Source organism: Gorilla gorilla, chromosome 23 (assembly GCF_029281585.2).
Source record: "Gorilla gorilla gorilla isolate KB3781 chromosome 23, NHGRI_mGorGor1-v2.1_pri, whole genome shotgun sequence".
In the NCBI taxonomy this organism is placed as follows: domain Eukaryota; kingdom Metazoa; phylum Chordata; class Mammalia; order Primates; family Hominidae; genus Gorilla; species Gorilla gorilla.
In genome coordinates, this window is record NC_086018.1 from 35,583,607 (window position 1) to 35,820,011 (window position 236,405).

Below are 236,405 nucleotides of genomic sequence, written 5' to 3' on the forward strand. Positions count from 1 at the left end.
GACCTCGTGATCTGCCCACCTTGGCCTCCCGAAGTGCTGGGATTACAGGCGTGAGCCATTGCGCCTGGCCTAAGGTTCTAATTTTCTATGATGTTATGATTCATTGTCAGAGAGCATTATGTTTTCTTCTTCCCTCCCCATATTATTTATCTGATCGGACATGTAGGTTTCAAAACCAATACACGGATTCAAAGAAAAGATTTCAAACTATTTACAACAAACGGTCAAAAGCAGAGGAGAGCTGGGTGCAGTTGCTTAAGCCTGTAATCCCAGCACTTTGGGAGGCCAAGGCAGGCGGATCACCTGAAGTCAGGAGTTTGCGACCAGCCCGGCCAACGTGGTGAAACCCCATCTCTACTAAAAATACAAAAATTAGCCGGGCGTGGTCGCACCTGTAGTCACAGCTACTCAAGAGGCTGAGGCAGGAGAATCGCTTGAACCCGGGAGGTGGAGGTTACAGGGAGCTAAGATCGCGCCACTACACTCCAGCCTGGGCGACAGAGTGAGGCTCCATCTCAAATAAAAAATAAAAAATAAATAAAAGTGCAGAAGGAGTGGGAGGGCTGAGTGGGAGACACGGAGGATGAAAATGCTTTGCTCTTGACTTCTGTTACTTATGTAACTGGCATGCTTACTCCAGACAATTAGAGATATTAAATAAAAAGAAAAATAATCACTCATAATGCCACCGCCACGAGGGAACTGGCTTACTCTGTTGGCACATTTCCTTCCAGGCGGTTCTCCACAGATTTACATTATAGACACCCCTCTGTCTGTGCAATTGTTTATCTCTCTTCATTTGGGAAACATTAAAGACCACAAATCTATATATCAGAACCATACTTTAATGCCTGCGAAATAGTCTACCTTTCAACGACTGAATTTATTTAACCAATTTCCTTCTGCTGAATACTCACATTTATTCTAAATTTTTGCTATTAAAAATACTGCTGCATTAAATCTATTTGGACATAAACTTTGGCTGCATCGTGACAACTTATGTAGGGCAGATTCCCAGAAGGAGAACTTTTCTAGAGCTCAGGATTTGGCGAGCCAGAGCGTTTTCCATCAGAGTTGGCGGTGGCCACTCCGGGCAGGATGTGGGGAGCTGGCCTTGCCGAGGGCCCTCGGTGCCAGGAGTCTGGAGGTGGCTCACTGCCCAGTGCCCACATAGGACACCACCTTCAGTCCCCTGCCAGCCCGGAGTGAGGAGTGACTTCCTCCTTTCACCCACAAGGAAATTAATCCTCTCTCGGCCTTTCTCCCAAAGGGATGGTAAAACCCCAGTGAGATAAGGAATTTTAAAAGGCTTTCTCCCTGGAAACTAATCAACAGAAACTATACCTTTTAAAGGTGGCATTTTTCTGATTATAATAATAATATTATCTCACTATAGGAGGTTCCAGAAAGTACACACAGTAAAAGGAACTTAAAGTTCACTTGTTTTAAAAGAATGTTCAAAAGCAGGGGAAAATGACCATGCATATCATTTACGTACTTTGCTGCGTATATATTTTATACCAATGAAAGATTTAAAAAAAGAAAAAAGAATGGCTGGGCATGGTGGCTCACCCCTGTAATCCCAGCACTTTGGGAAGCTGAGGTGGGTGGATCGCTTGAGTCCAGGAGTTCGAGACCAGCCTGGGCCACATAGTGAGACCCTGTCTCTACTAAAAAAATTTTTTTTAATTAGCCGGGAATGGTGGCACATGCCAGTAGTCCCAGCTACTCAGGAGTCTGAGGTAAGAGAATCACTTGAGCCCTGGAGATCCAGGCTGCAGTGAGCCATGATTGTGCCACTGCACTCCAGCCTGGGTGACAGTGACGGACCCTGTCTCAAAGGAAAAAGAAAAAGAACAGAAATTCCAATACTCACATCTGTAACCTTGTCCTCTTAACAATGGCTACCTTCTGAAGGGCATTCTGCACTTTGCAAACCACTTTCTCCAGCCCTCATCGTTATAAGCTCACGGTACATTCTCAAGGGAACCTCTGTTCTCACCCCATTTTTCAGGTGGGGAATTAGGGATCCCAGGACTCACGCAACTAGAAAGTAGCAGAGCTTGCTGTCTAGCAACCAATCCCTTGCTCAGGCACCTGCCAAAGTGTGTGGCACTGCCCTCACTTAGCAAAAAGAGCATTTGAGCTCCAGTGTGACCTTGAGCCCTCTGTGCGGTGGCCGCCTCTGAGATGGCCCCAGTGATCCCCAGCTCCTGGTAATCACACACTTGCCTAATCAGCTCCCTTGAGCATGGCTGGACACAGGACTTGCTTCTCACTAAAAGAATACTAGAATATGGCAAAAGTCATGGGATGTCACTTCCAAGGTTAGGTTACAAAAAAACTGTTGTCTTGCTGTCTCTCTCGCCCTCTGCTCTGCTCTTGCCCTGGGGAAGAAGCAATGAAACCACCTTGCGAGTAGCTCTATGGAGAGGCCCATGTGCCAAGGAACTGACGTCTCCAGCCAACCACCAATGAAGACCGGGACCTGCCAACAGCCACATGAGTGAACTTGACATTGGAGCTTACCCCACGCCAGCCTGGAGACAACTTGTGCAGCCGACACCCTGACTGCAGCCTTGTGAGACCCGGAGCCAGAGGCTCTCAGCTAAACCCCACCTGGATTCCTGCCCCAAAGAAACCATGAGAAACGTGTTTCTTATTTTAAGTCCCTACATTTTGTGTTAATTTATTACGCAGTGATAGATAACTAATATACCTTGCCAAGCAATTGTTATTGGAAGGCTGGTAGGCGGAATGATATTCCTGAGGGCCTCCCTCCTGGCTAAAGAATCTTTGGTCCATAGATGTCCACAGACATTCTATAATACTATACTGAATTTTTTTTTTCTTGAGATGGAGTCTTGCTCTTGTCGCCCAGGCTGGAGTGTAATGGCGCGATCTCGGTTCACTGCAACCTCCACCTCCCAGGTTCAAGTGATTCTCCTGCCTCAGCCTCCCAAGTACCTGGGATTACAGGTGCCCACCACCATGCCCAGCTAATTTTTGTATTTTTAGTAGAGGCGGCATTTCACCATGTTGGCCAGGCTGGTCTCAAACTCCTGACCTCAGGTGATCCGCCTGCCTCAGCCTCCCAAAGTGCTGGGATTACGGGTGTGAGACACCACGCCTGGCTACAAAAGATATTTTTAAATTAGCTTGGCACGGTGGAGCACAAATGTAGTCCCAGCTACGGGAGAGGCCGAGGTGGGAGGTTCACTTGAACCCAAGAGGTCAAGGCTGCAGTCAGCCATGGTCACACCACTGCACTACAGTCTGGGTGACAGAGTAAGACCTTGGTCTCAAAAAATATGTATATATTTTCTCTTCAACCTAAAAGTTTATTTTTTTCTGATTGTATAAGAAATTAAAACATTTTAGGCTGGGCACAGTGGCTCACGCCTGTAATCCTAGCACTTTGGGAGGCCAAGGCAGGTGTATCACCTGAGGTCAGGAGTTCAAGACCAGCCCAACCAATATGGTGAAACCCCATCTCTACTAAAAATACAAAAATTAGCCTGGTGTGGTGGCGTGCGCCTGGAGTCCAAGGTACTCGGGAGGCTAAGACAGAAGAATCGCTTGAACCCAGGAGACAGAGGTTGCAGTGAGCTGAGATAGTGCCACTGCACTCCAGCCTGTGCAACAGAGCAAGAGTCCATCTCAAAAAAGAAAGAAAGAAAGAAAAGAAATTAAAACATTTTGGTGTCATGGGCCTGAGGCATCATGCCTGCTGAGCCTGGTGGTGCACACAGCTTCCCACGGGGCTCCTGCTATTGGGAGACTTTGGTCCTGACATCCCTGAGACCCCTACTGTGTCCTCTGCTGTCCTCCTCCCAAACAGATCAACACCCCGGCAATATCCATTTTAACTCTTGCTTCCCTCTCTGCCAAGCCCTCCCCAGCAGCACACAGAGGGACCGGGAAGACCCTCAGTGACTGGTGGGGTGTGGGAAACACAGAGCTTTCAGCAACAGATAGATAATGTCCAGTCCCGGCTCTGTCACCTACAAGCTAAGTGGCCATGACAGGTTGCTTCAAGCCTCGTTTCTGCATCTGTGAAAGGGAGCTAACAGCACCTTCGTCCCAGGGTGGTTGTGAGAATTTTTTTAAATTTTATTTTATTTTATTTTATTTTTGAGTTGGAGTCTCGCTCTGTCACCCAGGCTGGAGTGCAGTGGCGCGATCTTGGCTCACTGCAAGCTCCTCCTCCCGGGTTCACGCCATTCTCCTGCCTCAGCCTCCCAAGTGGCTGTGACTACAGGTGCCCGCCACCATGCCCAACTAATTTTTTTGTATTTTTAGTAGAGACGGGGTTTCACCGTGTTAGCCAGGATGGTCTCGATCTCCTGACCTCGTGATCTACCCGCCTCGGCCTCCCACAGGGCTGGGATTACAGGTGTGAGCCACTGTGCCCAGCCTTAATTTTAATTTAAAAAGTTAACCTATGGGCTGGGTGCGATGGCTTACACCTGTAATCCCAGCTACTCAGGAGGCTGAGGCAGGAGAATTGCTTGAAACTGGGAGGCGGAGGTTGCAGTGAGCCGAGATGATGCCATTGCATTCCAGCCTGGGCGACAGAGCAAGACTCCGACCCAAAATAAATAAATAAATTATATATATGACCATCAGGTCTCCAGGATATTTAGGCTGCCTGAGGGGGGGTCCCCTGCTCCTGCAGCTCTGATGAGCTGACCGTCCCTCCTTCAGGGGATTTCCACAGAGCTCTCGCCTCATCCAGCCCAGGGATCTTCCTGTTTAACTTGATGGCCAGGTCCGGGGCCCCTCTCTACACAGCAGCCGCTGGCCATGCCTGGCCACCCATCCCCAGCTAGTGTCCCTCCAGGACCACCCAGGTCCCCTGGAGCTCTGGGGTCATCCCATCTCACCTGGAATCAGGGTGGGGACTTGAAGGAGGAAGGAATTTGGAGACTTAGCGGGGAGTGGGCCGAAGCCACCGAGCTTTCTCCCTTTCTCCACTCCTGCCCCCACAGTCTTTCCACCAACCACTGGTTCTTTGTAAGATGTAAATGACAACATTCCACTCTCCTGCTTTAAACCCTCCAGGTTTCTCCTTGCACTTACAGCAAAATCCAAACTCCCCTCTCAGCTAACCAGCCCCACACGATCGGGTCCGGCCCAGCTCTTAGCCCTGTCTCACGTCACCTGCCCCCTGGCCACACTGACATCTCTATCCCTTGAATTCACCAGGTTCATTCTAGTCTCATGCCTTATGTCCTTGCTGTTCCTTCCACCTGGAATTCTTCCTCAGCTCTTGGCTGGATTGAGCTCCTTATCATGTCAGTTTTAACTCAAAAGGGGGATGGATGGACAGTCGGATGGATGGATGGGTGCTGTGATACTATTATTACATAAAATAGGTTTTGCCCATGGTTTCTAACTCATAACTCTCACAGCCTTTGTTAGTCTTTTGTTATAATGTTGGGGTGCTTTAGGCCTCAGGAACAGGCCTCAGAAAACAGAATCTCTCTCTGACCTTTGGCTGTCCTTCCTTCACCTGCTCCTTTCTCCCCTCAAGGTAGGAATCTCCCCCTGCCTTTCTTTCTTAGAACAGAAATTCTGGCCAGGCACAGTGGCTCACACCTGTAGTTCCAGCACTTTGGGAGGTTGAGGCGGGCGAATCACTTGAGGTCAGGAGTTCGAGACCAGCCTGGCCAACATGGCGAAACCCTGTCTCTACTAAAAATACAAAATAATTAGCAGGGCGCGATGATGCGCACCTGTAATCCCAGCTACTCGGGAGGCTGAGGCAGGAGAATCGCTTGAACCTGGGAGGCTGCAGTGAGCCGAGATCATGCCATTGCACTCCAGCCTAGGTGACAAGAATGAGACTCCATCTCAAAAAAAAAAAAAAAAACACACAGAAATTCTTCCTTAAAGAAATTCCCTGGCAGGGTGTGGTAGCTCACGCCTGTAATCCCAGCACTTTGGGAGGCCGAGGCAGGCGGATCACCTGAGGTCGGGAGTTCAAAACCAGCCTGACCAACAAGGAGAAACCCCAATCTCTACTAAAAATATAAAATTAGCCAGGCGTAGTGATGCATGCTTGTAATCCCAGCTGCTCGGCAAGCTGAGGCAGGAGAATTTCTGGAACCCAGGAGGCGGAGATTGCAGTGAGCCGAGATCGCACCATTGCACTCCAGCCTGGGCAACAAGAGCAAAACTCCGTCTCAAAAAAAAAAAAAAAAAAGAAATTCCTGAACTACCTTGTCATAAGACCCTCATTTCAGAAGGGGTCCTGCTCCATCCCTTGGAGGAAGAAATGCTGCACAGAGAGGCCGAGAAGAATCTGAACAGACGGGCCTTGCGGGGCTTCCACACTTCGTCTACTAATATTAGATCAGATCCTTTTTGCCCATTCACAGTTCTACACAGAGGTCAATCATGCCGGCATAATAAAGTCCCCATAAAAGGCCCCAGAGGATTGGGTTTGGGCAGCTTCTGAGATAGCTGAACACATCGTTGTCCTGAAGGATGGTGCTCCCAGGTGGGAGGGGAAGCTCTGGATCTCTTCCCCATAACCTGCCCTAAACATCTCTTCATCTGTATGCTTTATAACATCCTTTATAATAGACCAGTACACACAAATGTTTCCCTGACTTCTGTGAGCCACTCTAACAAATTAACTGAACCCAAAGAGGGGTCTTGGGATCCCCAACTTGAAGTCCAGAGGCTCAGACTTGCAACCGGTGTGGAGGGAGAGGGGAGTCAGGGAGAGGGAGCTCAGGAGTTCGAGACCAGCCTGGCCAAAATGGTGAAATCCTGTCTCTACTAAAAATACAAAAATTAGCCAAGCGTGGTGGCACACACCTGTAAGCCCAGCTACTCTGGAAGCTGAGAAAGGAGAATTGCTTGAATCCAGGAGGTTGCAGTGAGCCGAGATTGTGCCACTGTACTCCAGCCTGGGTGACAGAGTGAAACTCTGCCTCAAAAAAGGAGAAAAAAGAGGCCTGGCGTGGTGGCCCACACCTGTAATCCCAGCACTTTGGGAGGTTGAGGTGGGTGGCTTACCTGAGGTCAGGAGTTCGAGACCAGCCTGGCCAACATAGAGAAACCCCGTCTCTACTAAAAATACAAAAATTAGCCGGGCGTGGTGGTGCGCACCTGTAATCCCAGCTACTCGGGAGGCTGAGGCAGGAGAATCACTTGAACCTGGGAGGCAGAGGCTGCAGTGAGCCGAGATCGGGCCATTGCACTCCAGCCTGGGCAATAGAGTGAGACTGCATCTCAAAAAACAGAAAAGAAAAAGAAAAAAGAAAGAAAAAGAAAAAAGATGCATGGTTAAGTGGGTGGATGGGTGAGGAGGTGGAGGGAGGGGTGGGTGCGTGGATGGTGGATCAGCAGGAGGAATTACTCATCATAGAGCCCCAAAGGGTGGGTATCTTCAGGGTCCCAATCTGGAGCAGCACGGCCCCTCCCTCCACCCCTCCTGCCCCCTCCCTGGCTTATCATCCCAGCCTTTTGAACCAGGAAGCCTCTGTCTCAGGGCCACGCCAACTTATGCACATGTGGTGCTGGGTGGATTTACAGAAAAGATCATCATGTTCTGTGTCCACCTTCTTATAAGTGGCAAGAAGATTTTCCATCTCTGTGTCTTCAGAAATTGAAGATGTAAACCAAGCTGCTTCTGTGACTTGGGTGGTCCTTGGGTGCTCTTCCTCAGAGACAGGTGACCTGAGTCCTGAGCACAGTTCCTTCTCCCTGGCCCAGGCCACACAGTCTTTCCATGGATAGTGGAGCCTTTTTTTTTTTGAGACAGAGTCTCGCTCTGTTGCCCAGGCTGGACTGCAGTGGTGCAATCTCGGCTCACTGCGACCTCCACCTTCCAGGTTCAAGTGATTCTCCTGCCTCAGCCTCCCAAGTAGCTGGGATTATAGGCACCCGCCATCACGCCCGACTAATTTTTGTATTTGTAGTAGAGACGAGGTTTCACCATGTTGGCCAGGCTTTTCCTGAGCTCCTGACCACAGGTGATCCGCCTGCCTTGGCTTCCCAAGGTGCTGGGATTACAGGCGTGAGCCACAGCGCCTGACCTGAGCCTTCTGCAGCTTAATCACCCAGTCACAGCTGTCCATGCGGGCGGGTACCTGGGGATGGTGAGGAGAGGCTAAAACAACAGAAGCAATGAAGCAACGCTGCTCACCCCAGCATTCCCACCCCACCCCCAGCTTCTGGCAGGATTATATCTGCCAAGGACAGGACTATATCCGCCTCATTCTTTGTGTTTGCCAAGCAGGGAGAGAAGCATTTATCCGTCTATAATGTGGTAAACAACCAAAGGAGGTCCCCCGCCAAGTGCAGCCCTAGTCGCAGGAGCACACCCACTCCCAAGGCTTCTGATCCACCCTGAGCACCTAAGGCCACTGGAAACCCCCACTCTTACTGAAGTCTGTCCCTGGGGGCAATCCCCTTCCTCTCACAGTTGGCCCCAGCTCTGCCCTGGGCCACACAGATTCTGCTGCCATCACTGCTTTTCTGATGATTGCAGTCTCAGGACCATCTGGGCTGCCTCCCTGCAGCACCCCGTACATATACAAGCCTCCTTCCTCAAGGGGAAACACCTATGAGCCCCCAGGGCCTCACCTCCCAGAATCAGAATCCAAAGGATTCCAGAAGCAGCTTGGTTTAAATGGACATTTTCCTGAAGGCCAAAATCAACAGGTACAGGCCTTCAGGGAAATGTCCATTTCAGAAGCTGACCCTTTATTTTTAGGATGGGAGCAGGACCTAGGTGCCGTAATACCCTTGCAGGTCAAGTTCACAACCCCTGAGACCCACCAACCAGAGCGGTCATGAATTCTCCCCTAATTCCCAGAGCCCCTGGGGAGACCATGGGCTGCAGAAGAGCAGATGAGACTGTGGCTGGGTGTCCAGAGCTGCTGCCTGCTCCAGCACCTTCATGGAATGGCATTGGCCTCAAGTCCTCGCTGCCTCTTACTGGCTGTGTGACCTTGGGCAGGCCAGGTAGCCTCAGCTTCCTAGAGAGTGTATGTAATGGGCTTGGCACACAGAATATGGCACATAGTAGGTACTCAACTATTATTATTCTGTATTTAATAGCTAATTGGCTGGCATTTGCTCAGCACTCTGCATACATTGGGCCATTGCAGGGTCTCTCGCCTGCATCTTAGTTTGCTAATTAGGTGCTTATCTGGGACCTTCCTGGAGCAGGCATTCTCTGCTCCATTCTCTCCTCTGTACGCGTGACAGCCCCAACCCTTGTTCCCCCAGCAGGAGCAAAAGGGGTTGGGTATGATGACCTCCAGCTTAATGTCTAAGGATCTCTGGGTTTCAGTTTCCCCCTCGGCCAGCTCCTCCTGCCCCTACCAGCCACCTCCCAAGCTGGGGGTTTCACTGGCCCACCTTTGTTCCCTGCAGAATCCTAGAGTCCTCCAGCCCTTCCCTCTCTGGCCTTCACACTCCACATCCTCAGCCCAGCACAGGAGCCAATTTTGCAAAGAGGTAAAGAGACCTCACCACTGCTTCACCAGTCTGTCCATTTCCTAGCAAGCAACTGATACTTGTTTGGTTTTATAAATTAAGGTTTCGATTCTTGGCCAGGCGCGATGCCTCACACCTGTAATCCCAGCACTTTGGGAGGGCAAGGGTGGTGGATTACCTGAGGTTAGGAGTTCAAGATCAGCCCTGCCAACATGGTGAAACCCCATCTCTACTAAAAATACAAAAATTAACCGGGCATGGTGGCTCATGCCTGTAATCCCAGCTACTCAGGAGGCTGAGGCACAAGAATCATTTGAACCCAGGAGGTAGAGGTTGCAGTGAGCCAAGATGGCACCACTGCACTCCATCCAGCCTAGAAGACAAAGCAAGACTCCTTCTCAAAAAAAAAAAACAGTTTCAATTCTTGTATAATATGTTGCTAGTGGGAATGTAAAATGTTGCAGCTGCTATGATAAATAGTTTGGCAGTTCCTCAAAAAGCTAAACATGGAATTACCCTATGATCTAGCAATTCTACTCCCAAGTATGCACATACCCAAAGGAATCGAAAGCAGGAACTCAAACTAATATTTGTAAACCAATGTTCATAGCAACATTATTCATCAGACCAAAGGTGGAAATACCCAAGCATCTACCAACAGATGAAAGGAGCTAACAGCCCGGCGCGGTAGCTCATGCCTGTAATCCTAGCACTTTGGGAGGCTGAGGCAGGAGGATCACGGGGTCAGGAGATCAAGACCATCCTGGCTAACACGGTGAAACCCTGTCTCTACTAAAAAATACAAAAAATTAGCCGGGCGTGGTTGCGGGCGCCTGTAGTCCCAGCTACTCGGGAGGCTGAGGCAGAAGAATGGCATGAACCTGGGAGGCAGAGGTTGCAGTGAGCCAAGATCACGCCACTGCACTCCAGCCTGGGCCACAGAGCAAGACTCTGTCTCAAAAAAAAAAAAAAAAGAAAGAAAGAAGAAAGAAAGAAAGGAGCTGGGCATGGTGGCTCGTGCCTGTAATCCCAACATTTTGGGAGGCTGAGGCAGGAGGACTGATTGAGGCAGGAGTTTGAGACCAGCCTCGGCAACATAGTGAGACCTCATCTCTACAAAAAAAATTTTTTTTTTAATCAGCCAGGTATGGTGGCACACACCTGTAGTTCCAGCTACTTGAGAGGCTGAGGTGGGAGAATCATTTAAGCTTCAGAGGCCAAGGCTGCGAGCTGTGATTGCACCACCACACCCTAGCCTGGGCAACAGAGAAAGACCTTGTCTCAAAAAAAAAAAAAAAAAAAGATGAATAGATAAACAAAATGTGGTATATACAAACAGTGGAATTTTTTTTTTTTTTTTTTTTTTTGAGAGGGAGTCTTGCTCTGTCTTCCAGGCTGGAGTGTAGTGGCATGATCTCGGCTCACTGCCACCTCCGCCTCCCAGATTCAAGCAATTCTCTTCCTTAGCCACCCGAGTGGCTGGGATTACAGGCACCCCCCACCATGCCCAGCTAATTTTTGTATTTTTAGTAGAGACGGGGTTTCATCATCTTGGCCAGGCTGGTCTTGAACTCCTGACGTTGTGATCCATCCACATCAGCCTCGCAAAGTGCTGGGATTACAGGCATTGACAGAAGAGAGACAGATCCTCTCATATTGTGTTATATTGTCTTATACTCAGAAAAGGAAAGAGAAGCAAAACTAAAGGCAGGTAGCCCGGTGCCTAGGAACCAGACCCGAAAGCAAGGAACCAGACCTGAAACCAGGCCTGGGCCTGCCTGACCTAAGCCTGGTAGTTAAAGATCGACCCCTGACCTAACTGGTTATGTTATCTATAGATTCCAGACATTGTATGGAAAGGCATTGTAAAAATCCCTGTCCTGTTCTGTTTCGTTCTGATTATCGATGCATGCAGCCCCCAGTCACATACCCTCTGCTTGCTCAATCCATCACGACTCTCTCACGCGGACCCATTTAGAGTTGTGAGCCCTTAAAAGGGAAACGAATCGCTCACTCAGGGAGCTCGGCTCTTGAGACAGGAGTCTTGCCTGATGCTCCCGGCCGAATAAACCACTTCCTTCTTTAACTTGGTGTCTGAGGAGTTTTGTCTGCGGCTCGTCCTGCTACAGCATGAGCCACCGTGCCCAGCAGACAATGGAATATTATTTAGCTATGAAAAAGGATGAAGTGCTGATACATGCTGCATGCTACAGCATGGATGAAACTTGAAAACATTATGTTCAATGAAAGAAGCCAAACACAAAAGGACAAATATTGTATGATTCTACTTATATGAAATATTTGCAATAGACAATTTATAGAGACAGAAAGTAGATTAGAAGCTATCAGGGGCTGAGGGGATGGGAGAATAGTGGAGTTACTGTTTAATGGGTATAGAGCTTCTGTTTGGGGTGATAAAAAAAGTTTTGGGACTAGATAGTGGTGATGGTTGCACAATGTTATAAATGTAATAAATGCCACAGAATCCTACATTTAAAGATGGTTAAAATTGGCCAGGCGCTCCCCGCCCCGGACGGAGTCTTGCTCTATCGCCCGAGCTGGAGTGCAGTGGTGCAATCTCAGCTCACTTCAACTTCCGCCTCCCAGTTCAAGCCATTCTCCTGTCTCAGGAGGGGTAGTTGTCAACGGGGTGGTTTAGATGTTTGAAGAGAGAAAGCATTTACCTCCCCCTGCTGGCCACTAAGAGAACAATATAAATTAGGAAGAAAAACAGCTTGTCAATTGCTAAACCTCTACTTAAAAATATGACGATTAAGACAAGCATGTGATTAAAACACTTCACACAGCTCAAAAGGGCTTTACAAGGAAAAGCAAGTCTCCCTCTTTCCTCAGTCCCCACAGCCAATATCTTTCTCATGCTTGTTTCCAGGGATATTCTATGTGCTACACAGGTGAAAACATGCCAGACACTGACTGCATCTTTTTTTTTTTTTTTTTTTTTTTTTTGGAGATGGAGTCTCTGTCACCCAGGCTGGAGTGCAGTGGTGTGATCTCGGCTCACTGCAACCTCTGCCTCCCGGGTTCAAACAATTCTCCTGCCTCAGCCTCCCAAGTAGCTAGGACTACAGGCGCGTGCCACCACCGCCGGCTAATTTTTTGTATTTTTAGTAGAGACGGGGTTTCGCCATGTTAGCCAGGATGGTCTCAATCTCCTGACCTCATGATCCGCCCACCTCGGCCTCTCAAAGTGCTGGGATTGCAGGTGTGAGCCACTGCGCCTGGCCCTTTTTTTTTTTTTCTCAGACAGGATCTCACTCTGTCACCCAGGCTGGAGAGCAGTGGCAGTGACTCAAACATGGCTCCCTGCAGCCTCAACCCCTTAGGCTCAAGTGATCCTCCTGCCTCGGCCCCCCCAGGTAGTTGGGACTACAGGTACATGCCACCACATCTGGCTAATTTTTATATTTTTTGTAGAGACATGGTATCGCCATGTTGCCCAGGCTAGTCTTGAACCCCTGGGCTTAAGTGATCCTCCTGCCTTAGCCTCCCAAAGTGCTGGGATTACAGGCATGAGCCACCATGCCTGGCCTATACTGGCTGTTCTGTACTTTGGTTTTATTCCCTTAACAGCATATCTTGGAAATTGTTCCATCTCAGTGAAACTCGTTTCTCTTTTTTTTTTTTTTTTTTTTTTTGTTGAGACAGAGTCTCACTCTGTCGCCCAGGCTGGAGTGCAGTGGCGCTATCTTGGCTCACTGCAAGCCCTGCCTCCCGGGTTCACACCATTCTCCTGACTCAGCCTCCCGAGTAGCTGGGACTACAGGCGCCCGCCACCATGCCCAGCTAATTTTTTGTATTTTTAGTAGAGACGGGGTTTCACCACGTTAGACAGGATGGTCTCGATCTCCTGACCTCATGATCCGCCTGCCTCGGCCTCCCAAAGTGCTGGGATTACAGGCATGAGCCACCGTGGCCGGCCAACACTTTTCTCTTTCTAAAGGCTGGGATGTATTCCACCTTCGACATTTTCAGCCAGTCACCTACTGGTGGACATTCAGGTTGTTTCTAGTCTTTGACTTTTACGAGCAAAGTTGCATGATCCTCTGTGAATGTGGCCCTTTGTGCAAGCGTGTCATGATTTCTAGGGGATAACTGAGCGCTGACTTTGTGCATACGCTATCACTTTAACCACATGCCAAACCCTGAAGTAGGTATTACAGTCTCCATTTTACAGAGAAGCAAACTTAGAGAGGTTAGGTAATTTGCCCCAAGTTGCCCAGGATGTAAGAACCCAGGTCTGAGGGCAGGGTTGATGCTAACCCATCAGTGCTTTTGTGCGAATTAGGAAAAGGTATAACCCCACCCCAGGATGAGGGGTTTGGCAGATGGAGGTGAGCTGGATGTCAGGTTGAATGCTTAGCCAGGTGCTATGTGCAGTGCGCAACCTGCCCAACCGTTCACAGTGGCGCTGTGGGGTTCCTGAGTTGTCACCTGAAGGTGAATTGTGGGTTCAGGTCTGGAGGTCAGTGAAAAAGTGATGGATACGAACTGGATAAAGGCCAAGTGTTTGTTTGCATTCATTCCATTCATTCAACCACCATCTCCTGAACCTCTGTGAGTAGGGCCCATGGATATACAGAGAAGCAAGTAGAAATGGCCCCTGACCCAATCCAGCCCCCTCCCAGCAGAAAAAGAGACCCACAGCAAAAGGCAGCCCAAAGGGAAAAGGTGTTTCGTGAGGGCAGAGAAAAGGCCCACAGGCTGGGAGGCAGGTGGCAAAGCTCTGGGGCTACTGGTTCTGTGACTTTCAGCAAGCCACTAATCCACTCTGGACTCAAATGAGACTTGGACCAGCACCTTCTAACTGCAGGCTGCCAAAGAGAACAGAACAGAAGATATCAGTATGCCTGGCACGTAGGGTAAGTATTGCCGTGTGAAACTTGATTATGTGTGCGTGTGTGTGCACGCGTGTGCGCGTGTGTGTGTGTGTGTGTGTGTGTGTTTAGGTCTGAGTCAGAGATGGAGTTTTTTGGTTTTGTTTTTTTCTTTTTGAGACGGAGTTTCACTCTTGTTGCCCGGGCTGGAGTGCAGGGTCACAATCTCGGCTCACTGCTACCTCTGCCTCCCGGGTTCAGTGGATTCTCCTGCCTCAGCCTCCCGAGTAGCTGGAACTGCAAGCACACGCCACCACGCCCAGCTAATTTTGTATTTTTAGTAGAGATGCGGTTTCCCCATGTTGGTCAGGCTGGTCTCGAACTCCTGACCTCAGGTGATCCGGCCACTTCGGCCTCCCGAAGTGCTGGGATTACAGGTGTGAGCCACGGCGTCCGGCTTAGTCAGAGATGGATTTTCCATGATGCTAATAGACCTTAAATTCCAGGGCTCCTCCCTTGTCTTGGGAGAGGCCTTAGCAAGTGTTCATGTGTTCAACAGTTTGCAAAAGTAAGAGGTTTTTTTGTTTGTTTGTTTGTTTTTGAGATGGAGTTTCATTCTTGTTGCCCGGCTGGACTGCAAGGTCATGATCTCTCTCACTGCAACCTCCACCTCCCAGGTTCAAGCAATTCTCCTGCCTCAGCCTCCCAAGTAGCTGGGATTACAGGCATGCGCCACCATGCCTGGCTAATTTTTTGCATTTTTAATAGAGATGGGGTTTCTCCATGTTGGTCAGGCTGGTCTCGAAGTCGTGACCTCAGTGATCCACTCACCTCGGCCTCCCAAAGTGCTGGGATTACAGGCATGAGCCACCATGCCTGGCCCAAAAGTAAGAGTTTTAAGTCACAATCAGGGCTTGCTGCTATCTCTTTCCACTGACTTGCTCTCTGTCACACTTCCCCTGGGGAAAGGGATACTGAGGTGGCCATAAGCATTTTTGAGACCCCACTAATGGGTGAGTTGGACATACACTTAATTTGAAATTTGCCAGGCATGGTGGCTCACACCTGTAATCTCAGCACTTTGGAAGGCTGAGGTGGGTGGATCACTTGAGATCAGGATTTCGAGACCAGCCTGCCTAACATATAGTAAAACCCCATCTCTACTAAAAATACCAAAAAAAAACAAAAAAAAAAACAAAAAAAAACAGGCCAGGCGCGGTGGCTCACACCTGTAATCCCGGCACTTTGGGAGACCGAGGTGGGCAGATCACGCAGTCATATCGAGACCATCCTGACCAACATGATGAAACCCCATCTCTACTAAAATACAAAAAATTAGCCGGGCGTGGTGGCGCACGCCTGTAGTCCCAGCTACCTGGGAGCCTGAGGCAGGGGACTCACTTGAACCCGGAAGGCGGAGCTTGCAGTGAGCCGAGATCGTGCCACTGCACTGCAGCCTGGGCGACAGAGCGAGACTCCGTCTAAAAATAAATAAATAAATAAGTAAATAAAAATTGGCCGGGCATGGTGATGGGCACCTGTAATCCCAGCTACTCAAGAGGCTGAGGCAGGAGAATCACTGGAACCCAGGAGGTAGAGGTTGCAGTGAGCCGAGATCACGCCACTGCACTCCAGCCTGGGCAACAGAATGAGACTCCTCCTCAAAAAAAAAAAAATTGAAATCAGTGGGTTATAGTTATACGGTTCACAGTCACTTCTGTGACTAGTTACGTGATTGCTAGTGGCCCTAGTGTAGGAATGGCTTCCAGAAATACTCCTGGAACCCCCCTGACACACCTGGTATCCTGACCTAAAGGTGCAGGGACAGGGGTCACTCTATGACCACGGTATACATCCTAGATGCCCGACATGGGAAGAATGTGGTCCTGGGAGGAGAAACAAGGTCTGCATTGTAGGGAAGCAGAAGCTAGTCTGTAGAAAATTCTTCCAATTATCAGATGCATTAAATTATAAATGGATGATTCAGTTCCCATTGATACTTGGTTAGAATAGAACTCCTGCCTATTGCGAACATAGTTAATAACGTTGCATATGTAATTACAAGTGTATCACGCAAGATTTGGTTTTTTGTTAGAAAGCATACGCAGTCGAATTGATCAGAATGCTTTTGCAGAGCACAAACCTTAAGCAGTACTGCAAACAGCAAATGTTTCTACACCTCGTGATTTACACGGCATGACGCACGAGCTGTGTCTCAGCATGTAACACATTACCAACAACACAATATGACACTGAGAAAAACTTTCCTAAAATAAAAAAGTAAAAAACATGTTTTGATCAACCATGCCAGAAAGCTGACTTGTCTTTCCCTTTATAGAAAATATAATCTGGAGGCTGGGCGCGGTGGTTCACGCCTGTAATCCTAGCAATTTGGGAGGCTGAGGCAGGCGGATCACCTGAGGTCAGGGGTTTGAGACCGGCCAACATGGTGAAATCCCGTCTCTACTAAAAATACAAAAATTAGCCAGGCGTAGTGGCAGGCACCTGTAATCCCAGCTACTTGGGAGGCTGAGGCAGAATCGCTTGAACCCAGGAGACAGAGGTTGTAGTGAGCCAAGGTCATGCCACTGCACTCCAGCCTGGGTGACAGAGTGAGACTCTATCTCAAAAAAAAGAAAAAAAAGAAAATATAAGCTGGCCATGGTGGTGCATGCCTATAGTCCCAGCTACTGGCGAGGCTGAGGCAGGAGGATCCCTTGTTCCCAGAAGTTCGAGGCTGCAGTGAACTTCATGATCATGCCGCTGCACTCCAGCCTGGATGACAGAGTAAGACCTCATCTCTAAAAAAATAAAAATAGAGGCCAAGCGCGGTGGCTCACCCCTGTAATCCCAGCACTTTGGGAGGCCAAGGTGGGCAGATAACTTGAGGCCAGGAGTCTGAGACCAACCTGGCCAACATGGTGAAACCCCGCCTCTACTAAAAATACAAAAATTATCCAGGCGTGGTGGTGCATGCCTGCAGTTCCAGCTACTCGGGAGGCTGAGGCAGGAGAATCGCTTGAGCCCAGAAACTGGAGGTTGTAGTGAGCCAAGGTCGCGCCACTGCACTCCAGCCTGGGTGACAGAGTGAGACTCCATCTCAAAAAAAATAAAAATAAGGCCGGGCGCAGTGGCTCACGCCTGTAATCCCAGCACTTTGGAAGGCCGAGGCGGGTGGATCACAAGGTCAGGAGATCGAGACCATCCTGGCTAACACAGTGAAACCCTGTCTCTACTAAAAATACAAAATATTAGCCAGGAGTGGTGGCACGTGCCTGTAGTCCCAGCTACTCAGGAGGCTGAAGCAGGAGAATCGCTTGAACCTAGGAGGCAGAGGTTGCACTGAGCCGAGATTGCGCCACTGCACTCCAGCCTGGGGGACAGAGCAAGCCTCCGTCTCAAAAAATAAATAAATAAATAAAAATTAAAATAGAAAATAAAATAAAATAAAATCATTGCTACATAACAAGCATGTGGCCCAAAATTGTAGGAAAAAAATGTATTACAGTGGCATGTCAGGTGCTTACGTAAAAATATCTTATTGTTCTGATTTAATAATTATGGTATTTGCCAACATTTTAAAGTTTTTTATCTATTTCTCACTCTAAATAAATACATAAGCAGGGCGTGGTGGCTCACGCCTGTAATCCCAGCACTTTGGGAGGCCGAGGCAGGTGAATCACCTGAGATCAGGAATTCGAGACCAGCCTGACCAATGTGGAGAAACCCTGTCTCTACTAAAAATACAAAATTAGCCGGGCCTGGTGGCGCATGCCAGACATCCCACCTACTCAGGAGGCTGAGGCAGGAGAATCGCTTGAACCTGGGATGCAGAGGTTTCGGTGAGCCGAGATCATGCTATTGCACTCCAGCCTGGGCAACAAGAGCGAAACTCCGTCTCAAAAAAATAAATAAATACATACATAATTTTGCATCAGTCATTTTATATCCTTTTTTCTTAGAGGTTCCCCAATTTTTTACAAATTTCAGGCTCCATGAAATCTGAATTCATCCCATCCTGAGGTAAAACGTATTTCTTAAATTGGATATCTGCCACAAAAGATCGAAAAGCTCTGGACTAGATAGATTATCTCAAAGATTTCTTTTTCTTTTTTCTTTTTTCTTTTTTTTTTTTTTTTGAGATGAAGTTTCACTCTGCCACCCACGCTGGAGTGAAGTGGCGCGATCTCGGCTCACTGCAACCTCCATCTCCTGGGTTCAAGCGATTCTCCCACCTTTGCCTCCCTAGTAGCTGGGATTACAGGCACGCAACCAACACGCCTGGCTAATTTTTTTTTTTTTTGTATTTTTAGTACAGACGGGGTTTCACCATGTTGGCCAGGCTGGTCTCAGATTCCTGGCCTTAAGTGATCCGCCTGCCTGGTCCTCCCAAAGTGCTGAGATGACAGGCGTGAGCCACTGCGCCTGGCCCAATCTCAAAGATTTCTTCCCGCTCTAGAATTCTCTAACTCTGTGAGAACTGCATTCTGATCTCTTCCCCCCAGCAGCTGCAACTCTAACAGAAAGACAAGGAAGTTCTTCCTTGGAGCTGATCCAAGTCTTTCCTGCTGTCCTTGAAGTCCTTGTCCTGCAGGGAGGCAGGGAGACAAAGTGCCAGTGTGCAGGGCTGTAGGCAAGCCAAGGCGGGGAGAGGTGAAGACAGGTGCTTTGAAGGTATATGCTCTAGGAGAAGAGAAGGAAAAGGGTAGGACCAAAGCCCTAAACCTAGAGAATGGAACTGACGGCCTCTCCCAGTATACCAATAGCAGCCACCATTTGGAGCCTTTTTTTTTTTTTTTTTTTTTTTTGAGACAGTACCTAGCTCTGTTGCCCAGGCTGGAGTGCAGTGGCACGATCACAGCTCACTGTAGCCTCGACCTCCTGGGTCCAGCCATCCTCCTACCTCAGCCTCTCAAACAGCTGGGACCACAGGCATGCATCACCATGACGGGCTAATTTTTAAAATTTTTTTATGGAGACAGGGTCTTGCCGTGTTGCCCAGGCTGGTGGAGGCTTCTTTATTTAGAATTTTATAGAGTGCCAGCCAGGCGCGGTGGCTCACGCCTGTAATCCCAGCACTTTGGGAGGCTGAGGGGGGTGGATCACGAGGTCAGAAGATCGAGACCATCCTGGCTAACACGGTGAAACCCTGTCTCTACTAAAAATACAAAAAATTAGCCGGGCGTGGTGGCGGGCGCCTGTAGTCCCAGCTACTCGAGAGGCTGAGGTAGGAGAATGGCATGAACCCAGGAGGTGGAGCTTGCAGTGAGCCAAGATCACGCCACTGCACTCCAACCTGGGCGACAGAGCGAGACTCCATCTCAAAAAAAAAAAAAGAATTTATAGAGTGCCTACCGCGTGCTAGGTAATTAGGTAATGTACATGTAATTTCCTTTTTTTTTTTTTTTTTTTTTTTTTTTGAGACAGAGTCTCCTCTGTCTCCCAGGCTGGGGTGCAGTGGCTCAATCTCAGCTCACTGCAACCTCCGCCTCCCGGGTTCAACTGATTCTCCTGCCTCAGCCTGCCGAGTAGCTGGGATTACAGGCACCTGCCATCATGCCCGGCTAATTTTTGTATTTTTGTAGAGACAGGGTTTCACCATGTTGGCCAGGCTGGTCTTGAACTCCTGACCTCAGGTGATCTGCCCGCCTCAGCCTCCCAAAGTGCTGAGATTTCAGGCATGAGCCGCCGCGCCCGGCCATGTACATGTTATTTCTAACCTTCCAGCAACCGAGGTTGGAGAGGTGAAGTGACTTACCCGAAGTCACACAGCTCTGCACTCTCCTGTCCTGCACTTCTTTCCCTCCAGCATTGCCATGCTCCCCAGGTCTAAAGATTTTATTTAGCAGCCTGGGCGAGGTGGCTCAAGCCTGTAATCCCATCACTTTGGGAGGCCAAGGCGGGCGGCTCACTCGAGGTCAGGAGTTTGAGACCAGCCTGGCCAACATGGTGAAGCCCCGTCTCAACGAAAAATACAAAAAACAGGGCTGGGCCTGGTGGCCCATGCCTGTAATCCCAGCACTTTGGGAGGCCGAGGTGGGTGGATCACCTGAGGTTGGGAGTTTGAGACCAGTCTGACCAACATGGAGAAACCCTGTCTCTACTAAAAGTACAAAAATTAGCTGGCGTGGTGGCGCATGCCTGTAGTTCCAGCTACTCTGGAGGCTGAGGCAGAAGAATCGCTTGATCCCGGGAGGCAGAGGTTGCAGTGAGCCGAGACTGTGCCACCACACTCCAGCCTGGGTGACAGAGCAAGACTCCATCTCAAAAATAAATAAATAATTTTTAAAAATACAAAAAAAATTAGCCGGGCACGGTGGCTCGTGCCTGTAATCCCAGCTACTCGGGAGGCTGAGGCAGGAGAATTGCTTGAATCTGGGAGACGGAGGTTGCAGTGAGCCGAGATCTAGCCACTGCACTCCAGCCTGAGCCACAGAGTGAAACTCCATCTCAAAAAAAAAAAAAAAGATTTTATTTAGCAAACACCATCTCCCCCAACCCACCTTTGGGGAGGAAATTCCTCCTCATTCTCCATTCACTGCCCCTTCTGTCTCACACTCATTCAGCCACCTGTCGGGTAATTGGTCTCTCGCCCTCCTCTGCAGCACTTTGAATAAACCCACACAGGACTTCGGACAGCCCCGCCAGCCTACAGCTTCTCGGCTGATTGTCTTTGTGGCACCATCCAATCTGAAAGTATATTGTTCATTTATGGGCTGAGTAATTTACTTGAATGTAAATTCTACCAGGGCAGGGGCTTGCCTCTCTTATTCCCCCCAACTTCCTCCCCTGTCCTGCCACAGGACTTGGCACAAGGTGGGCGCTGAATCATTAATTGCTTTCTTGTGTAACCTCGACCTCAGAGTCATGCTGTAAACTCCAAGTGCTAGAGCACAAGAATGAAAAGTAGCAACTGTCCATCAGCCAACTAACACGGGGCAGTATTTGCATATTGTCTTCCCATTGATGAAATCCGCTGTCTCTAGTTTCCTTCTGGCCAGTGGGGTAAGGGCATAGTATCCGCCTCAGTGTCCACACCCCTGTAATTTACATCTTCCTACCCAATGAAAAGGTGTCCGGGGGTGGGGAAAAGGGAGTTGCTCAGACTCTTCATTCCCCAGCCCCTTCTGTCCCCTAACTGGTTGGCACACAATTCAGTCACTGGCAAACATGACCCCGTCCGGTACACCTGAGCACCTAGAGTAGGGAGAGGCTGATATTATGAAGAGCTGGGGCAGAGGAGGCTGGGGACCAGAGTCCCACTCTGCAGCAGAGATGGTCCACACCATGTAGTCAGACCTTGAGGTGAATCTACATAAGCTCTTCTCAGATCTAACGTCCTTGGGGAGCTAGAGCAGGCAGGAACAGTTGGCTTGGGGAGCATGAGGTGGGCCGAGCAGAGGTTAAGGTTCTCTAACTTTGGGCAGACATTCCTGGGCTGGCTAACTGCAGCCTTGACCTCCTGGGCTCAAGCGATCCTCCCGCCGTATCGAGTAGCTGGGACTATAGGTGCATACCACCACACTCAGCGCTGAGCTAATTTTTTTTTTTTTTTCTGGTTGCCCAGACTGGTCTCAAACTCCTGAGCTCACGTGATCCTCCTGCCTTGGCCTCCCAAAGTGTTTGGATTACAGTCACGAGCCCCCTGTGCCTATGCCCAGCCTCTCCAAGGGGCTTTGACACGGTGGTCACCCAGAGAAAACCAGCAGGGTAGAGCCTGCAGCACCTTGGAAATCAAGCAGAACTTGGCCCCAGCTCCCCATTTATGGCTTCAGGCAAGAGTTTCTGTAACCTCACTGACCCTCTGGTTTCCTCCTCTGTAATTTGAGAAGACTAATACCTACCTTAAAGTACTGGTATGATATAAATGAAAAAGCCATGGCACATAATGGATGAGTCAATAAATGGTAGCACATTATCCTGATTTGGAATCAGATCAAAGGTAGTGAAATGAACTGTCACATGGGAGATTCCCACCTGCCCCCCAATCTTCCCAGGACATGGAAAAGCCCAATGAACAAATCCATTTCATTAGTGGCCACAGTCCCCTCACTCCCACCCTGAAATGGCCCAGATTTCCCTTGCAGAAGATTTTTTTTTTTTTTTTTGAGATCTCACTCTGTTGCCCAGGTTGAAGTGCAGTGGCATAATCATGGCTCACTGTAGCCTCAACCTCCTGGACTTAATCCATCCTCCCACCTCAGCCTCCCTAGTAGCTGGGGCCACTGGCAGGCGCCATCATGCCTCGCTAATTTTTTTTTTTTTGAGACAGAGTCTCACTGTGTTGCCCAGGCTGGAGTGCAGTGGCATGATCTCGGCTCACTGCAACCTCCGCCTCCCAGGTTTCAAGCAATTCTCCTGCCTCAGCCTCCCAGGTAGCTGGGATTACAGGCATGCATTACCAAGCCCGGCTAATTTTTTGTATTTTTAGTAGAGATGGGGTTTCACCATATTGGCCAGGCTGGTCTCGAACTTCTGACCTCAGGTGATCTGCCCACTTCGGCCTCCCAAAGTGCTGGGATTACAGGAGTAAGCCACTGTGCCTGGCCGTGCCTGGCCATGCCTGGCTAATTTTTTAAATTTTTTGTAGAGACGGGGTCTTGCTGACCTTGTAGCAGATCTTATTTTTGCTGTCCCATTGTTTCAGGCAATCTAGATTTTGGGGGAAAGGCTTAACTGCAAACAACCAATTAGATAATCTTCTGTAACACAGGCATTTATATATTTGTACTGAATTATATTTCTTTTCATCTTAAACATCATTTTCTTTTTTTATTTTATTTATAATAAATAAATATTTATTATAATTTTTTTTTTTTTTTGGAGACGGAGTCTTGCTCTGTCACCCAGGCTGGAGTGCAGTGGTGCGATCTCAGCTCACTGCAACCTCCACCTCCCGGGTTCAAGTGATTCTCCTGCCTCAGCCTCCTCAGTAGCTGGGATTACAGGCTTACACCACCACGCCCAACTAATTAGTAGAAACGGGGTTTCACCATGTTGGTCAGGCTGGTCTTGAACTCCTGACCTTGTGATCCACCCACCTTGGCCTCCCAAAGTGCTGGGATTACAGGTGTGAGCCACTGCACCCAGCCAACATGATTCTTTTCAATTAAGATAATTTATTAAATTCACAGCGAAATACAGCTAAATTTTAATACTTTGTGAGCCTTTTATTGTGTAAATTCACACATTTTGGCAATGATCTTGATTACACCACGTGGCCTAGATCGGATTCAGAAAATATGAGCCCTTCTCCCTGTTCCCTGCACACATACATAAGGAGTTGAATACATCCATTCCATAGGCTCTGTCATCTTTCTGATGTCTGCTCTCTCCCAGTCAGCAGCAGCATCTGGAATCACGGCTCCTGGGATCATGCATGAACTTTGGGTGCAGAGAATCAAGCTTGAGTTCAAATTCTGCTTTCTGTCTTCTTAGCTGTGTGACCTCAGGACCTTTGCACTTGCTCTCTGCGTAGTCACCCTTTCTACAGCTGGCTGCTTCTCAGCTTAAATATCAACTCCAACAGGTCTGTCCAGGCCACTTCCCATATGGCCTCTACTCTCTCACACTAGCCCACTTGGGTCCCTTCGTAATTACCTCCATGTGCTTTGTTTGCTTCCGTGTTTTCTTTTTTTTTTTTTTTTTTGAGACTGAGTCTTATTCTGTTGCCCAGGCTGGAGTGCAGTGGCGCAATTTTGGCTCACTGCAACCTCTGCCTCTTGGGTTCAAGCAATTCTCCTGCCTCAGCCTCTTGAGTAGCTGGGACTACGGGCACACGCCACCACGCCCAGCTAATTTTTTGTGTTTTTAGTAGAGACGGGGTTTCACCATGTTTGCCAGGACAGTCTCGATCTCCTGACCTCGTGATCCGTCCGCCTCTGCCTCGCAAAGTGCTGGGATTACAGGCTTGAGCCACTAGCCTTTTTTTTTTTTTTTTTTTTTTGAGATGGAGTCTCACTCTGTCTCCCAGGCTGGAGTGCAGTGGCGCGATCTCAGCTCACTGCAACCTCCCAGGTTCAAGGAATTCTTGTGCCTCAGCTTCCCGAGTATCTGGGATTACAGGTGCACACCACCACACCCGGCTAATTTTTGTATTTTTAGTAGAGATGGGGTTTCACCATGTTGAGCAGGCTGGTCTCAAACTCCTGACCTCAAGTGATGTACCCGTCTTGGCCTCCCAAAATGCTGGGATTGTAGGCTTGAGCCACCCCACCCAGCCTGCTTCTGTGCTTTCCATCCTTTGAAGGCAGGGACTTGCTCTAATGTGGGCTCTTGTGATGGAGACATGTGGGGGCCTTGGCCAACCACATCCTTGCTCAGAGTCTCAGATTTCTCATCTGTAAAACAGGAAGAATAGAACTCAACTCTGAGGTCTGTGTGAATATTAAAGGCGACAATGACAACCATGGTCCTCCGTGCCCCCCTCCCCTGAGGTTCCCATGCCCGGAAGGGACATGCAGGATCTGACTGGAGTCACTGGGGCTGAGGCTGGGGCCACGCCTCAGTTTGTTTCCTGAACCTTCTACAATCCTCCTCCAAGAAAGAATTGCATGTCCTCCCCCATATCTCTCCTCCAAGTTTGCAAGGATGCCCATCTCCCCAGCTCCTATTCCCTCGCCCCAGCCCTCCCTCACCAACGTTTCCAGTGTTCCAGGGGTTTTCCTAGGAAGGAGATGAGGTGTTAAATCCTTAGAGGTCAGCATGGCTCAGGTGATTATAGCTGAGCTTTACCTGTCCTTCTCAGCGGTTCCTCAAGTCTCTCAAAGCAACACATTTGCTCATGGTGGAGAATGGGTGGGAACGGCTCCCACAGGCATTTCCTCCAAGTTTCCCGTGTTGGTCCTCCTTCCTTTCACCATCTTTAGGTTCCTCCTACCGTACCTCCTACCCTGATCCCCAGTTTGGGCCAGACCTTTCACGCATAGACACAGCTCCTGAGTCTACCTTACCACGCCCTGCTCCCCAGAACTCAGAGGGACAGCCTAGAGCCTTTGTTACAAGCACAGCCTGGCTCGCCTCTCCAAACCCCCATACTCACTGTGCAATGTTGGGCATATTCATTCATTTGATGCATATTTATTGAATACTTATTGTGTAACAGTTACTGTTTTAGGGCTTGGGGATATATTATTAGTGAAGTAACTAAATAAAATCCATTGCCGTGGTGGAGCTTACATTCTGGTGGGGGAGAGAGACACAAAACACAACAAAGAAATGAAATATGTAGTGGAGATAAGCGCTAAGGAGAAAAGTTCAGCAGAAAAGGTGGTAGGGAACATGTGGTAGGGGATTAATTTTGCAGACACACTTGTTCAAGACCATCCAGAAAGCAGTGAAGTCAGAATATGCACCTAAATCAAATCTATTTTGTCTTTAAAAGTGACTCCTGACAGCACAGACATGTCCCTAAATGAATGCAGTAAATGCGATGTGAGTTTGATTTCAGTAATAATTCATCTCAGGCTGGGCGTGGTGGCTCACGCCTGTAATCCAAACACTTTGGGTGGTCAAGGCAGGCGGATCACCTGAGGTCAGGGGTTCGAGACCCGCCTGGCCAACATGGCGAAACCCTGTCTCTACTAAAAATACAAAAATTAGCCAGGCATGATGGCGCATGCCTGTAATCCCAGCAACTCAGGAGGCTGAGGCGGGGAATCGCTTGAACCCAGGAAGCAGAGGTTGCAGTGAGCTGAGATCATGCCACTGCACTCTAGCCTGGGCGACAGAGTAAAACTCTGTCTCAAAAATAAATATAATAGGCTGGGCGCCGTGGTTCATGCCTGTAATCCCAGCACTTTGGGAGGCTCAGGCGGGTGGATTACCTGAGGTCCAGAGCTCGAGACCAGCCTGGCCAACATGGTGAAACCCCGTCTCTACTAAAAATATGAAAAAATTAGCCGGGCGTGGTGGCAGGCGCCGGTAATCCCAGCTACTCGGGAGGGTGAGGAAGGAAAATCACTTGAACCCGGGAGGCAGAGGTTGTGGTGAGCTGAGATCGCGTCACTGCACTCCAGCCTGGGAGACAGAGAGAGACTCCGCCTCAAAAATAAAATAAAATAAAAAATATATATATAATTCATTTCAGTAGTAAAAGACATAAACAAAAAGCTATAAGTATACACTATGTTACAGCTTTTATCGAGGAATGCAATAAACATACATATCACTTCCCTGTATAATCTCAATGGCCTTTGGGAGAGAATTTAGAAAAGCATCCCAGTCGCTGAATGGTTGAGTTTAGGGGAAAAACTGACCCAGCACAGCCCCCTCATCTCCTGGATGAGGTTACTGCGGTTCCGCAAGGTGAATCGAGGTCAGTCGCCAAGGCAGAACCGGATTCGCCAGATTCCCTAGTCTCAGTGGAGCTTTAACCCTCCCAGGCACAGGACCGCTGGAGAGGTCGCCACGGGCCGGTTTCCCAGCCGGCCGCGAGGGGGCGACAGAGTGCAACGGACCCAGGTGAGTCGGGGACCAGGCGCCGCCAGGTCGTGACGCCACAAGGTGAGGGAGGTCTTTGATGGAGGGAGATACAGGAGAAAAGGCGCCGAGCTTAGGAAGTCTGTTCGTACTGTCCTCCCCGATTCCAGTCTGGCTCCCACTGCTATCTTCCTCCCACTGCTGGACCTTTCTAAAACAAAAGCCTGACTTTGCTACCATCCGTAAAACTGTAACGACGCCTCCAACGTTGCTTACAGGGAAAAAAAAAAAAAAAAAAAAGGGCAGCAAAACATGGGACCTGGGTGATCTTGCCCCAGCCTAATTCCAAGATATCTTCTGCAAATAGATATCTATTTGCAGATATCTGGGAGCCGTACTGAAATACTTCCAATTCCCTGGACTCATCCTTTTTTTTTTTTTTTTTTGAGGCTGAGTCTCGCTCTGTCGCCCAGGCTGGAGTGCAGTGACGCAATCTCGGCTCACTGCAACCTTCACCTCCCAGGTTCAAGCGATTCTCCTGCCTCAGCCTCCTAAGTAGCTGGCACTACAGGCACGCCCAGATAATTTTTTTAATTTTATTTTTAGTAGAGACGGGGTTTCACCGTGTTAGCCAGGATGGTTTCGATCTCCTGACCTCGTGATCCGCCCTCCTCGGCCTTCATCCTACTTTTTCTCCCTGAATATCTTTTCGCACCAGCTCTACGTGGAGAAATCCGACTGTCTTTGAGCCAAGTACAGTATCACTTTCTCTTGAAACCTCCCCTGACACGACCCCTCCCCTGACAACACCCCCACCCACCCCACCCCAGTTTGGGGGAGGAGCCCCCTCCTTTGTTCCCACTACCCCGTGGGCTTCCCCTATCACACTGTAATAAATATCTGGCCTTGTCTATCTCCTTCTTGTGCCCATCACAGAGCAAAGCAAATACAAAGAGTTCATTAAACGTTTGCTGGATGAATGGAGGAGACGGCACAGGGTTCAGGCTCTGCTACTTGTGCGGCCTCAGGCCGACTAATTATCTGGTGGGTTTGTTGTAAGGAGTCAGAACTAAATGGATTAATTACAAATAGTGCTTAGGACAATGCCCAGAATACTGTAAGCAGTCAAGAAACTGATTTATTTTCGTCATTTTCACAGCGGCCAAGGTACATAAGGATGTACCTTATCGCCCTTTTAAGGGACTCTCCCACGTTCGAACTCTAAGCGGAAGTATCCGCTCAGGGCTCCGGAAGTGGCCTCAGAGCCCCTCAGCAACATGCCCGCAGAGAATTCTTCCGGAGGCGGTCACAGACATCTCCATGACGCAGAACGAGTTAGAGCGTCCCTTGGGGTTTCCATGGTGCTGCCCTTAGCCTCCAGTATCTCCGCTTCCTCTCCCGCCTGAGCGCCGGGAACGGAAAAGCAGGCGGCCGGTCCCAGCTGCGACGTAGACGCCGCGTAGGGGAGGGGTTGGGCGAGTAGGTGACGCTCTAGGCGAGCTCGTTGGCCCCTCTATGGTGCCGAGCGCGCCCGTTCGGACGTTGCCCCTTTAATCGGCAGAGGGCGGTGCCCAGGAGGTCCCGCGAGAGCTGCGGGGGGCGGGGGGGCGGTGCCGAGGCTGGGGGCCGGTGGCGGATGGAGCCCGCGATGGAGCCGGAGACTCTGGAGGCGCGAATCAGTGAGTGTCCGGGAGGGGCGCGGGCCGGACCGGAACCGGAACCGGGGGCACGAGGCGGGCCCCTTCCCGGCGGGGGCGGGGTACGGGTCGCCCCCTCCTCACGCCCCGCCCCCGGCCCGGGAGGGGCGGTGTCCTCAGTCGGCCCTTCAGACCCTGGAGCTATGGAGGACCCCGGCCCCTGCGCGGTCCAGCGGTGGGAGCGGGCGCCGCCCACCTGTCGGATCCCTGGGCCACGACCCCTGGGACGGCGAGTGAGCTGCGCCGGGAACCCCCGGGACGGAGAAAGCAGCCTCCAACCCCCAAGGCTCACATTGCTTCACGGAGTAGCGGCCCGGGGAAGGAGCACGCGAGCGGTCCCCCGGGGTTGCATCTCACACCCGGGAGGGAGGGACCCTACTATTTTCAGGCCCCGAATCCTCCACTCTCTGGCTGGCTCTGCATGGCGTTCCTGGAGCCCGCAAGTAGTCACATTTGCTCATTACCCCGTCCTGGAAGGGAGGACCCACTGCCCCATTTGATTCCTCCCGCCGCTCCCAGTCTCTAGCCACACAGTGAGAAACCCCCGCACCCTACAGGCTTGGGAGAGTCTTAGACTCCAGAAGTATTAATAATTCCAAGCTCCCTGTCACTCCCTTCAGCCTAACCCCTCAGTCTCCAAGATGCCTTTCCCAGCTCTTGCTGAACTTCCTTCAAAGGCTTCTACACCCCTTTTTTTCTTGTTTCTCCTCAGACGTAGCTTCCTATTGCTTAGGCTTCCTAGCCCCCAAACCCTCCACCTGAGCTCCTTAACCGACAGCCCTGATGATCCCCTGCTCTCACAGCCCCGCTCCTGGACTCTGCCTCTGAAAGCCGTGGCTGGCTTCTCCCTGGTCTAGTGAGGGTTCTCTCCCAAGGCTTTAACTGCTGTTGGGACCCCGTCGTTGCCAGGGCCTCAGGGAACCCTCTTGGACCCGGGCACACCGGCAACTGTCTAGCGTGGTTTGGGGTCATGGCCGGCCCCTTTTAAGCCAGGCTTGAGCAGAGTTGAACCATGAGGTTGGCCCCAGAACCAAACCTCTAGGGATGTTTCAGAGTCATCCTAGCCACCAGAGGGGCAGGGGGTGGAAAAGGGGCACTCAGCAGCCCTTGACCGTTGTGAACGCCGGAAGTGTCCGCCTGGGTCTCAGCAGCAACTGGGCTGGGGGGATGGGTGGGCCCCTGGCTAACTGATCTCAGACACAGGACTTGAGCTGTGGGTCATACAGAACATTCTCAGGTTTAGAAACAGTGGCGGTTTTCTGAGAGTCCAGAGAGTCTAGAACCAGGCAGAAGTTAGAGATACCTGGGTTTGGCTGGGCCCTGACACACTGGGGCTGGGATTTTCTCCTTTCCTTCCCCCTTTGTGTCCTAGCAGAATTGTAAGATCTTTCCTCTTCCCTTGTGGAGGCTGGAGGTAAAGGGTAGCTGCTGCTTTTTTTTTTTTTTAGACGGGTTTTCGCTCTTGTCACCCAGGCTAGAGTGCAGTGGCACAATCTCAGCTCTCTGCAACCTCCACCTCCCGGGTTCAAGTGATTCTCCTGTCTCAGCCTCCCGAGTAGCTGGAATTACAGGTGCGCGCCACCATGCCCAGCTATTTTTGTATTTTTAGTAGAGATGGGCTTTCACCATGTTGGCCAGGCTGATCTCGAACTCCTGACCTCAGGTGATCCGCCCATATAGGCCTCTCAAAGTGTTGGGATTACAGGCGCTAGCCACTCATCCGCCCACGTCGGCCTCTCAAAGTGTTGGGATTACAGGCCACCGCGCCCGGCCTAGTGAGGTAAATGATGTTATTGCCAGCACTATAGAGTGGCAGGGTGGAGTCTTACCCTGTTGTGAAACACCTCCCTCCCTCTCTAGGTGTTCTCCCCAACTGCCTGCTAGGGAGGGTACTCCCCTCAGGTAGAATTAAGAGGGCTGAGGGTCAGGGGCCATGGGCCAAGGAGGTCAGTCAGATCTCCTTGGATCTGGAGGCCCTGGCTTTCAGCCAGATGCAGGGGGAGAAAGATGATGTCTCATGATGCCAGCGCTTCCTCTTCACTGGCGTCTGACCCAGGAGCAGTCCAGAATCAACTTCTCTGACCTCACTCCAACTCACGTGTCTTTGACACTTTAAGGGACTTCCTGTTTTAGGGTCTTCTGGCTGGGTGTCATTGAATGGGCAGTGATTCTCTAACTTTAGACTGATGTTCCCCAGCCTTTGTTTGGGGACTCGGAGGCAGAGTAGACAGTTACCCTTACCCCTGGGTTGGGGAGGGTCATATTCCTGGTATCCCCAGGAGGTCAACAGGGGCTTCATTTTTCTGAGGGACTAGAGGGTCTTGTGGAGCTCCTGGGACAGAGATCTAGATCCAGAGAGAACATTCGTCCTTCCGATCTCAGCTCAGCTGAGAGCCCTCCCAGAGAGCAGCCCCCACCCCCCAGGCTGTCTGCACTTCTCCTTGCTATGCTTTGCTCTGTAACATTTTGCAACAGTCTGCAGTACACGGGGTTTGTTAATCTGAGTATTCATTGTTTCTCTTCCTGGGCAGTGAACTTGAGGAGGGCAGGGATTTTGTCTGTTCACTGCTGGAGCCCCAGCACCCAGAATACTTAAATCTGAGTTGGATGAATGGCGGCCAGCCACTGGGATTCCAGGGCTTTGGGCCCCCTGCCATAACATATGGCCCAGGGCAGGCGCCACATGCTGGGTCAGTCCCCAGCCTCCTGTCCACAGATCCTTCTCTGTTCTACCTCCTGGGCTGTGTCCTTCCACACCCTCAGCTCGGTGCTCAGGCATGGGCAGAACTGGCTGGGAAGGGGTGGTGCTTAGAAGTGGGCTGTGGAGAAATGAAGATCGAGCTCTGGCTGCCCCCATGGCCTTCCCATGCAAAAAGTATTTTGTCAGCCAAAATCAATATTTCGGTCAGGCACAGTGGCTCATGCCTGTAATCCCAGCACTTTGGGTGGCCGAGATGGGTGGATCATTTGAGGTCAAGAGTTTGAGACCAGCCTGACCAACATGGTGAAATTCCATCTCTACCAAAAATACAAAAAAATTAGCTGGGCATGGTGGTGGACGCCTGTGATCCCAGCTACTCTCAGGAGGCTGAAGCAGGAGAATCGCTTGAACCCAGGAGGCTGAGATTGCAGTGAGCCGAGATCTTGCCACTGCACTCCAGCCTGGGCAACAAAGCAAGACTCTTTCTCAAAAAAAAATAAAAACAAAAAAATACAGGCCGGACGCAGTGGCTCACACCTGTAATTCCAGTACTTTGGGAGGCCGAGGCAGGTGGATCACGAGGTTAGGAGATCAAGACCATCCTGGCTAACACAGTGAAACCCCGTCTCTACTAAAAATACAAAAAAAAAAAAAAAATTAGCTGGGCGTGGTGGCAGGCACCTGTAGTCCCAGCTACTCGGGAGGCTGAGGCAAGAGAATGGCGTGAACCTGGGAGGCAGAGTTTGCAGTGAGCCGAGATCATGCCACTGCACTCCAGCCTGGGCGATAGAGCGAGACTCCGTCTCAAAAAAAAAAAAAAAAATACAGCCGGGTGCGGTGGCTCACACCTGTAATCCCAGCACTTTGGGAGGCCAAGGTGGGCAGATCACAAGGTCAGGAGATTGAGACCATCCTGGCTAACATGGTGAAACCCTGTCTCTACTAAAAATACAAAAAAAAATTAGCCGGGCGTGGTGGCGGGTGCCTGTAGTCCCAGCTACTCGGGAGGCTGAGGAAGGAGAATGGCATGAACCCGGGAGGCGGAGCTTGCAGTGGGCCGAGATCGTGCCACTACACTCCAGCCTGGGCGACAGCGCGAGACTCGTCTAAAAAAAAAAAAAAAAAATTCCGTATTTCATTCCAGCTTTACAAGATGGGGAAATGGAGGTTCAGGGAAGCATGTAACCTAGATTGTTGTTTAACCAGTATTGGGGGTTAAAGGGGTAGCTGTCTGGTCGTGTTTACACCACTTCATGTAGACCTGTTGGCCCTCTTTCCTTGCCACTATGCATTTCTGGATTCAGACTTCCCCAGAACCTCACCCTTTGCCTGCCCTTAGCTGACTGCTCATTCATTTGCCAAGGGGAGACAGGTGTGGACATGAGTGGCTGGGATGCAGTGCCGTAGCAGGCTGGGGGACACAAAAGAGAACTGACCCAGCACTGCTACCCTGGGCAGGAGTAGAGGATTAGGGAAGGGGACACCGGAGCCACTCCCAAGGGAATGAAGGCTTTCTGAACCTGGTGTGATGGTAAGACTCACACTCCTTACTGAGGCCCCTCATTCTTTGCCTCGTGTGGTTACCCGCATCTTTCCTGCCCATATAGCCATGCGTGGGTCAGAGGTGTACCAGCTCCAGCCTGGGTGACTCCTCCTGGTCCCTGCTTGTGTGTTGCCTCTTCCAGGCAGCCTCCTCAGCCCCAAACTGAACTGAGTCCCCTCCTCTGTGTTTCTTTTTTGTTTGTTTGTTTGAGACGGAGTCACCCAGGAGTCACCCAGAGTCCCAGCTCTGTCACCCAGGCTGGAGGGCAGTGGCGAGACCTCGGCTCACTCCAAGCTCCGCCTCCCGGGTTCACGCCATTCTCCTGCCTCAGCCTCCCAAGTAGCTGGGACTACAGGCACCCGCCACCAAGCCCGGCTAATTTTTGTATTTTTAGTAGAGATGGGGTTTCACCGTGTTAGCTAGGATGGTCTTGATCTCCTGACCTCGTGATCCACCCACCTCAGCCTCCCAAAGTGCTGGGATTACAGGCATGAGCCACCGCGCCTGGCCCCTCCTCTGTGTTTCTACAGCTCCTTGGCTTCCCTCTGTCACACGTTATTGAGAACCTAGCTTCCCTTGGCCCACTTCCCGGCTACACAGCTCCTTGAGGGCGGGACTATGATTTTTTTCTCCCTTACTTCTGGATCTCCTCTGAGCATAAATTTCATGAGAATTATGGAGACACTGTTCTCAGCAGAATCAGAGGAGATGGGGCTGGCGTGATGGGTCCAGCTGCAGGGGTGGGAGGAGTGGGGAGGAGGGGAAGGGCCCTGACCATAGTCTCTAAAAGTGGGGCCCTTTGGAGGGCAGCTGTGCTCATCTGTCTGTCTACAGCCACACTCAGGTCTTGAGGCTGTCTGGGCAGGAAGGCAGGGGGAGAGCTTTCCCACGTGCTCAGTCACACTCCTCTCCCACTCCTGACCACACCTTTGCCAGGGTCAGGAGTGGAAGAGCAGGAATCCCACTGCCAGGCCACAATGACCCCAGCTCTCCTCTTCCAGATAGAGCCACGAACCCCCTGAACAAGGAGCTCGACTGGGCCAGCATCAACGGCTTCTGCGAGCAGCTCAACGAGGACTTTGAGGGGTAGGTGGCCATCCCCACTTGTTTGCACTGCCCTGCACTCTCCAGAACCCAGTCTCGGGTACAATGGCCTGGGTGGGTGGAGACCCGGTTTTCATTCTGAACGTATTCACAAAGCGATGAGGATGGGGCACTTGGCACTGAATGCTGTTTGGGTGTCACTCTCTGGGGTGGGCCTTGCTGGATCCATTTAACAGGTAAAGAAATCAAGGCTCAGAGGACTCAGATCTGCCCCCACATCTCACAGGGAGAAAATGCTAGTCCTGAGCTTGGTAAGACCCAGGCCTGCTGGACCCGCAGCCAGTGCTTTGTGGGGAAAGGCCCCCCAGAGGGAGAACTGCATGTTCCCCAATTGGGAGGAGGCCAGTAGGCCCTTTGCTCAAGGAAGAACCAGAACTACCTGTGTTAGAATCACCTAGAATGTTGGCCAGGCACAGTGGCTCATGCCTGTAATCCCAGCACTTTGGGAGGCCGAGGTGGGTGGATTACCTGAGGTCAGGAGTTTGAGACCAGCCTGGCCAACATGGTGACACCCTGTCTCTACTAAAAATGCAAAAATTAGCTGGGCATGGTGGCACGTGCCTGTAATCCCAGCTACTCAGGAGGCTGAGGCAGGAGAATTTCTTGAACCCAAGAGACAGAGATTGTAATGAGCCGAGATTGCGCCACTGCCCTGCAGCCTGGGCAGCAGAGTGAGACTCTGTCTCAAAAAACAAAACAAAGAATTACCCAGAATGCTTGTCAGAAATGTACATTCTTAGCCAGGCATCGTGGCGCACACCTGTAATCTCAGTTACTGGGGAGACCAAGGCGGGAGGATCCCTTGAGGCTAGCCTGGGCAACATAGCGAGACATCATCTCTTAAAAAATAAAAAAATAGGCCAGGCATGGTGGCTCACGCCTGTAATCCCAGCACTTTGGGAGGCCAAGGCAGGTGGATCACCTGAGGTTGGGAGTTCAAGACCAGCCTTACCAACACAGAGAAATCCCATCTCTACTAAAAATACAAAAAAAATTAGCCGGGCATGGTGGTGCATGCCTGTAATCCCAGCTACTCGGGAGGCTGAGGCAGGAGAATTGCTTGAACCCAGGAGGTAGAGGTTGCAGTGAGCCAAGATCATGCCATTGCATTCCAGCCTGGGCGACAGAGTGAAACTCCGTCTCAAAAAATAAGTAAATAAATAAATAATAAAAAATAAGGCCGGGTGTGGTGGCTCACATCTATAATCCCAGCACTCTGGGAGGCTGAGGCAGGTGGATCACAAGGCCAACGGATTGAGACCATCCTGGCCAACATGGTGAAACCCCATCTCTACTAAAAATGCAAAAATTAGCAAGGTGTGGTGGTGTGCGCCTGTAGTCCCAGCTACTCGGGAGGCTGAGGCAGGAGAATCGCTTGAACCCGGGAGGCTGAGGTTGCAGTGAGCCAAGATTGCATCACTGCACTCCAGCATGGTGACGGTGAGACTCCATCTCAAAAAAATAAATAAAATAAAGTAAATGCACATTCTTGGGCTGCCCCCAGACTCGACTGTCCAGTGGGGGGTTGGGAGTGGACATTCTTTTTATTTTTTTTTTGAGATGGAGTCTCGCTCTGTCGCCCAGGCTGGAGTGCATTGGCGCGATCTCGGCTCACTGCAAGCTCCGCCTCCCGGGTTCACGCGGTTCTCCTGCCTCAGCCTCCCCAGCAGCTGGGACTACAGGCGCCTGCCACCACACCTGGCTAATTTTTTTGTATTTTTTAGTAGAGACGGGGTTTCACCGTGTTAGCCAGGATGGTCTCGATCTCCTGACCTCATGATCCACCTGCCTCGGCCTCCCAAAGTGCTGGGATTACAGGCATGAGCCACCGTGCCCAGCTGGGAGTGGACATTCTTAGTGGGCTCCCCAGGCGATACTAAAGTTTCGGGACCACAAACAGCGGTGTGTGTGCTTTGGAGTCGTGCTGCTTGGGTATGAGTCCCGTCCCCTCTCTTAGCTGAGTATCCTTGGGTGAGTGGTTGCCTCTGAGTGTCAGTTTCTTCACAGTTGAAGGAACTTCCCACGGTGAGGCGAGAATGACCGTGCTGCCTGCCTTATGCAGCTTAGGCAGGAAAGTGCATGTGAGCCTCCTCACACATGACCAGTTCAGCACATGTGAGCTCTTACCGTCACTGGTGACGGGTCTTTTACAGTCTAGTAGATGATGTCACCACCTCCACCATGAAGCTGCTCTGATTTGCCACAGCAGAACGTCCTTTGCCACCTTGAGTTCCCAGGGAACTGTGTCTGCCCGTCTCTCATGGCATATTGTAATTGTCTCTATGGCAAGCCAAGCCAAGGACGTGACACATCAGAGTTCTTAGGCCAGCCCAGGAGCTGAGCTCACACCTTTTGAAGGTCCCTGCCTGCAGTCTCTGTCTGGCCCTGCCCTGCCACAATCTCAGGCCATATCTGATCTGGAGAGGGAGCTGGGCCTTTGCATATGCCTGCAGAAACCTTAGAGGGCTGAAGTCTCGGCGGCGGGCTGGGGTGGTGACCCTCCCCTAGGGCGACCAGGGCCCCTTGGAGGAGGGCTGCAGTCCCAGCGGCCTGGGGTCGTGGCCCTAGGGTGACCAGGACTCCGTGGCGACTCTGGCTCTGTGTTGTTCCTCCCACCCAGGCCTCCACTCGCCACCCGGCTGCTGGCCCACAAGATCCAGTCCCCACAGGAGTGGGAGGCGATCCAGGCCTTGACGGTGAGAAGGGGAGAGGCCACCATCCATCCCCCGCCATGTGACGACACCAAGGGAGGCCAAGACTGAGGTTCTTGGGGTCCATAAGGCTCTTCAGAGCCCAAGAGAGTTGTGCTAAGATGGCCCAGGATGGAGGTCCGGGCCTGCCCCAAGGGTCCCACCACAGCCAGCAGGCTGGCCTCCCACCCCAGCATCCATACACATAGGCCTGTTGCTGAGGGAAGGCCCTCTAGGGTCATCTGGTCCAGGGGTTCCTTGCTTCGGCTGCACATCGGCTGCCTCTCCAGGAAGCGTGTTCAACACATGGAATCAGGGCTCCACCCAGACCTGCCGAGGCCACACTCTTGGAGTATCTGCATCCAGAGATCTGCACGTTTGTAAAGCTAAGGGGTGGTGCTTGGGCTCAGGCCTGAGGTTTTGCATCTGTTCAATAGCAGTGGAGAGAGGGGTGTACTGTCTGTGGCCCCCAGCATGGGCCACATACCAACCCACCATGGAGCAAAGCTGATTTTAAGTGGTGGTAGAGATACAGTTTCTCTTTTAATACTTACGTGTTTAGTTGGGTACAGTGGCTTATACCTGTAATTTCAGCACTTGGGGAGGCCAAGGCAGGAGGCTTGCTTGAGGCAAGGAGTTCAAGGCTACAGTGAGTTATGATTGTGCCACTGTACTCCAGACTGGACAACAGAGTGAGACCCCATCTCTAAATAATAATCATTATTGTTACATATTTGTTTTAACATTTTTTTCTCAAGTATAACTAGTCCTGTGATTTCATAGATGTAGCTTAGGGTAAGACCAAGGTAGATGTTGCCTATATAAGGTTTTTTTAAAAAAGGAAAAATAGGCCGGGCTGGTGGCTCACTCCTGTAATCCCAGCACTTTGGCAGGCTGAGGCGGGCAGATCACCTGAGATCAGGAGTTCAAGATCAGCCTGACCAACATGGAGAAACCCCATGTCTACTAAAAATAAAAAATTAGCGAGGCGTGGTGGGCGGGTGCCTGTAATCCCAGCTACTTGGGAGGCTGAGGCAGAAGAATCATTTGAACCCAGGAGGCAGAGGCTACAGTGAGCCGAGATCGTGCCACTGCATTCCAGCCTGGGCAACAAGAGTGAAACTCTGTCTCAAAAAAAAAGAAAAAGGAAAAATAGTACGAAAATAATGTACAGTTGGTACTCAGATGTGGGGCCTAAGCTATGACTGGGACTAGAGCATTGCTACAGGTTGGGCATTGCTGGGCACTGTAGGTCGCCTGACCCTATCTCCCATGGGAGTGATGACCAGTCCCAGAGGCCTGTGTGACTCTGAATCTTCCAACCTCACAGGCCATTCCCTCCCTTCTGAAAGCCCACCCATGGGCTTCTGGCCCCTGTCCAAGGTGTGGGAGGGAGGCCACGGCCTCTGATGCCCCTGGGCGTCCCCTCCCATCCCCCCTCCCTGCACAGGTGCTGGAAACATGCATGAAGAGCTGCGGCAAGCGGTTCCACGACGAAGTGGGCAAGTTCCGCTTTCTCAACGAGCTCATCAAGGTCGTGTCTCCCAAGGTTGGTGCCCCCAGCCCAAGCTCAGACCTGCCCTGTCGGATGTGGGGAGAGGAAAGAGGACCTTCAGATTGTGGAGCGACTTTTCCAGGGAGCCTCCCACTGGGGTGTCACCTCAGCCCCCCATTAGAACTCAGACCTAGGAAAAACACAGATCTCTTCTCACAGTCCTCTCATACCTGATTCTGGGACAGCCTGGGGTCTCGGAGGAGTGTTTCCAGGCTGGCCAGGGGCGGGGCAGCCATGGAGCTGCCCGGTGCTTAGGAAGAAATGATTCCAGAGAATACATAAGCTGACAGATGGCTGTATGTGTCAGCCATCTCTGGCCTGAAATCACTCCCTGTGGACCTGGCCACAGAACCCTACCTGGTCTCTGGCAGGTTTCCCTGTCCCCACCACACAAGAGCAACCTCCCTGGACTTCAGCATCCAAGGTCACAGACCTGAGTGATGGAGCCTGCTGGCTCCAGACGGGCCATCCCCGGCTCAGCCCAAGGAGCCTTCCCAGAGACCATGAATATTTCTTTTTCTTTATTTTTTTGAGATGAAGTCTTGCTCTGTCACCCAGGCTGGAGTGCAATGGCATGATCTCCACGCTCCACAACCTCCACCTCCTGGGTTCAAGCAATTCTCCTGCCTCAACCTCCCAAGTAGCTGGGATTGCAGGCGCACGCCACCATGCCCGGCTAATTTTTTGTATTTTTAGTAGAGATGGGGTTTCACCATGTTGGCCAGGCTGGTCTCGAACTCCTGACCTCATGATCCACCTGTCGTGGCCTACCAAAGTGCCAGGATTACAGGCGTGAGCCACCATGCCTGGCTTACCTACCGTGAACTTTTTTTTTTTTTTTTGACAAGGAGTTTCACTCTTGTCACCCAAGCTGGAGTGCAATGGCGCGATCTCAGCTCATTGCACCCTCCACCTCCCAGGTTTGAGCAATTCTCCTGCCTCATCCTCCAGAGTAGCTGCAATTATAGGCGCCCACCACCAAGCCTGGCTAATTTTTTATTTTTAGTAGAGACAGGGTTTCACCATATTGGTCAGGCTGGTCTTGAACTCCTGACCTCGTGATCCACTGCGTTGGCCTCCCAAAGTGCTGGGATTACAGGCATGAGCCACGGCCTCCAGCCTACTGTGAACATTTCTTAAGCTGTTTGAGTGACAGCCCACCCCCTTGGCCCTTCCTTGCTCAGACCCATCCTTTGACCAGAGCTACTGAATGATCCATATGGCCTCCCATTCTCCTCCCAACAGGGGACTGTGGTGTGAGAGCCACTTTCCCCAGCCCAGTTTGCTGCTAGGAAACGGAGAGTAGGCCCAGAGCCTCCCAGTTCCACCCTCACCCCTCCCTGGGCAGCCTGGAGACCTCTGGCTCCTCTTTCCTGGAATGTCAAGGCTAAGTCCCCAGAGCCGACTATGAGCAGGCCTGTCCCTCATGTCAGTTCTGCATCCTCACCATGGTGCCATCTAGCAGGTGGGGAAACAGACACTGAGGGCTGACCCAGCTAATAAGTGGCAGGAGTAGTAGGTGAACTCAGTCTACCCCAGGCTGGTTGGGCGGGGCTGTGAGGACCCTGTAGGCTAGAGGGCTTCCCGGGGAGTCCTGGGGAGGCAGTAGGGTGTGGACAGGGCTTGAGGCTGAAGTGAGTGGGGCCGGGCAGTATCAAAGGCCTCCCCACTGTGTCCCTGAAGTATCTGGGCTCTCGGACATCGGAGAAGGTGAAGAACAAGATCTTGGAGCTCCTCTACAGCTGGACAGTGGGCCTGCCCGAGGAGGTGAAAATCGCAGAGGCCTACCAGATGCTAAAGAAGCAGGGTGAGGCACACAGAGGGTGGAGGGTGACCAGGGCCTGCCTTCCCCTCCCCCACCATGAGCTGGGGCTGCAGCGGCTTCAGGGGCTTCTGAGCCAGCAAGGTCATGGGTCTGTCCTTTAACTCCTGGAGAAAGTACAGCTAGTGCGGCCTTCTGTGCTCTGCCTGAGGCTAGGTTGGGTGGAAAGAAGGTGAGTTCGAATCAAGCTTCCCCTCAAAGAGTGGTCTCCAGGGAGTGGCCTCAAAATATGGGTCCCCAAACCATCTCCCCCAGGCAATTTTGATGGAGTAGGTAGGAGTAGGCCCAGGCCACTAAGAGTCCAGAGCCAGCGTGCTGGCAAAAGACTGACGTCCCTCTTCTGTCCTACCCTTGCCTGCCCCCATCCCCATGTCACCCCTACCCCTGGGCCTGGGACATATTGACAGCCTTTCTGACACTCATCTAATCCAGGGATTGTAAAGTCCGACCCCAAGCTTCCAGATGACACTACCTTTCCCCTTCCTCCTCCACGGCCGAAGAATGTGATCTTTGAAGATGAGGAGAAATCCAAGGTGAGACTCCAAGGAGGCACATATGGGGACTCTGAGCCCAGGTGGGGGTCCGTGGGTTCTGACCTCTAGCTGCCCTGGCATCAGCCGTTGGAACAGAGGCACACACTGAGCCCAGGCATCGTTGTAGATGATGGGCGCTGTTTACTGGGCATTTAATATGTGCTGAGTATGTCCCATACAGCATCCCCACATTTAATAAACAGGAGTGTGTCTGGTGTCCCTGGAGTTTGTTTGAGGGTATTTTGACCTTTTCTATAAGAATTTCACTAATTTTTTGTTAAAAGTTAATAAAATTAAAACTTGTGGGTGAAAAGTTAAACAGCCCAGGAGGAGGTAAGATTAAAATAAAGAGGTTAAAGTAAAAGCTCCCTCTCCCTAGTCTTAGCCCCAGCCCTGGAGAGTGTCTACTGTTAAGGTTCTTGTACATTGTCCCAGAAAGGTTCTCAGCCATGGGGATATAAGGAGCACCATTTGTGGATTACTTATTTCTGCTAGGCGCTGTGGTGTGCACTTTACATGCAGTGTCTCCGCTGGCCTGTGGCCCCCCTATCAGGCATCAGTAAATTCTCACCATTTCAGAGAGCTTAAGTAACTTACTCAGGTCCCACAGGCAGGAAGCGGGGAGCCATCATGTGACTCCAGTCTTCTGACCCCTGGCCCAGGTGCTGCCCTCACGGTCACACCCCTCTGTCTCTGCAGATGCTGGCCCGCCTGCTGAAGAGCTCCCATCCCGAAGACCTCCGCGCAGCCAATAAGCTCATCAAAGAGATGGTGCAGGAGGTAGCGGCCGAGCCCAGAGCACAGGGAGGAGGCGGGATGGGGGTACTGAGCTGGGCCACCGAGATGGGGCTGTATGCGTCTTCACATGGAAGGAGCCCTGCAGTGACCCGGGCTGGCACAGCAGAGAAGCTGATGCTGGGGGACCAGGGTGTGCAGGGAAGGATTCCCGGCAGCCTGGGTGACTTGCTCTGGATGGGCCTTTGGGAGGCTGGCTACCTCTTCATCAAAAGTTAGAAATGAATTAGGCCTTAGTATATTTTTAAAAATACTAAGTATTTTTAAAATTACTTTTTAGTATTTAAAAATACTAATGAATATATGTAAGTATGTATACGTGTATGTATATGAGGAGACTTTTTTTGAGACAAGGACTCACTCTCTAGCCCAAGCAGGAGTACAGTGGCATGATCATGGCTCATTGCAGCCTCAACCTCCCGGGCTCAAGCAGTCCTCCCACCTCAACCTCCCAGGCCGCTGGCACTAAATACGTGTGCCACCACACCGGTATAGTTTTTGTATTTTTTTTTGTGGAGAAGGGGTTTCGCCACGTTGCCCAGGCTGGTCTGGAACTCCTGGGCTCAAGCAATCTGCCTGCCTCGGCGTCCCAAAGTGCTGGGATTACAGGCAGGAGCCACTGCCTGGCCAAATGTTTAATTTTTAAGTAAATATACATATGTTGCCTGGGTGCCTGCTGAAACTTTTTTTTTTTAATTGAGACAAGATCTCATCCTGGAGTGCAGTGGCACGATCATGGCTCACTGCAGCCTCGACCTCCTGGGCTCAAGCGATCCTCCCACCCACCTCAACCTCCCAAGTAGCTGGGACCAAAGGCACACGCTGCAGCGCCCGGCTAATTTTATTTTTTGTAGAGACAGCGTCTCCCTTTGTTGCCCAAACTAGTCTCTAACTCGTGGGCTCAATGACCCTCCCATCTCGGCCTCCCAAAGTGCTGAAAAAAAAGTTTCAAAGCTGGATGTGGTGGCTCATGCCTGTAATCCCAGCACTTTGGAGGCCAAGGTGGGAGGACTGTGTGAGGCCACTTTTCACTCTGCAAAGGAGGGGCACGCACAGTAAGCGGAGGGGCAGGGGAAAGCCGGGCTGCCTCAACAGCAGCCTTTGAAGTCACAGGCTCTCCCATCTGCCAGGCACCGACAGACACTGGAAGGGTCTTCCTGCTCGTTTCCAGGCTGTACCTGGTGACCACAGAGGTCCCCTTGCACTATGAAGTACAGGAACCTCCTTTGAAAGGGCAAACACAAGGAGGGCAAGAGTCACTGAGAACCACAGTGGAGGTCTAGGGCCCTGGGCCTTCAGAAGCACCTGGTGAGGGGTTTGGAAACCCAGGTTCCTGGGCCGTCTCTGAAGATCCTGATGAGCTTGTGCAGAGGCCTGGGCACTGGGGGCTTCTTGGACCAGCGTGCCCTTCCTAGGCATGAGGGGCTCCTCCTGGCAGGGCCTGCTGGAGCCCCACCCGGAGTGTGATCCCACAGTCACCCAGCTGTCAACCCAGATCCCAGCACACATTCTCTCAAGTGGCAGGGGGCAGTGCCTCGTCCAGGCCAAATGTTCTCAGGGGCCCTTGGCCAATGTGTCCCCAGGACCAGAAGCGGATGGAGAAGATCTCGAAGAGGGTGAATGCCATCGAGGAGGTGAACAACAATGTGAAACTGCTCACGGAGATGGTGATGAGCCACAGCCAGGGCGGCGCAGCAGCTGGCAGCAGCGAGGACCTCATGAAGGTGCACCTGCCTCCCTGCCTACCCCGCTCCCTGCCCACTCCACAGCCCACACGGACCCTGACCCGCCCACCCTGCTGCCCTCAGGAACTGTACCAGCGCTGTGAGCGGATGCGGCCCACGCTCTTCCGACTGGCGAGTGACACAGAGGACAATGATGAGGCCTTAGGTGAGCCCGGGGCAGGTGCTGAGGTCAGGTCCCTCCCTCTCCCTCCACCTCCTGCCCCCACCTCCCCCAGGCCCTGCTAAGTATCTGCAGTTGGAAGGAGCCACCACCAGGGGGCCCCCTTCTCCAGCACCGACCTTGGGTTTCTCCTCTCTGAGGACACAGAGCAGGGGCCGCCCCCCTGTTGAGAGGCCCTGTGGGCCAGCCCCCTTAACAGGCATCTTATTTACTGCCCGCAGCTGCACAGGAGGCAGACCCATCCCCTTTTCACAACTGGGGGTAAGGGAGGAAAATGACTTGCCCAGATCACAGAGCAGAACAGTGGCAGAGCCAGGGGAGACGGAGGGCCATCTGCCCCCAGACCTTCCTCCCTGGTGAGGGCTAATGGAAGCTAAGAGTGCATCCCACAGCCCAGGCAGTTCCAGACCTGAGCCTGACGGCTTCTGCCAGGGCCACATACCAGGTTCTTTTCCTTGATCTCTGCCCACGTGTCAGCCTGGGCCACTTGGGCTGCGGTCTGAGTACCATCCACTCCCTCATTAAGCACGAGCCCCACCCACAAGGCTCACTGCCCAGATTGCCCCACACCCTGGCACCCGGGCAGGCAGTGTTGCCGAGGGCCTGATTGGTGCCAGGCACTGTTCTAGGCCCTCAGGGATCTGGCACTGATCAAAGTTTGCAAAAGGCCGGGTGCAGTGGTTCACACCTGCAATCCCAGCATTTTGGGAGGCCAAGGTGGGAGGATTGCTTTAGTCCGGGAGTTCAAGACCAGCCTGGGTAACACAGAGAGACCCAGTCTCTATTTCAAATATATTTATATTAAAAAAAAAAAAAAAAGGTTGACAAAAGCTTCCTCATGGTAGTTTAGTGAGAGGAGACAGACAATAACCAAGTCCATGAGCACCGACAGTTTGTCACGGTGGTGAGTGGCATGGAGGAAGAGAAGCAGGGAAGGGATGAGGTGGTGCAGGAGGGATTTAGGACAGGCCTCCCTGAGGTGAGCCTTGGGTGAAGACCTGAAGGCAGTAAGGGATGAAGCCGTGCAGAGATCTGGGTCAGCCAGAGAGCAGAGCTGGAGTGGAGGCCTGGAGGCGGGAGCGGGCCCAGTGTGTTGAGACAGCCCAGGCAGTATGGCAGGGAGTGAATGAGGGAAGGGTGGGAGGTGAGACCAGGGAGGTGGCGGAGGGCCAGAGTCTCAGCAGACGAGATGGGCTGTTTCCCTGCCCCTTTCCCTTCCCCTCACACACAGGCTGTGATGGATGTGGGGTCCTCGTCCCCTGCCGCCCAGAGGCCCCCACAGTCCTTCAGCCTGGCCTCTCCCCTCCTGCCTGTTCCAGCGGAGATCCTTCAGGCCAATGACAACCTCACCCAGGTGATCAACCTGTATAAGCAGCTGGTGCGGGGTGAGGAGGTCAACGGTGATGCCACAGCCGGCTCCATCCCTGGTGAGGAGGTGGCAGGAGAGCTGGGAGGGCACCCATCAGGCTGGAGGGGCACAGAGAGTGCAGGGTGGTGTGCTGGTCTCAGAGTGGCTGGAATGACTGCCAGGGTGACCCTGGCCCCTTAAGATGGGGAAGGCCCCAGGGAGGGAGCTGGGGGTGAAGTCTGTGCCAAGCCTGCAGCTGTGGGGGAAGAAGTCTGGATGTTGGTGGGGGAGCTGAGGGTTTGGCGAGGACAGGCAGAAGAAGGAAGGCATTCTTTCATTTGACAAATCTGGCACCTGTTGTATAGGGCTAGATGACACCCCAGAGGCTTTATGTATCAGAAAATGCGAGGGGGGTTAGGAAAGTAAACATTACAGACTCAGGTCTAATAAGGGTAAGATGGCAGCCTTGGGGGGTCACAAAAGGGGTTAGAATTGGTTCTGTTAGGGAGAAGTGGAGATGGAGGCACTGCACGGAAGCAGCCAAGTTTCAGCAGGGCCTTAAGGATGGGTAGCAGTTTGCCCAGTAGAGCTAAGAAGGAAATACATTCCGGACAGAAGTACCATCATATGCCAAAGAGAGGTCCTGTTGAGCAGTTTCCAGGCAGGGGCTGGTGTGGCCAAGGAAGGGGAGGCAGGAGACCAGTGGTAAAGCATCGGGGGTTAGGTGTTGCTCCCCCGCAACCCCTGTGGACTCTGAGAGACACGTGTACACCCAGGACTTGCCAGCCTCTTCTTTCCCACCCCAGGGAGCACCTCGGCCCTGCTGGATCTCTCAGGCCTGGATCTCCCGCCTGCGGGCACCACCTACCCAGCTATGCCCACCCGCCCTGGCGAGCAGGCCAGCCCTGAGCAGCCCAGTGCCTCAGTTTCCCTGCTTGACGACGAGCTCATGTCTCTGGGTGAGGAAGGGGCCAGGCCTGGAGGAGGGCGGGCTCAGCAGCAGATGGGGCATGATCCCAGGGCCCACTCACAGCTAGCGGAACCACATACCCCAGGTGTGAATCCTGTGGGGCACGTGGATGAGCATTAGGCCCACTTCACAACTGAGGAAACCGAGGCTCGGGGAAGTTAGGAGCTTGTGCGAGGCCAGAGGGTGAGGCTGGCAACCTCTAAGCCGGCCTCGGATAAGCTAACCAGCATTCAGGCTCTGGCAGCCTGGGGGGAAACCAGGGGATTTCCCCGCAACAGGTTAGCGCCTGGAATTGAGAACTGTCTGGGCAAAAGTTCAGCAGTTTCTTCATCCACCAAGAGGAGAGGGAGGGCTCTGGGCTCCAGAGCACCCAGAGGCTCCAGAGAAGCCGAGGCCAGAGCGCGAGGGACTCGGTGATCCAAGCTGGTCCAGGGCCAGGCCTGCTGTTACTCCCGGGCAGGCTCCGGCTCCAGAGCCCAGCAGGGGCCAGGCTTACCCGGGGGGAAGCAGCAAAGCGGTCCCAGCTGCCCAAACCATTTCTGGGTTTCCAACTGCTCTCAGGGCAGCAGCCCCATCCGAGAGCTGAGATCAGAACAGCCTCCTCCTGAGAGCCACTGAAGGGATGAAGAGCAGATATGTTAGGGCCCCATCAAAGGAATCCTCAGGGATATGTTGGAAGCCAAGATTCAGACTGTGGTTTCCTGAGCCAGTTCTGAAGCAAAAACCAGACCCGAAGGCCTTGAAGAAATGATGGGGGCCCGGGGCGCCCTGGGCGGGGTCTGCCTGTGTTCCAGGAGTGCTTCCTTAGGTGGTGCCCACTACTGCACTCTGTCCTGTCTTAGGTGACCCTCACAGTCTCTGCAGGCAGGTGCCGTTAATAGCCCCACTGCACAATGAGGAAACCGCAGCACAGAAAGGCGCGGTGGCTCACGCCTGGAATCCCAGCACTTTGGGAGGCCGAGGCAGAGGGATTACTTGAGGTCAGGAGTTTGAAACTAGCCTGGCCAACATGGCGAAACCCCGTGTCTATTAAAAATACAAAATTAGCTGGGCGTGGTGGCACATGCCTGTAGTCCCAGCTACTGGGGAGGCTGATGCAGGAAAATTGCTTGAACTGGGGAAGCAGAGGTTGCGGTGAGCCGAGATGGCACCACTGCACTCCAGCCTGGTTGACAGAGCAAGGCTCTGTCTCACAAAAAAAAGAAAAAGAAAAGGAAAAAGAAAGGCTGGGTGACTTGTGCAGAAAGGGCTCTAGGACTTGAGCTGGGCTCTGATCCTGAAGCCACACTGTGAGCAGCTGGGGTGCTCTGACTTGTTGTTCATAAGCAAGGAAAAGGAAATGAGGACCCGGAGTGTGGAGGGAGAGCTGAAGGGGAAGGAGAGCTGAGGGGAAAGGAGGCCCAGTTGTGAGCTCCCTTTGTGAACCCAGCAGCCAGCACCCTCCCTGAAGCTGCTTACGAGCCCCATGCAGCCGCCCCCTCTTCATTCAGAGCCAAGGGTGACTGCAGGGAGAGGACCTTTACCCCATTCTACAGAGAGGTAAAGGATGGTCAAGGGACAGGAACGTTCATACAAGGTTTATCTTCCCCTGTGGAGCCAGCCCTGGGCGGCAGCTACCTGAGGGGCAGTGGGTGGGGAAGTACTGCAGGGCCACCAGCCCCCAGCCAGCAGCTGCAGCACCACCTCCACAGGAGAAGCGAGATGCAGCCGCACTTCCTGTCCCCGCACTGCACTGGCATAGTTCTGAGCCACCAGCTTCCTTCTGTTTTCCTCTCAGAGGCAAAGCATGGGGGCACAGGAGCCGGAAGTGCCAGGGCAGCCTGCAGCCTGGGCCTGGGGAATGGAGGAGACCCTGGGGCCACACAGGGGGCTGGTCCTCACTCTTCACGGCAGGGGTGGGAGACAGGTTCCTGTCCCTCAAGGAGGGTGTTCAGGCAGCCTTAACCTCCCCCGTCTCAAGTGATCCTCCCATCTCAGGCTCCTGAGTAGTTGGGACTACAGGTGTGTGCCACCACACCCGGTTAATTAGTTTATTTTTAGTAGACACACGGTTTCACCTGTGTTGGCCAGGCCGGTATTGAACTCCTGGCCTCAAGTGATCCACCCACCCTAGCTTCCTAAAATGCTGGGATGACAGGCATGAGCCACTGCGCCCACCTCTTTTTGGTTTTGAGATGGGGGTCTCACTATATTGCTCAGGCTGGTCTCAAACTTCTGGCTTCAACTAATCCTCCCATCTCAGCCTCCCAAGTAGATGGGACCACAGGCATTGGCTAATTTTTTTTCCTTTTATTCTTTAGGGGTAGAGTCTCTGTGCTGCCTGGGCTTATCTCAAACCCCAGCTTCAGCCTCCCAAATAGCTGGGATTACAGACATTAGCCACTGCACCTGGCTGGTGTCTCCATTTTACAGATGAGGCTGTCACCCCCCAATATCACACAACCAAGTGGCAGAGTTGTGTTCAAATGCTGGCAGTCAGGCCATGCTCTATCTGAGTCCAGACTCTGCCACTTTCCAGCTGTGTGTTCTCGGGCAGGTTATTTACCAACTCTGAGTCCATTTTCTTATCCCTAAAAGAGGGCTGAGAAGCTCACCCCTACCTTTGAAGGTTGTTTGAGGATTAAGCAAGACCAGCATCTGAAGGGCCTGAAGCATCTAGGGCATCATCAGTGCACTTTATCTCTGGCCTCTAAGAAGTGCATCTAGAAGAGACCCACTGTCACAGCTTCCTGGTACCCTCGCCTTTGCCTGTCAGGTAGCACTTCGGTTTGGACCTCACTTTTTCAGGATTTGTTGGAAACAAGATCCCTTATCTTCTCTAGATCAGATTTGGGGTGAACTTGGCTGACAGTATTCCAGGGCAGGCAGAGGTCAGGCTGGCTGGTGACCTGCTGCCTCCTTCCCATCGGCAGCTAGTTCTAGGGCCATCCACAGGGATCCCCAGCCCTCCATAGTACCAGTGAGCCTCACTGGCATGTGCCAGGGCCAAGAGGGCCTTCAGCGTCGCCTCCAGTCCAGCCCTGTCCTCATATTCTTGGGGACACTGTGGCTCAGCCAGCACGGTGCCTAGCCCACAGTCACCCAGCAGGCGTCCCTCGAGTGGGCCAGTGGCAGGCACAGAGCTGCTCTCCTTGCCTGGATGCATGAGGAAAGGAACCTCTTCTCCCTGCAGCCCAGCCCTGCAGGCTCTCTGCTGCCAGATGACGAGTGAAGATGAAAGTCCTGATGTCTATTGTCTGTGTGCACAGTAGCTTTGGAGTGGCCTGGCCGGGAAGAGGGGAAGCGTGTGTGGGGTCAGCACAAGGGGTTGCCGGGATCTTGGTTACTGGTTCTGCTCTGCTGTTGGTTCCCTCTGAAAGTGTGGGTTTCTCCCCTCCATGCTGAGCCTCAGAAAGGGGCAGGGAGCCCCATGCCAGCACACATGGCCCCTCGGCTCTCTGGCCTCTGCAGGGTCAGCCCAGCTCCTTCACCTCTCTCCTGCTTTCCCCTCAGGCCTCAGTGACCCCACACCCCCTTCAGGCCCAAGCCTGGATGGTACCGGATGGAACAGCTTCCAGGTAGGAGGGGACCACAAACTAGCCTGGCCTGTCCCAGTTCCAGGGTCAGGGCAGCTGGGACAAGCGGCCTGGAGAAACTAAAAGGATGGATGGGCTCTACTCAAGGGCCCAGGGCCAGGGGGTGGCCCAGGGGCCTGGAGACACCCACCCAGGGTACAGGGCCTCCCCTTACCTCCAGCTGTATCTTCCCCAAGTCTCAGCCTTGGGGCTGCAGCCCAGCCTTTGGGATTGGGATTGAGATGGGCAATCCCTCTTCCTTTCCCTTGAGGGTGACAGAGGTCCCTGGAATGTAGAACCCCCAACCAGATCCAGCCACCCTGCATCATGGACATGGGTGGTCTGGGGTCCCCACCTCTGTGGCTGCTTTCCCAGATGTCATTTGCAAGGAGGACACTGAGCCTCAGGGCAGGATCAGGTGATGCTGACGCCTCTCTAGACAGCCCCACCCCACCTGCATCCTTTTCCCCACAGTCGTCGGATGCCACTGAGCCCCCAGCCCCTGCTCTGGCCCAGGCCCCCAGTATGGAAAGCCGACCCCCAGCGCAGACATCCCTGCCAGCAAGCAGCGGTCTGGACGACCTAGACCTCCTGGGGAAGACCCTCCTGCAGCAGTCGCTGCCCCCGGAGTCCCAGCAAGTGCGGTGGTGAGGGCCCACCATGGCTGGCATGGGGTGGGGAGCACTCCCTGTTCCCACAAACCAGCAACTTCTCCTGGGCTTGTCCAGGCCCAGCAGGGAGAGGCTCGTTGCTGTCTTGTTCTGTAAGCAGCAGATGCCAAGCAGTGCACCTGCCTCTGGAAACACAACAGTGCCCAAGGCAGACCTGGGCCCATCTCACAGAGCACAGTTTATGGGACCTGGGCCCACTGGCCTGGCCTCCCCCCAGGTGTTCCCAGCTCCCTTGAGAAAGGTCCAGAGGGCCAGCAGAGGGGAGGACACTGGGCTGGAGTGAATAGGTGGGGTGCAGGGTGGAGGGAGAACACGAGCTGCTCCTTCTAAAGGTAAGACCCAAGGCCAGAGAGATAGCCACACGTGCCAGCCTTTCCTGTGCCCCTGATCTCTCCATCACCAAAGAATCACTTTTTCTTTTTTTGAGAGGGAGTCTCACCCTGTCACCCAGGCTGGAGTGCAGTGGCATGATCTCGGCTCACTGCAACCTCCATCTCCCAAACTCAAGCGATTCTCCTACGTCAGCCTCCTGAGTAGCTGGGACCACAGGTGTGCGCTACCACGCCCAGCTAGTTTTTTGTATTTTTTATACAGACCGGGTTTCGCCATGTTGCCCAGGCTGGTCTCAAACTCCTGAGCTCCAGCAATCTGCCCGCCTCAGCCTCCCAAAGTGTTGGAATTACAGGGGTGAGCTACCACGCTGGCCAAGAATCACTTCTTAATGCACTGTCCCCCGATTAAGGGAGAAGCAGCAGCCAGCCCCCCGGCTCACACTCCGGGACCTGCAGAATAAGAGCAGCAGCTGCAGCTCCCCCAGCTCCAGCGCCACCAGCCTTCTCCACACCGTGTCCCCAGAGCCCCCCAGGCCTCCGCAGCAGCCCGTACCAACCGAGCTCTCACTGGCCAGCATCACTGTGCCCCTGGAGTCCATCAAACCCAGTGAGTAGGGCTGGGGCAGGTGCAGGCTGGGCTGGGTCAGCTTGCTGCCCTGTCAGGAGCTCTGTCTGGGGAAGCTAGTAGGAAAGCAGGGCTCCCCTGGCTCTGCCACTGGCCAACCAGAGGGGAGCTCTGAACAAGGCCCTCCCCTTCCCAGGAGTCAGTTTCCTCATCTGCCCCAGAGCAATCAGAGGACTGCTGTACAAACTCCAGGCTTATATAAGCAAGAAGACCTCTAGGGAGTAGGCTCTGGGCCCCTTCCATCCCCAGGAAGGCAGGGCCCAGGACATAGAGAGGTTTGGGGTCTCCCCCAGATTACGGAACTGAACCATGATAAAGACCCAGATCCAAGGCTGGGTTTTTCCAGCCCAGGAGCAGTAAGGGGACCATGGCCCAGCCCCGGGCCCCAAGCAGACACATGAGGCCTGGTGGTCCTCAGCATTACCCTCTATGAGCTCCCTGTGACCAAAGACACTACCCCCACAGTGTCTCCCAGCAGTGGGCAGAGCTGCCCCTCTCACCAGTAGGAGAACCCTGAGCTCAGAGAAGGAGAGTGACTGCTGCAAGGTCACACAGCGTGAGACTCACCCTCACCAAGTCCCTCACCCCAGCACTCCAGGCAGCAGCCACACAGCATCGGGGGAAGCTGGGCTGTGACTCGGCTCTGGGGTGGGTGTCCTGCCTCCACTATCAGACTGGGGGTTCACCTGCCCTCTCTGGGCACCGCTCTGTGCCCCTGCCTGCACTGCCACCCAGGGTCCAGGTAAGGCCCCAAAGGAGGACTTTGCTCTTGTTGCCAGTACAGCAGCCAGCTCCTGAGGCGAGCCGGGTGGGGGCTGGGGGCTGAGCGGATGTGCTGCAGCTCAGCTGTCCCATCGCCCTCCCACCTTCTCCCACAGGCAACATCCTGCCCGTGACTGTGTATGACCAGCACGGCTTCCGCATTCTCTTCCATTTTGCCCGCGACCCACTGCCAGGGCGCTCCGACGTGCTGGTGGTGGTGGTTTCCATGCTGAGCACCGCCCCCCAGCCCATCCGCAACATCGTGTTCCAGTCAGCTGTCCCCAAGGTGACAAACCAGTCGGACAGGGCATGCCTCCCTCCTCTCAAGGCAGGGTGACATGGAGCTGGGTGGGGAGCCACCTGTCAGGGGGCAGGTCTCCCTCCCTTGCTGGGTGGTTGGTGTAGAAGGGACCAGAAGGACTGAGCCCCAGGATCCCCGGAGGGGAGCTGGCAGGCTGGGCCTGGTTCCTTGGAGCAGGACAAGCAGCCAGGGCTAGCTGTGCCCATCCTGCCATCTGCCCACAGGTTATGAAGGTGAAGCTGCAGCCACCCTCGGGCACGGAGCTGCCGGCTTTTAACCCCATCGTCCACCCCTCAGCAATCACCCAGGTCCTGCTGCTTGCCAACCCCCAGAAGGTAAGGGCCCCCCAGGCAGTGCTGCAGGGTGGGGGCGGCCACTTCTCCTCCTCTGACCCCTCTGCCTTTGCCATCTCTTCCCCAGGAGAAGGTTCGCCTCCGCTACAAGCTCACCTTCACCATGGGTGACCAGACCTACAACGAGATGGGGGATGTGGACCAGTTCCCCCCACCTGAAACCTGGGGTAGCCTCTAGAACAGAGAGGGGCTGGGGAGAGGAAGGGGCAGAGGGACCGGTCACTGTCCAGCCTGGAGGGAGGCATTGGTGGCCAAGGACACCCTTTGTTGCCCATGGCCATTCACCCCCAGGCCTGGTGCTTCTCCCCACACCCCTGTAGGCCTCAAGTGACTCTTCCCCCTCCTGCTCCGGCCCCGCCCCTGCTGAGCCAAACCCAGTAGGAGGCTGGGCCTGGGTTTGTGCTGCTGGGGTCTCCATCACTGGGACCTGGAGAGGGAGGGGCTGTGTAGCCTTGGAAGAACTTGGGTCATGGGGAGGAAGCACGGCTGTTGGGGAAGGGCCAGGACCTCAGGCCCAGCCCCAACCCCAGCTGGGGTGGGGTCTTCCCCACCTGTCTCTTATGCCTTATGGGAAGGCCCAGCCATAACTCGGGGGCCATGCTGGAGCTGGGGACCAGCTTAGGCCTCCTCCATAGGAACCCAGTGACTGGGGGGTGACGCCTACACCCCCAGCTATTTGCACTCTGGTGTGTGGTTTGACTCTGCTTTTCTTCCGGATTGGCCCTGTGGTCACAGCCTCAGGGGGCCAGGCTGGGGGAACCTCACCTGGCCCCTACTCCTCCTGGGGGTTTCCCTTTGCCATTGGGCCCCCTGAGGGACTGTGGGGGCTCAAGGGTAATGCCAGAGGCCCATGGCCTCAGCGAGGGGCTGTGGGGCGCCTAGAGTTCTCGGTGTGTCTCCTTCATTCATTGGCCTCTGCTGGGGCCTCCTATGGGTGTCTTACGTCTGTCCATCCATCTGTCTGTGGTCAGAAGTGGGGTCAGTGTGTGAGTGAGAGCAGGAGTATTTATGAAAATAAAACGTCGTTTTTCCTGGACCAGCTGCTCTCGTGGCCCTTTGGAGGTTGAGGGAGATGGGAGGGGTTGAGTCCATGTTCCCCAGGGCTGCCCTGTAGACCTCTCCACTTCCGTCTTTGGAGGTCAGGCCGTGGGCCCCCTCCCCACCACCCCCCGGGCCCTGCACCGGAAGAGGCCCTGCAAAGGGGCCTGTGGCCAGTGCTGAGTCACCAGAGAGGGCGCTGGGCTGTGGCGGACCAGGACCGTCCCAGCTGGAAGTGGGTGACCGCCAGGGCCTGGCAGGAGCCCCAGCTGCTACAGACACCGAGGGGGAGGCCCCTGGCTGCTCACAACTTCCTCCTGCTGTGCTCAGCCCTCCACACAACCTCGATGCTGCAGCACCCCAGAGGGAAGTCCAAGCCCAGCTTCTCCCTCCCCCCAGACATCACTCCCTTGCCCAGCACCAATCGCAGTTTGTTTGGGAGCAGACCCAGGGACCCTGAGCTGGGCCCCTGCCACTCGCAGCGGCAGCTCTCCCCCACACAGTGCTATCAGAGTTTTCTCCAACCAGGAGGCTGGGGTCCAAGCTTGGGCGTGGCTTCGAGGCCACACAGCTGGGAGCGAGGGGGCGCTGGTCCAGGCAGATGGGCCCTGTTGTGTGGGAGGCCAGCCCTGCGTGTGGCTCTGCAGGAAAGTGTTCCCTGCTCAGATGAGTCCAGGGAGGCTGCGCACGGTTTCTCCTGAGTAGATGAGCCCATACAGACCCTGGGAAGTCCCTCATTTAAGAAGCCATTTTCACTTTGTCTAATCTAGTGTTTCCCAATCTGAACTTGGCCGCTGAACCCTTCTCCTTAGATATAGTTGTGACATGCTGGAGAATTGCCCAGCACACCCGCCTCCCAGCGTGTGTGCTCTTTAACACTCATCAGCAAGCAAGGGGCCCCTCTCTGCTGGGCCCACACTGAAAGCACAGGCTGAGAGCTCCTCCATGTCCGCCTTACTGCTGAGGGGACAAGAGGCATTAGCTGCACCCTGCGGGAGCCTCCTATCAGATCCCTACAGTGGGACTCCCACCCTGGCACAGCCCTCCAGACAGAGGCTGGCCCCTGGAGGCTTCCAGACACCCTGTCCCAGCCACGTGGCCTCGTTCCTGTTTCCCTCCCCTACCCTGCAGGACTCGCCTCCACACTTGTGATGTCTCCTGAAGATAACTCCGGTTGGAAGTTTCTTCTACCTGAAATGAAACCATATCGCCTGCAGCATCCACCTGGGGTGCCAGAGTCCCACCTCCAGCACAGTCTTCATTACTGGCCATGGCAGGGAGGAGTACAGGTTGGCATGGGGAACAGGTGGGACTGTGAGCTGGGAGTCTGGGGGCTGGTTCTGGCTGGGTCACTGGCTTGCTGTGTGATTTTGAGGAAGTTGCTTTCCTTTCTGGAAAAGGGGAGAGGGACTCAATGAGCTGTAAGGTCCCTCTGAGGAGTCCTTGGACAAAGGAGCCAGGCTGTCAGCTTTGGAGTGACCCAGGATATTCTGGGGACGGGAAGGTGGGGTCCCTTCAGCCTTTGGACCTTCTCCCTTGCCTTGTCCTTAACCCACCCATCCTGTCAGTCATGCCAGTGTTTCCTGAGCAGCCCCTGGGCCAGCCCCTGTCCTAAGAGTTCACAAGCTGGCAAGGACTTGGGAGCCAGTGTGGCACCCTGAGAGCAAATACATGAGGTACCACAGAAGCCCTGCATCTGTCTGAGAGTCTGGGGTGGGTTCTAACCAGAGGAAAGGACCCTGGGCCTCCACTCCCTGGAGGAGTCCTTCCCCAAATACCGTGTTGCTGCACAGAGGTCCGGGCCACTGCGCTCTGCAGTCTCAGGGGCTGGGATGCGGTGCACTGGGGAGGCGTGTGCTCTGTCTCTTGAAGGGTGACCCCCGGTGCCATGCCAAGACCAGTGGGACTTCCCAGTTCTCAAAGCCCCACTTCCATTTCTGTTGATTTGGCCGAGGCACCAGTTAATTTTGGTTTTCAGCAACCGCATCACACTGTTCGTCTGTTTATGGCAGCCAGAAGAAGTGGCAAGGGCCTGGGAGCCTGCTCCTGCCTAGTCGGTTTTTTGTTGTTGTTGTTTTTACGGAGTTTCGCTCTTGTTGCCCAGGCTGGAATGCAATGGCACAATCTCGACTCACCGCAACCTCTGCCTCCCGAGTTCAAGCGATTCTCCTGCCTCGGCCTCCCGAGTAGCTGGGATTACAGGCCTGCGCCACCACATCCTGCTAAGTTTGTATTTTTAGTAGAGACGGGGTTTCTCCATGTTGGTCAGGCTAACTCCCACCTAAGGTGATCCACCCGCCTTGGCCTCCCAAAGTGCTGGGATTACAGGCGTGAGCCACCGCACCCGGCCCCCAGTCGGTTTTTTGGTTTTTTTGTTTGTTTGTTTGAGGCAAGGTCTCTCACCCAGGCTGGAGGGCAGTGTTGTAAACACAGCTCCCTCCAGCCCTGACCTCCTGGGCGCAGGCAATCCTACCCTCTTAGCCTCCTGAGCAGCTGGGACCACAGGCGAGTGCCACCACGCCCGGCTAATATTTTTATTTTTTGTATAGAGTTTCGCCAGGTTGCCCAGGCTGGTCTGGAACTCCTGAGCTCAAACGATCCACCTGCCTCAGCTTCCCAAAGTGTTGTGGTGAGCTACTGTGCCTGGTCTGCCTGGTCTCTCGACATACCCCCTCCCCCAGTCTCTTTGGGCCTTGCAACCAGGGCACCAGCCCAGCAAGGCAGGCAAGAGGAGCCCCTGGACCTGATGCCTGTAGCCTCCCATCTTAAGCCTCTGAAATGCCCTGTGAAATGGGAAGTGAGGCTCAGAGAAGTCACACATTACGGGCTGAGTCTGGGCCAGCAGTCTTGAGGTGTCTACCAGGATGGCACATTGCCCCGTACCTCCCAAGTCCTCCCCCCAGCCTCTGTCGGGCTGTCCTCTGGGACTGGCTCAGGGTACACACTCCTCCAGGGCTATCAGGATTAAAATGGAGTTCTCAGCCTTAGGGCCACTCCAGGATTTCCTGGAAAGTCCTTTGGGCTTGGGGAGGGAGGTGAGGGAGTTTTTAGAGCCCCAGAGATCTCCCTATGCCCCTAGCTGCTCTGGGTGGAAGTCCACACAGAGAGCAGCACCGAGGGATACTACAAACAGGCAATTTGTCAAAGTGTCTAAAATGGGATGTTTCTGCTCCTGCAGCCCCTGCTTCCGACCCCCGTTACCACCACCACTCAGCTGCTGACCTCCCTGCCCACATCCTGCTCAAGCCTTACCAGCACACGCTACCCAGACTGTCCCAGGCTTTCACAGACAAATCTGCACAGAGGCTGCCAGGCCCTCAAAGCAACCACAGGGGTTAAGGCGGAGCCAAGGGCCAGCATTTCTGGAGCTCCCAGGCAATGCTGTCTGGATCTGGCACAGCAGGAGAGCCCACGTGGGCTTAGGAGACTGTCAGATCTGTTTCCTAACTTGGCCTCTACCACTTTTCCAGCTGGGGACCTTAGGCCAGGGGCCTTGGGCTATTCACCTGTAAAATGGGGACAGTGATACCAGCCTCACTGGAGGATATGCTATAGCACGACAAAAAGTCCCACTGTCCTAAGGCAGCTAGACACACACAGGAGTCGCTGGGGCAGGAATGGGGGTAAGGGGTCTTTCCATTCCTGACTTGGCAAGCTGAATAATGATGGTAACAAGAAACAACGCAAGGCACTTTATAAGCATCTTGCATCTATTAATTCACCTAACGCTTCTGTGAGGTAGGTACTATTATTTCCAGTTTACTGAGGAGGATGCTGAGGTTCAGAGACGTGAAGTGTCCCACCTAAGGTTACCCAGCTAATGACAGCCACAGCCTGGCCAGCTAGCCTCCTCCACACCCTTAAGCTCTCTCTGTTCCTGCTGCCTGAGCCACTGTGACAGGCATACTGCCGGGTCCCAGAGGCTTTAGCAGGAGCCAGCTAAGACCAGCCTGGTAGAGAATGACCCAAGCCAACAGGCCCCTGGATTGGGGAAGGGCCCCACGAGGGGTTGGCTGGGGAGCTCTGAGGTACCCCTTCTGTGTCTGCAGTTTAGAAAGGCCATGATCCCAACACCCACTGATCAAAACTTCTGAATCCGTAAGTCTCTGATTACAATTCCTTCTAAGGAACAGCCTATAACCCTAACCCAACCTTTGGGGAGTCCATCCTTCTACAATTCAACATCCAGGTGTGACAAGGGAGGGCCTAAAATCTACCCATCACCCAGCTAGGAGGCACAGCAGCCCCACCCGAATCCGACTCAAAGGCCCAGGGTGTCTCTCCTGCCCAGGACCCTTAGGTCTGGCTGGAGGGGAGTCTGGAGACCAGGGCAGGAGTGCGGGGCAAGAGCTCAGACTGATAATATGGCTCGGGTAGTTTCCACCACAGCTGCGGCTACAACCCACGTGTACTGACCCCTCACCAGGCCGGAGCTGGGGCTCAGGACTGGGCAAATCTAGGAGGGACAGAGGTATAAGCCAAACCTTGCCTTCAAGGACTTTCAGACCAGCTACAGAACCAGACAAGCCCAGGCCCAGTGTGGTCTGGGCTGGAGGCTTGGCTGGAACAGCGGGGGCACCACATAGTCCAGAGACTTCCCGAGGGACAGGAAGGATGGCACCTGAGGTTCCCTTGCCATGCCACCCATAGTCACTGGCCAGCAGCCTTCCTGTTGGGAAAAGGGAGATGGGGGAGGGAACCTTGCCTGACATCTCATCCTGGCCTGAGCTTTGATCTTGGAGCCTCCCAACTTCCCACCAGGATTCCACACTCAGGTGGGCTCCCATCTGGGAGGCTCTGGCCATAGCAGGCAGCTGTTGGGTTCCCTTCTCAGCTCCTCCCACCCGCAATGAGGCCTGCCTCATTAGGGAGGAGAGAAGCAGCCAGTGAGTGTGCCAGGCCCTGGGCTAGGCGCTGGGAGTATGGAGATGTGTGGGGCCAAGGTCCTGCCTCTGAGAGGCGCCCACTCTGCACCGGCACACAGTAGTGGCTCAAATAGTCTCCAACTAAACTGAAACTAACAAAGCAAAGTGCAGAGGGTGTGGCAGGACTCTGGGGCACACCCTCCCCTCTTCCCCATGCCTGCGGCTCCTGATGCCACAGGGGGTGCAGGGTAAGGAGAGCCTACTGTTTCCTAAAGGCGCTCACATCTTGTAAAACCAGCAGTTATGGAGCACTTACTGTATGCCTAACTCTGTTGAGTGGAGGGCCAAAGAGGAGAACTACTGAGTTTGGGGGCAGTCAGAGCAGCACCTACATCATTGCCCTACAAGAAGGAAGGGGGACTGAGGCTGTTTGCCAGGAGGAATGAGAGGAGACGGGCTTCACAGATGGAGCAAACTGCCAGGAGATGTGGAGAACAGGGTGTCGCAAACCGCTCTGGGAGGGTTCCTGGTGGCTGAGGGGTGGCACGCACCTCCCTTAAAGGGAGCTGGCAGGGGTGTCTTGTCCACTCTGCAGAATGGGCAGGCCCAGGACAGCTGGCCCATCAGACCATTAGAAACAGCGAGTCCGGAGTTCCAGGGGCTTGTCCACGGCCACACAGCAGCCCGTGGCCCCAGGAAGCCAAAGCTCCCAGCCAGTCATCCAGTGGTGGGGGGTTTAGTTCCAGGGGGCCAGAGGTCCTCTGCGGAAGAGTGTGCAAGGCAGTATCCGCGGCAGGCCCAGAGGGGCCAGGACAGGTCAGAAAGTCCTACCCCTCTCGCTTGGCACCCTTTCCTCTTTGCGAGGGATGCAAAGGTTATTTATACCTCGGGCCTGCAGGCTGCGGGTGGGGCAGGCACCCCGCCTGGGGCGGGTTGCGGGCGCAGGGGCAGGAACGGGCTTACCTGCTTCCCGCCACCGAGGCTGGGCGGGGCGCTGCGGGGAGGAGGAGCCGGGCACAACCTGTGGACGGCCGCGGCCGGCGGACACACAGCAGCGGGGGCCCGGCCGGGGGTCGCCGGGGGGCCCGGAAGCCGGGGGAGAGCGAGGAAACCAACTTGGAGAGAGGAGTGACCTGGGGGCCGGGGGCGGAGTCGTGAGCGGGGGAGGAGAGAGCCGGCCGCCAGCAAGAGCCGCGCGGCGGCCCAGGAAGCGAGAGCGCCGCCCACCCATCCGGGGCAAGAGCCGCGCCGCAGGAGAGGCAGGCTGGACCGGGGGCTCCCCGGGCCCGCGACCCCCGCCGTGACCCCGCAGCCCCCAGATCGCCCCCAAGATGATGAAGAGGCAGCTGCACCGCATGCGGCAGCTGGCCCAGACGGGCAGCTTGGGACGGTGAGTGTCACCCCCTTCCAGCCCCACTCTTACCCCGGCAGGACCTGAGGGGTCGTAAAAGGGTCGGGGGAGACGGGGGTGGGGGAGGCTGGGGACAGCTGGGCAGCCACCCTCTGAGCGGCCAGACTCCTGCCCTCTTTTCCTCCTCTCTGAACGCCGCCCCCGTCTCTCGGGCAGAGCTGGAGGAGCAGGGGTGGCCTTTGGGGGAAGGGATGCCCCCCCTTACCGTATTGGAGGGGGCTTCAGGCGGGAGAATGCTCTCTGCCCTAGGACGCTGGGACTTCTCTGCCTCCACGAGTCTCTAAGTGGATGGTCCTCCTGACCTCACTTGTCCCCTCTGGACAATGGGGCAGTTCACCACCTCTGCTTGCTGGGCCGGGGAGGGAGGAGGGTCGATTAGGGCCACAGACCTGGGGCGAGGGGAGGAGATGGGTCCTGGCCTGGTGGGAGGAGGGGCCTGCCCCTGGCCTGTAGCGTCCCTTCCCCTCCCCCTCCCCCCAGCCCAGGGGCCTCCTGCTTCTCTGTCTCGTTTCTGCTTTTCCTGGACTCAGGTGGAAACATCCCCAGGTCTCCCAGCTCCCACCCCCAGCCTCTGAGCCGGTGGCACGGAGGCCGGAAGTTTGGGGAGCCTCTGAGAGCCTGTCTTCTCTGCTCCTCTTCCCCCAGCCTCAGGAGTTCCCCATTCTCTGGGTCCAGGGAGGGGACTGGGTGTCCAGAGACCTGGTTCTAGTCTCACACTGGCACAGATGCCTACATAGCCTGGACAGTCAGACCACCTTGCAGTGGTCTTGGCATCCCCCATGTGTCCCCAGGTGGGGGCCAAGGGCCTGTGCACCCCTGCCCACAGCTGTAGTCCAGAGTGCTGTGTGACTGTGCCTAGGAGTCTGAGCTCCTGCACTTCCCGTTCTTGGGGCCAGCTAATACTCCTCATCCCGGGGTGGGCTGAGGATTTGGGAGTGGGCAGAAAAGAGGCTTCTGTGTCCCAAAGCTGGGCCCCGGGTGGGTCTCTCAGCCTCCCCTTTAGTTTCATCTGTCCGCCCTCTCTCAGGACACAGCCCTGGGTGGAGGAGGAAAAACCCATGTATCCTATTCCCACCCCCATGGAATGTGCTCCGACTGGGATGAAGCAACTGGGCCACCCAGGGCAGGCCTCAGCTGGGAGGGACAGTGGAAGCACTGGGGTCCAGGTGCCCTGCTGCGGGGAAGGGAAGTAGGGGGCGTTCTAACCCAGGCAGGCTCAGCAGAAGCACTCTCCCCCTTCCCACTCCCCGCAGCACCCCGGAGACCGCTGAGTTCTTGGGTGAGGACCTGCTGCAGGTACGTGCCTGGGCCGGGCAGGTGGGAAGGCAGGCCTGTGCAGGCTGTCGCGCAGAGGGCCGGGGCGGGGACGCCAGGTAGGGGCCCGGGTTGAGTCATTCCTCAAGCTGTTGGCCATGGGGTCCCCAGGGGACAGGAGAAAGTTTCCTGCTCAGGGGGAGACAGCCTCTCTTGATCCTTAACCTCCATACCTCCTTCCCAGGTAGAACAGCGGCTGGAGCCGGCCAAGCGGGCAGCCCACAACGTCCACAAGCGGCTGCAGGCCTGTCTGCAGGGCCAGAGCGGGGCAGACATGGACAAGCGGGTGGTGAGTGGGGGGTCCCGGGAAGGAGGGGCCTGAGCAGGAGACTTCCATCCAATGGGGAAGCAAGGTCGGGGCTGGGGTTTCCTTGCCAGTCTGAGTGTCTGGCACCAAGGGCATGGAGACTGCTCTGTTCCAAGGCCCCTCTGGCACTGCACTCAAGAGGCCCTATACCTTCCCCATCACCTTTACCCCACTTCCCTGTGTACCAGTTCCCATAAGCCGAGGCCAGGCTTCTGACAGCACCCGAACTTCTCTGTCCAATCAGTGCGCAGAGCAGGCTGTCAATGGGGCGGCCTCAGAGGGTTTCCTGAAGGAGGTAGCAATTGAGCTGGCTTTTGAGGGATACACGTTTATTAATCAAGAGGCAGCATTTATTGGCTGCTAACCGCCAGCCTGTTACTAACATATTAGTGCATTGTCTCATGGAACACTGGCACAACCCTAGGGGCAGGCATTGCTTTACAGATGAGGAACTGGAGACTTAGAGATAAAGTCACTTGTCCAAGGTCACATAGCTAGTAAGTGGCAGAACTGAGGTTTGAACCCTGGTCTCTGATCCCAGAGCAGGCATTCTCCGTAACTCCAGATGGGGTGGGAGTGTGGGGCCATGTTTTGGAATCAGTTGACAATTCAGTGTGGCCAAGGCAAGGAAATTGGGAGCCATAGAGCGTTTGAACTCAGCGGTGGCTAGGTCAGCCATATATACCCTGGGACAGGGGAAAGAGCTCCCGCTCCCATTCTCCCTCCACCTGTGTGACCTGGGGCAAGCTCCCTGCCCTCCCTGCATCTTAGTTTCCCAGTCTGCAGTAGGACTTGGTCATTCCTTCCTGCCCAGTCAAGTGGCTTCTGGGAAGAGGAAAGGGCACGCCAGATGGAGAGGGGCTCCATCCATGCTCTCAGGGAAATGTCACCCCCACCACGCCTTGTCATCTTGTTTCCATTCTCATCTGGGACTGTGGCCCTCCTGGGTTCCCTCCTCCCATGCCCCAAGGGGCTGGCCTGGTGCTCAGGCAGGGTGGAGGGAGGCACGGACACTCAGCGCCGGCCCCACCCTCCCTGCAGAAGAAGCTTCCCCTCATGGCTCTGTCCACCACGATGGCTGAGAGCTTCAAGGAGCTGGACCCTGATTCCAGCATGGGGTGAGCACAGACGGGGCCCAGCCCTCACCTGGGGATACCAAGACGTGATCTCAGCTGGGAGGGGGTCCAGGTGGTGAGGGCATCCACATCAGAAGAATGACCAGGCTGGGGACAGTTCCCAGGTCAGTGAGAGTGGCCAGGCCTGGGAGGGTGTTCAGCTTAGCAGAGATGAAGGATATCTAGGAGGGGCCGGAAGTGAGGGAGGAGAGGCCCCACCAAGTGTTTCCAGTGGAGGTGAGGGCAGCGGGCGCCTGGATCCATGGGGTGCCGTGTCCACAGGAAGGCCTTGGAGATGAGCTGTGCCATCCAGAATCAGCTGGCCCGCATCCTGGCCGAGTTTGAGATGACCCTGGAGAGGGACGTCCTGCAGCCACTCAGCAGGCTGAGTGAGGTGAGCCTGTGCCCTGCTTCCAGCCCCCAGCTTCCCCAGCTTCTGGCTCCCTCCTCCCCCAGCACACTGACCCCCCCATGCCCATCCCCAGGAGGAGCTGCCAGCCATCCTCAAGCACAAGAAAAGCCTCCAGAAGCTCGTGTCCGACTGGAACACACTCAAGAGCAGGTGGGAGCCCCAGCCGCTCAGGGGGCTCATATCTGGGTCAGCCCACAGAGATGGTCATAGAGCTTTGAGGCCCTGGCCACACCAGGAGGATGCTGTGGGGTCTGCTGAGTACAGTGTGTGTACTTGTGCACGCCTGGTCCCTAGGAGCACAGGTGGTTAGGGTATCTGTGAGGGTGTGCCCCCGTGTGTCACAGCTGGTGCTGGGGCAACCCTAAAGCCTGGGATCCTGTAAACAGTCCTGCGTCAGCCCTATTCTCCCCTCTGTGGAGTGGCTGTGATCACCAAACCTGCCACCAGGGGGCAACCCAGAGCACTCATGGCCCAGCCTGGGCAGAGGCCCCGGCCAGTGGAGCTCTCAGATCTGCAGCTCTAAATCCTAGAATCCCATGTGGTCTGCTGTATGGGGGGGACACTTGGCTCTGGACATGCAACAGGGCAGGTGACCAGCTCACCTTGGGATCATCCCCAGGCTCAGTCAGGCAACCAAGAATTCAGGCAGCAGTCAAGGCCTGGGAGGCGGCCCGGGCAGTCACAGCCATACGACCATGGCCAACAAGGTGGAGACGCTGAAGGAGGAGGAGGAGGAGCTGAAGAGGAAAGTGGAGCAATGCAGGGTGAGGGCCATGGGGGTCCCATGGATATGTAGGGGTGGCAGGGGTGGGTCCTGGCCCCATCTCACAGGCAAGGAAGCTGAAGTTCAGAGAGGTGACATGACTTGCCTAAGGCCACGTGGCTAGGAGGCAGCAGAGCTCCGCCATTCCCTGGTAGCCTCTTCTGTCTGTACCGCATGCATAACTTGGGAAGGCAGAGACTTGGTCTGTTCCCTGAGTCTCCATGTGTTTGTTTGCTGAGCGAGCGAGTGAATGAATAAATGAAGAGTGAATGAAAGAATGATTGAATGGTGAATAACAGGTCACTGTGTAAGGCCAGGCGCGGTGGCTTACGCCTGTAATCCCAGCACTTGGGGAGGCCGAGGCAGGCGAATCATGAGGTCAGGAGTTCAAGACCAGCCTGGCCAACATGGTGAAACCGTGTCTCTACTAAAAATACAAAAACTTAGCTGGGCGTAGTGGCGGGCGCCTGTAATCCCAGCTACTCAGGAGGCTGAGGCAGGAGAATCGCTTGAGCCCAGGAGCGGAGGTTGCAGTGAGCCGAGATTGCACCACTGCACTCCAGCCCGGGCAACAGTGCGAGACTCCGTCTCAAACGAAACAAAACAAAAAACAAGGCACTGTGCTAAGTCTATGGAGACACAGAGATGGGGATGAGAAGCCAGAAAAGTTTGATGGAGTTCTCAGGGGCTGGCCCCAAGCACCAACCTTGGCAGAGAGAGAAGCCTGGCTGGGACCTTCCACCTGCAGTTGTGTGGCCTAGGGGAGGTCACCAACCCTTCCAAGCCTCCTCTTCCCCTCTAGACCCCCCAGCCTCACCCAACGTAAGCTCTCCCCTCTCTGTCCCCAAGGACGAGTACTTGGCTGACCTGTACCACTTTGTTACCAAGGAGGACTCCTATGCCAACTACTTCATTCATGTGAGTCCAAGACCAGGCCCCAGCCATCCAGAGTTCAGGGGCTGAAAGCCAGAGCCAGGGGCCACTGGGGCTCTAAGATGGTGGAGGGGGCATTTGCTCTCAAGGACCCTATAGAAGGCTCAGCTTCCCTCACTTCCACTCAGGGTGTCCCTTCATCCCCACAGCTCCTGGAGATTCAGGCCGATTACCATCGCAGGTCACTGAGCTCGCTGGACACAGCCCTGGCTGAGCTGAGGGAGAACCACGGCCAAGCAGGTGGGGACATAGGCCCGGCGATACCACACCCCTGACCCTGCCCTGCTCGGGGCTTACTGAGAAGCTCGCACTTCATCCTGAAAGGTAGCAGGAAGCTGTGGATGGGTTCTGAGAGCTAGGCTCAATCTGTGGTGGAGAGGCAGCTCTGGCTACTGTGTGGAGAGTGGAGTGAAGGGGGCAGGACTAGAGCCAGGCCTGTGAGGCAGAAGGAGGCAACGGTGGCCTAGACTAGGACAGAGGCAGTGGAGGTGGGCCGATTCAAGAGATGTGATGGATGATTTCAGATGTGTGCCTGGACAGTCAGTGGCAGGTGATACCACATTGAGGACATGAAGGGGGGGTGCCCCTGCCTGACTGCTCGGGGTAGGAAGGCCCTGGGCCGCTGATCTGTTTCATCCCTGCAGACCACTCCCCCTCGATGACAGCCACCCACTTCCCCAGGGTGTATGGGGTGTCGCTGGCAACCCACCTGCAAGAGCTGGGCCGGGAGATTGCCCTGCCCATCGAGGCCTGCGTCATGATGCTGCTTTCTGAGGGCATGAAGGAAGAGGTGGGGTCCCCTGGGGCAGGTGGGGAAGGAGCACTGGGGCCCTCATTCTGTCCCAAACCCCCCACTTGCTGCCCTTTCCGGGTGCCTGTAATTCCCTCATTCGAGCCCAGCTCCCTAGGAGAAGACATGGCCGCCTCCTGCGGCATCCACACTACCTCCCCCGTGTCAATGCTCGCATGGGCCAAGCGCTGTACTAGAAGCCTTTGCATTCCAGGCTCCATTTCACAATTTCACAAGAGGGAGACAGAGGTAGAGAGGTAACCATGCCCAGTCATATGAGAAGGTGACTTCTCAAACCAGGGGCTCCACTGCCACACACTGGCTGGATCTGCTGTGAATACATTGCCCCCGTCCTGAAGATAGACCCTAGTGGTGGCAGATACCCCAAAACAGTTTTGCGCTGCTCAGCAATCCTGCTGTGCTGGGGCCTCCTTTCTCCCTTACACTTTTTTTTTTTTTTTTTTTTGAGATATGGAGTGTTGCTCTGTTACCCAGGCTGGAGTGCAGTGGCATGATCTCGGCTCACTGCAGCCTCTGTCTCCTGGGTTCAAGCGATTCTCCTGCCTCAACTTCGCAAGTAGCTGGGACTACAGGCATGCACCACCACGCCCAGCTAATTTTTGTATTTTTTAGTAGAGATGAGATTATGTTGGCCAGGCTAGTCCTGAACTCCTAACCTCAGGTGATCCACCTGCCTCAGCCTCCCAAAGTGCTGGGGTTGCAAGCATGAGCCACTGCACCTGACCCTTTTTTTTTTTTGAGACAGGATCTCGCTCTGTCACCCAGGCTGTAGTGCAGTGGTGCGATCCTGGCTCACTGCAACCTTCACCTCCCTGGTTCAAGCGATTGTGTCTCAGCCTCCCAAGTAGCTGGGATTATAGATGCCCACCACCATGCCCAGCTAATTTTTTTTATTTTAGTAGAAATGGGATTTCACCATGTTGGCCAGGCTGGTCTCAAACCCCTGGCTTCAAGTGATCCACCTGCACAGACCTCCCAAAGTGCTGGGATTACAGGCGTGAGCCACTGCACCCAGCCCCTCCCTTCCACTTCTGACTGGGCTTCCATTTCCCCATGATTTTTCCCACCTCCTCCCAGACTTCCCAGCCCCGCCCTTTGCTCAGAATTCTAGACCTTGAAGGTTGAAGCCCGTGGACACCGTGGTGCCCACACTGCCGGCCAGACCAGCGGGGACACAGGCCTAGCAAAGGCCAGTGGCACACCCCAGGCTACAGGTGCGCCAGGGTGTCCTGCCCTGCCCACCCCTCTGTGACCCTTGCCTGCCTCCTCTCGAACCCAGGGTCTCTTCCGTCTGGCTGCTGGGGCCTCGGTGCTGAAGCGTCTCAAGCAGACAATGGCCTCGGACCCCCACAGCCTGGAGGAGTTCTGCTCCGACCCGCACGCCGTGGCAGGTGCCTGATCCGGGGAGCCCTGGGCAGGAGGTTAGGGGGAGGGGGTGCAGTGGCTTGAAACGATCCCAAGATAGCCTGGCTTTAAGACTTGATATTCTGTTGAGACTGAGGACACTCGGGTGCTTAATGTGGGGTCCATCATGAGCCCCCCAAAAATGTTTGTACATTTTTCTGGGGACAAGATGGCTAGCCTTCATTTTCTCAAAAGGGCCTACAGCCCAAAGAAACTGTCAGACCTAGACACGTTAGTGTGAACAAGGGCCGGAGGTTCCTTCTACAGGGAGAGTGGGAGAGCAGGGTGGGGGCTGCCTCTGACCCTCCCCACACCCCTGCTTCAGGTGCCCTCAAGTCCTATCTGCGGGAGCTGCCAGAGCCTCTGATGACCTTCGACCTCTATGACGACTGGATGAGGGCAGCCAGGTGAGGATGTTGGAGGAGGGAGGGGATGGGGAGGAGGAGGATGCAAAGGTGTAGCCCTGCGCTGGCTGACAGGTCTCTCCACTCCCCCCCAGCCTGAAGGAGCCAGGGGCCCGGCTGCAGGCCCTGCAAGAGGTGTGCAGCCACCTACCCCCCGAGAACCTCAGCAACCTCAGGTGAGCCCGAGCCCGCCTCCCCAGCCTGCCGCAGAGCCAGAGTCCAGCTGGGGTCATGGACCCTGGGACCCTGGGCTTGAGCCTGGCCTTGCCACTGTATCCTAAGAAATATTACTGAAAATGCAGCTTTGATGGATTAGTCATTTATATATATAATTTTTTTTTTTTTTCTGAGACAGGGTCTCACTCTGTTGCCCAAGCTGGAGTGCAGTGGTGCAGTCTTGGCTCACTGCAACCTCCGCCTCCTGGGTTCAAGCAATTCTCTCCTGCCTCAGCCTCCCGAGTAGCTAGGACTACAGGCGCCTGCCATCACACTCGGCTAATTTTTGTATTTTTAGTAAAGGTGGGGTTTTACCATGTTGGTCAGGCTGGTCTTGAACTCCTGACCTCAGGTGATCCACCCGCCTCAGCCTCCCAAAGTGCTGGGATTCCAGGTGTGAGGCACTGCGCCCAGCCGGATTAGTCATACATTTTTATGGGAAGCATTGAAATAAATGAGACCTTGAACTTTTGAAGCCATACCGCCTGGCTTCACATGCCACCTCTGGGCAGGCCACTCAGCGTCATCATCTGGAAAATGCAGACTGTAACAGTCTCTACCCTGTAGGGTGGCTGCTGAGGACTCAGCTTGGCTCAGTGCCCACTGCAGGGTTGACACTCAGTGGATAAGCTGATTTAACTGTGACAATGTTAAGACCATTCTGGGCGGTGTCTTTCACACTCTTTGGAAACCCTGGGCTGGAGAATTCTCAGGGCTGGGTGCGTTCTGCCCCTGGCCTAAGCCTGCCTCCGCCCTTAGGTACCTGATGAAGTTCCTGGCACGGCTGGCCGAGGAGCAGGAGGTGAACAAGATGACACCCAGCAACATCGCCATAGTCCTGGGACCCAACCTGCTGTGGCCACCTGAGAAAGAAGGGTGAGGGGCCGTGGGCTGGGGGAGGTGGCAGGAGGAAGGCAGATCCCACCCCAACCATCTGTTGTCTATTTTTCCCCGGGGCCTCAGTGTCCCCATTTTTGGAGTGGGTTGAGCAGCTCCTGTTTTTGAGGCTGCCGTGAGGAACAGGCCAAAGGGGCTGTGCAGGCCACCGGGCTTTGGAGAGAGGCAATTCTGGCATTTTGGCCAGTGGTGGTGATGAGGTGTTTAGTGGCATGGGGGAGCTGGGAGCCCAGAGATCGGGTTCTTTTTTTTTTTTTTTTTTTTTTTTGAGATGGAGTCTTGCTCTTGTTGCCCAGGCTGGAGTACAGTGGCGCGATCTCGGCTCACTGCAACCTCCGCCTCCCGGGTTCAAGCGATTCTTCTGCCTCAGCCTGCCAAGTAGCTGGGACTACAGGTGCGCACCACCACTCCCGGCTAATTTTTTGTATTTTTAGTAAGGACAGGGTTTCACCGTGTTAGCCAGGGTGGTCTCCATCTCCTCAGCTCGTGATCCACCAGCCTCGGCCTCCCAAAGTGCTGGGATTACAGGTGTGAGCCATCGCGCCCCAGGTGGGAGCTGCCGCGCCTGGCCCGATCAGGTTCTACTAATAGCTCCACCCCTCCACCTTCCAGAGATGGGCCTGAGGAAGACAGCCTCAGAACCTCGATTTCCTCATCTGAAAATTGGGGAGAAATCATACAAACTTTGAGGGCTTTTGCTTTGGGGAGTGAGTGATATGATGAATTGGGAAATGTTTTAGAAACTGTGAAGTGCAAGCCAGGTCCAGTGTCATGCCTGTAATCCTAGCACTTTGGGAGGCCAAGGTGGGAAGATCACTTGAACTCAGGAGTTTGAAACCAGCCTCGGCAACTTAATGAGACCCCGTCTCTACAAAAAATTAAAAAGATTAGCCAGGCATGGTGCACACCTGAAGTCTCAGCTACTCAGAAGACTGAGGTGGGAGGACTGCTTGGGCCCAGGGAGTCAAGGCTGCAGTGAGCCATGATGGAGCCACTGCATTCCAGCCTGTGCGACACAATGAGACCCTGTCTCTAAAAATGAAGAAATAGGCCGGGGGCGGCGGCTCGCAGCTGTAATCCCAGCACTTTGGGAGGTCGAGGTGGGTGGATCACCTGAGGTCGGGAATTCGAGACCAGCCTGGCCAACATGGTGAAACTCCGTCTCTACTAAAAATACAAAAATTACCTGGGCGTGGTGGTACGTGCCTGTAATCCCAGCTACTCAGGAGGCTGAGGCAGGAGAATCTCTTGAACCCGGGAGGTGGAGGTTGCAGTGAGCCAAGATCGGGCCACTGCACCCCAGCCTGGGTGAGAGAGCAAGACTCCGTCTCAAAAAAAAAAAGAAGAAATAATAAAATTAAAGTGTAAAGTGCAGTGCTATGTGAGGAGTCATCATTATTTACCTGGCCACAGATGGCAAGATTTCCTCCCACGTGCTGATTGCATTTGCTTGGTAGAGGCTGTCCAGATCACAACTATGAGGAAAAGGGTCCTTGATTAATTAGTGATATCTGTCAGGGTGAAGGAAGGGGGACATTTGGTATGTGAGTGACACATTTACCATCAACTGGTGGTTTGTGGGCTTTTTGAGAACAAGGACTCAATATGATGGATCCTTGTGTCTCCATTGCCCAGCACAGAGCCAGACAGAGAGTTGGGGTCACAAACCCTTTGCTGAGCAGATGCATCTCTTTGTCCCAGGGACCAGGCCCAGCTGGATGCGGCCTCCGTGTCTTCCATCCAGGTAGTGGGCGTCGTCGAGGCGCTGATCCAGAGTGCAGACACCCTCTTCCCTGGAGGTGAAGCTCCTGCCTGCATGGACGCCCTGCTGGGTGCCCTCCTTCTGCCCTGCTCCCTCCCCTGTAGCCCCACAAACTCACCATAAGTCCAGGAGGAAGTCTGAGCCTCAGTTTCTCATTTTTACAACGGGGATGGTCTGCCTGCTTTGTGGGGTGGTGGTGAGGCTCACACGGGAGTGGGGAAGCTGAACATGGTCCAGATGGGTTCAGGGGAAGGGGAAACGGTCCCGGCCAGTGGAGCGAGGAGCCTGGCGCAGTCTCTGAGAGCCGTCTCCACTCCTTCTGTCTCCAGACATCAACTTCAACGTGTCAGGCCTCTTCTCAGCTGTTACCCTCCAGGACACAGTCAGTGACAGGCTGGCCTCTGAGGAACTTCCGTCCACTGCCGTGCCCACCCCAGCCACCACCCCGGCTCCGGCTCCGGCTCCAGCTCCGGCTCCAGCTTCAGCTCCAGCTCCAGCCCCAGCCTTGGCTTCAGTGGCTACCAAGGAAAGGTGAGGACTGAGGGGCTTGAATGGCTCCTGTGGTACTCCCACAATCAGCCTGCCTGAGGCGCCATGTCTCAGAGCTGGAAGCTGAATTTTTGGAAATGTAATTATTAGTGTTTTCATCCCAAAGACCGGATCTCCTAGTTTGGAGAGGGTGGGGCGGAGACTCAGAGGCAGAATTTGTCTCAGCCACTGATGTGTGCCCTATTCATCATGTAGCAATTTCCTGAGCACCTACTATATGCCAGGCTTTGTTTCCAATCCTAGGAAACTCGAGAGATGATCATTTTGGAATCTGTAAATACCTTCCAGTTTTGTTTGTTTGTTTGTTTTTTAAGACAGTCTCACTCTGTCGCCCAGGCCAGAGTGCAGTGGCACAATCTTGGCTCACTGCAACCTGTGCCTCCCAGGTTCAACTGAGTCTCATGCCTCAGCCTCCCGAGTAACTGGGATTACAGGTGAGTGCCACCACACCTGTCTAATTTTTGTATTTTAAGTAGAGACGGGGTTTCGCCATGTTGGCCAGGCTGGTCTTGAACTCCTGGCCTCAAATGATCCACCCACCTTGGCCCCTGAAAGTGCTGGGATTACAAGTGTGAGCCACTGCACCCAGCCTCTTTTTTTTTTTTTTTTTTCTGAGATGGAGTTCACTCTGTTGCTTAGGCTGGAGTGCAATGGCGAGATCTTGGCTCACTTGCAGCCTCCACCTCCCAGGTTCAAGCAATTCTCCTGCCTTAGCCTCCCGAATAGCTGGGACTTCAGGCGTGCACCACCATAGCCGGCTAATTTTTGTATTTTCAGTAGAGACAGGGTTACCCCATGTTGGCCAGGCTGGTTTTGAACTCCTGGCCTCAAGCGATCCGCCTGCCTCAGTCCCCCAAAGTGCTGGGATTACAGGCATGAGCCACAGTGCTTGGCCACCGTCTTCTCTTTGATCGTTTAAATCTGGAAGGGCTTCGTGGTACCGTGGTGCCTCCATACCAAGCAGCTACTGTTCAGGATACCACAGAGCACTGCGGCTCACACCTTGAATTTCCTGATGAGCAAGACAAATGCTCACATTTCAGGGCACAGGGAGAGAGAGAGACAGCATCAAGCACAGCCACCGGTGCATTCTCTCTATAGTGTCAGGTGGAGAAGCGCTGCTAAGGGAGGGGGAGCAGGTTAAGGGGGAGCGTGGGGGCTACTTTAGCTGTGGGGCCAGGAAAGACCTCGTTAAGGAAGAGACAACCAAGCAGAGACCCGAAGGCAGTGAGGAATGAGCCTAGGACCCCCTCTGCTTCTCACCCACTCTCTGGCTTCCAGTGGCCAAAGCATCTCATAAAGATCACGTGGCCCGGCACGGTGGCTCACGCCTGTAATCCCAGCACTTTGGGAGGCCGAGGCAGGCGAGATCGAGACCATCCTGGCTAACATGGTGAAACCCCGTCTCTACTAAAAATACAAAAAATTAGCTGGACGTGTTGGTGGGCGCCTGTAGTCCCAGCTACTCGGGAGGCTGAGGCAGGAGAATGTCATGAACCCAGGAGGCGTGAACCCATTGAGCCAAGATTGCGCCACTGCACTCCAACCTGGGCAACAGAACGAGACTCCGTCTCAAAAAAAAAAAAAAAAAAAAAGATCACGTGGAGGCAGATTGGGCAACATAGCAAGACTGTGTCTCTACAAAAAATAAATGAGGTCGGTGTGGTGGTGCACACCTGTGGTCCCAGCTACCCAGAAGGCTGTGGTGGGAGGATTTCTTGAGCCTAGGAGGTTGAGGCTGCAGTGAGCAATGATTGTGCTATTGCACTCAGCCTGGGCAACAGAGTGAGATCCTTTCTCAAAAAGAAATGGCCGGGTGTGGTGGCTCACACCTATAATCCCAGCACTTTGGGAAGCCAAGGCAGGTAGATCACGTCAGGTCTGGAGTTTGAGACCAGCCTGGCAAACATGGTGAAATCCCATCTCTACTAAAAATGCAAAAAATTAGCCAGGCATGGTAGTGCGCACCTGTAATCCCAGCTACTCGGGAGGCTGAGGCAGGAGAATGGCTTGAACCAGGGAGGCAGAGGTTGCAGTGAGCCAAGATCGTGCCATTGCACTCCAGCCTGAGCAACAAGAGCGAAACTCCATCTCAAAAAAAAAAAAAAAAAGAAAAAGAAATGGCCGGGTGTGGTGGCTCACACCTGTAATCCCAGCACTTTGGGAGGCTGAAGCAGGTGGATCACTTGAAGTCAGGAGTTTGAGACCAGCCTGGCCAACATGGTGAAACCCCATCTCTACTAAAAATGCAAAAAATTAGCAGGGCATGGTGGCACACGCCTGTAATCTCAGCTACTCAGGAGACCAAGACAGGAGAATCCCATGAACCCAGGAGGCGGAGGTCACAGTGAGCCAAGATCATGCCATCGCACTCCAGCCTGAGCGACACAGCGAGACTTCTCAACAACAATAACAAAAAAAAACAAGGCTAGGTGGCGCACACTTGTAATCCCAGCACTTTGGGAGGCCGAGGTGGGCAGAAGATCGCTTGAGACCAGGAGTTCAAAAACAACATGACAAAACCCCGTCTCTACTACAAAAAAACAACAACAAAAAAATCTGGGCATGGTGGTGTGTGCCTATAATCCCAGCTACTCCAGAGGCTGAGGCAGGATAATTGCTTGAACTTTGGAGGTGGAGGCTGCAGTGAGCCAAGATCGCACCACTGCAGTCCAGCCTGGGCGACAGAGTGAGACTCCATCTCAAGAAAAAAAACCACACGGAGGCCCTGAGCTGAGGCAGAGGTCAGGCCCTATGTCCCACCTCCCATCCTGGCCCTACCTACCAGGCAGGTGGGGCTCCCTCCTGGTCCCTGGAGGAACATGGACTCTGTCACAGGGTCACAAGGCAGCCAGGGGCTCAGTGGATGCAGACCCCAACCAATGCCAGAAGCATCTTCTGGGAGGGGTGCGTGGCATGGGGACAGGGCGATAGAGAGCGAGTGCTGGGAGGATCCGGACTCCACCTGGCAGCTGGAGACTCCTCAGGATTCCATGAGACTTCTGGGAGGTAGCTAAGTCTGCCCCATCCTCGCCTTCCCTCTGCAGGACAGAGTCTGAGGTGCCCCCCAGACCAGCCTCCCCCAAGGTCACCAGGAGTCCCCCGGAGACAGCTGCCCCAGTGGAGGACATGGCTCGGAGGAGTGAGTTGGCTGTGAGAGGGGAGGAGGGGACAGAGGGTGGGCGGGGAGAGGGGACAGGCAGTCCCAGGTCCTCCTATCTTTTTAGGCAGCCAGGGGAGGCCAGGAATCAAGGTGATAAAGAGCCCAGGTCTTGCCACCTGGCACTCTGGGTTTAGATTTGAGCTCTTTGACCTTGGGCAGGTGAGTTCACCTGTCTGAGCCTCACCTTCCTCCTCTGTGTAATGGGACAGTGTCTGCACTTACCTTATGGGGCTGCATGGAGCCTGCAGTGGTGCTGCAGGAAGAGTGCCTGGCCCTGGCACACAGCACGTGCCCACTAAGGGGGAGCCGGCGTGAGTACTGGGGTACTGGAGTCCCGTCCCTCCAGAAGCCCAGAGGTGACAGACTACAGTGGAAGGAGGGAGTCTTCAAAGGGCAGTGAAGGGGCCAGGCACAGTGGCTCACACATGTAAACCCAGCACTTTGGGAGGCTGAGGCGGGTGGATCACTTGAGGCCAGGAGTTCGAGACCAGCCTGGCCAACATGGTGAAACCTCACCTCTACTAAAAATACAAAAATTAGCTGGGCATGTTTGTGGGTGCCTATCATCCCAGATACTTAGGAGGCTGAGGCAGGAGAATCACTTGAACCCGGGAGGCGGAAGCTGCAGTGAGCAAAGATCACGCCACTGCACTCCAGCCTGGGTGACAGGAATGAGACTCTGTCTCAAAAAAAAAAAAAAAGAAAAAAGGCAGTGGCAGTGAAGGAGAGGAGGTGGCAGGGGTGGGAAGAAACCAGGGGCCTCCTTCTGAGCCCCTCTGGCACACTCACCTGTCAATTTGGCCCAGAGCTGACCAGGTGAGAGAGTGACTGACACTCAGTGGAGGCAATGAGCAGTGGACAGCCAGGAATAGGCGGAACAGCTCTGGGAGCCTCGTGACCAGGGCTGGTAGGTAGTCTACAGTAAAATAAAAATGAACAAGATAGGCCGGGGACGGTGGCTTACACCTGTCATCCCAGCACTTTGAGAGGCCGAGGTAGGAGGCTTGCTTGAGCCCTGGAGTTCAAGACCAGCCTGGACAACACAGCAAGACCCTGTCTCAAAATTTAAGAACTTTTAAAAATTCAAAATAAATGGACAAGATAATTTCAGAGAACAAAAAGTCCTGCGAAGAAAATACAACTGGAAAATGTGACGGAGCAGCTGGGGTGGGGCATGGGGTGGGACTCTAACTAGGGCGCTCAGGGAGGGTCTCCAAGGGGGCAAAGGGCACAAGGAGAGGCCTAGATGCTGAGGAGCCAGCCGCAGAAACGGTGTTCCTGGCAGAGGGAACAGCAGATGCAAAGGCTGTAAGGGGTCACGGAGCTTGGTGGATTCACCACAGGCCACGTGGACACTCAGCCTCCCTCACCCTTTCCTTCCTCAACAGCCAAGCGCCCGGCGCCAGCCCGGCCCACCATGCCGCCCCCCCAGGTCTCCGGCTCCCGCTCCTCCCCTCCAGCCCCGCCCTTGCCCCCTGGCTCTGGAAGCCCTGGGACCCCCCAAGCCCTGCCCCGACGTCTGGTTGGCAGCAGCCTCCGAGCACCCACAGTGCCACCCCCGTTACCCCCCACACCCCCTCAGCCTGCCCGGCGCCAAAGCCGGCGTTCACCAGCCTCCCCCAGCCCGGCCTCCCCAGGTCCAGCCTCCCCCAGCCCAGTCTCTTTGAGTAACCCTGCACAGGTGGACCTGGGGGCTGCCACAGCAGAGGGAGGAGCCCCTGAGGCTGTCAGTGGGGTCCCCACTCCCCCAGCTATCCCCCCTCAGCCCCGCCCCAGGAGCCTTGCCTCAGAGACCAACTGAGTGGCTGGTTTCTCCCTAAGCAGCCCTCAGCATCCCCTCCCTCCCCACCTGGCCCTCCCAGGACAGCTCTCGCCCCCCACAAAGGGGCGTGGGCCTCCAGCCTTTGCCCACAAGTGCCTCAGTGCCCACTGGGTCGGCCCCCATGGCCAGGAGGGCTCAGGACAATCCTCTATTTCCTGACCTTTTCCTCGTCCACCCTGGGCTTGGGGACCCCCCACCGGACTCTCCACTCTCCGGCAGGTCCTAGGGGAGCCACCGGAAGGAAGGAGAGGTTTGCCTGCTCCTACGGGACTGATTCTTCTCTTGCCGACATGTTTTTTGTAAGGCTGGTAAATAAATTATTTTGGACAAAACTGGAGCAGCTGCCCAAATGATAGTTTTATTTTCTGTCCTTGAAATAAAGAAGCCAATTTTATAAAGGGGAAAACAATACATATTCTTTGCCTCCTTTCTTCCTGTCTGAAGTGAGATCACAGCAGACATTTTTAGAGCTTTCTCTGCACTACATGCTGTGCTGTTCTGTGGATGATTTCCACTTAATCTTCTACTGCAGTAAATACCATTACCTCTTAGCAGTGAGGAGACTGAGGCTCAGACAGAAGTGACCTGCCAAGGTCACATGGCGGTCAGGCAGGGGCCTGGGATTAGAGCCTAGGTCTGACTCCAAAGCCTGGCTTGTCCCTCACATTCTGGGCAATTTACTTAACTTCTTGGTATCCCTTTTCCTCATTTGTGAAACTTTATAACAATTCCCTCCACAGAGGCATTGCTCTCCATTGAAAACCAAAGCACCACCCTTGGCCCACAGAAGCCCCTACCACTCCCACTGTTTCCTGGACCCCTCACTCTCCTTCCGGGAGTAGGCTGGGAAGCCTCCCCAAGGAGCAGGGATGGATCTGTCCTCAAACCTTCCCTAAATCTGCTCTGTGCCAGGCCCTGAGCTAGCTCCAAGACTTAACCCTACACCCAAAGAGTTCCCGAACAGACAGGCAGAAGCAACCATTAGAATCAAGTGTCTGGCCAGGCACGGTGGCTCATGCCTATAATCCCAGCACTGGGAGCCTGAGGCAGGAGGATCACTTGAGCCCAGGAGTTCTAGACCAGCCTGGACAACATAGTGAGACCCTGTCTCTACAAAAAAAATTTTTTTAATTAACTGGGTGTAGTGGCGTGTGCCTGTAGTCTCAGCAACTAGGAAGGCTGAGGCAGGAGGATCGCTTGAGCCCAGGAGTTGGAGGCTTCAGTGAGCAGTGATCATGCCACTGCACTCCAGCCTGGGTGACGGTGTAAGACCCTGTCTCAAAAACAAAAAAAATCAAGTGTCATTGCACTGGGAGCCCATATTAGCCAAGTTAGGGGTGGCCATATAACCTAGACTCATGGTATGGGGTGGGTGGTTAAGAATGGCTTCCTGGAGGAGGTGATATTTAAGGGAAGTCTTTCAGGAGCTGACCTGAAGGTGAATTTTGTTTATTTTTACTTATTTTATTTATTTTTTATTTTTTATTTATTTTTTTTTTGAGATGGAGTCTCGCTCTGTTGCCCAGGCTGGAGTGCATTGGCGCGATCTCAGGTCGCTGCAAGCTCCGCCTCCTGGGTTCAAGCAATTCTCCTGCCTCAGCCTCCCGAGTAGCTGGGACTACAGGCACCCGCCACCACGCCTAGCTAATTTTTTCTTTTTTTTTTTTTTTTTTTTTGTATTTTTAGTAGAGACGGGGTTTCACCGTAGCCAGGATGGTCTCGATCTCCTGACCTCGTGATCCGCCCACCTCAGCCTCCCAAAGTGCTGGGATTACAGGCGTGAGCCACGGAGCCCGGCCCTGAAGGTGAAATTTTTAAAGGAAAAAGGAACATTCAGGCCAAGGAGACTATCTATGCAAAGGCCAGGAGCAAAAGGCTTAGGGCACTTGGGGAATAGGAGCTAGTTGAGCTTCCAAGGTTGGGTTACAAGGTACAGTTTTTCCCAAGTCTTTGGAGCTCCAGTTGCTCCTGGGGGTCACAGCCTTATCTGAAGTTGGCAGACAACTTCAAAACTGTGACACCACAGCTCACAATTCATTCATCCCCACACTGCAGACCAGTGGCTCCTCAAAGGTCCCAAGACCTGTGGTTGCTTCCAGATCACAAGGCCTCCTCCCTAAGACAGGGACCCAGCCAACCTGGGTCACCCTATTACTATTCTGGGCAATTGGCCACGACCATTCTGGATCCTGCCCTCCCAGGGCGTGCTGCAGTGACAGCCTACCAGCCTCTAGCCCAGCGCTTCCCTACCCTATCCTAGCTCACGGTAGAATCCCTGGAATTAAACCAACTAACCAACAAACCAAAAAATGCCCAGTCTTCACCCAAAACACCTACAAGAGAATCTGTCCTGCTACACATCGGTGATTTCAAAAGCATTTGTCAAGACATTGAACTGTACATTTAAGATCTATGCATTTTACTATATGTAAATGATATCTGAAAATAAGTTCCCGGGGACTGTAACGCAGTGTGAAGAACTACTGGTCTAGACCGAGGGCTCCAGCACCCAAGAAGACACCATGTGCCTCGTACCCCATCGTACCCACACGTTTCTTGGGACTTCGCTCTGAACTGGAGCGTCCACGATTCAGGGGGCAATGAGATTTGACCCAAAGGCAGTTCATTTAACATCTGTTTTTCTCCCAGCAACCAGCTCGCCTAAGCTTCTGATTGGCTGGAGGGGGCGGGGCCTTTCGCTTCGCGTTTTGTTTGTAGATTCTTATTGGTTAAGAAGAGCGTCAGTCTCCCACCCCGTAAGAGTGTAGTCGGCGTTGAAACTCGGCGGCGACTGGTCCAGCAGAACCAGGGACGGGGAGAGGGATCAAGCTAGCTCTTCATTGGTCCCTTCCCCTCGGTGTTGGCCACGAATCCGCCCCTCTCTCCAAGTTCCGTTAGCTCGCGGCTTCGCTCCTCTCCCAGACTCTCGCCCCCATTGGCTGCAGGCCATGCCGTCGCCCCGCCCCCGGTCCTTCCAGCGCGCCAATTGGCGGCTGCGTGGAACGTGCCAGGGCGAGCGCGCCGTGCCCGCGGAGAGAGCGCGGGGCGGGAGGCCGGCGGCCCGCCGGCTGCATGGCGCGCTGCGAGAGGTTGCGCGGAGCGGCCCTGCGCGACGTGCTGGGCCGGGCGCAGGGGGTCCTGTTCGACTGTGACGGGGTGCTGTGGAACGGCGAGCGCGCCGTGCCGGGCGCCCCGGAGCTGCTGGAGCGGCTGGCGCGGGCCGGCAAGGCGGCTCTGTTTGTGAGCAACAACAGCCGGCGCGCGCGGCCCGAGCTGGCCCTGCGCTTCGCGCGCCTCGGCTTCGGGGGGCTGCGCGCCGAGCAGCTCTTCAGCTCCGCGCTGTGCGCCGCGCGCCTGCTGCGCCAGCGCCTGCCCGGGCCTCCGGACGCGCCGGGCGCCGTGTTCGTGCTGGGCGGCGAGGGGCTGCGCGCCGAGCTGCGCGCCGCGGGGCTGCGCCTGGCCGGGGACCCGAGCGCGGGGGACGGCGCGGCCCCGCGCGTGCGCGCCGTGCTTGTGGGCTACGACGAGCACTTCTCCTTCGCCAAGCTGAGGGAGGCGTGCGCGCACCTGCGCGACCCCGAGTGCCTACTTGTGGCCACCGACCGTGACCCATGGCACCCGCTGAGCGACGGCAGCCGGACCCCTGGTGAGCGCGGGAATGGCGGGGAAACTGAGATGGGGGCGACCTGCGCATTCGCCTCCACGCCTAAGGGTGAGGGGCGGGGAAGAGGCGTCTCCAGGTGGCAGGTGGGGAGCAGGAGAGTTCGAGGGAGGCCCAGGGTGCTTTGGTGTGGGGTGGGGGGCGGGGGGGTTGATCCCTGTAGCCGTCATCCTGTGAGGCGCAGCAGTGTGGTCCCTGTTGGACAGATGAGGAAACTGAGGCCCTTTGTAACTTAGGGAGCTGGGCGGAATTCTGCCCTACCCACCATCCGGGTGGGGTTGGAGAGGAAGCCTGGGAGGATTGTCCCCCTGCGTGAGGGTTGAAACACCATTCCCAGAGGCAGGGTGTAGGCAGGTGTGTGGGGAGCAAAGGCGGTGGAGTTTGACCTCAGTTCCAGGTCCAGCTCCAGCTCCACAGCTGTGTAATCGTGTTCAGTTACATAACCTCCAAGCATCTCTGCCTGGGTGAAAAATGGAAGTGCTCAGCATGCCCGGTGACGGTGATCAGGGTGAGTGCCTGGCACATAGTAGGTGTGCAGATGATGTAAGTTGTAGCCAGAGTCCCCCATGTTACAGAGAACTTAATAAAACAGCTTTGTGTGTGTTCTTGTTTGGTTTCCAAATTACTCTGGAGATGGAAGTTATTGTCCCATTTCTCAAGTAAAGAGACTGAGGCAGCCGGATGCAGTGGCAACAGCCTGTAGTCCCAGCTACTCGAGAGGCTGAGGCGGGAGGATTGCTTGAGCCTAGGAGGTCAAGGCTGTAGTGTGCTATCATTGCATCTGTCAAAAGCCACTGTACTTCAGCATGGGCAACATAGTGAGACCTTATCTCTAAAAGAAGAGGAAAGAAACTGAGGCTGAGAGAAGGGAAGTGAGCTGCCCAAGAACAGATATAGTGAGCCCCTCCACCTCCTGTGTCCCCACACACCTGCCTCCATCCTGCCTCTGGGAATTGGTTTTTCAGCCCTTACCCATAGGGACAGTCCTCCCAGGCTTCCCCTCCAACCCTCCAACGCCACCCCAATGATGGGTGGGGCAGAATTCTGCCAGCAACTCTCTGGCAGAGTGATAGAGCGCGGGAACCTGAATTTGGCCTTTGTGACACCGACCTCCAGGGCACTCTTCACTGCTGTCATCTTGCGAGTTCAGCCCTGCAGGGGAGGCAGAAGCAAAAGGAGGCTCCTCCATGTGGAGGGTTTGAGTTAGACAAGAGCAGGTGGCAGCAGAGGCTAATTGGCAGTGGTCAGTGTGTGTGGACAGGTTAATAGCCCAGTCAGTATACTGGGGCTGTGGACAGATCTCTGTCACTCCCTCTCTGTTGGCCACTGACCTGGACAGTCATTGATATTAAATCCTGGGGGTACAGGATGGTATTGAGTGGAGAGAAGTAGACACAGGATTATGGTGGGGTGGTGAGCAGGGCCTAGTGCCAGGGGCACCTAGGAAGACTTCCTGGAGGAGGCATGATGCAGGGCAGTGATAATACACCAGGAGATGTAAACCCAGTGTTATGGCATGGCAGAGAGGGATTCCGTAGTCCTTGGCCTCTCCTGGCTGTGCTGCACACCTGCTTGGTATGTGGGCGGGCTCACCTCAGCCTCAGTTTCCCTATAAATCTGTGTTGAGGGCTCTCTGGTCAGGGCTCTCAGCGGCAGCAGCTCCTGCCTGCCTTAGGCTATGCTATGAAAAGTTTTTCCCAGGAGGCCTCAAGGCTCAGGTTAAGGCTGTGGGTTAAGAGGTTCCCCAGGGCTCAGGAAGGCTGGTTGTCAATGAGCTAAGGAGAAACCAGGCCCTGCCCACACCTGCCTTGCAGGCCTCTGTGGAATCCTGACCCCTTTGGTCTCAGTAGCCACCTGGCTGTGCCCACCCTTCCTGCTGTCACTCCCACAGCCTAGAGGGGGAGGCAGAGGCTTAACAAATATAGCGCTGTGATCATGTTTGTGCACAGCTTGATGCAGCTTTCAAACGGTGTGGTGTGTGTGTGTGTGGTGTGGTGTGGTGTGACAATATTAATAAAAGCCCCCATGATGCGTATGTCTGAAATAATGCAAATATCTCACCCCCAACTCCTCCTCCCCCGCCCCAGGGACCTCCGAAATTGTGTGTTTATCTTGTCACCACATGGCAGCCACTTGAGCTGACAAATAGAAAGGCCTGCTGTCTTAGGAATACGTCATCAGCATAACATGCAGAGCGGTGGATTACAGAGTGGAGGGGAGTGGAATGATGGTGGCCTGGGAGACGGCGATGTTCCCAGATGCCCCTGCTAGGAGGCTCGCTCCCCTGAGGTCAGGATCTTTGTAGTGTTGACTGCTCTATCCCGTGTCTGGCATGTAGTTGGGCTTTAGTAAATATTAGCTGAATGAAGGATGTGGGACACAGGGCCCAAAGGTGAACAGCTCCATCCTGGTGGGGAAGGAGAGTTGGGGCCATTCTTGAGCTCAGAAGAACATTTTGGGATGACTCAGTGGAAGCCCTTTCTGTCCCAGAAGGAATCGCTCACCAGCGGAGCACATGGCTTGTTATTCTCTCTCTTTTTCTTTAATTTTTTTTTTTTTTTTTTTTTTTTTGAGACAGAGTCTTGCTCTGTCACCCAGGCTGGAGTGCAGTGGCCTGATGTTGGCTCACTGCAACCTCTGCCTCCTAGGTTCAAGCGATTCTCCTGCCTCAGCCTCCCCAGTAGCTGGGATTACAGGTACCCACCACCACACCCAGCTAATTTTTATTCTCTACCAAGTTCTTAAAATAGGCAGGTCACAAGATGTCAGATGAGGGGAGAACTCCCAGGGGTGTTGCCCTGGGCCAGCCTGAAAGCATGAGTTCTGGCCCACCTTGGCCTTGATCTTGTGACCCTGGGAAGTTTCTCTTCCTCATCTGGGGACAGCAGGGCTGAGGATTCTTGCTCTCCCCGCCTGTTTTCCCCTTTGTTCCCCTTCCCCATCTTTGCCTTTGGCTTAACTGAGTGGAGTGTTGTCGGCCTTGGGAAGGGAGACAGGAGGCCCAGAGCATTTGGGGTCAGACCAGTGGTGCGCTGAGAAACATGGAATAGCAGGGAAAGCCATGATTATACCATGTGCTGGCTTCTGTGGTGTAAATACTCCCAGTACAGCCGATCTTGAGCTACCAACGTGAAGTCAGTCCCTGAACGTGGGGTCAGGAAGAGATGTGCAGTAGCACACACCTTCATACAGGATTTCCACCATCACAGGTATGGGGGAACCTCAAGAGCAAAAAGAGCAGAGGCTAGTGTGGTTCAGTAACTAAGAAGTGATGAGTTTTGAGAACTTACTACCTTCGTTTTAAACATTATCATTTAGGCCGGGCACAGTGGCGCACGCCTGTAATCCCAGCACTTTGGGAGGCCGAGGCAGTGGATCACTTGAGGTCAGGTGTTCAAGACCACCCTGGCCAACATGGTGAAACCCTGTCTCCACTAAAAATACAAAAATTAGCCGGGTTTGGTGACACGCGCCTGTAATCCCAGCTACTTGGGAGGCTGAGGCAGGAGAATGGCTTGAACCCAGGAGGCAGAGGTTGCTGTGAGCTGAGATCACTCCGTTGCACTCCAGCCTGGGTGACAGAGCGAGACTCCATCTCTAAATAAATAAATAAATAAATAAATAAATAAAAGATTACCATGGGCTGGTCACAGTGGCTCACACCTGTAATCCCAGCACTTTGGGAGGCCGAGGCGGGTGGATCACGAACAAGGTCAGGAGATCGAGACCATCCTGGCTAACACGGTGAAACCCCATCTCTACTAAAAAAATACAAAAAAAATTAGCCGGGCATGGTGGCGGGCGCCTGTAGTCCCGGCTATTCGGGAGGCTGAGGCAGGAGAATGGCGTGAACCCGGGAGGTGGAGCTTGCAGTGAGCCGAGATGATGCCACTGCACTTAAGCCTGGGCGACAGAGCGAGACTCCGTCTCAAAAAAAAAAAAAGAAATTATCATATAGTTGTAAGTTTGTAAGCTGACTTTTTTTTGAGACGGGGTCTCGCTCTGTCAGCTAGGCTGAAGTGCAGCGGCAAGATCACACAGCTCACTTTAACCTCAAACTCCTGGGCTCAGGCACTCCTCCTGCCTCAGCCTCCTGAGTAGCTGGGACTGCAGGTATATGCCACCGTACCCCACTATAATCCTGTGTCTACTTCTCTTCACTCAATACCATCCTGTACCCCCAGGATTTAATATCAATGACTGTCCGGGTCAGTGGCCAGCAGAGAGGAAGTGACAGAGATCTGTCCACACCCCCAGTCTACTCACTGGGCTATTAACCTGTCCACACACACTGACCACTGCCAGTTAGCCTCTGCTGCCACCTGCTTTTGTCTGACTCAAACCCTCCACTATGGAGGGGCCTCCTTTTGCTCCCGCCTCCCCTGCAGGGCCAAATTCGCAAGATGACAGCAATGAAGAGTGCCCTGGACCGGATGTCGGTGTTGCAGAGGCCAATAATTTTTTTATTTTTCGTAGAGACGGGGTTTCATGGTGCAGGCTGGGCCTTTTATTTATTTATTTTAAATGCAGCTGTGCCTGGAATACGTTGACTTTTTTTTTTGAGTCAGAGCCTAGCTCTGGCGCCCAGACTGGAATGCTGCAGTGGCGTCATCTCAGCTCACCGCAGCCTCTGCCTCCCGGGCTTAAGTGATTCTCCTGCCCCAGCCTCCCGAATAGCTGGGATTACAGGCATGTGCCGCTGCGCCTGGCTAATTTTTGTGTTTTTAGTAGAGACGGATTTTTACCATGTTGGTCGGGCTGGTCTTGAACTCCTGACCTCAGATGATCCGCCTGCCTCAGACTCCCAAAGTCCTGGGATTACAGGCGTGAGCCACGGCGCCCAGCCAGCTTTTCTTTTTTTTTTAATTTTTTAAATATATATGTATATTTATTTAAGTAGAGATGGGATCTCCCTGCTGCCCAGGCTGGTCTTGAACTCCTGGGCTCAAGCAATCCTCCCACCTGTGCTTCCCAAAGTGCTGGGATTACAGGCATGGGCCACTGTACCCAGCCATAAGGTGACTCTTAATAGTACCTTCCTTTAACAACCAGCTTATAAAATTCCTGCATAGGAAACAATCTGTACTCCCAGGTCAGAGCTGGGTTGGACCCACCCAAATGCAAATCCTTTTGCTGCCACTTATGAAGCTGTACAACCCTGGGCAAATTACTTAATGTCCCTGAGCCTTGGCATTCTCTTCTGTAAAATGGGCTTCCAGAAACACCCAGCACGGGCCAGGCAGTTTAGAATGTGCTTAGTAAATGGTGATTATCATCATTTGTTCAGGGACATTAGCATGAAGGCCGAATGTTCTGGCACAAAGACACGTCTGTGGGACAGGCACAGTGGACTTATTGTGTGAGGCAGGATGGTACTGGGCTGGAAGACAGGACTGTCCTTTAGTTCTAAACAGTCCTCCTATTGTTGGACACTCAGGAGTGTTCCACAGTTTGGCTTATCAGTTACTGTAGCCACAGACGTCTTCCAGCCTGCAGCTTTTTGTCTCCAGCTGGAATTCTCTTCTTGTGATCACTTTCCCGGGGGAGGCGGACTGGGTCAGAGGTGCGAACATTTCTGTGCCCCACTGTGTTCCAAAGGGGCTGTGCCAGTTTCTGACGCCAGCCGCATGAATTCCTGCAGCAGTAACCACAACTGCTATTTGTTAAGTGCTGTTCCATTTACAAAGCACCTGCCCCTGTGTTGCCCAGCGCCCGTTTGGAGGTAGGCGTTACTTGAATTCCGCTTTCGCAGGAGTCCGGAGAAACTCGGGGTGGTTGAGTGGTTTGTCCAAAGGTCCACGGCTGTCAGGGTGAAATCGCGAACCTCAGGCAGGACTGACCGAGCCAGGCCCTGTTTACCTGCAGTAGCTCCACGCATCCTCACAGTACCCACATGAGATAAGTGCCGTAGACATCCCCATATTAGAGATGGGGAAACCAAGGCACAGAGAGGTTAGCTAGCCTGCCAGGAACGGTGGAGATGGAGTCCAGATGCCGGCATCTGGTTGCCGTCTCTACCCTTAACCACTACAGTGAGACTCGGAAGTGGGCTTTCTGGCTCGTGTCAGCAGCCGATTTGACCCCGGCACAATCCACCTCCCTGGACTTCCAGTTTCAGGGCCTGACGCTGTCCCTGCCGCCCTCCTGCTGACTGTGTCTCCATCTCCCTGCAGGCACCGGGAGCCTGGCCGCTGCAGTGGAGACGGCCTCGGGACGCCAGGCCCTGGTGGTGGGCAAGCCCAGCCCCTACATGTTCGAGTGCATCACGGAGAACTTCAGCATCGACCCCGCACGCACGCTTATGGTGGGTGACCGCCTGGAAACCGACATCCTCTTTGGCCACCGCTGCGGCATGACCACTGTGCTCACGCTCACAGGAGTCTCCCGCCTAGAAGAGGCCCAGGCCTACCTAGCGGCCGGCCAGCACGACCTCGTGCCCCATTACTATGTGGAGAGCATCGCAGACTTGACAGAGGGGTTGGAGGACTGAGCCCACTGCACCTGCAGCCACAGGCCCACCCCTCCCCACTCCCTGATCCCGTAGGTAGAGGCGATGGGTCACGAGCCATGTTAAGCACAACCGGCTCCTTGGTCCGGTTCTGCACCAGGGTGGGGCTGGGACCCGGGGAAGGTTTGAGGGCCCTTGCAACCCCCTCCCAGCAGTGGCTGGGCACTCTTTGCTGCCCCAGAAGCTGGTCCCCTATGGATTCATCTTGGCCTGACCCAGCCAGGTGGCCTTATTTCTTCCCTGTCACCTCCCCTCCTTGAAATCTGGGCCCTGGTGCCTGCTGAAGATTCCCTCTATCCCTGAGTACTTAGTCTTCTCCCCCTCCCCTGGGGCTTCTAGAGCTCTCTCTGCCCCTCAGGTCCTGGCCCTTGGGTCCTTGTCAACCAGAGGTCTAGGGAACCACAACCCTTATTGTCCTGGGTGGACCAATCCAAAGGCTAAGTGATAGTGACTCATCAGTGTTGGGTCCTGTGGGGTACCAGTTTAGGTTCCTAAGTAACAGTGACCCTTTCATGTCCTGGACCAATCGGAAGCCTAAGTGACGATGACCGTCGCATGTCCTAGGTCCCTGGGTGGACCCATCAGGACCCCAAGTGACAGTGACCCAGTGGTCTTTTAGATCCTCAGTAGAACAGTCCAGAAGCCTGAGAGACAGTGGCCCCTTGATAATCTGGGTCTCACGGGACCAGCTAGGGGTCCAGGTTTCAGTCAGTAAATAAGAGTGGTCCACGTCCTAAAGACACCCCTCCTTTACAAAGACTTGTGATGCTCTGGGGCTTCTGTGGCCAAGCCCCACCCTTTTCTGGTCATGGTACCCGTACAGCGTTGATGGCCACAGCTCGAAGGGGGGCTTTCATGTCCCCCTGTGCGGTCAGTGTTTTCAGTACCACCTCTCTCCCGTGCCCACTTGGCTATTTACTTATTTATTTATTGTGTGCCAGTGATGGTGGGTGGGGGCTGGGCCTTCCCCGCCACCTCCACCCCTGTTGTGACCTGTCCTTCCGTACTTAATAAAGTGCGCGTGGGAGTGTTCACCTGTGTTTGAGTCCATGTTTGGGGAGGGAGGAGGACCCCCTGCTGGAGCGTGCTCTCCCTGGACCTGGCCCGCCACATTGTTCTCTGCATGAAATGGCCCATTCCTGTTCCTGAGTGTCTTCTGTGTGTAGCGATACTTTGAGTCAAGAGCGCTTTATAGCCAGGCGCGGTGACTCACGCCTGTAATCCCAGCACTTTGGGAGGCCAAGGTGGGCGGATCACAAGGTCAGGAGATCGAGACCATCCTAGCTAACACGGTGAAACCCCATCTCTACTAAAAATACAAAAAATTAGCCGAGCGTGGTGGCGGGCGCCTATAATCCCAGCTACTCAGGAGGCTGAGGCAGGAAAATGGCGTGTACTCAGGAGGCAGAGCTTGCAGTGAGCCGAGATCACGCCACTGCACTCCAGCCTGGGTGACAGAGTAAGACAATGTCTCGGGAAGAAAAAAAAAATTAGCCAGGTGTGGTGCGGTGTGCCTATAGTCCCAGCTACTTGGGAGGCAGGAGAATCGCTTGAAGTTGCAGTGAGCTGAGATCACGCCACTGTACTCCAGGCTGAGCAGCAAAGCAAGACTCCGTCTCAAAAAAAAAAAAAGCTCAACATGGCTAAGGCTTAGGGGGTTTCGGTCTGCTCCCTGAGGTGGTCTAGCACCCTCCAGGTATATCCTTCTCAGTTCTGAATCCCCAACCAACATCCTAGGGCAGATTCTCATTGGCCTGGCTTGGGTCATAGCCCATCTGGATGGGACACAGCTATTGGTCCATGTGACCCTACCCCCCTTTCCCTTCCCCCTCCACCGGTAAGGAAATGGTTGCCTCCACACAGTCTTGCCTCAGCCTCCCAAAGTGCTGGGATTACAGGCGTGAGCCACCACACCCAGCCTAAGCACAGAATTTTTTTTTTTTTTTTAAGATAGTTTCTCCTTCCGTCACCCAGGCTAGAGTGCAGTGGTGCGGTCTTGGCTCACTGCAACCTTCGCCTCCCAAGTTCAAGTGATTCTCCTGCCTCAGGCTCCCAAGTAGCTGGGATGACAGACGCCTGCCACCACACCCAGCTAATGCCACCACGCGTGGCTAATTTTTGTATTTTGAGTAGAGGTGGGGTTTCACCATGTTGGTCAGGCTGGTCTCGAATTCCTGACCTCAAGTGTTCCCCAACTTGGCCTCCCAAAGTGCTGGGATTACAGGCGAGAGCCATCTTGCCCCGTCTCTAAGCACTGAGTCTTAATGAGTTTAAAGCTTGAGTGTAAACCAATCGCAGTAATTTGATTCCTCTGGGTCAGTGATTGGCTAATCTTCTGACCAATGAAACATGAAGAGAGATCTGGAATGTTTGCCTCATTCTTTTTTTTTCTCTCTTTTTTCTTTTTTTTTTTTTTTTTTTTGAGACAGAGTCACTCTCTGTCACCCAGGCTGGAGTGCAGTGGTGCGATCTTGGCTCACTGCAACCTCCACCTCCCAGGTTCAAGCGATTCTCCTGTCTCGGCCTCCTGAGTAGCTGGGGCTACAGGTGCACCCTGCCATGCCCGGCTAATTTTTGTTGCATTTTAGTAGAGATGTGGTTTCACTGTGTTGCCCAGGCTGGTCTCGAACTCCTGAGCTCAGGCAATCCACTGGCCTCGGCCTCCCAAAGTGCTGGGATTATAGGCGTGAGCCACCGCACCTGGCTGTTTGCCTCACTTTTAAAGGACATAGAGGAGGGAGTCACTTTTCCTGGCTTTGGGTGTGGTGCTGGGAGCCGTTGCAGCCATTCTGTGATCAGGAGGTATGGCTGAGCATTTAACTCAGGTGACCCTGTTGCAGGTAGCAGAGCAGAAAGACGGCAAGAACTTACTGGGTTTGTTTTTCCCCAACTTGTAATTTAGAAAAGTTTCAAATTAATAGAAAAGGTGCAAGGATAACACAATGAATACCGCTACATCCTTCACCTAGATTTACCAGTTGTTAGTATTTGCCCAGTTTGCTTAACTGCTCTTTATATATGTTTACTTTTTGTTACTGTTTTAGAGATGGTCTCACTCTATTGCTGAGTCTAGACTGTAGTGGTGCAGTCACAGCTCATTGCAGCCTCTAACTGCTGGGTTCACGTGATCCTCCTGCCTCAGCCTCCTGAGTAGCTAGGAGCACAGGCATATGCCACCACACCCAGCTAATTTTTAAAAAATTTTGGCCGGGCGCGGTGGCTCACGCCTGTAATCCCAGCACTTTGGGAGGCTGAGGCGGGTGGATTACGAGGTCAGGAGATCGAGACCATCCTGGCTAACACGGTGAAACCCTGTCTCTACTATAAATACAAAAAAAAAAAAAAATTAGCCGGGCATGGTGGTGGGCACCTGTAATCCCAGCTACTCGGGCGCCTGTAATTCCAGCTGAGGCAGGAGAATGGCATGAACCCGGGAGGCGGAGGTTGCAGTGAGCTGAGATCACGCCACTGCACTCCAGCCTGGGCAACAGAGTGAGACTCCATCTCAAAAAAAAAATTTGCAGAAATGGGGTTTCCCTTTTGTTCTGTTTTGTTTTGTTTTGTTTTAGAGACAGGGTCACACTATGTTGCCCAGGCTGGAGTGCAGTGGCTATTCACAGGCAGGATCCCACTGCTGATCATCGTGGGAGTTTTGACCTGCTCTGTTTCCGACCAGGGCCAGTTCAGTCCTCCTTAGGCAAACTTGTGGTTGCCTCTCCCAGGAGGTCACCATATTGATGCCAATCTTAGCACACTACAGCCCACGATTCCTGGGCTCAGGCGATCTTCCTGCATCAGCCTTCCAAAACGCTGAGATTACAGGCATGAACCACTGTGCCCAGCTTGTTTACATTTTTTAACTGAACCATCTGAAAGTATGTTACAGATGCTAACACAGTTCACCGAAAATTCTTCAGCTTGTATGACCTAAGAGCAAGGACAGCCTACACAGCCACCATTCAGGATTACACGAGAACCTAGATATTTGATGATTTTATTGAGTCACTGAGTTAATCTGCTATGGAAACTCCCAACTGAAGACTTTTTTTTTTTTTTTTGAGGCGGAGTCTTGTTCTGTCGGCCAGGCTGGAGTGCAGTGGCGCGATCTCGGCTCACCGCAAGCTCCGCCTCCCGGGTTCAAGCAATTCTCCCACCTCAGCCTCCTGAGTAGTTGGGATTACAGGCATGCTCACCATGCCCAGCTAATTTTTTTTGTATTTTTAGTAAAGATGGGGGTTTCACCATGATGACCAGGCTGGTCTCGAACTCCTGGCCTCAAGTGATCCACCTCGGCCTCCCAAAGTGCTGGGATTACAGGCGTGAGCCGCCATGCCTGCTTAAACTCTTTTTTTTTTTTTTTTGAGACAGAGTCTCACTGTGTCGCCAGGCTGGAGTGCAGTGGCGCGATCTTGGCTCACTGCAACCTCTGCCTCCCTGGTTCAAGCAATTCTCCTGCCTCAGCCTCCCAAGTAGTTGGGACTACAGGCGCACACCACCATGCCCAGCTAATTTTTGTATTTTTAGTAGAGACAGGGTTTCACCATGTTAGCAAGGATGGTCTCAATCTCTTCACCTCATGATCCACCCGCTTCAGCCTTCCAAAATGCTGGGGTTACAGGTGTGAGCCACTGCACCCAGCCTCTAAACTCTTAAAAATCTTTTAGATTTCCTTTGTGTCTATAATTATTTTCAAAATAAAATGCTCACTGGACACAGTGGTTCACACCTGTAATCCCAGCACTTTAGGAAGCCAAGATGGGAGGATCGCTCGAGGCTAGGAGTTAGAGACCAGCCTGGGCAACATAACGAGATCCTGTGTCTCCAAAAATAAAAATAAATTACCCAAGCCCAGTGGTGTGCACCTGTAGTCAGTCCGAGCTCCTCAGGAGGCTGAGTCAGGAGGATTGGTTGAGCCCAGAAGTTTGAGGTCATAGTGAGCTATAATCCACTCCAGCCTGGGTGACAGAGTGAGACCCTGTCTCAAAAGTAAAATAATAAAATATAAAATAAAATGCTAAAAGCATTGTAAAGGCTCAGGCCTGAGTCTGGGAGGGCTGTGGATGAAAGGACCTGGCCCCCACCCAGACCTTACCTGAGAGGAGAGGCGGGGCCCTAACTGAGGGCTGAGGCCTGCAGTCAGAAGAGATACAGACAAGAAGCGGGAAGGCCAATGGCAGGTGTGGAGGGGGCTGTCTGGACAAAGGCTGGGAGGTGAGAATGGATGAGCAGGGTTGAAGGGGCGGGCTGCGGTGCCACCTGGCTGGAAAAGGGCCCAGGTTGCCAGGGGCATCCCCCACCTTCATAGAGTAGGAGGGAAAAGATAGCTTTTCAAGCCCAGGTATCCTTTAGTTCAGCAGATGAAAGCGGGTTGGCCCTAGCTACCTGTGTGACCTTGGTCAAGTGGCCACCCTCTCTGGGTGGTTTCCCCAACCTTAAACTGCATCATTAAATGGGGGAGCAGGTCAGGCACGGTGTCTCAGGGTTCCTCCCTGCTCTGACTTCTAGGACTCAGAAGCTGGCTCTGACCTCCCCTACCTTCCCTGGCTGGAGCACCCAGGTTGGCTGCGGGTGTGGATGGCGCCTCTGTGGGCCGCCCTCCTTCAGCACCGCCAGCTGAAGGAGGTACAGCTTCCCTTTCCCCGCCTCTGCCCCCTGTCCCTGGCAGGGCGGGAATGACCGAGCTGGCCTGGATGACTTGTCTAGACCAAGGTGAGCCCATTTCTCATGGCAGCAGCCAAGATCCAGCCCAGGACAAAGGAATTCCAGAGAGCTCACTGCCTCTATTTCAGGACAGTTATAACGTGGGGAGGAGAATCCCTGGGGTGGTGGCCTTAGCCTGGGGGACGCAGGAGGGAGCACTAACATCGAACCCCTCCTTAGACATCACTCCTATCATCCTCCAAACAGCGGCCTTATTCCCATCTTCCAGGCCTGGAAACGGGTTCAGAGAAGCCAAGGACCTCAGCTACAGCTGCAGCCACTCAGCCCCCAAACCAGAACTCACCACTCGTCTCATCTCCTGATTCTTTTTTTTTTTTTTTTTTTTTGCGATGGAGTCTTGCTCTGTCACCCAGGCTGGAGTACAGTGGCACTATCTCGGCTCACTGCAACCTCCATCTCCTGTGTTCAAGCAATTCTCCCTGCCTCAGCCTCCTGAGTAGCTGGGGTTGCAGGCACCCGCCACCACACTCAGCTAATTTTTGTATTTTTAGTAGAGATGGGGTTTTGCCATGTTAGCCAGGCTGGTCTCGAACTCCTGTCCTCAGGTGATCCACCCACCTCAGCCTCCCAAAGTGCTGGGATTACAGGCACGAGCCACCGTGCCCGGCCTCTTCTCCTGATTCTAACTGCAGCTTCATTTCCCTGTGCAGAAATTCAACCAAGTTGGCAGACACAAAGTAGCGGCGAGGGGAAGATGAGAGGGGAGATAATGAAAGCAAGGCGCCGGGCACAGGGCCTGGCAAGATAAGTGGGCACTGCCACTAGGAGGCCCTGAGGACTAGGGGGAGGAGGCCCACGATGCACCTGTGTCCCTGCCTTCCCTCCCCGCCAGGAAAACCGCAGCTCCTGTCACAGGGGACACTGGAATCTGGAGAGACTTCTTGCCCCAACCTTGGCAAGAGGAGACTGTTGGGGACCTGTTGGGCATGACATGTAGACCTCCCAGAGGTGCTGCAAAGACCCAGGGAAGGTAACAGCCTGGGAAGAGACAAGAAGGAAGTGAAAACCTTCTGAGCCTCCATGAAAACACGAATCATCTGTTTAGTACAACAGACCTCAGTTCCACCCTGTATTCACCTCGTGCAAGGAAAGCAGGATTTCATCTCCCCAATTTACAGATAGGGAGACTGAGGCAAGTGGGAGAAGCAGCTTGCCAGGAGGCTCTGAGGGTACATAGCAAGCAGGGCTAGCACCCGCGTGTCTAGACTCCCAAATAGGCCTTTCTAGGGACCTCTTCACCATGCCACCCTGCCTCCCTGCCAGCCCCACTCATGCCAGACGCTGCAGAGGAGTAAATTGTCCCTCCATCCAACAGCAAACAGTCCCCGATGCCAGGCCCATTTTCCAGGGTGGAGGAGGATGCAGGAGCAGCTCCTGAGGCTACAAGAACCCAATTACTGGGCTGGGCTGGGAAAGTGGCCACACCCACCCGCCCACAGCCCTGCGAGGACCACACCTGAAGTGCCTCTAACCCTCGGTCTAGGACTCCGCCTGAGATGCCCCATTCCTTGATCTGGCAGAGAGGGGAGGCATGGGGGAGGGGCAGTGGAACTAGGCTGGGCCCCATCCAGCCCTTCCTATGGTTGAGGTTTTGGGGAGGCCAGGAGGAAAAAGTGAAGCTGCTGTCGTTGGTTTCCAAGCAGCCACTTGGTCTGGAAGGAGGGGTAAGGCACTCACGGGGGTGCAACACCATCCCCTCTCTGGGTCCGCCTTGCGGCCCTACACACTCCCCTCTCATCCTGTACCAGAGTGGGCTTTGGGCATCTGGAGGAAGGTGCCCCTGGGGGGCAGGGTGGGTGTGTTGGCCTGGCCTCCAGATGTGAATCACTCCTGGTCCGCATCTTCGTCCCTCTTTGATGCCAGCAGTTTCAGAAGAGGGACGGCCAGGTGGAGAAGGAGGCCCCCGTGACAACCCCCCAGCATGCCCCTCATTTTGCCCAGTGCTCCCCACACCCCTTCCTCCACCAGGTTCCTGAGTGTAAGGTGAGCACCCCTCCCACCCACCCTCAATTCTCTGCCACAGTGATCGTCCCTAGAGCCCAAATCTGGCCTCAGTACTCACCCTCCCTCCCTCTAGCCCTGGCTCCCCAGCCTCCTCCCTTACAACAATGTCCAAGCCCTGTGCCCAGCCCATGAGGCCCTCCATGGTCCAGGTCCTGTTGGCTTCCCAGCCTCATCCCTGTTTTTCCCCCACATGCCCGGAATACTGTTCTCTAGCCCTGGCCTTCTCATTCTGGAGCTTCTGCCCATGCTGGAAAGCCAGGCACTTCGCCGCCTACCCTTCACGACCCACCTCCTTTACTCATGCAGCCGCCAGCCCACCATAGCACTTTCTCATGGCTTCCCTTAGAGCCATCATCATCTACTTCTTTTTTTATTATTATTATTATTTTTTAATTGAGACTGAGTTTCGCTCTTGTTGCCCAGGCTGGAGTGCAATAGACTGTTCTCGGATCACTGCAACCTCTGCCTCCTGGGTTCAAGTGATTCTCCTGTCTCAGCCTCAGGAGTAGCAGGGATTACAGGCATATGCCACCATGCCCAGCTAATTTTGTATTTTTAGTAGAGATGGGGTTTCTCCGTGTTGGTCGGGCTGGTCTCGAACTCCTAACCTTAGGTGATCCGCCCGCCTCGGCTTCCTAAAGAGCTGGGATTACAGGTGTGAGCCACTGTGCCCAGCCCATCATCTACTTCTTAAACGTGGTTGTGGTCAGATTCCACCCCAACTATGCGCTCCTTGAGAGCGGGGACTGGGAGGGGTTCAGCTTTGAATCCTCAGAGCCCAGGGCCAGGTACATAGTAGGTGCTCAGTAAAATACCTGCTGAACACTCAGGGAAGGGATGGCTGTGCCGGGCCTCAGAGGAGATGTGAAGAGAGCAGACAGGGTGGCCAGGCATGGTGGCTCACCCCTGTAATCCCATTACTTTGGGAGGCCGAGGCGGGTGGATCAACTGAGGTCAGGAGTTTGAGACCAGCCTGGCCAACATGGTGAAACCCTGTCTCTACTAAAAATACAAAAATTAGCCGGGTGTGGTGGTGGGGGCCTGTAGTCCCAGCTACTTGGGAGGCTGAGGCAGGAGAATCAGTTGAACCTGGGAGGCAGAGGTTGCAGTGAGCTGAGATCACGCCACTGCACTCCAGCCTGGGCAACAGAGCGAGACTCCATCTCAAAAATAAATATATAAATAAATAAAAATAAAAAAGAGAAAGGACAGGATGCACAGAGCCAGGACCCCACCCCCTCCTGGCCTGGACCACCCTGGGCCTTCTAGGCTTGACACTCTCAGGCCTGAGGCTGTCAGGCCAGGGCGCTTTGACTATCCCCTGCCTGCCCCTGAAGGCGGCCAAGCCCGAGGCCTTAGCCAAGCCCTGCAGCCTCAGGCTTGGCGCCCGGCCCAGCTTTTCTTTAGCCTTCCCGAGGAGCGAGAGAGCGCTGCAGCAGCCGCAGTCCTTGCTTCCGGGGAAGGCCCGGGTGGGGCCAGGGCCTGTGGTTAAGTCAGTGGCCCTCTGCAGACGCGCACGCAGCAGGAGCCACGCCCTGGTCCCTGCCCGGGAGTGGCCTGGTCTCCCCCAGCTCTGATTCCCTGAAGGACCCTGCACCTCCTCAGCCATCTTCTCTGGGCACCCCCTGAGCCCAGCCTGCTGGCCACAGGCCCCTTCCCGCCAACTCGTGGGCCTAGCTCATCATCAAACTATTTTCCACTGGCTTCCCCCAATCTCTGCCACAGCACAATTTTGGTGGGGAGGTGGAGAGGGATGAAGGAGAATAGGAGGTGGGGCTTGGACTCTGGCCGGGACGGGGAGGTGAGGGGGGGCAGCAGCTCGCCACTCTGATTGGTCACCTCTGCTCCAAAACTGGCTTCAAAATTCCACGGACTCCGCCCCCAGTGGCCCCCAGCCCTATCCTGACTTGCAATTGGCTGAACTTTCAGGGGGCGGGGCTCACCCGGTCCGGTCCAGTTAAAAGGGTGGGAGCGTCCGGGGGCCCATCTCGCTCGGGTGGAGTCTTCTGACTGCTGGTCCGCCTGCCCCGGGAACATCGTCCTGGCCTCAATCATGGCTTGTGTGAGTGTGGGGACCCCGCCCCAAGGTCCAGGGGATAGGGCAGGAACTGATGGCCAGAGGAGAGCTGGGCAGATCGGGAGCAGATTCTAGCCCCAGCTGTGTGGCCTGGAACCAGTGCCTTCTCTTTCCTGGACCTCAGTGGCCACATCTGTAAAATGGGGGTGGGCGCCATGGTCCCTCAAGGCCTTCTCTGCATTGATAATTGTCTGGATTCCTCCAGGGTCTGAAAGCACAGTTATTTCTGCCCAGGGTTGACATTCTGCAGCTCTCTGAGAAGTGAGCGTGGGAAGGGTGTGGCCAACTGGGGGACACCCAGGCCACTATCCCTTTCCCCCTCCTCCACCCCAAAGAGCCTCCTGTCCCCTCCCCCCTGCAGCTGTCCCGGTCACCAGGCCAGGGCAGAGTCACCCTCTGCTCCAGAGAACGCTGAAAAGTTGCCAGGACCCGAGACAAGCTGCCCAGGATGGGCCCTTCTAGGTCGGGGGTGGAGGGTGGTTGTGTCCAGGCTGGTGGCGGGGGGGCGGGGGAAATTCCCTTCCACCACCCCCAAGCTGGGAGGTTGGGGTGGCAGGGAGGTGAGAATCTTCCTCGGGCCCCAGGGAAAGGGTTCAAGTTTCTGGCAGAAGAAACCACTCAAACCAGTTAACTCTTGCCCACCCACTCGGGGTGCCAGGGAACAGCAGTGCCCAGCAGTTTGCTCAATCTTAACCCTGAGCCAGCCCAGCCACAGCCCGACTGCAGGGCTATTCTCCCTAATGCAGAGAGGCCGTGTTCTTCAGGGTCTCCTCTCTAGCCCCTGGGCCTCTTTGCAGAGAGGGGCTTGAAGGAGAATAGTGGGGTTGCCAGCCCCTAGCCACTTCCTCTCCAGCAGAGGGGCCGACCCCTCCATTCAGTGTGACGGTGGGCCAAGTGTCGGCCCCTCCCCAACCTGATCCTCTCCATCTATCTGCGATGGGACAGAGCACCCCATCTCCCAAGTCACTCTTGAGTCCAAAATTCCCAAGCCAATCTGCAAAATCTTCTAGAGCCTGTCTTCTAGAACCTTCACGTTACAGACTGAAGCCAACCCCGGTGGGAATAGGGACTTTCCCAGGACCACATAGACAATCGGAGGCTGGAAATTACAGCTCAATCCTTTCCCCAGGCTTCCCCTTGGCTTGGTCAGAGGATGCCGGGCGGGAACAACCCCACTCCCACCCCCAGCCACCCCCGGACACTTCGGGCAGTGGAGGCCTTGTCCTCTAACCCGGCTGGGCCGGGGCTTGTCTGTGCAGGGTCTGGTCGCCAGCAACCTGAATCTCAAACCTGGAGAGTGCCTTCGAGTGCGAGGCGAGGTGGCCCCTGACGCTAAGAGGTGAGAAGTGAAGTCGGGGTGGTGGGCGGCAGGGACGGGCTTGGTCCAGCAGGGAGGGCGTGGCCGGCCAAGCCCACGTCTCCTCCCTGGCCGGGAGCGGGTTAACGGCCAGCCGCCGATGCTGCGTTTTCTGGGTGACTCACTTCCCCCGCAGGGTCTGGGCGCCCCCACCGTTGCCGCCCCCTCCCCCGCTCCCTCCCTGCTGTAGCCTCTTAAACTAAACCAGCTGCAGCCTCGTCATCTATAATACCTTGACTCCCCCGCCCCCACCCCTTTCCGGTCTGGGCGGGACCTGTCGCTGGGGAGGGCGGGGAGAGGAGTGAGGCGGCAGTCCCTCCTTCCTGCGTCCGGTCATTCATTCACTGGCTCAGTCCGGTCCTTCATCCTTCACTTCTCATTCACTCAGCCGGCTGCCTTATTTTCTCGGCAGTTAGGTGACCTTGGACCAGTCAACCAACCTCACCTAGCCTCAGTTTGTTAAAAAAACAACGGGGGAGGTGGTTGTATGGAGGAAGTGAGATGCGGATGGCGCAGTGACAATGAGGAGGATGAGGATCAGCTGATATTGTTAAGAGCCGCACACTTCTCATGCACTAATTTCATTTCAACCAAACCCTCAGAGGCAGGTATTGCTATTATCACCACTCAACAAATGTATTTATTATTTTATTTATTTATTTATTTATTATTTTATTATTTTATTTATTTATTTTTTGAGACACAGTCTCACCCTGTCGCCCAGGCTGGAGTGCAATGGCGTGACCTCGGCTCACCACAACCTCCGCCTCCCGGGTTCAAACGATTCTCCGGCTTCAGCCTCCTGAGTAGCCGGGATTACAGGGGCCCACCACAACGCCCAGCTAATTTATGTACTTTTAGTAGAGACTGGGGTTTCACCATGTTGGCCAGGCTGGTCTCGAACTCCTGACCTCATGATCCGCCCGCTCGCCTCGGCCTCCCAAAGTGCTGGGGTTACACGGTGGCATGAGCCACCGTGCCCGGGAGTATTATTATTATTATTTGTTAATTCGCCCCATAATTACTAAGCATCTCCTTCTGGTGTGCCCCACTTGTGCTGGGCACCGGGAATACAGAGATGTACGAGACAGGACGGGAGGTCACCATCTGGAGGGAGTCACTGACCTTGACCAAACGGGCTAGGATGCTAATGACTTCAAGAAACAAGCGAGCCCTCCTGTGCAGCCCCCATTGTACAGATGAGCAAACAGGGGAAGAGGGGCAGGGACTAGCTCACACTCACACAGTAAGCAGGTGGCATGGCCAGAGCTAGAATCCAGGTTTCTTGTCTCTGTTAGTGAGTTCTTCCAGCAAGGTGCGTTCATGGGATACTGAGTGACAGATTAGTCAGTCGGTGGGGCTGGAGCTGGCCGAGGTGGCCTCATGCCCACCCGTTACCCCCCAGCTTCGTGCTGAACCTGGGCAAAGACAGCAACAACCTGTGCCTGCACTTTAACCCTCGCTTCAACGCCCACGGCGACGCCAACACCATCGTGTGCAACAGCAAGGACGGCGGGGCCTGGGGGACCGAGCAGCGGGAGGCTGTCTTTCCCTTCCAGCCTGGAAGTGTTGCAGAGGTGGGCTGCAGACCGGAACCGGGGACCAGGGACAGGGGCTGGGTGGGCTGGGGCGGGGCTGGGTTAGTGACTAGAGACCTTGGCCCTGCCTGCTCTTTCCCCTCCCCTTCCCTCCCTTCCTGTGTGATGGCCACTGTCTGCCCCTCTTTGAACCTCAGTGGTTGATTAGAATAAAATGAAGGGGAAAAAAAAAAGGCTGGGCTTGGTGGCTCATGCCTGTAATCCCAGCACTTTGGGAGGCCGAGGCGGGCGGATCACCTGAGGTCGGGAGTTCGAGACCAGCCTAACCAACATGGAGAAACCCCGTCTCGACTAAAAATACAAAAAATTAGCTAGGCGTGATGGCGCATGCCTGTAATCCCAGCTACTCAGGAGGCTGAGGCAGGAGAATTGGTTGAACCCGGGAGGCGGAGGTTGCAGTGAGCCGAGATTGCACCACTGCACTCCAGCCTGGCCAACAAGAGCAAAACTCTGTCTCAAAAAAAAAAAAAAAAAAAAAAAATTAGCCAGCATGCTGGCTCATGCCTGTAATCCCAGCACTTTGGGAGACCAAAGTGGGTGGATCACCTGAGGTCAGGAGTTCGAGACCAGCCTGACCAACATGGTGAAACCCCGTCTCTATATAAATACAAAAATTAGCTGGGCGTGGTGGCACACAACTGTAGTCCTAGCTACTCAGGAGGCTGAGACAGGAGAATCGCTTGAACCTGGGAGGCAGAGGTTGCAGTGAGCTGAGATTATGCCACTGTACTCCAGCCTGGGCGACAGAGGAGACTCCATCTCAAAAAAAAAAAAAAAAAAAAAAAAAATCTGTCATAGGATTAGAGTAAAAAGAAAGAAAAAATATTATAAATGTACCTCCGCAGGCTCAGCCACAAACTGGGGCTGTGTCAGGGCCACATGAGGAACGGGTTCTGGAAGGGCCCATGGCATGTGGGCCCAGCTCACTGCTCTCCTCTACCCCCAGGTGTGCATCACCTTCGACCAGGCCAACCTGACCGTCAGGCTGCCAGATGGATACGAATTCAAGTTCCCCAACCGCCTCAACCTGGAGGCCATCAACTACATGGCAGCTGACGGTGACTTCAAGATCAAATGTGTGGCCTTTGACTGAAATCAGCCAGCCCATGGCCCCCAATAAAGGCAGCTGCCTCTGCTCCCTCTGAACCAGCCTCGTGTGTGTGCTTGTGCATGTGTGTGTATGTGTGTGCATGTGTGTGTGTGTGAGAGGGGTCCCCCACCTCCAGGCCTGCCCCCTTCCTTCACTTCCATTCGCTTTGTCCACGGGTACCTCCTCAGTTCCAATGACGTCTTCCGCTGGGTCCCCCAGACGAAGCACACAGAGTTTGGCACATAGTAGGAGGGTCAGTGACCACTGAATAAAAGTCAGTCCCTGCCCTGAAACTGTTTTTAGCCTAGTGGGCCCTAGCACACAGCAGATGCTCAAAGGATGTTGCATAAATGACATCAAGGGGGAAAGAGGCAAGGACAGACCAATTCGTGCGTAGTGACGGGGCAGAAGACAGGGAGGTGGAGGGAAGAATACGAGACCCCTCTCATTTGCCTTCATGAGCTAGAAAGAGATTTGGAGTCAGACAACAACGGGCTGCCAGCTATGTGGCCTTGTGCATGTTAACTGACCTCTCTGAGCCTCAGCTTATTCCTTTATAACAAGGAGGATAACACAAACAGCCTATCAAAGAGTTGTTCCAAAGACCAGTCACTTCTTGGCCTTCTGGCTGAGATCAAGTGGAGATTAAATGACGTGTTGCATGAAAGAAGCCAAGTTCAATACCTGGCATATGGTAAATGCTTAGTGGATAGTGGTTTCCCATACCTCGTGCACGGATTTTTTTTTTTTTTTTTTTTTTTTTTTAGAGATGGGGTCTTGCTATGTTGCCCAGGCTGGAGTGCAGTGGTTGTTCACAGGCATGATCATGGCATACTGCAGCCTCAAAGTCCTGGGCTCAGGCAATACTCCTGCCTCAGCCTTCTGAGTAGCTGGGACCACAGGTGTGTGTCACTGTACCCAGATCCCTGCACCATTTTTGAGGTGCTATTACTCCAATTGAAGAGGAAGAAATGGGCTCTGATTGATGAAATGACTCCCGGATCTGTACCAGGCCCAGCTGAGCCTGCGGGGCTCCTCAGGGATCCTGGCTTTGTGGGCTCAGGCCATGCACCCCACTTTGCTAGACTGTATGGGCAACCAAAGGACTAGTCTGGAAGCTGCCGGCTCTCATTCCTGGGCAGATGCCCCCACCCCAGCAGTGGGTTTGGGTGATGACCCTGGCACCCCGTTGCCAGCCCGTTTCTGTGGTAGGAGGAGCTGGGGTTGGGGGCTACGTCAGCCTCTGCAGAGAACCAAGAGGTAAAAGCCAGCCGACATGAGGCCCAGCCTCCAGACTCCCGCAGCCTCCCCCTTGGGGTACAGAGTAGGGGTGACTCACTCAACCTGAGATGAGGTCTCCACGATCCTGTTCTCTCCTGGTTTCCAAAGACAGTGTCTCCTCCAAGACCAGCCCAGGCTGTTACCTTGGAGGGTAATGCTTAACCCAACCCCATCAAACCCACCCATCACAACTGCTGGGGCCTGAGTGGACGGCTAGGGTGCCCTGCAGACTGACCACTTCCCTGCACCTTTTCCTTCCTGCTTGCTGCTGCAGTCAGATCTTCCCAGGGCCCCTACCTCTCTGGGAACCAGCTGCAGGAACTGAGCCAAAGTTCAGAAGGTTAGAATGAGAACATCATTAGGCTCCCCCGTAACCCCAAGGCACAGTCTCCTGAGGCATGGTGCGTGGGTGGGGGGGTCTTGGCAAATCTCACTTTCTAGGGCAACTGGCACCAGCTGTGAGTAGCTCTCTTATACACCCAGCCTCAGTTTCCTCATCCATAAAATGAGACCCATTTTGGGTAGATGATTTCCATCTCAGTGGGTGCCCTGGGACCTGGGTGGAAGCGGGGGGCATGTATCTCTCTATGCGGTCAAAGAGGATGGAACACACATGCTGAGAACTCCCATGAGCCACACCCAATCTCCAGGCTCTCCTGGGGCTCCCAGGTGGCCACCCAGAAACAGCTTCAGAAGCCTGGCTGCATATGGAGTGCCCTCTGCTGGACATTGGAGAACACGTCCCCCAGGCTGCCCTGCCTGGTCCTCAGTTCACCCACATTGATTCTCCCCTACACTGGCTGACACTCACAAGACACTAGGACTGGGGCCACAACCGGGCAGAGGAAAGTCCTGGGGCAGGTAAGAGAGGCCACTGGGTGTGGAGGAAGGAAGCCCGGCTCAGCGTCAGACGGACCTGTGTTTAAACCCCAGCTCTGTGGCTGTGTGCCCTTGGACCAGTTATTCAACGTCTCTGAACCTCAGTTTCCTCATCTGGCAAACTTTGTTAAGACGGCACTAGTTGGCCAGGCACGCTGGCCCACGCCTGTAATCCCAGCACTTTGAGACGCCGAGGCGGGTGGATGACCTAAGGTCAGGAGTTCGAGACCAGCCCGGGCAACATGGCGAAACCCCGTCTCTACTAAAAATACAAAAATTAGGCTGGGCATGGTGGCTCACGTCTGTAATCCCAGCACTTTGGGAGGCCGAGGCGGGTGGATCACCTGAGGTCGGAAGTTCGAGACCAGCCTGACCAACATGGAGAAACCCCGTCTCTACTAAAAATACAAAAATTAGGCCGGGCATGGTGGTGCATGCCTGTAATCCCAGCTACTTGGTAGGCTGAGGCAGGAGGCAGGAGAATCACGTGAACCTGGGAGGCGGAGGTTGCAGTGAGCCGAGATCATGCCATTGCACTTCAACCTGGGCAACAAGAGCAAAACTCCATTTAAAAAAAAAAAAAAAATTAGCCGGGCGCAGTGGCGCGTGCCTGTAATCCCAGCTACTCAGGAGGCTAAGGCAGGAGAATCGCTTGAGCCCGGAAGGCAGAGGTTGCAGCGAGCCGATATTGCGCCATTGCACTCCAGCCTGGGTGACAGAGTGAGACTCCATCTCAAAAAAAAAAAAAAAAAAAAAAAAAGACTGCACTGCTATTGGCTGGGTGTGGTGGGTCACACCCGTAATCCCAGCACTTTGGGAGGCTGAGGCAGGAGATTCATTTGAGGTCAGGAGTTTGAGACCAGCCTAGCCAACAAGTGAAACCCCGTCTTTACTAAAAATACAAAAATTAGCCGGGCATGGTGGTGCATGCCTGTAGTCCCAGCTACTGGGGAGGCTGAGGCAGGAAAATCACTTGATCCTGGGAAGAGGAGGTTGCAGTGAACTGAGATCATGCCACTGCATTCCAGCCTGGGCGACACAGCAAGACTCCGTCTCAAAAAAAAAAAAGATTAGCTGAGGTGATGTATAGAAATGCATGGTGCCTGGCACGCAATAGGGGCTCGGTGAGTGTTGGTTCCCTTCACCCCTTTTAAGGCTCGGTGTGTCCCAAGGGCCTAGGAAACTAGGTCCAGATAAGTTAAGTCAATCTTTGTCCTTAGGCCACCTGCGCCCCACCCTCAGCACCTGTTCTTGCCTGTATGACCTCTGACAAGTGACTGCACCTCTCTGAGCCTCAGTTTCCTCCTCAGTAAAATGTGGATTGTACCTCAAAAGAGATCATCATAAGCCAGGCACAGTGGTGGGCACCTGTGGTTCCAGCTACTCCTGAAGCTGAATGGGGAGGATCGCTTGAGCCCAGGAGTTTGAGACCAGCTTGGGCAACATAGTGAGACCCTCATCTCTATAAATAAATAAATAATAAAATCAATAATCTAAAGAGAGTAAAGAGCTAAATAAATATCAGCTGCTCTTGTTACTGTTTTTCCTCATTAAGTTTATCATCACTTCTTTTCTTATTGTTTTTGTTTTTTGTTTTGAGACAGAGTTTTGCTCTTTTAACCAGGCTAGAGTGAAGTGGCGGGATCTCGGCTCACTGCAACCTCTGTCTCCTGGGTTCAAGTGATTCTCCTGCCTCAGCCTCTCGAGTAGCTGGGATTACAGGCATGCACCACCACGCCCAGCTAATTGTCATATTTTTAGTAGAGATGGGGTTTCATCATGTTGGTCAGGCTGGTCTGGAACTCCGAACCTCAATTGATCCACCCACCTTGGCCTCCCAAAATGCTAGGATTACAGGCATGAGCCACTGCGCCTGGCCTGTTTTTTTTTCTTTTTTTCTTTCTTTTTTTCAGAGATGGGGTCTCACTCTGTCACCCAGGGTGGAATGCAGTGGCATGATCACAGCTCAGTGCAGCCTCAAACTTCTGGGCTTGAGTGATCCTCCCACCTCAGCCTCCCAAGTCGCTGGACTATAGGAGTATGTCACCACGCCTGGCTAATTTTTAATTTTTTGTAGAGACAGGGTCTTACTATGTTGCTCTACTGTCTGTCGCCAGGCTGGGGTGCAGCAGCGCAATCTCGGCTCACTGCAACCCTCCTGGGTTCAAGTGATTCTTCTGCCTCAGCCTCCCAAGTAGCTGGGACTACAGGCGTGTGCCACCACACCCAGCTAATTTTTGTATTTTTAGTAGACATGGGGTTTCACCATGTTGGCCAGGATGGTCTCCATGTCTTGACCTCGTGATCCGCCCGCCTCAGCCTTCCAAAGTGCTGGGATTACAGGTGTGAGTCACCGCGCCCGGCCTGAGCCTTCGCTTTTCATCTCCAACCACTCTGGGTGGGAGTGGAGCCCTGGCAAACCAAGCAGGTCGAAGCCTGGGACTGGGAGGAGACGGACCAGCTGCAGAAGGTGACTCTCTGGGCACCTTCAGCCAGGGTGATGCCTCTACCCAGGAAGGTGCCAAGGGTGGCTTTAAGGCACTGCCACTAAGGGGCAGAAGCAGCTGGTCAGAGGTGCAGTCCAGCACCCTTAGGGACCCTGCGTTGCTCTGGGCCACAGAACTGAAAGGCCAGGCCTGCAGTTTAAGGGTAACTTCCAGCCGGGCGCGGTGGCTCACGCCTGTAATCCCAGCACTTTGGGAGGCCGAGGTGGGTGGATCACCTGAGGTCAGGAGTTTGAGACCAGCCTGACCAACATGGAGAAACCCCATCTCTACTAAAAATACAAAATTAGCCGGGCATGGTGGCACATGCCTATAATCCCAGCTACTAGGGAGGCTAAGGAAGGAGAATCGCTTGAACCTGGGAGGCGGAGGTTGCAGTGAGCCGAGATCGTGCCATTGCACTCCAGCCTGGGCAACAAGAGTGAAACTCCGTCTCAAAAAAAAAAAAAAAGGTAACTTCCTCTCAGGATCCCACATAGATTTCCCAAGCAGAGGAGCTGTATGGAATGAATTCAGCATTCTGGAGTGCTGCACTTACTGCCTGCCTCCTTCCAAAACTCAGAGTCAGGATACAAAGATCAGCTGGCCGTGTTGGCAGGTGCTAGTAATCCTAGCTACTCAGGAGGCTGAGGCAAGAGAATCGCTTGAACCCGGGAGGCGGAGACTGCAGTGAGCCGAGATCACAACACTGCACTCCAGCCTGGGTGACAAGGGCGAAACTCTGTCTCAGAAAAAAAAAAAAAAAAAGCGGATGAAGGATTCTGGCATACAATCCAAGTGACTAAAAATCCCCTTCAGGCGTTGTTTCACTGCAATCTTTCACAACCATGCCCTCCTTCTCAGTCAAGGATGTTATTATACACTCATTCCACCTTTGGGCAAAGTGAGGCACAAAGAGGGAAGATGGCTTGTGCAGAAAACACATGTATGCGTGCCTTATGTTAGACAAACTTTACATAATTCACTTCCTCACAATCACAGCTGTGAAGGTTTAGTCCACGGACCAGCAGCATTAGCATCACCTGAGAACCTGCTAGAAACGGAAATCCACTCAGAAACCTCTATCGGATCAGAAACTCCGGGGTGGGGCCCAGCGATCCAGGTTTTTAGCAAGCCCTCTAGGGGATTCTGATGTATGCCAAAGTTCGAGAACCAGTGTCTACAACAACCCTACGAAGCTACTATACTTTCCCTTATTTTACAAATAGGGTGAGGCACCGCGAAGAACATTGATTGGTCTGGGACCACACAGCTGTAGGTGTGATGCCGGTATACAAATCCAGGCAGTTTGGCTCCCTCTTGGAGACTACCAACGAGTTGACATCAGAATCTAAAGTAGGGGCTGGCACGGTGGCTCACGCCTGTAATCCCGGCACTTTGGGAGGCCGAGATGAGAGGACCACTTGCGGTCAGGAGTTCAAGCAGCCTGGTCAACATGGTGAAAACTTGTCTCTACTAAAAATGCAAAAATTAGGGAGTATGGTGGTGCACACCTGTAATCCCAGTTACTCAGGAGGCTGAGGCGGAGAATTGCTTGAACCTGGGAGGCAGGGGTTGCAATGAACCGACATCCGCCACTGAACTCCAGCCTGGACGACAGAGAGAGACTCCATCTCAAAAGCAATAATAATAAATTAAAGGAAAAAAAAATCCAAAGTAGGGTTAGTACAGGAAATTTGGGCCATTCACGAGTAACTCCATATTGAGTGTGTGCCAGGCAGAGTCCTAGGCAGTGGGGTCCAGGGGACCTCGCTCTCACTGAAGCGAGGCTGGGGAGGGGCCGGAGCTGGGAGTCACGGAGAGATCAGGGACCAGCGCGTCATGCATGGGAAGAGGGAAGAAAAGGAGCTGGGAGGTCCCTTTAAAAGGCTGGGCCTGGTGGACGGAACTTCGGTGCGACGCTAAAGTGTGCGCCCGGGAGGATGAGTACGCTACACCCGGAAGTGTCTTCAGGAAGAGGAAGCCGGCGGCCTCACTGCTATGGGCCGCAACAAGAAGAAGAAGCGAGATGGTGACGACCGGCGGCCCAGGCTCGTTCTTAGCTTCGACGAGGAGAAGAGGCGGTGAGTGGCAAAGCCGGACCGGACTCCCCTCGAGCTGTTCTTCGCGGCCAAGGCCAGGTCTGGGGCCGAGCACGCTCCCGCCGAGGGCTCTTCCGGTCCCGCCCCCTGGCGTGGCTAGAGAACCCCTCTCGGCCTCCCAGCCCGCGTTCCCGCTTCTCCCTTCTCGGCCGCCACCTTCTCCCTTCTTGACCTCCCCACCTCGCCTAGTGTCTGTGCGCCGCCAGACAGCCGGAAGCTCGGGTCTCAGAGCAGTGGCTTCGACCACCCTAGCCCAGCCCAGTCCAGTCCATCGGTCCGGCACACAGCAGGCGCCCAGCCGTGGTTGATAAATGATGAGCCAATGAAATGAGAGTGGCTTAAGTTCATTCATTCGCTCCCTAGACATTTATTGGGCTCCTTTGGTGTGCCAGGTCCCGTATCAGGAAGCGGAACCTCTGAGCCTCAGCGTCTGGCCAGACAAATAAATGGCACATGGTAGCGGGTCAGCGAAAAGCCCAGTGCTGGAATGTGGGACAAAATGGGAACAGAGCAGCTAGCACTGTAGAGATGAGAAGGGGCTGAGATCAGACCGAGGGAAGGAGGTAGGGAAATGCTGGGCATCATCAGGAATCTCCTAGCGTGCATCAACAGGCCCTACAGGCGAGTTTAGGGTCAGGTGTCCTGGGGACATGGGTGTTGGTCCAGTGCAGGGTTTCCGAAGGTCTGGATGGTGGTGGCCCTGAAAACCCTGTTGAGAGAGTAATGAGGTTTGCAGGTGTGGAAGGGGTTACCTCATGTACTGTGTGTGTCCCCCTCCACCCGCCCCACAGCCTGGCCCTGTTGCCTGAACCTGAGATCTCTGGAGAGTATTGAGTGGAAAGAGGCAGTATCTCCCTTATTTTCCTAAATGTATCCTTTCTCTAACCTTGGGCAAGTAACCTAGACTCTGACTCAACGTTCCCATCTGTAAAATGGAGATGGATACCCACCGCACAGGTTACTGTGAGGGTTTATTGTTTGTTTGTTTTTGAGACGGAGTCTGTGTCGTCCAGGCTGGAGTGCAGTGGCATGATCTCGGCTCACTGCAACCTCCGCCTCCCAGGTTCAAGCAATTCTCCCCGCTCAGCCTCCCAAGTAGCTACAGGGAGCTACTTGGACTACAGGCATGCGCCACCAAGCCCAGCTAATTTTTGTGTTTTTAGTAGACACGGAGTTTCACCATGTTTGCCAGGCTGGTCTTGAACTCCTGGCCTCATGTGATCTGCCCACCTCGACCTTCCAAAGTACTGGGATTACAGGCGTGAGCCACCATGCCTGGCCATTGTTGTGAAGGTTAAATGAGCTAATACTTACACTTTTTTGGAATGGTGCCTAGCACATAGTGAGCACGGCATTAGCCATTTTTCTCCTAGAGCGAGCCCTTCTCTCCTTGTATAATGACTCTCCTGTCTCTGCCGGCTTCCTTCCTGTAGGGAGTACCTGACAGGCTTCCACAAGCGGAAGGTCGAGCGAAAGAAGGCAGCCATTGAGGAGATTAAGCAGCGGCTGAAAGAGGAGCAGAGGAAGCTTCGGGAGGAGGTGTGCAGGGGGAAGGTGGGAGGGAGGTCTTTGATTCTTAGGGCACTTGCAGCCTTGGATTTCCCTAATAGAGGCAGCTGCTGGCATGGGGCGGTGTGTGTGTGGGCAGGACTGGGGAATAGTTTATACAGGTGGAGACTCTGTGGGCCCGGGTCTGGGAGTGATGGAAGATGGAGTCTCCTCCTGATCTTGCAGTATGGATCATGGTCTCCCTCACCCTGGGGGTGATTAATACCCCAGCCTGAGGTTGGACTGAGAGACCATACTCACTGTGTTCCCTGCCCGTGTGGTTTCAGCGCCACCAGGAATACTTGAAGATGCTGGCAGAGAGAGAAGAGGCTCTGGGTAAGTGGCATGCTTGGCCTGACCTGGAGAACAGCTGACGGGCCTGGTTTATACCCTTGGTGGGTGGAAGGGATAGAAGCTGACCTCCTTGGCCCTAGGGATCTTGGGGGGTACCCTGGGGCCAGGGGTGGTCCTAAGCGCCTCTAAGTGCAAGTGGAACAGAGACCAGGAGAAGGAGTCCCAAACCCCATGGTTAACCAAGCCTGAGCAGAAAGCCCAGTTTTTAAGGATGGAAAGGACTAGGGGTGGAGGGGAGGGACAGTAGTAGCTGTCACAGAGGGTTTGTCTGACATGGGGACCAGCTAGAGCATGAAGGAAACGGGATCATTCACAACATTCATCCACAGACCAGGCTCTACAGCCAGTGACCTTGTGGATGCGCTCCACATCCACAGAGTAGAGGGGGCATTGCACTCCAGGGCGGGAGGGAGGCTGGAGCCTGGTCACTCGTTCCCGTGGCTGAGGCCAGGTCTGTGTCCACCCCCACAGAGGAGGCAGATGAGCTGGACCGGTTGGTGACAGCAAAGACAGAGTTGGTGCAGTATGACCACCCCAACCACACAGTCACCGTGACCACCATCAGTGACCTGGACCTCTCGGGGGCCCGGCTGCTCGGGCTGACCCCACCTGAGGTGGGTCCCAGTCTCAGCCCTGGGAGGAAGGGGCATGGGGGCAGACCAGCTTGTCAGGGTTGCTCAGTGCTGGCCCATGTCATGGGTATCCCACTGCCAGCCCTGGGAAGAAGGGGCGTGGGGGCAGACTGGCTTGTCGGGGTTGCTCAGTGCTGGCCCATGTTGTGGGTACCCCACTGCCGGGGCTCCTTCCCTTTGGACCCTTCATTCCCTGCTTCCGGGGTGCTGCAAAGACCAGCCCCACTGCTGAGCGGCTGAGGAGCTTGGGCAGGCTCCTTCACCTTGCCTGCTTCCCTTTCTCCATCGGTGAACTGGGGGTTGCTGATGGTGGCACCTGCCTTGTGGGATTAGTATGAGGGTGAAAGTGGTTAATCCATGTGAGTCACCTGGCACAGTGCCCAGCCCTGTCATAAGTGCTTCACAAAAGGTAGCCGTTTGTTGTGATCGTTCCCTTTGTGGGATTCGCAGCCCTGGCGCGTCTGTGTGCACTAAGTGGGTTTTCAACCTGTGGGTTGTGAATCATGAGTAGGTTGCAACCAGCATAAAAAAATATATATAATTGAAAATATCCGAAAGTGTCATGTTAAATATTGTTTCATGAGACAGCTGTTTCCATTGGAGTTGTATCTGGATGTGCCTAAGAATTTATGGACATATATGCACACAGTTATGATATAAAACACATTTCCTTGTGTGGGTTACTGTGTTCTTAAGTCCTGGAGCCACTCCCCTATCACATCCATACTGATCTCCGGGCCAGGCATGGTAGCTCACGCCTGTAATCCCGGCATTTTGGGAGGCCAAGGCGGGCGTATCACCTGGGGTCAGGAGTTTGAGACCAGCCTGGCCAACATGGTGAAACCCCATCTCTACTAAAAGTACAAAAATTAGCCAGGGGGCCAGGCGCAGTGGCTCATGCCTGTAACCCCAGCACTTTGGGAGGCTGAGGCGGGCGAATCACCTGAGGTTGGGAGTTCGAGACCAGCCTGACCAACATGGAGAAACCCTGTCTCTACTAAAAATACAAAATTAGCTGGGTGTGGTGGCACATGCCTGTAATCCCAGCTACTCGGGAGGCTGAAGCAGGAGAATAGCTTGAACCCGGGAGGTGGAGGTTGTGGTAAGCTGAGATCGTGCCATTGCACTCCAGCCTGGGCAAAAAGAGCAAAACTCCGTCTCAAAAAAAACTTAGCCAGGCGTGGTGGCGTGCGCCTGTAATCCCAGCTACTCAGAGGCTGAGGCAGGAGAATTGCTTGAACTCAGGAGGCGCAGGTTGCAGTGAGCCAAGATTGCGCCACTGCACTCCAGCCTGGGTGACAGAGTGAGACTCCATCTCAAAAAACAAAACAAAACAAAACCATACTGATCTCACACCGGTCTTTCATTTTATGCTCATTATTCTGCAAGTTCTGATACAAAGACAAGTCTTGTCCCCGTTTTGCTAGGATTTTCATTCCTGAATGTTTAAGTATGTCCTGGAAGCTTCTAGGGGCAGGAAAGGGTTTGGAAACAGGTCTTCCCCTGTGTAATCCTTGCTTTAGGGCAGATAGACTGTTCTTCCATCCGAAGCCTTCTCTAGTCCCAACCCAGGCCTGTGATGCAGCAGGGCGCGCCACCACTTGCCACAGCCATGGTGGCTCGGGGTGCCCAGCCCAGGTCCCCCCAGCTACTGCTCCATATAAGTCATTGTCTTGTGCCTCTTTAGGGAGGGGCTGGAGACGGGTCTGAGGAGGAGGCATCATCCACGGAGAAACCAACCAAAGCCTTGCCCAGGAAGTCCAGAGACCCCCTGCTCTCTCAGCGGTGAGTCTTGGCCTGCTGCCTCCCCGGTCCCACCCCTCCTGGCTGGCAGTAGTGACCTGGCCCTTGGGGTGGTGTGGAGCAGGTGTAGGGCCCGGAACAGCCCTCTGCTTTGCCTGTCCAGTGATCCTCTGCCTCTCCTCATTGCTCCGTCCTGTCCCACCCACCCCTGATAGTATCTGACCTCCAGTGCCTTTCGTGCCTGGGTGAAGGGCCTGTGTCTCTGAGGTGAGTTGCTGGCAGGCACTCTGGAGGTAGAGCAGGCCAACTCTGGCATGAACTTGGTGGTCCTGGCATTCGCAACCTGTCCTGACATCCCCTCCGTGAGCCAGGTGGTGAGTCACCCCACAACGCAATCTTAAACTGAGGCTTTCTGCCCTGCCCTAGGATCTCCTCCCTCACAGCATCACTGCACGCACACGGCCGCAAAAAGGTCAAGAGGAAACATCCCCGACGGGCCCAGGACTCCAAAAAGCCCCCAAGGGCCACTCGTACCAGCAAGGCCCAGCGCCGCCGTCTCACAGGCAAAGCGCAGCACAGCGGGGAGTGAGACCGAGAACGAAGTGGTGCCCCAGTCTAGGCTGCGGGGACCTGTCCTTGCTCAGCTTGGCTGTCCCTGTAGCCCAGCCTGCACCTAGGTAATGACTGCACAGCTCAAGGTTGGGAAGCCAGGACCTCTCTGGCCTGGGGCCAGCTGCCTTTGCCTGGGGTTTGAATTCCGGAAGGAGCAGGCAGCTGAGAGCAGGCCTCCCCCAGGGAAGAGCCTTCAGAGCCACGTGGGGGCATCTTCCCAAATGTGCACCCCACCTGGCACTCATCAGATTTGTGCACTTGTGATTTGTTTGTCCTTGATACCACGCACAAGGGCAGGTTTTTGGGGTGGTGGAAGTGGCCAGGGCCCATGGGTCTGTCTCCAGCAGTTAGCCCTGTGGCTGCAATAAAGTACAGTTCTCCCTGTGTTAAGATCCTAACCAGGGTTAAGGATCAGTGTGTCTGTTGCTAGAATCCAGAGCCCACCTGCTGCTCTGAAAAGCAGGCTCCTGAGGCCAGTGGGGGAGCAGTGCCCCCCATGCCCTTCACCGAGGAGCCTCTGTGCCTGTCCCTTGTCCTCGGCCCCAGGAGTCTCCCCAACTGACACTGAAGTGGTGGAAGCAGTTGAGTCCCAGGTCATCCCCCATCACCACACTGGGGCAGCGTCCCCAGGCTTCCAGCAGCTCCCAGGCGGGTCCCAACATGGAAGGATTAATTAATTCTTTCTAAAGCAGTTGCAGCCGGGCTTGGTGGCTCACGCCTGTAATCCCAGCACTTTGAGAGGCCCAGGCGGGCAGATCACTTAAGGTCGGGAGCTCGAGACCAGCCTGGCCAACATGGTGAAACCCTGTCTCTACTAAAAATGCAAAAATTAGCCAGGTGTGGTGGCACACGCGTGTAATCCCAGCTACTTGGGAAGCTGAGGTGGAAGAAGCACTTGAACCCTGGAGGCGGAGGCTGCAGTGAGCCAAGATCACGCCATTGCACTCCAGCCTGGGCAACGTTGTGACTCTGTCTCAAAAAAAAAAAAACTAAAAAAAAAGCAGTTGCATCTTGACTTGTACAAAAGTAGCCCCCACCAGAGTAGACCCTGTGGGTGCCAGCTAGAACTCCACAAGGGGCCATGTCTTCACACTCCTTCCAGATGGATGAGTTGATGGAAATCCTGTCCCTTCCTTGTCCCAGCTTGTCAGTCCTGGGCAGGAGAGAATTTCAGGTTGTGCCTTGGTTAGAGGAGCTGTGTTGGGTCCTAAACACTAGGACCACAAAGGGGAGTGAACTGTGTTCCCAGGGCTTGCTGACGCCCATGGACTATGGAGTCAGGATGACAGGACAGTGCGGTGAGGGGCATCTGCGACAGGACTGCAGGCTCTACCCGCCCTGATGTAGGAGCTCCTGGAGCGGGGGTGAGCAGTGAGCCAGGGTCTGCAGGGCTGTCCTCTCTCCACAGCCAACAGCCAGGCCTTGCAGTGGGGCAGGCTTAGTGACTGTGCCTCAGTTATGCTGTACCTGGGAGTGGGCAGGCCCTCTCCCATGTCACCATCAAAACCCACTGATGAAGGCTGGTGGGAGTCTGAGGGCTGCACCTGGGTATGGTGAGTGCACCTCAGGGATTGTGCTGAGCGCCTTGGCCTGGCCTCTCGGCTCTGCCCACCTGCTCTCCCTGCCACCAAGTTGTCTTCCCCGGGTGGCATGTGCCACTTGGCTGCCTCGTGCCTGGGCAGAATGGTGCCTATTATGGGCCCTCCAGTGGCTCTGGTGCTCAGCCTGCTGTGAGCAGGAACAGCTGAGTCCCAGGGGTTCTTGCACACAGCAGGGCTCAGGTTTGAATGCAGGGTCTGCTGCTTGGTCGCTGCATGAGCTTCTGCTGTGCTGACCTCTCTGGTTTGTTTTGTCTTGTGTAAGGTGACACAAGATACCTACCTCTTAGGGCTGCCCCGAGACTAAAATAAGACCATGTGCATGAACCACTTCCCAAAGTGCCTGTTGCTCTCCAGGTGTGCCTACCGCATGTTGCCGCTGCTGTTTCTGCTGGGACGTCTGACTCCAGTTCTTTCTCCCCTCTCCAGTGACAAGGTCATTTACAACTTAACATTTACAATTTATAGTGTTTACCAGTATTAAATTCTCAGCCACTCCTTTCCGTGTGTGCCTTCATTTCTTCCAGCAGACCAGGGAAGTTGAGTCACAGTGATTTGACCAATTCTAGGATCAGGATGGTGGATTCAGAGCCCTCTGGAGAACTTGTCTTTTCTCCAGGAGCCCCTCACCATTGCTGTGGAGGCACCTGGGCTCCTTCCTCCTGTCGCTCTCCAGAGTTGGGCCTCTCAGAGATTTATGAAGAAGAGTTAAGTTTGGCTGCCTATACTCTAAAACAAAATTGAAAAACAACTGGCTTGTGTAAAAGAGTTCCCAGGTTAACAAAGATGGGAGGTTCCCAGCCTGGAGCTGGGAAGGCTGGAGGCTGGGATGCCGGGCTTCTAACTCTATGCTGTGTTCTCTGTTGTGTGCCATTTTCAACACATGGCCCCTGCCTCACAGCACAAGGTGGCTGCTTGAGCTGCAGCCATTATGTCTGCATTTCAGCCAGCAGGAAAGAAAAGGGGATGAAGAAGAACATGCCCCTCCTTTTGAAAACATTTAGGGCCAGGTGTGGTGGCTCACGCCTGTAATCCCAGCACTTTGGGAGGCCAAGGCAGGTGGATCACCTGAGGTCGGGAGTTCAAGACCAGCCTGACCAACATGGAGAAACCCCTGTCTCTACTAAAAATCCAAAATTAGCTGGGTGTGGTGGTGCATACCTGTAATCCCAGCTACTCGAGAGGCTGAGCCAGGAGAATTGCTTGAACCTGGGAGGTGGAGGTTGCAGTGAGCCGAGATCATGCCATTGCACTCCAGCCTTGGCAACAAGTGTGAAACTCCGTCTCAAAAGAAAAAAAAGAAAAAAAAATTGGCACTTGGCATGTCCTGTTGGCCAGGCAGGAGGCAAAGCATGAGGCAGAGGCAAGGGAGCTCTTAGCTACAAGACAGGCTAGGAACTCTTCTATTTATTTTTTGAGATGTAGTTTTGCTCATCATCCAGGCTGGAGTGCAGTGGTACAATCTCGGCTCACTGCAACCTCTGCTCCCCGGATTCAAGCAATTCTCCTGCCTCAGCCTCCCCAGTAGCTGGGACTACAGGCACCTGCCACCATGCCTGACTAATTTTTGTGTTTTTAGTAGAGATGGGATTTTGCCACGTTGGTCAGGCTGGTCTCGAACTCTTGACCTCAGGTGATCCGCCCACCGTGGCCTCCCAAAGTGCTGGGATTACAGGTATGAGCCACCCCGCCCGGCTAGGAACTCTTCTATTCTGGGAAACCAAGTGCTCAGATGAGAATTGGGGATTGTGTTAGAAAGGAGAGAATGGGGCCTGGCACAGTGGTTCATGCCTGTAATCCCAGCACTTTGGGAGGCTGAGGCGGGCCAGTCACCTGAGATCAGGTGTTTGAGACCAGCCTGGCCAACATGGCGAAACCCGATCTCTACTAAAAATATAAAAATTAGCCAGGTGTGATGGCAGGTGCCTGTAATCCCAGCTACTTGGGAGGCTGAGATGAGAATCACTTGAACCCGAGGGCCAGAGGTTGCAGTGGGCCAAGATCACACCACTGCACTCCGGCCTGGGTGACAACAGCAAGACTCCATCTCAAAAATGAGAGAATGAGGCCAGGCGCAGTGGCTCACACCTGTAATCCCGGCATTTTGGGAGGCCAAGGCGGGCAGATCACGAGGTCAGGAGATCGAGACCGTCCTGGCTAACACGGTGAAACCCCATCTCTACTAAAAATACAAAAAATTAGTTGGGCATGGTGGCGGGCACCTGTAGTCCCAGCTACTCGGGAGGCTGAGGCAGGAGAATGGCATGAACCCGGGAGGCGGAGCTTGCAGTGAGCAGAGATCGCGCCACTGCACTCCAGCCTGGGCAACTGAGCGAGAATCCGTCTCAAAAAAAAAAAAAAAAAAAAAAATGAGAGAATGGGTGTTGGGGTATAATCAGCAGATTATTTCACAGAAGCCAGATATATAAAGGGCTGTCATGAGGGGATCCATCTGTGTGGAGCTAAAGTCACAGCAGACATTTATCCATCCTCGGTTTTCACACCGAGGTCAGGCCCTGTGCTAATACATGATGAGCTGTGGCCATAGTTACCTGAAGCTGGGCTCAGCCCGTTAAAATAAAACTTCTTTTGGTACGATCTGTTTTGGGGTGGCCTGAGCTCTCCCCAGGGGGGTGAGGTGAGGAACTGTGGGGGCAGGTGTTCCGGGGTCATATAAGCCTCAGCGTCCATCCTTTCCAAGGTCCCAGTGGTGCTGACGACCTTGACGCCCCCAGGTTTGAGCCATTGACCTTCCTTTGGCTTGCAGGTGGCTCTGGTGAGGGGCTTCGGTTCCTCCTGAGCTTGGAGAGCTCACTGCCTGCTCCCTTGTGAGGACTGCTAGAAATGCCCGCCTCGTTCTGAGCTAGCATCAGCCTCCCCCAGACACCTTCAGAGGTTTGCAGGCTGTTCTCAGCCTTTCTCGCTCTGCTAACCTTTGAGCCACCTCCAAGGAGAAGCCTTCTCTGCCTTCCTCCTTTCTCCACCTGACCTCCCATGATAGTAGGTGTTTCCTTCTTTTAAACACTGAACACAGTGAATCCTGGTTTGTCCCTCGAACCAGACCAGAGCTTTCTGAGTGAGAAATTGTATCTTAGTCATTTCTGTTTCTGCTCTGGGCACAAGCTTGTGTCAATGTAGGTTCTCAGCCAGTCCTGTCTGAATCCAACCCCCAGGTGATCCCCAACAACTCTCAAAATAATCTAAGATTTCTGTGACCCTAGTGCCAAACTCACCTGCCTGCAAGTGTCTGAATCTAGTCTACCTTCCCTATCTCATCGCTGCACCCATCTCTCCTGGACTCCTGCTGCAACCTTCCTCCCTGTCCAGTGAATTTCGCCCTCCTCCTCCCATCCCAGTCGCCACAATTGGCAAATATCAACCAAAAGGAAAAAAGATGGGAAACAACTTTTTTTTTTTTTTTTTTTTTTTTAAGGCGGAGTCTCACTCTGTCGCCCAGGCTGGAGTGCAGTGGTGTCATTTCGGCTCACTGCAACCTCCGCCTCCCGGGTTGAAGCGATGCTCCTGCCTCAGCCTTCTGAGTAGCTGAGACTACAGGCGCATACCACCACGCCAGGCTATTTTTTTTTTTTTTCTTTTTTATACAGGAGTTTTGCTCTGTCGCCCAGGCTGGAGTGCAATGGCGCTATCTCAGCTCACTGTAACCTCCGCCTCCTCGGTAAGAAAACTGTCATGACAGAGAGGTTAAGACTCTAGTCCAAGGTCTGTGCTAAAGCCAGCCCAGCGGACTGTCGCCAGAATGAACCAACGGGAAAGAGGTCAGAAGGAGCCAGATCCGCCAGTGCCAGCCCTCTCCAGGGCTCCCTGGGGACCCCCAGCGGGCAAGGGCTGCAGGCGGCCCAGGCTAAACGTGCAGCGAGTCCCGCTCTCAGAGATCTCCGCGCCCCGCCTGCCTCCGCCCCGCCCCTTGTTCTGGCTTGTCCAGTCCCACAGAGTCCCACAGTCTTCATGTAAATGAGGCACCCAGAGAGAGCCTATGCGATCGTGGCAGGGGCGTGGCCTTCCTTCCACCTCCCGAGCATCGCTCTGATTCATTGTTAAAATAAAGAGGCCATGACCCTGGCACTCCCACCCCGGCAGCCCCTGTGCGTGGAAACCCAGCCAAGGTTAGCACTGGGCCTCAGAAAAGAGGAGCTGGTAGGGGGAGGCCTACGGGAGGGGTAGGGGTCGAGGGATCCGGGGAGGAACTGGCTGAATGCCTGGGTGGAGAGGGTCCCGGGTCCATTCTCTGGGTGGGGCATGTGTAGCTGCTTAAGGTTTTGATTATTATATCCACATCTCAAGTGCATTTTAGAGAAGGATTCTGCCTATTGGTTGTGGGTAGGGGAGGAAACGGGAGCAGCGAGGGGCACGTGGAGTAGAGCCCCCTACCCACCCCCAGGAAAATGAGCGGCGTTCTCCTGCTAGGCGACGCTCCTTTATGTGGCCAGACCAGGAGAGAAACGCCCAGGACGGGCGGGGCCGATGCGCCCCTCTTCCACCACCAGGAGTCGGGAGGACGACCGCCCGGGGAGGATCAGAGACCCTGGGGCCACGGAAGGACCAGTGGGGGGCCCTCTCCCCACCGTGCCTTGCTGTCGCCCCCACCGCATTCCCTTCTCCAGGTCTGATGATGGAGGAGCCTTGGCCCTGGCTGTCCCAGGGGAGGAGGTGAAATTCCTCAGCTCTCCACCAAGATTGGCCACAAAAGCCTGATCCCCTGGAACACACAGCAGGTGAGGATAGATGTGGGCAGGTGACCTGGGGGCACCAAAAGCTGCAGGTGTTTTGGGATGTTGGGTTCCTCCCACCCCCCACCCTCCCCCTGGGGCTCTGTGTGAGTGGGGAGGCCATTTTTAAGTGACTCTCCTGACCCAGCTCCACTCCAGGGCACGGATATTGGTGGCCTTAGGGGCACCTAGAAAGGAGAACCCTTGCACAAGTTAAGATACCAGGGCGGCCGGGCGTAGTGGCTCACGCCTGTAATCCCAGCACTTTGGGAGGTTGAGGTGGGTGGATCACAAGGTCAGGAGTTCGAGACCAGCCTGGCCAATATGGTGAAACCTCGTCTCTACCAAAAATACAAAAAAATTATCCGGGTATGGTGGCACATACCTGTAATCCCAGCTATTTGGGAGGCTGAGGCAGGAGAATTGCTTGAATCCGGGAGGCAGAGGTTGCAGTGAGCCAAGATCGCGCCACTGCACTCCAGCCTCGGTGATAGACCGAGATTCTGTCTCAAAAAAAAAAAAAAAAAAAAAAAAAAAAGACACCAGGGTTTCAGAAGGGTGTGATGCTTCACACCTGTAATCCCAGCACTTTGAGGGAAGGATTACTTGAGGTCAGGAGTTCAGGAGTTCAAAACCAGCCTGGGTAACACTGCAAGAGCCTTTTTTTTTTTTTTTTTTTTGAGACACACTGTTGCCCAGGCTGGAGTGCAGCGGGGCGATCTTAGTTCCACTTCAACCTCCACCTCCTGGGTTCAAGCAATTCTCTTGCCCCAGCCTCTTGAGTAGCTGGGATTACAGGCATGCGCACCACGCCCAGCTAATTGTTATAGTTTTAGTAGAGACAGGGTTTCATCTGTTGGCCAGACTGGTCTTGAATTCCTGGCCTCAAGTGATCTGCCTGCCTCAGCCTCCCAAAGTGCTGGGATTATAGGCGTGAGCCACCGCACCTGGCCAAGAGCCCATTTTTACAAAAGAAAAAAGAAAAAAATTAGCTGGGCGTGGTGGCGTACACCTGTAGTCCCAGTTACTGGGGAGACTGAGGCAGGAGAATCATTTGAGCCCAGGAGTTTGAGGTTGCAAGGAGCTATGATCGAGCCACTGCACTCCAGCCTGGGTGACAGAGCAAGACCCTGCCCCCACCTCCCCAAAAAAGACATTAGGGGCCAGGTGCAGTGGCTCACACCTGTAATCCCAGCATTTTGGGAGGCCGAAGGGGGCGGATCACCTGAGGTCAGGAGTTCACCTGGCCAACATGGCGAAACCCCGTTGCTACTAAAAATACAAAAATTAGCCAGGCATGATGGTGCATGCCTGTGATCCCAGATACTACTGGGGAGGCTGAGGTAGAATTGCTTGAACCCAGGAGGCGGAGGTTGCAGTGAGCCGAGTGAGCCAAGATCACATCACGGCACTCCAGCCTAGGTGACAGAGAGAGACTTCGTCTCAAAAAAACAAAACAAAACAAAACAAAAACACATTAGGATTTCTTTTTGGCTAAGTTCTGCCACAAACTTGCTGTGTGACTTTAGGCTGTTCACGTTTGTCAAAGACGTTGTCCTCAACTCTGAAAATACCTGGCCAGCTTTTTGCCTCCCTCGCTGTGCTTCCCAAGGGACCTGTGTGAGTTGGCAGTATGATCCAGTGCTCCTCACTTCCACCTCCGAGAGAGCAGGGACACACACAGCCCTGGATTTGAATCAGCCACTGCGACCTTCAGTGACCGAAGGAACCTCTCTGAGCCTTAGTTGCCTGATCTAAAATTGGCATTAATTTGATCTACAATGCAGCTATAAGACAAGGACACTCAAACTTTGGGGCGCACTAGAATCACCTGGGGAATCACTTTGTTTTTTTTTTTTTTTTTAAGACAGAGTCTCACTCTTGTCACCCAGGCTGGAGTACAGTGGCGCAATCTCGGCTCACTGCAACCTCCGCCTCCTGGGTTCAAGTGATTCTCCTGCCTCAGCCTCCCGAGTAACTGGGACTACAGGTGCATACCACCATGCCTGGCTAATTTTGTATTTTTAGTAGAGACAGGGTTTGGCAATATTGGCCAGGCTGGTCTCGAACTCCTGACCTCAGGTGATCTGCCCGCCTCGGCCTCCCAAAGTGCTGGGATTATAGGCGTGAGCCACTGCGCCTGGCCAGGAATCGCTTCTTTATTTTCATTTTTTAAATTTATTTATTTATTTTGAGATGGAGTCTCGCTCTGTTGCTCAGTCTGGAGTGAAGTGGCGTGCTCTCCGCTCACTGCTACCTCTGCCTCCCAGGTTCAAGCGATTCTCGTGCCTCAGCCTCCCAAGTAGCTGGGACTACAGGTGCGTGCTACAACGCCCAGCTAATTTTTGTATTTAGTAGAGGCGGGGTTTCACCATGTTGGCCAGGCTGGTCTTGAACTCCTGGCCTCAAGTGATCTGCCTGCCTCAGCCTCCCAAAGTGCTGGGATTACAGGTGTGAGCCACCGACCCCGGCTGGAATCACTTCTTTAACATGCACAGCCCCAGACCTCAGTCTCTTGGAGATTCTAACTGGGTGAATTGGGAGAGAGAAAGGGGAATCTAGATTTTTTTTTTTTTTTTTTTTGAGATGTGGTCTTGCTATGTTGCCTAGGCTGGAATGCTGTAACTATTCACAGGTGCAGTTATAGCACACTACCACCTCAAACTCCTGGGCTCAAGAGATCCTCCCACCTCTGCCTCCCGAGTAGCTTGGACTGCAGGTGCACACCATCTTACCCAGCTGAAATCTGCTTTTTTTTTTTTTTCAGTGCAGTGGCACAGTCATGGCTCACTGCAGCCTCGACCTCCCAGACTCAGGTGATCCTCCCAACTTCAGCCTCCTGAGTAGCAGGGACCACAGGCCTGCACCACCTTGCCCAGCTAATTTTTGTATTTTTTGTAGAGACGGAGTTTCACCAGTTGCCCAGGCTGGTCTTGAACTCTTGGGCTCAAATGATCCGCCCGCAATGGGCCCAGCTGGAATCTGCATTTTTTTGTTTTTTGTTTTGAGATGAAGTCTCACTCTGTCGCCCAGGCTGGAGTGCAATGGCGCAATCTTGGCTCACTGCAACCTCCGCCTCCTGGGTTCAAGCCATTCTCCTGCCTCAGGCTCCCAAGTAGCTGGGATTACAGGCACGTGCCATCACACTTGGCTGATTTTTGTATTTTTAGTAGAGATGGGGTTTTACCATATTGGCCAGGCTGGTCTCGAACTCCTGACCTCAAGTGATCGGCCCACCTCGGCCTCCCAAAGTGCTGGGATTACAGGCATCAGCCACTGTGCCTGGCCTGGTATCTGCATTTTTATGAACAGCCCAGGAGGGTGTAATGCAGAGTCCTTGGTGTGCACTTTCAGCAACACTGCAGTAAGGACTAGAAATCACACATCAAATGCTGGCAGAGTGCCTGGTGCTTAGTAGGTGCTTAGTGAGTGTTTGTTGAGTGAATAAATTAACAGGAATGGATGGAGAACAGGAACACCCAAAGGAATGGATGAGTAACCTTATTTCCTTGGTCCTTGTCTGGAAACTGGGGCAACTGGGGCTGGGGTTCAGGTGAGTGGCCAGCCAGTCATCTGGTCTTTGCCTCCCCCTCATTTTTGCCAGGCCTCACATAGACGGTCAGCCATTGGATCATAGGAACTACCCTGGCCTGACTCACCCAATATGGAGGAGGTGCCTGGGGATGCCCTGTGTGAACACTTTGAGGCCAACATACTTACCCAGAACCGCCGTCAAAACTGCTTCCACCCTGAGGAGGCCCATGGAGCAAGATACCAGGTGGGCCAGTTTTCCACGTGGTTGGGGTGGTTTGGGATGGGGGCATGGGTGAAGGACTGGGCCTGTGGTGTCCGCTAACTCGCAGTTGAACCCAGATGCTGGACTTCCTCCTGTCCAGAGCCTCGGTTTTCCCACATTGCAGGGAAGTGGTTGAACCATGTGAATGTTTCACGATCTTCAGTCACTTTCCTCCTGCTTATATGATACGATTGTTACCATAGCCTCATCTAATCTGTTACTTACTTTGTTATTCTTTAAATCAACATCTTTTTCCCCTTCTATTGAAACAAAACTTCACATCATCAACACAAGTAGAAAACTAGAATTACTTCCTGTTAAGAAGAAAGGTAGAGGCTGGGCGCGGTGGCTCACGCCTGTAATCCCAGCACTTTGGGAGGCCGAGGTGGGTGGATCACCCGAGGTCGGGAGTTTGAAACCAGCCTGGCCAACATGGTGAAAATTAGCTGGGCATGGTGGTGCATGCCTGTAATCCCAGCTACTTGGGAGGCTGAGGCAGGAGAATCACTTGAACCTGGGAGGCAGAGATTGTGGTGAGCCGAGATCGCGCCATTGCACTCCAGCCTGGGCAACAGAATGAAACTGTCTCAAAAAACAAAACAAAACAAAACAAAACAAAAAAGAGAAGAAAGGTAGAAAAAGAAAAAACAAAACAGAAATGTCTTTACACCCTAACTTGGGAGTGTTTTCTTTTTCTTTTTCTTTTTTTTGAGACAGAGTCTCACTCTGTCGCCTGGGCTAGAGTGCAATGGCAATGGTGTGATCTCAGCTCACTGCAATCTCTGCCTCCTAGGTTCAAGCGATCCTCCCGCCTCAGCCTCCCAAGTATTGGGATTACAGGTGCCTGCCACCATGCCCAGCTAATTTTTGTATTTTTAGTAGAAACGGGGTTTCGCCATATTGGCCAGGCTGATCTTAAACTCCTGACCTCAGGTGATCCACCTGCCTCAGCCTCCCAAAGTGTTGGGATTACAGGCGTGAGCCACCGCGCCCGGCCTCGAGAGTGTTTTCTATGGAAGGCTCTGAGCTTGCATCCTGCTGTCTCTTTGTCAAAAAGGGAGATTAGCAGATGTTAGAGAGATGTTAAGAATACACCAGCATCATCTAGAGATTTTCTTTCTCTTTTTTTTTTTTTTTTTTTTTGTTTTTTGAGATAGGGTCTTGCTCTGTAGCCCAGGCTGGAGTGCAGTGATCCAACCTATAGTACATGGCTCACTGTAGCCTCGACCTCCCAGGCTCAAATGATCTTCCCACCTTGGCCTCCTGAGTAGCAGGGACTACAGGCACATGCCACCACGGCCAGCTAATTTTCTTGTAAAGATGGGATCTCACTATGTTGCCAGGGCTGGTCTCAAATTCCTGGGCTCAAGTGATCCTCCCGCCTCAACCTCCGTAACTGCAGGGATTACAGGTGTGAGACACTGCACCTGGTCTCAAGATTTTCTTCTTCAAGTTATTGAAGGAGTGAAGAAGAGTCATTTTTTTTTCTTTTTTTTTTTTCATTTGAGACGGAGTCTCTCTCTGTCGCCAGGCTGGAGTTCAGTGGCTCAATCTCAGCTCACTGCAACCTCCGTCTCCTGGGTTCAAGCGATTCTCCTGCCTCAGCCTCCTGAGTACCTGGGATTACAGGTGCCCACCACCATGCCCAGCTAATTTTTGTATCTTTAGTAGAGACAAGGTTTCACCATGTTGGTCAGGCTGGTCTCGAACTGCTGACCTTGTGATCTGCCTGCCTCGGCTTCCCAAAGTGCTGGGATTACAGGTGTGAGCCACCGCGCCCGGCCGAGATTTTCTTCTTCAAGTTATTGAAGGAGTGAAGAAGAGTCCTTTTCTGACTTTGTGATTGATGTAGTCTGCTGCCAAGCCCCCATGCACGTAAACACAGAGCACCTGATACACACGCAATGAGAAACCTGGGACTCATGAACCTCTGAGGGCCCTTCCAACCTTGACCCCCATGGCTTCGTCATTCCCACTGGGGTCTGAAGGTCCTCTTTTTTTTTTTTTGAGACGGAGTCTCGTTCTGTTGCCCAGGCTGGAGTGCAGTGGTGCGATCTGGGCTCACTGCAAGCTCAGCCTCCCAGGTTCATGCCATTCTCCTGCCTCACCCTCATGAGTAGCTGGGACTACAGGCACCTGGCACCACGCCCAGCTAATTTTTTGTCTTTTTAGTAGAGACAGGGTTTCACCATGTTAGCCAGGATGGCCTCGATCTTCCTGACCTCGTTATTCGCCCACCTCGACCTCCCAAAGTGCTGGGATTACAGGCATGAGCCACCGCGCCCAGCTTCTACCAGTCTTGATACCTCCAATAATAGCTCTCTTGTGCTCACCTGCAAGTTCAGGTTCAGGGAACAGATGCCTGGGAGTCCATCTTTCATGCAAATGACCTTCTTCCAGTGGTTGGGAAGATGGCAAGCATGGAACAGGAGAGCCCTGGATTCAGGCTGGTCTGAGTTCTAGTCTCAATCCCACCATTTCCCACCTGAGACCGTGGGTCAGCTCACAAATTCATACATACTGAATAGGTGCCTAAAATGTGCCAGGCATTATGCTAGATGATGGGGAAATCATGATAAATCAGAAAGGCACAGCCAGGCACAGTGACTCACTCCTGTAATCCCAGCACTTTGGGAGGCCAAGGTGGGTGGATCACTTGGAGTTCGAGACCATCCTGGCAACATGGCGAAACCCCATCTCTACAAAAAATGTAAAAAATTAGCTGGGCGTAGTGGGATGCGGCTATAGTCTCAGTTACTCAGGAGGCTGAGGTGGGAGAATCACCTGAGAATGGGAGGCGGGGGCTTCAGTGAGCCGTGATCGCATTACTGTATTTCAGCCTGGGTGACAGAGTTGGACCCTGACTCAGAACAGAACAGAACAGAAAACAGGGAGAAGGAGGGGAAGGGGGAGGGGAAGGGGGAGGGGGAGGGGAGAGGGCGGAGGAGGAGAGGAGGAGAGAGGGACACATCCCTGGCTTGTCTTCATGGGGCTTATAGTCTAGCAAGAGAAATGCACATGATTATTTAATCTTGGTTGTGATAAATGTATAAAGGAACAGTAAGTGGCATGAAGGTAAAGGATAGGGCATTAGGGAAAGTTTCTCCAAAAAAAAAAAAAAAATGACGTTTCAGCTGCTTGGTAAAGGCTGTGCAGGCATTAGCATTAGTGAAATTGCAGGAAGAGGAGAGGAAGGAAGGAGAATGTGCAAAGGCCAGCCTGGCACTGCAGCTCACGCCTGTAATCCCAGCACTTTGGGAGGAAGTGCTTGGATTGAGGCACCGAAGCAGGAAGATCACTTGAACTCAGGAGTTTGAGACCAGCCTAGGCAGCACAGTGAGACCCCATTTCTACCAAAAAAAAAAAAATTAGCCAGGCAGGATGGTGCACACCTGTAGTCCCAGCTAGTCAGAAGACTGATGTGGGAGGATTACTGGATCCCAGGAGTTCAAGGTTGCAGTGAGCCATGAGCATGCCAATGCACTCCAGCCTGGGCAACAGAATGAGACCTTGTCTCAAAAACAAAACAAACAGGTCGGGTGCAGTGGTTCACGCCTGTAATCTCAGCACATTACGAGGCCAAGACGGGTGGATCACCTGAAGTCAGGAGTTCAAGACCACCCTGGCCAACATGGTGAAACCCCATCTCTATTAAAAATACACAAATTAGCCACGTGTGGTGGAGGGTGCCTGTAATCCCAGGTACTTAGGAGGCTGAGGCAGGAGAATCTCTTGAACCCAGGAGGCAGAGGTTGCAGTGAGCCAAGATTGCACCAATGTACTCCAGCCTGGGCAACAGAGCGAGAATCCTCTCAAAACAAAACAAACAAAGAATATGCAAAGGCCCTGAGGCAGAAAGGAGGCTGCACATTGGGCTGGAGAGGACAGCAAGAGGGGGGCACACAGGAGCTATAGGACAAGGATGGAGAATGGGGGGAGGCCTGGTCTCACTGGCCTTGTGCGGCTTTGTGGACATGTTGAGGACTTAGGATTCTGAGGTTTTTTTCTGTTTTGTTTTTGTTTTTTTTTGAGATGGAGTCTCGCTCTGTCACCCAGGCTGGAGTGCAGAGGCGTGATCTCGGCTCACTGCAACCTCTGCCTCCCAGGTTCAAGCGATTCTCCTGCCTCAGCCTCCCAGGTAGCTGAGACTACAGGCATGTACTACCAAGCCCAGTTCATTTTTGTATTTTTAGTAGAGATGGGGTTTCACCATGCCGCTCAGGCTGGTCTTGAACTCCTGGCCTCAAGCAATCTGCCCTCCTTGGCCTCCCAAAGTGCTGAGATTACAAGTGTGAGCCACCTCGCCCGGCCAAGCCACGGAAGATTTCAAATAAGGGAGTGACGTGCTCTGATTTGCATTTTTCACAGTCACTCTGATTGCTGGGCAGAGAGAATGGAGGGCAGGGTGGTGAGAGTGAATCAGGTGACCCGCCAGGAAAAGGTGCACGTACTCATCGGTGCCAGAGATGATTGGGGCTTTGAGATGGAGGCAAATGGACACATTTCCGAACTAATTGAGCAGGCACGTCTACAGGATTTGGGGGTGAGGGAGGGGAGAAACCCATGGCTGACTCCTGTAATTTCTCCAGGCAGGGTACTTGGGTTGGGAGGTCTGTTTGGAGTTGTCTGGGGCATGGTGTGGGGTGTCGGCAGGACACAGTGGAGATGAGGGGGAGGTTAGTGAATTGGGAGGGCTGGAGCTCAGAGCCAGCCCATCACAGGAGATGGAGGCCTGCGAGTCTTCAGGATCTGTCACTGACCAAAGTCTTGCTCATGGATGAGCCTATCATCTGTGGAAGAAAGTGTGGAATGAGATGAGAACAGGCCTGGGTGGAGGCCAGGGAATCAGCAGAGACAGCCAAGAAGGCCACAGGCTAGGAGGCAAACCCCACAGTGTGCCTCTCCTCCCCAGGAGCCAAGACCAGAGATGGTTTCAAGAGAGGGGGCCGGGCACAATGGCTCCCGCCTGTGATCACAGCACTTTAGGAGGCTGAGGCTGAAGGATGGCTTGAAACCAGGAGTTCAAGACCAGCCTAGTTAACAAAGTGAGATCCCATCTCTACAAAACAAAAAATGAACTGGGTGTAGTGGTGCATTCCTGCAGTCCCAGCTACTTGGGAGGCTGAGGCAGGAGGATTGTTTGAGCCCAGGAGATCGAGGCTGAAGTGCACTGTGATCATGCCACTGCCACAGCAAGACTATCTTAAAAAAAAAAAAAAAAGATCAGAGAGGGGCACGACATCAAATCCTCCACTTTCTTGAGCTTCCAGTTGCTCTGATGATGATCAAGGCTGTGAAACTCTCCTTTGGCAAATGCATGAGGGGTGACCGTTGTGTCTCCGAGCCAGGCCCTGGGACCCAAGTCTGGGCAGGAAGCAGCTCCCTGTGTATACCAGATGTGATAGTAAAAAACTGACACTGGGCCGGGCGCGGTAGCTCACGCCTGTAATCCCAGCACTTTGGGAGGCCGAGGCAGGTGGATCACCTGAGGTCAGGAGTTTGAGACCAGCCTGACTAGCATGGTGAAATCCTGACTCTATTAAAAATACAAAAATACAAAAATTAACAGGGCGTGGTGGCGGGTGCCTGTAATCCCAGCTACTCAGGAGGCTGAGGCAGGAGAATTGCTTGAATCCGGGAGACGGAGGTTGCAGTGAGCCGAGATCTGGCCACTGCACTCCAGCCTGGGCGACAAGAGCGAAAAACTCCATCTCAAAAAAACCAAAAAAACCTCCTGGGCCCCAGAAGATGGCAACTGCCTCTTCCAGCCTCTTCCACCTGCCTGCCCATGCACTCCTCTGCCACTCTGGACCTATTCCATGGTGCCACGTGGTCAGGCATTGAAGGAATGGGTGGGTTTTTTTTCCATCACCCTCAGATGCTGCTACTGGGGTTGTGGTGGGTCTCCCCTGGCTGACTCTGTCTGCCTCACCCACTCTCTCCCCATCTCTCTGTCACCACAGGTCTCCAGGGACCAAATTTAGCCCATTTTTCCTCCAAGGATTCTGGACCCTTGGCCATATTTGCCTCTAGCTTTAGGTCAAGAGATTTCTAACATGGAGTCAAAAAATCTGTATGTTTAAAAAAAAAAAAATTGGCTGGGAGTGGTGGCTCACGTCTGTAATCCCAGCACTTTGGGAGGCCGAGCCGAGGCAGGTGGACCACCTGAGGTCAGGAGTTCGAGACCACCCTGGCCAACATGGTGAAACCCCGTCTCTACTAAAAATACAAAAATTAGCTGGGTATGGTGGCGGGCCCCTGTAGTCCCAGCTACTCAGGAGGCTGAGGCAGGACAATTGCTTGAACCTGGGAGGCAGAGGTTGCAGTGAGCTGAGATCGCGCCATTGCACTCCAGCCTGGGTGACAGAGTAAGACTCTGTCTCGAAAAAAAGAAAAAAAAAAAAGGCCGGGCGCGGTGGCTCACGGCTGCAATCCCAGCACTTTGGGAGGCCGAGGCGGGTGGATCATGAGGTCAGGAGATCAAGACCATCCTGGCTAACACGGTGAAACCCCGTCTCTACTAAAAATACAAAAAATTAGCTGGGCGTGGTGGCGGGCGTCTGTAGTCCCAGCTACTCGGGAGGCTGAGGCAGGAGAATGGCGTGAACCCGGGAGGCGGAGCTTGCAGTGAGCCAAGATCACACCACTGCACTCTAGCCTGGGCGACAGAGTGAGACTCCGTCTCACAAAAAAAAAAAAAAAAAAATTGAGGCCAGGCTCAGTGGCTCATGCCTGTAATCCCAGCACTTTGGCCAAGGCAGGCAGATCACCTGCCATCAGGAGTTTGAGACCAGCCTGGCCAACATGGCAAACCCCTGTCTCTACTAAAAATAGAAAAATTAGCCGGGCATGGTGTCGGGCACCTGTAATCACAGCTACTGGGGTGGCTGAGGCAGAAGAATTGCTTGAACCCAGGAGGCGAAGGTTGCAGTGAGCCGAGACTGCACCATTGCACTCTAACCTGGGCTATAAGAGCGAGACTCTGCCTCAAAAAAAAAGCCCTTTACAAATATTAACTCGTTTAATTCTCAGAACACCCCTAGGAGGTGGGTCCTGCTATCCTGCCGGTTTTGTAGATGAGGTAACTGAGGCACAGAGAGGATAAGTCACGTGGCCCAGGTCTTGGTCGCTTCTCAGCCTCCATTTCCGAGAGGAGAAAACAGTGCTCCGAAAGGGGAAGTCATCGGCCTGAGGTCACCAGCCGGGAAGCGGAGTAGCCAGGATGGGGCCCGAGGTCCATCTGAGGCCAGAGCCAGTGCTGACCCTCCAGACAGGAAATCAGAGCTGGGGACTGACCGTGGGGCCCACTCAAGTGGGTGGTGTGGGGTGGTGACGGGGGCTGGGGTGAAAGCCAGGATGAGGTGTCACATCAGGCTAGGGCTCCTGCTGGGCCTGGTGGGGCAGAGACCCCTGGTTGATGCCTGGCAAGTCTCTCCTCATTTCTGCTGTGCTGTCCCCTGGGTGGCCAAGGCGCCAGGCCTGGCTGTGGATCTGACACCTCCTGCTGCCGAGCTCTGATCAGAATCTGGCTGCAGGGCAGGGGGCGAAACTGAATCCCACCGGGCCTCCCCTGGCCTGGATGTCATGGCAGACATCCCAACCCCACTTCTTGGCACTGCCTGACCCCAGCAGTGACCTTCTTGGAATCTGGAGAGCCTGTGCCCACCCTGTGGTGCCGACCAGGCTGCTGCCTTGGCCCTGGGCTCTGGGCTCCAGGGTCCCCAGGGATCCCAGGCCCAGGCTCTTGCCCCTCCCGGCTCTCAGGTGAGCTGCTGGGATCGGGTTCCTGCGGTTTCATGTCCTTCATTGTTCTTGGCTGGGGCCCGGCTTATGAAACTGTAATGAGGGGCCCCTGCTCCCGAAGCCGGCCCCTCTAAGGTTTCCACTGCCTCAGCGGCTGCTGCCACCACAACCCGGAGTCGGGGCCTGGGAGGGCAGCAGCGTGGGGGCCTGAGCCGGAGCCCCCCGGGGACGAGGGTGCTGACAGTCAACAGCCACCACCACCGCCAGAGCCCGCAGCCCAGGTAATCCGAGAGGAGGCGGGGCGCAGGGTGCCATGGCCGCTGTCTCCCACCACCAGGGGAGGGAACTGCCGCTCTCCAGAGGTGGGGAGGAATTGGGGGGGGGCCCTGGAGGTGAGCAGCCGTTCCCCCTGGTGAGCCCAGCACCAGACCAGCCTTCACAGGTGTGGCCTTGCCAAAGGTGGAGGGAGAGAGGAGTGGGCAGCTGGTTCTAGCCCCCACCCTTTTCCTGGGGCCTTGACCCTCCAGCCCTGGAGTCCCTGCCTCTCCTTTAGTGGGGCAAATCTCTTCTGTCCTCCAAGACCTTCCTTTCCCATCTCCTCTACCATCAAACTGCCTCTTCCTCCCTCAGACCTCTCCCTTCTCTCAGCCAGCCTAATCCTTCCTCCTCGCCCTTGTCTTTTGGCCGCAAAAGACCCTGGTGGATCCTTCTATCCACCTCGTTCTGGGGCGCACGCACATACATGCATGTATACATGAAGTTGCACTCATGCAAACATACGGATCGGTGTACCCGCGGGACCTGCGTAGACACGCATGCGCAAGAGCTCGCTCCACCTATGTGCACACATGTGCCCCCAATACCAGGCCTTTATCCAAACACATACCTGCTCCAAGGCCCATATGTGTACATGCACGTGTGCAGGCACACACCAGGTACCTCAGCCAGCCCTCGGCTTGAGTCCCAAAGGGTGCTTCCAGCCTGATGGGCAGCTCCTTGAGAAGTGCAAGATCCCCGGAGGAGATGCCTGGAGACTCCCACGCCACCGGGAGGGGCTGTGCAGGGGGAGGGGAGCCCCCACGTGGGCGCTGAGCTGTCTCCTCTCTCCAACCCTGGCCCAGGAGCTCAGGAGCCCTTCAGGTGCTGAGGTGCCCTACTGCGACCTGCCTCGATGTCCACCTGCCCCTGAGGACCCACTCAGCGCCTCAACCTCCGGCTGCCAGTCTGTGGTGGACCCGGGCCTCAGGCCAGGGCCCAAGAGGTGGGTAGAGTCCCAGGGCCCGGGAAGGGCTTCATGGGGTGGAATGCCCTTGCCCTTCCCATTTGCACTCCTTCCCCAAGGCAGCACCTGTCTCTAATGGCTGCTGGCATGGGTCACGTGGTCAGTCCTCCAAACCTAGGCACAGGTGGGTGGTGGGCATGCTCCTTGGGCCCACAGGAAGAACTCAGATCACACCACCCTGTTTGCACTTCAGTGGCTGAGCCTCCCCTCCCCAATCCTGGCTGTCTCTCCCAGGGGCCCTGCCCACCCCATAACCTCCCAAGACCGAACTCAGCTTTGCCCCAGAGTGTGTGGTTGCTGTACACCCACCTTGCAGTGGGCATGGCCACAGCCTACTCACATTTCCTGGTTCCCTTTGCACAGCTTTAAAAGATTAAACAGTCTCTGCACCCAGGGGCACCTGCTGTCACCCACCTACCTGGGTGTGCACTGCTCCAGGCTCTGGGGTTCCTTCCACCCTCAGGCCTGAGTGCCAGTCCCCCTTTAAGGTCATGGCACCTTGGGAGGCCATGGTCTGAGAGTCTAGAAACCTGGGTTCCAGCTTCAGATCCATCCCTGATGGGTCTTGAGCAAGTTACTCTGTCTTTCTGTGTCTCAGTTTCCCTGTCTGTAAAATAAGAGGGATTGAATTAAATCAGCATTGTGCTGGGATCATTCATGTGCTCCTCACAGGTAGGCATATTAAAACAAACAAACAAACAAAGAAACAAACAAAAAAACAGCCTGGGTGCAGTGGCTCATGCCTGTAATTCCAGCGCTTTGGGAGGCCAAGGTGGGCGGATCACTTGAGGTCAGGAGGTCGAGACCAGCCTGACCAACATGGCGAAACCCTGTCTCTACTAACTATACAAAAATTAGCCAGGCATGGTGGCAGGTGCCTGTAATCCCAGCTGCTCGGGAGGCTGAGGCAGGAGAACCACTTGAACCCGGGAGGCAGAGGTTGCAGTGAGTTGAGATCGTGCCATTACACTCCAGCCTGGGTGACACAGTGAGGCTCCATCTCAAAAAACAAAACAAAACAAAACAAAAAAAACAAAACAAAAAAAACACAAAAAACCGAAAAAAACAAAGACAGCTTTGTTATCAAGTATGTTTCAGAAAGTCTGGGATAAATGAAATTGAATAGCTTTCCTGCAGGACTTGTCAGAGCCTTTAGCTTGCCTGCATGCGTCGTGGCTTTTGGGTAACGGAAGTAGAGAAGTATGTCATTTGACTACAGAGCTCTTTTTCATGGCCATCACTTATTATCATCGTGTAGGCCAGTCTGTGGGTCACTCTTTGGGGATACTGTCAGCGCTAAGCCTTCTTGAGCCTGTGACTTCTTTTAAAGCACAGCCTTCTCTGCAGCTCCCTCCCTCAGCATCTGGGCTTGTGAACCTGTCAATGCCTGTGGAGCCATGCTGCCTCTCACATCCTCGTTAGCCAAGCATGAGTCTGCCTTCTTAGACTTACTGAACTTGGGGTCAGTAGACTAAGACTAAGACTTAAAGTTGGGGCTGGGGCAATAGTTTTGGTTCATAACACAGCTCTGCCCTTTCCTATCTCGGTGACCTTGGCCAGTCTCTTGACCTCTCTGAGCCTCAGTGTCTTCCTCTGTGAAATGGGAATTATTATTATTATTATTATTATTATTATTTTGAGATGGCATCTTGCTCTATCACCCAGGCTGGAGTGCAATGGCACGATGTTGGCTCACTGCAACCTCAGCCTCCCGAGTAGCTGGGATTTCAGGCATACGCCACCACACCCGACTAATTTTTGTATTTTTATTTATTTATTTTTGAGATAGAGTCTCGCGCTGTCACCCAGGCTGGAGCGCAATGGCACGATCTTGGCTCACTGCAACCTCCGCCTCCTGGCTTCAAGCGATTATCTTGCCTCAGCCTCCTGAGTAGCTGGGATTACAGGTGTGTGCCACCACCATGCCCATCTAATTTTTTTATTTTTAGTAGAGACGGGGTTTCACCATGTTGGACAGGCTAGTCTCGGACTACTGACCTCAGGTGATCCGCCCACCTTGACATCCCAAAGTGCTAGGATTTCAGGTGTGAGCCACTGCGCCCGGCCTAAAATGGGAATTATTATACTTACTTTAAAGGGATGCTGTTGCCGGGCGCAGTGGCTCACGCCTGTAATCCCAGCACTTTGGGAGTCCGAGGCGGGCGGATCACGAGGTCAGGAGATCGAGACCATCCTGGCTAACATGGTGAAACCCCGTTTCTACTAAAAAATACAAAAAATTAGCCAGGCGTGGTGGCGGGCGCCTGTAGTCCCAGCTACTGGGGAGGCTGAGGCAGGAGAATGGCATGAACCTGGGAGGCAGAGATTGCAGTGAGCCGAGATGGCGCCACTGCACTCCAGCCTCGGTGACAGAGCGAGACTCTGTCTCAAAATAAATAAATAAACAAATAATAAAATTACAAAAAAAAAAAAGGGATGCTGTTTTAGCTCAATGAGGCAACCCATATAAAAAGTCTGACACAGAGGCAGCCCTCACCATTGGCTCCCTTTCCCACACCAGCGTGTGGGCCCCAGGCTCCCTGTGTGAGTGAGTGCGTATGCCTGGGTGGGGTGGGGGATGCTCCTAACTCCCCATTACTTTTTGGGTCTGTCTCCTCTCCCAGGAGCCCATCCCCCTCAGCAGGGCTCCCAGAAGAGGGTCCCACAGCTGCCCCCAGGAGCAGGAGCCGGGAGCTTGAGGCGATACCCTATCTGGAGGGCCTGACCACTTCCTTGTGTGGCAGCTGCAACGAGGACCCCGGCCCTGACCCCACCTCCAGCCCTGACTCCGCCACCCCTGATGATACCAGCAACTCGTCCTCTGTGGTGAGCCAGGAGTGGGAGTCTGGGGGACAAGAGTGGCTCACACCTCCATCTGCAGCCCTGGGTCCCACCTAAACCTCCAGGCCAGGGCTGAGCCTCACACCAGGGAATCCGGCGAGGTCCTCTGGACCATTAGCTGGCAGCTCGGGCCACCCCGGCGAACCCCTGGAGGGTGGGGATTTCTGCACAGGCTGCCCCAGGGCAGCTGGGGTCTGGCTGTGAAAAGACAGGGAAAGGAGTTTCAGCCGACAGGAGCTCTGGGTGAATCACCAGCAGGCTCGGGCTGCCACATGCTCTCAGATCCCAGAGTGTTGGGTTTGGTGTCTAGCGCAAGAGTGGCACAGAGCCCCAGGGCTCTGCCCTCAACACACAGTGCTGAGTCCCACGGCCAGCCCTGGAATAGATTTCCAAGAGACAGAGGAAAGGGAGCAGGCTGCGGGGGTCATTTAACCACGAAAAGAGAAGAGCCAGCAGTCTTTCCTCCAGCATTTGCATTTTGAGGGGCTGCCGCAGAGCAGAAGAGACAGGCTTGTCCCAGGAGACCCCCCAAAAGGAAAATGACAGGGGGTGGTGATAAGACTCAGAATAAAACAACCCAGCCTCACACACTTCATGGCCAGCTCCATGCTAAGGGCTTGGTGGGTGTGGGCTCAGGGGAGCCTCACCACAGCCTCGGAAGTGGAGATTTCAATCGCCCCATATGGGGCTGAGGCTCAGCGGGGGGAGCAACTTAGTGGAGGCCACACATCTGGGAAGTAGTGGGGCTAGGATTTGAACCCACTTTTCTCTGGCCCCTGGGGCTACCTCACACAGTCCCACATGCGGAACTCTGGGACTCTGGGCAAAGCTCTTGGCTTCAATGGACGTACATGCCTCCTAGGTCCGTTGAAGATGAGCGACTTAGCACTTAGCACCTGCTAGAGCCCAGCACAGTGCCAGGCAAACAGCACATGCTTTTAATTTAATTGATTGATTGAAGACTGGGTGCAGTGGCTCATGCCTGTAATCCCAGCACTTTGGGAGGCCAAGGTGGGTGAATCACCTGAAGTCAGGAGATCGAGACCAGCCTGGCCAACATGGTGAAACTCTGTCTCTACTAAAAATACAAAAATTAGCAGGGTGTGGTGGTGGGCACCTGTAATCCCAGCTACTTGGGAGGCTGAGACAGGAGAATCGCTTGAACCCGGGAGGTTGCAGTGAGCTTAGATTGCACCATTGCACTCCAGCCTGGGCAACAAGAGCAAAACTCTGTCTTAAATAGAGAAAAAAAAAAAAAGTTGATTGATTGAGACAGGGTCTTGCTCCGTCGCCCAGACTGGAGTGCAATGACATGAACATGGCTCACTACAGCCTTGACTTCCTGGGCTCAAGTGATCCCCCCACCTCAGCCTCCTGATTAGCTGGGACTATAGGCATGCACAACCATGCCTAGTTATTATTATTATTTTTTTTTAATTTTGTAGAGACAGGGTCTCACTGTGTTGCCCAGACTGGAAGTGCTTTTTACTGAGTCCATGGAGCGGAGTCTACACCATAGAAGGTGTGGCACCACTCACTGTCACCTCTTGGGGACAGAACTTGACAGTTTCGGAAGTGCTTTTTATTTCTTATTTAATTTTATTTATTTTTGAGATGGAGTCTTGCTCTGTCACCTGGGCTGGAGTGCAGTGCCACAATCTCAGCTCACTGCAACCTCTGTCTCCCAGGTTCAAGCGATTCGCCTGCCTCAGCCTCTCGAGTATCTGGGATTACAGGCGCCCACCACCATGCCTGGCTAGTTTTTGTATTTTTAATAGAGACGGGGTTTCACCATGTTGGCCAGGCTGGTTTCGAACTCCTGACCTCAGGTGATCCACCTGCCTCGACCTCACAAAGTGTTGGGATTACAGGCGTGAGCCACTGCGCCCTGCAGGGAAGTGCTTTTTTTTTTGTTTGTTTTGTTTTTCTTTTTGTTTTTTGAGACAGAGTCTCACTCTGTCACCCAGGCTGGAGCGCAGTGGTGCGATCACCACTCACTGCAAGCTCCACCTCCCAGGTTCACACCATTCTCCTGCCTCAGCTTCCCAAGTAGCTGGGACTACAGGTGCCCACCACCACGCCCAGCTAATTTTTTGTATTTTTTAGTAGAGATGGGGTTTCACCATGTTTGCCAGGATGGTCTCGATCTCCTGACCTCGTGATCCACCTGCTTCGGCCTCCCAAAGTGCTGGGATTGCAGGCGTGAGCCACCACGACTGGCCAGGGAAGTGCTTTTTAATGCCAATTCCCTTCCCTTCCTTCTACCCCTCTCATTTGGAGAGTATATGTCCTGCAGCCTTTTTTCTCCCGCAAACATACTTTCTCCTCCCCTTCTCTGGCAGGACTGGGACACTGTTGAGAGGCAGGAGGAGGCCCCCAGCTGGGACGAGCTCACAGTGATGATCCCGAGGAGGCCTCGGGAGGGGCCGAGAGCTGACAGATCCCAAAGGGCTCTGTCTCTCCTCACCAGGTCCCCTGTGGGAGGAGATGCTGCAGGCCAGAAAAAGGAGGGTGAGTCCTTCTGCCAGGTTGGTTCCCATGGTGATGGCCTGGGGCCCCCCAGATAGCCATCTCACTGGCCATTTAGGACTCTGGGCACGGCTTACTTTGGTGGCCTGAGTGTTAATAATAGTAACAGTTTGCATGTCATGATGGAGCAGCCACAATGAGTCATGCTACCCACTTTAATTATTATTATTATTATTTGGGATGGAGTCTTGTTCTGTTGCCCAGGCTAGAGTGCAGTGGCGTGATCTCGGCTTACTGCAACCTTTGCCTCCCCAGTTCAAGCGATTCTCCTGCCCCAGCCTCCCAAGTAGCTGAGATTACAGGCTCCCACCACCATGCCCAGCTAATTTTTGTCTTTTTAGTAGACATGGGGTTTTACTATGTTGGCCCAGCTGGTCTCAAACTCCCAACCTTCAGTGATCTGCCCATCTTGGCCTCCTAAATTGCCGGGATTACAGGCGTGATTACAGGCACGCCTGGCCTATTATTATTATTATTTTGAGATAGAGTCTCACACTGTTGCCCAGACTGGAGTGTAGTGGTGCCATCTTGGCTCACTGCAACCTCCGCCTCCTGGTTTCAAGAGATTCTCCTGCCTCAGCCTCCTAAGTACCTGGGATTACAGGCACCCACCACCACACGTGGCTAATTTGTGTATTTTTAGTAGAGACGGGGTTTCACCATGTTGGCCGGGCTTGTCTCAAATTCCTGGCTGGGGATTACAGGAGTGAGCCACTATGCCTGGCCTTAGCCAGGGAGTTTGGACTTCTTCTCTAAATAGTAGGGAGCCACCGAAGGTTTTTGAGGAGGAAAGTCATGTAATTAAACCTGTGCCTCAGGAAGTTCCCTAGATCAAAGATGCAAAGGATGAATTGGAGCAGGGAGGGGTTGAAGGATGAGAAACCAGTTAAGAGACTGTTGCAGGCACTGTAGCAATAACTGGTTCAGGCATGAATCACTGGCGGATGCAAAATCCCTAGGGTGATAATTTGTCAGCAAACAGGATAGTCATGGTTTCAAAGTATTGTGTCCAGAATTGGTGGGTTCTCGGTCTCACTGACTTCAAGAATGAAGCGGCAGACCCTCGCGATATTACAGTTCTTAAAGGCGGCGTGTCTGGAGTTTGTTCCTTCTGATGTTCGGATGTGTTTGGAGTTTCTTCCTTCTGATGTCTGGATGTGTTTGGAGTTTCTTCCTTCTGGCGGGTTCGTGGTCGCGCTGGCTCAGGAGTGAAGCTGCAGACCTTCGCAGTGAGTGTAACAGCTCTTAAGGAGACGCGTCCGCAGTTGTTCTTTCCTCCCGGTGGGTTCATGGTCTCCATTGCTTCAGGAGTGAAGCGGCAGACCTTCGTGGTGAGTGTTACAGCTCATAAAGGCAGTGTGGACCCAAAGAGTGAGCAGCAGCAAGATTTATTGCAAAGAGCGAAAGAACAAAGCTTCCACAGCATGGAAGAAGACCCAGAGCGGGTTGCGCGGCTGGCTGGGGCAGCCTGCTTTTATTCTCTTGTCTGGCCCCACCCACATACTGCTGATTGGTCCATTTTACAGAGAGCCGAGTGGTCTGTTTTGACAGGGCGCTGATTGGTGCATTTACAATCCCTGAGCTTGACACAAAGGTTCTCCACATCCCCACTAGATTAGCTAGATACAGTGTCCACACAAAGGTTCTCCAAGTCCCAGAGTAGCTAGATACAGAGTGTGGATTGGTTCATTCACAAACCCTGAGCTAGACACAGGGTGCTGATTGGTGTGTTTACAAACCTTGAGCTAGAGACAGAGTGCTGATTGGTGTATTTACAATCCCTTAGCTAGACATAAAGGTTCTCCAAGTTCCCACTGCACTCAGGAGCCCAGCTGGCTTCACCCAGTGGATCTCGCTCTGGGGCTGCAGGTGGAGCTGCCTGCCAGTCCCATGCCATGTGCCCACACTCCTCAGCCCTTGGGTGGTTGATGGGACTGGGCGCTGTGGAGCAGGGGCGGTGCTCCTCGGGGAGGCTCGGGCTGCACAGGAGCCCACGGAGGCGGGGGGAGGCTCAGGCATGGCAGGCTGCAGGTCCCGAGCCCTGCCCGGCGGGAAGGCAGCTAAGGCCCGGCGAGAAATCCAGCGCAGCGCCGGTGGGCGGGCACTGCCGGGGGACCCAGCACACCCTCCACAGCCGCTGGCCCAGGTGCTAAGCCCCTCATTGCCTGAGCCGGCAGGGCCAGCCGGCCGCTCCGAGTGCTGGGCCCACCAAGCCCACGCCCACCCGGAACTCCAGCTGGCCCACAAGCGCCATGCGCAGCCCCGGTTCCTGCTCGCGCCTCTCCCTCCACACCTCCCTGCAAGCTGAGGGAGCCAGCTCCGGCCTTGGCCAGCCCAGGAAGGGGCTCCCACAGTGCAGCGGCGGGCTGAAGGGCTCCTCAAGTGCCGCCAAAGTGGGAGCCCGGGCAGAGGAGGCGCCGAGAGCAAGCGAGGGCTGTGAGGGCTGCCAGCATGCTGTCACCTCTCAGTATCACCCCTCAGATTCTGCATCGATTACTGAGAGAAAGGCACCCTTAGGCTGGGGAGAGCGGGAAGATACCACCTTCACCAAGCGGCTGCTCAGCATCCCCAGAGTGGGGCAAACCAACATAATATGCCCCCTGATATGATGCATGGGGTCGGGGGAGGGGATGCTGGGGTGGGCACAGAATCCCTTCCCTTCTAAATCGTCCTGCTGAAAATGCATTGCCTACACCTAACCCCAGTGAAACATCAGACAAACCCGAAATGAAAGACATTCTGCAAAATGACTGGGCTCCTCATAGGACAAAAAGCGGCTAGGGGACTCTTCTTGATTAAAAGAGACTAACAGGATGAGGACGTGGAATGCCATGTGTGAGCCCATTGGGATCTGGGACAGGAGGACACAGAGCTGTGACAGGCATTACTGGGACAACTGGGGCTTGCTTTTTTTTTTTTTTTTTTTTTTTGAGATGGAGTCTTGCTCTGTCCCCCAGGCTGGAGTGCAGTGGCGCGATCTCAGCTCATTGCAACCTCCACCTCCTGGGTTCAAGTGATTCTCCTGCCTCAGCCTCCTGAGTAGCTGGGACTACAGGTGCCTGCCACCACGCCCAGCTGACTTTTTGTATTTTTAGTAGAGACAGGGTTTCACCATGTTGAGCCTGATGGGATCCGGGACACGCCTATAGTCCCAGTTACTCGGGATGCTGAGGCAGGAGGATCGCTTGAACTTGGGAGGTGGAGGTTGCAGTGAGCTGAGATCGCCCCCACTGCACTCCGGCCTGGGCAACAGAATAAGACTCCATCTCGAATAAATAAATAAGAGCCATGGTTGTGGGGTGAGGAGGGGACAGAGAAGGAGAGAGGTTTAGGAGGCAGACTTGATGGTACTTTGGACAGGAGGATACACAGTCACAGCTCCTGGCCTGGGTGTCTGGGTAGATGGTGTGCCCTTTGCTGAGAGCAGGTGGCTGGGGAGTGGATGGGCCCAGCGCTGGCTGTGCTGTGTGGGATTTGCGAGCCCCGAGGAAGAGGTTTTGAGGCTTCAGATGCTCAGGGAAGCAGGGGATGGAGATGTAGCATCTTCAACTGAGGGGCAATGTTCACTCAGGCACTCAGCAGACGTTTACTTACTGCCCACAAGTCAATCATGGCTGAATAGATGAGGCAGCAATGAGAACAGCAGCAGCATTACAGCAGTGACCTGTTTTTTTGATGTTCCAGGCCTTGTGCTAAATAAATGTCTTGCACAGAATCACTCTGGGCTCCCCGATCCCTCACTCCTGGTCTGCCTCCTTCCTCACCGGCCACTCCACCTCGCTCTCCTTTGCTGAGGCCGCCTCCTCTCCTTCACTTTTAAATATCTGATGCCCCAGATCCCAGTCCTGGGCCCCTTCTGTCTTCTCCCTGCACACTTAGCTGCTTGGCTTTTGGTACTGTCTGGGAAAAACCACGACTCTGGAGTCCACATCTCTGGCCTTGATTTCTCCCCTGAACCTGCCAATTTATACAACCCAGCCCTCCACTGCGTTAATCACACCTCAGGCCCCACACTGCACTCACTGTTTCATTCATTCCCTGCCCCCCCCCCTTTTTTTTTTTTTTTTTGAGACGGAGTTTCACTCTTGTTGCCCAGGCTGGAGTACAATGGCGCAGTCTCGGCTCACCGCAACCTCCACCTCCCAGGTTGAAGCCATTCTCCTGCCTCAGGCTCCCAAGTAGCTGGGATTACAGGCATGCACCACCACGCCCGGCTAATTTTGTATTTTTAGTAGAGACGGGGTTTCTCCATGTTGGTCAGGCTGGTCTGGAACTCCCGACCTCAGGTGATCTGCTGATCCGCCTGCCTCGGCTTCCCAAAGTGCTGGGATTCCAGGCGTGAGTGACTGTGCCCGGCCCACTGCTACGATACTATTAACTCAGCTACAGACTTGCTGGGATTCACCAGTTTTTCTACTAATATCCTTTTTCTGTTCCTGGATCCATTCCAGGATCCCACATTGCCCTTAGTCCGTCTCCTCATCTCCTCCGTCTCCTCCAATCTGTGACAGGTTTCCCATCTCTTCCAGTTTCCCCTGAAGGCTGGGGGCACAGCGATCTGCTCACCTTTGACTTTAAAAAAAGTCTCCCTGGATGAACGATGACATTGGCCCCAGAGTGCCCAGGCTTGGGGGCTACTGCAGCCATCCAGGAGAGAAATAGTGGTGGCCTGGAGTAGGAAGTGGGTGTAGATGAGAGAAAAAGGTGAATATGGAATGTATTTATTTTATTTTTCGTAGAAATGGGGGCTCACTATGTTGCCCAGGCTGGTCTCCAACTCCTGGGCTCAAGCAATCCTCCTGCCTCAGCCTCCCGAAATGTTGGAATTATAGTTGTGAGCCACTACCAGGCAGGAAACGTATTTTAGAATGCCATGGGACATCAGCCACCAGCAAATTTTTTTGTTTTTTGTTTTCTGAGACAGAGTCTCGCTCTGTCACCCAGGCTGGAGTGCAGTGGCCAGATCTCAGCTCACTGCAACCTCCACCTCCCAGGTTCAAGCAATTCTCCAGCCTCAGCCTCCCGAGTAGCTGGGGTTACAGGCATGCACTACTGCATCCGGCTAATATTTTTTTTTTTTTTTTTGAGATGGAGTCTCACTCTGTCGCCCAGGCTGGAGTGCAGTGGCCAGATCTCAGCTCACTGCAAGCTCTGTCCCCCAGGTTCACGCCATTCTCCTGACTTAGCCTCCCAAGTAGCTGGGACTACAGGTGCCCGCCACCAAGCCCGGCTAATTTTTTTTTTTTTTCGTATTTTTAGTAGAGATGGGGTTTCACCATGTTAGCAGGGCTGGTATCGATCTCCTGACCTTGCGATCCGCCCGCCTCGGCCTCCCAAAATGCTGGGATTACAGGCATGAGCCACTGCTCCCGGCCGCATCCAGCTAATTTTTGTATTTTTAGTAGAGACCAGTTTCACCATGTTGGCCAGGCTGGTCTCGAACTCCTGACCTCAGATGATCCACCCGCCTTGGCCTCCCAAAGTGTTAGCATTACAGGCGTGAGCCACCGTGCCTGGCAACCTCGCAAATTTTGAATTCTCTGCTAGGTGCTGGGAACTCAGACTTTCACCAACACCAGCCCAGAGAGGCTGGACGAGGCAGTGGCTGCAAAGGGAGAGGACAGGGGATCTTAAGAAGGCATGAAGAGAGGGGATCTGCATGAAGGCGACTGTGGCTACTTTTTTGTTTCATTTCTTGTTTTAAGACAATGTCTTGCTCTGTTGCCCATGCTGGAGGGCAATGGCACAATCTTGGCTCACTGCAACCTCCACCTCCTAGGCTCAGGCAATCCTCCGGCCTCAGCCTCCTAGGTAGCTGGGACTACAGGCATGCACCACCAGGCCCTGCTAAGTTTTAAAAAACTTGTAGTAGAGACAGTGTCTCGCCATGTTGCCTAGGCTGGTCTGGAACTCCTGAGCTCAAGTGATCCTCCCACCTTGGCCTCTCAAAGTGCTGGGATTACAGGTGTAAGCCACCACACCCACAGCTGTGGCTCCTTTGAGATGAGGCCATGATACCCTTTACTCTTCACCTAAAGCAGTAGCCAAGGGACATGTACATAGGGGTGCTCAACACCTGCTTGGTGACTGAGGGATTGAGTGGGGTGGAGGGTGACACACCAAGGTCATGGCAACTCTGTCATGAGGCTAGGAGTTGCAAAGAGGGTCACTACTGAGGACAGTTACATTAATCCTTTAGGCCAGTGCTTCTGAAACTATAAGGTGTACAAATCACCAGACAGTTTTGTTAAATGCAGATCCAGAAGCAGTGCATCTGGGCTGGGACCTGAGATTCTGCATTTCTGGCAAACTCCCAGCTACCAGTTTATAAAAGGTTGTCCATCCCTGCACCTTTCCCATCCTCATGGCAGCCCTGGGAGAAGCCTCAGGGTAGGAACATTTGGATACAAAAAACAGGGGCTTTCTAGAGCTGTTGCACATGAAACAGGCTCATTAGAACCTGTCTCTACTAAAAACACAAAAATGAGCTGGGCATGGTGGTGCATGCCTGTAATCCCAGCTACTTGGGAGGCTGAGGCAGGAGAATCATTTGAACCCAGGAGGCTTAGGTTGCAGTGAGCCAAGATCGCGTCATTGCACTCTAGCCTGGGTGACAGAACGAGACTCTGTCTCAAAAAAAAAAAAAAAAAAAAAAAAGGGCCGGGCACGGTGGCTCACGCCTGTAATCCCAGCACTTTGGGAGGCCGAGGTGAGTGGATCACCTGAGGTCAGGAGTTCGAGACCAGCCTGGCCAACATGGTGAAACCCCGTCTTTACTAAAAATACAAAAATTAGCCGGGCATGGTGGCGCATGCCTGTAATCCCAGCTACTCGGGAGGCTGAGGCAGGAGAATGGCTTGAACCTGGGAGGCGGAGGTTGCCATGAGCCGAGATCACGCCACTGCACTCCAGCCTGGGCGACAGAGTGAGACTCTGACTCAAAAACAAAACAAAACAAGAAATGGGGGGAATTCCTTGGATTCTGACTGAAGGAAATAGAACTGGGAAGGGCAGACTGTCAGGTGGCTGCTGTTGGGCCCACCTCTCCCTCCCTGGGGTCACACAGGCTATTGTCAACACTTCTCTCCACAAATTTGCTTCTTCTCTGTCTTGTCCGTGGATCCCCAGACCCTGTGGCCTTCCAGTTGTTGAACCCATCTCTTGAGTGAGTCAGGGTCTCAATTTCAAATTCTTGACCTCAGCTTGAGAGAGGCATCCAAGCCCTTGTCTAATCAGCCTTGGTCAGAGAGGTGGAGTCACTTGGTACAGACAGTGAGACCTGTAAGAGGAGGGTGTGGGGTTTGCCCTAATCACTGGTCCTAAGGGACAAAGAAAAGTAGAATATGAGAGCTGCCTGGACCTCTCCCCTTACCTTGAGCCCTTCTCTTCTCTCTCCAGACACTGGTGGTGGGGGCCGGAGCGCAGGACAGCACTGGGCAAGGCTCCGGGGAGAAAGCGGGTTGTCCCTGGAGCGGCACCGGTCAACACTGACCCAGGCTTCCTCCATGACACCACACAGCGGACCTCGAAGCACCATGTCTCAGGCTTCCCCTCCCCAAAGGGACACTGCTCAGGCTGCCTCTACACGTGAAACCCCCAGAGCCTCCTTTCCCCATCGAATCACCCAAAGGGACACCTCCAGGGCCTCATCCACCCAACAGGAAACCTCCAGGGCCTCATCCACCCAAGAGGACACCCCCAGGGCCTCATCTACACAGTGGAACACCCCCAGAGCTTCCTCTCCCTCACGAAGCACCCAACTGGATAACCCCAGAACCTCTTCTACCCAGCAGGACAACCCCCAAACTTCTTTTCCTACTTGTACTCCCCAGCGGGGAAACCCCAGGACACCCTGTGTCCAGCAGGACGATCCCAGAGCCTCCTCTCCCAACAGAACCACTCAACGAGAGAATTCCAGAACATCCTGTGCCCAGCGGGACAATCCCAAAGCCTCCAGAACCTCCTCTCCCAATAGAGCCACACGAGACAACCCCAGAACATCCTGTGCCCAGCGGGACAATCGCAGAGCCTCCTCTCCCATCAGAGCTACCCAACAGGACAACTCCAGAATGTCCTGTGCCCAGCGGGACAGTCCCAGAGCCTCCTCTCCCAATAGAGCCACCCAACGAGAGAACCCCAGAACATCCTGTGCCCAGCAGGACAATCCCAGAGCCTCCTCTCCCAACAGAACCACCCAACGAGACAGCCCCAGAACATCCTGTGCCCGACGGGACAATCCCAGAGCCTCCTCTCCTAACAGAACCACCCAACAAGAGAACCCCAGAACATCCTGTGCCCAACGGGACAATCCCAGAGCCTCCTCTCCCAGCAGAACCACCCAACAAGAGAACCCCAGAACATCCTGTGCCCGACGGGACGATCCCAGAGCCTCCTCTCCCAACAGAACCACCCAACAAGAGAACCCCAGAACATCCTGTGCCCGACGGGACAATCCCAGAGCCTCCTCTCCCAACAGAACCATCCAGCGAGACAACCCCAGAACATCCTGTGCCCAGTGGGACAATCCCAGAGCCTCCTCTCCTAACAGAACCATCCAACAAGAGAACCTCAGAACATCCTGTACCCGACGGGACAATCCCAGGACCTCCTCTCCCAATAGAGCCACACGAGACAACCCCAGAACATCCTGTGCCCAGCGGGACAATCTCAAAGCCTCCTCTCCCATCAGAGCCACCCAACAGGACAACCCCAGAACTTGTATTCAACAGAACATCCCCAGATCATCTTCTACCCAACAAGACAACCCTAAAACCTCTTGTACCAAACGAGATAACCTCAGACCCACTTGTACACAGCGGGACCGCACACAGTCCTTTTCCTTTCAACGAGACAACCCTGGAACCTCCTCATCTCAATGCTGCACCCAAAAGGAGAATCTGAGACCATCATCTCCCCACCGCTCCACTCAATGGAACAATCCCAGGAATTCATCTCCCCATCGTACCAACAAAGACATCCCCTGGGCCTCGTTTCCCCTCCGGCCAACTCAGAGTGATGGTCCCCGAACCTCTTCCCCATCTCGCTCCAAGCAAAGCGAGGTTCCCTGGGCATCCATCGCCCTCCGGCCAACCCAAGGTGACAGGCCTCAGACATCCTCTCCCAGCAGGCCAGCCCAGCATGACCCACCCCAGTCCTCCTTTGGCCCCACCCAGTACAACTTGCCATCCCGGGCCACCTCTTCCTCCCATAACCCAGGCCACCAGAGCACCTCCCGAACTTCCTCACCTTTGTACCCCACTGCCTATGGGGCTCCCCTGACCTCTCCTGAGCCCTCCCAGCCTCCATGTGCTGTGTGCATTGGGCACCGGGATGCCCCTCGAGCCTCTTCGCCCCCTCGCTATTTGCAGCATGACCCCTTCCCCTTCTTCCCAGAGCCCCACGCCCCTGAGAGTGAACCGCCCCACCACGAGCCTCCCTATATACCACCTGCTGTGTGCATTGGACACCGAGATGCCCCCCGGGCGTCCTCGCCCCCCCGCCACACCCAATTTGACCCCTTCCCCTTCCTCCCAGACACATCAGATGCCGAGCATCAGTGTCAGTCCCCCCAACACGAGCCCCTTCAGCTCCCTGCACCTGTGTGTATTGGGTACCGAGATGCACCCCGGGCCTCCTCCCCACCACGCCAGGCCCCAGAGCCTTCCCTCTTATTCCAGGACCTCCCCAGGGCCAGCACAGAGAGCCTTGTCCCTTCCATGGACTCTCTGCACGAGTGCCCCCACATCCCCACCCCTGTGTGCATTGGGCACCGGGATGCACCCTCCTTCTCATCCCCACCACGCCAGGCTCCTGAGCCATCCCTCTTCTTCCAGGATCCCCCTGGAACTAGTATGGAGAGCCTGGCCCCCTCCACTGACTCTCTGCATGGCTCCCCAGTGCTGATCCCCCAAGTGTGCATCGGGCACCGGGATGCACCCCGAGCCTCCTCCCCACCCCGCCACCCACCCAGTGACCTAGCGTTCCTGGCACCCTCACCTTCACCGGGCAGCTCTGGGGGCTCCCGCGGCTCAGCGCCTCCCGGGGAGACCAGGCACAACTTGGAGCGGGAGGAGTACACTGTGCTGGCCGACCTGCCCCCACCCAGGAGGCTGGCCCAGAGACAGCCAGGGCCCCAGGCGCAGTGCAGCAGCGGGGGCCGCACCCGCAGCCCTGGCCGCGCAGAGGTGGAGCGCCTCTTCGGGCAAGAGCGCAGGTGAGCCCGGGGGTGGGGTCAGCCAGGTGGGCTGGGGAGGAGGCTCGGCAGCAGGACAGGTGAAGGGTTAGGGTGCCAAAAGAAAGTGTTCAAATCCCCCTGGCTTGCCATTTACCGGCTGTGTGACCTTGGGCAAATCGCTCCATTTCTCTGTTTCTGCATATTAGGAGTTTTCTGTTTTGTGTGTGTGTGTGGTTAAGTGATGTCATGCACAGCCCAGTGGTTAACAGCAAAGACTGCAGTCAGGAGGGCTGAGTCCAAATCCTGGGTCACAGCCACATGTCAACTCGTATGACCTGACATAGTGAGTTAATCTACCTGAGCCTCAGTTTCCTCATCTCTAATGGAGGGGAACATGAGCACATTCATTCAAATGAGGGTGAACTTGACATAGTGAGTTAACCTACCTGAGCCTCAGTTTCCTCATCTGTAATGGAGGGGAACATGAGCACATTCATTCAAATAAGGGTGAACTGTCTTTTTCTTTTTTCTTTTTTGTTTTTTTTTTTTGAGGCGGAGTTTTGCTCTTGTTGCCCAGGCTGGAGCGCAATGGTGCAATCTCGGCTCACTGCAACCTCACCTCCTGGATTCAAGCGATTCTCCTGCCGCAGCCTCCTGAGTAGCTGGGATTACAGGCACGTGACACCACACCCAGCTAATTTTTTTGTATTTTTAGTAGAGACGGGGTTTCGCCATATTGGCCAGGCTGGTCTCGAACTCCTGACCTCAAGTGATCCACCCTCCTCGGCCTTGCAAAGTGCTAGGATTACAGGAGTGAGCCACCGTGCCCGGCCAAAATGAGAGTGAACTCTCAAACCCTTTGATCCAGACTCATGGGTTTTTTTTTTTTTTTTCTTCCGTGCATGAGGGAGAAGAAGAAAGTACCCATGATTTTTTCCTGCCTTGGCAAAGAAAACTCATGGGTCCCTATGCATTTCAGAAAACAGTTATGTCAATTTAAAATGTATGGCCGGGGCCGGGCACGGTGGCTCATGCCTGTAATCCCAGCACTTGGGGAGGCCGAGGCGGGAGGATCACAAGGTCAGGAGATCTACAGCAGCCTGGCTAACATGGTGAAACCCCGTCTCTACCAAAAATACAAAAAATTAGCTGGGCATGGTGGCGGGCGCCTGTAGTCCCAGCAACTCGGGAGGCTGAGGCAGGAGAATTGCTTGAACCCGGGAGGCGGAGCTTGCAGTGAGCCGAGATCGTACCACTGCACTCCAACCTGGGTGACACAGCGAGACTCTGTCTAAAAATAAAAATAAAATAAAAATGTATGGCCAGAGCTACCTATTTTAAGAAAGAAAGCTCACAGAATTATGGATTTTTAACAGTCAAACATCCTGGGACACCTGAAGTCCAGGTGTCTTTTGAGTCTCCTTGGTCAGCAGCACTGGCCCCAGGGAAGGGGAGCATTTCCTCCTGATCTGGCTGAGGTTTCTCTCCCCAGAAGTTCCAGCCCTCGAGTTTTCAAGAATCAGAGCTAGAATTCCATTAGTTAGGGTCAAGAGAACAACAGCAACAAAAAGCAGTCTGGAAGTCTCAAAACTTTCCGTGTATATAATTCAACGAATTTTTAGTATATTTACCAAGTTGTCCAACCACTGCCACAATCTAACTTTAGAACATTTTCATCACCCTAAAGGGTATGGAATATTTTGTATCTAAAATTCCTCTTTGCTGCTCCTTGGGAAAGTTTTCTCCTGGATTTGAATCTTCATGAGAAACCTTATCAGTCTTGGCTGGGTGCAGTGGCTCCCTCCTGTAATCCCAGCACTGGAGCTTGCAGTGAGCCGAGATCATGCCACTGCACTCCAGCCTGGGTGACAGAGCGAGACTCCGTCTCAAAAAAAAAAAAAAAAAAAAATTAGCCAGGCGTAGTGGCACACGCCTGTAGTCCCAGCTACTCAGGAGGCTGAGGCAGCAGTATCGCCTGAATTTGGGAGGTGGAGTTTGAAGTGAGCTGAGATTGCGTCATTGCACTCCAGCCTGGGCAACAAGAGTGAAACTCCATCTCAAAAAAAGAAAAAAAAAGAAACTTTATCTCTTGTTCTTCAAATTTCCTTTTCCAGTAAGCTTGATCATTTAATATCCAGATGACAACCGTGTGGTCTCCAGCATTAGTGTAATTCTTTCTTTGGCCTTAAAAACAAAAACCCAGAGCAGTTTTAGGTTTACAGCAAAACTGAGCAGAAAGTGCAGAGTTCCATGCACAGCCTCTCCCACTACCAATATCCTGTACTAGACAGGTATGCTTGTTTCCAGCTCCTGGCCTCAAGGGATCCTCCTTTCTTGGCTTCTCAAAGTGCTGGTGAGCCACTGTACTGGGCAGTAGGGTCATACATTTGTTACAATCCATGAACCCACACTATGAAATCACCCAAAGTTTAGGGTTCACTCTTGGTGATGTACAGCCTATAGGCTTGAATGAATGTATGACAAGTATCCACCATTGTAACATCATGGAGTAGTTTCACCCTGAAAGTCTTCAGTGTCTTTAACTTTTTTTTGTTTGTTTGGAGACGGAGTCTCTCTCTGTCGCCCAGGCTGGAGTGCAGTAGTGCAATCTTGGCTCACTGCAACCTCTGCCTTCTGGGTTCAAGCAGTTCTCTTGCCTCAGCCTCCCGAGTAGCTGGGACTACAGGAGCACGCCGCCACATCCAGCTAATTTTTTTGTATTTTTAGTAGCGACAGGGTTTCACCCTGTTGCCCAGGCTGGTCTTGAACTCCTGAGCTCAGGCAATCTGCCCACCTCGGCCTCCCAAAGTGCTGGGATTACAGGCGTGAGCCACCGTGCCTGGCCTGACCTTTTTTTTTTGAAACAGGGTCTTGCTTTGTCACCCAGCAGGAGTGCAGTGGCGTGATCATGGTTCACTGCGGCCTCAAACTGCCAGGCTCAAGTGATTCTCTCACCTCAGCCTCCTCAGTAGCTGGGACTACAGGCGTGTACCACTATGCCCAGCTAATTTTTCTATTTTTTGTAGAGATGGAGTCTCACTTTGTTGCCCAGACTGGTCTCAAACTCCTGGCCTCAAGCAATGCTCCCACCTTGGCCTCCCAAAGTGTCTTTGACCTTTTTATGATTACTATTTCTGGTCTAATGTCAATTTTCCTAACTTTGTCTTAACTAATAACTCAGCAGGGACATTAAGGTTTTTAAGCCAAAGTTAATTAATTTTCTTTCCTTTTTTCCAGGATAATTTCAGAGAGATAAGGTGTTTATATTAATAATAGAAATGAGAAATATGTTTACACTTTTATTAACCATTTGTTTTTACACGATCACTCCTATACATTTAATTCTACTCTCTTTGAAATAGCTTATTTACCTTTTAGGGAAGTTTTCATAATTTTACTGAATAATTAAAATTTTTCCTCTTATCTGGCACCTTTTCCAAGTAGAAAACCATTCATCCTCTGAATATGGAAAATTTTAAAACTATGCAGTGTGTGTGTAAGGGACAGACTGGAGCTTATGAGCGGGTGGCTGTAGGAGTGTGCTTTTATTTTCTCCTATTTCCTCATCGATATGTATTTATTGAGCATCTACTGTGTCCAAGCATTGTCCCGAGTCTGGAAAATTTTTCTTAAAGGGTTGTCACATCAAAGCATTGGGAGTTTTGGCTTGATCTTAATTTTTTTTTCCTTAGATGCCTTTGGCATCTCTTAGAGTCACGTAGCATCCTGTGGTCACTTGAATTCAAAACCCAGCCTTCACTGGATTTGCTAGACTTGATGGCTTTGCTCCTTTAATTCTCTCTGGAGGTCGAAGAGCCCATCTAAGCTTCCGAAGGAAACATGTTTCCTTTGTCATGCTTGGTGCGGCCACATCAACCCTCGGGAACAGGTGGCCCCGAGGAGACGCTGTTGCTTCAGCATCGGAGAAGCCGGGTCTCTGTTGGGGTTTCAGAATCTTCTTGAGTCCCTCGCTCTTTTCTCTCAATTCTACGTGGGGGAAAAAAGGAAGGCGAGTTCTCAGGAGGAATGCTCATCAAGCAAGCTGGAGTTCGTATGGAAAATGCATCCATCCGGAAGAGAACACACAAGTGCCTTGCTTCCCTGCACCGGCTGTTTCCATTATTGTCCTCCCGGTCCTCCCCATTAGGGAGGAACAGCCCACTGGGTCATGTCTGGGCTCTTGTTTCATCGAGGCTCCTATACCCCAGTTCGGGGGAAAATTCACTCTAAGGCCTTCAGCTCTCACAGAGTAAGGAAATGCACTCACCTCCAATTAGATTACAAATTGGCTGGGTGCAGTGGCTCACGCTTGTAATGCCAAGACTTTGGGAGGTCAAGGCAGGTGGATCACCTGAGGTCAGGAGTTCGAAATGAGACCAGCCTGGCCAACATGGTGAAACCCCGTCTCTACTAAAAATATAAAAATTAGCTGGGCATGGTGGTGGACACCTGTAATCCCAGCTGCTCAGCAGGCTGAGGCAGGAAAATCACTTAAAACCAGAAGGCGGATATTGCAGTGAGCTGAGATTGCACCACTGCACTCCAGCCTGGGTGACAGAGCGAGACTCCATCTCAAAAAAAAAAGTTAACAAACAGCCTGCCCAGGGAGCCCTCAAGCTCAGAAACACTTCCTCCAGGGAACTTTGGTTCCTCTCCGAACCAGCTGCCAATAACTGCTAACAACTAACATTATTGTGCTTTATGGCTCTGATTCTAATGACATTGGCAAAAGACATGAAACAACAAAAAACTCCAACCCCATACTTTTTTTTTGAGACAGGATCTTGCTCTTTCACCCAGGCTGGAATGCAGTGGCGTGATCATGGCTCACTGCAGCCTCAACCTCCCAGGCTGAAGCGATCCTCCCACCTCAGCCTCCCAAGTAGCTGGGACTACAGCCACGTACCACCATGCCCGGCTCATTAAAAAAATTTTTTTTTTCCTAGAACAAGGTCTCATTCTGTTGCCAGGGCTGTCTCAAACTCCTCGACTCAAGTGATCCTCTGACCTCAGCCTCCCCAAGTGCTGGAATTACAGGTGTAAAGACACTGTACCTGGCCTCCCAACCCCATATATATATACTTTTTTTTGAGACAGGGTCTCACTGTGTCGCCCAGGCTGGAGTGCAGTGGCACGATCTCAGCTCACTGCAACCTCCACCTCCTGGGGTCAAGCAATCCTCCTGCCTCAGCCTCCTGAGTAGCTGGGATTACAGGCACGTGCCACCACGCCTGGCTAAGTTTTGTATTTTTAGTAGAGATTGGGTTTCACTATGTTGACCAGGCTGGTCTCGAACTCCTGACCTCAAGTGATCCACCCACCTCAGCCTCCCAAAGTGCTGTGATTAGAGGCATGAGCCACCACGCCTGGGCTAATTTTTGTATTTTTAGAGACTGGGTTTCACTATGTTGTCCAGGCTGGTCTTGAACTCCTGAGCTCAAGCCATCCGCCTGCCTCAGCCTCCCAAAGTTCTGGGATTACAGGCGTGACCCACTGCGCCCTGCCCAATCCCATACTTTTGAAGGTGTCGTTCCAGCATGGTTCCTCAGGCACAGGCCCACCACAGACAGCAGGGCCTATGGAGGCCTGAGCAGAGTTTCCTCTTACTTCCCTTTTTGCTGCCTCACTCTGGGTCCACCACAGGGTGGCCTTTTTCAGGCTTCTCTTCCTGGTTCAGTTCATCCACCAAAGACACGGCTCCATTTGCTAACTGAGACCCAACCAAAATAAACATTCATGGAGCAGTTGGGCCTTTTGTTGTGACCCCTTAGGTAGAGGAAGGGAGAGATATGCCCAGGTTCTATTTGGTGTTTCTACCTGTCAATAGAGATACCACGTTAAACATTAACAGCCATGACTCCCAGTTAGTAAGAGAGACAACTAACTGGAACTAGACTTTTTACACAAGTTAGAGATGATCTTCATCGGATGCGTCAACAATGCCTGAAGCCCAGTGTCTTAGAAACGACACTTGCCCAGGGTCAGGCGTGGTGGCTCATGCCTGTAATCCCAGCTACTTGGGAGATTAAGGCAGAGAATCACTTGAACCCGGGAGACGGAAGTTGCAGTGAGCTGAGATTGCGCCACTGCACTCCAGCCTGGGTGACAGAGCGAGACTCCATCTCAAAGAAAAAAAAAAAAAGACACTTGCTTGGACAGTTTATGTTGGCCTCTCTGAAGTTGTCAGGGAGAATGTTTCTTTCTTCTGATCTTGCTCAGAGCTCTTTTGCCAATGGCTAGGATGGCCTGGAGTTTTCAAGGCTAAGCGCTGGGATTCTGTTGGTTAACAGTGATGGGAGGGAAAAAGGAAAAGAAATCCAAAATTTACAATATGGACAGGAAAAGGCAGAAAGAATGGAACACGGGGGCACACAGCAGTCTGGCTCTGTCGTCTCACCTCGTGGGCTGCGATCATGATACAAGTGCTTGGCCCCTGGAACATAAGAAGCGCTCAGTAAATGCTTTGTCATAATGATTATGTGTGCCCAGTGCCTGGTACACAGTAGGTGCTCAATAAATCTTAATTCCCGCAAAGACCAGTCTAACCTTTGTCTGGGGGTGGCTCTTGGGCTGCTGGTGGGGTGGTGGTTAGTCATAGGAAGTAACTGGATGAGACAGGAGAGGGCCATGGCCAGGGCCAGATCCCCCTCCCCACCCAACCGCCTCTACTCCCCACTTTTCTCGTCATGTTCACAAGAGCTTCATGAGGCAGAACAGAGCAGTGTTAACCATCCCCATTTTTCAGAAGGGGAAACTAAGGCCCTGAGAGTCATCCTCACTTAGGGCCCTTCAACCAGCTTGCAATGGGTCCCTGGCTGTCCCACATCTCCTCCTGTTGGAGGTGGGAGCAGAGGGGCTGGGGTGCTGGGAGTGGGACAGTCCCTCAGAGGAGTGGCTGCATTTGCTCATAGGAAGTCCGAGGCAGCGGGGGCCTTCCAGGCCCAGGACGAGGGACGGTCACAGCAGCCCAGCCAAGGCCAGAGCCAACTTCTCCGAAGACAGTCCAGCCCTGCCCCCAGCAGGCAGGTGAGCACTGCCAGCTGTCTGGGGCCCCGCACCCCAAGGGGCGGCCACTGCCTCTTCCCTCCCGCTAGAAGCCAGGCAGGGGGCTTGGACAGGAAGGTCCTCTATGAAAGGGTCGGAGTCCAATCATGGGGATCCAGCTCTCCCCTCTCCCCAAGGGCCAGCAGCTCTTGGCAAAATGCACAAGACCCCACATTAATCCTTTGAAGATAGCCCCTGTCCCATGCTATCCCCTTCCTTTACTAAGCACTGCTGTCTTTTTTTTTTTTTTTTTTTTTTGAGATGGAGTCTTGCACTGTCTCCCAGGCTGGAGTGCAGTGGGACAATACTGGCTCACTGCAACCTCTGCCTCCCAGGTTCAAGAGATTCTCCTACCTCAGCCTCCCAGATAGTTGGGATTACAGGCGTGTGCCACCACACCCAACTAATTTTTGTACTTTTAGTAGAGACAGGGTTTCACCATGTTGGCCAGGCTGGTCACTCCTGACCTCAGGTGATCCGCCCACCTTGGCCTCCCAAGGTGCTGGGATTACAGGCGTGAACCACGGCACCTGGCCAATACTGCTGTCTTGAGCAGATTTCAGGGAAAGCCTTGAAGCAAGAATCTGGCTCTAAGGGCCCTCTCTTTCAGGGTGATTTGTATCTTGAACCAAACCCAGAGGGCTAGGCCCGCCTCAGTGGAATGGGGTATTGGTGGTGGAGGTTCTGGCACCTGATAGCCCAAGTTGGAATCAGTATCTTTGAGAGGGGTGAGAAGCCAAGAACGGGAGCAGGTCTTTGCAGATCTTTTTCTGGAACTGAGGAAAGCGGGTGAAAGGGAGGAGCTGACCCCGGAGGGGTGGGGCAGAGACCCTGTGTGCTTTTTGGCCTGCTTTGATTCAGGCTGCTGTGTGGACACAGCCTTGACTCTCTGGGGGCCTAAGAAAGGCAGAGCTGGCAGCCAGGTCCCCAGAGAGAGAGCCTCACCTACCCCCTCACCTCATCCCCAGGTGACCAAGCTCCCTGCCAAACAGGCAGAACTGACCCGGCGGAGCCAAGCAGAGCCCCCTCATCCTCGGAGTCCTGAGAAGAGACCTGAGGGAGATCGGCAGCTCCAGGGGTCCCCGCTGCCCCCCAGGACATCAGCCAGGACCTCTGAGAGGGAGCTGCGGACACAGAGACCTCTGGAGAGTGGCCAAGCAGGCCCAAGACAGCCTCTGGGGGTGTGGCAGAGTCAGGAGGAACCGCCAGGGTCCCAGGGCCCTCATAGACACCTAGAAAGGAGCTGGAGCAGCCAGGAGGGACGCCTGGGCCCTGGGGGCTGGCGGGGATGTGGAGAGCCCAGCCTGGGGGCAGCCAAAGCCCCGGAGGGAGCATGGGGGGGCACTCCCAGGGAGTACAGGGAGAGCTGGAGGCAGCCAGAGGCCTGGGAGGAGAAGCCCACTCATGAGCTCCCCAGAGAACTAGGGAAGAGAAGCCCACTCACGAGCACCCCTGAGAACTGGGGAGGCCCCGCAGAGTCCTCACAATCCTGGCACTCTGGGACACCCACTGCTGTGGGCTGGGGGGCAGAGGGAGTGTGTCCATACCCGCGTGGCTCTGAGAGGCAACCCGAGCTTGACTGGAGGGATCTGCTTGGCCTTCTCCGGGCACCAGGAGAGGGGGTCTGGGCCCGTCTCCCCAGCCTGGACTGGGAGGGCCTCTTGGAGCTCCTGCAGGCCAGGCTGCCCCGCAAGGACCCAGCTGGACACAGGGATGACCCGGCCAGGGCTTTAGGGCCAGAGCTGGGTCCCCCAGGCACAAAGGATGTCCCTGAGCAGGAGTCACACAGCCAGCCAGAAGGCTGGGCCGAGGCCACCCCAGTCAATGGACACAGCCTTGCACTGCAGTCCCAGAGCCGGGTCCAGCTGCCCAGCCCTGCCTGCACCTCCACCCAGTGGCCAAAGATCAAAGTGACAAGAGGACCAGCGACCGCAACTCTGGCAGGCCTGGAGCAGACGGGCCCCCTGGGGAGCAGGAGCGCTGCGGAGGGCCCCAGCTTGCCAGAGCTGCAGGTAAGGAGGTTTCCACCCTCCCAAGGGTAGCCAGAAAGTCAGCCCCACTCAGCCAAGTCTCCTTGGAAAAGCCTCCCCTTTGAGTAGCCTAAGCTCCTGCATCCCCCTCCAGGCTCAGACCTCAGCCTCCCTGCTGACCACAACCCATCCCGGTCACCAAACTGGCCCAACAATGATGATGAGCAACACAGTTTTAAGCGTTTATGGGCCAAGCCCTGATCTGAATGTTTGATGTGTGCTTTTCCCATTTAGTCTCCTTAGCAACCAGGTGAGAAATACACTATTTACAGATAAGGAAACTGATGCGCAGGGTGAAGCCACTTGCTGGTGGGGCATGGGCGAAACCCAGGTCTGCTCAGTGCGGACCATACTGAGGCCTCAAGCAAGATGCTCTGGCCAGGGCCTGTTCGCCTCCTGGCTCCACCATACCTGGTTTATGTTGTGTCTGGTGGCACACACCTGACCCCATCTGGGACTGTAGCCGGTGTGGTCATGCCCCTTCTCCTGGTGGTACTCAGGTACCTGAGTCCAGGACAGCCTCGCTTACCCTCTCTGGCCCCTACAGCTCCTCTCAGACACAGAGAAGAGGGTGCATCAATGCTCACTGGGTTCAGCTAGCTGCCAAGACAGGCTGCTTAAATGAGGGTCGTGTGCAAAGTGGGCCCAGCGCCGGGCACACAATAGGTGCTCGCCCTTCCCCTCCTTCACTGGTGCTTTGGTGCTGCCTTGAAGCCCAGAACATTCTTCATCTGAAGATGGTAGGCAGGGAGGGTCCTGGAGGCCAGAATCCTGCACCCTGGCAATAGCTCACTGGGAGGACGGCATGTGGTTTTGAACACCAGCCTCTCTCTCTCTGTAAGATGGACCAACCACTTCTCTAACGGGCAGCACTGGGGTGCCGTGGGGGTTCCTGCTTGTTTCTCCAAAGCCTCCTCATCTCCTAGATGCAAAGTCCAACGCCACCTGCCCCAGGATGAGCAGGGCTTCCAGGCATCAGGGTGCACCCCGTGCTGGGCCCAGGGCCTTGCCATATGTGCCTCAAGTGGATAGGAGGCAGCTGCCACTTGACAGATGGGGAAACTGAGGCTCAGACTCCTTAGGCATTTGCTGGGGGTCACACATGCATAGGCTGTGAGAAATGAGATCAAAGTATCCACTCCAAAGTTTGTGCTTTTATTTTTATTTATTTATTTATTTATTGAGACGGAGTTTCGCTCTTGTTGCCCAGGCTGGAGTGCAATTGCGCAATCTCGGCTCACTGCAACCTCCGCCCCCCAGGTTCAAGCTATTCTCCTGCCTCAGCCTCCCGAGTAGCTGGGATTACAGGCATGTGCCACCATGCCCGGCTAATTTTGTGTTTTTAGTAGAGATGGGGTTTCTCCATGTTGGTCAGGCTGGTCTTGGACTCCTGACTTCAGGTGATGCATCCACCTTGGCCTCCCAAAGTGCTGGGATTACAGGTGCGAGCCACCATGCCCGGCCTAAGTCTGTGCTTTTAGCCACCACGTCACAAAGCTCCTGAGCCCATGGGAGGACTGGAGAACCCTCTCTCCTGTATTTCCCTGTGGCTCTGATGAGTTGACCCTCCAATCAACTCAATGCGTGGACATCAGAGAAGTAGGGATAAGTCAGCTCGTCCTGCCCTCAGGTTGCTGTCAGGCTTGTTGGGAAGGCACACAGACAGCTCAAGGAGGACACGGTGCTGTGTCCCGGGGCATGCTGGGTGCCGCAGGCCGGCCAGGTCAAGAAGGAAGTTAGAAAGATTCTTCGGTTTCATGGTGAAGCTCAGGGTTCTCAGGAGGCTAGGAGATGGTGGCTGGGAAGGGATGGGAGCACCATGTACTGAAAGGAATTTCACAGATGACAAAACGAGTAACCACCAGGTCCTGCTGGGGCTCCAGCTGCTCCTCTCTATGAAAATCCTTGGCTTGGCACCGCTGGGTGCAGTGGCTCACATCTGTAATCCCAGCACTTTGGGAGGCTGAGGCAGGCAAATCACGAGGTAAGGAGATCGACACCAGCCTGGCTAACACGGTGGAACCCCATCTCTACTAAAAATACAAAAAATTAGCCGGGCGTGGTGGCGGGTGCCTGTAGTCCCAGCTACTTGGGAGGCTAAGACAGGAGAATGGTGTGAACCCGGGAGGTGGAAGTTGCAGTGAGCCAAGATCACACCACTGCACTCCAGCCTGGGTGACAGAGCGAGACTCCATCTCAAAAAAAAAAAAAAAAAAAATCCTTGGCATGGCACTCAAGGCCGGCTTCCCTTCCTTCCACTCCGGATTTGCCTCATTGGTGCTGAGCTGGCTGCAGGGCCTGTGAGCACATATCCCTGCCTTTGCACATGCTCTTCCCTTCCCTGTTCAGCCACCAAACGCCTGTTCATTGTCGAAGTCTTAGGTCAGGCTCCCTATCCTGAGAAGCCTTCCCTGAACAGTCACTCCTAGTAATGGTCCCCTTCTGGGCTTGGCAGTTTTGCTTCCATTTGTCCATGCAACATCCATCTAATAGGGTTGTCATTTCCCCATAAGCTCCACAGAGGCAGGATCTCTACCTGCTTTATCTCTGTAACTCTAGCTGTGGCCCAGGGCCTGACATAAAGGAGGGGACAGCTCAGTAGATGCATGCAAGATGGAGGACACAGGGGTCAGTGGGTGAACAATGAATGAATGGAGGGTGAATGTGTGAACGGGTGATGGATCAATGATGATGCATGTTGAATGAATAATAGACATCTTTTGGATGGATGACAGATGGGTGATGATGGATAGCTGGGTGATGAATATATGGTGGTGGTGGATATATGATGGATGTTGCTTAGGTGATGGATGGATGAACGTTGGGTGGAATATGAACGGATAGATGTGGCATGGATGGATGAATGTCAGATGATAGATGGTGGACAGATGTTGGAGATATGGGTAGATGGATGATGGATGGAGAAAGGGATATGTAGGTATTGGGTAAATAGATACGTGATGGATCAATGGAGGGTAGATACATGAATGGGTGATAGACAATGGATGATGGATACATGAGAGGGTGAGTCATGTGATAGACACCGGATGGTTGGATGGACACATGGATCTACTGATGCTGGACGTTAGATGGGTGTTGCATGGACAGATGATAGAATGGATGGATGAGGTGGACAGATGCATGCACCCTGGAGAATAAGTTGGGCTAAGCTGTGTTCTTTTTTTAATCTCCAGTTCCAACCAGAGGAGCCTGAGGAGTCAGAACCAAGCAGAGGCCAAGACCCCCTGACTGACCAGAAGCAGGCAGACTCGGTAGTTGGGTCACGGGTGTGGGTACATACGGTGGGGAAGGGAGGGGGAAGCAGGTTGGAGATGGGCTTCATTCCTCAGAAGAGCCCTAGAATCATCCAGACCAAAGTTGGCATTGCCATGGGGTCATCTATGTGCATGGTGGGGCCTTAAGAAGAGGGGATCTGCAGGAGCCACCTTCTGGCTTGGGGACCTGGGTAGGTGGGCGATCCTGGGGTCAGAACCCTAGGCCATGCTTCTCATTTGCTGGGACTGAAAAGGTCAATGTCTTTCCCTGCGCAAATGATGATTTGGCCCCAGTGGTCTCTGTGGGAAGAGATCCTTCTGGTTTGAAAGGGCCAGGCCAGGCTGAAAGAGCATGGCTTCCAGGAGCAGGAGCCAGAGAGCTGAGGATGTACCCAGTCAGCCAGGCCTGGAGGGTCTCCAGGGTCCTGGAGGCGGGAGAGATATGTGCGGGGGTGGGACCCACGGATGCTGCTCTGAGGCCTGGCTGCAGCTGGTGAGCACAACTCTGCCCGCCCCTCCCCGTGACCTACCAAACAGACTGTTCTCGTCACCCTCAGCCTCCAGAGAGGTGAGATCAGAGTTGAGGGCCGTGGGGCAGTGGGAGGTGGGGGAGGAGGAGACAGACTGTTTGGGGCTGTGTTTTCCGGTCCTGCTCTTCCCCGTTGCCTCCTGAAGCCAGGGGTGGCAGGGAGCATCCATTGGGCAGCATAGCGCCAAGTAGGGCCCTGCCATGAGTCAAAGCTGGGGGAATTCTGCCCAAACCCTCACTGTGCAGATGAGGAAATGGAGGCAGGGGAGTCGTCCCAGGTTATACAGTCAGTGGCTAGCTGGACTGGGACTAGAACCCAGGGCCCAGGAACCACCCAGCGCTCTCTCTGCACCTCCACCTGGCACCCATGCTGCCCCCGTCCCTGCCCCGATTTCTTGCGCGGCTTCGAACGGCAGTGCTGTAACTTCGAGCAGTCCAGTCTTCCCATCTGTGGAATGGGAGGGGACAGGGGATACTGGTCGCTAAAGGCGCTGCCAGCCCTCCCAGGGACTCTGACAACTTTGCTCTTCCTCTTTCTGGGTTATTTCTTCATATCCTGGAGCCAGAGTAGTGATCGAGGCGGAAACAGCAATGCCAGGGTGCCCCTCTAGTCTCCATGAAATGGGCCCGGCCCGTCAACATGGAAAATATCTCAACCTACCCCCACCCCTAGGCAGCCTTGACTGGTCAGAACTGATAACCACCTCATTCATGCATTCTTTCACACACACTTAGTGAGCACCTTCTGTATACCCAGGTGTGGGTCACAGGTAAGTCGGAGCGCCATCAAAGAGTTCAGTCTAGTGAGATGGTTGCATGCCTGTGGTCAGGACTGTGATGGGGAATGTGGTAGCAGGGTCGGGGGCACCCCTACCCCCAAAGCCCTCCTGGACCTGTGCTTTGATGCTTCAAGTTCCACTTCCAAAGAGTCTGCAGATTCCAGAGTGAGAACCCTGGGCTCTCTCCTACCTTCCCAGTAACCCATGTGTGGCTTTGGACAAGTGCCTCTGCTTCACAGGGGCCTTGGTTTCCCCAACGAGGATGACTTCAAAGAGGGAGCATTTGGGGGCTCTGCTAGGAATGTGTGTAGAAGTCCACAACTCATTCCCTTCGCTTAAGCTGGGGTCACAAACCTAACACCCTGAAGGCCACGCAGGTAACAATGGTGAGAAGGTGGGGGGGCACCGAGGGCACTTGTGTGACTCCTCGGTTCCAGATAGCTGTTGCCATGGGGAAGACGGGCCCAGAGTTTCCACATCTTTCGATATTTCAAGAGACACTGGAGATATGTATTTATATGTGAAATCTCTAACCTAATGTGAAATACTCTGAAAACACTATGTAGGCAGAAACATACCTGTGGTCTGCACCCCCTCCAGCTGGCGCCCGTGGTTTGACTTTAGGGTGATGATGTGCACACCTTCAAAGGTGCTGAGCCCTGGGAGCCTTGTCAGTCCAACACGATGTAGTGTGAACAAGTTAACCAGCTCTTGTCTCGGCAGTTCTGGGAGGAGAGAAAGATGGGAACCCTGGGGCTCCATGGTGGGGGGCACCACAGAATGGGCAGGGGAGGCTGTAGCCAGGGGTGCCCCCATCCTGCCAAAGGGACCTGGGGCCAACACTGGACCCTGTTTGACAGGCAGACAAGAGGCCAGCAGAGGGCAAGGCTGGGAGCCCGCTCAAGGGCCGACTGGTGACCTCATGGCGGATGCCCGGGGACCGGCCCACGCTGTTCAATCCGTTCCTGCTGTCTCTGGGGGTCCTCAGGTGGCGAAGGGTAGGCTGGCTCCAGTGGGGACTGGAGGGGTGAGGGTGGATAGAGACGGGGATGGGAGGGAGGAGGGGGCTGTTAAGCAAAGGAGAGAGAGTGGGGGCTGAGGAGGAGGCACCTAGGGCCGTCACATGACAGGAGAGGTGGGAGCAGAGCTCTTAAGCTCATCCTGGTCTCAGCAAGCGAGTGGGTTTCCCACTTCTGGGGCAGGCTTGGGGGCTGCTTTCAGCTTTTGGAGTGAGGGGTGATGGAATAATCTACACAGCTGAAAGCTTCCAATCAGCAGCCTCTCGCCAGCCCTGGGCCAACGGGGAGCCAGGTATGGCGGAAGGGAAGGCGAGCTTATAAGTGGCTCTGGGATTGCAAAGTGTGTCTCAGACCTGGGCCTGAGCCAGTTTCACAAACATCTGGCGTTACGTAACCCATCCCCTGCCCAGAGAGGCCTGGAAACACTCAAGCCTCTGGCTGGGTTTTCCACAAGGGCAGGCAGCTGAGACCTGCTCCCTCCCACCCCCTTCACAGCAGGACAGAAGGGGCCTGGCCATCTCCAGCAGCCACAGGCTGGCTCATGGGGTCTCTTCTCTCTGTGAGAGGCTGACTCTCTTACTCACCGCTGTTGGCTCTGAGTCCAGCACTAGGCTGGGCACCTCAGAGACAGTGTGCCCATTTTACAGATGAAGGGACTGAGGCCCAGGGAGGTGAGCTGACTTGCCTGAGGTCACACAGCTTGGGGTATAAAGGAGCTGATTTTCCTCATTCTCAGATGAGAGAAGGGTTGCAGCCAAACTTACTGAGCCTTGGTTGCCACATCTGTCTATTAGGAAAAAGTCTGTGGAGACTCAGGGCTGCAGAGAGGGCTCAGGGAGATCAGGATGCATGGAGGTTGCGGGGCTGTTGTCGAAACACTAACTTTCCCATCCACTTCAGAATTTCCTTTTTTTAAAAAATTAAGACGGAGTCTCGCTCTATCGCCCAGGCTGGAGTGCAGTGGCACCATCTCTACTCACTGCAACCTCTGCCTCCCGGGTCCAAGTGATTCTCCTGCCTCAGCCTCCAGAGTAGCTGGAATTATAGGCGTGCGCCACTGCACCCGGCTAATTTTTTGTATTTTTAGTACAGACGGGGTTTCACCATGTTGGCCAGGCTGGTCTTGAACTCCCGACCTCAGGTAATCCGCCCACCTCGACCTCCCAAAGTGCTAGGATTATTGGTGTGAGCCACCACGCCAGGCGTTTTTTTTTTTTTTTTTAAATTAAGATGGAGTCTCGTTCTATCCCCCAGACTGGAGTGCAGTGGCACCATCTCGGCTCACTGCAACCTCTGCCTCCCAGGTTCAAGCGATTCTCCCACCTCAGCCTCCCGAGTATGTGGTACTACAGGCGTGTGCCACCACACCTGGCTAATTTTTATATTTTTAGTAGAGATGGGGTTTCACCACGTTGGCCAGGCTGGTTTCCAACTCCTGACTTCAAGTGATCCGCCCGCCCTGGCCTCCCAAAGTGCTGGGATTACAGGCGTGAGTCACCCAGCCGAGCCCAGAATTTCCTTTCGCTGCTCTTTGTGGTTAAGGCACCGAGGGTGAGCAGGCAAGCATGGTTATCTGAGTAGTGTGGTACCTTTAAGCCATGGGCAGGAATTACCTTGTCTAACTAAAGGTCACCAACACACAGCACGTCTGGCAGGAGGGGGCAGGTAAGTCCTTGGTAGAGCGAAGGAGGAGCGAAGCAGGGAAAGCACTCTGGGGTAACGATGCTGGTGATGCTAACCAGCACTTATTGTGCGCCTACTACATGCCCAGCTCTGTGTTCACTGCGTGGCGCCACCTAATTGCATTTGATCCACACTCCCAGGTGCAGTTAGACGCCTACTGTCCATTTTACAGATGATGAAGTGAAGCTCAGAGAGGGAGGGTCACTTGCTCCAGGTCACACAGGGAGCAAGGGGCAGAACTGAGATTCAAACCCTGCTCTGGCTGACCTCAGAGCCCAGTGCTTCCAACACGCCCCCTACACCACTGCCTTCACATCCTGATCTCTCTGAGCCCTCCTGCAGCTCTGGGAGTCCCCACAGATTTTCCCCATTAGAAAGATGCGGCAACCGAGGCTTGGTGAGGTTGGCTACGGTGGTTCTCTCATGTGGGAGTGAGGGAAATGAAGAGCTAGGGATGGAACTGCCAGCAGGGCCTCCCAGTTACACAGAGCAGATTTAAACTTCTCTTGGGCTGAAGCAGTGAAATTAGCCCAAGGCCAAGAGCCAGAAAGCCTGGAGTCGAGTTCTGGCTTGGCACCTAACTTGTGTGCCCTTCTCTGAGCCTTACCTTATTATTCTCAGTAGAGTAACGGTTTGAGACTGGATAACCTCAAAGTTTGGTAGCTCTGGTCTTTGCCAGTTTAATAACTCACCCCTGGGTCCCTGAGGCTGTGCCGTCTCTGATCTGCCAGGATGAGTTGTGGTTCCTTCATCGGTGCATTCATTCATTCGAGCCGTGCTTACGGAGGATGTGCTGTGGGCCTAGGCCCTAGGCTGGCTTCCAAGATGTAGACAAAAAACATTCCAGCCCTGGCCACTGGAGCCCAGTTAGGTGAGGACACTGACACGTAACTGATGAGAACAGTGTGGTCACCACTTTAGTGGGGAAATGTACAGATGGAGGGAGCACTGGGCCAGCAGTTCCTAAGTCTGCTGGGGACACTTTGGCTTCCTTTGGTCTGAGACTTCAAGGAAGAAATTTTCCAGGCCAACAAGCATTGGGAGGGGGAAGGAGGGAGGGGGAAGGGGAGAAAGAGAGAGAGAATCAATGTGTGTGTGTGCGTGTGTGGTGTGTGTATGTGTGTGTGAGAGAGAGAGAGTGTGTGTGTGTGTGTGTGTGTGTGTGTGTGTGTGTGTGTGTGTGTGTGTGCTGGGGTACAGAAGACAGGAAGAGAAGTGTTCCAGGCACAGCAGAGAACCGTCAGGGGGTAGAAGGACCTGTCTTATCCTGGGAATTCCTAGTAGTCCAGTGTTGTGTATCTTTTTTTTTTTTTTTTTCTGAGATGGAGTCTCGCTCTGTCGCCCAGGCTAGAGTGGAGTGCAGTGGCGTGATCTTCACTCACCGCAACCTCCGCCTCCCAGGTTCCAGCGATTCTCCTGCCTCAGCCTCCCAAGTAGCTGGGATCACAGCCATGTGCCACCACGCCCGGCTAATTTTTTGTATTTTTACCAGAGACGGGGTTTCACCATGTTGGCCAGCCTAGTCTCGAACTCCTGACCTCAGGTGATCCACCCGCCTCGGCCTCCTAAAGTGCTGAGATTACAGGCATAAACCACCGCGCCCGGCCTCCAGTGTTGTGTATCTCTTTATTTACTTATTGTATTTTGCAAAATTGACCAAAGTATGTGTCTCTCCAGCCTGCCAAATGAGAATCTGGAAGGCCAGGATGACAGGCAGGAGCCAGGTTGTGATGCTTCCTGACTGCCTAGAACAGGAATGTAGCACTGATCTGTCAGCATTGGTGATGTGTGGAAGAACTTTGAGCAGGGAAGTGGTCTGGTCACTGTGTTGAGGGTACTAGGAGGAGTCGCAGGGGCCAGAAAAGCCTGGAGGAGGCTGGTGCTGTTAGGTGCCCAGGGCACTGGCCCAGGACCCTGGTGGTAGGTGAGGTCTCCTGCGTGTTCATTCACTCTCCCAAGGACTGACTGCCTGAGTGAGGTGCAAGGGTAGGGTGAGAAAACTCAGCCCGGGGTGCCAGAAGGCCAGTTTCTAGAGTTACATGGACTTAACCTTGGCCTCATTCCTCATGGTGGAGAGACTCCTGGCAGCAAATGCTGGGAAAGAACTTCAGCTCCCTGGGCCTCCATTTCTTTATCTGCAAAATGGGAACAGTAATTATAAAAGCAATAATTTTTTTTTGAGAGGGAGTCTCGCTCCGTCTCCCAAGGTGGAGTGCAGTGGCACGATTTCTGCTCACTGTAACCTCTGCCTCCCGGGTTCAAGCGATTCTCCTGCCTCAGCCTTTTACATAGCTGGATTACAGGCGCCTGACACCACGCCCGGCTAATTTTTGTATTTTTAGTAGAGACGGGGTTTCACCACGTTGGCCAGTCTGCTCTTGAACTCCTGAGCTCAATGATCCACCCACCTCAGCCTCCCAAAGTGTTGGGATTACAGACGTGAACCACCGCGTCCGGCAAGGGCAATAATTTTTGAACCCCAAATCAAGATGACAGAATAATTGAAATGCCAATTATTCCAAGCTTCCCTGCCTCCTTGCCTAAGGATAGCTAATGAGGGATAAAGAGGTTGTCCTAGGTGCCTTACTTAACACTTAATCCTTCCAGCAACCTCATGAGGTAACAGCATTACCCCATTTTACAGAGAGTGAAATTGAGCACCGAGAGGTACCTTGCTTAAGGTAACACTAGGCTGGAATCCCCGTGCCACACGAACTTCCTAGTGCATTTAGCAACCAATTCCACCACGGTCCCTACTCACCTGCAGGAAAAGAGCATCTAACAAACGGCCCAGCGTTCTGGGAACCTGAGCAACGGGTGCACGCCCACACCTGAAAAACCCCAAACCAAAAAAGACCCATCTGTGAGGAGTGGGCATTTGGGAAAGACCCTGCCACCCAAGAACTCACTTTGTGTCCAGCTTACTCGCTAGGAATTCCGCCTCTTCCTGTGTGACCTCGGGCAAATCGGCTCACCCCTCTGAGCCTCCGTTTTCTCATTAGCAAAATAAGACCTCCCTCCCAAGTCTGTGGTGAGGACGAAAATCGACTCTTGGCGAGTGGGACCCACTGAGTCGTTAGCACTGGGTGCTTTGCCCCGGTCCCCGCCAAATCACGGCGCCGAGCCCTAGCGGACCCATCGCTCCGGGGCCGGGTCGGGAAGCGCAGCCTGGGCGAGTCGTACGACGCCCGGCCGCCCGCATCCTCCGCCCCCGCGCCATTGCCGGAGTCACCTGCACCCTGGGCCCTTCCTTCCTCCCAGCGCGCCCGCGGCCGGGGCCCGCCCGCCCTCCGGCCGCCACCGCCCTCCCCTCCCTGCGGCCCCATCCGCCCGCCCCGCCGTCCCACCGCCCTGCCGCCCTAGCGCTCCCGTCCCGTTGCGGCAGGTCCCGCCCCCGGCCCGTCTCGCGCTTCCATTGGCCCGCCGCGGCCCCCGCCGCTGTTTGTCTCGGCTTCCCCGCCACCCATTGGCCCGCTCGGGTCCTCCCAGGAAGTTTGAAAAAAAAAAAAAAAAGTTTTATGGGCGGATGGAAGGGGCCGGGGCAGCGTCGGGGAAAGGAAGGGCCGGAGGCGCGGCGGCGGGCGGCCGAGAGGGGCGGCGGCGGCGGGGTCTCCGCGCCGCGGAGCCCGGCCCGAGAGCCGCGTGCACCTTCCTGCCTCCTGCTCCCACCGCCCTGGGGCGCCGCCATGACGGTGAGTGCCCCAGTCAGCCGCCCGCGCCCGAGGCCGGGAGGAGGGCGACGACCCGAGGCAGAGCCCAGCCTCTCCCCTCCGGGGCAGCCCCCTCCTCATTTCCCGAAGGCGAGAGGAGGGCTGGGCCGGAAGACGGGGCCACCTCCGAAGCGCTTTCGGCCAGACCGGCCTCACCCTTCCCGCAGGCTCCTCCTCGCCTTCCCTCGCCCACTCGCCCCCGGGAGCCCAGGCGACCCTGAGGGGACGGAACGACCCGTCCCGGGCGCCCCCTCCTCACACTTGCGGCACCAGTCACGGGTGGATTCGGGGCGACCCTTTCCCACCTCCCCTCCAGCCCCCTAGACGAAGACCCGATTCCCCAAGGCGGCCAGGGGCCCCGGGGAGGAGCGGAGGTGGGCCTGGGCTGGGGAGGGGCGCTCGTGGGCGCGGATGGGTTGCGCTGACCCGGGCCTGGGCAGGCCGGCCCTCCGTGTGGCCGCTGGCCCGAGGTCGGGTGGGCGAGAAGTGGCCGGACCGCCCCACCCACAGCCCGGGAGGCAGTCCCGGGACGTCTGAAGCAGCGGGATACCATGTCTTCCTGGGCTTGCACTTTGCAGCGGTCCTGGGGCCTTGGGACAAGCCTGCGAGTCTGGGTAGGGGGCACGATGGCAGGGGTTTGCCTTTCTCATGGGGGTGAGCTGTACCTCAGCCCCATCAATTACCTGTGCCATAGTTAGCATATTGAGCCTCACAGCTGGGTTCGCTGGACTCCCCACTTCACAGCCAGATAAACTGAGGCTTGGGGAGGGGCGCTGGTGAGTTGCCCGAGGTCACCCCAAGTATAAGGGAAGGAGTAGCTCCTTTCCCTGTCCTTCTGGCCCACTGACCGTGATGTTCGGGAAGGGAGGGGTGGGGCTGCTTTTAGTTTCTGGCTAGTGCTTCAGGGAGGCTCTGACAGCCCAGTGGCCCTCCTGGGGGAGGATGAGCAGGGTGTGTGTGTGCACAGGCGGCAGTAGGCCTCTTTCAGAGAAGTGGAGACCCTGTGGAGGAGTGGGCTGGGCTGCTGGGGGGCGTGGCACGCCTAGCCCCTGCCCTGTGAGTGTGATGGCCTGGACTTCCTCGGCGTCCTCCTGGACATCCTGCCACCTCCCTGCTGGCCCTTCCTGTCGTCAGCAGCCTCCCCTTCTCTGTCAGGAGCAGAAGGGATGTGGGGGGAGGAGCTGAGTCAGTGTCCTGGGGCCAGGAGGAGAGAGGTTGCCTTGCCCACCGGGTGTCTGCCCGGCCCTCAGCCGGGTGCTTTCACGTTACCAGATTTGATCCTTGAAGGTTGGTAGTAACATTTTAATCAAACAGATGAGGAAACCAAGGTGTGGCGAGGTGAAGTGACATGCCCCAGGTAACTCAGTGAGTCCCAGGCTAAGCCAGAATTTGTATCCAGGTCCGTTCCAGCTTTCTTTCACTGTTGCCTGTCCTGGGGGCAGCACGTGCTGAGCAAGGGTAAGGCTGCCGGAAGCAGCGTGTGGGGTGCTTGGAAGAGGGACAGCACATCCCTGCTGGTGGCAGCAGCCTTCCTGAGGGAGGTGTCCTCCTGTGATTATAGGGCCTTGTCGGGTGGAGATGGACTAGTGAGGAGACAGCAGTGTGGACAGAAGCGGGTGGTCATGTTTGAGAAGTAGCAAGAGCATAGGGAAGGGGTCTGGGGAGGAGGGCCTCACTGCTAGGGCTTGGACAGGGGCAATAGAGAGTCATGAAAGCTTTTAGAGCAGAGAGGAGGCTATGATCACCATTAATAGTGTTCATTGAGTTCATCCTGGCTGCCATGCAGACCTCAGCCTGCTCTCAGCTGGTGCTCCTCCTGTACCCACCTCACACCCTCCTCCCCTGGCCCCCGTGCCCTGAATCAGGGATCCATACAGAGCAAGTGGCACAGGTGTGTGAGTGTGTGAGGCTCCGGGGCTTCAGGGAGTTGGGATTCTCTTCCACCTCTTTTGCCTTTGCCTGGGTGCAGCTTTGCTCCTGGAGCAGCCTTCCCCCTCGCCTGCTGGGCATCAAATTATATTTGGTCCCTTGTTTACTGTCTCTTTCCTACAGTCCACCAGGGCAGGGGCCACAGCTCTTGGTCACAGCTAATTTCCTGGCCTAGAACAGTGCCTGATACTTAAAAAAAAAAAAAAAAAAATTTCTGCAAACACCCCTTGAGCCCCCATCTGTGCTGGGTCCTGGCAGGTAAACAGTGTATGTCCCTGACTGTGAGTTGCATCTAGTCTAGCCTGTGAAGGATAAGTAAAGGGCCTCAAGATAGTCACGGATGCAACAGAGGCCTCTGAGAGGGGCTGTGGGAGGGCAGGACGGGGGCGGCTGGTGGTGCGGTGAGTGGCATGAACTGTGAAGGGACCTCAGAGGTGGCCATTAAGCTGGGTCTTAAGGCCTGAGTAGCGGCTTGCCTAGTCATCAGAGGAGGAGGAAGCGTAGTGTTTCAGGCCAAGGACATGGCACCTATGAAGGGCCCGGAGTCCTGGTGTGTTGTGATCGGCAAGGAATATGCAGTGGTATAAACGGGCCCCTCAGCAAGGGGAGGCCAGGCTGGAAGAGTGATGAGGCTTCCCTGCCATCCTGAGGCAGCTGGACTTTGTTTTAAAGCCACCTGGAGACCGGGTGTAGTGGCTTATGTGTGCCTGTAATCCCAGCATTTTGGGAGGCTGAGGTGGATGGATCACTTGAGGTCAGGAGTTCGAGACCAGCCTGGCCAGCATGGTGAAATCCCATCTCTACTAAAAATTAAAAAATTTGCTGGACATGGTGGTGGGTGCTTGTAATCTCAGGTATTTGGGAGGCTGAGGCAGGAGAAACGCTTCAACCCGGGAGGTGGAGGTTGCAGTAAGCCGAGATGGCGCCATTGCACTCCAGCCTGGGCAGCAGAGACTCTGTCTCAAAAATAAATAAAGCCACCTGGAGCCATCCCTGGAACTGTTAAGCAAGCCTGGGATACCAAGCCTTTTTGAGTGAGTCCCGCCAGCCCGAGGGTGCGTAGAGGGGTTGTGTGCCTGGCCAGGTAGGAGGCGGGGCTGTGAGAACCTGCCAGTACTCCCGAAAGGCAGAAGGAGAAACTGAGCTTCTAGCAGGTGAAGAAGAGGTAGCTGGGCCTGAAGAGCCCTGTATGAAGGGGCATCGTGGGAGATTTAGATAATCGGACCTTTTGACCCTGGGGACAGGTTTCCCTGCCAGTTTAAAAACTCACATTGGTTGGCCGGGCACATTGGCTCGCACCTATAATCCCAGCATTTTTGGAGGCTGAGGTGAGCGGATCACTTGAGCTCAGGAGTTTGAAACCAACCTGGGAAACATAGGGAGACCCCATCTCTACAAAAAAAAAAAAAAAAAAAAAAAAAAAAAAAAATTAGCTGAGCATGGTGGAGTGCTTATGTCGTCCCGGCTACTTGGAAGCTGAGGTGGAAGGATCGCTTGAGCCCAGGAGGTTGAGTCAGCAGTAAGCTGTGATCACACCACCACACTCCAGTCTGGGCAGCAGAGCAGGGCCCTGTCTCAACAAAACAAAACTCAAATTGGTGACCTTCTATCCCCAAGGTCACTGTATCATGGCGTGCCTGACATGGTATGTGATGTGTCTGTACTGGGCTCTGGAGGATCACTAGGTTTCTCCTTGTACAGACACGTTCAGTCCTGTCGGAAGCTGCGGGAGGGGAGGACCGCCCCGTCATTTGCCACATCAGGCAGCCAGGACTCAGAGAGGGGATGTGACTTAGGAAGGTCACAGTGACTCCACTTCCCAGGCAGCCCTAGAGGTTCCAGCCTGACAGCTTGTCATTCCTGCCCCAATCTCCCAGCCCCGGCCCAGGGACTTTCGCCTGGGACTGCCCAGTGGTGCCAGCTCTGTGGGCCCAGGAAGCCTGGCTCCTCCGGGCTGCGTGGGGGTTGGGGAGATGGCCCAAAAAGCACAGAAATTTAGACCAGGGGGTAGATATTTCCTCAGCAAGTTTTTCCTGAGCCTTGCTGTGGTCAAGCCCCCTGCAAGGCCCTGGGGCCACAGGAGGTCCCAGACTGAGGGGAAGTGGAGCCAGGTGTGGTCACCAATCTTCATTCTTAGCTTGGGATCGCCCTGGGCAGCCTCCGTCTCAGGTGGAAGACGGGGTGGGCAGAATACAGAGCAGCGGGACAAACGCAGCCCCAGGGGTTCTCGGCCCTGAGCAGAGCCTGTGTCTCTCCCTTAGACAGATACAGGGAGGGGCTGGGATGCCAACCTACTGGGTCCCCCGACTGTGGCTGTGGAAGGTTCTGGATCTTCAGCTGTCCCAAGCCCCGGTTGGTCCACTTCCTATACCTGAGAAGGGGCTCCGTGGGTGGAGAGTGGGTCGGGAGAGGTGGCCAGGCAAGGTGGCTCTGGTTTCCAGCTGCCACTGTCACCGCCCACCCCACTGAGCCGTGCCACCCGTTCTCTGCAGGCAACCAGACACCTTGGCCTGGTGAGGCCTCGATGTAGGGGCTGATAGGTAGGCTCAGAGCCATGGCAACAGGTGGCCACCTCCTCCCTGCCGGTGGTAGGAGCGGAGACTGCAGAGGGACCGGGACTTAGATGAGAGAGGTCTCCCCAGCAGGAAGGGAGGGTCTGGTGGTTGGCACCCACTAGATGAGCATGGTCAGAAAAATATCAGGATGAGCAACTTCTTTATCTAGGCCTGGGTGGGGGTGCCTGGCACAGGTCTCCATGGGACATGCTGCAGCTGGTAGCCCCCAGACCCCGGGGCTGTGCCCCCCTGGGCGGCACCCAGAAGGTAGGGCTTGCCAGGACTGACCCTTCCCAAAGAGATCTAGGCGGGGACCAGAGGGTTTCTGACCCCAGCCTGTGACTGGCTCCACCTCCCATAGTCTCCTGGAGCCAAGGAAAGGGCAGGACTGGCGGGCCCATGGGAGGGTCCGTGGGGCACTTGGTCCTCGTCAGAGGGAGGAACTGGACAGTTCGTGCAGTGCTGCTGGTCTGGACTGCCCTCTGAGCTCTCAGGGGGTCTCTATACAGGCAGAGTCCTCCTAGCCCCTCTCTCCCATTCTTGGGCGAGGGGTCGGCTGGAGAGAGGCCCCTGGGACATCTGGGTGTGTGTGCCAGCCACCCAGCCCAACTTCTTGGCTCTCTGAGTGCCACTATCAGGAAAGGGGCCAGGGCTGCCTCAGTGGCTGGGAGGCCTGCTTGGACTTGGGGGTTACCTAGGGCCTTAGCCCTCTTGGCTGGATTCCCAGGAGCTCGGTCCCACAGGACTTGGGGACAGGGTGGGTGCAGCATGCCCCCCTCACCAGCCCCCATTGGCTTCCTGCTGGACCCAACTCACCTCCCTCCTCATCTCCCCACAGCCCGATCTGCTCAACTTCAAGAAGGGATGGATGTCGATCTTGGACGAGCCTGGAGAGGTAAGAGGACTGAGGCCGGAGGGGAGGAAGCTGGCTTGTGCTGCTGCTGGGCCCCTGGGCAGCCCAGGAGTGGGGGTGGGGCTGGGGCTGGTGTGAGAACCCTGGGGGTGGGGCTGGGAGGGGTGGAGGCTGCCCATTAGGCTTCTGCCTCCTGGAGCAATCTGCAGTGTGTAAAAGGGATCACAGCAAGGGGCCGTCTAGCCCCTCACACCCAGTGCCCCATCCCTTGATCTCATCAAGAGTCTCTTGGCCCTGCCACCTCAGTAGGAGCCTGGGTGGGAGTCAAGGGTCTTGGGTGGAAGGGCTCGTAGAAGCTGTCTGGCCCGAGACACAGATTCCTAAAGCCTAGTCTGAGGGGGTGGGGCTCAGGGCGCAGGTGCTGGGGTTTCACCCACCTGGATCCCCACTGGTTGAGTCAAAGCCTCCTCTAGGCCTCAGTGGCCACGTCTGTGACATGGGCATAATGGATAATGGTGATTCTTTCCAGAGTGGATAACAAGGTCAGAGAGATCAAGCACGTACAGGTGCCACAAAGCTCCTGGCACTTACTGTGGGCTCAGCTAAAGACCCTTCCCTTCCTCTGGCATATGTGTCCTTGGAACCAGCAGGGACAGTGGCCGTTTCCTCAGCTCTGTTCTTTCGGCTGCCAGGCTGGCTCCCTGCCCACACTGCCTGGGCAGGAGCGTCTCCCCACCCCTGCCCTGCATGCGCCTGCTGCTCTGGTCTGCGTGCAGCCTGCATGCTGGAGAGGGCTTGGAGCCAGAGGGGATTTCATTGTGTTTCCGGCCCACATGTTTTATTCCCTCCAGCCCACAGCCTTCCCTACCCGCTGCCTGCCCGCCGTCCCTGGTGGCTGCTCTCTAGGCTCACACAAAGCCCGGCACCCCGCCAGTGACCCCTTCCTGGCCTCCCCACCCAGGGTCCCCGGAGGGCAGAGGGATTACAGGCCCCACCCAGAGCTGGCCATTACTCATCCTCTATCACAGGGTTCTGGAATGTCCGAACTGGAAGGGCCCTGGGAATTCAGCCAGCCCAACCCCTTGGTGCACAGACGGGAGACGGGCCCATGAGGGTGTTGGTCTCTTCCAGGCCTAGGAGCACCTGGGGCAGACCCAGGCTCAGAACTCAGCGCACCTGAGGCCCATGGAGCTCCACCCAGCTTCCATCTCAGACAGTCATAGGCTAGGCCTGGAAGAGCTAAAGAAACCTCTTGGCATAGAACCCCTGTCCTACTTTACAGAGAGGCAATTGAGGTCTGCAGCAGCAACTCCGTTTACTGAGAGCAAAATGCTTCTAAGAGGCCTGGCCTCCCAGAACAAACCCAGCGACCTGGTGTCCATCCCTATGCCAAGGGCCATGACAGCCATCCACACAAGAGAGGGTGGGCGCCGCTCGCCTCACCAGAAGGTGCAGGCACTTCTTTTTTTGTTTTTTGTTTTTTGTTTTTTTTTTTTTTTTGAGGCAGAGTTTCACTCTTGTTGCCCAGGCTGGAGTGCAGTGGCGCAACCTCGGCTCACTGTGACCTCCGCCTCCCGGGTTCAAGCGATTCTCCTGCCTCAGCCTCCCGAGTAGGTGGGATTACAGGCATGCGCCACCATGCCCATCTAATTTTTTTTTGTATTTTTAGTAGAGACAGGGTTTCTCCATGTTGGTCAGGCTGGTCTCGAACTCCTGACCTCAGATGATCCACCCTTCTCAGCCTCCCAAAGTGCTGGGATTATAGGCGCGAGCTACCGCGCCCAGCTATAGGGACTTCTTAGTAGCCCTACTTTATGGTTCAGAAGACTGAAGCTCAGAAAAGTGGAGACACTTGCCTAAAGGCACACAGCGAAAAAGGGAACTCTTGGGTACAAAACTCCTTTTCTCAGGGAGGCAATGTGGAAAGAGGCAGAAGGTATCGTCGTTGCATGCCCCTTGAGAACTTACCATCCTCTTGAGGAGAGAAAACTAAGTACTTGAAACAACCAACAGCACAGACAGGGCTTGGTGATGTGAGGGAACCCTGGGAGGGCTGGGGACCGGGTGATATGCATTGACCCTGGCAGTGGGCGGTCCGCGACTGGCATTCCAGTGGAGTGACCAGAAGCCCAGAGGTGGGCTGGGCTTGGCATAATATCAGGCTGTTCTGGCGCCCCCACCCCTTTCCTACATGTCCTGCCAATCTGACCCCAGCTGGAGCAGAGACAGGCACTGCAGGAAGGCACCCAATCACAAATCCTAAACTTACAGCTTAGTGTGCTCTCACCTGCTGCGGATGTGGGTAGCCAGCCTACAGTTCAAGAAGCAGACCATGCGTCTGGGTGCGGTGGCTCACGCCTGTAATCCCAGCACTTTGGGAGGCCAAGGCAGGTGAATCACCTGAGGCCAGGAGTTTGAGACCAGCCTGGCTGACATGGTGAAACCCTATCTCTACTAAAAATACAAGAAATTAGCTGAGCATGATGGCGGGCGCCTGTAATCCCAGCTACTCGGGAGGCTAAGACAGGAGAATCACTTGAACTCAGGAGGAGGGGGAGGTTGCAGTGAGTGGAGGTCGCACCATTGCACTCCAGCCTGGGCAACAAGAGCAAAACTCCTCCATCTCAAAAAAAAAAAAAAAAAAAAAAGCAGCAGATCGTGGCTGGTACTCACTCCTACTCCAGGGCTCCGTCCAGTCCTACTTCCCAGGGGACCATTGTCCCTGACCATGGTGATGATCTGGGGGAATATGGAAAAAGACGTAACGTCTTGGCCCCGCTGAGTCCCTGACTTGCTTACACAGGTCATCACCCCTCCCTGTCTGCACTGGGTCCAGGGTGCCTGAGGAGCCTTGGCAATCTTAAAAGGAGCTCCAAGAAGGAAAGGGAGGGTGTTGTTACGGAGGGGAAACCAATCCATTTCACAGATGCTACCCCTGAGGCTCAGAGAGGAAATGGAGGGGCCGGGTCTCAAATTGGCATTTTCTGCCTCCCCACCCCTCCTGTGTGCAGCATAGTCAGTTTGGCAGCCACACAGGACACCTGTGCAATCACACACACTGGCTCTTTCATTCCATCCTCCTTGCAGCCTCCCTCCCCCTCGCTCACCACCACGTCTACTTCGCAGTGGAAGAAACATTGGTTTGTGCTGACAGATTCAAGTCTCAAATATTACAGAGACTCCACTGCTGAGGAGGTGAGGCCATGGGTGTACTGATGAACCCCCGGAAGGAACTGGGGTGGCCTGGCTGGGTTCACTGGGGTGGGTCACACCAGGGCCCACACGGACCATAGTGGGCCCTCTTGCTCCAGGCAGATGAGCTGGATGGTGAGATCGACCTGCGTTCCTGCACGGATGTCACTGAGTACGCGGTGCAGCGCAACTATGGCTTCCAGATCCACGTGAGGCTGTGTGCAGCTTGGGGGCTGGTGGTGGGCAGCATGGCTGGAGGCCCCTGGGGGAGGTTTTGGTGTTGAACATGGCTCACCATGGAGACTGGATCCCTTCACTCATTTACCCAGAGGCTCTATCTTCAGAGCCAGAGCTGTGACGGCAACACTTAGCATATCTGGGGGAGACGCTGGAGCCAGCAGGGCTCTTCCCAGGCCAATGGAAGGGAGGTTTTGTACCCCCTGCCCACCCCAGACTCAAGACCTTAGATGCATCCTGGGAAGGAAGGGCCACCCTCCCTGGGGTCCATAGTGGGGAGGGAGTCATGCGGCTGGCCATGTGGCAACCTACCCGTGCGGTGGCCTTGCAGACCAAGGATGCTGTCTATACCTTGTCGGCCATGACCTCAGGCATCCGGCGGAACTGGATCGAGGCTCTGAGAAAGACCGTGCGTCCAACTTCAGCCCCAGATGTCACCAAGTACGTACTAAGCTGGACTGGGGCCTTGAGGGAGGCACTTACCCTCGCGTCCCCGAGTGGGTTTCTAGGTACTCACCTGAGGGCTGCACATTTCTGGGCCCTCGTTTCTCTGTCAACAACATGGGAAGAGAGTAGTGAGCATTCTCGGTATCATCCAGAAGTACACTGAGGGTTTGAGGTTTGATCTGTCTTCTCAAATGTGATGGGGCCTCTTCTCTTTGGAGGAGATGCCTGTGAGTCAAAAGCCCCTGCCAGGTGGCTGTTCTGTCTCTGTGTCTGTGCCATGGGGGCCGTGTCTAAGCCTGTGTTGGGAAGGGGTGGTTAGGTAGTTCAGCCTTGGCGCCCACGCCTCCCGGGATGGGGAGCTCACTCCCTCTGGAGGCTGCCACGGGCACTGGGGCAGGAGGGCTGAGTTACCGAGTGGCAGAGCCCCCCACAGTTTATACCCAGATGCCCATGGCGGGCTGGGACTTGGAGCTGCTGGGCAGCGGGAACAGAGTGTGGTATTAAAAGGGGCTGGGTTGGGTGTAGTGGCTCACACCTGTAATCCCAGCGATTTGGGAGGCTGAGATGGGAGGATCACTTGAGCTCAGGAGTTCAAGACCAGCCTGGGCAATATAGTGAGACCTCGTCCCTACAAAAAATTTAAAAATCAGCTGGCCGTGGTAGGGTGTGCCTGTCAGCTGAGGTGGGAGGATCACCTGAGCCCAGAGGCCGAGTCCCCCAGACTGGCCACACCGCAGCTATTCAGCCTTAGGCCAGAGGCTTTCCTGTCTAGGTTTCAGAGTCCCCCATCTGTCACGTTAGCATGTCATGTCTGTACATGTGCCAGGATGTGCCCAGAGCACTTTGTGAACTCTGAAGCACTGTGCAGTTGGACTGTTAATTTAGCGTCTAGGCCCAGCTGCTTTAAGAAAGAAACCCCGGGCACAGTAGCTTCATCGAGATAGGTGTTCATGTCTACCTTCAGAACAGCCCCGAGGTATGCAGTCCTGGCCTAGTGGGGCTCGCTCTGCCGTTTCAGGGGAGCCACCTGCCACACCCACTCGGCAGCCTATAGTCACATGGCTACAAGTAGCTGTGGGAATACTGCGAGTGTAGTTTTTGGCAGGGTGACCACGTACCCAGCTATGACTATGACTGTGGATAAAGAGAATTGCCATAGTTGTTCAGAGTCTCCGCAACTTGTGTTCTGTGCACCCCGAGGTCCCGCCTTCACCCCATCAGCAGTGACTGGGCATCCCCCTTGCCACTGTGAGCCTCGGGAACCCGGGACATTGGTCTCCTACATCACCTCATTGATCACCATTTGCAAAAAGCCCCCTGCCTGCTTTCCACATTCGCCCACCCCGTCCTCACATCTGTCCTGTGAGAGGCGTCACTGTCCCACATTACAGATGAGGTCACTGAAGCTCAAAGAGGGCAAAGAGACCAGTGTGGTGGTTCACGCCTGTAATCCCAGAGCTTTGGGAGGCTGAGGTGGGAGGATCACGTGAGCCCAGGAGTTCGAGACCAACCTGGGCAACATATTGAGACCCCATCTCTATCAAAAATTTAAAAAATTAGCTGGGCATGGTGGTGCATGTCTGTAGTCCCAGCTACTCCAGAGGCCGAGGCAGGAGGATCACTTGAGCTAAGGAGTTTTAAGGCTGCAGTGAACTATGATCACACCACTCTACTTCAGCCTGGGCAGCAGAGTGAGACCCTGTCCCTTGAAAAACAAAAACAAGAAGAGGGGGCGAGGGAAGCCGGGCATCCTAGTGGGTCCCTGGGCTGTCAAGAGGTGGAGCTGGGATGTTCCTGGGGTCTGTTAACCAGGAAGCTCAGGTCGGGCTGCTTCCTTCCCTGGGGTCTGTCTCCAGCCCCTGGCGCAGGGCCTGGCACACAGGTGTCGCTCCAAAAGTGCTCACTGTGGGACTGCAGGGGTGAGGACCCACCTGACGTGGCTCTGCTGGTGCCCTAGGCTCTCGGACTCTAATAAGGAGAACGCGCTGCACAACTACAGCACCCAGAAGGGCCCCCTGAAGGCAGGGGAGCAGCGGGCGGGCTCTGAGGTCATCAGCCGGGGTGGCCCTCGGAAGGCGGACGGGCAGCGTCAGGCCTTGGACTACGTGGAGCTCTCACCGCTGACCCAGGCTTCCCCGCAGCGGGCCCGCACCCCGGCCCGCACTCCTGACCGCCTGGCCAAGCAGGAGGAGCTGGAGCGGGACCTGGCCCAGCGCTCCGAGGAGCGGCGCAAGTGGTTTGAGGCCACAGACAGCAGGACCCCAGAGGTGCCTGCTGGTGAGGGGCCGCGCCGGGGCCTGGGTGCCCCCCTGACTGAGGACCAGCAAAACCGGCTCAGTGAGGAGATCGAGAAGAAGTGGCAGGAGCTGGAGAAGCTGCCCCTGCGGGAGAATAAGCGGGTGCCTCTCACTGCCCTGCTCAACCAAAGCCGCGGAGAGCGCCGAGGGCCCCCAAGTGACGGCCACGAGGCACTGGAGAAGGAGGTAGGCACCACGGCTGGCTCTCTAGGAGGCCCCTTGCCCCAGCGCCCCTCCAGTCCCTGCATTCATGCCCTGGCATTTGTCTTGCACTCCTACAGTGATAGGGAGCTCACCTCTGATCTGCTGTGAGTGTGCACCCCACACTCCTGCGAACTAGAATCTTCTTCCTTAGACCTTAGTAGTTTGGTTTGGTTTTTTTTTTTTTTCCTAGTTCTGCCCTTAGCAGCCACAGAGAAGAGAAGTGGGAAGAGAAGGGAGAGACGTGCCAGGCTCATACCTGTAATCCTAACATTTTGGGAGGCCAAGGTGGGAGGGTCCCTTGAAGCCAAGAATTTGAGACCAGTCTGTGCGACATGGCAAAGCCCCATGTCTACAAAAAAATACAAAATTTAGCTGGGCGTGCTGGTGCATACCTGTAGCCCCAGCTACTTGAGAGGCTGAGGTGGGAGGATGGCTGGAGCCCGGGAGGCAGAGGATGCAGTGAGCCAAGATCAAGCCACTGCACTCCAGCAGTCTGGCAATAGAGCCCGACTTTGTCTCAAATTAAAAAAAAGAAAAAGAAGAAGAAGAAGAAGGGCGAGACCGTTTATTGTGCATCTTCTGCCTGTGGCCTCCCTGCCTGCACTGACTCATGGAATCCTCACAGCGGCCTCTACCCCTAGGGTGGACTTCAGCAGTTTTACTGACGGGAAAACTGAGGCTCAAAGATGTTTCCTCTGTCACCTCCATGATGTGTAAACATCTGTGACCACAGTTTCCTGTTCCTATCCCTGTCTAGCCTTCTCTGGGCCAAGGCTCTCCCAGGTCATTGACCTGGCCATCGAGGAAACAGCCCAGCATGTCCCCTGGCTACATCTCACTCCAGGGCTGCTTGCCCTTCTCAAACCCTGAGGCATTCCTAAGCTTCCAGGGACGCTGGGCTTGTATCCGTGTGGAGCTGGAAGCCTGTGGGCTCCTCACTGCCTTCCACCAGCCCTGCCCCAGCTTCCAGGTCCCACTGACCACCCTTCTCCCTCGTAGGTTCAGGCTCTTCGGGCCCAGCTGGAGGCGTGGCGTCTCCAAGGGGAGGCTCCTCAGAGTGCACTGAGATCCCAGGAGGATGGCCACATCCCCCCGGGCTACATCTCACAGGTAAGGCCGGGGGGCTGTTTTTCAGGGGGAGGGGGCAGATTTCTGGTTGCCGTGTTATCAGGAAACAGCTGAGATTTTGGGAGCCCTTCCTGTGTGTGCTGGAACCTGTGTGGGGCATTTGACATGCGTCATCTCATTTACTCTCCCCACAGCTGGTGGGCGTGATCACTGTGCCCGTTTTACAGACAAGGCCACTGAGCTCTGAGAGGTTATGTGACTTGCCCGAGGTCACCCTGCCTGCAGGTCTCAAAGGTGGGATTTGAGCAAGGGTCCGGCTGACTGCAGAGCCTGTGTGTGAGTCCCCGTGTGACACTCTGCACTCGGACCCTTGCCCCGGGGAAGTCGGGGGCTAGTGGCCCCAAGAGTCACTCCCTGAACACAGGGAAATCCTGCTGAGGTCCACTGGGCCGAGGCCCCACACAAGGAGGTCTGCAGGACAGGGGAACCTCCAGTAGCCCTCAGAGAATGCACCATCCGCCTAGGACAGCGGTTCTCAACGGGGTCCATTTTGTCCCCCTTGGGGACATTTGGCTGTGTCTGGAAATACTTTTGGTTGTCACAACTAGGACAAACTAACTCTCTAGAAAAAACGTGTGTGTGTACACATATATAAGTTTATTATAAATTTTACCAATAAAAACAATGCTTAGTACACAATTTACAAATAAAAATATATAATTTTATTGTGAATTCCGTACAGCAAATGGATTTTTCTCAGAATGCTTTCAGTGATTTTTTCCATACTCTTGTATCCACAACTGATTAACAAATGGGGGTTGTTCTAACATGTGTGCTGGTTGACACTTTTGTTTATGGTAATGAGTAAGATGAGAAGACATTTGTCGAAACTTTGCTGGTCCATGTTGTCAGCTACTTCTTTGCTAAATCGGATAGTAGTTTTCTATTGAGAATATTTGAGAATATTTTATTAAGAATATTTTTGCAATTTTTTGTTCTATTTACAATGTAATGGTTATAGATGTGACATACTTCTAAGTTTAATCTGCATTATTAGCATTTTCTTATCACTTGCTTAAGTCTAGACAATCAACAAAACAATAAATCAAGCCCTGATGTGTAATGTTTACCAATTCTGCAGTGTAAATACTCCCGCTGTGGCCATTGCTGCATTACCAGCACAAAGTCCCTGAACAGAGAGTTGGGAAGAGATGTCACACTATTCACTAGGATTTCCACCATGCGGATACAGTAGATGTGATTGGCCCCAAGAGCACGCATAATAAAACACAGTGAAATATTTAGGAAGTAATAAATTTGAGTATCTATTGCCTTGTCTTTAACATAGTTAATTTAAAGTATATAAATTTAATTGTTAATGGCTGTGCTTAACAACTACCTCACAGAATTACTAAAAATTTGACAATCAGCTGTCTGTAGTTATCACACCATTATCTAAAGTAGAAAAGAAGGGGCCAGGCACAGTGGCTCACGCCTGTAATCCCAGCACTTTGGGGAGGCCGAAGTGGGCAGATCACGAGGTCAGGAGAACGAGACTAACCTGGCCAACATGGTGAAACTCCGTCTCTAATAAAATACAAAAAATAGCCGGGCGTGGTGGTGCGCACTGTAGTCCCAGCTACTTGGGAGGCTGAGGCAGGGGACTCACTGGAACCCAGGAGGCGCAGGTTGCAGTGAGCTGAGATTGCGCCACGGCACTCCAGCCTGGCGACAGAGCAAGACTCCAACTCAAAAAAAAAAAAAAAAGAAAAAGAAAAGAAAAGAAGGCTGAGATCTAGGCCCTAGGTAGGAGGAGCCTTCTAAAAATTTCCAAGGGGAGGTCACGTCATGAGGGGGCTCTCAGGAAGGCATTGGCTGGGGCATGAGAAGGAAGGCTGGTTGGTGTCTATTGTGGAGGCCTCCAGTGCTGAGCTAAGAGTTAGAAGCTCTGGCCTGGTATGGTGGCTAATGCCTGTATCTCAGCACTTTGGGAGGTGAGGTGGGTGGATCACTTGAGGTCAAATGTTCGAGGCCAGTGTGGCCAGAGTGGTGAAACCCTGTCTCTACTAAAAAAAAAATACAAAAATTAGCAGGGCATGGTGGTGGGCGCCTATAATCCCAGCCACTCCAGTGGCTGAGGCAGGAGAATCACTTGAACCCGGGAGGCAGAGGTTGCAGTGAGCTGAGATCCTGCCACTGCAGCCTGGGTGACAGGGAGACTCTATCTAAAAACAGCAACAAAAAACAAAACAAACAAAAAAAGAGAAGCTCATTCCACAGACTTTTGGAGGTTTGGGGTCAGACAGTGACATCAGGAAAGTGATGCTGGAGTGGAGGGGGCTTGGGAGAGGGCCAGGTGTAAGGCATTAGGAAATGGCTGAAGGAGGGTGAATGTCAAGGGTCTGGAGGGAGGAGAATTTAGGACTGGATGACCAGATCTACGGAAGGCAGAGGGGCCTTTGGGGGCCCTGAGGCTGGGGCTGCTGCTCCAGGGAAGCCCGGAGACAGTCCTGGGGCCAAGTAGTGGATGGAGTTTCCACTGATAGAGGAGCAGGCAGGGGAATTGGGGTAGGACGCAGAGGGTGAGGCTGGGGGCTTACCTTGTCCTGGGGAGGGGCAGGGGAGGAGCCAGTGTTGTGCCCTGTAGCCTCCCACCCTGAGGCAGAGAAGGGAGCTGGGGGCCCAACACCCCAGCTGAGGCAGGTGGGAGGGCCTCCGAGGCCCCCAGCCAGGGGGCTTCTGCCTGCGCGCTCTGCTCTAAGAAGCTGCAGGGGCTGCTTTCTGGGTGGCTGGGGCTGGGACCCATTCGTACCCACCTATATATAATCAGAGCGGCTTCATCTTCCTCCATTTTATTTTATTTTAATTTTTTTAGAGATGAGGTCTTTCACTGTCACCCAGGCTACCGTGCAGTGGCACAGAGGCTCACTGCAGCCTCGAACTCTAGGGCTCAAGCAGTCTCCCCACCTCAGCCTCCTGAGTAGGAACCACAGGCTACACCACCATGCCTGGCTAATTAAAAAAAAAATTTTGTAGAGACAAGGTCTCACTATGTTCCCTGGGCTGGTCTTGAACTCCTGGGCTCAAGTGCTTCTCCCATGTTGGCCTCCCAAAGTGCTGGGGGTACAAGTGTGACCACTGCACTGGCCCGCCTTTGTCTGTTTTACTCATAGAGCCAGCTTTAGATTTCCTTTAGATAAAGGCTCTGCCACTACAATGACGTTTAAAAGGCACTGCTTTGGCTTCTCAGCTTACAGGTGGCAAAACTGAGGCCCACAGAAGGGTGTGACCTTTGAGCTATAGGCAGACCTGTGTCTGGAGTTCAGGCGTTCTGGTCCCCAGGTGCCCCATTGGGTGCACCAAAGTCTGTCAGTGTTTGGTCCCGTTAGGGTGGGATGGGCACGGGGAGCAGGTGGGAGGGGAGAAGGGAATAATTGGGGAACAGAGCTGAAGACCAGGCAGGTGGAGGAGTGACCCCAGATGCGGAGGGCAGCAGAGAAGAGGAGCTGAGTCATCTGTGTCGCCCTCAGGCACGGGAGGAGGCGGATGGAAATTCGGTGGACCTGGAGGAGTGACAGCTGGGAGGGATTCCCCAGCTGGTATCAGGCTGAGTGGGTGCCCTTGCTTCAGGGGTTGGGGGCTTGCTGCTGCAGGACAGCTGTCGGGTGGTCTGGGGCTTCAGCCACTGGACGTCTGGTAAAGAGAACCCTTCCCCACTATTGCAGTGGGGACAGAGGCATTTCTTTATCTACTTTGATGTCCATGTCAAAGGTGGCAGCCAGGATCAGGACACCTTGGGCCACTCAGGAAGGTAGGTGAGAGAGGCCCTAGGAGCCCCTGTTCGTCAGCTGAGTCCCACCTCCTGATGTCAGCCCCTGCACCCCTGAGCTGCTGGGTCTGCCTGCCTGGTCTGGCCCTTTTCAGAAGAGCAGTGCCCACCCCCACATTGCTGGGCTCACCACTGGTGGATGCTGGCGTACCGTCTCCCTCTGTGCACAGGGTTCCCGTGCCCAGGGAGCCTCGGGGGCTGGTCCTGTGAGGCCTGCTTTACGGATGCCAAGACTGAAGCTCAGAGGGGGCAAGGGGTTTGTTCAGGTTCACTCCAAGGTGCAGCCAGGATGAAGACCGCCTCTGAGGTCCAAAGCCATGTTCTGTTGTCCTAAGCCAGGAGACACATAGAGGGCAGGAACAGAAGCCAGGGGACAGACACCCCTGTCGCCACGTGAAGCTCTTGGCCCGCGCTCCTCCATCAAATCGTCCCCAGGTGTGGCTGCTGGAGAGGCGGGGAGGTGGCCTTTGCGTGGGGGAGACAGTCCCTCATCTGGCCCTCTGTGCCTTAGTTTCTTCCCTGGCTCTTCTTCCCCTTCCCTTTTTAATGACCTTAAACATTTTTTAAATTATATTAAAAGAAATGTTTACATTTTCAAAAATAATTTAAACAAATTGAAAGGCTGGAAATCAACACCCTCACACTCCTTCCGCTGCCAGCTGCCACCCCAGGGTCCTGTCGGTGGCTGCTGCCGCCTGCCTATCAGTTTCTGGTGGCAGCTGTAACCTGTAACCACAGCTACCTAAATAATGCACATGTATTACCTCACGCTTCTGTAGGCGAGAAGTCTAACGCGAGTCTTGCCGCGCTGCAGCCGAGGCGTGGGCAGGACTGTGTTCCTCTGCAGGCACCCGTTGTATCCCTTGCCTTCTCCAGCTTCTGGTGGCCGTCCGCGTCCCTTGGCTCTCGGCCCCTTCCTTCATCTTCAAAGCCTGCAGAGGGGAAGTCGAGTCCTTCTCCTGCCACGTCACTCTGACCATCCCTTCCTGGTCACACCTCCCTTGAACTCTTCGCTTCTGCCCCCTTCGTCCACTTTTAAGGACCCCTGTGATTACACTGGGCTTGAGGGATAATCTGGGATAATCTCCCGATTTTAAGGTCAGCTGATTAGCAACCTTGATTCCCTCTGCAGCCTGAATTCCTCTTTGCCATGTAACATGATGTAGTCACAGATCCTGGGAGTAGGATGTGGGCGACTTTGAGGGGCTATCATTCTGCCCCCTACAATATCTTCCCTACCTTTTCTGTGTTTTCTGTGTTTTCCATTCACTGGGACGGACAGGTCTGCACGTTTGTTCCCGTGAGTGAGATCATACCACGTGTAGTGTCAGAAGCCAACTTTCACCACCTCATTTTGGGATCTTTTTCCACAGCATCCACACAAAAACTCTGTCTAGCAGCTGCCTGTGGCCCATTGTCAAGCTCGATCCCATCATTTATTCAAGAGTTCCCCTGATAGGGATTTAGATTGTTTCCAGTTTTCATCTGTTACCAACCTTGCTGTAGGGAATACCCTTGTTCCAAAAGTCTCTGTACACATACGACTTTCTGTGGGATCATTTCTAGGAGTGAACCTACTAGGTCAACCAGTGGGGTCGCAAAATATGATGATGCCACCGGACCACCCCCCCCCCACACCGTCGTGGCGGACACTCCCAGCAGTGGGTATTATTAGTCTGAGATACTTGCCCATCTTGTCTACTAAGCGTTATTTTGTATTACATCATCAGTTTCAGCTCATTTACTGAGCACCTGCCACATGTCAGGCCCTGGCCTAGACCCTGGGGACTGCGCCAGTCAGATGTTCTCAGTCTTCAGGGAATTTATGGTTTGGCAGAGGTAGAACCTTTTGAGGCAGGGGAGAGGCTGCCCAGAGACAGAGCTAGGAGAGACATTTAAACTGGGCTGCAGGTCAGTAAATTACCCAGGGAGGTAAAGTTGCCAAAAAAACATTCCAGGCCGGGCACAGTGGCTCATGCCTGTAATCCCAGCACTTTGGGAGGCCAAGGCCGGCGGATCACAAGGTCAGAAGTTCAAGACCATCCTGGCTAACACGGTGAAACCCCATCTCTACTAAAAATACAAAAATTAGCTGGGCGTGGTGGTGGGCACCTGTAGTCCCAGCTACTCAGGAGGCTGAGGCAGAAGAATCACTTGAACCCAGAGGTGGAGGTTGCAGTGAGCTGAGATTGCTCCACTGCACTCCAGCCTGGGTGACAGAACAAAACTCTGTCTCAAAAAAAACAAAAACAAAAACAAAAAAACCACAAAATTCCAGGCAGTGGGAATAGCTAAAGCTCAGAGGTGTGAACATGCTGCAGCCGTAACTGTAAGATTGCTTGGCAGAGAAAGGCCAGGGATGAGAACGTAAAGGTCAGCCATGGAAACAGGGACTTGACTCTGTAGGACGAGGAGTCCCTGGAGGACTTGAGGCAGGAGCGACAAGGTGAGGTTTGTGAATGAGGAGCCGTGGGGTGGGGGTGGGAGCAGGAGCAGGTGCAGACTGGAGGTGCTGGGACCCAGGAGGAGGTGGTGTACCTGCCCCTGAGCCTTCTCCTCTGGAGGCTGGGGAAGGGCTGCTGTCCAGAGGAACGGGGCAGCCTGTGACACCCTGGCGTCCGGCCCACAGGAGGCATGTGAGCGCAGCCTGGCAGAGATGGAGTCCTCACACCAGCAGGTGATGGAGGAGTTGCAGCGGCATCACGAGCGGGAGCTGCAGCGCCTGCAGCAGGAGAAGGAGTGGCTCCTGGCTGAGGAGACGGCAGCCACGGCCTCAGGTATGGACCCTGGGTGGGGCACAGTGGGCTGGGCTCTGAGCCTCTGTGCTGAGGTTCCTCCTAGCCAAACTGGGGAGGATTTTATCAAATAAGATGTAGGGGTCTCAGTGCCACATTTGGGGTAAAGGGTCAGCAGGTGTTGGAAGCTCCAAGAACTGGCCTGTAGCCCTACTTAAAAAGGGAAACTGAGGCAGTAAAAGATACCCTCCCCACCCCCAACACCACCACTACCATAGGTGGTGACTCTTCCTGCTCAGGAGCCTGCAGCCACCATAGAGTCTGCCTAAAGGCACACGCTACCCACATGCGTGGGGGAGAGGCTGATCAGCTGCATCCCCTGTCCTCATAGGAGTGCCTCCTCCCTGGGCACATGGGCCAGACCCTGGGGAGAGCAGGGGAAGGTGTGAGCATTGTCCATGCCAGCTGTGTGCCAGGCACTGGGCCCCACATGTTTCCCACAGGAGCACCCTTCATCCTGGACAATTCCCTCCCCTCCTGCCACCGCACACCTGCTGTGTGCCTGGCACATTCCTAGGCATCACTAGGGGTTTGCAGAACAATAGAAATGCTGGCCAATGTCACATGATCTGAAGCTCACAACCTGCCAGTGCTGTGCCAAGTGCTCATGCACTTGAACCCAGCCTTGGGGCCAGTGTGCTCTGCATTTTAGGAAGATCGCCTTTGCAGCCGCATGTGTCAGAGACCCCTTCCCCCTCAGCAGAGTCTGGACTTCGCCCTGTAATCTGGCACTAAGGTTTCTGCTGTGAAATGGATAAAAATCACACTTAAGTGGAATAATAAAGACCATAAATAGCCTCATGTCCATTCAGGGTGGGGATTGCCACCAAAAGATTTACCAGAGGCCCAGTGCAGTGGCTCATGCCTGTAATCCCAGCACTTTGGGAGGCTGAAGCGGGCAGATCACCTGAGGTCAGGAGTTCGAGACTAGCCTGGCCAACATGGTGAAACCCCATCTCTAGTAAAAATACAAAAATTAGCTGGGCGTGATGGTGGGCAGCTGCAATCCCAGCTACTCAGGAGGCTAAGGCAGGAGAATCTCTTGAACCCAGGAGACAGAGGCTGCAGTGAGCTGAGATTGCACCACTGCACTCCAGCCTGGATGACAGAGCGAGACTCCATCAAAAAAAAAAAAAGGCCGGGCACTGTGGCTCATGCCTGTAATCGCAGCACTTTGGGAGGCCGAGGCAGGTGCATCACGAGGTCAGGAGTTCAAGACCAGCCTGGCCAAGACGGTGAAACCCTGTCTCTAATATGAATACAAAAATTAGCCATGCGCAGTGGCAGGCGCCTGTAATCCCAGCTACTCAGGAAGCTGAGGCAGGAGAATCGCTTGAAAGTGGGCAGCAAAGGTTGTAGTGAACCAAGATTGCGCCACTGCACTCCAGCCTGGGTGACAGAGTGAGACTCCGTCTCCTGGGTGACAGAGTGAGACTCCGTCTCAAAAAAAAAAAAAGGAAAAAAGGGGAGAAACTTTCAATGTTCAGAAGTTTCGGATTTTAGAATTGTGGGTAAAACCATGGGTGGCCTCGGTCTCAGTCCTTAGGAGCTCACAATCTGAGAATAAAGCCAGCAGGAGCTAATGTTGGGGCATTTACTCTGAGCCATGCTTTGTTCTAAATTCTTCACACACCTTCCAATAACCCCATGGAGGAAAGGGACTGTTGTTATCTATCCCTGTTTTCCAGATAAGGGATCTGAGGCACAAGGGGTTAAGTCACCTGTGCAAAGTCACATCGGTTTATGCTGACTGGAGCCTGAGCTCTTGACCACTAGGCTGGTCAAAGCAGATAGGCCTTGTTTGAGAGCCCTCAGAGTCTGCAGGGGGGGTGTACTAGGTGGGGTCCTACCTGGAAATCACTAGAACAGGAGGTACCAATGGTCAGACACTGAGCTGTCTCCCCAGTAGGGTCCATCCAACAGGATTATCTTCCCTTAATAGATGGGCTCAGAGAGGTTGAGAGCTTACCCCAAGCCACTCAGTTTATGACACAGCCTGGGCTACTCTGGACTCCTGGTTCGGTGCTCTTTGCATAGCACTCCTTGGTCCAAGTCCATAGTACTTGCATAGTACTATGTGGAGTCCACATAGTACTCCACCAGTACATGTGGCGTCTCAGAGCTGGTGGCACTTGGTGCTGCTGACCCGCCTCCAGTCTCTCTTGTGCCTCTCTGCCCTGCTTCCAGCCATTGAAGCCATGAAGAAGGCCTACCAGGAAGAGCTGAGCCGAGAGCTGAGCAAAACACGGAGTCTCCAGCAGGGCCCGGATGGCCTCCGGAAGCAGCACCAGTAAGATGATGCGGGGGCCCAACTGCCCACCCTGATGGTTATGGGTTGAGGAACTTTGCTGAGGCCCCTTGGCAGCGGACACATCAGTTTGCCCCTAGCTGAGATTCCTGCTCCAGTCTCATGGATGCAAGAAACAGAAGCAGAAGTTCCTCAGGCAGACCCCATGCCAGTCCTCACAGACAGTCCTTCAGGCAGCTTCTTGTCTTGGCTGGTCCCAGCCTCCACGCATCTCTTCACCCCTTTAGTCTCCCCTGGAGCTGGGCTGCAGTGTCACTGTTGACCACTAGGCCTCTCTCTACCCCAGAGCACAGTTTTGGAATGTTGAGGCTTCAGGGGCTTTAAAGATGGGCCCCTCCAGCCGGGCACAGTGGCTCATGCCTGTAATCCCAGCACTCTGGGAGGCTGGGATCAGGAGTTTGAGACTAGCCTGGCCAACATGGTGAAACCCCATCTCTACTAAAAATACAAGCTAGCTGAATGTGGTGGCGGGAGCCTGTAATTCTAGCTACTTGGGAGGCTGAGGCAGGAGAATTGCTTGAACCCAGGAGGCAGAGGTTGCAGTGAGCCAAGATTGTGCCATTGTATTCCAGCCTGGGCAACAAGAGTAAGAGCAAGACTCCATCTAAAAAAAAAAAAAAAAGATGGGCTCCTCCAAGCCACCCTCACTTAGGGTAAACACCTGTAGCCCATAGAAGCTGTCACTGGTTCACAGCCCCACAGCAGGCTAAAGGCAAACCTAGAGAGGGAACCCCAGAGTCCTGGGATGCTTTGAGTCTACCTGACTGGACTCCAGGCTTGGTAGGAGCAAGACAACCTATGCTCTCCTCTGCTCCTCCTCTGGGGCAGGTCAGATGTGGAGGCACTGAAGCGGGAGCTGCAGGTGCTATCGGAGCAGTACTCGCAGAAGTGCCTGGAGATTGGGGCGCTCATGCGGCAGGCTGAGGAGCGCGAGCACACGCTGCGCTGCTGCCAGCAGGAGGGCCAGGAGCTGCTGCGCCACAACCAGGTGGGCCTGGCCCCAGGTTGGGGGGACACAGGTGGGTCCCAGCACCCCTCCCCTGACCACTGTGCCTCTCCCAGGAGCTGCATGGCCGCCTGTCAGAGGAGATAGACCAGCTGCGCGGCTTCATTGCCTCGCAGGGCTTGGGCAATGGCTGCGGGCGCAGCAATGAGCGGAGTTCCTGCGAGCTAGAGGTGAGTGTCCTCACTAGCACCAGGCAGCCTAGTGGTTCTCGGGGCCCAGGGCTATGGGGCACCCCCGCCACAGGCTGGGGTATCACCTGTGGCAGGAAAGCCAAGTCTCCCAGTGGCTGGGCCAGCCTGACTAGGCCAGAACACCTACTGCGCATCCAGTAGCCAGAATTCTGCCCTCCCACCTGCATTGCGTCACCTACCTGCCGTGTACCATAGCAAATCACTCCACTTTTCTGAGTCCCAGTAGCTCATCTGTAAAATGGCACCAGCACCTTCCTTACTGGGAAATATTGGGGTAAGAAAATATGTGTGTGTGTGTGTGTGTGATGCCAGTATCACTGTAGTATTTTCTTTCTTTCTTTTTTTGAGACAGTCTCTCTCTGTCACCCAGGCTGGAGTGTAGTGACACGATCTCAGTTCACTGCAACCTCTGCCTCCCTGGTTCAAGCGATTCTCCTGCCTCAGCCTCCCAAGTAGCTAGGATTACAGGCCTGCACCACCACACCCAGCTAATTTTTTATATTTTTGGTAGAGACAAGTTTCACTATGTTGGCCAGGCTGGTCTCGAACTCTGGACCTCAAGTGATCCGCCTACCTTGGCCTCACAAAGTGCTGGGATTACAGCATGAGCCACCACACCCGGCCTTAGTATTTATTTCTTTACTTTTTTTTTTTTTTTTTTTGAGACAGTTTTGGTGTTGTTGCCCAGGCTACGGTGCAGTGGCGCGATCTCGGCTCACCACAACTTCCGCCTCCCAGGTTAAAGCGATTCTCCTGGCCAGGCGCGGTGGCTCACGCCTGTAATCCCAGCACTTTGGGAGGCCAAGGCGGGCGGATCACGAGGTTAGGAGATCGAGACCATCCTGGCTAACACAGTGAAACCCCGTCTGTACTAAAAATACAAAAAAATTAGCCGGGTGTGGTGGCGGGCGTGGTGGCAGGCACCTGTAGTCCCAGCTACTCTGGAGGCTGAGGTAGGAGAATGGCATGAACCTGGGAGGCGGAGAGTGCAGTGAGCCAAGATCGTGCCACTGCACTCCAGCCTGGGTGACAGAGCAAGACTCCGTCTCAAAAAATATATATATATATATAAAAAAAGCGATTATCCTGCCTCAGCCTCCCAAGTAGCTAGGATTGCAGGCATGTGCCACCTCGCCTGGATAATTTTGTATTTTTAGTAGAGACAGGGTTTTTCCATGTTGGTCAGGCTCGTCTCGACCTCCCGACCTCAGGTTATCTGCCCACCTCGGCCTCCCAAAGTGTTGGGATTACAGGCGTGAGCCACTGTGCCCAGCCGATATTTTATTTCTCTTTTTTTTTTGAGACGGAGTCACTCTGTCGCCCAGGCTGGAGTGCAGTGGCACCATCTCGGCTCACTGCAAGCTCTGCCTCCTGGGTTCATGCCATTCTCCTGCCTCAGCCTCCCGAGTAGCTGGGACTACAGGCACCCGCCACCACGCCTGGCTAATTTTTTTTATTTTTAGTAGAGACGGGGTTTCACCATGTTAGCCAGGATGGTCCCAATCTCCTGACCTCGTGATCTGCCCGCCTCTGCCTCCCAAAGTGCTGGGATTACAGGTGTGAGCCACCGCTCCCGGCCCCAATATTTTATTTCTTCAACAAACACTTAGGTGAAGCTCACTCTCTACCTAGAAATTCTGGAAGCCCTTTTTGTCTGTTAACTCATCTAATCTTCCTGACAGCTCCATACATTAGCTACTATGACTGTCCCCATTTACAGATGAGGAAACTGAGGCACAGGAAGGTCAAGTACCTTACCAAAGCTTTTATAGCTGGACTGGGATTTGAACCAGGCAGTCTGGCTCCAGTCTGAGCTTTTAAGCCTCCCCAGTCCTGGCTGAACTTGTTTCCTCCTTGGTCAAGTCAGCAGCACCTAGCCCTCAGGGTTGGGGAGGGGTTAATGAGGTGCCTTGTGGAGTGGTTCAGCCTGCTCAGGTTTATGTAGGGCTTCTTTTCATCCATCTCACTCCCGAGGTGAGAGCCCGGTGCTGCATGAGGGCTGCAGCAGACTTGACTGTGAGATATCCACTCACACGGGCTGGACAGGGGTGAGAGTAAGGGAAGGCAAAGCAGGGGAATCGGAGAGGGCTTCCTGGAGGAGTCTGCCTCCAGGATGTAGAGGGTTTTTGTGCAGATAGGGGCTGCATTCTAGGGGCCTGAGGCAGAGAGAACCCGGGCTGCAGGGCACTGTGGGCCAGGGTAGCTCTGGCTTCTGGCCCTGGGTCAGTCCAGCACCTATATCCCCAGGTGCTGCTTCGCGTAAAAGAGAACGAACTCCAGTACCTGAAGAAGGAGGTGCAGTGCCTCCGGGATGAGCTCCAGATGATGCAGAAGGTAGGTCCTGCCGCTGGGCTGGGGGCCGTCGGGGACTCTGGAGCCATCTGGATGCCATCCTGTGAGCACCTGCTCTGTGCCAAGCCCTCCACTTGCTTCATCCTTCCTCAGGCTCTCCTGTGCTTCTCCCATGTAGGTGTCATCATCCCCATTCACTGACAGGGAAACTGAGACTAAGAAAGGGGAAGTGACTTCCCCAAGGCCGTACTTGGCTTCTGTTTATTTAGCATTATTTAATTTATTGATGATTATTGAGCACCTGCTATATCCCGGGCACTGTGCTAGGTGCTGGGAAGACAGATGTGAACAAAATAGCCCCAAATCTCTGCTGTGGGGAGCTTGCACTCCAGTGAGAATAACCACGTTGCTAGGAGTTGGGTGGGTCGGGGTTCAGCGCAGGTCTGAGTCTGCAGCCCGCCTGGCCCACCCTTGGCTGCTATGTCACTGCCTGGTGCGCTCTGTCAGTTTGGGGCAGGAAGTGGACATGTTGGTGGCTCTGTAAGTGCACGTGAGCCAGACCGTGTTTACCACACTTGAAGAACAGGTGGCGTGAACTCACAGGAAGGGCCTGAGCACCCAGCCAGGCTGACCTGGTTCTCATCCCAGCCGCTCACTGCCCTGTGGTCTTGGTCAAAATCTTCTCCCCCGAAACAGGATGAGGATGACAATGACACCTGTGTCCCTGGGTGGTACCAGGGAGGTGGGAGGGGTAAGCCCAGGACCCACGGCCGTCTTGGGGAGCCACCTGGAGGGATGAAGCGAGGCGTCTGCGGGGAGGTCTGGCTACTGGTGCTGCCCATGTGCCCGGTGGGCAGGGCTGGAGGGAGAGACTTCATGTCCTCATACCTGCCTCCTGCCCCCCAGGACAAGCGCTTCACCTCGGGAAAGTACCAGGACGTCTATGTGGAGCTGAGCCACATCAAGACACGGTCTGAGCGGGAGATCGAGCAGCTGAAGGAGCACCTGCGCCTTGCCATGGCCGCCCTCCAGGAGAAGGAGTCGATGCGCAACAGCCTGGCTGAGTAGAGGTGGATGCCGAGGCGTGTGCCCTGCAGGGTGGGCAGGGGCTGAGGCTCTCCCACACCCGGGACTCCCTGGACCACCCCAGCCAGGCCACTTCCTTCTTCTGGCCTCCAATTCCCGTTCTGTAAAAAGGACAATGAAACCAGCAACACGGGGTTGTTGCAGAGATCCCATCAGACCCGGGCCACAGGCTGCTTCATCAGCGTAAGCCTGTTCCTCCAGAGCTGGGCGGCACAGTACAGAGCCACAGCCTGCTCAGTGCACCCCCCTTCTTGGGGCTGGAGGCAAATGCAGCGTGCACATCCCTGACCCCCACAGTGAATCTCCACTGAGCTTCACACACACACATCGCATGCTGAGGCCGGGCTTCTGTCCCAGTTAGTCTTAACACTCCTTCTTGACTTAGCAGGGCTCAAAGTGGTTGGTTGGTTGGTTGGTTGGTTGGTTGGTTGGTTGGTTGGTTGGTTGGTTGGTTTTGGTTGCTTTGAGACAAGGTCTTACTCTGACACCCAGGGTGGAGTGCAGTGGTGCAATCACGGCTCACTGCAGCCTCAACCTCCTAGGCTCAAGGGATCCTCCCACCTCAGCCTTCTGAGTAGCTGGGACCACAGGCCCTCACCACCATGCCCCGATAATTTTTGCACTTTTTGTATAGGTGGGGTTTCGCCGTGATTTCCCAGGCTGGTCTCGAACTCCTGGGCTCAAGCAATACACCTGCCTCAGCCTCCCAAAATTCTGAGATTACAGGTGTGAGCCGCTGCACCCGGCCAAAGTGTTCTTATTTTTGCTTTTTCAACGCCACATCTACCTGGAGCATCCTCTTTCTGATAAGTCCTCATGGACTTCCTAAGGCACGCAGGAGAGGCCACCCTATGGCTGAGCTACTTGGGAAGGAGCCAGGAAGAGCAGATCTGGCTGTACCTTAGGGGCTGAGAGGTGGTGGAAGGACCCACTCAGCACCCTTGCTTGGCCTTGGGGTGGCCTCGCAGCCCCTCAGCCCAGGCCTCAGCCCTGCCGCACCTTGTCTTTCAGGTCCCGCCCAGCTGCAGACCCTCCAGGCTGGAGGACCAGCCGCCCTCCTTCCCTCCTGGATGGAAGTAAAAAGCCAAGCTTTCTCCCCACCCTCTGTGGGCCACACGTGCACTTGCACCCACCACACACACACACACACACACACACACACACACACACATACACATACAGACACGTGCACACATGTACACACGGACACACACACACACTGCATATCTGAGCGCGCCCCTCGCACTGGGTCTTACCTTGCACCTTCTTCAGGATTTTATATGTGAAGAGATTTTTATATAGATTTTTTTCCTTTTTTTCCAAAACACTTTATACTTTAAAAAAAAAAAAAAAGCAATTCCTGGTGGCTGTGTGCCTCCAACCCTGGTCCCCCTCTGTCTCCAGCCACCCTCCGCTTGGGCTTCTGAGCTGGTGGCCCTGGCCCAGGGGTCTGGCGGAGGCCCAGGCAGCAGCCATGGCGGGGTGTCTCTGCAGGGGAGAGGCGGGAGCCTGCCACCCTCTTCCTACCCTACCTCCTACTAACACTTCCTGCCCCATTTGGACCCGTACCATGGGGCTCAGGACAGAGGGAGCTAGCAGCTGGCCTCCATGGCCCCACAGCCTCCTTCGAGGCTGTGCTGGGTGCAGAACCGCCAGAGCCACCCAAAAGGTGTTTCTCTCCTGCTCCCTGAACCTCTTAACTTAATAAAACGTTCCAGCAGCTCTGGTGTCCTAGATGGCTGGCAGAACAGGAATGGAGATTGGGGTTTCTTGAAGTGGCTTCCCCACTCACACCCTACCCACACCCCACCCTTCCTGAAGCAGCGGCCTCTAGGCTTCTGAGGGTGGGGCTGAAAATCCAAGGTCTCCCTTAGTACAGACTGTGACGCCCCCAGTGTGGCTTGCAGGCTAGTGGCAGCGGAAGCATGTGAGAAATAGCAAGTCCAGCCCCACCCCAACCTACTGAACCAGCGTCTGCATTTTAACAGGGTGCCCCAGTGATTCACGTGACCTTCAAAGTCTGAGCAGCCCTGGAGTAGGGCCCAGGGCCCAGGCCTGAGAGAGAGGCCTGGGGCTAAGACTGGCCCTGACCATGACCTTGGGCAAGTCACACCCCTCACTGAGCCTCAGTTTGCTTCTCCATCAAATGGGTGTTTTTCTTTCAGTCCCAGTCCTCTCCTGAGGCTTTTCCCAGAGGTCATGCCCAGCCCTGGGCAGGGGTGAGGGCAGGGTTGTGGCTGCCCCAGACGCAGGTCCAGCGGGCTGGGAGTCCTCACCATGGCTGGCTGTGCTGATTATGGTTGCATGGGGCTGGGAAGAGGTCCCATTTCTGAGCCACAGAAACAGGCCACATCCAGTAGGAGTCCTGGAAGGCTGTGAGAACCCAGAGGAGACCCTGACCCAGCCTGCAGGTAGAAGACTGCCTTTGGAGGCAGCTTTGAAAGATGACTCTTCCAGATGGAAGAATCAGGAAGGGCCTTCCCACGCGGAGGCACCAGCAGGAGCAAACGTCCCTGGTGTGTTCAGGCAAAGAGCCACAGGAGAGTGACCTCGTGGAGTGGGAAGAGATTGTTTCCCATTCCCTTGCCAGGGATTGGTTGAGGAATGGACAAGCCTTGCAGTTCACGCAAGCCAGTGAAATGCGAGGGGAAGTCTTGGGAGTGGGGTGGAGGAGGTCATCTGGGAAGGGTGTCCTTGGTCTTAAAAAGAGGCACAAGAAGCCGGGCGCGGTGGCTCTTGCCTATTATCCTAGCACTTTGGGAGGCCAAGGCAGGGGGATCACCTGAGGTCAGGAGTTCGAGACCAGCCTGGCCAACATGGTGAAACCCTGTCTCTACTAAAAATACAAAAAATTAGCCAGACGTGGTGCCAAGCACCTGTAATCCCAGCTACTCAGGAGGCTGAGGCAGGAGAATCACTTGAACCCAGGAGGCAGAAGTTGCAGTGAGCCAAGATCGCGCCACTGCACTCCAGCCTGTGTGACAAGGGCGAAACTCCATCTCAGAAAAAAAGGGGGAGGGTGGCGCAAGGAGAGGACACCTCTCTCCTGGCCCTGTCGCCATCTTCCCTCATCAATAGCTAAAAATGGCAAAGAAGAAAGAGCCAGGACCCCGTGCCATCAAGTCCTCCGGCCTTGTGCTGCCCTGTCTCGGCACTGCTTGCCTTAGGAGATCAGGAGTGTTCCTAGCCGCTGGGAGATGGGATGCCTGCCACTGGCAGCTCTGCCGTCCATCCTCACCATCCCACCGTCCCCCCAGGACAGCTCTCCATCCCATCCTCTGCCTCCCTTCTAGCCTCAACCTAACTCAGGGCTCCCCCGTCTCACACCTGGGTTGCAGGAACATCACCTTCACCAACCCCCCTCCCATCCCTCCTCAGGGCTGCCTAGGGCAGCTACAAAAACCAGGCCAACCTCTGAAAGGTGCTCCACCTCTCATTAAAAACCATGAAATCGCACTGCCCCACTATTAGAATAGCTCAGAGGAGAAGGTCTGCCAGTACCAAGTGCCGGTGGGGATACGGAGAAGAGCAGCTCCCAGGCGCTGCTGGTGCAAATGTGCTTTGTTGCACCTACAGCAGGAAACTGGCCAGCTTCTCATCAAGTTAAATACGCATCTACCCTATGGCCTAGCATTTCCACTCTTGCTTACACATCCAGGAGAAATGAGTCCTTACATGCACAAAAGGATGAGTACCGTAATACTCACATCAGCAAATAAACAATACAGCTGTGTGTCAGTAGTAGAATGAATAAATTGTGGTCGATTCATACGTTAGAATACAGCAATTTAAAAAAAACTGCTACACACAAAAATGTTGGTGAATCTTTCAGACACAATGTTGAGCAAAAATAGCCACAGAAGAGTGTAAGGCTGTACGATTTTATTTAGGTGAGGTTCAAGAACAGACAAAACACGGTGATAGTGGTCAGAAGAGCGGGTACCTCTGAGCTGAGGGCATTGACCAGCAGTGGGCAAAAGGGAACATTCTGATCCCAGAAATATTCTATATCATGGTCTGGGTTGTGGTCACCTGGGTACATACAGATGTAAAAATTCACCATGCCGGCCAGGCATAATCCCAGCACTTTGGGAGGCCAAGGCAGGTGGATGACCTGAGCTCAGGAGTTCCGAGACCAGCCTGGCCAACATGGCGAAACCCCATCTCTACTAAAAATACAAATAATTAGCCGGGCTTGTTGGCGCATGCCTGTAATCCCAGCTACTCCGGAGGCTGAGGCAGGAAAATCGCTTGAACCCGGGAGGTGGAGGTTGTAGTGAGCCGAGATCGCGCCATTGCACTCCAGCCTGGATGACACAGCGAGACTTTGTTTAAAAAAAAAAAAAAAAATTGCCACGCCTTGACTTACGATTTGTTCATTTTTACTATGTGTGAATCACGTCTCAATGGTGCAGGGGGTGGGAAGAAGCCTGCTTTACAAAAGAATAAGCCAGGGTTCCAGCAGGCTCCCAGATGAGCCACCTGGGAAATGGCCCTGTCATCGCGGCCGCAGGGAATTTGACCAAAACCACGTGGTTTGGCTGCAAGCTCTGGTCAACTGCTTCAGGCAGCCAGGCATGTGCTCTCGAAAGAAAACAAACTGGTTTCAGATGAACCTGCCAGGTCAAACCCTACCTGCTGCCTGCAGCTGGCTAGGTGAGCCTTACTGAGTCACATCTCTCTCTGGGCTTTACTTCCTCTTCTGATAAATGGGAACAATAACGTCTACCCCAGAGGACTGTGTAGGTGTTAAATTTCCAACTGTTTCAGTTATCTATTGCTGTGTTGCCAATGACCATATATGTAATGGCCTAGAATACCACTGGGATTACAGGTGCCCGCCACCACGCCCAGCTAATTATTTATGTTTTTAGTAGAAATGGGGTTTCACCATGTTAGCCAGGCTGGTCTCAAACTCCTGACCTCAAGTAATCCACCCACCTTGGCCTCCCAAAGTGTTGGGATTACAGGCGTGAGCCACTGTGCCCGGCCTGGACATCTTTCTCCACATGGCCACTTCACGGGGCTAACTTGGGCTTCTTACAGCATAGTGGACTTGGCACAATCTATAGTCTGACTTCCTACATGGTGGTTGACTTGCCCCAGAAGAGGAGTTCTGGCCAGGTACAGTGGCTCACGACTGTATATCCAGCACTTCAGGAGCCCAAGGCAGGAGGATCACTTGAGGCCAAGAGTTAGTTCGAGACTAGCCTGGGCAACACAGCAAAACCTCGTATCTACAAGAAATTTAAAACAAAACAAAACAAAAATTGCCAAGCAGCCTGGGTGAGATGGCTCACACCTGTAATCCCAGCACTTTGGGAGGCCGAGGCAGGCGGATCACCTGAGATCAGGAGTTCGAGATCAGCCTGACCAACATGGAGAAACCCCATCTCTACTAAAAATACAAAATTAACCAGGCGTGGTGGCATGCACCTGTAATCCCAGCTACTCAGGAGGCTGAGGCAGGGAAATCGCTTGAACCTGGGAGGCGGAGGTTGCAGTCAGCTGAGATTGCGCCACTGCACTCCAGCCTAGGCAACAGAGTGAGACTCCTTCTCAAAACAAAAGCCAGGCATGGTGGTGCATGTGCCTGGAGTCCCAGCTACTTGGGAGGCTGAGGCAGGATGATTGCTTGAGCCCACGAGTTGGAGGTTGCAGTGAACTGTGATTGCTGCCACCTCACTCCAGCCTGGGCAACAGAGTGAGACCCATCTCTAAAAAAATAAAAACAATAAAAAGTAAAGGGAGCCTCAACAGCCCCAAGTGGAACCTACGAGCTTCTTATGAATTTGGCTTGGAGGTGCTGCAGCATCCCTTCCATCACTTTAGTCAAAAATTAGTCGCAGAGCCAGCCCAGGTCCAATGGGAGAGGCGGCAGCAGGGCCTGAGCGCCGGAGGTGTGGTTCACTGGCAGCCATCTTTCTCCTCTGTTTCTGCTTCAGCTACGCCCCACCTCCTCTTTAGTCCCCTATGTGGAATTCTCATTTTCTTCCCAGCCCTCTGATGTGCTTCCCTGGAGACTATCCTCAGCAATCATCTGTTCTCTCATGAAGACTTATTTATTTACGTACTTACTTAGAGACGGAGTCTCACTCTGTCGCCCAGTCTGGAATGCAATGGCACAATCGGCTCACTGCAACATCCACCACCCAGGTTCAAGGGATTCTCCTGCCTCAGCCTCCTGGGTAGCTGGGACTACAGGCAGCCGCCACCACACCTGGCTAATTGTTGTATTTTTAGTAGAGACAGGGTTTTACCATGATGGCCAGGCTGGTCTCGAACTCCTGACCTCAAGTGATCCCCCTGCCTCGGCCTCCCAAAGTGCTGGGATTACAGGCGTGAGCCACCATGCCCGGCCTCTTGTGAAAACTTGATCTCTCATCCTTGGCTTTTGTTACTGTCTGTGCTAACCATCCACATCTGTCTCCGGCCCAGACCTTTTCCATGAACTCCTAAGACCTGGTCAGCCTCAGTCTTAAGGCTGCCATCAAGGCCCTGTCCTCCCTGCAGCCCGTTCCTGTTCAGTGTATTCTGCCTCGTGAGTCAGCCTCTGGAGTAGGCCCCGGGGATGCAACATGGAACCAAGCATTCTCCCTTCAGGAGGGAGGTGAAATTGGAATCAGGTGATTAATTACAAGAAGCCACAGCACAGAGGGTGTAGCAGGCCCAGCCTGGGAGGTCAGGGGAGGCTTCTTGGAAGAGGAGATGCTGGAACCAAGCAGGATTGAGCTAGGCTGAGAGGGGGAGAGAGTGCCAGGTCCAGTGAGCGTCAGAAGCTCAGCAGAGTTCAAAGGCTCTGAAATGGCTGCAGCTTGGTGTGTGTAGAGGGATCCGAGATGAGCCTGCGGGGACAGGCTGGAGCTGGAATCTGATTTTGCAAGGACAGTGGGGATCATGTGTCCAAGCTCTAGCTTTGTGCTTAACCCAGTGGGAAGCTATTGGGGAATTTTATGTGAGCAGTGCCCTGGCTCAGGACAGCGATCTTGGTCATCCTCAGCACATGGGGGCTATGGAAGGCCCTAAGTTGACCTAGGGTTTGGTGCAGTGGGAGAGAAGAACAGAGGATGAAACCCTGAGGAAGGGCAGAAGCCCGTAAAGCAACTGAGAGGTTCCCAGCAGCCCAAGCGAGCGAATGTTTCAGAGTGATGGAGTGGGAAGCGCCCAGGCTCTGGTGTCAGTTGGCCCTCCGTCCATCCCCCTGCTCTCAGCTCTGCAACCCGGGCAAGTTACATGACCTCTGTGTGCCTCCGTTTCCTCATCTGTAAAGCAGGGATAGTAGTGCCTCCCTCCCAGAAGTATTACGAAGATGAGAAATGCGCTCATGTGTATGAAGTGCTGAGAGGGTGCCTGGGACTGAGTTAACAAGGTACATGTGAGCTGTTGAGACTACTGTGATGTGCTGCTGTTTGCATGTTGTGAGGGTTGGATGAAAAGGTGCATGTGGCGAGACGCGGTGGTTCACGCCTGTAATCCCAGCACTTTGGGAGGCAGATGCAGGTGGACCACCTGAGGCCAGGAGTTCGAGACCAGCCTGGCCAACGTGGTGAAACCCCGTCTCTACTAAAAACACAAAACTTAGCCAGGTGTGGTGGCTCACGCCTGTGATCCCAGCAACTCAGGAGGCTGAGGCGGGAGAATCCCTTGAACCCAGGAGGCGGAGGTTGCAGTGAGCTGAGATCGTGCCACTGCACTCTAGTCTGGGCAGCACAGCGAGACTCTGTCTAAAAAAAAAAAAAAAGTGAGGGGGGGGCATGTCAAAAATGTGGCCCAGGGCCGGGATTAGGGAGGAATTAGAGCTGCTTGCTTTATTTATTTATTTATTTATTTATTTATTTATTTATTTATTTTGAGACAGAGTCTTGCTCTGTCACCCAGGCTGGAGTTCAGTGGCGCAGTCTCTGCTCACTGCAAGCTCCGCCTCCCAGGTTCACGCCGTTCTCCTGCCTCAGCCTCCCGAGTAGCTGGGACTACAGGCGCCCGCCACCACGCCCGGCTAATTTTTAATTTTTTGTGTTTTTTAGTAGAGACGGTGTTTCATCGTGTTAGCCAGGATGGTCTCGATCTCCTGACCTCGTGATCCGCCCGCCTCGGCCTCCCAAAGTGCTGGGATTACAGGCGTGAGCCACCGCGCCCAGCCTAGAGCTGCTTTATTTTTATTTTATTTTAATTTTTTTTGAGACGGCGTTTCACTCTGTCGCCACACAGGAGTGCAGTGGCACAATCTCGGCTCACTGCAACCTCTGCCTCCTGGGTTCAAGCAATTCTCTTGCCTCAGCCTCCTGAGTAGCTGGGACTACAGGCACGCACCACCATGCCCGGCTAATTTTTGTATTTTTGGTAGAGACGGGGTTTCTCCATGTTGGCCAGGATGGTCTCAACCTCCTGACCTTGTGATCCGCCTGCCTTGGCCTCCCAAAGTGCTGAGATTACAGGCGTGAGCCACGGCGCCTGGTCTGGAGCTGCTTTAGTATTAGTTGGATGGTGCTGCCCTCAAGGTCCCCAGGAGATCCGGCTCCAGTTGGCCAAGCCCCAGTTCCATGGCCTGTGAGAATCCCGACCCGTCCCTCCTAGGTTGGCAGGTGCCCACAGGTCACTTTTCAGAGCTTCCTTTCTGTTGGGGTTGGGGAGGATGTGCTGCCAGGCACAGAGCCAGGCCCTCTGGTGGTTCCACAGTAGATCCGCTGGCAGAATTGCGCTAGGAAAGAGCTCTCAACATCTTGCCCCAGCACCACCCAGACCCCCAGCAGGTCAGGGGCACCTGGCAGTCCAGGAGGGTTTGACCTGGCCACTGGGTCCTGTCCGACTTCCCTACCCCCACCAAGCCCTGGCTGGTTCCCCTTCCCTCTCTTGGCCGCTGCTGTTCCTGGGTCCCATGCCCCTGCCCTGCTTGCCTCCTCCCTCATTCCCAGACGAGTTTTCCCTCCTGTCCAATCCACGCACCCACAGCGGGGGATTTCTAAAACTGGGAGCGGCCATGTTGCTCCCCTCTGTGAATCTCTGCCCTGACTCCCTGTTCCCTTGGGATGGGGTTCTGGCACGCAAGCCCCTCTGTCTGCCGTGGTCTCCTTTCTCTACCCCTTTGGATCCGCTAGGCTCCAGGCTTCCACTGCACGGAGCAGTAGCGCACTCTTCCATCCTCACTGCCGTCCCCCTGCATGCACTTTCCACTCCCAGCCCCTCCCCGGCAGACCCCCTAAGACTCAGGACTCAGATCAGTCATCATCTGCCACCTCCAGGAAGCCCTCCCAGATCCTCTAGATGGGGATGGAAGCCTGCTCTGGATCCCACAGTACTTGGAACTTGACATGTTTTTTCCTTATGGCTCCCCCAGACTGTGAGCCCCCTGAGGCCAGGGACCAGCTCTGAATCACTTCTGTGTCCCCATTGCCCAGTACAGAGCACTGGTGTCTGTCTCCGAGGGATGAGTGTTTGTTGATTGACGGACTGACTGACTGGAAGTGAATGACCACTGAGTCAGTCACCCTCAAGGCAGGAAATAGCCACAGCCTCAGCTCCACACCAAATGGCAAGGGACCAGATATCCCCATAAACCCACTGGGAAGCCCGGCAGCCGTCCTGAAGGGCTGGAGGCTAATGGAGGTTTCCGGTACACGAAAGGGCCAGGATTTAACTGTGAGTCACCCCTGTCATCCCAGCGTCACACAGTACTTTACGAGGGGACTTGACTTTGATGGAGCTTCCGCCACGAGCAAACGTTATGAACAGCAAACCTTTTAATGCTCACAACAATGCCTTGAAGTACTTATTGCTCTCCCCTTGTTATAGGAGGAAACTGAGGCTCAGAGAAGGACATGACTTACCCAAGGGCAATAATTTAGTGACTCACATCCGAGCAGGTCTGACTCTAGAGCCCAAATCCCCTCCCTACCTAGGCTGCCTCCCTAAAAGTCACAAAGCCTTTTTTTTTTTTGCTGAGCACTTACTGTGGGCTGGACCCTGGAACAAACATTTTCACTCACAAGCTCCTTTAATTCCCAGAACAGCCTGATGAGGGAGGTAGCACAGTTGTCCCTGGTAGGGGCCCGGGACTCAGCAGCACAATGAGGTGACGGCCAGGTCAGTTGGTCTCACAGCCCAGGTGGCCTCCTGAGCTGACCCAGGTCTTCTCATTGGAGGCTGCCTGGGGACCGGGTGCCTTGGTTTCCCCTGCTTGAGGTAGGCATTGGGGGAGGTCTGGGTGTACCTTGGTGAGGCTGACCTTGAATGGGCCTCATGTGGAGGCCACATGAGGAGGCCTCAATGTGGAGCCACTTCCACACTGCTGCCTCAGTTTCCTAGTAAAGCAGGGCAACAGCTTATTCCCAAAGGGCCCAGAAAGGCTAGATCCCCCTGCAAAGGGCAGGAGGTGTTTCGGGGTGCCTGTGTGATTGGCTGGCCCTTGCCCTGTCACCACCCCGCAGCTCCACCTTCATCGCCTGCGTCCCGGGGACTGCCAACCGCACTTTCTTTCCAGAGCCCCTGAGCTCTTGCATGGGCTGCTCCCTGCCCCGAACTCCCAGGCCAGCCCCTCCCTAGCTCTGGCCATCCTGGCCCCAGTTGGTCTCCCCCGCTATGAGCTCCCTTGTGGCTTCTCAAGGCCAAGACTCAACCAGGCCGGTGGAGTGGGAGGAGCCTGCTTCTTCAAGTCGGTCACCTGGCTTGGCCATCCACTGGCCCTGGGACCTTGACTGTGGCATTTCCAGAGCCACATCCCAGCTGCTCCCATGTGGCTGTGTCCTCTCTCAGGTGGGGCAGCTGACTGCACTGGCCAAATGTGTCTGAAAGGTGACAGATGGTGGACTTGCCCCACCAGCAGTGTGACATGGATGCACTGATGTGGGGGTGGGAGGCGCTACAGGGAGAACTTCACAGGGGCCTGGCTGGCCCTGACCCTTTGGACTCCAGCAGTTTCTCACCGTCTCCTGAGGAAGACAGGTTTATAGGTGTCCCTGGCCCCCACCCCAGGGTGTCCCCACAACCCAACTCCAATCTCACGCAGTCTCTCCCCTCTTCACTCATTCAGTTGCTGAAAGTCTGTGTCCTCTACTAGCTGTGACCTCAACTGTGGCATCTCCAGAGCCACATTCCAGCTGCTCCCACATGGCTGTGTCCTCACTCAAGAGCAGGACAGCTGGCTGCACTGGCCAAGTGTGTCTGAAAGTTGACAGGAACATTCATTCCAGCATTAGAAGGAAGTGGGCCAGGCGCGGTGGCTCACACTTGTAATCCCAGTACTTTGGGAGGCCGAGACGGGGGATCACCTGATGTCAGGAGTTTGAGACGAGCCTGGCCAACATGGTGAAACCCCGTCTCTACTAAAAATACAAGAATTAGCCAGGCGTGGTGGCAAGTAATGCCTGTAATCCCAGCTACTTGGGAGGCTGAGGCACGAAAATCGCTTGAACCCGGGAAGCAGAGGTTGCAGTGAGCCTAGATCGTGCCATTGAACTCCAGCCTGGGTGACAAGAGCAAAACTCTGTATCAAAAAAAAAAAAAAAGGAAACTGTGTCCTGTGCAGATTTGCATCTGTGTTTATTCATGCTTAAACCTCTCCAGAAGGATTTGCACACATACATTTGTGCACACACACCCCCAGGGTGAGGGAACCCAGTGTGAAGGGGCCCTGGACACACAAGACCCTGGGAACAGTGGTTGCCTCCTCGGGGAGGGAGCCAGAAGGCCAGGGGACAGGGGTGGTGGGACACATTTCAGCGTTAAATGCTTTCATATGTTCTGCACTATTTCCCATGTGCATGTGATAGCTATTCCAAAATAAAGTTTTAAAAAATACTAAAATAGTCCTGAACGGAGCATGGTAGGGGAGTGGCAGGGCTGGCACCAAACTCAGGGCTCACTGTCCGGCTCTGCCACACACCTGCTTCAATCAATGATCTTCCCTGGAAATTCACTTCCTCACCTGAGATGAGATGAAGAAATGGGATTAAGTGAGGCCCTGAGCGTGGCCAGGCCCACTGAGTCTGAGTAGCAGCTGTTATTCCTGTTAATATCCTGGTCAAGCCTGTTCCAGGCACCTGAGTGACACAGACATGAAGGGACACACCCTGTCCTTGCGCTCACCGTGCAAGGGCAAGGGGAGAGACGGCAACACCAGGGAGAGCTGACGCAACTGACCCGGTGCAACTAACTTGGCCAGAGGAGCCAGGGAAGGCTGCACAGGACAGGTGACGCCTGCACCGAGGCTTCAAAGATAAATAGGTGTAATCGGGGAACCAAAGGAGAGGGTGCTCCAGGCTGGGGAAGCAGAGCCTGCCAAGACTGTAAAAAACTCATGCTGGGCACACCCACGTCCACAGCATGTAAACAGAGCCATATATGCACTCATGAACACCTGTGCTCACAGCTGCCCCATTCTATACACTACTGCTCACATACACAGCCCATGTGCATGCCTGTATATGCCCCCCACGTGCACAGCAGACAGCCTGCCGGTTACCTGTGTGACCCACTTATGTCTCTCAACCTCTCTGGGCCTGAGTTCGCTCACCTCTTACATGTGGAAAATGACAGGGACATGGTGAGTGTTATATGAGACAGTACCTGTGGAGCACTAAGGGCAATGTCCAGTAAATGTTCGCTGTATGATCCTTTTGTCGTTCATAAGCATGACGATTGGGCTTTCATGCTCATGCATGAGATGGGCCTCCCTTCAGTCTTGTTACAGGCCGGCTCTGTGGCTCATGCCTATAATCCCAGCACTTTGGGAGTCCAAGGTGGGAGGATTGCTTGAGGCCAGGAGTTCAAGACCGGCCTGGGCAACACCGTGAGATCTCATTTGTAGAAAATGTTTGTTGTTTGTTTGTTTGTTTGTTTGTTTTTAATTAGATGGGTGCAGTGGTGTAGCTGTGGTCTCAGCTACTAGAAAGGCTGAGGTGAGGCCAGGCGCGGTGGCTCACGCCTGTAATCCCAGCACTTTGGGAGGCCAAGGTGGGCGAATGACAAGGTCAGGAGTTTGAGACCAGCCTGGCCAACATGGTGAAACCCCACCTCTACTAAAAATACAAAAAATTAGCCGTGCGTGGTGGTGGGCACGTGTAATCCCAGCTACTCGGGAAGCTGAGGCAGGAGAATCACTTGAACTCAGGTATAGTGGCTCACACCTGTAATCCCAGCACTTTGGGATGCTGAGGTGGGTGGGTCGCTTGAGCCCAGGAGTTTGAGACCAGCCTGGGCAACATGGCAAAACCCAGTCTCTACAAAAAAAAATTACAAAAATTAGCCAGGCATGGTGGCTTGTAGTCCCAGCTACTCGGGAGGCTGAGGTGGGAGGATCACCTGAATCAGGGGAGGTTGAGGCTGTGGCGAGCTATGACTGCACCACTGCACTCCAGCCTCGGAGACACAGTGAGACCCTGTCTCAAAAAAAGAAAAAAAGTTTTTGGCCTGCCGGGTGTGGTGGCTTACACCTGTAATCCCAGCACTTTGGGAGGCTGAGGCGGGCGGATCACCTGAGGTCAGGAGTTTGAGACCACTCTGGCCAACATAGTGAAACCCCATCTCTACTAAAAATACAAAAAATTAGCCGGGAGTGGTGGCGGGCGCCTGTAGTCCCAGCTACTCGGGAGGCTGAGGCAGGAGAATCGCTTGAACCCGGGAAGCAGAGGTTGCAGTGAGCCGAGATTGTGCCATTGCACTCCAGCCTGGGCAACAAGAGCAAAACGCCATCTCAAAAAAAAAAAAAAAAAAAAAAAAAGAGCTTTTGGTCTCTCAAACAAACTACATTAAGAAGAGATTCCTACATTTTAAAAACTTAGGGCTCCGAGGTCAGGAGATCGAGACCATCCTGGCTATCATGGTGAAACCCCGTCTCTACTAAAAATACAAAAAAAATTAGCCCGGCGTGATGGCGGGTGCCTGTAGTCCCAGCTACTTGGGAGGCTGAGGGAGGAGAATGGCGTTAAGTCGGGAGCAGAGGTTGCGGTGAGCCGAGATCACGCCACTGCACTCCAGCCTGGGTGACAGAGCAAGACTGTCTCAAAAAAAAAAAAAAAAAAAAAGTAGAGCTGAAGCCTAGGCAATATAGTGAGACCCCGTCTCCACAAAAAAAAAAAAAAAAAAATTAGCTGGGTATGGTGGCATGCCTGTGGTTCCACATACTGGGGAGGCTGAGGTGGGAGGACTGTTTGAGCCTGGGAAGTTGAAGCTGCAGTGAGTCGTGATTTTGCCACTGCACTCCAGCCTGGGCAACACAGAGAGACCTTGTTTCAAAACAAACAAACAAACAAAGGAACAAACAAACAAGGTTAAGACTGGACACAGTGGCTGCTGCCTGTAATCCCAATACTTTGGGTGGCTGAGACAGGAGGATTGCTCGAGCCAGAAGTTCAAGGTTACACTGAGCACGTGAAGGTTACATGCACCACTGCATTCCAGCCTGGGCAATAGAGCGAGACCCTGTCTCAAAAATATTATTAATAAATTAAAAATAGGCCAGGCGCAGTGGCTCACACCTGTAATCCCAGCACTTTGGGAGGCCAAGGTGGGTGGATCACCTGAGGTCAGGAGTTCAAGACCAGCCTGGCCAACAGGGTGAAACCCCATCTCTACTAAAAACACACACAAAAAATCAACTGGGCGTGGTGGCGGGCGCCTATAATCCCAGCTACTTGGGAGGCTGAGTCAGGAGAATCACTTGAAGCCAGGAGGTGGAAGTTGCAGTGAGCCGAGATCGTGCCACTGCACTCCAGCCTGGGCAACAAGAGTCAAACTTGGCTGGGCGTGGTGGCTCACGCCTGTAATCCCAGCACTTTGGGAGGCCGAGGCGGGTGGATCAGGAGGTCAGGAGATCGAGACCATCCTGGCTAACAGGGTGAAACCCCGTCTCTACTAAAAATACAAAAAATTAGCTGGGCATGGTGGCGGGCACCTGTAGTCCCAGCTACTCAGGAAACTGAGGCAGGAGAATGGCGTGAACCCAGGAGGTGGAGCTTGCACGGAGCCGAGATCGCACCACTGCACTCTAGCCTGGACGACAGAGTGAAACTCTGTCTCAAAAAAAAAAAAAAAAAAGAGTGAAACTCCGTTTCAAAAAAATAATTAATTACAAATAAATTTTTAAAATTTGAACAGTAAAAACTCAAGTAAAGTCACGTGGAACTGCCAATCAAAGCTTTGGATCAGTGGGAGAAAATCCATTGCTCCCACACTGAATGGATATAAAGCTTAGCCAAAAACAAAGACACTTAACGTGGTCATGAACCTCTGCTGCCTTGTTTTGGGTAAACACGTCATTTCTGTCCAGGTGTCTGAAATACCAAGGATGATACAGCTAATACTTAACTGCTAATACTAAAACAGCTAATACTTAAACTGCACTTACTTTGTGTCAGGAATTCAATTTTTTTTTTTTTTTTTTTTTGAGACGGAGATCTGTCTGCCAGGCTGGAATGCAGTAGCGCGATCTCGGCTCATTGCAACCTCCGCCTCCCGGGTTCAAGTGATTCTCCTGCCTCAGCCTCCCGAGTACCTGGGATTACAGGCACATGCCACCATGCCCGGCTGATTTTTTATTTTTAGTAAAGACGGGATTTCACCATGTTGGCCAGGCTGGTCTCGAACTCCTGACCGCAGGTGATATACGCCCCCCCTCAGCCTCCCAAAGTGCCAAGATTACAAGCATGAGCCACTATGCCCGGCCTGTGTCAGGAACTTCTAAGTGAGATATATAATGATATATAACTCATATGATATCTATCATTTGCTACATACAGAGTATGTACACACGTATGTATTTATAACATACATATCCATTTAGTCCTCATGAAAACTCTATCAGGCAAATGCCATTATTATCCCCAATTACTATAATGCCCAGGGGAGGAAACTGAGGCACAGAAGGGTCATTATTATTTTTGCCAAGACCCTCATACCTATGACTTGGAAGGGCTGGGATTTGAAACCATACAACCTGGACCTCCAGTACTTGGGCCTTACCACTATGCTAGACTTTGGGACTTCTAGCAGATAGAAGAAGTCCATCCAAACCTTCAGTTTACAGGATCACCCTCATGGCCCAGAGAGGATTAGCAAATGCCCTCAGGTCACACAGCAGATTTGGGTGCTTCTCCTACCAGCCCACATTGCCTCCTAAGGCATGTTTAACATCTTTAATGTCTATGGGGGAAGGGCCCTAAACGTTTCTGAAGAAACCCACTCCTCGCTGCAAGCAGCGCTGTGTGCTCCACCCCCAGCCAGCACCAAAGCATATGTGAACACCTGCAGGGACTGATGCCAGCTGCGTTTGGGCCCCAGTTGGGCATGGCCCTCACCAGAGAGCAGTCCCTGTTGTCCCTGGTGCTTGTCACAGCACCAGTTACTGCATTGAGAGTATGGTTCATGGAGGAGAAAATATTTTCCCAGCCGGGCATGGTGGCTCCCACCTGTAATCCCAGCACTTTGGGAGGCCAAGGCAGGTGGATCACTTGAGGTCAGGAATTCAAGACCAGCCTGGCCAACACAGTGAAACCGCATCTCTACAAAAATACAAAAATTATCCAAGCATGATGGCAGGTGAAACCCCCGTCTCTACTAAAAATACAAAAAATTAGCCAGGCGTGGTGGCACGTGCCTGTAAGTCCTAACTACTCGGCAGGCAAAGGTGGGAGAATCTCCTGAGCCTGGGAGATAGAGGCTGCAGTGAGCCAAGCCACCGCACTCCAGCCTGGGCAACTGGAGTAAGAGAGACCCTGTCTCAAAAAAAAAAAAAAAAAAAAGTAATACACGTGGCCAGGCGCAGTGGCTCACACCTGTAATCCCAGCACTTTGGGAGGCCGAGGCTGGCAGATCACCTGAGGTCAGGAGTTCAAGACCAGCCTGGCCAACATGGTCAAACCCCGTCTCTACTAAAAATACAAAAATTAGCAGGGCGTGGTGGCGGGTGCCTGTAATCCCAGCTACTTGGGAGGCTGAGGCACGAGAATCACTTGAACTGGGAGGCGGAGGTTGCAGTGAGCCGAGATCGTGCCACTGCACTCCAGCCTGGGCGACAGAGTGAGACGCAGTCTCAAAAAAAAAAAGACACGCTTATTGTTTATAAACTAAAACAGTATAGAAGTGTATAAACTAGGCCGGGCGCGGTGGCTCACGCTCGTAATCTCAGCACTTTGGGAGGCCGAGGCGGGCGGATCACGAGGTCAGGAGATCGAGACCACGGTGAAACCCTGTCTCTACTAAAAATACAAAAAATTAGCCGGGCGTGGTGGTGGGCGCCTGTAGTCCCAGCTACTCGGAGAGGTTGAGGCAGGAGAACGGCGTGAACCTGGGAGGCGGAGCTTGCAGTGAGCCGAGATTGCGCCACTGCACTCCAGCCTGGGCGACAGAGCAAGACTCTGTCTCAAAAAAAAACAAAAAAACAAAAAGCAAACAAAAAGAAGTGTATAAAGTAAAAAATAACAGTGCACTGTGACCCAAATCCATTTCTCAGAGAAAATCATTACTATGAACATGGAGTGTCCACACATGTACAAGCACTCACGGGCCACTTAACCAGCTTGGAGAACAACCCTAGCCACAGTGCTTGCGGTTGCTTTTTTAACCAATCTCTCCTGCATCCTCATGCATTTGTTGTTAAGAAGCCCAGCATCTCCCTCTTGAGGTCTCTTCCAGAATAGTCTGGGAATCCCAAGGACTCAGTCTGTCCAAAGAAGGCCAGTCCTACTCTGCAAGGCCTAGTGGTGCACTGCGTGGGCCCCGACGCAGTCCTCTCAGTTCACTCCAGGAGCTCAGCTCCCTGAAAGGAAAATGATGCCAAGCCAGGCGCGGTGGCTCACACCTTTGATCTTAGCACTTTGCGAGGCTGAGGCAGGTGGATCACTTGAGGTCAGAAGTTCAAGACCAGCCTGGCCAATATGGTGAAACCCCATCTCTACTAAAAATACAAAACTTAGGCCGGGCACAGTGGCTCACACCTGTAATCCCAGCACTTTGGGAGGCCGACGTGGGCGGATCACCTGAGGTCGGGAGTTCAAGACCAGCCTGACCAACATGGTGAAACCCCATCTCTACTAAAAATACAAAAATTAGCCAGGTGTGGTGGTGCATGCCTATAATCCCAGCTACTTGGGAGGCTGAGGCAGGAGAATCGCTTGAACCTGGGAGGCAGAGGTTGCAGTGAGCCGAGATCGAGATTGCGCCATTGCACTCCAGCCTGGATGACAGATCCAGACTCTATCTCAAAAAAAAAAAAAAAAAAAAAAAAAGAGGAAAGAAAGAAAAAGGAGCCGTCCCGTCCGGGAGGGAGGTGGGGGGGTCAGCCCCCCGCCCGGCCAGCTGCCCCGTCTGGGAGGTGAGGGGCGCCTCTGCCCGGCCACCCCTACTGGGAAGTGAGGAGCCCCTCTGCCCGGCCACCACCCCGTCTGGGAGGTGTACCCAACAGCTCATTGAGAATGGGCCATGATAACAATGGCGGTTTTGTGGAATGGAAAGGGGGGAAAGGTGGGGAAAAGATTGAGAAATCGGATGGTTGCCGTGTCTGTGTAGAAAGAGGTAGACATGGGAGACTTTTCATTTTGTTCTGTACTAAGAAAAATTCTTCTGCCTTGGGATCCTGTTGATCTGTGACCTTACGCCCAACCCTGTGCTCTCTGAAACATGTGCTGTATCCACTCAGGGCTGAATGGATTAAGGGCGGTGCAAGATGTGCTTTGTTAAACAGATGCTTGAAGGCAGCATGCTCGTTAAGAGTCATCACCACTCCCTAATCTCAAGTACCCAGGGACACAAACACTGCGGAAGGCCGCAGGGTCCTCTGCCTAGGAAAACCAGAGACCTTTGTTCACTTGTTTATCTGCTGACCTTCCCTCCACTATTGTCCTATGACCCTGCCAAATCCCCCTCTGCGAGAAACACCCAAGAATGATCAATTAAAAAAAAAAAAAAAGGGAAACAAACAAACAAACAAACAAAAAACTCCGATCCCTGAATGCTCAGGGAGACTGATTTGAGTAACAGTAAAACTCTGGCCTCCCAAAAAAAAAAAAAAAAAAGAAAAGAAAGAAAAAGGAAATGACGCCAGAGTGGGCAGGTCCAACAGGACTTTCAGCCCAAACCACACATGGCACCTGTGTCCCTCACCAATGCCTGGCCTCTGGCACTGAGCTTGGGTCACCTGTCCACATCTACTTCCCATGGAGTGAGTTATTTCCTTTGAGGCATGAGTGTCCTCTCTGCCAGCTGGAGAGGACTGTCCTGATGGGTCAGATAGCAGCTAATCCTATCAGGAGAGAGGAACTGGGGCCCAATCTCATTTCTGCTGGCGGTCCCCAGACTGGCCACAAATTTGCCCACCTCCTGCCAGTTTAAGAGAAAGGCAGTTTTGAGAGTTGATTAAGAGCATGGAGTTGCCTGTAATCCCAGAACTTTGGGAGGCCAAGCTGGGAGGACCACTTGAGGCCAGGAGTTCAAGACCAGCCTGGGCAATATAGTGAGGCCCCATCTCTACAGAAATTTTAAAAATTAGCTGAACGTGGTGATGCGCACCTGTGGTCCCAGCTACTCGGGAGGCTGAAGCAGGAGGATCACTTGAGCCCAGGAGTTCAAGGTTGCAGTGAGCCATGATTTGTGTTTCAGCCTTAGTGACAGAGTGACACCCTGTGTCACAAACAAATAACAACAACCAAAAAAGGTCAGGCATGGTGGTTCACACTTGTAATCTCAGCACTTTGGGAGACAGAGGCGGGTGGATCACCTGAGGTGAGGAGTTCGAGACCAGCCTGGCCAATATGGTGAAACCCCGTCTCTACTAAAAATACAAAAATTAGCTGGGCGTGGTCGTGGGCGCCTGTAATCCCAGCTACTTGGGAGGCTGAGACAGGAGGATCACTTGAACGTGGGAAGTGGAGGTTGCAGTGGGCTGAGACTGCACCATTGTACTCCAGCCTGGGCAACAAGAGCGAAACTCCGTCTCCAAAAAAAAACAACAACAAAAAAAGAGCATGGAATTGCACTGCTTTAGGTAAGTTCCTTCCCCACCTGTCAAATGAAGTGATAACAACAGCAAAAGACCGAATGTTAATACCTACAGATAGATCACTTAGCACAGTGTGGGCAGATAGTAACTGCTCAATAAATGGGAACTACTGTTACATACCTGTATGTAGTTCTCTAATATCCCTATTTTATAAAAATGAGGTCCCCCCATATTTTTCTTAGCTTCCTTTTGTCAATTAATATATCATAGACATTTTTCCAGGTCTGCACATGCAGCCTCCTCTCCTATGTGAGGGCCGCATGGCCTTCCAAAGGACGCCGTCCATGCAAGAGGCTAAACTGTGTCTGTGGGGTCAAAACCCTCAGTCTGTGCCATGGTGGTATCTTCTGTTGCTTTAAAACTTGGAAATGGCTCATACCTGTAATCCCAACACTTTGGGAGGCCAAGGTGGGAGGATCGCTTGAGCCCAAGAGTCTGAGACAAACCTGGGCAACATGTGAAACACTGTCTCTACAAAAAATACCAAAATTAGTATTTTTGGTGTGGTGGCACGTGCCTGTAGTCCCAGCTATTTGGGAGGCTGAGGTAAGAGGATCGATTGAGCCCTGGAGTTCAAAGCTGCAATAGCCATAATTGCACTCCAGCCTGGGCTACAGAGAAGACCTGCCTTAAGAAACACAAACAGGCCGGGCGCGGTGGCTCACGCCTGTAATCCCAGCACTTTGGGAGGCCCAGGCGAGTGGATCAGGAGGTCAGGAGATCGAGACCATCCTGGCTAACACGGTGAAACCCCGTCTCTACTAAAAATACAAAAAATTAGCAGGGCGTGCTGGCGGGCGCCTGTAGTCCCAGCTACTCGGGAGGCTGAGGCAGGAGAATCGCTTGAACCCAGGAGGCGGAGCTTGCAGTGAGCCGAGATCGCGCCACTGCACTCCAGCCTGGGAGACAGCGAGACTCCATCTCAGAAAAAAAGAAAAAGAAACACAAACAAAAACAAACTTGGAAATTAGTTAAGGTTTAGTTCAGTTAGATCAGTTAAAGTTTAACTGTTAAACTGTCACCTGCATTTTTATTTCTTTGTCTGGAAATGTGTGTTTGTCTTTCTGTTCATTTGACTTCTAACCCACATGGGATGGGTTTTCCTAACTTGGGAGAAGCAGGTGAGAGGTCAGCCTCCACAGGGTGAGGCTGTCAAGGAGGAGGGGGGAACCAGGACAGCCAGTGGCCAGGTCAGGACAAAAGAAGGCCAGCCATCTTTGTTTTGTTTTGTTTTGTTTTGTTTTGTTTTGCTTTGTTATGAGGCAGAGTCTTGCGGGGCCTCACCCAGGCTGGAGTGCAATAACGTGATCACAGCTCATTGCAGCCTCCATCTCCCGGGTTCAAGTGATTCTCCTACCTCAGTTTCCCGAGTAGCTGGGGCTACAGGCGTGCATGTGCCATCACACCTGGCTAATTTTGTATTTTTGTAAATTATTTTATTTTATTTTGAAACGGAGTCTCGCTCTGTCACCCAGTCTGGAGTTCAGTGGCACAATCTCGGCTCATTGCAAGCTCCGCCTCCCGGGTTCATGCCATTCTCCTGCCTCAGCCTCCTGAGTAGCTGGGACTACAACCACCTGCTACGATGCCCAGCTAATTGTTTTGTATTTTTAGTAGAGACAGGGTTTCACCTTGTTAGCCAGGATGGTCTCGATCTACTGACCTCGTGATCCACTCATCTTAGCCTCCCAAAGTGCTGGGATTACAGGCGTGAGCCACCGCGCCCGGCCTATTTTGTATATTTTTAGTAGAGATGGGGTTTCACCATGTCTGCTGGGCTGGTCTCGAACTCCTGACCTCAGGTGATCGTCTACCTTGGTCTCCCAAAGTGCTGGGATTACAGGCGTGAGCCACTGTGCCCGTCGTTTTTTTTTTTTCTTCTTTTTGTTGTTGTTGGTTTTATTTATTTATTTGGACAGAGTCTCACTCTGTTGCCTGGGCTGGAGTGCAGTGGTGCAATCTCAGCTCACTGTAACCTCTGCCTCCCAGGTTCAAACGATTCTCCTGCCTCAGCTTCCAGGGTAGCTGGGATTACAGGCGCCCACCACCACACCCAGCTTATTTTTGTGTTTTTGGTAGAGACAGGGTTTCATCATATTGACCAGGCTGGTCTCGAACTCCTGATCTCAAGTAATCTGCCCACCTCGGCCTCCCAAAGTGCTGGGATTACAGGCGTGAGCCACCGTGCCGGGCCATGCGCCATCTTTGTTTCTGTTCCAGATGCCTGGGAGTTCTTCCATCTCTTCCCTCACCCCCCAGAGCCAACCCTTTAGCAAGGACTTTTCCTCAATATGTCTCATATTTGCCTCTTCCTTCCACCCCCACGGCCACCACTTTAATTCAGAACTTGGATCACTGAGATGGCCCCTAATGGTTTCACTGCCTTCTTCTGCCCTTCCCTAGTCCATTGTCCATATGGCAGCCCGGGGCAGGTGCAGTTTGGAAAGCAGGTGGCACTACCTGGTAATGCTGAAGCTGTGTATACTTCTAGCTCCTTCCCCTTTGCACCAGGGCACTTGCAGTAGGAAAGTCACAGCGACATTGTCTGCAAAGCAAGAAACTGGAAATGGCCAGGCACAGCAGCTCACGCCTATAATCGCAGCACTCTGGGAGGCCAAGGTGGGTGGATCACTTGAGCCCAGGAGTTTGAGACCAGCCTGGGCAACACAGTGAGACCCCCATCTCTATAAAAAAAGAAGAAAGTGGAAACAACTCAAATCTCCATCAACAACAGTGGATTCTTTTCCTGTTGCTGCTCTAACCAGTTACCCCAAACTCAGTGGCTGAAACACACACATTTATTATCTTACAGAGCTGGAGGTCAGAAGTCCAAAATGATTTTACTGAACTAAAATCAACAAGTCAGCAGGTATGCATTCCTTCTGCAGGCTCTAAGGGAGAATCTGGTTTTTGCCTTTTTTTCTGGCTTTCAGAAGCTGCCTGCTTTCCTGGGCTCATGGGTCCTTCCGTCCTAACGTCAGCAGTAGTGGGCAGGCCTTTCTCAGGACACCATCTCTGATTCTGACTCTTCTGCCTCCTTCTCGCCCATTTAAGGATCCTTGGCCGGGCACGGCGGCTCACGCCTGTAATCCCAGCAGTTTGGGAGGCTGAGGCAGGCAGATCACCTGAGGTCAGGAATTCGAGACCAGCCTGACCAACATGGAGAAACCCGGTCTCTTCTAAAAATATTAAATTAGTCAGACGTGGTGGCACATGCCTGTAATCCCAGCTACTCGGGAGGCTGAGGCAGGGGAATAGCTTGAACCCAGGAGATGGAGGTTGCAGTGAGCTGAAATTGTGCCATTGCACTCCAGCCTGGGCAACAAGAGCGAAACTCCGTCTCAAAAAAAAAAAAAAAAAATCCTTGTGATTCCACTGGGCCCACCAGGATAATCCAGGATCATCTCCCATCTCCAGGCCAGGTGATTAGCAACCTTTGTTCTCCCTTGCCATTAAAGGAACATTTTTGAAAGTTCCAGAGATTAGGATGTGGCCATATTTAGAGGCCATTTTTCTGCCTCCCCCACACAGTTACCCATCGCATAATAGGGCTGGGGCTGGGGGATGTGAGCAGAATCCCTCCATACCCAACATATAACCACGCGAGGCCCCCAACTCAGGGCCCGTGTGTTGGGCAGAGAGCTGAAGGCAGGGGAACACTGTCCAGTCGCTGCACAGCAGTGAGAGGAAAGGAAGAGGAGTCGTCTGTAAAAATCCATTGACTGTGCTCATTTCACACTGCGTGCCTCTATCAAAACATCTCTGGCCAGGCGCAGTGGCTCATGCCTGTAATCCCAGCATTTTGCAAGGGTGAGGCAAGCAGACCACCTGAGGTCAGGAGTTCGAGACCAGTCTGGCCAACATGGCAAAACCCCGTCTCTACTAAAAATCCTAAAATTAGCCAGGGCCTGGTGGCGCGTGCCTGTAATCCCAGCTGCTCAGGAGGCTGAGGCAGGAGAATCGCTTGACCCGGGAGGCAGAGGTTGCAGTGAGCTGAGATTGTGCCACTGCCCTCTAGCCTGGGCAACAGAGCAAGACTCCATCTCAAAAACAAAACAAAACAAATCAAAATCTCATGTATCCCATAAATATATACATCTATTATATACCCACAAAAATTAAAATTAAAAAAAGAAAAAAACAAAACCCCCATTGACTGTACTCTCTGTTATATTCCTGGGGCCCTCAAATGTTGATTACTTTTCAGTTTTGAGAATCTAAGTGACACCTAGCCTGGACAGGAGGAGGGGAGAGCCCCTGTTTCTGGCAGGTTTCTAAGAGGAATCACAGGACTGGGCTGAGAGGAGGGTACCCAGCACCCAGGCTAGAGAAGCCACCCCTCCATCCCTGAGTGAGGGGCCATCTGCTGCCCCCCGCCTCTCCCTCGCCCCCACCCCCGCCTCTATCTCAAGCCTTGCTCCTTTCCCCTCGGGTGCCTCCACCTGCCGTTTGCCCCGTCCTCACAGAGTGTGAATCTTGACTCAAAGTGTGGAGGTCAAAGCCCCTTGGAAGTGGGAAAGGCCCAGGCAGGTGCAGATGGTTTATTTACTTGCTGGGTGCTGGGTGTGAAAGGAACAGACACGTGCTTGCGTCGTGGGGCTCAGTCTCTAGTGGGGAAGATGGGCACTGCTGTCATTGTAAAGTGTGATTTTGTGAAAAGTGCTAAGAAGGAAAGGACAGGGGCTATGAGAGGGGGTTGCGGAGTCCTAATTAGGAAGGAGGAGTTGAACTGGTGGGATTGAGGGAAAGCAAAAAGCGAAAGCAGGTAAGCTCTAAGTGTGCCTTTCTTCATGCTCCAGAACACATGCCCTCCTGCACAAATAATTCACAATCTTCCTGCAACCAGCTATCACCAGACGCTCAGCTGACAGAAAATTGCAAATTAGCTCACTGCAACCTTGGCATTATCAGTACTGCATAAAGCCCTCTCCAGCATACAGCACGAGCACCATCCTGTACCGTCCCTAGCAAGCCTTTGTCTCCTTGCAGACAGCCCCTTCTCTGCTGTGCTGCCTGTTGCAAATTTGCAACGCATTTTCTTTTTCTTTTTCTTTCCTTTTTTTTTTTTTTTTTGAGACGGAGTCTCGCTCTGTCACCCAGGCTGGAGTGCAGTGGCGCGATCTTGGCTCACTGCAAGCTCCGCCGCCCGGGTTCACGCCATTCTCCTGCCTCAGCCTCCCGAGTAGCTGGGACCACAGGTACATGCCATCACGCCCGGCTAATTTTTTTGTCTTTTTAATAGAGATGGGGTTTCACTGTGTTAGCCAGGATGGTCTTGATCTCCTGACCTCATGATCCGCCTGCCTCAGCCTCCCAAAGTGCTGGGATTACAGGCGTGAGCCACCATACCCGGCCTTTTCTTTTCTTTTTTCTTTTTTTTTTTTTTGAGACAAGTTTTCACCATGTCGCCCAGGCTGGAGTGCAATGGTGCAATCTTGGCTCACTGCCATCTCTGCCTCCCAGACTCAAGGGATTCTCCTGCCTCAGCCTCCCAAGTAGATGGGACTACAAGCATGTGCCACCATGCCTGGCTAATTTCTGTATTTTTAGTAGAGATGGAGTTTGCCATGTTGGCCAGGCTGGTGTTGAACTCCTGACCTCAGATGATCTGTGCGCCTCAGCCTCCCAAAGTGCTGGGATTACAGGCGTGAGCCATCACTCCCGGCTGCAACATATTTTCATACCTTCTCTAATAAATGTGCCTTTCTTTACCTATAACTGTCTTGGTAAATTCTTCTTACTCCTGGGCTACTGGCCTCAGATAGTTGCCGCTCACCTGAGACAGGGGTGACAAGACGGCTTATTCATAGAAAGCGTAATGACCAAATTAGAAGAATTGGGATAGCCATCACCTTAACCATTTATCTTTTCTTTATGCTGGGAGCATGCAAATTATTCTCCTGTAGCTATTTTGAAGTATACAGTGGGTTATGGTTAACTGCAGTCACCCTACTGATCTATGGAACACTATGTCTTATTTCTTCTAGCTAACTGTATATTGTACCCATTGGTCAGCTTCTCTTCTTCCTCCCCTCCTTGCTATCCTTCCTGGCCTCTGGTAACCACCAATTTACTCTCCATCTTCATGAGATCCACTTTTTTTTTTTTTTTTTTTTTTGAGACAGAGTCTCGCTCTGTCGCCCGGGCTGGAGTGCAATGGCATGATCTCAGCTCACTGCAACCCCTGCCTCCCAGGTTCAAGCGATTCTCCTGTCTCAGCCTCCCGAGTAGCTGGGACTACAGGTGCGTGCCACCATGCCCGGCTAATTTTTGTATTTTTAGTAGAGACGGGGTTTCACCATGTGAGCCAGGATGGTCTCCATCTCCTGACCGCGTGATCAGCCCATCTCGGCCTCCCAAAGTGTTGGGATTACAGGCGTGAGCCACCACGCCCGGCCTTTTTTTTTTTTTTTTTTTTTTTGAGACAGAATTTTACTCTTGTTGCCCAGGCTGGAGTGCAATGGCACGATCTCGGCTCACCACAACCTCCGCCTCCCGGGTTCAAGCAATTCTCCTGCCTCAGCCTCCCGAGTAGTTGGGATTACAGGCATTTGCCACCACGCCCAACTAATTTTGTATTTTTAGTAGAGACAGGGTTTCTCCATGTTGGTCAGACTGGTCTCGAACTCCCGACCTCAGGTGATCCTCCCACCTCGGCCTCCCAAAGTGTTGGGATTAGAGGTGTGAGCCACTGCACCAGGCCAAGATCCCCCCCTTTTTTTTTTTTTTTTGAGATGAAGTCTCGCTCTGTTGCCCAGGCTGGAGAGTGCAATGGTGCAATCTGGGCTCACTGCAACCTCCACCTCCTGGGTTCAAGTGATTCTTCTGCCTCAGCCTCCTGAGTAACTGGAATTACAGGCACCTGGCACCACGCCCGGCTAATTTTTGTATTTTTAGGAGAGATGGGGTTTCACCACGTTGACCAGGCTGGCAAAGATCCACTTTTTTAGTGTTCATGTATGAGTGAAAACATGCAATATTTGTCTTTCTCTGCCTGGCTTATTTCAGTTAATATGATGACCTTCAGTTCCATCTGTGTTGTTGCAAATGACAGGATTTCCTTCTTATTGGTGGCTGAATAATATTCCCTTTGTTTATATACCACATTTTCTTCATCCATTCATCCATTGATGTGCGCTTGGGTTGACTCCATATTTTGGCTATTGTGAATGGTGCTGCAATTACCATGGGAGTGCAGATATCTCTTCAATATGCTGATTTCCTTCCTTTTGGATATATACCGAGTAGTGGGATTCATCTGAACCATTTTTTTTTTTTTTAGACTAGTCAAGTTCAGTAGTGAGAAGGGAGCAAAAAGTAGAACAAGGGGCCAGGCGTGGTGGCTCATGCCTGTAATCCCAGCACTTTGGGAGGCTGAGGCGGGTAGATCACTTGAGGTCAGGAGTTTGAGACCAGCCTGGCCAACATGGTGAAACCCCGCTCCACTAAAAATACAAAAATTAGCTGGGCGTGGTGGTGGGAGCCTGTAATCCCAGCTACTCGGGAGGCTGAGGCACGAGAATTGCTTGAACGCAGGAGGCAGAGGTTGCAGTGAACCGAGATCGCGGCACTGCACTCCAGCCTGGGTGACAGAGTGAGACTCCGTCTCAAAAAAAAAAAAAAGTTAGCCGGGCGTGGTGGCACACACCTGTAACCCCAGCTACTCAGGAGGCTGAGGCAGGAGAACCGCTTGAGTCCAGGAGGCGGAGATTGCAGTGAGCTGAGATCACGGCACTGCACTCCAGCCTGGGCAACAGAGTGAGACTCCGTCTCAAAAAACAACAACGAACAACAAAAAATACAATTGCAAACCACCGCCATTTGACACTGCCTATATCCACCCCCAACCCTGCTCCAGTTGTTTCTCTGCAATTGCCACTTTCCAGCATACTATATAATTTACTTTTTTTTTTTTTTTTGAGATGGAGTTTTGTTCTTGTCGCCCAGGCTGGAGTGCAATGGCGTGGTCTCAGCTCATTGCAACCTCCGCCTCCCTGGTTCAAACGTTTCTCCTGCCTCATTCTCCCAAGTAGCTAGGATTACAGGGGCCCCCCACCACGCCCGGCTAATTTTTGTATTTTTAGTAAAGACAGGGTTTCACCATGTTGGCCAGGCTGGTCGCAAACTCCTGACCTCAGGTGATCCACCCACTTCGGCCTCCCAAAGTGCCGGGATTACAGGCATGAGCCACCGCACCTGGCCTAATTTACTTCTTTATGTAGTCTATTGTGTATCTATCTTTTCCAGGGAACCTCAGCTCCACAAGGGCAGGGCTCTCTTGTCACTTTGGTTTATGGCCATATCACAGAGCCCATCCCAGTGCCTGGCACATATTAAGGAATGCATTAGGATTCCAAAACCAGCCAGGAGCAGTGGCTCATGCCTGTAATCCCAGCACTTTGGGAGGCCGAGGCGAGTGGATCACGAGGATAGGAGTTCAAGACCAGTCCGGCCAAGATGGTGAAACCCCGTCTCTACTAAAAATACAAAAAATTAGTTGGGCGTGGTTGTGGACACCTGTAATCCTATCTATTCGGGAGGCTGAGGCAGAGAATTGCTTGAACCTGGGAGGCAGAGGTTGCAGTGAGCCGAGATCGCGCCACTGCACTCTGGCCTGGGCGACAGAGCAAGACGCCATCTCAAAAAAAAAAAAAAAAAAAAAAAAATTACAAAGCCCAGAATGCCGCAAGACCACAGGTGGTGCAGTGAACAGGGCATTGCCTTGAGAGTCTATCATCCCTGGGCAAGTCATTAAACATAGGGGTGGGGGTGGGAGCCTCCTGTCTGTAACGTGGAGGTGTCACGTGCTAAGGGCTCAGGCACACGCGCGCGCACGCACACACAAACACACCCATTAGTAAGGACACGACCCCTGGCATTCTAATGTGATTTATACTTTTCCATGAAGGAATTCATTTCCCCCTCTCACTAACCCCAGAGACAGGTAGAGCCGACAGGTGGAAGAACTGAGGCCCGAGAGCGACAGCGGGGGACCCTCCCCGTGCCATGGCACGGCCTGGACCCTCCCCGCGCCACGGCACAGCAGCTGTCCGACCCCCTCCTCACGCCCGGGGGGCGCGACGGCTGCCAAGGGTCGCGGGCAGGGGGCGCGGCGCCGGGGACTACATTTCCCAGGAGCAGTTGCCGCGGTTCCGCCGTTCCTGGGGTTTCAAGAGCCTCGCGTTAAAGGGGGCGGGGGAGGTTGCGCAGTCCGCCAGCTGGAAGATGGCTCTGCGCCCGGTGGGGACCCGAGAGCCGCCTGCCCGGGTGCCCAGGCGGGGTCCGGCTGGAGTGAAGAAGCCCCCCGGCTCTGCAGTGTCCCTGAGGGGAGGCGAGGCGAGGCGAGGCCAACAATTGGAGGCCGTCTTTCCTCGTCTTGCCCGCCTCGGCTTCGGCCTCTGCGCCCAAGCCCCAGGGAACCCCCTCCCTTCCCCTCCAACTCCCCGGAACAGGGGAAGGGGCGGTGAACCTCGCCGCCTGGCGGGAGAAGGGGTGTCCACTAGCTGGAAGCCCCTGCAACCCGAGGCAACCCCTTTCCCCAATTCTGGCTTCAGTTCCGGGAATTTACAGGTCGCTGGGATGGGCGGGGAGAAGGGACAGGAGAGATACAAAATGAAATGAACGCCCAGGTGTCAGGGAGCTGAGCCTCACAGTACCCCGCCCCCAATCCATCCTTCTAAGTCCCGGGCCTCCGCGGTAAAATAGGGGTGATGGGGATAGTGATCACAGGCAGGAGGCGCAAAGGATCCAGAAACCGGTGGGGAGCACTGTGCAAACTGTAAAGCGCTGTGCAAATAAAATTATTGATCGTCGTGTCATTGGATTCATCCAGTCTTTAAGACATGCACGGATCTGGGGCGGGGGATGGGGTGACATGGTTCTGGGCTCTCAGGGTGGAACATCTCGGATACGGGGAGGGGGGGCTATTTGGGTGCGTATTAACCCAACCAGGTCTTAATGGGAACCCGAGTTGTCTTTGAAAATAACCAAAACAAAGCCACGGAGAATGTTGTGTTTTCAAATGACGAAACTTAAGGGAAATTGACACCATCAAAAGACGAACCTTGACCTTTTGAACTAACCTGACCCCCCATTGCTTCCCTTCCCCGCCTGTGCCACGTAGATAAACCCGGAGAGAAGGCATCTGACACCGAGTCTTGCGCTCCCCCTCCCCCTTCCTCCCCTAATCATTTGGATTAATCCATCCCTTGGCGTGCGGGGGAAACCCATTAATTTGTCCTGGCTTCAGAGACTCCCAGGTCCAGTAGGAGCCCTCCCACACCCACGCAGCTACGATCCCGTCCCCAACATCAAAACCCTCGAACCCCTCCCCTTTACCCCTCCCTAGTAGCCTACTGTGTCTGCAAACAGCTCTTGGACCATACCGGGATGCGTTCATCATTTTGACCAGCAACAAACTCCCACTCCCAGGGTATTGTTTAAGTGAACAGTGACCGGCCTCTATGCTTAGGGAATAAAAGCGGGGTTGTGGGAGAGGGGCCCAGGGAGCAAGCGTCGCAGAATCTCAGCCCAGGGCCGCTGCCAAGCGGACCCGGCACGTGAGTAGGAGGTCGGCCGCAGACAAGGGGTCCTAGGGTCTCTGAGGTCTCTCCTGCTGGCCTCTGGGCCCCTAAAGCCCCTCGAGCTTCAGAACTCCCTACAGACAGTGGCGCCCCGTGTCCGCCTCGTCTACACCTGCCAAGCAGCACGGGAAAATCTGTGTGCATTTTAACAAAGACATCGCATCTTCCCAGCAAAATGGCGGTGGTCGCGGCCACGGCTCTCTGAATAACTCTACACTTTCCGAGGACAGGTCACAACCCAAGGGACATAACCCCCTCCTCGACCTCTACCCTAGCGCCCCGCTTTCCCAAGTCCCCAAAGCACTCAGGGCCTCTCCTCATTACAGGGGCCCCCCGGACCGTCCCTGGTTAGAGCTTCTGGGGCAGCTTCTCCATTGTGGACCGCCCTCCCCCGCCCCCACATTGCCTTCAAGGAGCCTTGGGACGGGGACTGAACCCCCAGGCTAGGCCTCACGGATGGGGGGCAGCGAGTTCTGTCTCTGACACCCCAAAACTTCCAGGCTAAGAGAAGCACATAAATGAATTCCCGATTAGGGTATATGGGAGATGTAGGGGTCTTTGAGGAGAAGAGGCCACCCGGGAGGCCCTCCTCATCTCTCAGAGGGTCCGGGCAGCACTGGGGGTTCGGCCTCAGGAGGGAACCTCAAGGCAGAGGTCGGGGGGCGCGCTGGGGGAGAGACGGCAGAGGAGGGGGAAGGGACAAAGTTTGAAAGTACCCTTCCAACTCTTTCAGGGAAAGTTTCCTTGGGGGCCCCATGGACAGAGAAGGGTAGAGGTGTGGAGGGACCGGTGGCGGGGTGACCCCCGAGAGGTGACCGGACCCCGGGGGAGCGACCCCTCCCCCCTGTCCCGGCTCGGCCCGGCTGGGAGTCGCCCAGCTCGGGGCCGCGTGTGTTAGTTGGGGCCGCTTTCCGGCAGCTCCACCGGGCTAGGGGACCCCGCAGCGGGCCGGGAGCAGAGCCCCCGGTAGCCTCAGGGGAGAGCTTTGCTACGGGGGGTTTCCCGCACCGAGGCTCCCTAGCCCCGCAGAGCCAGCCCCCCGCAAAGGGGAAATGTGCCGGCACACCAGCGGTCCTCGGCGCCGTTTGGGGTGCGTGGCGGGCGCAGGGGGCGGCGGCCGGGCCAGCGGGCCGCCCGGCGGGGAAGCCCAGGGAGCCAGGCAGCGGCCCAGGGCGGCGGCGGGGAGCAGGAAGGCCCGGGCCGGGGGGAAAGGTCGGATTTGCTCGGCGGAAGAAACACAGATGGCGGCGGCGCAGCGCCATTCCGGGCCGGGAGCAGGCAGCCAGCAGCCCTGTCCTCACCGCGGTCCGCCCGCCGCCGCTAAATACCCGGATGCGCCGCCCAAGCGCCAGACGCGGAGCTGGGAAAAGGGAGGCAGAGGAGGCGGAGGCAGAGGCAGAGGCAGAGCCAGAGCCTGGTGCCGAGACCAAGCGACAGACCGGCGGGGCTGGGCCTCGCAAAGCCGGCTCAGCGAGCTCTCCCGACACCCGAGCCGGGGAGGAAAAGCAGCGACTCCTCGCTCGCATCCCCGGGAGCCGCACTCCGGACTGGCCCGGTAGTCAGGGGCTCAGGAGCAGATCCCGAGGCAGGCTTTGCTCAGCCTCCGACGAGGGCTGGCCCTTTGGAAGGCGCCTTCAACAGCCGGACCAGACAGGCCACCATGACCGAGAATTCCACGTCCGCCCCTGCGGCCAAGCCCAAGCGGGCCAAGGCCTCCAAGAAGTCCACAGACCACCCCAAGTATTCAGACATGATCGTGGCTGCCATCCAGGCCGAGAAGAACCGCGCTGGCTCCTCGCGCCAGTCCATTCAGAAGTATATCAAGAGTCACTACAAGGTGGGTGAGAACGCTGACTCGCAGATCAAGTTGTCCATCAAGCGCCTGGTCACCACCGGTGTCCTCAAGCAGACCAAAGGGGTGGGGGCCTCGGGGTCCTTCCGGCTAGCCAAGAGCGACGAGCCCAAGAAGTCAGTGGCCTTCAAGAAGACCAAGAAGGAAATCAAGAAGGTAGCCACGCCAAAGAAGGCATCCAAGCCCAAGAAGGCTGCCTCCAAAGCCCCAACCAAGAAACCCAAAGCCACCCCAGTCAAGAAGGCCAAGAAGAAGCTGGCTGCCACGCCCAAGAAAGCCAAAAAACCCAAGACTGTCAAAGCCAAGCCGGTCAAGGCATCCAAGCCCAAAAAGGCCAAACCAGTGAAACCCAAAGCAAAGTCCAGTGCCAAGAGGGCCGGCAAGAAGAAGTGACAATGAAGTCTTTTCTTGCGGACACTCCCTCCTGTCTCCTATTTTCTGTAAATAATTTTCTCCTTTTTTCTCTCTTGATGCTCACCACCACTTTTTGCCCCCTTCTGTTCTGACTTTATAAGAGACAGGATTTGGATTCTTCAGAAATTACAGAATAATTCATTTTTCCTTAACCAGTTGTGCAAGGACAGCAACAACCAATCTAATGATGAGAATGTACTTATATTTTGTTTTGCTATTAACCTACTTACGGGGTTAGGGATTTGCGGGGGGGCGGGGGGGCTTGTGTGTTTTGTTGGCTTGTTTGCCATGAAGGTAGATGGGGGTGGGGAGAAGACACAAGGCAGTTTGTTCTGGCTAGATGAGAGGGAACCCAGGAATTGTGAGGTTAGCAGGAATATCTTTAGGGTGAGTGAGTTTTCTTTGAGTTGGGCACCGGTTGTGAGAGTTTCAGAACCTTTGGCCAGGAGGAGAGAGGTGGTAGGGAGCAGCCAGCCGGCAAAGGAAGGAGGTGGAAAAAAACCGCCACCGGGCTGACTTCCACCTCCCAGTGGTGAGCAGTGGGGGCCCAAACCCAGTTTCCTTCTCATTTTTGTTAGTTTGCCCTTTCGGCCTCCCTGTTTTCTTAGGGAAGGGGAGTGGGGTCCAAGTGACAGCTGGATGGGAGAAGCCATAGTTTCTCCCAGTCAGCTGGGATGTAGCCATTGGGGGATCTTTGTGGCTTCAGCAAATTCTCTTGTTAAACCGGAGTGAAAACTTCAGGGGAAGGGTGGGGAGTCAGTCAAGTGCCTCAGTGTGCCCTGTTGAAACTTGGGTTTTTCCACGCAATCGATGGATTGTGTCCTAGGAAGACTTTTCTTTTCCTCTGGATTTTTGTTCCTCCTGTACAAGAGGTGTCTTTGCTTGGTTTGGTGGGGCTGCGGCCACTTAAAACCTCCCGATCTCTTTTTATTTTGAGTCCTTTATTATAAGTAGTTGTAGCTGCGGGAGGGGGAGGGGGAGTGGGCGGGCAGTGGATAGTAAGACTGCAGTCGATTTGGGATTTGCTAAGTAGTTTTACAGAGCTAGATCTGTGTGCATGTGTGTGTTTGTGTATATATACATATCTAGGGCTAGTACTTAGTTTCACACCCGGGAGCTGGGAGAAAAAACCTGTACAGTTGTCTTTCTCTTATTTTTAATAAAATAGAAAAATCGCGCACTTGCGCGTCCCTCCCCCACCCCCTTTTTTAAACAAGTGTTACTTGTGCCGGGAAAATTTTTGCTGTCTTTGTAATTTTAAAACTTTAAAATAAATTGGAAAAGGGAGAAACTGAGCGGTGTATTTTTCCTCACTTTGAAGACTGGAGAATGAATGCGGAGCGGTTAGGCGGGCGGGCAGTGGGGACATCTGGGGCGTTTGCACCTGAGAATGGGGGGGAGGGTTCAGGAGCTGGACAGAAGCCAGGAATCCTTAGTCCCGGAGGCTGCGGAACGTGCCTTAGCCGGCTTCTAGGCTTCTGCCTTTGGGGTCCAGAGGGTACCCCATTTCCGGCCGAGAGGTGAGTACGTGGGAATGCGGTGGGGAGTCTGGTGGGCTTGGCCCTGACGCGACTTCCTCCGCCCCCTTCCGTCCCCTCTGCCATCCGGACTTCTGCAGTCTCAACTTACAAGTCAAGCCGCTCGGTCCCTGGCGGATCCCGCCAGGCCCCGCCCACCCGTCCTAGGCCCGCCTCCCCGCCTTTTTAAGCGAGCCCCCCTAGCTCCGATTGGCTGCTGGAGCCCGGCCCCCGGCCACGCGACCAGGCTGCGTCCGCGATGCGCACGGCTCCCAGGCAGGCAGGCGCGCTCGGGCGAGGTAGGAGCGATGTGGGCTGGGAACGCCTGGCGCGCCGCACTCTTCTGGGTGCCCCGCGGCCTCCGCGCACAGTCAGCGCTGGCCCAGCTGCGTGGCATTCTGGAGGGGGAGCTGGAAGGCATCCGCGGAGCTGGCACTTGGAAGAGTGAGCGGGTCATCACGTCCCGTCAGGGGCCGCACATCCGCGTGGACGGCGTCTCCGGAGGTAACTCTCCTTTCCGGGAGTCGTTCCAAGACCTTTCCCGAGTTTGCGCTGGAATGGAGGTCCTGGAGGTGGGGGTGGGCGGCTCCTACACTCTTAGCTACTGTTCCCCTTCGCATGTCTCAGGGCGACTTTATGGCTTCCTAATATTGACTCTCGCCTGGTTAAACCCTTTTGACGGAGGGAGGCGATTTGCCCAGCAAGAAAACCCGCATTTCTTGAGCGGCTGCTTTGTGAAGGTCTCTACCAATTGTTGCTGCACGTGAACTCCTGCTAACTTCTAGACGCAGGAATGACTAATTCCACTTTACAGACGAAGAGGCTGAAATCCACAGATGTGAAATGGCTTGCCCAAAAGCCCCCAGCTAACTGCAGGCAGCGCTGGAATATTGGAGCTGGAACATTGCCTGACTAGCCAGAGAGGACAGCTTGCTGGGTAAACTCATAGCAAGCAAGGGGTCCCAGGGCTGCCACAGAAATCACATGATGAGTTGGCCCTGCCAGGTCTCCCTCATTTCTTTCTTTCCTTTTTTTTTCTGAGACGGAGTCTCGTCTTGTTCTGTCGCCCAGGCTGGAGTGCAGTGGCGAGATCTCGGTTCACTGCAACTTCTGCTTCCCGGGTTCAAGCGATTTTCATGCCTCAGCCTCCCAAGTAGCTGGGACTACAGGCACGTGCCAGCACACCGGGCTAATTTTTGTATTTTTAGTGGAGACTGGGTTTCACCATGTTGGCCAGGCTGGTCTCGAACTCCTGACCTCAAGTGATCCTCCCGCCTCAGCCTCCCAAAGTGTTGGGATTACAGGCGTGAGCCACCACTCCCAGCCCTCCCTCATTTCACTCTAACCAGTGGTTACACCTGACTTATTCGTGTCAGGCCTCAGGTGAGTGGTGATCATCAACAGGCTCCCAAAGCTGCCTTCTGCCCAGGAAATAGGCATAGAACCCTTGGTGCTGTTGCACTCGTTTGTAAAACAGAGGTCCCAGGTAATCCCTTCTCTCCCTCAGGGGAAGCTTAGAGCCGGTCAAAAGATGGGAAATTAGGAGACCCAATTCTCATCCTGTTTTTGCCTTTCCCAGGCTGTGTGAACTTTCCCCTCTGGCTGTTTGCTCCTAAGGTCAGCTGTGTTCACTCTGGGCTTTAGAATTCGGGGACTGGTGTCTCAGGCACCTACATTTGGGGGTGTGATTCTGGCAGCAAAGTAAACTGTGGAGTTCCAGGACTGCAGCAGGCGTCTGATCCAGCCCTCTTCTTTAACCCTCAAGGAAACCAAGGGGTCAGATAAGGAGTCAGTGGTGGTCTTCAGGCACAGGAGAAGCCTGTGAGGAAGGGCTGAGTTCCTCCTTGGGTAGAATGTGATTCAAAGCCAGAGTGTAGGCTGGGCACAGTGGCTTGTGCCTGAAATCTTAGCACTTTGGGAGGCCAAGGCAGGAGGATTGCTTGAGGCTAGGAGTTCGAGACCAGCACGGGCAACATAATGAGACCCCATCTCTACAAAAAATAAAAAAATTTAATCAGGCATGGTGGCACGCACCTGTAGTCCCAGCTACTCAGGAGGTTAAGTGGGAGGATTGCTTGAGCCTGGGAGGTTGGGGCTACAGTGAACCATGATTTGCACCACTGTACTCCAACCTGGGCGACAGAGCTAGACCCTGTCTCAAAAAAAAAAAAAGTTTAAACTTCTTGCTCTTCAAGATGTGTAGCACTGACGCTCCTTCTGTAGCTGTTGAATTTGGTGCCTCCTCAATGGTGACTCCAGGTCTGTTTCCTTTCTGGACCATTTCCCCAGGGCCTGGCACTGTCATCTTTCCAGGCCTGCCCTTGCCCCACCTGAGCTGCTGTATCCATCTCTTCTCCTTCACCTCAGGAATCCTTAACTTCTGTGCCAACAACTACCTGGGCCTGAGCAGTCACCCTGAGGTGATCCAGGCAGGTCTGCAGGCTCTGGAGGAGTTTGGAGCTGGCCTCAGCTCTGTCCGCTTTATCTGTGGAACCCAGGTACACAGTGAGTGGTGGGGGGTTGTGGGGACTGACCCCAGCTGCCTGCTTCCCACAGTCAGCAAGGCTGGTTTAGCCAGCTCAGCTCAGCCACAGCCCTGGGCCTACTGTTGGCCCCAGAGCTGTGCAGCAGAAAGGCTGAGTGCAGGCCTCTGTTTTGCTGAAAAGCTTTGGCCAAGGAACTTTATATATATTTTTTTTCTTTTTGAGACAGAGTCTTGCTCTGTCACCCAGGCTGGAGTGCAGTGGCACAATCTTGGCTCCCTGTAACTTTTGCCTACCAGACTCAAGGGATTCTCCATGCCTCAGCCTCCTGAGTAGCTGCGATTACAGGCATGCTATCACACCCAGCTAATTTTTTTTTTTTTTTCTTTTGAGACAGAGTCTTGCTCTGTCGCTGAGGCTGGAGTGCAATGGCATGATCTTGGCTACTGCAAGCTCCGCCTCCCAGGTTCACGCCATTCTCCTGCCTCAACCTCCCGAGTAGCTGGGACTACAGGCGCCTACCACCACGCCCGGCTAATTTTTTGTATTTTTAGTAGAGACGGGGTTTCACTGTGTTAGCCAGGATGGTCTCGATCTCCTGACCTCGTGATCCACCCACCTTAGCCTCCCAAAGTGCTGGGATTACAGGCGTGAGCCACCGCACTCGGCCTAATTTTTATATGTTTAGTAGAAATGGGGTTTCACCATGTTGGCCAGGCTGGTCTTGAACTCCTGGCCTCAAGTGATCTCCTCCACCTTGGCCTTCCAAAGTGGAAACTGCCTTTTTGAGCATTCATTTTCCCACCTGCAAAACAGAGTCCCTCACACCTGACCTTCTATAAGAAAAGAGGAGTAGGCGGCAGGAACTGAGACTAAGGGCTCTGGGGCTGTTCTGACGGGAGCACAGTTGCCAGTGCTGCCCTTTAGTGTCCCTGTTCCTGTGGGCAAGTATCTTAACTTTTCTCTGTCTCAATTACTTCATAGAGAAAATGAAGATAATAGCACTTAATAGGATCATTACAAATTAAAGACTTAATACATGTAATGCTTAGAATAGGCCGGGCGCAGTGGCTCATACCTGTAATCCCAGCACTTTGGGAGGCTGATGCAGGCGGATCACCTGAGGTCAGGAGTTCGAGACCAGCCTGGCCAACATGGCGAAACCCTTTCTCTACAAAAATATAAAAATTAGCTGGCATGATGGTGGGTGCCTGTAATCGCAGCCACTTGGGAGGCTGAGGCAGGAGAATCGCTTGAACCTAGGAGGTGGAGGTTGCAGTGAGCTGAGATCACGCCACTGCACTCCAGCCTGAGCAACAGAGTGAGACTCTGTCTCAAAAAAAAAAAAAAAAAAGAAAAAAGCATAGAACAGCCTGGCACATAGTAGTGCTCAATGAATGTTGGCTATTATTTATTTTCCAAATGTTACAAAATAAATTTATATAAGTATGAAACTTAAATAGTACTTATTATGTGCCAGGAATTCTTTTAAGAAAATTACAACTATTGGCCAGGCGTGGTGGCTTATGCCTGTAATCCAGGCACTTTGGGAGGCCGAGGTGGGTGGATTACTTGAGGTCAGGAGTTCAAGACCAGCCTGGCCAACATGGTGAAACCCTGTCTGTGCTAAAAATACAAAAATTAGCTGGCCGGGCTCGCTTGAACCCATGAGGCAGGGGTTGCAGTGAGCCACGACGGTGCGACCATACTCCAGCCTGGGTGACAGAGGGAAACTCTGTCTCAGAAAAAAAATAAAGAACATTACAAGTATTAACTCATTAATCCTAAGTGATAGTTGCTATTCTTATTCCTGCTATTGAGATGAGGACAATGAGGTCCAGAGAGGTTAAGTGACTTGCCCAGAGGCCCACAGCCTGTTGTGGGATTTGAACCCTGGCTCAAGAGTCCATGCTGGCTGGGCATGGTAGTTCACACCTGTAATCCCAATACTTTTGGAGCCCAAAGCAGAAGGATCACTTGATGCCTGGAGTTTGAGACCAGCCTGGGCAACATAGGAAGACCCTCTCTCTACAAAAAAAAAAAAATGTTTTTAATTAGCTGGGTGTGGTGGTGCGCACCTGTAGTCCCAGCTACTAGGGAGGGGAGGCTGAGTTGGGAGGATCATTTGAGCCCAGGAGCTCAAGGCTACAGTAAGCTATGGTCTCACTACTGCACTCCAGCCTGAGTGACAGAGAATCCCTGTCTCATTTGCCAAAGAAAAGAGAGAGAGAGTCTGTGCTCCTGACTACTTGTGATTATCATTAACTGCCCTCTCAGAAAGGTGAGAGTGAAATGAATGTCAGAGGCAGAACTCCTGACTCGCATCCAGTCACTTCCCAGCAGAGCCCTCACCCAGACCCAACAGTTTTCAAATCTACAAATTAGAGGCCCAGGTGAACCCAGAATTACCTCTGTGATCTTTTTCTTCACCATTAGGCAACCAAAAAAGACACTCAGTATGGTGTTAGGAAGACACATCTTTCTTCTCCACGAGTGTCCGTAATTCCACCGTTAGACTGCCACTGTAAAACCAAAGTCTGCCCAGGGAGGGAACCTAACAGGTCCCCAGTTCCTCAATGGGAACTGTCTGTCAGGTTCCTGGCAGCTCTGGGATAGCCCATGTGTGGCAGAAAGTAAGGAGACTGAAGCTGCAGGCTTTCTGGGTTGGGTCTCTGTGGTCCTCCAAGCCTCTGTCCCCTCGAACTTGTCCCACATGACCCCACAGGCATCAACACGTGCCTCACTCATTTTCTTCAGAGCATCCACAAGAATCTAGAAGCAAAAATAGCCCGCTTCCACCAGCGGGAGGATGCCATCCTCTATCCCAGCTGTTTTGACGCCAACGCCGGCCTCTTTGAGGTGTGTGGAAGCTGTCCTGCGGGTGAGGGTTGGTGGGGCCTGTTAGGCTGAGGAAGGCTTGGGGGTGGGCAGTCGGGAGAACCTAGCAGGATTCAGTGCCATGCCTAGAGGCTCCGGAGCCCGCTTCTTCTGGAGGTCAAGGTTGGGCCAGGTAGGTGCTCCAGGAGGAATCCTGGGGCTTGCAGGGAGCCTGAGTTCCAGAGCCTTTGGGGGATAAGCTACATCAGCTGGAAGGCTGGGGGAGGTGGGGGCCTGGTACTCACCAAATATATTCTCACCTCCTCTTACTAGAGCAGGGCGCTGGTCCAGCCCGGCACTGAGGCACGGGGGCCCCAGAGAGAAGCACAGGACACCTTGCCTCTCTACCCAGAGGAACGCCCTGGCTGGCAGTACAGTTTTTTGATTTGCGGGAGTCCCGGTCAAGGGTAGAAGCCCAGGGTGGTTAAATGATGGCTCTACGCTCACTGCCTCCCTCCAGGCCCTGCTGACCCCGGAGGACGCAGTCCTGTCGGACGAGCTGAACCATGCCTCCATCATCGACGGCATCCGGCTGTGCAAGGCCCACAAGTACCGCTATCGCCACCTGGACATGGCCGACCTAGAAGCCAAGCTGCAGGAGGCCCAGGTGGGGCGACGCCTGGGTCCACCCTCAGCCTCCGCCTGGGGAAGGAAGTGAGGCTTAGAGAGGCCAACTCCTCACTCACAGAGATAGCCTGAAAGTTTGAAACAGCAGAGATTTGTCCAAGATTTGAACCCAGATCCCTCACACCCAGAGCATTATTCTTTTTTTTTTTTTTTTTTTTTCCCTGAGACAGAGTTTCACTCTGTCGCCAAGGCTGGAGTATAGTAGTGTGATCTCGGCTCACTGCAACCTCCACCTCCTGGGTTCAAGTGATTCTCCTGCCTCAGCCTCCCAAGTAGCTGGGATTACAGGCATCCGCCACCCCACCTGGCTAATTTTTGTATTTTTAGTAAAGACGGGGTTTCATCATGTTGTCCAGGCTGGTCTCGAACTCCTGACCTCAGTTGATTTCACCCGCCTAGGCCTCCCAAAGTGCTGGGATTATAGACGTGAGCCACTGTGCCTGGCACCAGAGCATTATTCCATTGCGCCATGGTACCTTGAGGTTTTTCCGTGTGTGTGTGTGTGTGTGTGTGTGTGTGTGTGTGTGTGTGTGTGTGTGTGTGTGTGTGTGTGTGTGTGTGTGTGTGTGTGTGTGTGTGTGTGTGTGTGTGTGTGTGTGTGTGTGTGTGTGTGTGTGTGTGTGTGTGTGTGTGTGTGTGTGTGTGACAGTCTCGCTCTGTTGCCCAGGCTGTATTGCAGTGGTGCAGTCATAGCTCACTGCAGCCTCAATCTTCTGGACTCCAGCGATCCTCCCACCTCAGTCTCCTGAGTAACTGGGACTACCGGTGCCCACCACACCCAGTTTTTTATTTGTTTGTTTGTTTTTTAGATGGAATTTCACTCTTTTTGCCTAGGCTGGAGTGCAATGGTGCAATCTCAGCTCACTGAAACCTCTGCCTCCCGGGTTCAATTGATTCTCCTGCCTCAGCCTCTGGAGTAGCTGGGATTACAGGCACACACCACCGTGCTCAGCTAATTTTGTATTTTTAGTAGAGATGGGGTTTAACCATGTTGGCCAGGCTGGTTTCGAACTCCTGACCTCAGGTGATCTGCCTGTCTCAGCCTCCCAAAGTGTTGGGATTACAGGCATGAGCCACCGCACCCAGCCTGTTTGTTTGTTTTTGAGACAGGGTCTCACTGTAATGCTCAGGCTAGTCTTGAACTCCTGGGCTCCCAAAGTTACAGGCATGAGCCACCATACCCAGCCAGTTTTTTAAATTTTTAGTAGAGACAGGGTCTCACTATGTTGCCCAGGTGGGTCTCGAACCCGTAAGCTCCCAAAGTGCTGGGATTACAGGTGTGAGCCACTGTGCCCGGCCTGCCTTGAGTATTAGCAAGCACCTTCTGTGTGGCAGGCCCTTACTAGGCATAAGGATAGAATGTACATGTTGGTGAGACCTGGTCCCAGCCTAGCCTGCCCTCTGGGACCTTACACAGGAGACTGAGACGTGAGCCCATTCTCACTGTCCAGGGCTCAGCGTGGAGATGGGTGACGCTGAGAGGCACAGATGAGGGAGAGGATCCAGCCCCCAAGATGGTGGTACCTCTGTGCCCACCTCTGTGCTGGGCACTGGGCAGGATGAGCTCTCAGAGCTCCAAGCAGCACAAGAGATGGGTGATTTGGCCCAACTTGACACCACCCACCATCTGCTCATGTCTTTCCTGCAGAAGCATCGGCTGCGCCTGGTGGCCACTGATGGGGCCTTTTCCATGGATGGCGACATCGCACCCCTGCAGGAGATCTGCTGCCTCGCCTCTAGATATGGTGCCCTGGTCTTCGTGGATGAATGCCATGCCACTGGCTTCCTGGGGCCCACAGGACGGTGGGACTATGTGGCACCTGAGGCCTGGGGTGGGGCTTCTGAGGGTGGCTGGGAAACGAAGAGGCCAGTCCCCAGCATGATCCATAATCCCTGGGCTCTCAGGAGGCCAGTGACAGCAGCGGTGGCTTCCCTTGCAGGGGCACAGATGAGCTGCTGGGTGTGATGGACCAGGTCACCATCATCAACTCCACCCTGGGGAAGGCCCTGGGTGGAGCATCAGGTACCTGCAAGGTTGTGTCCCTGGGGTCCCCTTGTCGTTTTGAAAGGCCCTGGAGGGGCTGAGGGAAGTGGGGAGGGCAGCATGGACTGTACTTTCAGGAGGGGGTTGGGTAGGCTCTGGCCCCTGACCAACCCCTCCCCCCACCTCTTCCCTTCTTCTCAGGGGGCTACACGACAGGGCCTGGGCCCCTGGTGTCCCTACTGCGGCAGCGCGCCCGGCCATACCTCTTCTCCAACAGTCTGCCACCTGCTGTCGTTGGCTGTGCCTCCAAGGCCCTAGATCTGCTGATGGGGAGTAACACCATTGTCCAGTCTATGGCTGCCAAGACCCAGAGGTGCGACTCCCAGCAGGGCAGGCTCGGGGGCGGAGGGACGTGGTGAGAGCCAGGCTCACGTGTCTGCCCAGGCCCACAGACAGCTCTGTGCCCACCGGGTCTGCTTCTGCCTGTTCCCCTCCCTTCTCTCTGTCCCTGCCTCTCCCCTCTAGCTTCTGTGTCTCCTTCTTATCCATCCTGTCTTTCCACCTCCCTTGTTGTTCTCCCTGCCCCCTGCCTGGCTCCTATCTGCCTCTTAGAGCTTGTAACTGTCTTTGTTGATCCTTCTTGCAGACTTGGGCATAGACCTCGGGCCTGGTCCCTGCAAGGAGCGGGTGTGAATGCTCCACGGCCCCTTAGCTACCTGTGACACCTTGTGCCCACAGGTTCCGCAGTAAGATGGAAGCTGCTGGCTTCACTATCTCGGGAGCCAGTCACCCCATCTGCCCTGTGATGCTGGGTGATGCCCGGCTGGCCTCTCGCATGGCGGATGACATGCTGAAGAGAGGTAAGGGTGCTGAGACAAGGGAACTGGTGGTGGGTCCTGAGAGAAGAGAAAGGGAAACCCCAAGACTGTGACCCACCCCCGCACCCAGCCACGCTGCGGCCTCTTAGGCCAGCTGTCTGTCTAAGCTTGAAAACCCCAAGCCATGAGGCAGTCCCGAATCTGAGACCTGGGGCAGTTCCCTTGCCCTCTGTGTTCTGCCCCCAAGCCTGTTGGTTCTGGCACGCCCTCGCTTTCTACCCTCCCAGGCATCTTTGTCATCGGGTTCAGCTACCCTGTGGTCCCCAAGGGCAAGGCCCGGATCCGGGTACAGATCTCAGCAGTGCATAGCGAGGAAGACATTGACCGCTGCGTGGAGGCCTTCGTGGAAGTGGGGCGACTGCACGGGGCACTGCCCTGAGCTCTGGGTAAGGACGAGAAGAGCCAAGGTCCACCTACTGCCACAGGGTCAAAGGAGGTTTTCGATCAGCCCAGACCAGAGGCTCTGAGCCCTGAACCAAAGTCCCAGAGCTGGGCTGGGACGTGACCTGTGCTGAGGGCTGTGAGAATGTGAAACAACAGTGTGAAAATTGGCTGTGACACTCTGGTCTGCTTTATTGTCTCTGGGCAGGCCCAGTCCTGTGGCCGGTTGAAGATCAGGCAGGAGCCAGGGCTCTGAGGGGAGGCTCCTGAGGACTGCAGATCTCCACTGACCTCTTTCCCTAGATTAAGATGGGACCCAGTGGCCGGGCACGGTGGCTCAGGCCTGTAATCCCAGCACTTTGGGAGGCCAAGGTGGGCGGATCACCTGAGGTCGGGAGTTTGAGACCAGCCTGACCAACATGGAGAAACCCCATCTCTACTAAAAATACGAAATTAGCCAGGCGTGGTGGCGTATGCCTGTAATCCCAGCTGCTCAGGAGGCTGATTCAGGAGAATCGCTTGAACCCGGGAGGTGGAGGTTGCGGTGAGCCAAGATCATGCCATTGCACTCCAGCCTGAGAAACAAGAGCAGAAGTCTGTCTCAAAAAAAAAAAAAAAAAAAAAAAGCTGGGACCCAGGCCTTTGGGAGATAGGCCCGGGCCACCGTTTGTCTCAGGTAGTTTCTGTGCTGCTGTGGAGGGCTGCTGAGAACTAGCCCCACAGGCCCTTTACCCTGCCACTGCCCGCTACTCTGCAGCCCCTGAGTCTAGTCTTAGAGTCTAGCTTCTTCCTTCTCCCCATTGGAAGATGTCCTGTAGCTGCCCAGATAGGAGGAGGCTGGGTGTCCATGTTTGGAAGGAGAGGCAGAGGATTCAGGCCCAAAAGAAAAGAATGAGGATCACCCCTGGGGAAGCTCCAGACAGTCTGGAACCCTGTGTTCGCGCCCACTCTCTCCCTGCCTTA

The 236,405-nt window shown here is 54.0% G+C and overlaps 7 protein-coding genes, 1 long non-coding RNA gene and 1 other non-coding gene across 32 annotated transcripts; 8 read left to right on the plus strand and 1 right to left on the minus strand.

Annotated features, from left to right (window-relative positions):
* The first annotated feature begins 27,952 nt into the window (after positions 1 to 27,952).
* GGA1 (golgi associated, gamma adaptin ear containing, ARF binding protein 1) lies at positions 27,953 to 53,011 on the plus strand. 6 transcript variants are annotated; one of them, XM_019018234.3, is made up of 18 exons: positions 28,481 to 28,644; positions 33,657 to 33,741; positions 35,484 to 35,691; positions 36,380 to 36,455; positions 37,900 to 37,998; positions 39,688 to 39,811; positions 40,259 to 40,359; positions 41,059 to 41,139; positions 42,738 to 42,878; positions 42,963 to 43,044; positions 44,379 to 44,486; positions 45,214 to 45,366; positions 48,870 to 48,934; positions 49,406 to 49,578; positions 50,345 to 50,541; positions 51,438 to 51,607; positions 51,847 to 51,957; positions 52,043 to 53,011. In XM_019018234.3, exons 5-18 carry the CDS (start codon positions 37,915 to 37,917, stop codon positions 52,151 to 52,153), a joined length of 1,701 nt encoding a protein of 566 aa, XP_018873779.1. In that variant the 5' UTR covers positions 28,481 to 28,644; positions 33,657 to 33,741; positions 35,484 to 35,691; positions 36,380 to 36,455; positions 37,900 to 37,914; the 3' UTR covers positions 52,154 to 53,011. The 6 variants fall into 6 exon arrangements, with proteins under 6 accessions (XP_018873776.1, XP_018873780.1, XP_018873777.1 ...); XM_019018231.3 differs by lacking the exons at positions 28,481 to 28,644; positions 35,484 to 35,691 and adding an exon at positions 27,953 to 28,393; XM_019018232.3 differs by lacking the exon at positions 35,484 to 35,691 and having other exon boundaries at positions 28,461 to 28,644.
* Positions 53,012 to 53,134: 123 nt separating this feature from the next.
* Positions 53,135 to 86,362, plus strand: LOC101145711 (chronophin). Of its 9 annotated transcripts, none has more exons than XM_063704716.1 (20): positions 53,135 to 55,239; positions 55,563 to 55,642; positions 56,192 to 59,268; positions 60,543 to 60,585; positions 60,788 to 60,892; positions 61,952 to 62,028; positions 62,308 to 62,419; positions 62,511 to 62,587; positions 63,057 to 63,201; positions 64,050 to 64,118; positions 64,283 to 64,373; positions 64,778 to 64,923; positions 66,224 to 66,335; positions 66,674 to 66,755; positions 66,848 to 66,928; positions 67,728 to 67,844; positions 69,567 to 69,664; positions 69,957 to 70,158; positions 73,224 to 73,318; positions 74,728 to 75,498. In XM_063704716.1, the coding sequence occupies exons 3-20, from the start codon at positions 59,210 to 59,212 to the stop codon at positions 75,138 to 75,140; spliced, it is 2,124 nt and encodes a 707-aa protein (XP_063560786.1). In that variant the 5' UTR covers positions 53,135 to 55,239; positions 55,563 to 55,642; positions 56,192 to 59,209; the 3' UTR covers positions 75,141 to 75,498. The 9 variants fall into 9 exon arrangements, with proteins under 9 accessions (XP_063560786.1, XP_063560785.1, XP_063560788.1 ...); XM_063704715.1 differs by having other exon boundaries at positions 53,135 to 54,302; positions 55,118 to 55,239; positions 55,563 to 59,268; XM_063704718.1 differs by having other exon boundaries at positions 53,135 to 54,302.
* An 8,633-nt stretch (positions 86,363 to 94,995) lies between these two features.
* Positions 94,996 to 99,233, plus strand: LGALS1 (galectin 1). Its single transcript, XM_004063434.4, has 4 exons — positions 94,996 to 95,117; positions 96,392 to 96,471; positions 97,895 to 98,066; positions 99,034 to 99,233. Exons 1-4 carry the CDS (start codon positions 95,109 to 95,111, stop codon positions 99,178 to 99,180), a joined length of 408 nt encoding a protein of 135 aa, XP_004063482.2. The 5' UTR covers positions 94,996 to 95,108; the 3' UTR covers positions 99,181 to 99,233.
* Positions 99,234 to 105,751: 6,518 nt separating this feature from the next.
* NOL12 (nucleolar protein 12) lies at positions 105,752 to 112,907 on the plus strand. Of its 3 annotated transcripts, XR_010133141.1 has the most exons (7): positions 105,757 to 105,904; positions 107,356 to 107,461; positions 107,758 to 107,806; positions 108,296 to 108,438; positions 110,144 to 110,241; positions 110,626 to 110,876; positions 112,767 to 112,907. XR_010133141.1 is itself a non-coding variant. In XM_019018238.4 (6 exons), exons 1-6 carry the CDS (start codon positions 105,822 to 105,824, stop codon positions 112,891 to 112,893), a joined length of 606 nt encoding a protein of 201 aa, XP_018873783.3. In that variant the 5' UTR covers positions 105,752 to 105,821; the 3' UTR covers positions 112,894 to 112,907. The 3 variants fall into 3 exon arrangements, 2 of the variants coding, with proteins under 2 accessions (XP_018873783.3, XP_018873781.2); XM_019018238.4 differs by lacking the exon at positions 110,626 to 110,876 and having other exon boundaries at positions 105,752 to 105,904; XM_019018236.4 differs by having other exon boundaries at positions 105,755 to 105,904; positions 110,626 to 112,907.
* A 3,543-nt stretch (positions 112,908 to 116,450) lies between these two features.
* TRIOBP (TRIO and F-actin binding protein) lies at positions 116,451 to 193,581 on the plus strand. Of its 8 annotated transcripts, XM_004063440.5 has the most exons (24): positions 116,451 to 116,533; positions 117,032 to 117,142; positions 120,741 to 120,914; positions 129,797 to 129,936; positions 132,582 to 132,783; positions 135,141 to 135,309; positions 142,726 to 145,540; positions 152,413 to 152,527; positions 153,514 to 154,557; positions 157,770 to 157,847; positions 160,019 to 160,156; positions 170,893 to 170,949; positions 173,995 to 174,102; positions 174,219 to 174,308; positions 174,668 to 174,777; positions 176,741 to 177,266; positions 178,284 to 178,394; positions 184,811 to 184,958; positions 187,164 to 187,266; positions 188,113 to 188,272; positions 188,347 to 188,460; positions 190,729 to 190,815; positions 191,680 to 191,843; positions 192,871 to 193,581. In XM_004063440.5, the coding sequence occupies exons 3-23, from the start codon at positions 120,801 to 120,803 to the stop codon at positions 191,839 to 191,841; spliced, it is 6,591 nt and encodes a 2,196-aa protein (XP_004063488.4). In that variant the 5' UTR covers positions 116,451 to 116,533; positions 117,032 to 117,142; positions 120,741 to 120,800; the 3' UTR covers positions 191,842 to 191,843; positions 192,871 to 193,581. The 8 variants fall into 8 exon arrangements, with proteins under 8 accessions (XP_004063488.4, XP_055230568.1, XP_055230569.1 ...); XM_055374593.2 differs by lacking the exon at positions 160,019 to 160,156; XM_055374594.2 differs by lacking the exon at positions 160,019 to 160,156 and having other exon boundaries at positions 174,034 to 174,102.
* LOC115931921 (uncharacterized) lies at positions 163,468 to 165,142 on the minus strand. The gene is made up of 2 exons (XR_008675029.2): positions 164,622 to 165,142; positions 163,468 to 163,995 (listed from the first exon to the last, which is right to left on the minus strand). It is a non-coding gene; the product is annotated as an uncharacterized lncRNA (long non-coding RNA).
* A 10,883-nt stretch (positions 193,582 to 204,464) lies between the features above and the next one.
* On the plus strand, positions 204,465 to 204,572 carry LOC115932022 (small nucleolar RNA U13). Its single transcript, XR_004068409.1, has one exon. It is a non-coding gene; the product is annotated as a small nucleolar RNA U13 (small nucleolar RNA).
* A 19,012-nt stretch (positions 204,573 to 223,584) lies between these two features.
* Positions 223,585 to 225,986, plus strand: H1-0 (H1.0 linker histone). The gene has a single exon (XM_019020184.4). The coding sequence runs from the start codon at positions 224,090 to 224,092 to the stop codon at positions 224,672 to 224,674; it is 585 nt and encodes a 194-aa protein (XP_018875729.1). The 5' UTR covers positions 223,585 to 224,089; the 3' UTR covers positions 224,675 to 225,986.
* A 461-nt stretch (positions 225,987 to 226,447) lies between these two features.
* On the plus strand, positions 226,448 to 235,619 carry GCAT (glycine C-acetyltransferase). Of its 2 annotated transcripts, XM_031005647.3 has the most exons (9): positions 226,448 to 226,716; positions 228,580 to 228,710; positions 231,453 to 231,554; positions 232,033 to 232,179; positions 233,848 to 234,002; positions 234,140 to 234,222; positions 234,385 to 234,556; positions 234,922 to 235,043; positions 235,289 to 235,619. In XM_031005647.3, exons 1-9 carry the CDS (start codon positions 226,521 to 226,523, stop codon positions 235,438 to 235,440), a joined length of 1,260 nt encoding a protein of 419 aa, XP_030861507.2. In that variant the 5' UTR covers positions 226,448 to 226,520; the 3' UTR covers positions 235,441 to 235,619. The 2 variants fall into 2 exon arrangements, with proteins under 2 accessions (XP_030861507.2, XP_055230576.1); XM_055374601.2 differs by lacking the exon at positions 228,580 to 228,710 and having other exon boundaries at positions 226,635 to 226,716.
* The last annotated feature ends 786 nt before the right edge of the window (positions 235,620 to 236,405 follow it).

Coding starts and splice junctions, on each gene's coding strand:
- TRIOBP (XM_004063440.5), top strand. CDS start 120,801: ATGGAGGAGGTGCCTGGGGATGCCCTGTGTGAACACTTTGAGGCCAAC. Junction 120,915..129,796: donor CCCATGGAGCAAGATACCAG/GTGGGCCAGTTT, acceptor ACCCTGGCCCAG/GAGCTCAGGAGCCCTTCAGG. Junction 160,157..170,892: donor GGGTCCTCAGGTGGCGAAGG/GTAGGCTGGCTC, acceptor ATCTCCCCACAG/CCCGATCTGCTCAACTTCAA.
- GGA1 (XM_019018231.3), top strand. CDS start 28,351: ATGGAGCCCGCGATGGAGCCGGAGACTCTGGAGGCGCGAATCA. Junction 45,367..48,869: donor CGACGAGCTCATGTCTCTGG/GTGAGGAAGGGG, acceptor CTTTCCCCTCAG/GCCTCAGTGACCCCACACCC. Junction 49,579..50,344: donor GAGTCCCAGCAAGTGCGGTG/GTGAGGGCCCAC, acceptor CCCCCGATTAAG/GGAGAAGCAGCAGCCAGCCC.
- LOC101145711 (XM_063704716.1), top strand. CDS start 59,210: ATGATGAAGAGGCAGCTGCACCGCATGCGGCAGCTGGCCCAGACGGGC. Junction 64,119..64,282: donor ATGCCAACTACTTCATTCAT/GTGAGTCCAAGA, acceptor TCATCCCCACAG/CTCCTGGAGATTCAGGCCGA. Junction 67,845..69,566: donor TGGCCACCTGAGAAAGAAGG/GTGAGGGGCCGT, acceptor TCTTTGTCCCAG/GGACCAGGCCCAGCTGGATG.
- LGALS1 (XM_004063434.4), top strand. Junction 96,472..97,894: donor GTGGCCCCTGACGCTAAGAG/GTGAGAAGTGAA, acceptor GTTACCCCCCAG/CTTCGTGCTGAACCTGGGCA. Junction 98,067..99,033: donor AGCCTGGAAGTGTTGCAGAG/GTGGGCTGCAGA, acceptor CTCTACCCCCAG/GTGTGCATCACCTTCGACCA.
- H1-0 (XM_019020184.4), top strand. CDS start 224,090: ATGACCGAGAATTCCACGTCCGCCCCTGCGGCCAAGCCCAAGCGGGCC.
- GCAT (XM_031005647.3), top strand. CDS start 226,521: ATGTGGGCTGGGAACGCCTGGCGCGCCGCACTCTTCTGGGTGCCCCGC. Junction 228,711..231,452: donor GCTTTATCTGTGGAACCCAG/GTACACAGTGAG, acceptor CATTTTCTTCAG/AGCATCCACAAGAATCTAGA. Junction 232,180..233,847: donor CCAAGCTGCAGGAGGCCCAG/GTGGGGCGACGC, acceptor TCTTTCCTGCAG/AAGCATCGGCTGCGCCTGGT.
- NOL12 (XM_019018236.4), top strand. CDS start 105,822: ATGGGCCGCAACAAGAAGAAGAAGCGAGATGGTGACGACCGGCGGCCC. Junction 107,462..107,757: donor AGAGGAAGCTTCGGGAGGAG/GTGTGCAGGGGG, acceptor GTGTGGTTTCAG/CGCCACCAGGAATACTTGAA. Junction 110,242..110,625: donor GACCCCCTGCTCTCTCAGCG/GTGAGTCTTGGC, acceptor GCCCTGCCCTAG/GATCTCCTCCCTCACAGCAT.